This window comes from Antechinus flavipes, chromosome 4 (assembly GCF_016432865.1).
Source record: "Antechinus flavipes isolate AdamAnt ecotype Samford, QLD, Australia chromosome 4, AdamAnt_v2, whole genome shotgun sequence".
NCBI classification, from domain to species: domain Eukaryota; kingdom Metazoa; phylum Chordata; class Mammalia; order Dasyuromorphia; family Dasyuridae; genus Antechinus; species Antechinus flavipes.
This window is the reverse complement of record NC_067401.1, coordinates 187155059-187443416: the sequence shown is the minus strand read 5'-3', so window position 1 is coordinate 187443416 and position 288358 is coordinate 187155059. Positions and strand designations below refer to the sequence as shown.

The 288358-nt window shown below is 38.1% G+C and overlaps 8 protein-coding genes and 1 long non-coding RNA gene across 27 annotated transcripts; 4 read left to right on the top strand and 5 right to left on the bottom strand.

Annotated features, from left to right (window-relative positions):
* Positions 1-87224: 87224 nt before the first annotated feature.
* On the bottom strand, positions 87225-88955 carry SPACDR (sperm acrosome developmental regulator). The gene is made up of 3 exons (XM_051996019.1): positions 88736-88955; positions 88179-88400; positions 87225-87711 (listed from the first exon to the last, which is right to left on the bottom strand). The coding sequence occupies exons 1-3, from the start codon at positions 88781-88783 to the stop codon at positions 87493-87495; spliced, it is 489 nt and encodes a 162-aa protein (XP_051851979.1). The 5' UTR covers positions 88784-88955; the 3' UTR covers positions 87225-87492.
* Positions 88956-90165: 1210 nt separating this feature from the next.
* TSC22D4 (TSC22 domain family member 4) lies at positions 90166-104498 on the bottom strand. 3 transcript variants are annotated; one of them, XM_051996017.1, is made up of 5 exons: positions 104381-104498; positions 99384-100430; positions 96904-97067; positions 91702-91750; positions 90166-90927 (listed from the first exon to the last, which is right to left on the bottom strand). In XM_051996017.1, exons 2-5 carry the CDS (start codon positions 100125-100127, stop codon positions 90718-90720), a joined length of 1167 nt encoding a protein of 388 aa, XP_051851977.1. In that variant the 5' UTR covers positions 100128-100430; positions 104381-104498; the 3' UTR covers positions 90166-90717. The 3 variants fall into 3 exon arrangements, with proteins under 3 accessions (XP_051851977.1, XP_051851976.1, XP_051851975.1); XM_051996016.1 differs by lacking the exon at positions 104381-104498 and adding an exon at positions 104128-104368; XM_051996015.1 differs by lacking the exon at positions 104381-104498 and adding an exon at positions 100983-101556.
* A 532-nt stretch (positions 104499-105030) lies between these two features.
* NYAP1 (neuronal tyrosine phosphorylated phosphoinositide-3-kinase adaptor 1) lies at positions 105031-115640 on the top strand. 3 transcript variants are annotated; one of them, XM_051995996.1, is made up of 7 exons: positions 105031-105151; positions 106919-107064; positions 109146-109492; positions 110105-111619; positions 112569-112793; positions 113160-113260; positions 114575-115640. In XM_051995996.1, exons 2-7 carry the CDS (start codon positions 106997-106999, stop codon positions 114824-114826), a joined length of 2508 nt encoding a protein of 835 aa, XP_051851956.1. In that variant the 5' UTR covers positions 105031-105151; positions 106919-106996; the 3' UTR covers positions 114827-115640. The 3 variants fall into 3 exon arrangements, with proteins under 3 accessions (XP_051851956.1, XP_051851957.1, XP_051851955.1); XM_051995997.1 differs by having other exon boundaries at positions 113151-113260; positions 114611-115638; XM_051995995.1 differs by having other exon boundaries at positions 113151-113260; positions 114575-115630.
* Positions 115407-175195, bottom strand: LOC127560984 (uncharacterized). 2 transcript variants are annotated; one of them, XR_007953442.1, is made up of 4 exons: positions 173517-175195; positions 169833-170047; positions 161815-161894; positions 115407-116247 (listed from the first exon to the last, which is right to left on the bottom strand). It is a non-coding gene; the product is annotated as an uncharacterized LOC127560984 (long non-coding RNA). The 2 variants fall into 2 exon arrangements; XR_007953443.1 differs by lacking the exon at positions 161815-161894.
* A 179-nt stretch (positions 175196-175374) lies between these two features.
* AGFG2 (ArfGAP with FG repeats 2) lies at positions 175375-234380 on the top strand. Of its 8 annotated transcripts, none has more exons than XM_051996007.1 (14): positions 175375-175681; positions 190652-190745; positions 196325-196440; positions 197969-198116; positions 198548-198698; positions 204643-204759; positions 205452-205484; positions 219337-219457; positions 219708-219793; positions 220001-220084; positions 220805-220930; positions 223581-223666; positions 223979-224085; positions 225077-227026. In XM_051996007.1, exons 1-13 carry the CDS (start codon positions 175470-175472, stop codon positions 224036-224038), a joined length of 1434 nt encoding a protein of 477 aa, XP_051851967.1. In that variant the 5' UTR covers positions 175375-175469; the 3' UTR covers positions 224039-224085; positions 225077-227026. The 8 variants fall into 8 exon arrangements, with proteins under 8 accessions (XP_051851967.1, XP_051851966.1, XP_051851968.1 ...); XM_051996006.1 differs by having other exon boundaries at positions 224523-227026; XM_051996008.1 differs by having other exon boundaries at positions 198560-198698; positions 223979-227026.
* A 3574-nt stretch (positions 234381-237954) lies between these two features.
* SAP25 (Sin3A associated protein 25) lies at positions 237955-241795 on the bottom strand. The gene is made up of 6 exons (XM_051996018.1): positions 241001-241795; positions 240782-240882; positions 240572-240681; positions 240279-240429; positions 238392-238489; positions 237955-238281 (listed from the first exon to the last, which is right to left on the bottom strand). Exons 1-6 carry the CDS (start codon positions 241120-241122, stop codon positions 238078-238080), a joined length of 786 nt encoding a protein of 261 aa, XP_051851978.1. The 5' UTR covers positions 241123-241795; the 3' UTR covers positions 237955-238077.
* A 92-nt stretch (positions 241796-241887) lies between these two features.
* On the bottom strand, positions 241888-253066 carry LRCH4 (leucine rich repeats and calponin homology domain containing 4). 2 transcript variants are annotated; one of them, XM_051995999.1, is made up of 18 exons: positions 252755-253066; positions 248370-248514; positions 248046-248172; positions 247773-247878; positions 247087-247223; positions 246864-246979; positions 246577-246676; positions 246123-246213; positions 245924-246000; positions 245721-245782; positions 245436-245552; positions 245100-245159; positions 244928-245013; positions 244691-244774; positions 244374-244459; positions 244062-244199; positions 243889-243966; positions 241888-242479 (listed from the first exon to the last, which is right to left on the bottom strand). In XM_051995999.1, the coding sequence occupies exons 1-18, from the start codon at positions 252969-252971 to the stop codon at positions 242357-242359; spliced, it is 1950 nt and encodes a 649-aa protein (XP_051851959.1). In that variant the 5' UTR covers positions 252972-253066; the 3' UTR covers positions 241888-242356. The 2 variants fall into 2 exon arrangements, with proteins under 2 accessions (XP_051851959.1, XP_051851958.1); XM_051995998.1 differs by lacking the exon at positions 241888-242479 and adding an exon at positions 242950-243626.
* A 986-nt stretch (positions 253067-254052) lies between these two features.
* FBXO24 (F-box protein 24) lies at positions 254053-273238 on the top strand. Of its 6 annotated transcripts, none has more exons than XR_007953441.1 (11): positions 255043-255114; positions 255343-255441; positions 255543-255726; positions 256660-256898; positions 257162-257396; positions 258338-258496; positions 258844-258965; positions 259176-259307; positions 267485-267655; positions 268259-268674; positions 273146-273238. XR_007953441.1 is itself a non-coding variant. In XM_051996001.1 (10 exons), exons 1-10 carry the CDS (start codon positions 254715-254717, stop codon positions 268619-268621), a joined length of 1716 nt encoding a protein of 571 aa, XP_051851961.1. In that variant the 5' UTR covers positions 254053-254714; the 3' UTR covers positions 268622-268873. The 6 variants fall into 6 exon arrangements, 4 of the variants coding, with proteins under 4 accessions (XP_051851961.1, XP_051851963.1, XP_051851962.1 ...); XR_007953440.1 differs by lacking the exon at positions 273146-273238 and adding an exon at positions 270972-271065; XM_051996001.1 differs by lacking the exons at positions 255043-255114; positions 273146-273238 and adding an exon at positions 254053-254726 and having other exon boundaries at positions 268259-268873.
* On the top strand, positions 269583-275209 carry PCOLCE (procollagen C-endopeptidase enhancer). Its single transcript, XM_051996013.1, has 9 exons — positions 269583-270010; positions 270972-271080; positions 271750-272008; positions 273146-273270; positions 273378-273514; positions 273782-274026; positions 274238-274315; positions 274662-274832; positions 274960-275209. The coding sequence occupies exons 1-9, from the start codon at positions 269901-269903 to the stop codon at positions 275112-275114; spliced, it is 1389 nt and encodes a 462-aa protein (XP_051851973.1). The 5' UTR covers positions 269583-269900; the 3' UTR covers positions 275115-275209.
* The last annotated feature ends 13149 nt before the right edge of the window (positions 275210-288358 follow it).

Genomic DNA, 288358 nt, shown 5'->3' with positions numbered 1-288358 from the left:
CATATCTTTTGATCATTTATCAATTGGGGAATGGCTCATTTTTTAAATATAAATTTGACTCAGTTCCTCAATACATTTGAGAAATGAAGCCTTTGGCAGAGAAACTTGCTTCAAAATTCTTTTCACAATTATTTTTGCTAACTCTATTCCTCTCTCCCGTTTATTCTATTCTCTCTCCTTTTATCTTGTCCCTTCTCAAAAGCATTTTGCTTCTGACCACCACCTTCCCTAATATGATCTTTCCTCTATCATCCTCCCCACTTCTTGCTTTCCCTTCCCCTTCTACTTTCCTTCAAGTTAAGATTGATTTCTATATGCATATTGAATATGTGTATTATTTCCAAAGAAAAAAATATTATTGAATGGACTTAATTTTTTCATTAAAATATGAGACAGATTTTTGAGTTGAGAGGGTCTGGGGAAAGGAAACTGTCAGAAGTTTGGGGAGAGATAAAAAGATTTAGAAAAGCTTTGGTAGTGAGTGAGATGGTGAATTAGGAAAATATGAAAGGATTTTCTTGTCACAGTAAGGGCTCCATTGAAACTCTCATTTGAGTGCTTTTTCTATATCACCATCGACACTTCTTGATCTCTTCTTATGCCCTCTGTAGTCTCAGGGCATTTATGCGTTTGAAATAATCTCATTTCTACATAGCCTTCCTGTGTCATCTCATGAGGATGCCTTTCCTTAGCTCTTTTTCATCATCTAGAAGTGTTTGCTTCTCCCTCTATGAGTCTCATAATTTTGTTTGATTTCTCATGTGCACTTAACTTTTCCATTTGTATTATAAGTATTTTTGTATATAATTTGAAAATCCAGGTCATAAAAGCACTCTGTTCAGGACTTAAGAGGCAGAAGACAGTTCCTACTCTCAAGGAGGTCACAATGTAATGGGGTAGACAACAAATAAAATATATACAAAAAGCTATTTTTGTTTTGTTAATTTTCAGTCATGTCCAACTCTTCATGATCCAATGTACCCTACCACTCCAGGGTATTCCATTCTCCAGTATCTCCTGAAATTTCAGCAAGTATTTGACCTATCAGCAAATAGCCTGAATTAAAATTTAATTTAAAGCTTTTTATTTTCAAAATATATACATGGATAATTTTTGACATTCACCCTACAAAACTCTGTGTTCTGATTTTTTGTCTTCTCTTGCCCCTACTCCCTCCCCAACCGTGATCCAATATGTTTAACATGTGCAATTCCTCTATTCATATTTCCACAAATATCATGCTGCACAAGAAAATCGAATCAAAAAGGGGAAAAAAAAGAAAGAAAACAAAATGCAAGCAAACAACACAAAAAGAGTGAAAATACTATGTTATGGTCCACATTCAGTTCTCACTACCCTCTCTTTGGGTGCAGATGATTTTCTTCATCACGAGACCACTGGAATTGGTCTGGATTACCTCATTGTTGATGAGAGTCATGTCCCTCAGAATTGATCATTGTATAATTTTGCTGTTGCCACATACAATGATCTCCTGGTTCTGCTCATTTTACTTAGCATCAGTTAATGTAAGTCTCTCCAGGCCTCTTTGAAATCATCTTGCTGATCATTTCTTATAGAAAAATAATATTCCATAACATTCATATACCATAACTTATTCAACCATTCTCTAACTGATGGGCATCCACTCTCAGTTTCCAGTTTCTTGCCATCACAAAAAGGGCTGTCACAAACATTTTTGCACATGTGGGTCTCTTTCCCTTCTTTAAGATCTCTTTGGGATACAAGCCCAGTAGAAACACTGCTGGATCAAAGAATATGCGGTTTGATAGCCCTTCGGGCATAGTTCCAAATTACTCTCCAGAATGGTTGCACTCGTTCACAACTCCACCAACAATGTATTAGTGTCCCACTTTTCCCACAACCCCAACATTTCCAACATTCGTCATTATCTTTTTCTGTCAATTTACATTTCTCTGATCAATAATGATTTAGAGCACCTTTGCGTCTGACTTGAAATGGTTTTAATTTCTTTGTCTGAAAATTGCCTGTTCATATCCTTTGACCATTTCTCAATTGGAGAATGGCTTGAACTGAATTAATTTTTTTAAAAAATTGACTTATTTTATCTTTTTGCCCTCCAAGGTATTCTCAGCAGTCTTCTTCAGCACCACAATTCAAAAGCATTGATTGTATGACAATCAATGTTTTGCACAAGCAAAACTAAGGCAACCAAAATTACAAGATAATTTCACAAGTGTTTCTGATAAAGACTTTATTTCTCAAATATATAGAGAACTAAATCAAATTTATAAGAATAGAAGTTATTCCTCAATTGATAAATGGTTCAAAGATATGAACAGGCAGTTTTCAGACAAAGTAATCTATCACTATGGAAAAGTTTACCACTGTGGAAAATCACTGATTTAGATGAACAACTCATAGCTAAAATAGAATCAAATAAACATGTGACCAACATATAAAAGATCATATCAGAAACATATTAGATCTATGAATAAATGGAATCTATGAATTATTTATGATTTATGAATGAACTATCAGATCTATAGAGGAAAAGTTTATGAATAAACAAAAGACAGAAATCTTCAGCTGAAACAAAACTTTGGCATAACCCATATATTAAAATTCTCTACAATTAGTGTTTTTGATACCTTTTTACAAAGTAGAAAACTTAAGGATATTTCAGGATACCTTGATGCACAATTTAAAAAACATGTTTCAACTATTTTATTCCAAAATTACTGTCCAATTTTGCTAGAATTTTTTCTTTGAATAATGAGTCCTTAAACAAGTAACTAGAGTCTTTTGAACACCAACACTATAGTTTCTTTGCTTCTGTATACAGCATAATAATCACTAATAAATACATACATATATACATATATAGTGTACATAATTCTACTGGCCAATCTTTTTTTTATTGATATGCATTTCTCTTACAGGATTGCTTTGGTTGTATCTCGCAAATTTTGCTAGGCTCGCATTGTTGTAATTATTTTAATGAAATTATTTATATCTTCCTATGAATCTTCCTGGTATCCAGTTATAAGTGAAAAGAAGAATCAAAAACTTACTCTGACCATTCATCTTTAATTTTCTGCTGCTAGTATCCCTTGAGAAAAGGTGGCGGAAAACTTCCATCTGTTGCACGTAATTTGTTGGTTGGTTTTACTAGACACTTTAAAAAACATCTTTATTACAAAGGAAGACTTACAGGATTTGGGAGAAAGTATATGTTTGGACATTAATAAAATATGAAAACAAAAATATTTCTATGACAAAAAATTAATGTTTGGCATAGTGCTTTGGCACATAGTAAGTGTTTAAGAAATGCTTGTTGACTTGATAGAAATTATCAACAAAAATTATCTCAGGAAATTTCTAATGAATTTTAATTACCAGGATATCCATCAAATGTTTGAATACTCTGCTTCAAATAATCTTTGGTTCTTTCATAAAAAGCAAAATAATGAATTATGCTCAAAACAAAAATGTGTATAATAAACTTTAATCCAGAGGTTCATAATTCTATTATCAATGTAATTACCATTAGAAAACTTCATTATATTGAGATTTTACCAAAGAAAGAGAAAGCCATTTCCTCACTTCAAAAAAACTAAACACTTTATATCTGTGCCAGCAGAATTCAACTTTTTACTTCCTTCTGCCATCCTGATTTCCCACCAAGATGTAGAGAACCTCCACTGCAAAGAGGAACAACCTATCCTTTCATCTCAAGCCTTTTATCTCATGTTATCCTGTTTCCTGCTTAATCACCACCCAGTGGAGGAAAGAGGAATAAAGCAAGACATCCCATCTAATCATTTGATCATATACTTCTACATTCCATCTAATCATTTGATCATATGCTTCTTATCTCTTACTGTACTTACTTCCAAACTGGTGTCCAGGCTTCTTTGGGAATAATGATCATTTTCACACTTAGTCATATCCTTCACATCTCAGTAATTTAGAATCCCTATACATCATCATCAAACTCCATCCCCCATTCACTCCTATATAATTCCTTATTTCCATTCTTCTCAGTCCTCCCACTCCAAAGTCCCAACCAAATACTGCCCACCTTTTCCACTGTGCCCTTTGGGATGCCTGTTTCATGGCAGCAAACTTCCCTATATTCTAAATTTTTAATCCTCCCACTCATTCTAACTCTCAGCAAAACCAAACTCTCCTTGATAGTACTATTAGCCTTTCCAGTACTAGTTATAATATATATAGTTATATATCATCCTGGATCACTAATAAACACTTCCAGGTTCTCCCTCTTCTTCAGTAACTTCTCTCCTTTTGAGGTTCATGCTATTTATATCTACTCTCAAATCAAGATTTTGTAGCTCTTGTTTATAGACCTTCAGGTCATTCCTTTTCTTTCATCAATGAATTTGATAGATGGTTTACAATTTTTTTCTCCTCTCCAATTTTAGCTCTTGGGGACTTCAACATACTTATTGACTTTCCCTCAAACACTCTAACCTCTCAGTTTCTTAACCTACTCACTTCCCATGATCTATTTCTCCATCTTTCTTCAACCATATAGAAATATCTCCATGGTCATACCCTCTGACCATATTAAAATTCACATGTTCACTCTATGTCCAAAAAATCCAAAATTCCTTTAACTAAGCATAATCTATTTCCATCTCTTCCTCTGCTTACCCTTACCAAATCCTACTCTTAATCCATATTGTGACCTCCAATAGCTCAACCCCCAGTTCTCTTCTAAGTAATCCAACCTTTACCTTCCACTCTTTCCTCTTTTCTCCATTTTGACCCTCTGATGAACCAGTTCAACTCTACAATGTCTTCTTGGAAGAAAAAGAATGAATAGAGAAAATTATCTCATAGCAATGCTTGAACCTCATTCTCATCTGAATTGGTTCAAAAGGGGAAAAGGAAAAAGAAGAGGAGGAGAAGGAGGAGGAGGAAGAGGGAGCGAGAAAGAGAGGGGGGAATGATGAAGGGAAGGGGAGAGAGAGAGACAGAGACAGAGACAGAGAGATAAAGATAGAGAAACAGACTGGTAAAGAAATCTACCTAGCTCAATAGTGAAATAGAAGAAGGGAATAAAAGGAGATGAAGTCTGATAAGAGGGAAGGTAGATTAAGGTAGGCAGTGGAAGAAAATAGGATGGAGGGAAATATACTTCCATATTTGTTAGACATTATAATTGTGAATGGAATGAAATCACCCATAAAATAGAAATAGCAGAATCTAGAATAGAAAAAAGAATCTAATAATATGTTATATACAAGAAACATGCTTGAAAAAGAAAGACGCACACAGAGTTGTAATAAAATATCATGCTTCAAGCCGAGGTTTTAAAAAAAAAAAGCCAAGGGTAGCAATCATGATGTCCGACAAAGCAAAACCCAAAATAGACTTTATTAAAACTTTATTATTTTTAATAAAAAAAAACTACATTTTGCTAAAAGATAATAGATAATGAAGTAATATTGTTGAGGTTGAGAAAGGGACCCCAAAAGTTTGGAGTCCAACACTGGTCTGTGTCTCAAAAGAATTTGCAGGCTTGAACCCATTTCCTAGTCAAGGAGCAAAGTTTATTGTAATTCTAATGCCAATTGAAGCAGGCTAAATTCCAGAAGAGCAAACTGCTAAGAGAGAGAAGATACTTTTAGCCAGCTTTGGTCATTGATGTACTAATTCTATGACCCAGGGGTAGGGCCAGGGAGAGGTCTTCTGGAATTTGGTTATCACTTACAAACAGATTATTTATCTACCAATCAGCTATGAACTGAGGAGTAGTCTATTCACTATTATTCCAGGAATTTGATTTGTAGGATTATCCTGAGACCAGAAGACTTTAGAATCAGCCAGATTGTTAGAACAATAGTAGAATCATTGACAGACCGAACAGAAGCCCCCTGAGGTCAGGGGACCTCAAAATCACTGCTGTCTCCCCTAAAAGGTATATTATTACATCAATATACATACTAAACATATATGTACCAAATGACATAGTATCAAATTCTTAAAGGAAAAGTTAAATGAATTACAGGAGAGAATAGACAGTAAAACTTCACTATTGGAAAACATCAATTTTTCCCTTTCAGAACTAGATAAATCTAACCATAAAATAAATAAAAATTTTAGAAAAATTAACTCTGATAGACTTTTGGAAAATATTGCATGGGAATAGAAAAAGATACATCTTTTTACTAAGGTGTAAATGGCACATTCACAAAAACTGACCCTGAATTGAGATATAAAAATATCACAACCAAATGCAGAAAAGCAGAAGTACTCAGTGCAAACTTTTTGGACCTTAATGCAATGAAATACATTAAATAAAGGTCCTTGGAAGCATAGAATAAAAATTAATATGAAATTAAATAATACAGTCTTAACAAGCAAGTGGGTTAAGGAAAAAAGTCATTGAAACAATAATTATATTTAAGAAAATGACAACAATGAGACAACATATCAAAATTTGTAAGATATAGACAAAACAGTACCTAGGGGAAATTTTGTGTTTTAAAACAATTACATTGGTAGAAAAGAAAAAGTGTAAACCAATTAATTGGAAATGTAGTATTCTAGAAAAACTAAAAAAAAAAAACCCAACAAATTTTAAATCCCAATTAAACACTAAAATAAAAATCTTGAAAATCAAAATAGAGATTAATAAAACTGAGAGTAATGTGGTATAGCAGCTAGGGAGGATGTAGCAATAACCCTAAGGTTACTTGAATGCCATAAACCAATGCTGGCTGTCAGATAACAATCAGTTGGTTAGTAATAACAAAGTTTTTGAGACAATCTAAGCCATAGAATTCAATAATGGGGTGCATCCTCAACTCCACCTCTAAGACCATTCCTCAATTACTACCTTTCATTCATTAAATTAGCATATCACCGATTTGAAGTACTTGGCCATTCTATCTTTTTTCTATAAATTTATCTTTTTGTTCCTAGTTCTTTGCTAAATTCTATTGAAACTTAGCCCATGGCTTATATCCCAAAGAGATCTTAAAGGAGGGAAAGGGATACATGTGTGCAAAAATGTTTGTGGCAGCCCTCTTTGTAATGGCAAGAAACTGGAAATTGAATGGATGCCCATCAATTGGAGAATGGCTGAATAAATTATGTTATATGAATGTTATGGAATATTATTGTTCTGTAAGAAACAATCAGCAGCATGATTTTAGAAAGGCCTGGAGAGACTTACATGAATTGATGCTGAGTTAAATGAGCAGAACCAGGAGATCATTATACATGGCAAAAACAAGATTATACAATGATCAATTTTGATGGGCATGACTCTTTCCATTAATGAAATGATTGATGCCAGTTCCAATGATCTTATGATGAAGAAAGGCATCTACACCCAAAGAGGGGACTGTGGGAACTGAGTGTGGATCACAAGATAACATTTTCACTTTTTTTGTTGTTGTTTGCTTGCATTTTGTTTTCTTTCTCATTTTTTCCTTTTTGATCTGATTTTTCTTGTGCAGCAAAATTATTGTATAAATATATATATAAATATATATTGATATACTGGATCTAACATATATTTTAACATCTTTAATGTAACCTCCCTCCAAAGTTATTGATTGCCAGGGCCATACATACCAATCTTCCAGGAAACACATGAAAATGAGCCAATGTGGAAGTGCCAAACAGCCTTTCTTTATTAGTAATATCAGTAGGGGTTAGCAGGAAGCAAGAGCATGTATATGTATGTCTGAGCCTCTCTTTCTGCATCCCTGAATCTCTCTACATCCTTCCTCTCTCTACTTCTTTCCACATCCTTCTCTGACTCTGGACTCAAAGCTGGTTATTTATATTTACTCTCCTCTGGGACTGCCTTGTGCCTAACCCACTCAGCACTGTGTAGGTGGATCCACAGAAGGGAGACACCTGGAGTTAGTGCTGTGTCCTAAAAAAAGATCTAGCAAGAGGACACACCCCTCACCTTCTCAAGGAAACACTTGTAAGACACAACCTCCTGCCTCAGAGGCCAAACCTCTTTTAACCTCCTGGGTCTACCCTACCAACTGGCATGGCATACATGGCAATTCTCAGAAGGAAAGTCTCTAACAGTTTAACATATATTGGATTACTTGCCATCTAGAGAGCAGGTAGAAGGAAGGAGGGGAAAATTTGGAACACAAGGTTTTATAAGGATCAATGTTGAAAAATTATCCATGTATATATTTTGAAACTAAAAAGCTTTAATAATAATAAAAAAAATCAGTGAAAAAAATTAAAAGAAACAGTCCACTGCTAGCAGCATTATAAATCTTTGCCCTTAAACTTGGAGACAAACTGAATTTGTGAATTCTTTCACCATAGTTGTGACATCAACTTGGGTATGCAAATATTATTGTGGTATCTTATGCTTCAACAAAAGTAAGTGATATTTATACCAGGAATACAAGTCTGATTCAATATTGAGGAAACTATTAGCATATTTAACCATATCAATAACAAAAATAAACAATTAGTGCAGAAAAAATACAGTGCCCTTTTTATTTAAAAAATAAAAAACTACTAGAAGCACAGAAATAAATGGAACTTACCTTAAAGTGATAAGTAGTATTTATCTAAAACCATCAGCAAAAATTATCTGTAATGGAAATGAACTAGCAGCCTTTCTAGTGAGATCAGGGATGCATAGATGTCTCTTATCACCATTATTATTCAATATTGTTCTAGAAATGGTAGCTATAACATTAAGATAAGAAAAAGAAATTAAAGGAATTTGAATAAGCAATGTGGAAACAAAACTATCAGTCTCTTTAGTCATTCTGATGGTATCTTTAGAGAATCAATTAAAAAACTATTTGAAACAAAAAAACAATTTTAATCAAGTATTAGCATATATAAAATAAACCCATGTAAATCATCAGCATTTCTATGTATTACCAAAAAAAAAAAAAAAAAAAAAAAAGTCCAGCAGGAAGAGATAGAGAAATTTCAATTAAAATAACTGCAAATAATAAAAAATACTTCAAAGTCTACTGGTTGAGAAAAACCCAGGACTTATATGAATACATTTTTCATATAAATAAAGTCAGAAGCAAACAATTGGTGAAATCTTTTTTGCTCACAAGTAGATTAAACCAATATAACTAAAATGATAATTCTACTTAAACTAATTTACTTCTTCAGAAACATGCCAAAGCACCAAAAATTATTTTATAGAGCTAGAAAAAATCATAAAAAAATTCACTTGGAAGAACAAAAGATCAAGAATATCAAGGGAATCAATGGGAAAACTATGAAGGAAGGTAATTCATCAGTATCAGATCTCAAACCACATTACAAAGTGCTAATCATCCAAATAATATGGTACTGGTTAAGAAATAAAGTGTTTGATCAATGTTATACATTAGTTAAACATTATAAAGTAGTAAAAGTCCTTAGTAATGTAGTGTTTGATAAACCCAAAAAATTGTTTGATAAATCCAAGATTCTGGGACAGGAAATAAGTATCTGACAAAAGTTGCTGGGAAAATTAGAAAGCAGTTTGTCAGAAAGTAAATATAGACAAACTTCTCAAATCATAGACTAAGTTAAGGTCAAAGCAGGTACAAAAGCTTTCAAGAAACTTCTTTGCTGTACTGAAATAAAGCTATGTTTTCATTGCCTTGGGATATTTTACAAAGGGATTTTTGCTATAATAGGGACATAGTTCAATATTGCTTAAAATTCAGTTCTGTTCCATTGACAGTGCTCTTTATAAAGCCAAGAGATTCAAACTTGAACACTCAAAGATCTTTACCCCCCAAAATTGAAGCAAATAGAAAAGCTCTAAGGAAAAACACATTCTTTAAAAGGATAAGCATATTCAAGACAGAAAAAAGTAAAAGACATTGAATTGAATGTTATATTTGAAGTGGAATGAAGAACAATTTGATGTGTCAGACTAGTGTTAGTGACATAAACTGAGATCTTTTAGGGGGCCCAGATGTAAACTGTTCCCCCTCGGGGAGCTCCTAGACCCTGGGGAAAGCCTGCAAACTCCCAATTAAGTGGTCTCATTCAATTGGAGATCTTTGTCAATCACCCTCCATTGAATTGCCACAAACAACTCTCAATGGTTCAAGCTCCCAGTTAAGTGATTTTATTGAATTGGAGATCTCTCTCTGAAGGTCCTCTATTGAGTAGCCCAGACAGCTTCCAGGCCTAGGCCAAGATTTATCCCATATAATCAAGATTATGTTAATTCATCTCTGCCAAATTTCTAATCAGGAATTTCACTTGCTAAGAAAGCTTTCTTCTTAGTGAAAAATAAAAATCCCTTTTTGCCATACAGATTTCAGGTTTGCGAATTCTTTCACATAGGACCTGTGTCTCCAACCAGAGGAGATCTCCCACTTCAATTCTCACACCTCATCATTTGGTGGCCTGGTATGGAGATCCCTGAGAGCCTGGCTGAGGTAAGCTCCTTTTTGCTGGTGGTCTATTCTATGGCAAGGATGACCCAAATTCCCAGGAAAGTTAAGGTTGTCTGGAGCTCTATGCTCAGCAGAATTCTCTATCTGGAGATGCCTAAACTGAAATTCCTGCACCTTGACAAAAAGTCCCTTTAATCAAGGAAAGTGTTTGTCATATCTCTTTCTCTCTCTAAGGTTGCTTAAGAGAATGAGAAGCTATAGAATTGGGCTTGTGGCAGAATGGGACAGCTCACCTCCTCTATTCCTAAAGATTCTCCTTTAGGCTGTCTCTTAAAAAACAGAGACAAATTTGGTTTGAACGATCTCAAGACTAAAAGGCTCATTTGCTTTTGCAATGCTGCTTGGCCTCAGTATATCTTAGAGAACCAGGAAAAATGGCCCATTAATGGCTCAATGAATTATGGCACAATCCAGCAGTTTGATTTGTTTTGCTGAAGGCAAGGCAAGTAGACTGAAGTTCTGTATGTCCAAGCTTTTATAGCCTTGTCTCAAGACCCTAAATTAAGACAGCACTGCAGAATGCTGCTTGTGAGATTTACTGCAGGGAAATCATTACTGAAGGTAGATCATGACCTTCTAGATGACCCCCTCCTTTACACTCCTTTAGGGGTGCAAGATCCTTCTGTTCCCCACTGCAGTCCTTATCAGAAGGCCTGCAAATCCCTTCCAAAACCATCCCCTTATCAAAAACAGGACCTTGGGTCCCACAATATCCTCTTGCCTCCTGAACCAGATTTTAAGGCCACCCAGCCCTTATTCCTCAGTCTTTGTCACAGAAGGAATGGAACTCCCCTTTCTCCTCCCCAAGAGCCTGATTCAGCCACATCTTCTACTCAGGTCCCTGATCCAGCCACTTCTTCTAAACTCTGCCCCTTGAGGAAAGTAGCAGACTCTCAGGGAGGGACACTCACAGTACAAATTTGCTTCTCAATGTCAGATCTTTACCAAATTAAGGAAAGACTGGGCCGGTACTCTAAGGACTCCACCAAGTTTATTGAAGGGTTTAAAGCCATTGCCTTTCAATTCGATCTTTCCTGGGGGAGATGTTAATATTATTACCTCCTCCTGTTGTACCATAGAGGAGAAAAAGAAAATCTGGGATCAGGCCCAAAAGTTTGGGGATAACATGGCTGCCTCTTCCTCCCCCAGGGATTGCTGCTGTGCCTGTCTCAGACCCCAGGGGAACTACAAGAAGGGAATAGAAATAAAGAGAAAAGGGACCATCTCTTAACCTGCCTCACTGAAGGCATGAAGAGGGCAATTAAGAAGTAAGTTAATTATGACAAGCTTAGGGAGATCACCCAAGCAACTGAGGAAAACCCCACTTTCTTTCAAGGCCTCCTTGTTGAGGCCTAAGGAAATACACTAATCTGGAACCCACTTCTCAAGGGGGGACCACTATCCTTGGCATGTATTTTATTAACCAATCTGCCCCAGATGTACAGAGGAAACTGTAGAAGTTAACCTTGGGGCCCCAAACTCCCATGACCTAGTCATTAGAAGCGGCTTTTGGAGTATTTAACAACAGGGACTAAGCTGCAGTAGAGGAGGAGGATCACAGGACCAGAGCAAGAAATAACGAGCCATCCTACTTCTTGACTGCTGCTATTTCTGGGAAACAAGGAGTTCGTGCTTTCAGTGTAATGGGCAGGGACACTGGGCACACAATGCTCTTGGGAAAAAACCTCTGGCCCTTGCCCTGAATACAACAAGGAAGGGCACTGGAAGAGGGACTGCCCAGAGAGGGGTAGAGCTGCCATCTCAAGCCTCAACCTCTGGTCCCCTCAGGACAAGGAATGACGGGGCCGGAGTTCAGCTAGACCCCCTTACTCCATCACCACCACTGAAACCAGGGTTACTTTGGATGTGGCAGATAAGGCCACTGAATTTCTTTTGGATACTAATTAAAAGATAATTAATTAATTAGATAATTAAAAGAGATGAGAAAGGAACCTACTTCTTTCTAAAGGTACCATAGATAATGAAATAATATCAATACTAAACATATATGCACTAAGTGTTAACATCCAGGTTCCTATAGGAGAAGTTAAGAGAGCTGCAAGGAAAAATAGACAGCAAAACTATACCAGTGGAGGATCTTTACTTCACTCTATCAGAACTAGATAAGTCAAACCACAAAATAAACAAGAAAGAAGTTAAGGGGGTAAATAGAATGTCAGAAAAGTTAGGCATGGTATACTTTTGGAGAAAATTGAATGAGGACAGAAAGGACTTTTTTCTCAATGGTACATTGAACCTACACAAAAATTGATCATGTATTAGGGCATTAAAACCTCAAAATCAAATGTAGAAAGGCAGAAATAGTAAATGCATCCTTTTTTTTTTTTTTTCAAATCATGATGCAATAAAAATTACATATAATAAGGGTCCAGGAAAAAATTGACCAAAAGTTGTGGAAATTAAATAATCTAATCCTAAAGAATGAATGCATGAAACAACAAATCATAGACAAAATGTATAGTTCATTCAACAGAATGACAAGAATGAGACAGTATACCAAAATTTATGGTATGCAGTCAAAGCAGTTCTTAGGGGAAATTTGATATCTCTAGATGCTTGCTAGAATAAAATAGGGAAAGATAAGATCAATGAATTGTGCTTCAACTAAAACAACTAGAAAAAAAAAACAAATTAAAAATCCCCAATTAAATACCAAATTTGAAATTCTAAAAATAAAAGGGGAGATTGATAAAATTTAAACTAAGAAAATTATTGAACTAATAAACAAAACTAAGACTTGGTTTTAAGAAAAAACCAACAAAATAGATAAACCTTTAATTAATTTGATTTAAAAAAGGAAAGAAAATAAAATTGTCAGTATCAAAAATAAAAAGAATAAACTTACCACAAATGAAGAGGAAATTAAAGCAATAACTAGGAGCTAATTTTTTCAACTGTATTTCAATAAATCTAAAATCTAAGTGAAACTGATGAACATTACAAAAATATAGATTGCTCAGATTAACAGAGGAGAAAATAAATTACTTTAATGGTCCCATTTTAGGAAAATAAATTAAACAAGCTATTAATGAATTCCCTAAGAAAAGATTTTCAGGACCAGATAGATTTACAAGTGAATTTTACCAAACATTTAAAGAAGAATTTATTTCAACACTATACAAACTATTTGGAAAAATAAGGAAAGAAGGAGTGTTATCAAATTCTTTTTATGACACAGATATGATAAACCAGACAAGGTCAAAACAGGGAAAGAAAATTATGGACCAATTTTCCAAATAAATATTGATGCAAAAATCTTAAAACATTAAATGTTAAAACACTAGCAAAGAGACTACAGCAAATTATCAGTAGGATAACTAGGATAATATATCACTATAATCAAGTAGAATTTATACCAGAAATGCAGGGCTGGTTCAATATTAAGAAAACTATTAGTATTGACTTCATCAATAAATGTAGCCAAGATAGAAAACAGGGGAAAACATTTTTACATTTAAGGGTTTTGATAAAGGTTTCATTTCTAAGATATATAACTGACCCAAATTTATAAGAATACAAGCCATCCTCCAATTGATAAATGGTCAAAGGATATGAATAGACAATTTTCAGACAAAGAAATTAAAACCATTTCTAGACATATGAAAAAATGCTCTAAATCACTATTGATTAAAGAAATACAAATTAAGAAAACTCTGTGATACCACTACATACCTCTCAAATTGGCTAAGATGACAGGAAAAGATAATGATGAATGTTGGAGGGGATATGGGAAAACCAGAACACTAATACATTGTTGGTGGAATTGTGAAGGATCTAGCATTCTGGGAGAGCAATTTAGAACTATGCTTAAAAAGTTATCAAATTGTGCAATATCTCTACTGGATCTATATCCCAAAGAGATCATAAAAAATGGAAAAGGGCTCACAAGTGTGAAAATATTTGTACCAGCCCTTTTTGTAGTGGCAAGGAACTGGAAACTGGGTGATTGTCCATAAGTTGGAGAATGTAGATAAAAGTAATGGAATGTTATTGTTCTATCAGAAATGATCAGCAGGAAGATTTCAGAGAGACTTATATGAACTGATGCTAAGTGAAGTAAGAAGAGAACATTATATACAGTAACAACAAGATTATGTGAGTAACTCTGATGGATATGGCTTTTTTAGGTGATTCAGACCAATTCCAATAGATTTATGATGGACAGAGTCATCTGCATCCAGAAAGAGGATTGTAGGGACTGAATGTGGATCACAACATAATATTTTCCTTTTTTTGTTGTTGTTTGCATACTTTTTCCCCCTTCATTTTTTCCCTTTTTAATCTGATTTTTCTTGTGCAGCATGATAAATGTGAAAATGTGTGTAGAAGAATTGCACATCTTTAACATCTATTGGATTATTTGCTGTCTAGGGGAGGAAATGAAGGAAAGGGAAAAAGAAAAATTTGGAACACAAGATTTTGCAAGGGTGAATGTTGAAAAGTATATTTGAAAATAAAAAGCTATTGTTAAAAAAAAAAAATTATCCTGGAGTGAGAGAACATGAAAGGAAAGTTAAAAAAAGAAAAAATGCACCACTCACCATCTCAACAGGATCCTTTATGAAAAACACATAGGAATCATATCCAAATTTCAAACCTCCCCAGATCAAAGAGAAAATTTTGCAAGAAACAAGAAGAAAATTCAAATACCCTGGAGTTACAATTAAGATTGTATAGGACTTATCAGAAGGCACATAAAAGAATGCAAATCATAGAATATACCATAACTAGCAAAATTATTTATTATACTGAATGAAAAAAAAATGGACATTCAATGAAAATCGCAGATTTTCAGGACTTTCTATCAACCAAACTCAAACTTAATAGAAAATTTAACACATAAGAGCCAATATCAAAGATCATTTTCAAGAACTCAATATGGACAAATTGTTTATGCTTTTTTACATGGGAAATGTATTCCATATCTTTAACATCGACAACAACAACAAAGTAGATCAAAAGAAATATTGGGGCAGAGTTAAGGTAAAAATAGAAATAATTTTATAGAAATGATATGCAGAGGAAGAATGGAAACAGAGGCATGGGGCAGGGGGAGGGCTTATAGTTCTGAAAACCTACTCACATTGGGAATTGGGAATTGCATAGTGTTAATTAGACTACACTACATATATACAATGAAGGGTATAGCACCCTCAAAAATTTATAAAGAAATAAGGAAGGAGGGATGGGCAGAAGCAAAAGGTAAGGGAAGAAGACAAGTAAGGGATCCATGAGTAGAAGAAGATTAAATAATAGTAAGAATTAAAGCAAAGAGTTATCAGGGATAAGAAAGATATGGGTGTGTGTATATGTATGTATTTATCTAAATATGTATACATAAATATATTCTTTCTTAACTATATCCTGCTTGAGGGTGATAGGATGATGAAAGGGAGGAAAAGAATAAAGTAAAAAAGGTGCATAGCAGAGAACAAAAGAACAATTACAAGGAAGAAAAGAAAAGATGGACAATCATCAATATGATTTCTTCTACATATATATATACTTTCTTAAACTAGCAATTTGTTGTTTTATATTTGGAATCCTCCCTCATATTCTGCTGAGTACATGATAATGTTCTGTCTTGTTTTATATTTCTTTTCTGTTTTTCTTTTTTCTTTTTACCCTCTTTTTTCTTTATACCCTCTGGGTAATAAAGTGGAAAGGACCATATAAGATCATTCTAACTTCTCCAACATCAGTCAAATTGGAAAGGTTCCCCAGCTGGATTCATGTTTCTAGGATTAAAAGTGCTGTTTCTGTTACTTCTCCCTCAGAAATTTTAAAATATTCCTGTGAACCCACAGAGGACCCAAAGCTACTCTTCCTCAGGATTCCTGAAAACATTTGGAGAAAGAAGGGTGAAATTGTCTGTGTCCTTCTTTCTCTCATTTTAGTCTTCTTTCTTGCTATTTTCTACTCTTAGGATGAGAATTTTGCTCCTAGTATTTTCTCTCCAGCTCTCTTGGTGTTACTCTGTGGGCTCCAACAGTGGAGAGATAACTTCTTAGTCAGGCTAGGGCCTCTGTGGTCAGTAGGGCAATCAGGATTGTTGGGTGTGTCCTCAACATCCTTAAGGCAGCCCACAGATGCAACCTAATGCATTTTTTGCAAAAGTCCCATTCCCAAATATTGCCATCTCCACTCTGGATACCATCCCATTTATACTAACTACCCCCCCTCCCCCCAGGGGAACTACTCTAACCTGACTATCCCCTATTTTCATTCTGGAAAAGATCTCATACCTACATATCCAACACCATGTAGCAGTCAACATGGCCCATCATGGCCATGTTTACATCCTAGATATTGGGACATTGACTTGTACCACCAATACTATTGGTGCAAGTGCATGTAACTTCACATTTGCCACAATTTCACTTTGGCAACCTGTACTAGGTGTTCAAGTGGGTCAAGGGCTAACTATATCTATTGACTATGAACTATCACAAGAAATAATTGTAGATATTCATTCCAAGATTATCCTGGAAAACTCACTCATAATGTTTCTACAGAACCTTCCTTGAAACTTCTTCATAACTTCCTGAGAACTAACATTCTGACTGATAGAATGTCATGCAATTATAATCATTCTTGTGGACAACTAACCAGGAAGTTACTATAAAACTTGACCTCAGGTACCATCTGTGCACCTAAGGGATATGCTTTTCTTTATAAAATGGGCTCTCCATTCTACTTCAATGTTTCTGAGGGACCTGTTAAGAGGAATGTCTCTGGAGGGGCGGAGCCAAGATGGTGGAGAGCAGACACAACTTTCTGTGACCTCTCTGACTTTTTCTCAAACCAACAGCAGATTAAGCCTCTAAACAGATTTTGGAGTCAAAGAACCCACAAATATTTGAAGTACAACACATTTCCAGAAGAAGATACCTTGAAAGAACTTCAAAACAGGTCTGTTTCAAAACTAATACAGACAGGATTAGAAAGGAAGCAATAAACTGGGAAAACATTTTTACAGTCAAAGGTTCTGATAAAGGCCTCATTTCCAAAATATATAGAGAATTGACTCTAATTTATAAGAAATTAAGCCATTCTCCAATTGATAAATAGTCAAAGGACATGAACAGACAATTAATTCTCAGGCGAAGAAATTGAAACTGTTTCTAGTCATATGAAAAGATGCTCCAAGTCATTACTAATCAGAGAAATGCAAATTAAGACAACTCTGAAATACCACTACACATCTGTCAGATTGGCTAGAATGACAGAGAAAGATAATGCGGAATGTTGGAAGGGATGTGGGAAAACAGACACTAATACATTGTTGGTGGAATTGTGTTGCATTCTGGAATGCAATTTGAGACTGTGCTCAAAAAGTTATCAAACTGTGCATACCCTTTGATCCAGCAGTGTTACTACTGGGCTTATACCCCAAAAAGATTTTAAAGAAGGGAAAGGGACCTATATATGCCAAAATGTTTGTGGCAGCCCTGTTTGTAGTGGCTAGAATCTGGAAAATGAATGGATGCCCATCAATTGGTGAATGGTTGAGTAAATTGTGGTATATGAACATTATGGAATATTATTGTTCTGTAAGAAGTGACCAGCAGGATGAATACAGAGAGGACTGGCGAGACTTACATGAACTGATGCTAAGTGAAATGAGCAGAACCAGGAGATCATTATATACCTCAACAACAATACTGTTTGATATGTATTCGGATGGAAGTGGATCTCTTCGATAAAAAGAGCTAATTCAGTTTCAATTGATCAAGGATGGACAGAAGCAGCTACACCCAAAGAAAGAACACTGGGAAATGAATATAAACTGCTTGTATTTTTGTTTTTCTTCCCGGGTTATTTATACCTTCTGAATCCAATTCTCCCTGTGCAACAAGAAAACTGTTCAGTTCTGCACACATATATTGTATCTAGGATATACTGTAACCTATTTAACATGTAAAGGATTGCTTGCCATCTGGGGGAGGGGGTGGAGGGAGGGACGGAGGGGAAAAATCGGAACAGAAGTGAGTGCAAGGAATAATGCTGTAAAAAATTATCCTAGCATGGGTTCTGTCAATAAAAAGTTATTTTAAAAAAAAAAGGGGGGGGGGAACTTCCATATCAAAAGGAGCATATTTTCTACTTTCTTGACCTGAAGAATTAAACTGTTGAATTACAGGAAAAATGTAATGTTGGAGTTCTGTTACATCTCTCCCTTCTGCTTTGGCCTTAATTAGTCCCTTTTGCAATCTACTCACAGGAGCGGCTGGATGTTAGGGGGGAGGGAGGTGCTGTCATTGCCCCCCCACTACCCCTCCTCCCTCCATCCGGGAGGATGGAGTTGATGGAGGAGAGTCAATTACCTACTCCTTAGGTGGGGCTGAAGCTGCCTCCTGTCGTGGAAAGTCACCACACCCTTGAGCCTCACTTAAGTTTCCATGCCCTGTGGGGATATGGTCATTAATCTGTTCATTGTCTTCCTCCTTTATCTCAGGCTTCCCCATTTGGCTATTCCTAGAACTTTTTTCCTTTCTTCTATAACTTATAAGATTTCTTAAAGCCAACTGTGTTATATTGTATAACTAGAATGCCTCGATGGAAATTGAATGAGGACTATTTTTGTTGTAATATGCGGAGAGCTGTTGTCCAATTAATGTCCAATTATCTGGAGAGATTTGCTCTTCCTCTAAGAACCAAGGGAAGATGTGTTTTAATGTACCCAGAAGTCTAGCTGTCTGCTCTCAAGTTATAAGTAGCCCTTGTCCTTCTATCAGCTTAAGCATGCTTTCTATAGCGCCACTCCTGAGTGGGGGTAGGGGGATTGAGGGGGGGGATGGAGAATCTTTAGCTAGCATCTGTCCCATTTCAGCCAAAAAAGGTTACTAGTTTAGTCTTTAAGAAAATAAGTTCCCTATTTGTCTATTATACTCACCTAAGTTCCTGGTCACTGGAGACTTCTTCAGTGAACATAGGATCCTTGATTCCCACGCTTGGGCACCAAATGTGATAACCGCATATTTAAAATCAGCCAGAGTCAGGAATTCAGGTTAGGGGAAAATCGTTGATCTTTATTCTTAATAGAGGTGAAGAAGGATTGAAGGTGAAGGGGAATCAGAGGTGAAGGCGGATCAGAGATAAAGAGGGGGAGGTGGCGATAGCAATGTGAACAGCTGTGTCAAGAAGCCAGCCAGCAGTCTCTCTTTCCTCTTCCTTCTCCACCCCACTGCTTCCACCCACCAAAATTGTCATTTTCTATACAACACATCATGACTTGCACAAAGAGTGGGTGGGGGCCATTCTTTCTCCAAGTATATATATTAATAGAGTATGGTCTAATTACTATTTAGCCTCATGTGCTTGGAACCTCAGTGCATCAACTTGAGCCTCAGTCCATTACAGTTACCTTCCTGGTCATGTGGCAAGAAGTTATCCTGGAAACTTAGGACTTAGAAACATCATTTTTCATTCAGTCATTAAAATCCAACACTGAATAGTTGCTGTGATTTTTTTAGGGATGAATTAGTAATGATAATTTTAGAGAAGTCAATATTAAAGCATTAAAAATGGCAATTTTCTGAGGGGAAACTCGGCTATAATAAAATCTGGAATAATTTCAACGGTATTACCATTTTGCATTAACTGTTTTAGCAGAACCCCTAATTTAAATTGAAAAACTTTTCATTATATGTTAGCACATGAGGTTGTCCAAGCAGGATCACAGATATAGAGCACTTGGCTAATTCCAGGCTCTGCTGTTTTATCTATGTAATTATTCCCTGAAAATCCATATGGAAAAGGATCACAGTTTTCAGTGGAAAGGGGAGAAATACTCATTTAAAGCTAAAATGGTGAATTATGAATTAGTTGACTTTACATTAAGGATCCCAAATCCACAATTTAAATACAGGTTAATTTTAAATGAATTTAAGAAGAATGATTGAAAATCAATTTAAAATATTTAATCTGTGGATTAAATTTTTTTTCAGAATTAATCTGAAAAGAGAAAATATTTAAGATGTTTCTATGGCACAGATATATGTCTATCAATGGCAAAGTATTTTAATACACATTATGTTATTTTAAAATGCACAAAATTACTTGTATCTTTCCTCATTCAATGTAAACTACTTTGGTTGCAAAAGATTATGCAAGAAAACCCATTTTTCAACAATATAACAACTTATTTGTTGTATACAATTTTGTACCATTTTCCTCAATTAATTTAAGAGATCTCATATTCCATAGTATATTCCTTTGGAAAGAAGGAGGAAAGATTGTAAAGTATAAAGTTTCCAGATTTCCCCAAGCCACCTGGAAGCATATCTCTGTCTAAATGAGAGAGAGGTCCCCATTTAGAAAGAAACTGAGGCTGACTCCAATATATGGGAAGAGGGTTTTGGGGGAGCCTACCATATGTTGAAGAGGCTAGACAATCACAAACAACAGAGATCTTAAGCAGGCTGATGATCTGATCAAGACAGTCTTGAACTTGTAATGCCAGAGAAACTGAGGCAAAATAGAGATTAGAGAGTTTTATTTTATTTGAAAAGGAGAGATTTACTGGGACCAAATGGATCCATGGTTTGGTCCCAGGGCTGAATGAGACTATCATCTCCAAGAATCCAGCAAACAATGTGAGTTCTCAATGACATATATATATATATATATATATATATATATACATGGCTCAGACACAGGGGGTAGACTGAAGTAGGGGCGGAGTCAGGGTGTTAAGAGTGGGAATGGGATTCTGATAGGGTGGGGTGAGCCACTGGAGATGGGGAGAGGCATCTTGATAAGACAGTATCTGATATTCTGATAGATTGGGATGGGGAAAGGCATTCTGATACTCTAGAATATAAGATCTTTTATCCTTATCAAATATTCTGATGATTAAGAGGGAGGGGTGATTTTCAGGACTGAGCAGAACAATTAGGTCACAATTCAGGGAAACCGAGGCAGGACAATTTAGGGAAACTGAGTCAGGATAACAAAAGAGAACTGTGGCATAACACACTATGAATTTCTGCCAAAGGAGAGAAAAAAGTTAGGAAATATTCAGGTTAATTTGAATTGTAAAGACAAGGCAAACTGTCACAGACAGAAAAGGGACCACAGAGACAGAAACAATACAGAGAAAACTGCGCTTTTAAAATCTTAGATGGATAGATATTACACTAGTACTCTCTTGATACTGGAAACACAAACACTTCTAAAAATACAAAATCTTACCCTTAAGCATAGAGGAGTGGGGATATGCATTTTATCCCCCTTTTTTCAGGTCCACCACCAAATACCCAGTGAGCAAAGTGATACTGTCTATATGAGGTGTGTGTTAGGGCTTTGCTGGATTCCCAGCTCTGACATCCCCACTTTAGAGGAGTGGGGAAAAGTATTAGGATTTGCATATCTTATCTTTTGTCAAGAAAAAGTTTTCGGCACCAAAATTATGTGGGTGATGTAGATACCAGGTGATGTCTGGTAGGTAGGCACCAAAAGTTGGGGTTTGGTCATGTGAAGGATGTCAAAAGGTAGATTTGTTGAAGGGTGAGAAATGAGGGGTGAGAGATAATCTAATGTTATGCCACCTGTCTTTTAATGTCCTGACCCAGTTTCCCTAATCGTCTTATTTAGTTATTCTGCCTCAGGTTATAACCTTTCTCTCTTAATGTTTGATAGGATAAAGGTCTTATATCTTAGACTTTAGGCTATACTTATTCCCTCTTAATGTTTAATGGAATAAAGGTCTTTATCCATTTTAGACATCATTAGAATATCAGGAGTCTCTCCATTATGTCATCCTAGGTCCCTGCCTCCATTATGTCATCCTCATCCTAGGTTCCTCCTCCCATTAGGTCATGCCCATCCAGGTACCTCCCCATTATGTCATTGATCTTGTAACCCTATAAAAGAATCTTGTATCCGACATTCAAGACTGGATTCTTTGAGAAGATAGTCTCATTCAGCCCTGGGACTAAACATGGATCCATTTGATCCCAGTAAATCTCTCCCAGTTAATAAACTATTAAATTGTTTTCTAATCTCTATCTTGCTCAGTTTCTCTGGCATTACACTAATAGCAATGGGATCCCCAGGCTGGTGTCACGGTTTTTGTGAAAGAATTCGAGTCCCAATCTCCAAGGGAGGTTTTTTTTGGGGGGAAATGGGTTTATTACCCTGAGAAACAACTTCCCAACAGGCCAGTTCCAGATAGGAATTAGCAAAGGTTTTGGTTCTGAATCTTGTCTTTTATTAACCTTGTATGGTTTGGGGCTAGGGAGAGAATAGGAACTGATTTTCAAATCAATAAAGGGTGGTAATTTTTTCCCAGATCAATTGGGAAGTGGGAGATTCCCACGGGAACCACGTAGGAGGGTGGGGATCATTTTTAGGCATTTCCCCAGGCCAGGTGGCACACCCTCCACAAGGCTCAGGGGACACAGTTCTATACATCAGATTTATTTAGGGAAAATGTTACAAACAAACTGAAAGGATACAATAGATAAAGAAATGGTAAATATGAAATAGATTTGGAAGAGCACGTGAAAGACAAGTTCCTCAGTAGAACTCACAATTTCTCAGTAGAAGGGAACACCCCATGAGGTTGGGGCATGCCCTTAGCTGGCAGGCTAAATGCTAGAAAAGGATTTAGCACTCTAAAAGAGTTAGTTATCTGTAAGGAGGAGAAGTGGGGTCAGGAGAGATCTCATAAGGCAAGGTGGTGTTAGGAGAGACCACATGGCATGGAGGAGGGGCAAGGGGAAAGACATTACAGACAGAGTGCCGTGGCAGACTGACTCAAAGGAAATCAGCAGCCATAGGATGGCCCATAAGTAGATTTTACAGGGAAAATTTAATCTCAGGGACATGACTGAGATTTCTGCCAGGGCATGGCAAAGTGAGGCTACTTGAGATTCCTACAGAGGATAGGTCTCAGGGGTTTGACATAACTTAGATTTCTGACTGTGGCCTCCTTAGAGAGTGGAGCTAAACTGGTCTCTACCAGGGATTTCTCCCAGCCTGCCTCAAAGATTAATTTTTATCAATTCCTCTGCTAACTGATCGGGGGATGCTCGATATTGTCTCTCTTTGTCTTGTTTGGGGGGTGGGGGGTGGGGAGTATGAGGTAGAAACTCCTTGAAGGAGAAATTTTCCTTGAATCTTTCCCTCTGCAAAATACCCACCCCAGGGAATCAAGATAAGTGCTTTCATTCTATTTATCTTGGGGAGACTAGTTGAGTCCAGAACTACTCCTCCTTAGCCTGAGCTGAAGATCTAGATTTCTATCCAGCTCTATTGTGCTGGGGATTAGTCCAGGGACACTCATTTTGGAAAATTTCTATTCAATTCAAAGATTTTGGTCTGATTTCAACTCAAACTGCACCCAGCCCCTAGCTAAAGTTTCAGTCATAAAAAGGGGCTACTAGGCTCAACCCCTTGCAGAGAGGCCAAAGCAGGAATCATACCAGGCCAAAGGACCTCCCTTGGTATAGCTGCCTGTGAGGACACTCTGCTTGCTGAAAAGACATTCTCTTTTCAGCTTTAATCCCTCTTTATCTCTCTCACTTATTTCCCTAACAGGACCATACCCCTCTTTACCTCTCTGTTGGGATTTCTTTGCTAGGAACTTTATCTCTCTGCCAAGATTCCTCTGCTAGACCTTTACTTCTCTGTTGGGATCTTGCCACTAAGGAATTCAGCCTTCCTAGCAAAGGCTGGCTTTTCAGTCCCGACAATAAACTTCTTTTGCCAGTCTAACTTTTTGGGTTCCTAAATTCACTTACAAAGGACCTGCACTGACTAGAAGGGGGTTCCCACAACTCTCTGCCATGAGCTGAACCTCATCATAACCTCACCTAAGATTGAAGACCTCATCAAATAGACTATAGCAGATATTCTTTTTAATTCAATTTTATTTAAAAAATTTATACATATATATTAGGTTAGATGTGTACATTCATTTTTTACATATTTCCATATGAGTCATGTTGGGAGAGAAAAATAAGAACAAAAGAGAAAAACCACAAGAAAAAAATTAGTATGTATTGATCCATATTCAATCTCCATGGTTCTCTCTCTGGATATAGATGGCATTTTTCCATCCAAAGTTCATTGGAATTGCCTTGGATCACTGAATTGCTGAGAAGAACCAAGTCTGTCATAATTGATCACTAACACAATCTTCTTGTTGCCATGAACAATGCTCTCTGGGTTCTGCCTGCTTCACTCAGCATCAATTTATGTAAATCTATTCAAAATCAGCCTTTTTGTTGTTTTTTTATAGAACAGTAATATTCCATTACTCATTTAGGCATTCCCCAATTGATGAGCATTTTCTCGTTTTCCAATTCTTTGCCACCACAAAAAGAGCTATTACAAATATTTTTCCACATGTGGGTCCTTTCCCCCATTTTTATGATTTCTTTGGAATATAAATCCAGTAGCGACATTGCTGGATCAAAAGGTATGTACTGTTTTATATCCTTTGGGTATAGTTCCAAATCACTCTCCAGAATGGTTGGATCATTTCACAACTCCAATTTTCCCACATTTCCTCTAACCTTTATCATTATCTTTTCCTGTCATCTTAGCCAATCTGATAGGTGTGAGATGGTACCCCAGAATTGTTTTAATGTGCTTTCTCTGATCAATAGTGATTTAGAATTTTTTTTTATGTGACTATAGATGACTTTAATTTCTTCATCTGAAAAGTGTCTGTTCATATCTTTGACCATTTATCAATGAGGGAATGGCTTATATTCTTATAAATATGACTCAGTTCTCTACATATTTTAGAAATAACTCCTTAATCAGAAATACTAGCTATAAAAATTGTTTCCCAGCTTTTTGCTTCCCTTCTAATCTTGGATGCATTGGTTTTGTTTGTGCAAAAGCTTTTTAATTTAATGTAATTAAAATTGTCCATTTTGCATTTCATAATGTACTCTAGTTCTTTTTTGGTCACTGTTGTGCCACAGTTCCCTTTTAACGTCCTGACCCAGTTTCCCTAATTATCCTATTTAGTTACTCTGCCTCAGGTTATAACCTTTCCCTTTTAATGTTTGATGAGATAAAGGTTTTATATCTTTAGGTTATAATCATTCCTTCTTAAAGTTTGACAGGATAAAGGTCTATCCATTTTAGACATCATTAGAATATCAGTCACTTCTCCAGTACCTCTCTCCATTGTGTCATCCTAGGTGCCTCCCCGCATTAGGTTATCCCCATCCAGGTACCTCCCCCATTATGTCATTGTTCTTGTTATCTTATAAAAATCTTGCTGTCCGGATACTCAGGGCTGGATTCTTTGAGACGATAGTCTCATTCAGCCCTGGGACCAACCATGGATCCTTTGGTCCCAGTAAATCTCTCCATTTAATAAATTATTAAATTGGTCTCTAATCTCTGTCTTGCTCAGTTTCTCCAGCATTACAGTCATAAATTCCTCCCTTTTCCAAAGATCTATTAGGTATAAACTATTCTACACTCTCCTAATTTGCTTATAGTACCACCCTTTATAATTAAATCATGTACTTATTTTGATCTTATTTTGGTGTGGGACATGAGATGTAGGTCTATGTTTCTGACACACTATTTACCAGTGTTCTTAGCAATTTTTGTCAAATAGTGAGTTCTTATTCCAGGAGCTAGGATCTTTAGGTTTATCAAATAGATTATTATAATCATTGACTATTGTGTCTTATGTACCTACCCTATTCCATTGATCTACCACTCTATTTCTTAGCCAATACCAAATGCTTCTGATGACTGCTACTTTATAATAGAGTTTTAGGTGTGGTACTATTTGGTAGATATTCTTAATAGAAGCATAGCAAATCCATCCATTTTCATGAAGAACATTTTCTTTAAAAGCATAAGCATATTCAGAATGGAACAGAAACACAACTCCATTGATAAGATTAGTGATATAACTAATATAATATAACTATTTTGTTGGAGTACCTTTTCAAATTTTCCAGATTAATCAATGAATATCTCTTGTTGATATAAAGGTGGAAAATTTCTTATGAGATACATCATTCAATGGCAAATGTATTCCATCAAGACATTTTTCTTTCATTGATTCAAAATAGGACTACAGGCATAGATAGTGACATTTTTAAGGATATTAGATCCAGGAAAGATTTTTCTCTTTCCCTTTATGACTAGAAGGATTTTTGTTTGTTTGTTTGTTGTGTAGAATATTTACTGAAAGTGAAGAACTCTTTCCAGAGCATGACTCTAAAGTGATTCTAATGCAACTTTAACTGACTTAACTTATTGAAGAAAATAGGAGGGATCTAGGAAGTTAAAACAGATTATTTTTCTTTCTATAGAATGATTTCTATTTATAAGGAATTAGTCTATACCTGTAAACCCCTGATATAACTTAAAAGGAATGGAAGATACTAAATGTTCATTTATTTATATTGAAGCCCAGGCAACATTGAAGCCCAGAAGCATTTCAGTCTTACCCTTGCTGTCAAAACAGGCCTCAAGAACAATGTTTGAAAGCTTTTGAAAAGATCACTTTGTACAAGGCAAGCAACTGATGTCTCAAAATATTCTTTCACAAATGGACTTTTGCAGTACTCCTGATGGTTCAGTATCTATTGCTTGTGATGCAGTTCTATTCCGTGGATTATGGTCATATGTAAAAAGTAAGGAGGTTTTAATTAACAGGTACATGGCTCTTTACCCAAAAGAACAATAGGAAACATATTTGTTCCCAAGATCACTTTTTTTCACTTAATAGTATTTTATTTTTTCCAACTCTATGTAAAGATAGCTTTTAACATTCATTTTTATAAGATTTTGAGTTCCAATTTTTTCTCCTTCTTTTCCTTCCCTCTCCTTCCCCAAGACAAATAATATGATATAGGTTATACATATGCAATCATTTTAAACATATTTCCATATTAGTCATGTTATGAAAGAAAAATCAGAACAAAAGGGAAAAACTACAAGATGAAAATAGTATGCTTAGATTTGCATTCAGTCTCCATGGTTCTTTCTCTGGATGTGGATGGCATTTTCCTTCCCAATTGTCTTGCAAATGTCTTGGATTGCATTTCCAATTTTTTGCTCCCACAAGAGAACTTTTGTATATGTTGTTCTGTACATATATGTCATTTCTCTTTTTATTTTTTATCTTTTTTGGAATACAGAGCTAATAGTGATATTGCTAGGTCAAAAGATATACATAGTTTTACAGCTCTTTGAGCTTAGTTCCAAATTGCTCTTCAAAATGGTTGAATCAATTCACAATTCCATCAACAATACATTAATGTCTCATTTTTCTCATATCCACTACACCATTTGTCATTTTCCTTTTCTGTCCTATTAGCCAATTTAATAAATATATGGTAGTACTTCAGAATTTTTTTTTATTTGCATTTCTGAAAGGGAGAAAATTTTAACATGGTTATCTGAGGTTCAAAGTTATCCAACAGAACTACAGCAAATCTATTATTTTTAATGAAGAACATGTTTTTTAAAATTCTGAACTGAATAAAGTAATTGACATTGAATTCAATGGTTCATTTCAATTGGCAGGAAGAAGAACAATTTCATGGATAAGATTACTGGTAGGAGGTAGGATGGTGTGGAGCACTTTCTATTTTGTTAGAGAACTTTTTCAATTCTTCCTGACAAATCAATGAGTATCTCTTGTCTATACAAGGAAAAACCTTTCCTTATAAAATGAACCATTTAAGAAAAATAAATAAATAGATGAATAAATAAAATGAAACATTTAATGGAAAATTGTATTTCATCAAGTTTTGTTTCTTTCATTGGATTCAATCTGAACAAGATGAGGTGAGATCTTTCAAGACAGTTGTGAAAATCGAGTAAGGCTTCATCTACTTCAGAGTTTGAGTAAGCCTGAATGAAGGACTTTGAAGATTGAGTCAAGGGCATACTTAAGTCCTCTTTCTGCTATCTTCCCATGATATCAGTGTGTCCCTATTTCAGTCAAATATGGGCAACTATGTACTTCTTGGTCAAGTTCATTTTCTTGGGTAATTCCCGCGGTTAGATTGTAAGATCCTCAGCCAATAAGGATGAGGGTCAGTGGTGGGAGGGGGTATAGGGATTAAAAGTGTTGCCCCTGCCCCGGATGGTGCTTCCTCCCTTCCATTGTCTGTCTCCCGAGAATGTATAATAAACTTTGCTTTGCTTCTAGAGATCTCTCCAGCTTTTTTTATTAAATGATGACCCTTTACCATTTCTGAACCACACAAATCCAAAGCCCTAGACTTCTCCAGTTGGAAGTATTTTGGATCCAGTTAAGACTTTTCTTTCTCCTAATTGGCAGACAGAATTTTCTTTGGTACAACAGTTATTGAAAGAGAAGAATACTTTCTAGATTGTGACATAGTTTCTGGATAATTTACAATCACTTTATTAATTATGGTTAGTGAATAATTAATAAAAAGAGTCATTTTACTATCTCTTTTAAGCCAAAGACTCCTCATAGAATCTACTCAGTGCTTAAATGCCTTTGAAAAAGTGAGTGTTATTGTGGGTGGAAATCAATCTGTTTGGTTTATTGTAATTAAAGGTAAGCTTATTTTAATTAGGGAACATGACTCCAATCATTCCATCTTGAAGAAAGAGACTTTTTTCTACCCAGAACACCACCATCCCCCACAATCTACGCCAAACTAGACAAAAAGGGGGATCCACTTCCTTTCAGACCTGTCTGACACAATAGACTAGAATCCACTGATTCACCTAGACAAGAATTTCTTTACCTTTTGATTAGAACTAATTTTTCCTGATTGGCTAAGTCTCAATCAAGATTTCAGCTGATTATTAGCCCTGCATTTCAAAAGTTGGCTCTCTACAACTGAATAACCTATAAGAGCTGATTTCTGAGTAAGGAAATAATAAGAAGAAAAACTTAGTCCTAATTCAATTATTAATATATTTTAATATTATTAACATAAAAGAGAAACCATCCTTTATCTCATTTCTGCATTTGATTCTAGGGGAGAAATGCAATTTCCTCAATGAATCTTTAACTGATAAAAACTTCATCAAGGCATTTTAATTATGTGATTTATGATGGTAAACAATGTGAGGGGAGGAAAGGAAAATGATTAATCAATCATAAACCCCTTTGATAAGCAAATCTTAGAGATAAAAATCTCATAGAGAAAAAGAAAGAGCAAAACTAGTAAATACACTAGTATTTTAGGACACTATCTAATGCAGCCTTCTGATCTGGGTGTGAGCTCAGAGTAATTTTTCAACTAACTGATTGGCTTTTCCAGGTCAGGTCACTTGTAAAAATTCCCTTCTCTACCAAAAAAAAAAGTCTTAACAAAATTGGTCTTAACATATCTTTAAGTTTATTTTGCCAATAACCAGGTCAATTAGTGAGAATTCGCTCAAAACTTTGTTTCTATTATTAGAAAATTAAATTTAGAACTTGTTAGACTAGATATTTACATTTTTAGGTCAGTCATTTGTCATATTGATAGAACTAAAAAAACTCAAATACAAACTGAAAATTAAAACCCAATTTTTCTACTGGGCATTATTCCCCCATTAAGAGGATGAGATTATGCTAAGGAACTAATAACAGGACACTTTTTATAAGAAGATAGACTCTAATGAATTCTCAAAAGTTTCATATTTACTACAATTGTAACAAAAGATGTTGGAATAGAATATACAAATACATAAATTAAAACAGTATTTATTAAATAAGTTGTTTATAATAAAACATTTTCAATTTTTAACCATGTTCAAATGAATAACTTCTAGTAAAAGTGGATTTTCTTTACATGGATATATCTTTTAGGCATTTATAAGATAGATCACAAGCCATTCTTCGTTTGAAATACTAATTGTGATTCTATTCTTTTCATTAATACAGAACTGAGACAATTATAATGTTAATGCCACCAAAAAAATAGAATTATATCCTGGTGTCACAAGTCTTTACATCATTGTTTAATTTTCCCTTTTTCATTGTAAGAAATTAAAGGACTTTTATCTTACACAGAAATGTGTGAGTAAAACATATACATATATATAACTTATAACATAGTGGTTCAGAATCTAAACAGAACTAAAATTCTAGACCAAATTAGCTCAAATCTTATACCTGCATATTATCTCTAGTATCTCAGATGTATTCTAGAATAAACTGAAAACAAAGCTTCTTAAATTGTATATTACAAGCTCATATAAGGTTGTGTAACTGAATGTGGGGGTCATGAAATTACGATTTATTATCAATAAATATTTTATTTGTATACTTATTTTACATACATACATACTAAGGTTACTTTAAAATTTCTCTGGCAAAAAGGAGTAATGAGTAGGAAAAGTTTAAGCCCTGACTTAAAAAAAACTTAGTAGTATTTATACTGATCACCTTAAAATGATTATAGAAGTTTTCCATAAAAGAAGAGGAACATAGCTAAGGGAATAAGATAGCCAATTGCAGTGAGCCACGCTTACGTCAGCTAGGTAGAATATTTTCCATTCAAGAGTAAATAGACAGAAGCCGCTAGGTGGGGCAGTGGATAGAGCACCAGCCCTGAAGTCAGGAGGATCTCTATTCAAATTTGACCTCAGACACTTAAACTCTTCCTAGCTTGTCGGGTCCTGGGCAACTCACTTAACCCCAATTGCCTTAGCAAAAAAAAAAAAAAAAAAAAAAAAGAGTAAATGTATACCGAGGAAATCAAGTCAGGAAAATCTTATTTTAGCCTATGCCAAGAGTTGTTCTCCCAACTTTTCCTGCAGTTGGCATAACAGCACTCCTTTTGGGTGGATTCGGTTTTCAAGGATCATTGTTCTCATTGTTCAATAAGAACAAAATGAAATAACCTATTAACTCAGCATATAACCATAATATATAGCTTTTCCAGGTATAATTTCATAAGTATACAATCATGTAAATTTACATATTTATACATGTTTATACATAAACTAACTACTAATTGCAAATTATTATCAGCTATGTATTAATACACAATTTTCAGCAGCATTTTAATACTTAAATTTATATAATCTTAAAAATCAATTTGTTTTTTTTTTTTATCATGGACCCCTTACTTAAGATTTTTAACATAATCATTATTAGTAGTGCATACCAGCAGAAGTTTCTCTTTGGATAAAAGCTTAGTATACATTCTAGTGAAGCAACTAAAGCAAAGCTTAAAAAAAAAAAAAAAAAAACCCAACAAGCTCGAAGATAAGAAGGGCCAATTTAAATAGAATTACCATCAGACCAGACCCCTCTAATTAGGTGAACCATGAAGAATTATCCCATATGTTTCCTTCACAATCTGGTGAGAATCCTTTATAATTTTTTGGATGTCCATTTGCAATAATTTCTCCTGACCTATTGATTTAAGAGCACCAAGAATGATTGATGAGAGCATAGGCTCCCCTGAAGTAGCATGGAGAAGATTTTAAACCAAGATATTCTGTAGGATTGTTTTTTGCTAAGTCAATCTATTTCTGGAGAAAGGAAATAGCTTTGGACATCTGAGCAATGACTGGAACTGTGTCTCAGGCTATCCTTTCAAGTTTAGCAGAAATATTCCTGAGTCTATTACTGCTGTCATTCCAAATGTGGGTGAAATAGCCCAAAAGAACCTTTCTCCAGGGGGTGAAGTTGACTTCAAAATTGGATCTACATCTCTGCTGTTGTGCATACCACCAGGTACCCAAATTTCCAACAGTCACTTATTCTATTGGGCCTACAGAGCAGTCCATGTACTAAGAGGGATGGAGCCATATGGGCAATTTCACATGTTCCATACCACCTTGGGGAAAGGAGAAATAAGCCAATTATGGCAAATGTAAAACTGATGTGGGCTGGGCTCACCAATCCTTATGAGTGTTCTGGGCTTAATGGTGAAGGAACAGTTACAATTGTCAAAGTTGTGCTTTCAAGTTCCCTTTCATTGAGTCTGGAGAGGTGGGTTTTAGCACAGTAGGTCTTGGGTCTAAGGCCTTTGTGGACCAAATGACTATAGCTTCTTAAAATGTTGACATTACTAATAAAATGATTAAATTATCCAGAAATTATGTCCTTCAAATATTTTAAAATGTCACCGTTATGACTAATCATGAAGGGATCAGAACCTTGAACTTTAAATACTTAACAAAAAACTCCTCTTTATATCTTGGGCCCACATGGAGAGTTCTCCAAAAGGAAAGTTCTTTCTTAAAAGTCTGGCTATGATTTGACTGCTCTTTTTACCAGTCAATATGTTTTATCTGGGTATGTTTATATGTTTTCTGTCAATTTATTTGTTTTTAAGACTATAACTGTCTAATATCTCACCTGCATGGGGTTCTCTCAAATAGGCTTACTGGGATAAAGTTTTCACACAAGTTAAAGTTTCTGCCAAAGAGGGCTTTGAAAAGTTCTATTTTATGTATTCATATATTGTATTTAACATATTCTTTAACATATTTAATATATATGGGACTACCTCCCATCTAGGGGAGGGGATGGAGGGAAAGAGGGGAAAAGTTAGAACAGAAGTTTTTGCAAGGGTCAATGTTGAAAAATTACCCATGCATATGTTTTGTCAATAAAAAGCTATTAAAAAAAAATTTCTATTTTAAAATTACATTTGGGGCTATTTAGGAGTAATCCAATAGAGACATGACAAGTTGCCTAAGAAATTTTAGGGTCTGCTTTGGAATTGGAAGTCTGACCATCCCAGTCATCTTATTAATTTTAAAGAGTTAATAAACAGGTAAGCAGGCATAGCCCCAAATTACTTGCAAATAAAAGTTTCATTAAGAGCCCTGAGTAAGAGCACTTGATGAAACAGGCAAATTGTGAGAGTTTATTTTTGTGTTTGTTTATTTAAGGAAGCAATTGGAGCTAAGAGACACAATTAGTAACTGTCATGTTTCAAGCTGGATTTGAACTCAGGTTTTCCTAGCTGTAGGGCTTATGCTCTATCCACTGAACCATTTAGTTGCCTTGAGAATACCAAGTCTAGTAAAAACTAGGAATCTTGGGGAGCAATTAAAACTCTGTCCAAGAGAAACTCTCTTAAGATTTTCTCGCAAAGGTGTGTGGAAAGAATTAGGCTAAATGTAATATTGGGTGTGGTGCTGGAAAAAAAAAATCTGCTCTGAGCAAAAACAAGGAAGATTGATAGAAAAGTAAAAAAAGAGGGTTGAAAGCTTTCCCAAACAAGTAGTTTTCATCTCAACTTTGATTTTTATAGATTTTGTCTTTGCCTTTAGGATATGGCCTGCATTTGCTAGGGGTGTGTGTGTGTGTGTATAGGAGAATAAAAAAACAAACAGACTCAGGAGTTTATTGTTTTGAAAGTAGAATCGGAAGAGATATCTCTCAGTAAAAACATTAAGTCTTCCCCCTTTCCTGTCCCCACCTCCTCCCCACCACCCACTGTTCCCTATCTTCCCCAAAGAAATGACGCTACAACAGCAGCTTTAAACTAATTGTGATCTGGACCAGATTGCCCAAAGATAGCAAGAGCTGATGAGAGAAAACTATGTTAAGGTTTTTGTTGTTGTTGTTACTCCAAAATTAGATGAATTCAAGTTTAATTGGAACCCAAAGTTAAAGTTTGTAAATTATGTTTAAAATTAAATCTAAGTGACTGTCTTTGTGCCCTTTCCTCCTCTCCCTGCACCCTATATATACCCTGATATCAGGGCAAAACTATAAAAACAAGTTTTTTGTCTTTTAAGATAAATCCCTGTAGGATTTCATTAATTTGTTTAAAATGTATATTAATATTATAAAAGCTGATAGTTATTTTTTTAAGTCATGTTGATGAAAGTTATGAAACATATACAACTCCTTCCCTTGATAAATTTTTAAGTGTTAACTCTTTCCTGATTCCAAAAAGTGAGGAACAGTAGAAAAAAAAAAAAAGGAAGGTGATTATGATTTTTAATTTGGAAAAATATTTCTGTTAAATAGGCAATGAACATTATACACAACAATAATAAAATTATAAGATGATCAATTCTGATGGATGTCACTCTCTTCCACAATGAGATGATTCAGACCAGTTCCAATGATCTTGTGATGAAAAGAGCCATCTACACCCAGAAAGAGGACTGGGGGAACTGAATGCAGTTCACAACAAAGCATTTTCACTCTTTTTGTTGTTGTTTGCTTGCATTTTATTTTGCTTCACTTGTTCTCTTGTGCAGCATGAGAACTATATAAATATATATGCATATATTGTTTTTAACATATATTTCTACCACGTTTAATGTAAAATAAACAATAGTCAATCAAGCTGTTAATAAGCTTGAGAGACAAAATGGAGGTTACCAAGTATCTCAAGCCCCTTTTATTCTGTTTATAGAAAGTTAAGAATTTTGGGATGATTAGGAATTTAATTTGGTACTTTTGGGATTTATAATATATAAAGACAATTTACAACAGCGTAGTTTTGAAAAATTTCAGTTTTAAAATTTTCTTTTTGCTTTAAAGGTTGAATAAGAGATATCTATCAACTTTGAAATTCCTAACTAACTTACTTTGTGAAAGCTTAGTGATTATATTTTTAATATCAGTGTTGAGGGCAGGGTACCGAAGGAGAGGTGTGGCAGGAATGGGTGAGAGTTTCCTTGTTCTCCAAAGTGAGAGTTCCCAGCAAAGGAAATTCACTTAACTCAAAAGCTGTGATAAAAAGCTTTTGTTGTTAAAGAGACACCTAAAGAAAGACTTCCTTGGCGGGCAATATCATTCTCAAGAGAGAAGTGATTTGCAAAGAGACATTTTCTGAAGACCTATTTTATACAGGAGTCTAAGAATTGACATTCTGTATGTGAGACTATTTGAGTTTGAATATGAAAGGAGACTTTTTCTGAAAACTCATCTTCCTCTGTCAATAAAAAGTTATTTAAAAAAAAAAAAAAAGACTCATCTTCCTGTCTCCAGAGGGTGTGAGACCATTTGAGTTTGTATAACTTTTTGTTGGTGATTTTACATAACTTTACAGGGCTGTCTTAGTTCAGAGTTTTACTCTCATCATCAGGATACATTTTAAGTTGTTTTTAATAAAGGGAAATATTTCAGGAAGTTATTTTTTTTTTTCTGTGAGGCAATTGGGGTTAAGCCCAGGGTCACACAGTTATGAAGTGTTAAGTGTTTGAGATCACATTTGAACTCAGGTCCTCCTGACTTCAGGGTTGGTACTCTATCATCCACTGTGCCACCTAACTGCCCTGGGAAGTAATATTTTAATTAAAAAACAAAAACAAAAACTTGCCAAATAATTCTTTTGTGTGATTTTTAGAAGGCAAATTACATTTTTATTTGTAAATTAATTTATTGCAATAACTTAATGATATTGGTAACAACTGTGTTCAGAGCTATCATGACTAGTGAGGCTTTATAGTTTGAGGAAAAAGCTTTTTGGGGACCCTGAATAGTCTTTTTTGTATTTTATTCCTTGACCATCCTTAAATGGGTGCTTTCAGAAAAAAAAAAAAAAAGGCAGCAGTCAGCAATTCAATGGAAGAAACAGCTGAGACTACTGTAAGAAGATATAAGTGGGAAACATCTTGCTGTTTTGATCTGAATTTATAATCATCGTATGGTTTCCCCAAAAGTTAAATTAATGCTAAACTTGTCATTTGTGGAAGATTTGGCTCTTGAAGTATCTCATTCTTTTAGAATGATATGATTATAATTAGACAAAGGTAGAGAAGCTTGTCAAAGAAAGATGTGAATTATTAAGTTGTGAAGTTAAAATCAGAAATCTCTTTTTTTTTAAGAAATAGTATTTAAGTACAAATTCATTGTGCCAGGAGAAAGTAGTAATTTATGAACTATCTTATGTCACCTTAAGGGAAAATCTGATTTTACTTAATCTCTGTAATTTAGTTTGAGATTAGAACATGTATAGAAATGCATGCAAACTAGTTAAGAATAATCTTAAAAGTGTTCCCATTGTTTAGAGGAATTCTGAGAGCAATAGTCTATGTTTATGCCCATTTTAACGAGGTTAATAACCACACATATTTTACTATAGACAATGTTTCATATAAACAGTTCTCTGTGTACAATTTGGAATTATTCTATTTATACATTCTATCCCAAATCTTTTGTTATTTGCTATTAAGCATCTTAAAGCAAAATCATTTGGATAATGTTGAAGTTAAGAATGAAAAAGCATCTACTTAGCATGAATACTAGTTATGTCAAGATAAAGTGTAAGTTTTCTATGTTCAGTGTCTTACTGTTACCAAAGTGAGATTGTAGTCAATACTTGTTATCTAGGGTATGTGATCCTTGAGATCTGAAACCATCTGAAGTTCTGATTATTAGTACTTGCTAATTTATTCTGTAACTGATAGTATTCTGAGTCTGACTCCAGCTATGATCATCAAGAAATGCTATTGAGCTAATTAATTGATGATGCCAACAGCTTATGGAGTTTTACATGCACATGGAGTTCTCATGGGAAGGGCTGGAGAATGACTCTTGACATAGACTGAGATAGGATTTTCCTGATTCAGTTTCCTCAATATAACTTTTGCTTAGAATCAACACCAAGATAAAGGAATATTTTCCTTATAGCCCTATATTTTATGGCAAATTTCTATAATAATGTTAGGTGCTCAGTATAAATAGATCTTTTAGGTTAATGCTAAACTATACCTGAGTTACTATAGTCAGATATAGGTATAAGATCTGATTTATTTGGTCTAGAAGTAAATAGCATTTAAAATTAACACATGTTATTAGTTATATCTTGTAAGGTCCTTTAATTTCTCACAATAATTGGCAAATGATGTAAAGATCTGTGAAACCAGCATATGATTCTACTATTCAGTGAATATCATAACTTTCTTATTTCTGTGTTAAGGAATTGAATGTCAGTACAATTAGTTATCTTAGAGGAATGGTTTTTGATCTATCTTGTAAATGTATTAAAGAGACATCCACTTTTATTAGGGGTTATTCATTTGAAAATCCTAGAAATTTAAAATGTTTTATTATAAATAGCCTAAATTGACTTTATTATAAAAAAACTTATTATTTTAAAATAGATTATTTAAAATATTTACATATCACATCCCAGAATTTTTTGTTACAACTAAATTAATCTGGCAACTTTTAAATGAAGTCATTTTTATATTAGAGTTCATCTTCTCATAAAAGTTTTCTTTAGCAGCATCTCATCTTCCTAATGGGGGAATGAATAATGTCAAGTATAAAAATTGGATTCTAATTTTGTGATTATATAATATATAATGATATGACAAGTAGTCAATCTAAAATTATAAATTCCCTGATCTAAAAATTTTTTAAATCTTACGTTCTAGCAGTAGACATAAGATTTGAGCTAATTTTCATTCTCTGACCTGCTTTTTGGCAATATAAATTTAAATTTGTCTTAAGTCCAATTTTGTAGAAGATTTTTTAGCAAAGAGGAGGATCTCTACAAGTGATTTGAGTTTAAGAAGCAGTCAGCTGAAAACTGTTTTGAAACCACACCCTGACAAAAGAGATGGTGTCCTCAGAATGAGACAGTTGTATGAGATAAGACTTCTTAGCTTTAAATAGGCCATTTTATTTTGCTGTTTACTTTTTCCCTTTGTATGGTCTACTTATCAAAAAGAATTGCCCCCTCAAAGCACCTATACATCTTTCTTTTTCCCCTTACATTGTCTGCCCTCTTAAGTCTCACAGCCAGAAAACCTTAATGAAATGTTTGTCATATTGATGCTGTTTTGAGTGGTCTAGATTCCTGGTGGTCTAGAGGTTAGGCCTATAAGAGAGTTATTAAGAATCCCCTTTAAATCGGCTGCAGGTTTTAGGAGTGAAAGAATTCACTCATTCCCAAAATATTATTGCAAAGTGAAAGTTTATTGTTAGATAAAAATCAGTTTACCAAGAGACTGACTTCTATAGTGGCAGATCTATGGAAAATGAAGTTTTGCCCTGAGAATGCAGTTCTCAGTGGACAGAAAGTCCTGGCAGCAAAGGACCTTAGCCAAGGTCCATCTGCAAAAGACTTTAGTTGATGAAAGCCATTATATTGGGTGTCTTGGTATGGGTTGGGACAGCCCAAGCAGATCACAACTAGTGGGGCCTGGGCATCCCAAGCAAGTCAAAGTGGGGGCAGGGACAATCCCAGATCTCCTATTGGAATTCAAAGGGATGCTTTTTGACCAGGATTTGTAATTGAATCAAAGACTGTCATCCTGGACTAGAGAGGATACGCCTCAGCCAAGAGGGGCTGAAAATCTGAAAAAGATCACAGATCAATAGGAAATAGTTTCTTAAAGGGACCACAACCCACTTCAATATCAGCTGATGATTCATTGTAGAAGCTTTACCTTTGAATATAATCAAAGGAGGATGAGAAAAATGAATATTAATAACCAATGATTTGGGGAGATCCAGAGTTCCTCCCCTTTTTTTTAAAGTCTTGATTTTTTAAAGTTCAGTCTCTTGAAAGAAGTTGCTGATAAGATTGAACTAATTTTCTTGTTCAGACACCACCCGGGTGGAGTAGCCATTGTGTTTTGCTCAGGCTTGTATGGGGCATAAATCCTTTGACTAGTGTCCAAGTAACTGTGGCTGTGATTACCTGTGTTTTGTTTTGGGTGTTTTTTTTTTTTTTTTTTTTATAGAGTTAACAGCAATTGCATGGCTGCTAGGGCTCTCTGGTGACTTAATTTTGTTTTTCAGACCTAGAAGTTAAAGCACCCTTTCTGTGGGTTTTCTGGAATTTTTATTGTTGTTTTTTTGTTTGATTTTTGTCTTGTTTTGTTTTTGTTTTTTAGAATTTTTACAAATGGGTTGCATGACCTCTGTGAGTCTTTGGTTATTTGTTTTCAAGGTTGACAATAGATTGCCCAAGGCTGGGGGAAACTTGAGTTTAAGTTCCTTATTCATATATTCAATTTGGCCTGAGATTTGTGGATGGTAAGACATGTGGAATTTGGAATCACCCCCAGACAGATATAAATTTGGGATAAAAAAGAACCAGTGAAGTGTGTGCCCTTGTCTCAATTAATGCATACTTGTGGGTCAAAATAAGAGACAATATTCTTCAGGAATATCTTAGCAACAAATTCAGCAATGGCATGAGAGCCAGGAAATGCTTTTCTACATATCACGTGAGTTGATCAACAATAAAAAGGCAAATCTTACAGTATCCTGCTTTAGGCATACAAAAGAAATCTATTGGTAAATGTTCAAAAAGTGTGTAAGCCAGAGGGCATTCATCATAAACCTTGGCATGAAAAGTATGTTTATTATAAACCTGGCAGGTAGGGCAAGAGGCCCACATAGGAGTCTATATTGGGCAACCTGAACCCTCTTGATTGAATCCACAATTCCTGGAATGCCAAAGTGGCCCTTTTGTAATAGATGAGCATACTTGCTGAAAAAAAGCTGAGGGATTTGCCCTCAGTAGACACAGAAACTCCATTAACTTGTTTTTTAACTTTTACTTCTACTCTTCTACTTCAATTATCATAGATGTCAATATCACCAAAACGGTGACAAGTTTAAAATATGTGTAGGGGCTTCCAGGGGAGCAAGCTCAGCAGCAGCAGCAACACACTTATTGCCTCTTTGGAATACATTGTATCTGTCCCCTCAGAATTGGGAGAGCAATGGTCAATACTTGAGCAGAGAAGTTTCAGGGCACACAGGAGATCCTTAATGAATTCTCCATTTGCACCCACTTTGCCAGCAAAAATTCTCTCTGCAACAACAGCATTGCTAGATTGTAGCATAGCAGACAACAAATAAATATCTAGAATCTGCATAAATAATGACACTTTTTCCCTTAAATAACAGGTGACAGGTCTAAACAAGAGCTCCCAGCAGTCTGAGCACTAATATTGGAGGGCAGAGAAGGTGTGAGACAGTATTATAATCAGAAACTACAACAGCACCTGTGTGACAGGTAGAAAACAAAGTCAGGTATCTCAGAAGATCAACACAGGGCTTTCAGTCATGTCAACAACAGAAGCACAAAGGTTCTCCCAATAATAGCAGGTCAGGGAGCAGTTGTAAGACTAAAGACTATACAACACTTTAGTCTCATTCCCTAGCAATTTCTCCTTATACTTTGATCTTTGATCTAAAAATGCCTGTCTGATAACAGAGCAAAAAGGACTCAATTTCATGGGATATTATACTATTAAAGAAGACCTTAGAACTAGATGATAAGTCTTCTCTACCAAGAGGGCAGCCACAGCCCTGAGTGTGTCAGTTACTGGTGTGCCAGTAACTATAGCATCAAATTAAGAAAATGATAAGCTCCTGGACACTGGGCAGGCCCTAGTGGCTGAGTTATTAACTCCAAAAGCCACCCCACTCTATTCATGTACAAAAAGAGTAAAGGACTTAGCTGTTATCTGGGAGTCCCAATACAGGGGTTGATAATAAGGCCAGTTTTAGCTCTGTCACAGCTCAAAGATGGTAGGAATCCAACTGTGAAGGTTCAGAAACAGAGTTTTTAGTGAGAGAAACAATAAGCTTGATAATCTCACCAAAAGAAGGTATCTACTACCTGTAATATCCTTCTGCTGCTAGGATGGCCCTCAACTGCCACTTGGTGGAGAGAACAGAAAGTTGTTGAATAATCCCAGTAGCTAGGAAAAAACCCCAAATATTCCACATAGAGGAGACTATTGGACCTTTGGTAAAGCTCCAGCAATAGATGGTGACTGTCTTGCTGGTAAATCACTGTATCTGTGCCGCTAAGAGCAGTTTATCAACATATTCAACTAGGGTGGCATTTTTAGAAGTAGAAGCTAATTCTTCCTGCAAAATATGAGAAAATAAGATAGGACTTTCTACATACTCCTGAGGGAGCAAGTCCATATCTACTGTAAGTTTTTCCAGGTAAAGACACAAATATTGGGAATCATGGGCACTGAAAAAAGGCAGAACAGAGGTTTACCACATGAAGCACATTGCTTCACAAGAGACTGAGATGATAGTGGCAAGGTTTGGTACTACTGGATGCCTAGATATGACCTAAGAAGTAATTGCACACAGATCTGCAGAACTTGAATTCTTGGTTTTTAATATAGAGAACTGATGTACTGCAAGGTTTCAGGGAATAATGCTAGATCTATTATACAAAGTATAAATTATAGGTGAAATTTCTTCAATAGCTTCCTAGTATAAAGGGTACTGAGGAATAGATGGTGGAGGGCCTCTTTTAGTCAGATTTAATAGCAGATTTAAGGAGTTCTACATAAGATGAAGAGGCCTATAGGAAGCCAAGAATATCAGAGAGGATTCCAAATGTATTCCCTGCTGTTTATTGAGTACCTGAAATTAAGAAGCATAACTAGGGTAACTGTAGGATCATAGTGCCATGGGGAGAGTAGAAAGTGATCCTTCTAATCTTATATAGGAGATCACACCCCAATAAATTTGTAGGGTTAGGCATAAGGTGAAATGAATGTTCTACTGTGAGAGGATGCATTGAAACTATATAATTGAGGAACAAGCTGAGGCTTCCCTGAAACTCCAATTACATTTAAAAACCCAATAGAAGTATATTTAGAATTAGACTAGCTCACCAGGACTGATTTTAAAAGTTCCATGTCGAATAAACAGTAATAATAAGTGTCCCCAATTTTAAGGGGTTCATCATATGGAGTGCATTATTTCAGGAAGGGGAATGAGGTTAGAATTCCTGGGTTTTAGAAAGCAGTCATTATCCTCAGATTCTCAACCCTTCCCCCTCCCTCAAACCTTCAGGAGTCATTAATCCTTGGAAGAGTTCCTAAAGTTATTTCACTTTCTCTGGGAATTCCTAAAGCCATCAAACCCCCTGTTTATAAAGTCTAGTTTTTCAGTTTACATTCTCTAGAAATATGATCTCTTTTATTACAGTAAAAAGAAATGTGTGGGGCTGAGCTGTAGCAAGATCTCTGTCATCTGTGCTAGAATTCTAGAATTCTAATTCCTGTAAGGGAGCCAAAATGTTCTGGTTTGAGGCTGCTTGTAAAGGAGTTGTGATGGTCAATCCCTGTTCCTGCTTTAGTTATCTCTTCTTCCCTCCCTCCCTTTTTCCCTCCAATTCTCTCTCTCTCTCTGTCTCTGTCTCTCTGTCTTTGTCTCTGTCTGTCTCTGTCTCTCTCTCTCTCTGTGTCTCTCTCTATCTTTCTCTCTCTCATTCGCTCTCTCTCCCTTCCGCTCCCCCCTGTCTCTTTCTCTCTTTCTCCTCTTTAAATCTCTTCATAAACATATAAAACAATATCATAACTGTTCAATACTTATGCTGTGCCAACCTGGATACCTTTTGTGAAAATGTATCTTTCCTTCTGGTGATGATTAACAAAATAAATGTATGTGATACTATCATATTTAGGGTTCAATGGGTCTAGTCATCTAGACTAGAGTTTTTTAATCATTTGATCAGACCTAATTTTTACTGGTTGAATAAGTTTCATCCAAGATTTCATCTCATTATCAGCCCTGTCCTTCAAAAGATTGTCTGATTAATCTACAGGGGCTGATTTCTGATTGAGGAAATCTTGAAGGGGAAAAAAATCTTAGTTCTAAATTAAAAATTGATTATTAATATGAGAGAAATAATCATTTCTCTCAAGAGCAAAGAAATTCTTTTTTTTTTGTTTTGTTTTGGTTTTTTTCCCTTTTATTTATTTATTTATTTTATTTTTTAATAACTTTTTATTGACAGAACCCATGCTAGGGTGATTTTTTACAATACTATTCCTTGCACTCACTTCTATTCCGATTTTTCCCCTCCCTTCCTCCAACTCCTCCCCCAGATGGCAAGCAGTTCTATACATGTTAAATATGTCACAGTATATAGTCTAGATACAATATATGTGTGCAGAACCGAACAGTTCTCTTGTTGCACAGGGAGAATTGGATTCAGAGGGCAGAAATAACCCGGGAAGAAAAACAAAAATTTAAACAGTTTACATTCATTTCCCAGTGTAGCTGCTTCTGTCCATCCTTGATCAATTGAAACTGAGTTAGATCTTTTTGTCGAAAAAATCCACTTCTTCAAAGGATATGAACAGACAATTTTCAGAGGATGAGATTGAAACTATTACCACTCATATGAAAGAGTGTTCCAAATCATTATTGATCAGAGAAATGCAAATTAAGACAACTCTGAGATACCACTACACACCTGTCAGATTGGCTAAGATGACAGGAAAAAATAATGATGAATGTTGGAGGGGATGCGGGAAAACTGGGACACTAATGCATTGTTGGTGGAGTTGTGAACGAATCCAACCATTCTGGAGAGCAATCTGGAATTATGCCCAAAAAATTATCAAAATGTGCATATCCTTTGATCCAGCAGTGTTTCTATTGGGCTTATATCCCAAAGAAATACTAAAGAAGGGAAAGGGACCTGTATGTGCCAAAATGTTTGTAGCAGCCCTGTTTGTAGTGGCTAGAAACTGGAAAATGAATGGATGCCCATCAATTGGAGAATGGCTGGGTAAATTGTGGTATATGAATGTTATGGAATATTATTGTTCTGTAAGAAATGACCAGCAGGATGAATACAGAGAGGCTTGGAGAGACCTACATGAACTGATGCTAAGTGAAATGAGCAGAACCAGGATATCATTATACACTTCGACAACGATATTGTATGAGGACATATTTTGATGGAAGTGGATTTCTTTGACAAAGAGACCTGAGTTTCAATTGATAAATGATGGACAAAAGCAGCTACACCCAAAGAAAGAACACTGGGAAACGAATGTGAACTATCTGCATTTTTGTTTTTCTTCCCGGATTATTTATACCTTCTGAATCCAATTCTCCCTATGCAACAAGAGAACTGTTCGGTTCTGCAAACATATATTGTATCTAGGATATACTGCAACATATCCAACATATAAAGGACTGCTTGCCATCTAGGGGAGGGGGTGGAGGGAGGGAGGGGAAAAAAAAATCGGAACAGAAATGAGTGTCAATATAATGTAATTATTAAATAAAAATTAAAAAAAAAAAAAAAAAAAAAAGAAAAAATCCACTTCCATCAGAATGCATCCTCATACAGTATCATTGTTGAAGTATATAATGATCTCCTGGTTCTGCTCATTTCACTTAGCATCAGTTCATGTAAGTCTCTCCAAGCCTCTCTGTATTCATCCTGCTGGTCATTTCTTATAGAATAATAATATTCCATAACATTTATATACTACAATTTACCCAACCATTCTCCAATTGATGGGCATCCATTCATTTTCCAGTTTCTAGCCACTACAAAGAGGGCTGCCACAAACATTTTGGCACATACAGGTCCCTTTCCCTTCTTTAGTATCTCTTTAGGGTATAAGTCCAGTAGTAGCACTGCTAGATCAAAGGGTATGCACAGTTTGATAACTTTTTGGGCATAATTCCAGATTGCTCTCCAGAATGATTGGATTCATTCATAACTCCACCAACAATGATCAGTGCCCCAGTTTTCCTGCATCCCCTCCAGCATTCATCATTATTTTTTCCTGTCATCTTAGCTAATCTGACAGGTGTGTAGTAGTATCTCAGAATACTATTTCCACTCATATGAAAGAGTATTATTCCAAATCACTATTGATCAGAGAAATGCAAATTAAGGGCAAAGAAATTCTTAAGAAACCTTAATATACTTAATACGTTGAAGGTAATAGTGAGCATGTAGAAAGTCAAATAAATGCCCTGAATGACAGAAGAGTTTCTGTCTCTCTGTGGAATAGTTTCTATCTATAAAGAAACATGTTTCCCTATAAAACATTGGCCTAGAGGGTGGAGCCAAGGTGGCAGAGAAGTCACACGTGACTTTGAGCTCTCTCATACCCTCACAACCAATTATTAAATTCAGCCTTAAAAATAGCACTTGACTGGTAAAATTCATGAAGCCAAAGATAATCTGAAAGTTCATCAGAAAAGGTTTGTCCTGAGGGGCAGGAAAAGACCAACACAAGCAGGGATAGAACTAGAGGCTAGCATATTGAGCAGACTGGGAGGGGGTGGCCTCTGTGGTTAGAAAATCTACAGAGACGACTCTGCCATAGGCTGACTGCTCTGCTCTGCTTACAAAACAGCAGATCAGCAGAGAAATTAAAGCCAAAGGCAGAGGATACTCTAAAAAACGCCAGAACCTAACAAGATCTGGCTACACCCACCCCAAACTGGAAATGACTCAGCACTGACCACAGCACAGCTGTACAGCTCAATTCTGCAGCAAGGGGGCATCCACAAATCTGCATGGGACACAGCCTGGGGCAGCTTCTAATTGGTACAATAAGGGGCTCAGCCTGGGGCAATAGAACTTCCGCAGCTCAACAGTGCTTCCCTGGGCAGAGACACTTCTGGTCCGTGCTGGGCTATTCGTGGGTCAGCTGCTAATACCCACGGGCAGCAGCAGGCTTTGGCTTGAGGTAGTGACACTTTCACTGCTCAGTCTCTAGCCCCAGGGCAGTTACTAATCCTCATAGCGGGGTTCTTCACTGGGCACTTCCACAGCTCCCATCCTGTGCTAACCAGGTCTGAATCCGTGGGGGTGGGTGGGTGGGGGGACTTTTTCCCAGAGCACTCCCATACCTCTCTGCTCTTTGCAGCCTGTTTGCAAGAGCTACTGTCCATACTATCACTGCTCTGCAGAGGAAGCTGGTAATCTCCTGGCCCTGAAGGCAGACCCTACAGGCTTAAAAAAAAAATGAGTAAAAAAATCAAAAGGATGATCTATAGCTTCTATACCGAAAGAAAGTAAATTTTCAATCCTGAGGAGACTAATAGCAAACACTCTCCAGACAATATCCCAAAGGGGAATGTTACCTGGCTCCCATCACATAACGCTCTCCTAGAAGAGTATATTAACAATCTTAAAAGAGAGTTAGGAGAAAAATGGGGAAAGGAAAGAGAAGCTATGCAAAAAAGTAACAACTTCCTGAAATGTGAATTGGAAAAGGTAAAGAATTCCCAGGAAGTGCAGGAAAACAGAATTTGTGAATTGGAAAAGGTAAAGAAATCCCAGGAAAGTAGGATTTGTGAATTGGAAAAAGAAAATAACTCACTAAAAAAAAAAATAGTGAAATGGGAAAAAAAATTCTGTAGAGCAAAACAACTCATTTAAAAGCTCAATTGGACATATACAAAAAGAAATAAAAAAAAACTAATGAAGAAAATAACTCATTAAAAATCAGAACTGAATAGAAATGAATGATTCATTGAGACATCAAGAATCAGTTAAGCAAAACCAAAAAAGTGAAAAATTAGAAAAAAAAATTAAATATCTAATTGGAAAAACAACAGACCTGGAAAATAGAATTAGGAGAGATAATCTGAGGATTATTGGACTTCCCGAAAATTATGATGAAAAAAAGAACCTAGATACTATTTTATAGGAAATCATTAAAGAGAACTGCCCAGATGTAATAGAATCAGAAGTTAAAATAGGCATTGAAAGAATTCATCGAACACCTTCTGAAAAAGACTCAAAAATAAAAACTCCAAGGAATATTGTGGCCAAATTTCAGAACTATCAGACTAAGGAAAAAATATTACAAGCAGTCAAGAAAAAACAATTCAAATACCGAGGTGCCACAATAAGGATCATTCAAGATCTGGCTGCCTCCACATTAAAGGATTGAAGGGCCTGGAATCTGATATTCCAAAAGGCAAAAGAACTTGGAATGAAGCCAAGAATAAATGCACCCAGCTAAGCTGAGCATTTTCTTCCATGAAAGAAGAAATATGAATTCCATTTGTTTCTAAGGAAAAAACCAGATCTAAGCAAAAAATGTGATCTCCAACCATAGGACTCAAGAGAAGCAGAAAAAGGTAAAAGGAACTCTTGAGAACTATATTTCTGTTGTGGATATACATAAAGACCACATATATAATCTGATTTCACTGATATAACATAAATAAAGGAAGTAGAAATGGAAAGGGAATAATGTCAGAAAAAAGGAAAAAGGGAGACAAAAAGAGGGAAACTACATCCCACGAAGAGGCAAAGGAAACCTAATATATCTGAGGGAACTTAGAGAGTGGGAGGATCATTGTGTGAATCTTGCTCTCATCAGAGTTGGCTCAAAGAGAAAATAATTGACATATTTGTTTTACAGAAAATCTTCTCTCACCTCATTAAAAAGTGGGAGAGGAAAAGGGAAAAGGAAAAGAGTAATAAGGGAAGGTTACAAGAAAGGGGAAGGGATTCAAAAGGAGGAAGGAGGGATCCTAAAGAGGGAGAGCTGTGTGATGCGAGTGGGGCCCATAAGTTTAATACTAAAAAAAGGGGTAAGAGGGGGCAAGAAAAAGAAAAGCATAATTTGGGGATAATAAGATGGCAGAAAATACAGAATTAGTAATTTTAATCGTAAATGTGAATGGGATGAACTCTCCCATAAAGCGGAGGTGGATAGCAGACTGGATCAAAAGTCAGAACCCTACAATATATTGTTTACAGGAAACACATTTAAAGCAGGGAGAGACATACAGAGTAAAGGTAAAAGGCTGGAGCAGAATCTATTATGCTTTAGGTGAAGTCAAAAAAGTCATCCTTATCTCAGATCAAGCAAAAACAAAAATTGATCTAATTAAAAGAGAAAAGGAAGGAAACTCTATTTTGTTAAAGGGTAACATAGACTATGAAGCAATATCAATATTAAACATATATGCACCAAGTGGTATAGCATCTAACTTCCTAAAGGAAAAGTTAAGAGAGTTGCAAGAAGAAGTAGACAGCAAAACTATAATAGTGAAAGATCTCAACCTTGCCTCTCAGAATTAGATAAATCAAACTACAAAACAAATATGAAAGAATTTTTTTTTTTTTATGGGATGGTATGACTGCAGTCTTTTATCTTTATTTATTTATTTATTTTAAATAACTTTTTATTGACAGAACCCATGCCAGGGTAATTTTTTACAACATTTATCCCTTGCACTCACTTCTGTTCCGATTTTTCCCCTCCCTCCCTCTACCCCCTCCCTCAGATGGCAAGCAGTCCTATACAGAGTAAATAGGTTACAGTATATCCTAGATACAATATATGTGTGCAGAACCGAACAGTTCTCTTGTTGCACAGGGAGAATTGGATTCAGAAGGTATAAATAACCCAGGAAGAAAAACAAAAATGCAAGCAGTTTATTTATATTCATTTCCCAGTGTTCTTTCTTTAGGTGTAGCTGCTTCTGTCCATCGTTCATCAATTGAAACTGAATTCGATCTCTTTATCGAAGAGATCCACTTCCATCAGAATACATCCTCATACAGTATCGTTGTTGAATAAGAAAGAAATTAAAGAGGTAAATAGAATATTAGAAAATTAGATATGATAGATATTTGGAGAAAACTGAATGGTGATAGAAAGGAGTATACTTTCTTCTCAGCAATTCATGGAACCTATACAAAAATTGACCATATATTAGGACATAGAGACCTCAAAATTAAATGCAGAAAGGCAGAAATAGTAAATGCTTTCTTTTCAGATCACGATGCAATAAAAACTACATTCAACAAAAAGTTAGGGGTAAATAGACCAAGAATTAATTGGACACTAAATAATGTCATCTTAAAGAATGATTGGGTGAAACAGCAAATTATAGACACAATTAATAATTTCACTCAAGATAATGACAGCGATGAGACATCATACCAAAATTTGTGAATGCAGCCAAAGTGGTTAATAAGGAGAAATTTTATATCTTTAGAGGCTTACTTGAATTAAATAGAGAAAGAGAAGATCAATGAATGGGCTTACAACTTAAAAAGCTAGAAAAAGACCAAATTAAAAACCCCCAATCAAATACTAAACTTGAAATTCTAAAATTAAAAGGAGAAATTAATAATATTGAAAGTAAAAAAAAAAACTATTAAATTAATAAATAAAACTAAGAGTTGGTTTTATGAAAAAACTAATAGATAAACATTTAGTAAATCTGTTTAGAAAAAGGAAAGAGGAAAATCAAATTATTAGTCTTAAAAATGAAAAGGGAGACCTTTCCACCAATCAAGAGGAAATTAGAGAAATAATGAGTTACTTTGCCCAACTTTATGCCAATAAATTTGATAACCTAAGTGAAATCAATGACTACCTCCAAAAATATAGACTTCCCAGATTAACAGAGGAATTGCTTAAATAGTCCCATTTCAGAAAAAGAAATAGAAGAAGCTATTAATCAACACTCTAAGAAAAAATCCCCAGGACCACATGGATTTACATGTGAATTCTACCAAACATTTAAAGAACAATTAGCCCCAATGCTATATAAACTATTTGAAAAAATAGGGAATGAAGGAGTCCTACCAAATTCCTTTTATGACACAGACATGGTACTGATACTTAAACCAGGTAGATTGAAAACAGAGAAAGAAAATTATAGACCAATCTCCCTAATGAATACTGATGCAAAAATCTTAAATAAGATATTTGAAAAAAGACTACAGAAAATCATCCCCAGGATAATACACCATGATCAAGTAGGATTTATATCAGGATTTCTGGGCTGGTTCAATATTAGGATAATCGTCCATATTAATAACCAAATTAACAAAAACCATATGATCATCTCAATAGATGCAGAAAAAGCATTTGATAAAATCCAACATCCATTCCTATTAAAAACACTTGAGAGTATAGGAATAAATGGACTTTCCTTAAAATAATCAGTAGCATCTATTTAAAACTATCAGTAAGCATCATATGGGGATAAATTGCAGCCATTCCCAGTAAGATCAGGAGTGAAACAAAGTTGCCCATTATCACCATTACTATTCAATATTGTATTAGAAATGCTAGCTTTGGCAATAAGAGTTGAGAAAGAGATTAAAGGAATTAGAGTAGGTAATGAAGAAACCAAATTATCACTCTTTGCTGATGATATGATGATAAAAAAAATCAAATAAAGGTGGCTTAGCTGTACCAGTTCTAAAATTATATAATAAAGCAGCAGTTACCAGAACCATTTGGTATTAGCTAAGAAATAGACTAGTTGATCAGTGGAATAGGTTAGGTTCAAAGGACAAAACAGCCAATAACTTTAATAATCTTGTGTTTGACAAACCCCAAAACCCTAGTTTCTGGGATAAGAACTCACTGTTTGACAAAAATTGCTGGGAAAATTGGAAATTAGTATGGCAGAAACTAGACATTGACCCACATTTAACATTGTACACTAAGATAAGGTCAAAATGGGTTCATGACCTAGATATAAAGAATGAGATTATAAATAAATTGGAAGAGCATAGGATAGTTTACCTCTCAGACCTGTGGAAGAAGAAGGAATTTATGACCAAAGAAGAACTAGAGATCATTATTGATCACAAAATAGAAAAATTGGATTATATCAAAATGAAAAATTTTTGTACAAACAAAACTAAAGCAGACAAGATTAGAAGGGAAGCAATAAACTAGGAAAACAGTTTTACAGTCAGTGGTTCTGATAAAAGCCTCATTTCCAAAATATATATAGAATTGACTCTAATTTGTAAGAAATCAAGCCATTCTCCAAATGATAAATGGTCAAAGGATAGAACAGACAATTCTCAGACTAAGAAATTGAAACTATTTCTAGCCATATGAAAAGATGCTCCAAGTCATTATTAATCAGAGAAATGCAAATTAAGACAACTCTGAGATACCACTATACACATCTCAGATTGGTTAGAATGGCAGGAAAGATAGTGTGGAATGTTGGAGGGGATGTGGGAAAACAGCAACACCAATACATTGGTGGTGGAATTTTGAATACATCCAGACATTCTGGAGAACAATTTGGAACTATGCTCAAACTATTATCAAACTGTGCATACTCTTTGATCCAGCAGTGTTTCTACTGGGCTTATACCCCAAAGAGATACTAAAGAAGGGAAAGGGAGCTGTATGTGCAAGAATGTTTGTGGCAGCTCTTTTCGTAGTGGCCAGAAACTGGAAGCTGAGTGGATGCCATTAATTGGAGAATGACTGAATAAATTGTGGTATATGAAAGTTATGAAATATTATTGTTCTATAGGAAATGACTAACAGAATGATTTCAGAAAGGTTTGGAAGGTCTTACATGAACTGATGCTGAATGAAATGTGCAAGACCAGGAGATTATTATATACTTCAACAACAATACTATATGATGATCAATTCAGATGGACATTCAACAATGAGATGAACTAAATCAGTTCCAATAGAGTAGTAATGAATTGAACCAGTTACACCCAGCAAAAGAATTCTGGGAGATGACTATGAACCACTACATAGAATTCCCAATCCCTCTATTTTTGTCTGCCTGCATTTTTGATTTCCTTTACAGGCTAATTGTACACTATTTCAAAGTCTGATTCTTTTTGTACAGCAAAATAACTGTTTGGGGATGTATGCTAATATTGTATTTAATTTATACTTTAATATATTTAACATGTATTGGTCAACCTGCCATCTGGGGGAGTTGGTGGGGGGAAAGGAAGGAAAAATTGGAACAAAAGGTTTGGCAATTGTCAATGATGTAAAATTACCCATGCATATAACTTGTAAATAAAAAGCTATAATAAAAAAAAATAATAACATTAAAAAAAATTGGCCTAGCTTTAAAGGAATACAAGACCTTCCATTCATTTACATTGAAGCCAAGGCAATATTGTGGCATTTGAATCTTACCCTAGATATCAAAACGCAACTTTATGAACACTGTTGGAATCAAACAATGATTTGGACCAATGTCTTGGAATATTCCTTGATGAAGAGACTTCTCTAGTTCTCATGGTTCAGTACATATTGCTTGTGATTCATCTATATTCAATAGAATGTTGTCATTACTTAGAAAACAAAAAATCTTAACATGGGTGCTCAAGATTCTTTATCTAAAAGAACCATAACAAATTATGTTTTTCCTTAAGAACCCATTCTTGAAAAGGATCAACTAAAAAGGTTAAAGTAAGTAAATTGAATACATCCTATTGGTTTCATTCCCATGGAAATAAGGAACTTCAACTACAAGAACAAGATGAATGCTATAAGGAAAAATAGCATTACTTCCTGATTTGTTGGAATACCAAAAATTTTTTTTCAGTTTCTCCTGATGAAGCAATGATATCCATTGTGGATATAAGGGGAAATCATTCCTTTTGAGATGAGTAATTTAAAGGGCAAAGTTGTATTTCATCAACTTTTCTTCTGTTGAATTCAAGCCTAGACTATTTCAGTTTTGAGTATTTTTGATACAATTAAGGCTTTTCTATTTTCTTTAACTGGCAGGAAGGATTTCCTCTTGTACAAGATTTATTGAAAGGGAAAAATCCTTTCTTGGGCAAAGAAATGCTTAATTGAACCACAAAGGACTTAATATACTGATGATAAGAGTGAGGATCTAGGAAGTCAAATAAATGTTCTTCTTTTTATAGAATTGTTTTCAAATATATAGAAACATTCTATTTCTGAGTATTCCTGGTCTAGCTTAAGAAATAAACAAGCTATGGAACTCCTATTCAATATATTGGAGGTGAATGCAACATTGGGACATTTGATTTTTATCTTAGATGTCAAATAGCAGAAAACTGGCAAAGTGTTATAAATCTTTCAAGAAGATCTCTATGTATTCTACTGGCATCAAGCAATGGCTTTAGTACATTGCACTATTCCTTGACAAAGAGACTTTTGCTAGAATCTTCATATTTCAGTACATATTGCTTGTGATTCCCTTCTATTTAATGGATACATTGAATGATACATTACATAAAAAACAAGCATATCCTAACAAGGGGGTTCAATGATCATTACAAAATGGAATCATATCTATCTCTTTTTATTGAAGAAAATACTCTTGAAAAGGATATGCTTATTGAGGCTAAAATGAAGCAAACTGACTTGGAATCTAATGAAATAAGGAACTTCAACCACAAGGACAAGACAAATCCTTTAGGAAAGTATGACATGGGATATTTCTTGTTTTGTTGGAGTAGTTTTATAATTTGTCCTGATTAAGCACAGTATACCCAATGTGGATATAAGGGGGAAACATTTCTTATGAAATAAGTCAAGATTGGGCAAGATTCTATTTCATCAAGAATTTTTTTCCATTGAATTCAGTACATTACAATAAGCAGAGACAATTCCAGTTTTAAGTTTTTGGGGTCCAAGGAAGACTTTTCTTTTCCTTAATTGGCAGAAAGGATTTCCCTTTGCAGAACATTTACTGAAAGGGAAGAATCCTTTCCTGAACAAAGAAATGATAATGGAACTTTCATGAACTTGATGAATTGATGATAAAAATGTTAACCTAAGAAGCCAAATAATTGTCTTGAATGACAGTTTATTTCTGCTTTTTCAGGAACCAATTCCATTCGTTTGTTAACATCCTTTCTCTTTATTTCCCTGGTCTAACTTTAGAGGAAAGCAAGATCCTGAACTCCTGTTCAAATGAACATTTGAGGCTACTGTTACTTACATTGTAGTTTGTAGTACAAACGTACATTGAGGCTAATGAAACATTGGAACATTTGAGCCTTACCTTAACTATAAAATAGAAGCCAATAAGAATAATGTTGGAACTATTTCAAGAAGATCTCTATGTATTCTACTGGAATCAAGCAACAGCTTCAGTGCCTTGGAATATTCCTTAACAGAAGGATTTTCTTCTTTAATTCTTCTGTTTCTCATATTGTTTGTGGTTCCCCTCTATTCAACAAAGTATGCATATCTTAGCAAGGGCAGAGGGGGGCCAAAAATCTTTACAAAATAAAACCATGCCAAATCTGTTTTATTGCAGAGCACACCTTTATAATATAATTGGCTTGGAATTGAATAGTTTCATTTATGTTAAAATAAGGAACTTCAACCAACAAAAACACGATTAATCCAGCCTCCTGATTTGTTGGCTTATATTTTCAATTTATCTTTATTATCCAAGGAATATCCATTGGGGATATAAGACAAAACTTTTTAAAATGAAATAAGTAAGTCATTTAATGGTCAAGATTGTATTTTATCAAGACTTGTTTTCTTTTGTTGAATACATTACAATAAGAAGAGATTGTTGCTGTTTCAAATATTTTGGGTCCAATCAAGACTTTTTTATTTTCCTTAATTGGCAAGAAAAATATCTTTTTTACACCATTTAACTAAAAGAAAAGAACTCTTTCTTGGGCAAAGAAACCCTCATAGAATTTTAATGGATTTTGGAGCATTGATGTTAATAGGGGGGATCTAGGAAATCAAATAAAACTCCTCTTCCTTATTTCTGTAAAAATGAATCAGTTGGGAGTGGAGCAAAGATGGTTGAGAGTAGGCAGATCTTTGTCTAAACTCTTCCTGATTTCCCTCAGATCAAGGATCAGAGATCCACCAGGATCAAGCCTCTGACCTAATTTTGGAGTGACAGAACACACAAATAATTTAAGGTATTTTGGAAGAACTTCAGAAAAGGCCTATTTCAATAAGGCACAGTGGAAGGAGGAAATGAGATGTCAGAGCACAGGTGCAGAGCATAGACCCATGGCGAGGTGGTATTTGTGCATTGGAAGAATCTACCTGGGAGGCTCCTAGCCAAAATACAGCAGTGTTGGTTACTCTGTCCTGGTTCAGAAGCCAGTGGAGCAGCAGACTAACTGTGAAACATCCAACATATTTACAAAAGGCAAATAGTGAATCCCTGAATCCTAGAATAAGGTGGGACATGGCCATGCCCCCAGGACAGGGAGAAAGTCAGCAGCGTCAGTCCTAGTGTAGCATGAAGAAAATGTGAAATACCTCATTGGAAAAATAACTGACCTGGAAATTTGATCCAGGAGAGACAATCAAATAATTATTATACTACCTGAAAAGCATGATGAAAAAAAGCACTTAAGCAACATTTTTCAAGAAATCATCAAAGAAAACTGCCCTGATGTCCTAGAATCAGAGGATGAAACAGCCATTGAAAGAATCCACCAATCAATTCCTGAATGAGACTCCAAAATGAAAACTCCAAGGAATATTGTAGCTAAATTCCACAATCAGGATTATCCAGAACCTAGTAGCTTCCAATTTACACCACTGAGAAAGGGGATATTTATTTCTATCCCCATTCAATTTTCTCCAGAAGTCTACTATATCTTTCTATAATTCTATTCACCTTATTAAGTTCTTTCTTATTTTGTGGTTAAATTTATCAAGTTTTGAGAAAGGGAGGTTGAGATCCCCCACTAGCATAGTTTTGCTCTTTATTTCTTCCTATAACTCACTTAACTTCTCCTCCAAGAATTTGGAAGCTATACCACTTGATGCATGTATGTGTGTATTGATATTACTTCATTGTCTATGGTACTCTTTGGCAAAATGTAGTTTCTTTCCTTACATCTTTTAATTAGATCAATTTTTGTTTTTACTTTGAGACTAGGATTGCTACTCGTGCTTTTTTTTTTTTAACTTCAGCCAAAACATAACATATTTTCCTTCAGCCTTTTACTATAATTTGTGTGTATCTCTCTGCTTCGAATACATTTCTTATAAACATATTGTAGAATTCTGGTTTCCATTTTATGAGAGAAATCATTTCATTCGCATTCACAGTTATGATTATTAACTGTATATTTCCCTTCGAAATATATTTTTTTATTTTTTCCCATTTATGCGTTTCTTTTTCCTTTTACTCCATCCCTCCTCACAATATTTTGCTCCTACCACCTTCCTCAATATACCTTCCCTTCTATCAGTCTTCCACTTTTCCATTTTCACTCCTATTTTCCTATAAAGTAAGAGAAATTTCAATATCCAACTAAGGGTGTATGCTATTTCTGATTTGATCAAATCTGATGAATATAGGATTCAATGCTCATCCCCTCCCTTCCTCTCCTCTATCAAAATAAGTCTTTTGTGTCTCTTCATGAGATATAATTTACTGTATTCTGCCTTCCCCTTTCCTCTTTTCCCAGTATAATCCTTTTGACCCTTTAATTTTTTTATATGATCACATCAAAGCCAACTTATACCCACATTCTCTATGTTTATGAGCTTATAACTGTGCTAATAAAGATACAGTTCTCAAGAATTACAAGAATCCTCTTTCTTTGTAGGAATGTAAACAGCCTAACATTATTGAATAACATTTTTTTCTTTCCTGTTTACCTTTTTATGCTTCTCCTGTGTATTTGAAGATCAAATTTTCTATTCTACTCTCTACTCTTTTCATTAGAAAAGGTTTAAAGTTCCTATTTTGTTATTTCTATCTTTTCCTCAAAAATATTATGTTCAACTTTTCTGGATAATTGATTCTTGGTTTTAATCTAAACTTTTTTATCTTCTGAAATGTCATGATTTTGTCTTGATAATTTTCATTTCTTTTTCTCATTTTTCTTCTTCCTCTCATTGCATTTAAAAAATCCTTTTAAGCTCTTCTAAGAGAACCTTTTGTGCTTGCGACCAATTTATATTCCCCTTTGAGGCTTCACACATAGATATTTTGCCATTGCTGTCCTTTTCTGAAGTCGTATTCTGATCTTCTCTGTCATTATGGTACATTAAGGCATAGGGGACATTGCCTCAAGCTTCTTTTGCTGGGAGACAGGAGACTTTCTACACTGGAGCAGGAGGTGCTGGCAGCTTATCCATTGCACTGGGTTGGCCAGGCCTAGTTTATGCCTGTTGTTGCCTGGTTTCCAGAACTGGAAATTTGTCTTCTGCCCTGTGAGTGGAAGTCTGACAACTGGCCTGCTGTGCCACTGGCCTGCTGAGCCAGGACCTTAGAACCTCAGTTGCTGATCTGTGTTGCAAAAGTCTCCCACCAGATTGCCCATACCACAATTATGCTTTACTGTGTTTGTCTTTTATCCAAATGAAATAGATCTTTCCTGAAATCTTTCTAAATTATCTTATGGTGATAAATCTTTTTGTGAGTTCTCTCACTCCAGAATCAGGTTAGAGGTATAATTTAGCATTATCTCTGAGGATAATGAGCATTCAGGCAACTTCCTGACTTCTCTCCATCTTGACTCTGCCTCAAAAATTTACAATCTTGCCCTTTAAATGACTTATTTCATAAGAAATGTTTTCCCTTTATATCTACAATGAATTTTAATTGCTTAATCAGGATAAATTGAAAAGATTCTTCAACAAATCATGAAGTGCTCCTACAATCCTTACCTATAAGTTTAGTTTGTCCTTGTGGTTGAATTTCCTTATTTAAATGGAAATTAATCTATTGAGTTCCATGACAATAACCTTCTAGCCTAAATGAACTTATCCTTTTCAAGAATATATTCTTCAGGAAAAATAGATATTTTGTTATAGTTCTATCATGGAAAGAATCTTTAATGTCCATATTAAGATCTCCTTACTTTATAGGTAATAGCAACAGTCTGTCTAATATTGTCGAATCATATATGTACCAAACCATGAAAATTAGAGAAAAAGTCCCTTTGTCAAGGAATATTCCAAGGCACTGAAGTCATTGCTTAATTCCGGTTGATAACATAAGTATCTTTTTAAAAGATTTCTGTGACATCTAGGCTACTAAGGCTCAAATTTCCCCTTTGTCTATATGGAAACGATCACATAGAAAAATGGAAATTCTTTTATTATTCAGTCATTTAATTGACTTCCTAAATTCTCACTATTATCATCAATGCGTCAAATCTATTAAGGTTCCATTAGGGTTTCTTTGCTCAGGAAAATGTTCTCCTCTTTAAGTAAATTTTCTATAAAAGGAAATTCTTCTTGCTGATTAAGGGAAAGAAAAAAAGGATCTCTTAATGAGACCCAAATACTAAAACTGCAATATCTAAGTATATTGTAATGTATTGAATTCAATGAAAGAAAATTAGTCTTGATTAAATATAATTTTGCCCAATAAATGATTATCATGATAAATGAGTTCTCCTCATATCAGAAATAGATATCCATTATTTAATTAGGACATATTGAAGAAGAGTTCCAAGGGGTGAACCAAGATAGCAGGAAGCTGCTCAAACTCTCCCAGTTTTCCACAAAAACCACATGAAACTAAGCCTTTGAACGGAATCTGATGGAATAAAACCACTCTCCAGCTCAAGATAAACTGAAAACACTTCAAGAAAGGTCAGTCTCACTGGGGTGAAAAGGGTATTCAGCCCAGGTCAGACAGATTCTGGGAAAGCCAGTGAGACGGTCTTAATCACAGCAAATCAGCAAGTAAGACCCTCAGTCCTGGCTCAGTAGAGGAGCAAATCAAGGGGTCAGCTTCCAGTCCCATCTCAGAAGGCAAATTCTGGGAAACCAGACTGTTTCCTGAAGAAAAACAGGAAAAGTATACCTCCAAACATAAGGGTCCCCTGTTCTCAAAGCCAAGTCTCAGAGCTGCGCAGGAAGCTTGGGACAGAGCCACCTTTACCCGAGGAGCAAAGCTCCACCTTAAAAATAAAAAAAAGAGGAAATGCCAAAACAAAAGGGAAAAAAATGATCAAGAAACAAAAAAGAACCTTGACCATAGAAAGCTACATAGTACCTTTTTGGCAGACCAAAACACAAACTCATACGAGGACAGAATGTTCACAGAAGAAATCTCAAAGAGTGAGATAAAATGGTCTCAAGCCCAAAAAAGCTTCTTGAAAATGCTTGTAAAAGACTTCAAAAGGCAAGTGAGAGAGGTAGAAGAAAAAACAAGAAAAGAAATGAGAGGTGTGCATGAGAGAATTTGGAAAAGGAAGGACATATTGAAAAGTACTTAGGAATCAGGAAGTGGGCCCATACCATTTTTCTTCATAGCATTAGTCTGGTCCTTAAAATTGAAGTTTCTCATTTCAACCTGAATAAAATAATTAAGTTCTATGTCAATAACTTTATTCCAGTCTTGAATGTGCTAATCTCTTCTAGAATGTATTCTTAGGTAAAAACAGATAGATCTGTTAGTGAGTAAAGAAACTTGAAGGCCCATTTCAAGATCTCCTTGCTTTCTTTGTAATAATTCATTGAATAGAGGTGAAACACAGAGCAGAACATAAAGAGTTAGTTTAATTATAAAACCATATATTTCAATTTTAAGCCATTTCCTAAAAAAAAAAAAAAAAAAAAAAAACAAACCTCAAAGAAATCAGTGAAAAAAATGTAAAGGAAACAGATTCAGTAGTATCAGACCTTAAAACCATATTATAAGGTGTAATTAAATGTAAAATGAATATTTTTATTTAAAATTTTAAAATTTAATTTTTAAATAAATTTTAAAATAAAATTTTTTTTGTATAAATAAAATTTATGCAGCCAAGAATAGAAGGAATTCATTAAATTGGTTAAAAACTTTCATAGGCAATCTCTCAGAATGTGATTGGGTTGAAATATTGCTGTGATGCAGGAAATGATAGACTGATTGATTTAGAAAAACATGAGAAGACTTGGACTTATGATGCCCTGTTTATAGATCTCTGTGTGTGTGTGTGTGTGTGTGTGTGTGTGCATGTGCGTGTATACATCTTCCTTCCTAGATCCAAGTCTTGCACTGTTTTTCTAAAACCAACTAGTTCATCATTTCTTATAGCTCAGTAGTGTTTCATCACAATCATATGCTACAACTTCTTTAGTCATTCCTCAATTGAAGGGCATCTATCATTTTAAGCAATCTGATAGGTGTAAGATGATTTCTTGAAGTTGTATTAATTTTCATTTCCTTAATAATGATTTTAAGCATTTTTTGTATAACTATTTGACTTCTTCATCAAAACATTGCCTTTATCCTTTGACCATTTATCATTTGGGGAGTGACTCATTCTTATAAATTGACAACCTTCTTTATATATTTGAAAGGTGAAACCTTTATCTAAGAGACTATCTGTGAAAAATTTTTCTCAGTTATCTGCTTTCCTTTTAATTGTGGTTCCAGTGGTCTTATTTGTACAATAACTTTTCAATTTAATATAATCAAAATTATTCATTTTACAACTTACAGTGAGTCTAATATGTAATATGTTCCATGTTCTTCTGCTTTTTTTTTTTTTTTGATATCTCCATTTATGTTCAAGTCATGTGTTCATTTGGAATTTATCTTGATATAAGATTTAAGATGAGAGTTGGAACCAAGATGGCAGAAAAAAGGAAAGAATTCACTCTCCCCAAAACCCTTTGAAACAACTTTAAATAATGCCCTCAAACAAATTCTGGAGTGGTATGTTCCACAAAAGAATGTAATGAAACAATTTTCCAGCCCAAGACAAACCAGCAAATAAGACTTGGGAGCAACTGAAAGAGTGGCAGCAATGATGGTTTCTAGACTTCTCAACCTACAGACAGTAAGGGATCAAACAATTGGTCAGAGATTACAGGAGAACTTTTCCTGGTACTAGGGTGAAGGACTGTTGTATTGCTCAAACTTGGATCTGGGTCTCAGTCCTGGGACTCAGTCTCATTGTGAAGAGGAGTACTAGTACACCAGAGTTCGATTGAAAGAGACCCTTTCACAGTTCCATGGCTAAAAAGAATGCTTTTAATCAGTCACAAACCATAGCAGAGGCCAGGTACATCATAAATACACCTCTCCTTAGGTTGTATTACCTTAAAAGAACTGAAAACTTACAAGTTCTTAGAATTATCTCTGAAAACAGCTGCACAAAAACATGAAGCTTGAAACAGTGAACCCTTCACTTTAGAAACAAAGTTCCATTTAAACACAGAGTTAATGGTCAAGAAATAGGCTGGGGAGGAAGGGAAGGAGAAATCAAAAAGCAGAAAATAATTCTGGCTATAAATAATTATGGTGATAAGGAAGGACTAAATACAAACTCAGAATAAGAAAACAAAGTCAAACTGCTACATCCAAAACCTCAAAGAAAAATATGAATTGGTCTCAAATCATAAAAGAACCCAAAAAGAATTTTAAAAATCAAGAAAAGTAGAGAAAAATGGGAAGAGAAATGAGAGTGATGCAAGATTATCGTGAAAGAAGAATAAATGGTTTAATGGTAAAGAAGGCATAAAAGAATGCTGAAGAAAAATAATACCTTAAAAAGATAGTATAAACCATGTGGTTAAAGAGGCATAAAAAATACAATGAAGAAAAGAATGCCTTGAAAAGCAGAACTAACCAAATAGGAAAACAGGTACAAAAATTCAATGAAGAAAAGAACTCCTCAAAAAATAGAATTGGCCAAATGAGTATAAAGCCTCACTGGAGAAAACTAATTTTTAAAATTAGAATCGAGCAAGTGGAAGCTAATGACTTTATAAAACAACAAGAAACAATAAAACAAAATTGAAAATATGAAAATATAGGGGAAAAAATATGAACTATCTTATTGGAAAAACAACTAATCTGGAAAACAGATCCAAGAAAGATTATTTAAGTACCACTGGACTCTCTGAAAGCCCTGATCAAAAAAGAGCTTAGATAACTTCAAAAAATTATCAAAGAAAACTATCCAGATACCCTAGAACCAAAAGATAAAATAGAGAAGCAGCTAGGTGGCATTGTGGATAGAGCACCAGCCCTGAAGTCAGAAGGAGCTGAGTTCATATCTGGTCTCAGATACTTAACACTTCCTAGCTGTGTGACTTTATCAGCAAGTTTATCTGATAAAGACCTCATTTCACAAATATATAGAGAATTGAATATAATTTATAGAAATAAAGAGTTATTCCTCAATTGATAAGTAGGTAAAGAAAATGAACAGGCAGTTTTTAGACAAAAATAATGAAATTTATCTGTAGTCACATTTTTAAAAATGCTCTAAATCACTATTGATTAGAGAAAAGCAAATTGAAACAATCTAAGCAAACATCGCACCAGATTGGCTTATATGACAGGGGGAAAAAAACCCACAAATGTTGGAGGGAATGTGAGAAAATGGAGACATCAATGAACTGTTGGTAAAGTTATACACTAACTAAATCATTCCTTAGAGTTATCTGGAACTGTACCCAAAATGTTGTTTTAAAACATCTATTATACATATTTATATCCATACTATTCATGCCTTTTGATCAAGCAATACTATTACTATCACAAAGATATTTTTAAAAATAAAACAAAAAAAGGAAAACACCTATATGTACAAAAATATTTGTAGCAGATTTGTATGTGTGTGTGTGTGTGTGTGGTGTCAACAAAGTAGAAATTAAAAGGTCCATCAATTTAAGAATGGTTGAGCAAGTTGTTTTATATCATTGTGATAGAATACTATTACACTGAAAGGACAAGCAAGATGCTAAGATGCTTTCAGAAAAATCTGGAAAGACTTATATGAACTGATGCAAAGTGAAATAAGCAGAAACAGGAAAATATTGTATACAATAAGAGCAATATTTTATGATCAACTGCAAATGACTTAGCTATTCTTAGAAATACAATGATTCAGGACCATTTTCAAGGACTTGTGACTTAATGCTATCCATCTCCAGAAAAAAAACAAAACTGTTGGACTCTGAATCCAGATTGAAGCATACCTTTATTTTACTTCTTTTTCTTTTTGTTTTGTTTTGTATGTGTGTATGTGTTTGTGCTTGTGTCTGTGTTTCCCTTCATAACATAACAAACATGGACATATGCCTTGCATGATGTGATGGCACATATAAAACCTCTGTCAAATTATTGTTCTAAATGAGTGGAGGGAAAGGGGAGAGAGGGAGGGAGAGAATTCAGAACTCAAAACATTTCTAAAACTAATATTAAAATTTTTTACATGTTATTGAGAAAAAAATAACATTTTAGTTTAAAAAAATAAAGTGCATTTCAAAGCCCTCCCTACCCCTACCTCCAAAAAGGATATTGGTCTATGTCCAATTTCTTCCAGACTCATTTCCCAACAATTTTTTTCACAAATAATGAATTTTTATCCCCCAAACTTAAATTTTTACATTTATCAGACACAAGATTGCTAAGATCCTTTACTACTGTGTATTGTATGTCTACTTGTTCTACTGATATACCCCCTCTATTTCTTAGTCAGTACCAGAAAATTTTGGTATTTACACACACACACACACACACACACACACACACACTCACTCATTCACTCACTCTTTCTAAGAGAGAGAGAAAGAAAGAAAAAGAGAGACAGAGGTCTTTTATAATTTTTTTTAATTTTATGCTAAAACAAAAAAATGAGAAAAAATGGCCAAGTACACAGCAGATTATAAATAAATTTCCAGTTCAAGGAAACCTATATAATAAATACTACACAGTTTTCAAAGCTAATCTAATTTTTCTTCTGTTAGGGTTTTTGTTGTTGTTCTTTGCTGTGTACTTTTTATTATATATTTTTCTCTCTTTCCCCTCCCTACCCTAAAGGAGGTCACAGTTAAGCATGGAGATATATATATACACACATAAACATAGATCTATAAACAAAAACATATATATACACGTATATATATATAAATATATGCATTTGTACACATATATATGCTTATTTCCTCCTATCATCTGTTTCTCTGAAACATCTTTCTTCCCAAGTATTAGTCTTTCTATGCTTTTCTAAATTAACCAACTCATCATTTCCTACAGCAATATTCCTTTCTGGGTTAAAAAAAAAACATATCTCCCTTCATAATATCTTTGAGGCTAATTTCAGTATTTATAGTAATCAGAATGACTCAGTTGCTCAAAGTTGCATTTAAAATAATATTACTGTTACTATATAAAATGTGCTTTTGGTTTTATTCATTTCACTCTTCATTATTTTATGGAGGTCTTTCCATGGTTTTCTAAAATCATTGAGTTGATTTCTTTTTTCTTCTATTTAAAAAAAGTTATTCTTTATTTACAAAGTATTCCATAATTTATATGAGAAGACATTTATAGAAAATCAAAAGAAATTAGTAGTTACTTTTTATTGTGATAATGAATTGTTTCAGTTAAGTTACAGGTTACAAAATAAACTCTCCAATTTTTTTTCCTTTTCCTTTTTTTTTTTTTAATTTAAATACAAAATGGGAAAAGGAAAAAAAATTACCATGTGTAGAGCAGAACATAAGATTCAAAATATAAAGCAATAAATTTCCATTTCAAGAAAGGCAATAAAATAAATACTGCACATTGTGTTTAAAGCTGTCCATCTTTTCTTTGCTTCCTTGTAGATTTTCTTTTATTCTCTACTGTGCACTTTTTGCTTTTTTTTTCCCTTCCTTCTTCACTTCCCAACATCTACCACAAAGGCTGCAATTAAGCATAGATAGATGTGTGCATACACACAAAATACATATGCATATATATTTTTAAATACACATATACACAATGCACACAAGCATGTGTACATATATATAAATAGATATCTATCATCATACTCACATGTACACATTTGCATTCATATGTACCTATGTAAGACAGTACTATGATTATCTTCTATTTCTCTGAAGCTGGTTAACATCTTTATAAGTACAAATCTTCCATAGTTTTCTAACTCTACCAACTCAGCATTTCTAACACCACAGCAATATGCCAAAGTTATATTCTCTAGTTATTTTAAATAATCTAAAACAATATAGATTAACATGACTGATACATAATATAGTTTCCCTATGTTTCTTTTTTGATTAAATCTATTTTAGCTTTAACTTTATCTAAGATAATGATTACTACCCTTGCTTTTTTACATAATAAATTCTACTTCTGATCTTTATTTAATGTTTGTGTGTATCTCATTTCCTGTCCTGATTTTTTTTTTTTTTTTTTGCTTTATTTCTGCTATCTTGCCCTTCTATTATTTAACCTACTTCTCTCCAAGGCTCCTTTCCTTATCCTCTCTCCCCAGTGCTTCCCCTTGTCATCATGTTTCTATCTGAATTTGGATTTTTATAACCTTCCAAATATATGTTGTTCCCTCTTTATCCCATTCCCACTAATCTATAGACTTCATTCCATTCCTGTTAACCCATATACACTCCCATGCCCTCCTTATTCTAATCACTTAATCTCTTATTTCTTTATAAATTTATAAATTATTCCCTTCTAAATGTATCTCTATTTAACCCATATCTGATGTGAGCAGGACTTCCTCTAAAAATCCCTCCCTTACTCTCACTCCTCCCTGTCCCTTACTTTCTTATTTCTATCTGAATTTAGAAAATTTTTGTACCTTTCTAGATATATGTGCCTTTGGGAATCACATCATACACAGCTCTAATACAATCTTTCTTTCAAACTATCGAATTACTAATGACAATCTTAAATATACAATTCACATTTCCACATTTAAAAAAAATTCAATTTGTCCTTCTTGAGTCCTTTGTAATTAGTCTTTGATATTTACCTTATATTTTTCTTAGATCTAATAGATCAAATTTTCTATTAAGTTTAGGTCTTTTTCCAACAAAATTCTGGACATTTGGCAATTCATGAGTGTTTTTTTTTTTTTCTTCTTCTTCATTCAGGATTATGTTTAACTTTGCTGGGCCCCAACCCCAGTTTTTTTTTTTTTTCACTTAATACTATTTTATTTTTTCCCCAATTACATGTAAAGATAGTTTTCAACATTCATTTTTATGAGATTTTTCAGTTCCAATTTTTTTTCTCCTCCCTCCTTTTTTTCCCTCCCTAAGACAACAAACAAGCTGATATAGATTATACCTGTACAATCATATTAAACATATTTCCACATTAATCATATTGAAAGAAGAATTAGAACAAAAGGGGAAAAACATGAGAAACAAGCAAAAAAAATGAAATGTTTGGGTCTGCATTCAAACTCCAAAGTCCTTTCTCTGGGGGTGAATAGTATTAATACCATGGGTCTTTTAGAATTGTTTTAGATTACTGAACTGCTGAGAAGAGCTAAGTCCAAAGCAGATCATCAAACAATGTTGCTGTTACTGTGTACAATGTTATCCTGTTTCTGTCAGGCATCAGTTCAATTAACTCCAACTTTTTCTGAAATTTGCCTGCTCATCCTTTCTTATAACAAACACAATATTCACATACCACAACTTGTTCAGCCATTCTCTAATTGATGGGGATTTCAATGTCCAATTCTTTGCCACCACAAAAAAAATTTTTTTTGTACATGTGCATCCTTTTCCCTTTTTTATAATCTTTTGGGGATATAGACCTAACTGGTATTGCAGGGTCAAAGAATATGCAGTTTTATAATTACTTGAATAGAGTTCCAAATTGTTCTCCAGAATTGTTGGATCAATTCACAACTCCCACCAACAGCACATTACTGTCCTAGTAATCCCCTCCAAAATTTATCATTTTCTTTTCCTGTCATCTTAGCCAATCTGATAGGTATGAAGTATGCCTCAGCTATTTTGATTTGCATTTCTCTATTCAATAGTGATTTAGAGTATTCTTTCATATGACTATAAATAGTTTTGATTATTTTATCTGAAAATTGACTATTTCTATTGTTTGACCATTTGTCAATTGGGGAATAACTTGTATTCTTATAAATTTGACTCCATTTTCTATATATTTTAGAAATTAGACCTTTATCAGGAACACTGGCTGTAATAATTATTCCACAGCTTTTTGATTTTCTTCTAATCTTGGTTGCATTGGTTTTATGTAAAATCCTTTTAATTTAATGTAATCAGAATTATCTGTTTTGTATTTCTTATATCTTATGATAGAAAATATTTTCTTCCATTCTCCATAGATTTAACAGGTAAACTATCCCTTTCTCTTCTAATTTGCTTATGGTATCCATTTACCCATTTTGATCTTATCTTGAGTATAGAGTATAAGTATTGGTCTGTCTAATTTCTGTCACACTATTTTACGGTTTTGCCAAAAGTTTTTGTCAATGATGAGTTATTGTCCAAGAAGCTGCAGTCCTTGGGTTTACCAACTACTGTATCTTCTGTACCTAACCTATTCCACAGATTCACCATTCCATTTCTTAGCCAATACCACAGAGTTTTGATGATTGATACTATGATAGAGTTTTAGATCTGATATGGATAGGCTGCCTTTTCTTGCATTCTTTTCTTCAAAACTCCCTTCATATTCTTGACCTTTTGTTTTAAAGATGAATTTTGTGATTATTTTTCTTAGTTGTTTAAAATAATTTTTGATAGTTTGAGTTATATAGCACTGAATAAGCTAATTTAAGTAGAATTGTCATTTTTTATTATAGTAGCTCAGCCTATTCATAAGCAATTGATATTTTCCCAGTTGTTTAGATCTCACTTTATTTGCATGAAAAGTGTTTTGTAATTGTGTTCATAGACTCCCTGGGTTTGTCTTGGCAGATAAACTCCCAAATATTTTATATTGTCTACAGTTATTTTAAATAAAATTTCTTTCTTTTACTGTTGGATTTTCTTGGTAATATATAGAAATACTGAAGATTTATGTAGGTTTATTTTGTATCCTGGAATTTTGCTAAAATTATTGTTCAAGTAGTTTTTAGTTGATTCTCTAGAATTTTCTAAGTATACCATCATATCACCTGCAAAGAGTTATATTGTTTCTTCATTACCTATTCTATTTCCTTTAGTTTCTTTTTCTTCTATTATTGCTAAAGCTAACATTTCTAATGCAATATTGAATAATGATGATGATAATGGGCACCATTCCTTTACCCTGATCTTAAGAGGAAGGCTTCTAGCTTGTCCCCTTTACAAATAACAAATTTATGGTTTTAGATAGATACTACTTACCACAGGAATGAATGCTGTATTTTGCCAAAACCTTTTTCTGCATTTATTGAGATCATCATATAATTTCTTGTATTTCTGTTATCAATCCCACTTGTCCATAGCATATTATCCTGGTAGAAAATCACTATAATCTCTTTGTTAATATTTTATTAATTTTTTTGCATTAACATTCATCAGAGAGATTTGTCTGTAATTTTCTTTCCTTTTTTTGACTTTTAGGTATTACCACTATATTTGTATCATTAAAAGAATTAAACTTCTTCTTTGGTTATTTTTCCAAATAATTTATACAGTCTTAAAATTAATTGTTCTTTAAATATTTGGTAGACTTCATCACTTGTAAATCTGGCTTTGGAGATTTTTTTCTTAGAAAGTTCATTGATGGCTTGTTCAACTTCTTTTTCTAAAATGGGGTTATTTAAATATTTCATTTTCTCTTCTATTAATCTAAGTAATTTATATTTTTGTAAATATTAATCCATTTCACTTAAGATTATCATATTTATTGGCATACATTGGGCAAAATAGCTCCTAATTATTGTTTTGAGTTCCTCTTCACCAGTGGTGAAATCATCCTTTCTATTTTTGATACTGATAATTTGACATCTTTATTTTAATCAAATTAACCAAAGGTTTATCTGTTTTATTGTTTTTTTTTTAAAATAAAACCAGCCTTTAGTTTTTATTAGCTCAATAGTTTTTTAACTTTCAATTTTATTAACTTCTTTAATTTTCAGAATGTCTAATTTGGTTTTTAATTGGGATTTTTAATTTATTCTTTTTCTATTTTTTTTTGTTGTTGTTGTTGCATGCCCAATCCATTGATCTCTTTTTCTATTTTATTCAGACAAGCATCTAGAAATCTAAAATTTCCCCTAAGAATTGCTTTGGCTGCATTGCATAAAATTTGGTATGTAGTATTATCTTTCTCTTGGATAAAATTGTTTTTTATGATTTGTTGTTTGACCCACTCAATTTTTAGTCCAATTAGTTTTTAATCTATCATTTTTAAGTCCAATTAGTGTTTAGTCTATCTTTCCATGGCCCTTTATTATATCTTATTTTTAATGCATCATGATCTGAAAAGGATCTTCTGCCTTTTTACATTTGAGTGTAAGATTTTTATGCCCTAATACATGGTCAGTTTTTATGTAGGTATTATGTACCACTGAGGAAAAGAGATATTTGCTTTTATTTCTATTTTCTCCAATGGTCTATCATATTTAATTTTTCTAAAATTCTATTCATCTCCTTAACTTTTTCTTTATCATGTGGTTAGATTTATCTAGTTCTGAGGGAGGGGAGGTTAAGGTCCCCCACAAATATAGTTTTGCTGTCTATTTCTTTCTATAATTTATGTAAGTTCTCTTCTAAGAATTTGGAATATATGTATTGCTTATATGTTTAGTATTGATATTACTTCATTATCCTTGGTATCTTTTAGCAAGATGTTAGTTTCCTTTTTTATCACTTTCAATTAGATCTGTTGCTTTGTTTGAAATCAGGATTGCTACCCGATTTTTTTTTTACTTCGGCTGAATCATAATATATTCTGTACCAGCCTTTTACCTTTTCTCTGTTTAAAATGTGTTTCTTATAAACAATTTGTAAACAATATTATAGGATTCTAGTTTTAAATCCACTCTACTATTCACTTCCATTTAATGGGAGAGTTTATCCCATTCACATTCATAGTTATGAATGATTACTATTTCCATCCATCTTATTCCTTCCCCCTTATGATTTTTCTTTCTTCTTAACCTGTTCCACCCCACCAATGTTTTGCTTCTGACAACCACCTCTCTCAATCTGCCCTCCTATCTATCAATATTCCTTCCTTTTCTTTACCTTTCCTTCCTATTTCTGTCCTACCTCCTGCTCTCCCTTTTATTTACCCATCCTCTACTTTTTCCCTTCCCCCCCCTATTTCCCTATAGGGCAAGATAAATTTCTATACCCAACTGAGTGTGTGTGTTATTCCCTCTTTGAGCCAAATCTGATGACAGTGAGGTTCAAACAATGCTCACCTCTCCCTTCTTTCCCTCTGCCATAATAGGTCTTTTGTGCTTCTTCATGTAATGTAATTTATCCAATTCTGCCTCCCCTTTTCATTTCCCCCAGTAAAATCTTTTTTTCAACTATTAACTTTTTTATACTGTCACATTAAAGTCAACTTACACCCCCTCCTTTATATATATACCTTCTAACTATTCTAATAAAGATACAGTTCTCAAGAGTTACAAGTATCCTCTTTCTCTGTAAGGATGTAAACAACTAACTTATTGAATAACATATTTTTTCTCTATTATTTACCTTTTTATGCTTCTCTTGAGTTTTGTATTTGAAGATCAATTTTTCTGTTCAACCTTGGTCTTTTCATAGGGAATGATTGAAATTCTCTATTTCACTGGATAAAAGATAAATATCTTTTCCCCAAAAGATTATAGTTGCTGAATCATTGATTCTTGCTTTTAATCCAAGCTTTTTTGCCTTCCAGAATATCACATTCCAATCCCTCAGATCCTCAAATGTAAAAACTGCTAAATCCTGCATAATTTCTATCTGTGATTCCTTAATAGTTGTTTCTTTCTGGCTGCTTGCAGTATTTTCTCTTTAACCTGATAGAACTAGAATTTGGCTATAAATATTCCTTGTAATTTTCATCTTAAGATCTCTTTTAGTAGATGATTGCTGAGTTCTTTCAATGACCATTTTACCTTCTAGTTCTAGGATATCAGGATAATTTTCTTGATGTTGCCCAGCCTCTTTTTTGAATCATGGATTTCTCATAGTCTAATAGTCTTTCTCATAATTTAAATTCTTAAATTTTCTTTCCTGTATCTACTTTCCAGGTCAGTTGTTTTTCTTTTTTTTTTTTTTTTTTTTTTTTTTTTTTTTTTTTTAATTTTTTTATTTAATAATTACATTATATTTACACTCATTTCTGTTCCGATTTTTTTTCCCCTCCCTCCCTCCACCCCCTCCCCTAGATGGCAAGCAATCCTTTATATGTTGGATATGTTGCAGTATATCCTAGATACAATATATGTTTGCAGAACCGAACAGTTCTCTTGTTGCGTAGGGAGAATTGGATTCAGAAGGTATAAATAATCCGGGAAGAGAAACAAAAATGCAGATAGTTCACATTCGTTTCCCAGTGTTCTTTCTTTGGGTGTAGCTGCTTTTGTCCGTCATTTATCAATTGAAACTCAGGTCTCTTTGTCAAAGAAATCCACTTCCATCAAAATATGTCCTCATACAATATCGTTGTCGAAGTGTATAATGATCTCCTGGTTCTGCTCATTTCACTTAGCATCAGTTCATGTAGGTCTCTCCAAGCCTCTCTGTATTCATCCTGCTGGTCATTTCTTACAGAACAATAATATTCCATGACATTCATATACCACAATTTACCCAGCCATTCTCCAATTGATGGGCATCCATTCATTTTCCAGTTTCTAGCCACTACAAACAGGGCTGCTACAAACATTTTGGCACATACAGGTCCCTTTCCCTTCTTTAGTATTTCTTTGGGATATAAGCCCAATAGAAACACTGCTGGATCAAAGGATATGCACATTTTGATAATTTTTTGGGCATAATTCCAGATTGCTCTCCAGAATGGTTGGATTCGTTCACAACTCCACCAACAATGCATTAGTGTTCCAGTTTTCCCGCATCCCCTCCAACATTCATCATTATTTTTTCCTGTCATCTTAGCCAATCTGACAGGTGTGTAGTGGTATCTCAGAGTTGTCTTAATTTGCATTTCTCTGATCAATAATGATTTGGAACACTCTTTCATATGAGTGGTAATAGTTTCAATCTCATCCTCTGAAAATTGTCTGTTCATATCCTTTGACCATTTATCAATTGGAGAATGGCTTGATTTCTTATAAATTTGAGTCAGTTCTCTATATATTTTGGAAATGAGGCCTTTATCAGAACCTTTAACTGTGAAAATGTTTTCCCAGTTTGTTGCTTCCCTTCTAATCTTGTTTGCATTAGTTTTATTTGTACAAAGGCTTTTTAATTTGATGTAATCGAAATTTTCTATTCTGTGGTCAGTAATGGTCTCTAGTTCATCTTTGGTCACAAATTTCTTTCTCCTCCACAAGTCTGAGAGATAAACTATTCTATGTTCCTCTAATTTATTTATAGTCTCGTTCTTTATGCCTAGGTCATAGACCCATTTTGATCTTATCTTGGTATATGGTGTTAAGTGTGGGTCCATGCCTAATTTCTGCCATACTAATTTCCAATTATCCCAGCAGTTTTTATCAAATATTGAATTCTTTTCCCAGAAGTTAGGGGCTTTGGGTTTGTCAAACACTAGATTGCTATAGTTGACTATTCTGTCTTGTGAGCCTAGCCTTTTCCACTGATCCACTAATCTATTTCTTAGCCAATACCAAATGGTTTTGGTGACTGCTGCTTTATAATATAATTTTAGATCAGGTACAGCTAGGCCACCTTCATTTGATTTTTTTTTCATTAATTCTCTTGAGATTCTCGACTTTTTATTGTTCCATATGAATTTTGTTGTTATTTTTTCTAGATCAATAAAATATTTTCTTGGAAGTCTGATTGGTATAGCACTAAATAAATAGATTAGTTTAGGGAGTATTGTCATCTTTATTATGTTCGCTCGGCCGATCCAAGAGCACTTAATATTTTTCCAATTATTTAAGTCTGACTTTATTTGTGTGGAGACTTTTTTATAATTTTGCTCATATAATTCCTGACTTTCCTTTGGTAGATAGATTCCCAAATATTTTATGGTATCAACAGTTATTCTGAATGGAATTTCTCTTTGTATCTCTTGCTGTTGGGTTTTGTTGGTGATGTATAAAAATGCTGAGGATTTATGGGGATTTATTTTGTAGCCAGCTACTTTGCTAAAATTATGAATTATTTCCAATAGCTTTTTGGTAGAATCTCTGGGGTTCTCTAGGTATACCATCATATCATCTGCAAAGAGTGATAGTTTGGTTTCCTCATTGCCTACTCTAATTCCTTTTATATCTTTCTCGACTCTTATTGCCGAGGCTAGTGTTTCTAATACGATATTAAATAATAATGGTGATAGTGGGCAACCTTGCTTCACTCCAGATCTTACTGGGAAAGGTTCCAGTTTTTCCCCATTGCATATGATGCTTACTGATGGTTTTAAATATATGCTCCTGACTATTTTAAGGAAAAGTCCATTTATTCCTATGCTCTCAAGTGTTTTTATTAGGAATGGATGTTGGATTTTATCAAATGCTTTTTCTGCATCTATTGAGATGATCATGTGGTTTTTGTTTGTTTGGTTATTGATATAGTCAATTATGTTAATAGTTTTCCTAATATTGAACCAGCCCTGCATTCCTGGTATAAATCCTACTTGGTCATAGTGTATTATCCTGGTGACAATTTTCTGTAATCTTTTTGCTAATATTTTATTTAAGATTTTAGCATCAATATTCATTAGGGAGATTGGTCTATAATTTTCTTTCTCTGTTTTCAGCCTACCTGGTTTAGGTATCAGTACCATATCTGTGTCATAAAAGGAGTTTGGTAGGACTCCTTCAATCCCTATTTTTTCAAATAGTTTATATAACATTGGAGTTAATTGTTCTTTAAATGTTTGGTAGAATTCACATGTAAATCCATCTGGTCCTGGGGATTTTTTCTTAGGGAGTTGATTGATAGTTTGTTCTATTTCTTTTTCTGAGATGGGACTGTTTAGGATATTTACTTCTTCCTCTGTTAGTTTGGGCAAGCTGTATTTTTGGAGGTATTTTTCTATTTCATTTAAGTTGTCGAATTTATTGGCATAAAGTTGGGCAAAGTAACTCCTAATTATTGCTCTAATTTCCTCTTCGTTAGTAGTGAGTTCTCCCTTTTCATTTTTAAGACTAACAATTTGATTTTCCTCTTTCCTTTTTTTAATCAGATTTACTAAGGGTTTGTCTATTTTGTTGGTTTTTTCATAGAACCAACTCTTAGTTTTATTAATCAATTCAATAGTTTTTTTACTTTCAATTTTATTGATCTCACCTTTTACTTTTAGAATTTCAAGTTTAGTGTTTGACTGGGGGTTTTTAATTTGTTCCTTTTCTAGCATTTTTAATTGCAAACCCAATTCATTGACCTTCTCTTTCTCTATTTTATACAAATAGGCCTCTAGAGATATGAAATTTCCCCTTATTACCGCTTTGGCTGCATCCCATACATTTTGGTATGATGTCTCATTATTATCGTTTTCTTGGGTGAAGTTATTAATTATGTCTATGATTTGCTGTTTTACCCAATCATTCTTTAGTATGAGATTATTTAGTTTCCAATTATTTTTTGGTCTACTTCCCCCTGCTTTTTTGTTGAATGTAATTTTCATTGCATCGTGGTCTGAAAAGGATGCATTTACTATTTCTGCCTTACTACATTTGAGTTTGAGGTTTTTATGTCCTAATATATGGTCAATTTTTGTATAGGTTCCATGAACTGCTGAAAAGAAAGTGTATTCCTTTCTGTCTCCATTACATTTTCTCCAGAGATCTATCATATCTAGCTTTTCTAGTATTCTGTTTACCTCTTTGACTTCTTTCTTATTTATTTTCTGGTTTGATTTATCTAATTCTGAGAGTGCAAGGTTAAGATCTCCCACTATTATAGTTTTACTGTCTATTTCTTCTTGCAGCTCTCTTAGTTTCTCTTTTAAGAATTTAGATGCTACCCCACTTGGTGCATATATGTTTAATATAGATAGTGCTTCATTATCCATGCTACCCTTTAGCAAGATATAGTGTCCTTCCTTATCTCTTTTAATTAGGTCAATTTTTGCTTTAGCTTGATCTGAGATCAGGATGGCTACCCCTGCTTTTTTGACTTCACCTGAAGCATAGTAGATTTTGCTCCAACCTTTTACCTTTAACCTGCATGTATCTCCCCGCTTCAGGTGTGTTTCCTGTAAACAACATATTGTAGGATTCTGGCTTTTAATCCATTCTGCTAACCGCTTCCTCTTTATGGGGGAGTTTACCCCGTTCACGTTTATGGTTAGAATGACCAATTCTGTATTACTTGCCATCTTGTTAACCCCGGTTTATGCTTTCCTCCCTTCTTTCCCCTTTCCCCCCCTTCCAAGTATTAAGCTTGTGAGCACCCCTTGCTTCTCACAGCCCTCCCTTTTTAGTGTCCCTCCCCCCGCCTTAGAGTTCCTCCCCCTATCTTACCCCTTTCCCTCCCAGTTCCCGTATTCCCTTCCGCTTAGCTTATTCCTTCCCTTTCCACTTTTCCCTTCTCACTTTTCAATGAGATGGGAGAAGTTTCACCATAGATTGAATATGTCTTAAGATTTTTCACTTAAAGCCAATTCTGAAGGCAGTAAGATACCCACTATATTCATCCCCCTCCATTCTTTCTCTCAGATATAATAGGTTTCCTATGCCTCTTCATGAGATGTACTACCCCCACTTTACCCTTTTTCTGGTACAATGTCCTTTCCACATCAATTTCTAGAACAAGGTATACATGTATTCTTTATACATCTATATAGTCAAAATATAGTTCCCAAGATTAATCTTTACCTTTTTAGATTTCTCTTGAGTTCTATATTTGTAGATCAAACTTTTTGTTAAGTTCTGGTTTTTTCATCAGAAATAGATGAAATTCGCTTACTTCGTTGAATGTCCATCTTCTTCCCTGGAAAAAGATGCTCATTCTCGCTGGGTAAGTTATTTTTGGTTGCATACCAAGTTCCTTAGCCTTTCGGAATATCATATTCCAGGCCCTTCGATCTTTTAATGTGGATGCTGCCAGATCCTGGGTGATCCTTATTGTGGCTCCTTGATACTTGAATTGGGTTTTTCTAGCCGCTTGCAATATTTTTTCTTTCACCTGAGGGTTCTGGCATTTGGCCACTATATTCCTTGGTGTTTTGATTTTAGGATCCCTTTCAGTGGGTGATCGATGAATCCTTTCAATGTTTATTTTTTCCTCTGTTCCTATGACTTCTGGGCAGTTCTCTTTGATGATTTCCTGGAAGACAGTGTCCAGGCTTTTTTTTTCATCATGTTTTTCTGGGAGTCCAATGATTCTCAGATTGTCTCTCCTGGATCTGTTTTCCAGGTCTGTTGTCTTCCCCAGAAGGTATTTCACATTTTTCTCCATTGTTTGATTTTTTTGGATTTGCTTGACTGATTCTTCTTGTCTCCTCGAGTCATTCAATTCCACTTGTTCAATTCTGATTTTCAGTGAAGTATTCTCTTCACTCACTTTTTTAAAATCTTTCTCTAATTGTCCAATTGAGTTCTTTTGTTCTGTGGAATTTTTTTCCATTTCGCCAATTTTGTTTTTTAGAGAGCTGTTTTCTGTTTCCAGTTCACTAATCCTATTTTTCAAGGATTTTACTTCTTTATCCACTCTCTCTTTAACTTTCTCCAGACTCTTTTCCCATTTTTCTTCTAGCTCCCTTGTGAGAGCCTTTTTAATCACTTCTATGAGGTTCATCTGTGCTGAGGAACAGATGATTTCCTCCTTTGGGGAATCACCTGGGGACTGCCTGTTTTTAGTCTCCTCAGGATTTAGAGTCTGCTCTCTATCTGTATAGAAGCTGTCAAGGGTTAAAGTCCTCTTCAGCTTCTTGCTCATTCTGTCTATTAATCAGAGATAAACTACCAAAGAAAAACAGAAAAAACTGGAGTCTTTCTTTGGGGGGGGGGCTGGGTGTGTTATCGAGCTTCCTCTACAGACTGCAGGTGGCAGTAGTGAGGCACTAGCAGGACTGTGCTGCGCCTGCGCTCTGAGATCCCAAAGCGTGCTGAGTCACTGAGGGGGGGGAAGGGGGGGGGGCCAGGTCCTGAGAGACTCCAGCTGTTTGGGGTTGTGTTCTTCAGCCCCGGTGTTTTTAGCTTCTCTGCTGGGCTGTTGACTTGCTGCAGGTTCCAAACCTGTAGCAAAGCTCTCCCCGCAGAGACGGCTACGATCACTCCCCACCCCCTCTCAGCTCTGCTCCCGTGCTCTCACTGCCGCTGCCCTCAGCCTGCGCCCGATCTAAAACCGCCCCAGCCCTCCAGTAAAGACAGACCTTTCTTGGCGGATCTCAAGGATGGCTTCTCTTGGTAACTATTTGTGGGTTTTTTTCAGTCAAGCATTGATTCAGAGGCTTGTAATGAAGTGGATAGTGAGAGAAAGCGCGGAGCTTATGCAACTGTGAGCCTCCTCTCCGCCATCTTAACCGGAAGTCCCCGTTGTTTTTCCAATAAGGTATTTTACATTTAAAATTTTTTTCCATTCTTTTGATTTTATTTGACTGATTCTTGACATCTTATAAACTCATTAATCTCCATTTGCCCAATTTTAATTTTTAATAATTATTTTCTTCCATTAGCTTTTGTGCCTCCTTTTCCATTTGACCAATTCTACTTTTTAAGGAGGTTTTTTTCCTTCAGTAGATTTCCCCCCCATTTGGTCAATTATATTTTTTAAGAAATTGTTTTCTTCAATTTTTGTCTTTTCTTTTTTAAACTATTGACTTTCCCTTGCATACCTTTCATTTTTTTTTCCAATTTTTCTTTTAACTCTAATTTGACTTTTAATGTAAAATTGGTCAAGGTTCTTTTTATTTCTTGCTCATTTTTCCCCTTATTTTATGGTTTCTAAAGTTGAATTCTGCTCCTGGGGCATGGGAAAAACAATGCCAAGTTCTTGTTCTGGGTACTAGGAACTTGAACATTGACTTTGTGAGCTGCAGTCTCAAGTATTGGTGGCTTACCAACATTGTACTAGCATGGTTTGGCCTACTCATGTGTGATGCTGCCTGATTTTCAGAGCTGGAAATTTAACTTCTATGCTGGACCTGAAGACCTCAAAACTGGCCTATTATGCCACTGACCTGCTGAGTCAGAACATTGTTGATCTGTGCCATGGCTAAAAGGCTCCCACTAGTTTGCCCAGACACTGTGTACGCTGGGTTGCTTTTCCCTTTTACCCAAGTGAGACAATTCCTGAATCCTTCTAAATTATCTTAATCTGAAAAATTGTTTCACTCTGTCTTTTTGTAGATTCTGTCTCTCCAGAATTCATTTAAAGGCTTAGTTTAATGTTTCCAAAGGAAGTTGGGGAGAGCTTAGGCAACTTCCTGACTTCTGCCATGTTCCACAAACCCAGTTGTTTTGCTTTTTGATATATAGTATTCCAAGATCTATGGTATTTTAATGAGCCACTGCTAGGTCTTGTGTGATTCTAATTGTGGCTCTCCAATATTTAAATTGCTTTTTTCTTGTTGCTCATATTTTCTTCTTGACCCAGGATTTCAGGATTTGGTTACAATATTCCTGTAGATTTTCCTCAACAATCTCAGGTGATCAGTTGATTTTTTCTATTTTTACTTTCCTCTTTTATTCTAATACTTCAAGGAAATTTTCTTTAATTATTTCTTGTATTATTGTATCAAGATTTTCCCTCCTAACTTTCTGGTAATCCAATTATTCTGTTTTGTCTTCATCTATTCTTCAGATCAGTTGTTTTTCTCATGTTTCACCTTATATTCTATTTTTTAAAATTATTTTTTGGTCTCATAACTTTACTAACTTCCCCTTGCCTCGTTCTAATTTTCAATTAGTCTGTTTCTTCATTAAGATTCTAGGTCTCTTCAACTCTAGAGATACTACACACCTGTCAGATTAGCTAAGATGACAGGAAAAAATAATGAATGTTGGAGGGGATGTGGGAAAACTGGGACACTGATGCATTGTTGGTGGAGTTATAAACAAATTATGAACCATTATGGAGAGCAATCTGGAATTATGCCCCAAAAGTTATCAAACTGTGCATACCTTTTGATCCAGCAGTGCTACTACTGAGTTTATATTCCAAAGAGATACTAAAGAAGGGAAAGGGACCTGTGCCAAAATATTTTTGGCAGACCTGTTTGTAGTGGCTAGAAACTAGAAAATGGATGCCCATCAATTGGAGAATGGTTGCATAAATTGTGTATATGAATGTTATGGAATATTATTCTGTAAAAAATGACCAGCAGAAGGAATACAGAGAGCTTGGAGAGATATGAACTGATGCTAAGTGACATGAGCAGAAGCAGGAGATCATTATATACTTCAACGATAGTGTATGAGGATGTATTCTGATGGAAGTGGATCCCTTCGACAAAGAGAAGATCTAACTCAGTTTCAATTGATCAATGATGAACAGAAGCAGCTATATCCAAAGAAAGAACACTGGGAAATGAATGTAAACTGTTTGCATTTTTGTTTTTCTTCCCAAGTTATTTTTACCTTCTGAATCCAACTCTTCCTGTGCAACAAGAAAACTGTTTGGTTCTGCACACATATATTGTATCTAGGATATACTGTGACATATTTAACATGTATAAGACTGCTTGCCATCTGGGGGAGGGGGTGGAGGGAGGAGAAAAGTTGAAACAGAGGTGAGTGCAAGGGATAATGTTTGTAAAAAATGATCCAGGCATGGGTTCTGTCAATAAAAAGTTATGTTAAAAAAAAAAAAAAAGATTCTGGGTCTCTTTAATTTTTCCTTGTTTTTCTTGAACTTTTTTTTCTTTTTCTCAATCTCTCTCATCTTATTCTTTAAGTTCTCCTATGACCTCTAACAATTTGACATTACTTTTAGGGCTTCAATATGCTCCTCTAAAGATAAACTCTGGGCTTCTCTCTTTCCATAATAATTATCTATGATTGGATTCTTTCTTCTTTGTCTACTCTTTTTTAAAAAAAATAACACCTTACTTTTTTAATCACCTCTAGTCTTGGGGTATGGTGGTGTCTGTGGTATCTGTGGCATCAGATCCTCATTTCAGTTCTCCCCTCTGGCTTGCACCTTTAATTTTTATTTTTATTACTCTATGTTCTCCCTGATGGATATTTTGTCTTACTTAGGGGCAGATATGAGTCCTACTCATACCTACTCCACCATCTTCCCAGTATCATAATTTCTTATAGCAAAGTAATATTCCATCCTGAACATATGCCACAATCCATCCTGAACATATGCCACAATTTGTTTAGTCATTCCCCAATTGATGGATATTCCCATAATTTTCAGTTATTTGCCACCACAAAAAGTTGCTATGAATATTTTAAAACATGTAACTTATTTTCCATTTTCCCTAATCCCCTCACAAAAAACAGACTAATAGTGGTATGGTTCATTGTTGTGGCTGTCTTAAGAACTCAAAGCATATGAGCCCTTTGATCTCAGAGGTGAGATGAATGAGGTGGGAGACTTATAGTGTGTGAAAAGAGCTCCAGTTTATCATGCCATATAGCTTTGTTGATATACATTTTTGCAAGAGTGATCAGCTCATTGAATTATATTTCCAATCACCATTCAGAGAAACAGCTTGTGGACTTTGGGTATGCATGGCATCTGCCAATGGGAGGAAAGCTGATCCAGCAATTTAGCAACTCACTCACAGGCGAGAGGCCTTGTTAAGGCCACCCTACTCATGAGGAACTACACTGTGCTCCTCAGGCCAGTCCATTACCATGATCACAAATTGTTGCTCCTTACTCAACAAGGGCATTTCTGCAACGTGGCAGAAAACTTATTGTGCATCAAAGGTCAAGGTGGCCTCAGTGTTCCCTCTCAGTAGAATCCCATAGCCTAGCAGTTCTTTGAGCATAATTCCAAATCTCTAAAATGGTTGGATCGGCTCATAGATCCACCAATAATGACTTAAGATCCCAATTTTTTCACATTCTTTGATATTTGTCACTTTCCCCTTCTATCATTTTAACCAATCTGATAGGTATATGTTTCAAGGTTGCTTTAATTTTCATTTCTTTAATCAATAATAATTTAGTGCACTTTTTCACGACTATAAATTGTTCTGATTTCTTCATCAGAGAACTGTCTATTCATTTTTTTTTGATCAGTTCATAGATCCACCAATAATGAGTTAAGATCCCAATTTTTTCACATCCTCTTTGATATTTATCACTTTCCCCTTCTATCATTTTAACCAATCAGATAGGTATAATGATGTTTCAAGGTTGCTTTAATTTTCATTTCTTTAATCAATAATAATTTAGAGCACTTTTTCACATGACTATAAATTTTTCTGATTTCATCAGAGAACTGTCTTTTTTTTTTTTTTTTTGACCATTTATCAATTGGGAAATAACTTGCATTCTTATAGATTTGACAAAGTTCTTTATATGGTTGATATATGAGACCTTTTCTCTGAGTAACTATCTATAAAAAAATCTCCCCAGTTTTTTGCTTTCCTTCTGATCCTGGCTACATTTATACAAAATGTTCATTTAGTGTAATTAAAGTTATCCATTTTACATCTCGCAACATTATCTCCAGTTTGTTCATAAATTTTTTGCTCATCTATAAATCTGACAGGTAATATGTTCCATGTTCTTCAAATACTCATGTATCCATTTTGATCTTATCTTGGTACTTGGTACAAGATATTGGTTTATGCCTAATTTCTACCCTACTACTTTCCAGCTTTACCAACAATTTTTACCAATACTGAATTCTTAACCCAAAAGGTTAAAGATTTTACACATGTCAAACAGGGGTAACTATATCTGCTGTTTTAAGTCAAATATGTACTCTATTGCTTAGTCACTACAGTTTTGATAATTTGATAATAACTATATAGTTTAAGATCTGCTACTGCCAAAACTTTTATAAATTTTTTTTGTTTCTTTGACATTGACCTTTTAGTCTTTCAATGAATTTTGTTATTTTCTGTCATTAAAATAACTTTTAGTAATTTAATTGGGATAGTATTGAATAAATTATTAGTTGGGTTAAACCGCCATTTTTATTATATTGACTTTGCCCATTCTGAACTATTAACATTCCTCCAATTATTTAAATCTGATTTTATTTGTATAAAAGGTGTTTTATAATTAAATTCACATAATTCCTGAATCTCTTTTGGCAGATATATTTTCAGGTATTTTATTCTATCAACAATTATTTTAAATAGGATATCTCTTGCTAACTCGTTTGTGATATATATTTTTAAATAGGATATGTCTTGCTATTTTTTGTTTGTGATATATTTTTTAAAATGCTTATTATATTATATATTATATATATATTATATGTGCTTATTTTATATCCTAATGCCTTGCTAAAATTATTTGTTAATTATTAACCATTTAGTTGAATCTTTAGGATTTTTCAAATATATCATTATATCATCTGGAAAAAAAGATAGTTTATTACCTTATTTCACATTGACTCCTTGCTTTTTCTTTTCTTATTGCTCTTACTAGCATTTCTAAAATAATATAGAATAATATAGGTGATAATGAATTTTCCTGATTATCTCTTTTAATAAAAATTTTATGAAAATTTTAATTGAATCTTAACTTAGAGAACCTGATTACTACATTTCTTTTTTTACATCAACTAAAGCATAAAGGATTGGAACCAAAACCCTTAAAACTAAAACAGTGCAGATCTATTTTAATATAGTGAATTCAATGAAAGGAAAGATTTCCAACACTGTTCTTCCAAAAAACATCTAGAATAAGACTTATATGCCGTAATGTTGGATTTGTCTCAATATTCACGATTAGAAGTTTAGTATCTTACTGAATGGTAAATGGACTGGAGCAAGAAAAAGACCTGAGGCAGATTATTGCAATGGTGTAAATGTTACAATGATGAGGGCCTATACTAGAATGGTAGCAGTGACAGAAAAGAGAAAAGAGTATATATTAAAGATGTTATAAAGGTAACAGCAGGAGTTGGTAAGCAATTGGATATGAAGGTGGAGTAACAGAGTGAATAGTCGAAGATGATATCTAGGTTGTGATTGGGAGTCTGGTGATTAAATTATTAATAGAGTTAAGTGGAGATGGAACGGAAATCCATGACTAAGTGAGATGAGTTAAGAGCAGGGAGATAGTGAATTCAATTTGACATATTTTGAATTTAAGATGTTGAGTGTAAAATGTCTTTAGAATATCCAGACTGAGATACCCAAAATTCAGTTGAAGATGCAAGACTGCAGATCAGGAAAGATAAGAACTAGATAAATGGATTTGATCATCATTTGTATAGAGTTGATCATTGAGAATTCATGAGATCACCAAATGACATAGTATAGAGGCAAGAGAGGAGACGGAGGTAGAGTAGGGAGATAATTATCAAGTGTGTTGAAAGAATAGATGGCTGTGAAGATGGGTCACAGCAATTTATGTCCAAAATAAGGAAGCCAAACTGATTTTTTAAAAAATAATTCAGATTTTATATGCTAATCACCAAAAGATTTGGTATCTGTGGAATCTAGGCCTTTTTCTATTCAGGAGATCAGTGGGGAATGACCTACAATTCTCCTGGTTCTGTTTTAGTTTTTGTGTGAAAAGGAGCCAGAAAAGAGCAGACTTGAATATTATCAGCATTATCCTAAGAAAAGGTGGTTTGAAAGTACTTGGATTAGTGAAGTCAGAGGTTGAATTTAGGGACAAAAAATTTGGGAAAACTCAAGAGAAATTGAAGAAAATTTGACTTTGGCAATAATGAAGTCAGAAAAATATCAATTTAGGATTCATAGGAGACAAAATCCAAGAAAGGAGTCAGTAGGAAAACTCATGGCCTCAAATGTCTGTACAGTAATGACCAAATTTTAAGCAATAAACTAGAAGAACTGGAGATCTTAATGCAAGGAACAACAAACTAAAGGTGTTACTACTGAGAATTTGTGGGATGAAATAAATAAACCACCACTCTGGATGGATATACAGTTTTCAAAAGAACAGTTATGGAAAAGTGGAGTGGGGAAAGAGAAATATCTAAAGATAGTATCTTCATGAGAAGAAATCAAGGAACTAGAGGAAAAAGCATGACAGAGAACTTTAGGCTAAAGGTCAATGTAGAGAGAAAAAAAGGAAATGGATAAGGAATTTGACAAACAGCCAAGAAATAGTATAGAAGCATGATATAAGAATGATAAAAAAAAATTTCAACAATCCAGGCATTGGTTGGAGTTCTGGGGAAAACAGAGCAACTTATACTTTCTTGACTTGCCTTAGTAAAAATTTCATCCTTTAAAAGGGAGAAAAACAAACTAGGAGAGATTCTGTTTTTAATTTAATTCTCCCTAATAAGGAATAACCATTTGCTGGGCTGGAAATGATGGAACTCTTGGAGGAAAGTAACTACTCTCTCTTAGAGTTCATTCCTAAATAGAGAAAACCTAAGCATAGTTTAGATCTTGTCTGCAAAGACTGGTATGGATGCATAGGGAATTCACCAACCAACTTAAGATTTTTAAAAGAATGTAAAGATGATAGAAATCAAACTAGTTAACAGTGAATGAATGGTCCTGCAAAATTAGTGTCAGAAATGTTAAAAGAGAGAATGGATTGAGACTGGCAAAAAAGCTAAGAATTAATTAATAAATAATATATTAAGTGTCTACTATGTGCCAGGCACTGAAGATACAAATGCAAAATAAGAAAAATTGTCCCTCTCTTAAAAAACTTATAGTTTAATGGGAAAAGAAAACTGAAAAGTAGGGGGTGGGAGAAAAAAGATAGCCAATCAGAGGATCATGGTGGAAAAATCCGTCAAGAGAAGTCTCAAAGTAATGAAACCAGGTGAGCAATGAATTATCTGAGCTGTTGGAGTTCTTACCCCAACTCTCCAATTGCATGGCAGAGGGTAGTGATGAGATGGGGTACTAAGATTTATGAGATCTTAAAGAATAATGAAATTACTCCAATAATGAGCTTTTTGGGGTAGGGCAGTGAGAACAAACAAAAGGAGTTGATGGATTCATTTTGCTTGTTTATAGTTATAAAAGAGGGGATCAAAGAAAATATAGGATATTTGCTTGAGGTAGATAGGATTATAACTGAAAACTAGAGAGAAGGGAACTCTGCTCAGTTCTTGTTTAGTTTTCTTTCCATGCAAAATAGAATCACCTTTGCACTAAGAAATGACAGAACAACAACAAAAAAAAATGACAGAAGTTGATGCCCAAGATACATAAAGAGGCAGGAATTCAACTTCATCTAGACTAAGTAAACTAGTTACCTTACTGAATCCTTGTTACCTTAAAAAGAAACAGGAAGATGTTACTGCTGACATATTATTAGTAGTATCTGAGAGATCACAGAGAACAAAATAAATATCACAATATTGGTCATTTGCAAATCTGACGCTATTATCTATGCCTATATCCAAGCCATTGATAACTCTAACCATAAAGCTGAGGATAGCTAGATGGATACTATATAAATGTTAGCTATTACTGTTATTAATATTAGTAGTAGTAGTAGTAGTGGTACAGTGCTTACACATTGGATGCCAGAGCTAAACTCCAAAAGGCTCTTGATAGGCATGTCAAAAGCATCAGGCTGGAAATAATAAGATGAATTTCAATAAGGATCAATTGAAAGGCTTATACTTAAGTATACAAAAATTAACTTCACAATTACAAGATAGAGAAATATGGCTAGACAGTAGTTGTTCTGAAAAAGAACCACTTCTTTACAAAGGTTTAAGGAACTACAAGCTCTGAATCAGTCATGTTATGTTAGAAACAAACAAACACTAATATAATCTTTGAATTGAGAGACACAGCTTCCAAGAAGACAGGTAATCATTTCCCTGCAATTGCCTTTGTTGACCCTCATTTGGAGTCTTGTTTTCATTTTCAAATGCTGGAGTTTAAAGGCATTGTTAATTGTCTGCCCAGAGCATCAAGGATGGTGAAGAGGGTCTTGTGACCATGTCATATGAAGATTGGAGAAATTGGAGTATTTACTCTGGAGAAGACTGCAGTAGGGTAAAGGATTAAGAGCATGATAGTAGTATTCAAGCATCAAGTCAAGCGTTCCTTCAAATAAAGGAGCGATTAGACTAGTTCTATTTGATCCCTAAGGGCAGATCCAGAAATTGCTGTCCAAAGATGGAATGTTCAGCTTTGGGAGGTGGCAAGTTCCCCCTTCCTTAGAAGTTTCAAGAAAAGGCTAGATGATCATTTGTTGAGTGTAATATGGGGGAAAGGGTCTTCCTTTTGTAGGAGTAAATCATATCTGAGGTTCCTTCTTACTTTCAAATTCTCTAATTCTGGGTAAGTCTTAACCTCTGCCCTCAGGTCAAGATGAAAACAGCAACTGATTTTTTCCAGAGCCCAGACAGACTTTCATTCTCTTAGGGCTTGTATTTAGGCACTCTGGAGGCCCCTTCCCAATTAATCTTAAAAGTAAATCTCAGCAGACCACTACTCCATTTGTAATTCCTAATCTACTCCTATTTTTTCACTTCTCCCAACCCCAGAATACCAAGTCATAGCCTCTTGGGCTCCTCCCGGCTACAAAATCTCCATGACTGCTGATATGACAGATAACTTTTGGGGAGGAGTGTGACTTTATCCAATTTATGAATTTATCCAAATCCCCTCATTTTAATATAAGGTTTAATTCCCAATGGAATTAATGAACTCCAAGTTTTCTAGATCCTCAGCCCCGCCACACACGCACACACACGCAAGCACACCACTGACTCCTCTGGAGAGTCCATCCTCTCCAAAAACAGTCCAATTCCCTCTCTTTCTTACTGTTCTAGTGTCCATTCTTGCTCCAGGTCTCCCGATCCCACCGGTCAACTTCTCTCACGTGTGCTTCCCGGGGGTATCCACTAAACCTACTCAGTTTCTCAGTCCCTCACTTGACCCCGGCTCGTCGCATCCCCTCTTTACACACTCGCAGTAGCTGGGGAAAAGAAAGGAGACAGAGACAGAGACACATAAACAGAAAGACAGAGAAAGAGCCAGAGAGAGAGCCAGAAAGAGACTGGGGGGTGGAGGGTGGGAGGAGGAGGGGAGAGAAGGGGAGGAACTGGGAAATGAGGGAGAACGGAGGGGGAAGGTCTACAGCTCCCAGGAGATTTCGAAACACCAGTTGCGAAAAAGTCCCCTCCCTAACTCGGCAGAAGATGGCTAAAAGGCTAAAAGGAGTGACGTTAGGAGAAGAGGTTTGAAGAGAGAAAGAGATCACGCTGGCCCCCCCGTTGGGAACACGCAGGAGGCTGAACGTTGCAGTTTTCAGAAATCTCAGCAGAAGGCGCTCGAGCTGGCTGTGAAACGCCCTTGTTAGTAGAAAGGGGCGAGGCTGCGACAAGTACAGCTGCCTGCGTAGAGGAAGCCCCGCTTCTTCAGTGACTCACACACTCCTCTGCCCTGCCCGAGGACCCCCGAATGCCCCACCGAACCAACCCTCCGTTAGGGAGAAGAGCAAAAGCTCGAGGGGAGTTGTCACCCACATAGGGCATTCCGGACGGCCTTGGGTCCTCACCTTGAAACCTTGCAAAGTTGCAACTTCACCCCCTTGCACACAACGTGATTAGGACTTCAGAAACAAATCTCTCATTTAATTCAGTACACTAATTAATTTGCATAAACATTGTGAAACGCCACCCATCCCCCATCCCAACAAAGGGTCTGCGGGACTCTAGACCCGTTTCTGGACTTCCTCACCAAAGGAAAAGAACTATGCTCACATCCCAACCTCGGCCTGCTGCCCTGATCCTCAACTTAAGGGCCTGTCACGCCTCCCATTGGCCGAAGTTGGGGTCCGCACGAGAGAAGGAGAGGGGCTGCCTGACGATCTGAAGTCCCTTACAGGGGACTACGGGCATCCTGTTTTGAGCCTCGGGCTGACGATGTACAGACAGGGGGTCTGGAATGCCGCCGCCTCCGTCTCTCCTGCCGGCGGACTAGCTCCCTGATCCGCTCCCTCATTGTCCAAAGGACCACATACAGATCCCTCAGCATCTCTGCTTCTTTTGAATCCATATAGTGTGGAAGCCCCAGTGAAGAAGGCTGTGAAGGGGTAGTCTGTACAGAAAAGAGAGGAGAGAAAGAATAATAATAGCTAACATTTATATAATGCATATTATCTCATTTGATCTTGGAAACCACCCTAGGAGGTAAATACTATTATTATTATTCCTATTTTTCAGTTGAAGAAATTAAGACAAACAGTGAATTGCCCAGGATCATATAGCTAGAAAGCTATTTAAGGCTGGATTTGAACTCATTTCTTCCTGACTCCCAGCCCATGGTTCTAATCTCTTTACCACCCAGGTGTCTGGATCTAGCAAGAGAAGATAATTAAAATGACAAAAATGTTATATTCAGATTTGTGTTGGAGAAAAAGTAAATGACCATAACCTTGGATTTTAGAAACTGAGGCAGACTGAGCTGCCCAGCATCATACACGACAGAATTTCCCCTATCAACACCAAAAACAGTACCCACACGTACATCCCCCTTCCCAAAGGAATGGAAACAAGGATACTGACCTTTCCCATCCCGAACTTCCTGCCAAAATGCAGGAAGGATTCCATTAAACTGGTGACATTATATATAGCTGTTTGGGGCATCTGAAGCAGAGTTCTTGACTGTTCCCTCACATCCTCGTTTACCACCCTCTTTGACTCTCCTATCTCTTTTAATACTTTTTCTCTGGAGCCAGGGATCACCAAAGTAGAAAGCTGAATAGTGGATCTTGTCCAGGGGCAGAACTAAGGATAAGGGCACAAGTTAGGGTGAAAACAAGGGAAACTGAGTCAGACAGCAACAACCAAAAAAGAAAGAACAAAGGAAAATAAAGATATGGAGAAAGATGGAAGGGAAGAGGGAAGTTCACACACTCCTTTTCTTCAGACCCATTTCCATAGGTCCTCTACTCTCACCATACCACTTATTCTTGCCTCCAAACTCTTTGCTCTTCACATAGCATGAAAAGTGGGAACAGATCTTACAGTCAAGGGACCAAAAGATACTAAGAAACACAAAAAGTCATGAAACAGGGAGAGCATCCTGACTCTCAAGGAAGTAAAGGATGCTCAAAACTCACCAGGAGCCTAAGCTTCTCCCAAAGACGATATAGCCAGGACAAACACATGTCCAACCCTCTTGGGCCTGGGACCCTGGAGAAGGGTTGCTGACAAAGCCAACAGCTGGTATGGGACAAGGATACTTTGCCAGTGGCCTCAGCCGTAGGACCAGAAGAGTTAGAAAGGTGAAGAGGAAGACCAATAGGAAAAGGAATAGGGAAATTCAGAACAAAACCTTCCTCCCACCTCTTCTTCCCTTCCTCCTCCCCCCCCCACAGGGAGAGGAGTCAGAGTTGATTGGGGGGGGGGGGAGTTGCCTTAGAACCCACATGATGGGGGAGTTCTAAGCCCATTGTGAGAACTCTGCCTGGAATTAGGTATCTGACCTTCATTCAGCCTTGACTCTTCTATGCTTGGATTCCCTCTGGGACTCAGACATCCCAGTCATTTACACTTAATCCTGGACCATTTTCTACTTCCCTAGTCCCTGGTCCCATGTCCCCCATATCTTACTCTGCTTCCCTCTGTTTCTCCTTTCACTTTCTACTCTATTTGTCAAATCCCAGTTCTGGGGCTAGATGGAGAAATTAGCTGCAGACTCAAATTTAGGTTCAATTCATTGAGATCTGCTAGTTCTCAGCCTCCTAAAATTAAACTGTCTCCCTTCTCCCAACTCCTCTCCCATCACCTGCTCTTTAGCCCCTGACTCATCCTTGCTCCCACCCCAGGATCATGTTATTTGGCTTTCTGGTCTTTGGCTTTCTCCAAAAACCCTTGGAAACCTTGGCACCCCATTTTCCCTTTAAACAGATGGTATCTCCCCTCCCAACAGTCTCAAAGACAGGGGCAATTCCTCAAGGGGGCAGGTCCTAGTTCAGTACCCAAGGCTGGCAACTAGTAGGAACAGGGATGGAGGGGTCTGAATATAGTTGGGATGGGGGGAGGGGGAGAAGCTAAGGCTCTTTGCCAAGCCTGGCACAGTCTCTGTGTGCCCCAGGAGCCTGGCCTGAGCCCAGCACAAAGACAAGGGGCCCATTCACCCCCCCCTACTCCCATAGCTGCCCCAAGCCGGGAGGGAACATGCTGGGAAGCTGGGGGGTGGATATGGCACAATCTCCAAAGGCTTCATTGTTTTCCACTACCCCCATAGCACGTGGGTTTTTCTCCTCTCCTCTCTCCTACCCTTATGAGCCATTCTTCCACCAGGGAAAGCCTTCTCCACAGTCTCTATCCCTTTCCAGAACCTGTTTCTGAATTTGTCTTTAATTGAATCTTTTGTCTCTGAATATCAATTTCTCTTCATATTTGACATTTACTGTTTTATACCTCATGGTTAATTCTGACCAGTGCTGAGGTGGCTTCCAGGGATACAGGACTGACAAGTCCCTGGAATGTTTGGATACCTGAAACTCTAACCTTGGCCCAGGCAAAGAGAATTCAGTCCCACATCCAAGTTTCTTCTGATTTTTTTATTATATTATTTTAATAACAACCTGAATCCCAGAATCTTGGGACACTGCCTATATCCCCTCTTTTGGTTGAACCCAATGAAGAGACTTTGAGAGATAGGGAAGTGGGCTCTGCTTAAAATACCCAGCTCTCTCTCTGGGTCCTCCTAATTTGGGGAGTCCCAGATACTTAAAGAACTAGGGAGGGAAGGGACCACTTATCACCCAAAGGGATGGCAAGGGAAAGGTTGAACTGAGAACTCACTCTCAGAAGTAGTGGCTCCATCTTGCACCTCAACCTTGAAACCCTTTCCCATCTAGGCCTAGGTATATTCTGACCCAGCCCCTCATCTTTGGGGAAAATTGGCCCAGCCCCTTGGGTTTGGTAGAAAGTGGGAAGGAGGAAGACAAATCTCAACCTCAAACATTCTATCACCAGTTCTCATAACATTAAAGCTGCATAGGAAGAGAAGGCAAAAAAGGCCTGGGACTCTAGGACAGAGGTCTCCATCCCAGTGACAGCCCTTAAAGGCACATTGTGAGGAAAGGGAGGCTCATGAAGAGGGCCCATTTGGGGCAAGGGATCCCGGGCGAGGGGTCCCAGAGACCGGAAGTTGGGCCAGCTGTTCAGGGCTGGCCAGAGACCGAAGCAATCCATTTTCTTGCTCCAGGGCTGCATTTCGTTCAGCAAGTTCTCGGATCTGTTCCTTCAGAATTTCCACTTCCTCCCGAACTGCAAACATTAGGTGAGACTTCACCAAGTCCTACAAAGATTAGAGAAGAATAGGATAAAGATGGAATGAAACAAAGATACAGTAAGACATAAAAGGATAGTCAGACTAAACTATGAGAATATATGTTTCGATAGAGCACCAACCCTGAAGTCAGGAGAACCTGAGTTTAAATCTGGCTTTCTAGCCAGATACTTTCTAGCTATATACTCTGAGCAAGTCACTTAACCCCAATTGCCCCAGAAAAAAGAAAAAAAGAAAAAAAGTGATTGGGGGAGAATATATGTTTGTTGGGAGTTATAAAAGTTGTATAGTGAAACTGCCTACTGTGGTTCCTCACTGTCTCCCACCCCCACATTCCAACCTATCCTATGGTGCAGGTGTACAGCTTTTTAGCTATTATGATTCTCAATGCCCTGGGCCTAGTGGGTAATGGAAGCAGTACCTGTCTGGCCTCCCCGCACTTGATATAGGGGCAATAAAGATTTGTTTTCTCTTTCCCTGGTCCAAGGGAGGGAGACACACAGGAAAAAGGAGGGAGGGCAAGGATTCAGGTATCATAAGTCCAGGAAATGGAAGTAATGATAGATATCTAGGATCAAGGACAGCAACAGGGAGCTGGGAACAGGAGAGGAAGGAATAGGTAAACAAAAGACAGTCTGGTATTGGGAACAGAGATTAAGGACTAGAGAGGATCTGAACTAAAAAACAGGAACAGAGAGCTGGAGAAAAGAAATGCAGCAAGAGACAGGAAGCTAAGAAATAGGTGAACTATGATAATTCTCAGAATAAAATCAATGCCCTTACCATGGCTTGTTCAATCTTGTTGTCAATGGCAACCATGCTTCCAGAGCCACTAGAGAAAGACCACAGAGATTGTAAGGTAGAGAGATAAGAGACTGGAAATGAAACACTCTCAATTCAAATGTTGAGGCCCCTTAGCAATTGGCTTTCTTCACAAACCTCAGTTCAATTTTTAACACAATTTAAGGCCTGTTACCCAATTATCTGTTCTCTTACTTTTCCTTTTCCCATTTGGTAATGATCTAACCAATCTAAGCTCTCTCCTGCCCACCCTGAAGCCCTCTCTTAGGACCAAAAAACACAGACTCTGGGCTTCTCCATCCAGGTTCCATTGCTCTTCCAACATTCAAGCCCCCTAGTTCTCAGGGTTCCAGTTCTCCAGTTATTTAAGTTCTTAAGTCCTTTGGTCCTCCCAGAACCCAAGAGTTCAGAATACTAACTGCCAATTTCCCCAGGAATTTGCTTCCATATCCCAACCTCCTCCCTCCCTACCCGGTCCCCAGGTACCTGTGACAGTAGAGAATCAGGGAGAGAAGTGTTTTATCCACCCCACTTCGAGGTGAGGGTCGATGCCCAGGTCCCCCTAAGCCACAATGAGGTGAAGGTCCAGGGACACCTCGAATGGGAGACGCCCCCCGCGGGGAGCAAGGGGAGGAAACACAGCCCCTTCTCTGGGGGAGGCAGGGGTTTACCCTCCCTACTCGAGTCTCATAGGATGATACTAGAGACTTCACAGAGATCCCTGGATGGGCCATCTTCTGGAGGGAAAGAGACAGCTCTAGGCTCCACAGAAAGGGAGAGGAGGTCTGTATCAGCAGAGTACCTGGGGGGCCTTAGAGCCCCCCAGGCAAATCCAGGTCTGTCTGGTACCAGGCAAGCAGAGAGGAGACGAGTGGCTTTGGGGATGAACTGAAAGATATACACCTCCCCCCAGGGTAGGCCCAGCTGCTATTGGCTCCTTAGAAACACAAGGATCTGCCCTCCCTCCCCCAAAGCCCCACAGTAGGCGGGGGCTCATCTCCCAGAGCCAGACCCAGCTGGGGGTGGGAATTCCCAGATGCTGGACAATACCAATGTCCCCTGCTCACCCTGGCGCTGATCCCAGAAGCTGAGAGATAGGTGGGTGGAGCTGGGGAAAGCTGGACCCTTTGCCTGGGTGCTGGGAGAAACTACTGCCAAAATCCTTGGAAGAAGGTGGGACTATGGGGAACAAGACGCCTAGATTCTCTCCTCACCAGTGGCATCCTGTGACCCTAACCAAGAAACTGCCCCTGTCCCGGCTCCGTTCTTTAATTTCCCTCATCTCTCTGAAGAATGCAAGATGATAAAGCCCCCAAAATTCGGGCAGGGGTGGAAAATTAGGAGAAGCTTCAGGGACAGAGAAGTTCTCTCTCACAGCTTCCTTCTACCTTCCTCTTGGCATCCAGTGGATGCAAGAGCAGCACAATGCGAGCAACCATGGCCTAGTAAGGCCTGCCTTAACCATGGGGGAGGGGACATGGAGAATTTCCATGGCAACAAAAGCAGAACTGAGAGAGGAGGGAATGTGAATCTCAAAAGAAGCTGAGGATGAAGTGTATGAATGCCAGGCTTGAGAGAAGAACAGGGGACTTTCTAGATAAAGAATATGGTTCAGGTCTGTATGCCAAGGAGCCTAGGCTGCTATTTAACAAATGACCACCAGGGGTCAGGCCAGCCTCCAGCAGCTCCATTAAATAGTGAAGAAACCTAGGGATCCCTAAGGCCCCAGTTAAGTGAGAGAAGTTTCTGACAGAAGTCAGAGACATGGAGCCCTTTTGGAACCCAACCATCACGTCTCCCAGACTCTTCTTCAGATCCCAATTCCTCTCACACTTATTTTGCATGGCAGCCCCCCCCCAATTCTCCTAGATCCACAAATCCTTTTTAGGATTGACACATTCTACCCTACTCTGTCCCCCTCCTCCATCCACAAACCATTTCCAAGACATCGTTCTCTAGACTTAATTCCAGGACAGAGGAGTCCTGTTCCTCAGCCTATGGCTCCACCTCCCTTTCATCTTTGTCCAACCTTCCTCCCCACAACCTTATACTCTCTAGTTCTCCTAGGATACAGGGTCCTGCTTTCCCTTTTCCTCCCCACCCCAGCTCTACTTCTCTCCCTAGCACTCCCAGAAGTCTGTAGCAACAGCTTATTGTTCCTGCTCAGTCCCTCCCCTGCCAAGTGGCTAACAGGTTCCTATCTATGGGAGACTAGCTTCAAGGTGACCTCTAACAAGCCCTGGGGCTGGGAAAAGAGCTGGAAAGGTCTGGGTTTTTTCCATTTCCCATCCAAGGCTCTGGATGCAGAAGGTGCTGGGGGTGGGATGGAATCAAGGTAACAAAAGGGCCTCAAAAACAAGACTAAAAAAAGAGGGAAAGGACTAGAGGTAGGTAAACTACAGGAGCAGTTTTCAAATCTTCCAACACAAAGTTGGAGCAAAATAAACCCTTAATAAATATTTAACAGCACTGGCAACATTATTTTTGGGGACAATTAATGAGCAGACTGGTCAGTGTTTCTGATGATACATCAACGAGGTTTCTAAATAAATTATTAATTCATGCTATAAAAAAGTCTTTGTGCATTGCTTTATATTTTTCAAAGCACTTTGTCAAATTATAAATATTAAGAAAACAAATTGTCGGCCTGTATCATCTAAAGGACACTACTGAAATTACCCTACCTTGCATTGAAATAGGACTTCTCATCTAAAAGGAGCAAGAAGGGAGGAGGAGGGAAAGACAAAAGAAAATGGAGCAGATAAAGATAGGCAAATTCAAAAGGAAAGACAGGAAACACTGGACAGGAGATCAAGTCAGTCTTAGTTTTATGCCCCTACTACTGGACTCACTAATAATCCATGTTCCACAAAGCCAATGCTAGTATGTTACAGAATTCCCATTTTACAAAAGAGAAGATAGGCTGAAAGATACCGTATTACTAATATGAAACAAGAGTCAGAATTTGAATGCAAATCCTCTGACTTCAGAGTGAGCCTTCTTTCACTACACCATGCTCTCCTTCACTATAAGAGAGCTAAAGAGGTTGTTCTGCTATGTGGAAGAAGGCCTTACTATCAAGAGAGTAAATATCCAGATATTTACTATCTAAATACTTAGAAAGACAAGTATAAGAGATCTAGGGATTGGAGGGGTCAAGAGGGAGAAGGAGGAGCAAGGAGAGCTGATAGTGGGGAAAAACAGAAGCTGTAAGAGAGAAAAGATAGAAGGGTTCCTCCCCACTCAAGTGTTCTAAGCAGCCCCCAGGGGCTGGGCCTTTTGCCAGCTAACTGGTATCCAATCATCTCTGCTCTCCTGGATTTATGCTATCTTCAGTGTGGTGCAAGGCAAAGAAAAGGCAAAGTACTGGCTTCTTGCCTTACGTTCTGACTACTCTGAAGAAAAAATGAACACTTGGAACTACTATGTCCTTATTCCTTCTCAGACTTAGGTATTTGTCTCCTGGGCTCTGATGCCTTTTCCCAATTGGAGATCCAGCCCCTTCATAACCCACCTTAACCATGTCAAGCCAAACTTCCCACACACCAAAACTTTAAACTTAGCTCTCCTTCCCCTATTCCCTTAGCCATTCCCTTAGCCAAGCACTCTGGTTCTCTGGTCACTTTTCCTTTTAGGAAGGACTCAGACAACGTATCCCCCAGCTCTTCTCAGGAATAAAGAGGTGGGGTGAGGCCCACACACCCCATTCCTGAGAGAGGGGGACTCAATCGAAACCAGCTGGCCCAGGAAGGTGGGGCAAAAGAATCCAGGCAGGGCCAGGGCCCCAGAGCAGAACTACGTAAAGCTGAGACTGGGAAATCCAACCAGTCAGACTAGGGTAGAGGAAGTGGGAAGGGAAGAGCTGTGAAAATGGAACTTCATGAGAGATTATTGGCTGTAGAAGCTGAAGAGGAGACAGACAGATGAAACACAGAGACAGAAATATAAAGAGGACTAAGGCCAGAGAGGAACACAGAGCAGAGCAGAAAACTGAGAGAGTTTTACTCTTGCCAGGGAGCCTGCCAAAAGGGAGGGGTAGGAAACAATAAGAATCCTCAAAATAGGAGTAAGTAATTTGCCATGTAGTGTCAGGCCTCATATCTCATACATTCCTGAACCCACAGTTACTTTGTTCAGCCTTGCCTGACAGGCCCTTTCTTTCTCCCTCTTTCTTCACATTTTTCTGTCCCATAACTTATGATCTCTTCCACAGACCAAACTTATTTTATTTATCTACTATTCCCCTATCTATTATCCTTTCCACAATTTCCTGCCCTAGGGCTGGGTCCCCAAGGATGGAAAAGAGAGAGCTAAAAAGGAGGGTGACCCCTAGGAATTGTACTTGAAATTATCTCACTCCTTTTACCTACTAACTGGCTCTGGAAGTCCTATGGCTCATCATCTTTCAAACAAGTAAATCCTACTCCCTAAATAGCTCAAATACAAGAATTCTCACTGTCTTATCTAATGAAACAAAAAAATATTAAAACTCTTATTTTTTACTACCTTGCCCCAATACAGCTACATACAAAAATCAAGCTGCCTGAACGTTTCTCTTTATTTTGCTACCTCCCTTTTGGGGTTGCTGACACTCAAATGTTGAAATCTGGCCCCTGAAACAGGAAGTTTTGTCCTCCTTCCTGCCTCTAACCAGGCCATTCTCCCCTAAAGGAAGTCCCATCCATCTATCTACATGTCAACAATCCTCCCCTACAGCATGGCAATGAAGAAGGGATCAATTCACTAAGGCCAGGGAATAAGACCACAATCAAACTTTCCCTATGTACCAGGACTAACTAGGTACTTCTTAGGTCCAGGGAACCAAGCAGGAAGCTCTATTTCTCTGCTTGGTGGTAAAAAGAATCTGACCTCTTCCTTGACTTGCCAGGTCAAAAAAAAAAAAAAAAACAAAAAAAAAAAAACCAAGCTGCTTCTACTAAATAAAAATGACCCACCTACCCATTTCACTGAGAGTAAGAGTGGGCTTGTTCAGTTGGTTCATGGTTTTCAGACACAAGCCACCCTCCCATCCCCAATCCTTTCAAAACAGGAAATTATGTTCCCTCTTCCCTCCCCCACACTCTTTCCCCTCCCCCAGAAAAAAAAAGATAAAGTTTAATTCATGTGTCCCAATTCTTAAAAAAAAAAAAAAAAAAAGCCCTCAAGCCAGTTCAAGCCTCCTACCTGTCATCATCACCATCAAGGGGGTTACCAATTGCCAGCATAGATCGAGCCAGACTCAAGCGCTGAACAGAGGCTCCAAAGGGGTCTGAGGATTTCCGGTTGAGATTGGTATCCTGGAGGAGGGAGAGGGCTGGAGAGCCAGGTCGGGAGCCTTGGAGAGGGAGCTATAAAGAGAAACACGAACACACACACACACACACACACACACACACACACACACGTTAAATCATACCTAGTCTTTTGGCTCTGTCACTTTATCTCTCTTCTGTTCTAGCCCCGCTTTCTTCCTGTAACCCAAGAGACCTGCGGCTACCAGTAATGCCTAAGTGACCCATAGGATGTGTTCTGTGGTCACAAGGCCCTGATGAACTCAGTTCAGGTAGCCCCAGTTTGATGGGGTAAGAAGGCAATGGCTGAAAGAGGCTTTTATATCAGTACCACTTTCATCCACCTCATCAAAGATGGAATCTGCAGCATGAGCTCAAGCATCAATTACTTGCCAGAAAAACTGAGGCAGAAATATAGTTATGGGGAGGGTAAGAGGCAAGGTTGCCTCCATCATTTCTCCATATGTCCCCCAAGTTTCCATTGCTGGTCCACAAGACAGTACCCTCACAGCTCCCATCCGCACTAAACCACTGTTTCTGCCTCAAGCCCTAGGTGTTCTGCTCCCCTTTTCACTACTGTTACTGGGAAGTTGGGAGGAGGTGGAGAAAGGGTGTGGAGCTGTAGAGGGTGGATGCAATGGAGGTTGGTGGGGGAGGGAGGAGAGAGAGAAAAGAAACAAGCCTCCTTCTATAAGGCCCCAGGAGGCCTCTGCTTCTAGGAAAACTCAAGAACACAGAACCCAGGCACTGCTGGAAGGACAGGGCAGAGACATGGGCCTCCAGGTCCTTTCTGCCTGCTCTCTATTTCCCCCCTCTACTCGTCTCCCCCAATTCCTCCTGCCAGCTGTGAAAGTATGGGGAAAGAGGTTGGTAAGAAAGATGCTTAGATATATGTACTGAAGGAAAAGGACTAGATGGTTGGGGTGGAGGTTTTAAGTAAACAAGGGCTGGAGAATTATGGAAGGAGAAGGAAGTGGCGAAGAGACACATGAGTTGAATAAAGTAGAAAACTTGAGCCCAGCTAACTTTAAATGACGGAGATAGAGGCTAGGAGCATTGGAAAGAGAGAGGATCTGGGGGAAAGGGATCAAAGAATAGAAACAGAGCCTCCACCCCCCAGAAGTAGGTAGTTGAGTGAACCAACTGAAGGAAAGAAAGGGGTGGTAGTAGTGGTGAAAGACCTGTATACATGTGGCTGTGGGGGGTTGGGAGGAGGGGGAAGGTAAGCCAGTCCTGGCCAGTCCTGGCAAGGCTTAGGCATTCAGTCTCAGGTTATTTTTATACAGTGGTTTGTGCTCAGGGGCCTGGAAGGGGGAAAAGATCTCATCTTCATTTTCCCACAAACCTCCCTTTTCTCCAAGGTTTTATATTGACCTATCTATCCAACCTTCTCCCTAACTAGTAATTCAGGTATCCTGGCCCCTGACCTCCAACAAGGTCCTATAGGGACGCAGGAATCCTGTCCTCCAAACTTAATCTGTTACTCTTTTGGAAACAGAAAAAAACATACACAATTTCACTTTTCTCACCTTACCTCTCTAGCCCTCTCCCATCTAGTTCCCCCCATCCCCCTTTCAAACCTATAACAATCTTTGGAAAGCTAAGGCAGTGGTTTAAAGATATATGGAAGCTCTGCCTGGCCCATTGCAGGTCCCTGAAAATACTCTCCCTCCGTTCTAGAGATTTCAATGGGAGAAAAATCTTGGTCTGAGAGTTGGGGGGAAGGTGGGATAAAGGTTTCAGGATCCTTTAGATCCTGGAACTGAGAGAACAGAAGTGGCCTACTACTTTACTAGAGAAGGAAGAAAAGAAGAACATAGAAATCACAGGGTAGTAGAATGAAGGAATGTCTCCCCGCTAAGTACCTCCCCAAAGAGCTCTTTCTAGGCAGCTCCATGTTCAGATCCCCCTGCACCCTTCCCTATAGAGCCTAGTGTTCGTAACTTCTGAAATTTTTGTGCAGAGAAAACTATACAACTCAGAAAGGAAAGAACCAAATGGAGAAATTGAGAAAGAGGAAAAAAAAGGCACACAACATTGAACTGAAAAATGAAGAAAAAACTGTTGTGAGGGAAGGAAAAGGAACAAAAGAGGAAAATGTCAAGAGAAAGGGGATGGGAACTGAGGTTCAGAGAGAACTGGAGTTACACAGATAGGAGAGTCAAATATGAAGATGGGAGGCCTTAAGTACAGGCAAACAAAGAAAAAAAGAAACTGAGGCCAGAAAGAGAGAGAACACTGACAGAATAAAGAAGAGAAAATGGAGCTCAGAATGGAAGTGGAACAAGACATGAGACTAACAAAGTCCAAGGAGGAAAATTAAATTGAAGAGAAACTCTCTTTCTGAGCACCCCTCCCACCCTTGCCTCTTACCTGTCTTCTTTCCTCCTCCTCTTTCCTCAGCCAAGAGGCTCCATCCTTCTTTCGAATGATTGGAGAAGTCATTGCTGGGGGTCCCATCTCTGCCTCTACCCAAAGGGTAGGTGGCTGGGTTGAGGCAGGTGGTGCCAGTACCCCTGTACTGCCCCCATCACTGGGTTCCAGGGGATGCTGCTGGGGTGAAGAAGTTGGAAGGGGTGGAGTTTCAGCTCTCCCCTTGCCCCCTGCCAGGTGGGTTAGTCCCCCAGTGAAAGATCTGGCCTGAAGGCCAGGGGAAGTTGGGGGTGGGCGAAGCCAATTAGTTGGGCCCTGAGGCTGGGAGTTCAGGGAAACCAGGCCCAAACTGGACAACTCTAGCCTAGAGTCCAAAGAACGACCTCCAGTCCCTCCAGTGGCTCCCCGAATTCCTTCCAGGAGCCGGCTAAGTCCAGGGGCTTCCAGGTCTCTCTCATAAATGTCCACACACGTCCAACGCCCTCGACGATATGGTTCCCCTAGTCCCTGGGGAAGCTTCACTACCCGGAAACGTGATGCTGGGGCCCCAGGAGGTGGGGAGCCATTTCGAGGGGTCCCTTTGCCTCCCAGCTCTGAGCTAGGCTCCCCATTGGGAAGACGAGGAGTGGGTAAGGTAGAAACCATAGCTGTTGGGGAGTCGCCTCCCCCAGATCCCTCAGGACCTTCATAGTCTGTGGTGACACTGGTGATCTGGAAACTGCTTTTCTTCTTACCCCCACTCATGGTCCCTAGCAAATGGGACAGGGGCTGCACAAAGTGGAGAGGCCTCTCTCCAGGCAGCGCTCAGGCTCCCCTAGCACTAGGGGGCCATATAGCTGTGGGATCAGGGCCCCTGGGAACATCAGGGTCCAACATAGCTGGAGGAGTTCAAGAAACTGGGGTTGCCTCTGAAATTGAGGAATAAGAGGGAAAGAAGGCGTAGGGGCTGGAGGATGAGTAGGCTTTCTTTCTGCGGCTGTTGCCAGCGCTGCTGCCGCTGCCAGTGCTGCTGCTTCTGTTGCTGGACTCCAGAGATGAATTTTCAAACTAGGAGGAAAAAAAAATTTAGACAGTCATTGAGGGAGGGAGTGGGCGTTGGAGTAGCAAGACACTTCGGGTGCTTCCTCTGTGGGGAGAGCAGGAGAGATCAGGGTGGGGGAGAAGAGGAAAACCACCAGATAGTGGCAGAACCACAAGAAGTAGAAGAAAAAAGAATGGGAAATAGAATGAGTAGAAACAAAGAGCTGGAGGAAGTAAAGACAGAAAAACAGATTACATTGGTTATTATAGGAACACATAAACACTGTGTGAAAGAAAGCTGAGTCCCAAGTGTGAGATGCAGCAAGGAATTTGGGTCTACAGGAAAAGGAGGTGAGCTCACCATTTCACAGCCCTGGCCTGGCATGGACTTACTTCCACAGCCTAGCCTCCCTCGGGGTGGGGGTGAGAGGAGAGCAGAACTTCCCTTGAGTTCTAACACTACCAGTTTCAGAATAGAGGGGAGACTAAAACTCAGACTCTTCCCCTCAGCGGCTCCAACTGGGCACAAACCTCACCCTACAAATTCCACCCCCCAACAAGAACACGGAGAAACCTGACCTGGGGATCCTGGCAGCATAAGATGCCCCCACAGACTGTCCACAGGAGAGCAGGAGAAGGGGGCCTCCCAGCCTAAGCTTGAAGAAGAGAGAGGTGGTGGGTGGCGGTCAGAGACAGCACAGTCCGTAGGGGCCTCTCCTTGACCCACAAGTCATCTCCACAGCAACTTTGTTTTCCAGAAAAAATAAATAAATAAACACTGCTCTCAGTCCCAAAGGAATATGGCCTTTATGGTGGTGAAGGGCCTTTAGGTCTGAAAGCACAGCTGGTCACAGAGAAGCTGAAGGCTATTCTCTCTGGAATCTTTTCCCTTTTGACAACGAAGCACTCTCACTACTCTCTCTCTCTCTCTCCTTCTCTCTCTCTCCCCCCTTCGGCAAGCATGTGTGTGTGTCTTTTCTCTCTCCAATTCTCTGGAATTCTCTTCTTTTTCTCAATTTCCCTAGCTCATCTCTGTCTCTGTCTTTGACTCTGTCTCTCTCCCTGTATGTGTATGTGTCTCTCTCTCTCTCTGAGCTGTTGACAACCCCCACACCAGGAAGTCCTGCCTCCTCAGCCCTGCTGACTGCTGTTCTACTCCTCCTCCTTCCCTTCTTCCTCTCTCTCACTCTCCCGCCCTACCACCCGCCTTCCTCTAGAGGCTCTCTGCCAACTGGCCTGACTCCAGAACAGCAGTAGCTGCTGATAGAAGGGCCTCCCAGCGCCGGGGTCCTCCTAACCACACACCTCCCTAGTTAGGCAGGCCCTTCCTAGGACTTTGCTAGGGTGGGAAGGAGACTTTCCCTTCCCACAGGGACACAGATGAATGTCCATATACATGAAATGATACAAAGAGAAACATTTTATACACATGCACACTTGTGTGTGTGTGTGTGTGTGTGTGTGTGTGTGTGTGGACTCTGAGCACACATCTGTAGAAATATGAATGGGCAAAGATATTCACACAGAAGCCTTCACAGATATTCACACACGTATATACATATACATATGTGTGTGCGCACATATATACATAAACATATACATATATGTGTATGTATACAGGAATACAAATAGACACCGATATATGCACACAACTCCTCATTTAGAGAGTCCAGATTCCTATTTTCTCATTTCATGATCCTACCACCCTACCCCTCCCAAACAAATTCAAAGATGGCCCATTTAGCAAAAAGAGATTTCATAAATTTCTAGGTTCTCAGAATCAGAGGTCAAGGACTCCCACACATATCTTGAGAGCTTCCATTCTAACAAATGCATTGCTATTTAAAGACACTTCATAATCATTGTTAGCTTTTATATATGACTTCAAGGTTTGCAAAAGCATTATCATAACTACTCTTTGAGACAGGTATTACAGGTATTATTCCATTTTATAGATTAAAAAAAATTGGGGCCTACGAAGATTGTCACTTGGCCATAGTCACACAACTAGTAAAACAGCCTGTTCCACTCTTGGACAGCAAAAGTGTCCCAAAGCATGCTTTGTAATTTCCATACTGTTGTCCCTGCCCTCCCCTTTCCCCCCACCCCAATTTACAGAGATTGGTACTTTTGAGCATTCTTTTACTTTTCTGTTCAAGGGTGAAGTTACTAAACCCTCTTTTTGGAGGGAAGTTGTATTCTTCCATTACATTTTTGAGCTTCTTAAAGGTAGGGACTATCTTTTGCCTCTTTTTGTATTCTCAGGACAGTGCTTGGCAAAGAGTAGTAATTAATAAATGTTGGTCTTTGGAATGACTTTTAGACAAATTTATTAAGGACTTGATTCAAATCCTAAGCTATGTATTAGACAAAAAACATTGGGCAAATCACTTCAGTTCTCTGGTTCTCAATTTCTTCAACAGTAAAATAAGGGAGTTGGTCTCAATGACCTCTAGGATTCCTTTCAGTTCAATAGCTATAGTCCCATGAACTTTCCTCTTCAAATTCTTGACTTAGTATATATAATATTGTATATATACATATATTTGCATATTATATATGTGTTATCTCTCTCCATATATATATTCATAATATTGTATGAAATATAATAGGTCATCTAGGTGGCACAGTGGATAGAATTCTGGGCCTGAAGTCAGGGAGACATCTTCTTGAGTTCAATATTCTAGCTTCAGACACTAGCTGTGGAATTCTGAACAAGTCACTTAATCCTATTTTCCTCAGTTCCTCATCTGTAGAATAAGTTGGAAAAGGAAATGGCAAACCATTCTAGTATCTTCGCCAAGAAAACTCCAAATAATGTATTAATATGGTTTTGTCTGCTAAAAGAAATCTAGACTCTGACTAGCAAGGCTACCACAGAACCTACTCTATACATCTTATACCAACTGTAATATGCCTTCCATTGTATCAATTACTCCTCTCTTGGGCATAATACCCTTGTCACTGCACCCACAGTATTCCCTGCCATGCAGTCACAGTATTTAAGTCCCCAGTTCAGTATCTTTCATAAAGACAAATTTAAAGTCTATTTTTTTCAAGAAATTTTTTTGGAAAATTACGATTGTCATTGGTCCTAAAAACAATGGTAAGGAAAGAAAAATATCACTTTGAACTTGGCGTTTCTCTATCCTACCCCCCACCAGTGTGCTTTGCCCTCTGTTTTTCCGGCCAGAAATTGCTTTCAATTTACAGACTTATCCAATTCAACAAATATTTATTAAAGTGTCTACTTCTAGGCATTGAGGAAACAAATACAAAAAATGTAGCTGTTCCAGTCCTCAAAAAACATATTCTATTATATAAATGTTACCTCTTCCGGGGAGGTGTTTAAAACTCCTTTTATTGACTATTTGGTCTTCATATCCTCCCCCCCACCCCCCCACTGAACCTTCCCTTGTGATGAAGTAAAATAAGGACATTTTATCTGACGATATATATACAGTACTCTGTCCTAATAGTCCCTCCCCTCTCTACTATGTTCGAAGTTTTATCTCCTCTCTAGGAACTTCATTGTCCTAGGGGTATTTTAATACCAAAAGCATCTCCAATTGGGGAATCCGGGACTTCGAGGTGTGGAATGAAGGTAGGGACTGGAGAGGTAACTCGGCCTTCCGCAATTCCTAGGATTAGAACTAGTGACAAGTCAAAGGTTAAGGAGGGCGTTCTAGCCATTCAGGGGGCAGGAGGGTCACTTTCAACTTACAGGGAAGATTTTTAGGGTGTCAGGTACGGGATAGAAGCAAGGTAGATGGGGAAAGGTTGAATTCCGTCCCCGCCAGCTCACTCGGCTTTCAGAGACCAAGAAAGCGAACAGCCCCTCCTGCTGGAGAGGTGTTTTTGTCTGTTGGTACTGCCGTCCATCGAGCTGCGAATCTCTTTTGTCTCTCTAGAAGTGAGCCTGCTTACCCCTACTGGTCTCTCAGTCACACTACACCGCTCCACCCCGGCGGTCCTACCTGCAGGGGCGCGCACCCTGAAACTTTCAAGATCCCCAATTCAAAATCGCCAAGTGTTAGAGCTGGAAAGAGCTCTAAAAACACCTTGCCCCGACGCCAGCCTTTTCAGAGGAGTCAGCTGGGACCAGAGGACCCTCAAGTAAGCTTCCATCCCCCCTTCCAATGTCAACACACACTCCGGTTTCTGGAGACTGCCGGGGCTGGGTTGGGCTGCGAAAATAGACGAGTTTTGAAGAAAGCTCGACTGGTGGCTGCAGATCCGCCCTCGGCCACAAGGGAGTCCCATCGGGCAAGACTCACTAAGGCTCCCGAAGCGCAGCCGGAGGTGATCGGGGTTTAGGACCAGAAATTTCAGCTCCCGGCTCGCAGAGGAACAGGGTCAATCTAAGACCCTGTTAGAGAAGGAGCGATGTGCTAGCTCCGGCGGCAGCGGCGGCGGGGCTGTCACTGCTCGCAGTCCGGGGGCTTCTCTTTTCCCCATCTTCTTGGCATCTTTCATCATTTTCCCATTTACTCTCCGCCACAGCCTGCTTCAGTCTCCCCGGGAGCCCTGGATGTCTTTAGCTCTCTCCCAGCTTCCCTAGTCCTCTTGGAGGGGTGGGTTTGAGGGCCAGGGGCGGGTCTGAAGGCGGACCTGGAGGCGGAGCTGTCTCTGCGGCAGGCCCGAGCTCCGCTCCCCCCCTGATCTGTCTCTCTCTCTCCCTTCCTCCCTCCTCCTCCTCCTGCTCCGGGCTCCGCCCGGCATGGGGGGGCTAGCGCCTGGCAGGCCAGGTATGCGGGAAATGGGGAAACTGGGGGGACTTGGTTGGAAAGGGGGGGCGTTGGAGGAAGTGGTGCTGAGAGGCACAAGGGATCCAGGCAAGGGGAGAGGTGGAAGAGGACATGGGAACCACGGGGCTAAGGGGATGAGGCAGGCCAAGTCCAGAAAATCCGGGGAGATAGAGGGATGCAAGGAAAGAGGCCCCAGGGTGAGCCAGGAGAATGGAGATGGCGAGGGATGTGATTGTTCGGGAGAACGGGGGTAGTGTCAGGCTAGGTTTGAAGGTGGGCACTGAGTGGGAGATATCTGGAACCAGTGACTGAACCTGAAGACAACTCCCGCCCGCCTCCCACTCCGAGAGCTTCTCTCCCCTTCCCCCACTTCACCTCCCCCCCACCCCCTCCGCCAGTGATGCTTCGGGGGTGAGCCAACATTTAGAACTGATAGAGAAGGGCTTGTCCGAATCCAGAGACTAAGGTTGGAAGAAGACTGAAGCCAGGGCTTGTAAGTCAGGGGATTTGATACCAAGAAGGTGATAGAACAGACAAGAAACAGCAGCAGGGCCAGGCCCTAGCCCAAACACTGGAAGGAAGAGAGGTGTGTGTATGTATATGTCTATATGTGTGTGTTGGGGGTGGGAGGTGGGGACAGTCCATTATTTAATCAGGTGCTGGATGACTATCTTGGATTAAGAAGAATGATTGTTCCATGACTCAGTCTCCCTTTCCTCCTCCCAGATGCTAGGAACTTGACTGAACCTCCACCCCCTACCCCCATAAAAAAAAAAAAAAAAAAGATTGTAAACTTACACCTATAATGCACTAAGCATTAACTTCTCTGTTTCAGTCTGTCTGATTCTGGGTATATGATTAATATGGATGTCTCAGTGTTTGTATGTCTGTGGTCTGTGGGTGTGTCTGTGGTGTTTATGTCTGTGGGTGCATCTGTCTCTGGATCTGTTTACCTGTGTATACGTCCATATAGCTAGATTCATCAGTATATCTGCCTCTGTAGTGTATTTTATTAATATGAAATATTTAAGATAAAAATAGGCCTGCCTCATACATAGTCTATGTTATATATGTAAATCTATATAGAATATCCTTGTATTTTGTCACTATGTGTTTTTGCATACTTGGAGATCTGAAGTATTTATCCATATGCCTCTGCTAGTCTGTTTTTGTTTTTTTCTATCTTTTTTTTGGTGGGCCCAAGTTCTTTTTAACCCTAGCATCTTTTTTAAATTTTTTTTTCATCTTAACATGACATTAACCTTTGTCTCAACTTCCTCATCTATAAAATGGGATAGTATAGTACTTACCTCACAGGGATATGGTGAGGATAAAATGGGATAATATATATAATGTATTTTGCCATCTTTAGAGTGCTATAAAATGTTTGTTAGTAATATATAAACTGGTTTGCATATGTTAAAGCACTATGTAACAGTTATTACTGGATTAACTCATCTTTTTTAATGGTTCAGATAGAACTGGACCAAGGACAACTTGTCATACTGTTATTACTCATATCTCACATTCTGTGGATTATTGTCCAAATTGTTAAAATGACCATTTTGCAATTGATTAAGAATATCAGGATGTCAATTCATCTTTCTAGACTCACTGAAAGCATCTTCCAAGAGCAGACCGGACAACGACAGAGATGACATATTAGTCCTATTTCCACATGGTTTGAATTTCTGCTAGGTCTTTAACATTACCACTCCCACAACTATCACTACTGCTAATACTACTGTTATTTTTTCCCCAACCAAGTTGATCCAGGACCCAGGGAGGGGCTCCCCCCAGGCCTGGTGGTGCTGAGCAGAGTCTCACATCTTCTTGTCTTACGACATGAACCTGCTCTACCGAAAAACCAAGCTGGAGTGGAGACAGCACAAAGAGGAGGAGGCCAAAAGGAGGTAAGATCATAAATTATGTTAATTTTCTCTCCTCTCATTTCCTTTTCTTAGTGTCAACTTAGTTGCAGGCAACTCCTTTCTATCTTACTTTCTCATTTATGAACTATTGTTCTAAAGCTTATATGAAAAGCACAATCCCACATTCTAAACTTTTTTCTGGTCCTCATTATTCCACTTTTATGTATCTAAAGTACTCCATCCTGTGATTTCCCTTACTGAATGGAGAACTGTTTTTGTTCTACCATTCCCAAATACTATCCCCTTATCAATCCTCTTCTACCATCCCCAGATACCTTTAGTATAAATTCCTTTCTATTTTCCCTATCTTCTCCTTCCTCACCCCTATTCTACTTGCCAGTACCTTTTCTATTCTTTATAATCTGATCTCAGATAAAGAAGTCCAACAAAAAAAGAGCTGGGGCAAACAGCTCTCTTATCTCATAGGGTCCAAGGAGGGAAGTCATATGAATGAGGGAATCTTTTGATTTCTTTCCCTTTTTCTTGATCTGGGAAAAGTTAAGGAATGAGGAAAGAAGTAGAAGAAATGGAAGATGAGAGGACATAGTTGCATCAAAATCATTGAAATCTAACTTAAGATCAGATTTAAAAATTTTTTTAATTCAATTTTATTTTCTATTATGAATTTTCTTTCCCACCTCTTCCTCCCTTACTCTATTGAGAAAGCAAGAAAAATAAAAGCCACTGCAAACATGTATAGTCAAAACAAATTCTCACATTAGCCATGTCCAAAAAAAAAGAAAAAATATACCTCTGTCTGCACTATAAGTCTAATACTTCTCTATTTGGAGATAAGTAGACTGTTTCATAGGTTCATAGATCTAGAGCTGGAAGGACCCTAAAGTCTTTCTAGTCTAACTCCCTTATTTGATAAGAAAACTGAACAGAGAGGTTGAGATATTTGTCCATATTTATAACAGTATTGAATAACAGATTTTTTTTTTTAATTGAGGCAATTGGGATTAAGTGACTTGCCCAGGGTCACACAGCAAGGAAATGTTAAGTATCTGAGCAGATTATTTTTTTGAGAGGCAAAAATTCTTGAAGGACTAAATCCCTTCAGATTGCACTAATATCTGTTCTCATATAATTCTTTGCCTTCTGCTGTAGCTTTCTTGCTCTCACACTCCTCCCCTTCCTCTCCCACTAAGTTATCATTCCTGATCTTCCTCCCTTTGACTCCCTTCACTTTCCCCCTCAGTGGCTAAACTATCTTTGAGAAGCCTGAGTCAGATCCATGGCCTCATTATCCCTCCTACCCCTCCTTACTGTGGGACTTAATGCTGTTAATTAGATTAATCAGAGCTATCACTGCAGAGATCTCCTCTTAATGAAAGGTTAGTAGACAGGGCCCTAATCAGAGATCCCATCTTACAACAATCCTCTAGTTTCCACCTCCCCAACATTCTTTTCTCCTCTCCCCGACAGATGCACAGAGACTGAATGGAGAGGGCAAATAAATTGTGAGCTCAGAGAGGGAGTAAGGCAGAAGAAAAGAATCTTAAGGGCTGGGGCTGACTAAGGAGGAAGTAGATGGGAAGCATAGTGGAAGAGTAAGCCATCAGGACTGTGTGCATGTTCTAAGCATGAAGCAAGGCCAGAGGCAGATATGAAACCTTAGATACTGAATCTAGATGTGTGTCATTCGTGCTTTCCTCTGTGAGAAATGTGCTTGACATCAGATTTTTGCAGTTCTTCATCATGCAAATGCTGTTTGAAATACGGGGCCCAAATAGATCAAGGGATAATTAAGACGCCTTGTCTTTGTACCCTCAAAACCCTATCCCTTTATCTTATTCTTTTGTCTTTAATGCTGAAGCCTTGAAGCCTCTCTGACCTTTAGTTTTTGTGCTTCTGGTGTCCTTTTCCATGCTCTCTATACTAATCCTCATTCCTCACCTGCTGCCTGCAGCATATCCACACCCACACTATCCCACAACACTCTGGGAAGAGAAGAGGTAGCTTTAGGGGAAGCCTGCCTGACCTGATGACTGTCCCGGCCTCTCTCATTTTTCTCTGCTTCTCTTCTGCCTTTCCTTTCTTTTGCCCACCCCTTCCCTTAGTACAAGTAAGGAAGTGGGACCTGCAGGTCCTTCAGGGCCAGGGCCTGGGGTTCGTGCACGAGACGTCTCTTCGCTTCGACGCTCTCTCAGGATGGGCTTCATGACCATGCCTGCTTCCCAGGAGCATGTCCCTCACCCCTGCCGTAGTGCCATGGCTCCCCGCTCCCTCTCCTGCCATTCGGTGGGGAGCATGGAGAGTAGTGGGAGCACTACTGGTGGAGGTGGGAGCAGTGGAGTTGGGGGAGATGTTGGAGCCCGGAGGCCACCTGTGAAGCCCCGGAGACATCCCAGCACCAAACTCAGCATGGCTGCAAGTGGGGCTGAGGTACCTTCCAGCAAGAAAGCAGGTAAGACCCTCTTTCCCTCCTCACCCCATGATACTTCCTTCTCCTTAATTCAGCAGGGTTTTCCATCAAGGAAAAAAAAGTCCATTTTGGGTTTGGGAGATTCCATTTTGGCACCAAGGGAAATGGAAGGTTTCATTTTTAGGATGAATAAGAGAGTCCATCTAATCTCTTATAGAGCCAGAAGAAACCACAAAGGCCATCTGGTACAATGTCCTGACTTTACAGATGAGGGAATTTGAAGTCCAGAGTGGTTAAATTACTTGCTCAATACCACGCAAGCAGTAGGTATTAGAGGTAGGATTTGAATGCAAATCCTCTGACTCCAAAAATATAACTTTTCATTGAACTGAAATGAGCTATTCCTATAGACAGGAGAATCTATCTTAGAAATCAGTGTTAAGAGTTAGGGAATGAATTGTCGAAGTAGATCTAGAAACTGTAGGCTTTCTGACGTTCATAAAAAGGATAGAAGTTTGACAAAAAATTGATTGATTAGAATTATGGGTTAGGGGAGATGGGAGGGAAAAGGGGGACAGTGTGCCCCAAAAGGAGATAATTCTTCTAGGTCAGTCTTATTTCAGCCTCTGCTTTTTCTTTCTGGGACTAACTCAGGTTCTCAGAAGCCAGGTCCTGAAGGCCGTGAGTCTAGCCGGAAAATCCCTCCTCAGAAGCCAAAGCGCAGTCCCAACACCCAGCTCTCTGTCTCTTTTGATGAGTCCTGCTCAATGGCTCCTACTTCTCGAGTTGGGGCCCTGCCCCTGCAGCGACACAGCCGGGGGGGAAGGGGGGTAGGTGAACATGATTTGAGCTCACAGGATGAAGAACCTGTCTACATCGAAATGGTGGGTGATGTCTTCCAGGGTGGCGGAGGGAGTAGTGGAAGAAGTAGTGGAGGCCCAGCAGGTGCCTCTGTTGGAGGAGGGGGAACGGGCCCCCCAACTGGCCCAGACTCTGACTCTGAGGAGAGTGAGGCCATATATGAAGAAATGAAATACCCACTCCCTGAAGATGTAGCAGAAGGCCGGGCCAATGGAGCCCCCCCAACAGCTGCTGTTTCTCCATTGCATCACACTCATTCTCATCATTCCCACCGTCGTCCAGCTTCTGCCCTCCAGAGCAGGCAGAATGGGGCTTCTACTAAGATTTCCCCTTGTGAAATTCCACCACCTTTTCCCAACCTTCTCCAGCACCGTCCCCCACTTCTTGCCTTCCCCCAAGCCAAGCCTGCTACCCGGACTCCGGGGGATGGGGTCTCTAGGTTGCCAGTTCTCTGTCACACCAAGGAGCCGACCGTCCCTGTCCCAGCTCTCCAAGTGCCTGGACGGGATCAAGAGACAACCCCAACCCCGCCTCCTGCTGCCAATTTGCTGCTACTAGGGCCCTCTGGTCGGGCACGGAGCCATTCAACACCACTGCCCCCTCAGGGCTCTGGTCAGCCTCGAGGGGAGAAGGAAAGGGAGATTCCTAATTCTCATAGTATGATCTGTACCAAGGCAGCAGGAGCACCAGCATCTTCCCCTACCCCAGCCATGTTGCTCCCAGGACCCCCCAAGGACAAAGCTGTGTCTTATACAATGGTATATTCAGCCGTCAAGGTGACAACACACTCTGTGCTACCAACTGGCCCATCTCTGGGGGGTGGGGAGCCGAAGACAGAGAAGGAAATCTCAGTCCTTCACGGGATGCTTTGTGCTAGTTCCAGGCCAGTACCTACTGGGAAAGCTGCCCCCCACAGTGGACCCGGAATACTTCACCACCGGAGCTGCCTGGCTTCTCCCCACAGCCTTTCTGATCCTACAACTACCCCCCTTTGTCCCCTCTGGACTTATCCAGCCACAGCTGGTCTCAAGAGACCCCCAGCCTATGAGAGCCTGAAGGCAGGGGGCTTGCTGTCTAAGGGCTGTGGGGTTGGGGCTCCTGCTCCCATGGTCAAGATCCAGCTCCAGGACCAGGGTACCAGTGGGAGTGCATTTGCTAGCATCTCCTGTGCTCATGTCATTGCCAGTTCAGGGACACCAGAGGAGGAAGAGCAGGAGGAGGAGGAGGTGGGAACAACGACATTTGGGGCGGGCTGGGCCCTGCAGAGAAAAGTCCTGTACAGAGGGAGGAAAGCAAAGGACTTGGAGAGTGAGTTGGGAGGTGGGGAGGAGGGAGGGAAGATATGGAAGAGGTGGGAGTAGGGAGGGAAGGGAGGTTTTCAGGTTGGGGCTGGAGGAGGATATAGAGGGATTGAGTTTGAGGAGGGTCAGTTAGAAGCTACTCTCCACTCCTTCTGAATTCAAGAGGGAAATACCTAGCTAAGAATCAGAACATCAGGCTAAGGGGATGGGACAAAAAGGCTAGAGAAGGCCACTGGAACAGAGAGATGGGGATGGGGATTGAGAGAGCACTAAAGGGAGAATTTAGAGCTAGAGTGAGCTAAAAATGTTGTCATTTGGGGGCAACTTCCCCCCTCCCCTCCAACCCCAGACACTCCACTTGCCTTCTGGGAGATGTTAAGGGGGAAGGGACCCTGTGTGTGTTCATGGATTCTGAGCCAAACACAGCTGCCTCCCAGCTGTTACCATGACAACCTACCCAGACAGGAGGGGGAAGAGAGGTAGGCCCCTGCCGTTACCTAGCAACTTAATCTTCCACCAGGCCTACTTCTGGGAACTTGGATTCAAGCTTGCCCTGGTACCCCTTAAACCAATATTTACCTACCCCTTCCTGCAGTCCTAGTCCCCCTAGTCCTTGGTCCTCTAACTCAGAGAGGGGCCAAAGATGATAGAGAGATGCTGAAAAATAGAATAGTTTGGGGCTGGGGATGGGAAGAAAAGCATCCTATTTCCTTCCCAGAGGGTCCTAGAAGATATTTCTGACAAATGAAGAGGTGGGCTTAAAAACTGCAAATAGAAGTAACAATTTTTGTGATTCTGAATAAAAGAATATGTGGGAAGGAAAGGAAGGGGAAAAGAAAAATAATTTCTGTTGCTTCTGATATAACCCTTCCTTCCACATTCCCTCCTGGGCTTTATGTTTCTGGGCCCTTGATATGTGTCCATGGGATCTGATATCTCCTAATTTCCCCCAACAGAGTCTGTAGAAGGTGTACGGGCCTGGAATGGTAGTGGAGAAGCTCCAAGCAAAGCAGAAAAAGAGGAGAAGGGATTCCTCTCATCAGGCATTCCTGTGCGAAGCCAGGGGGCAGAGGGCCTGCTGGCCAGGTCTCATCACAGTGGGGACCAGGCTGGAGGAGGAGGAAGCCGAACAGGACTTAGCATGCCCTGCCAAACCTTCCCTGCCTGCCACCGCAATGGAGGTGAGGTTCCCTTCCTTTTTTTTCTCAGTCACACCTATATACCCTTCACCCTCTAAAACAGATGCTCACTGACTTGGGGAAAATGGGGGGGGGGGCGGGGAAGAAATGGGGTAGGGGGTAAGAACCATCCAGCTCAGTGGAATGGGAGTAATGATTTTTTTCTGAAAAATATAGCTATCTACATTTGCTCACATTACAAGCCTTTCATTTTTATTCTATGGCTCATCCCCAATTTCTATCCCCCATACCCTTGATGATCCTGAAAGTAGTATGGAAGATAAGAATAAGAAGATAGAAAGGGCTAAGGGATAAAAGGGCAGCCTATTTCCTCCCTTATTTCTTGTTCTCTTTCTGGAGACTTCACAGGAGGTTACCGCCTAGGGCGCTCAGCCTCTACCTCTGGGGTTCGCCATGCTGCTGTCCATACCCCAAGACCCTGCAGCCAGCCCAGGGAAATCCTCAGCCAGGTAAGGAGAAAGTTTGGTGCTCTTTTTAATAAAAATGGGTAGAAGCAACTGGGTGTCAAAGTTAGAATTATAGAAACAGTAGTTTTATATAACAGTGCACTGAACATGGAGTCAAGGAGACCTAAATTCAAATTCGACCTCAGACAAGTATGTGATCCTGGGCAAGTCACTTAACCCTGTTTGCCTAAGTTTTTCATCTTGAAAGTGAGCCGAAAAAGGAAATGGCAAACTACTCCAGTATCTTTGCCAAAAAGATACTGTCATAAAGAGAACATCAATGGCATGGCTGGCAGAATGGAGTTGCCTTGTCAGAATAGAAAATAGGAACCAGGGTGACAGGTGTTTAAGGAAGATAGAAAATTATAGTTGAGAGAATTTGAAGCCAGAGAAAAGAATATAAGGCTTTAGTGGGGAAAAAAGGAGCACAATTCAGGATCTTAGAGCTGTCAGGAATTTTAAAGATCATCTAGTTCAATCCCAAATTTTATAAGTGAGGAAATGAAAACCCAAAGAGTTGGACATTACTGGCTCAAAGATAGAAAATAGAAGAAAAAGAAGAAAATAGAAATATATATATATGTATTTTATTATTATTTTTTGCTGAGGTAATTGGGGTTAAGTGATTTGCCTAGGGTTATACAGCTAAGAAGTGTCTGAGATCAGATTTGAACTCATGTCCTCCTGACTTCAGGGCTTATGCTCTAGCTCTTGCACCACCTAGCTGCCTCCACCATTAATAATCTTAACTAGAGTCTTTGAAGCTAATCTGGATTCTACAATTTCAAAGGGATAAGAGAGTCCTAAAAAATGTACATCCATTTTGTTTCTAGTTCTTTATCACTACCCCCAAAAAAGTGCTGCTATTAATATGTTGGGACCTTTCTTTATCATTGATTGGCCACTTTGGGGTATGTAACCTGACAATGGGAACCTGGGTCAAAATGACATTTTAGTCATAAAATTTTTGGCATAATTCCAAATTGCAGTAATAGCTTACTTTTGTAAGCTTATAATAACTTTAAAAAGCTATTATAAGGAACTATAACATTGCTATATGACTTTGGACAAGTCCTCTCTCTTTACTGGGCCTCAGCTTCCTCATTTGTAAAATAATCTCTGATGCCTGATGTGTGTGTGTATATGTTGGGGATGGAGGAGGAGCATGTGTTTGGGTAGAAATTAAAGAAAAGATTTGAGAAAGGAGGTATCTTTTTTTCAGTACTAGGAATTCTGTGATTCTTGACGAGCCCTTTTTGTTTCTTCCTCCCTCCCCCAACCCATACTTGGTGATGGGGGTGGTGGGGAGGGACACAGACCCATCCTGCACTGCTGCTGCCTCTTCCCCCACAGCCAGTCCCAGAGAGGGATGGCAAGTTGCTGGAGGTGATCGAGAGAAAACGCTGCGTCTGCAAGGAGATTAAGGCAAGGCACCGGCCGGACCGGGGGCTCTGCAAGCAGGAAAGCATGCCCATCCTCCCCAGTTGGAGACGGGGGCCAGAACCCCGAAAAACTGGCACCCCTCCATGCCGCCGGCAGCAAACCGTCTTGTGGGATACTGCTATCTGAAAGGGGCAGGATTGGGGGGCAGATCCAGATAAGGACTAAGGGATAAACTAATGCCCAGTCTCCTCCTAGGATACCACCCTTTAAAGGGGGCCAAGTAATCATCTCCCACTAGGATTCTGCCTTGGGAAAGAGAAGCTTGGTCTCTCTGAAGGAGAGTCAGTAAGAACTGAAAGACAGTAAGAACAATTCACCCTCCCCCTCGACCACCAAGACCCTGGAGGCTAGGTGGAATGGTAGGGGATTGAGGAGTGGGCAGCTCCCTCAAACAACACCTACCTTCTGCCCCTTTGCTGGACTTTGGGGAAGAAAGGTAATACAGGAGCTGAAAGTGGAAGCCTTTGGCTGTTCCCTTCTTGTCAGAGCTATGGATTTCTCATCCAACAAGGATAGATGATAAAACTGGGAGGGAGGGAAAGGGCTGGTAAGAAAAGAGGGAGGTGGGGCATATAGTTCCAAAGGGGAAAAGAAAGGAACTACTTTATAGAGAAAGTGGGGAAAGGGAGGGGAGGTATTTATTTTATTTATTTATTTTTAATCTAGAGGAGGAAATCTATACCCCTCTTGTCCCTCTGCTGAAAAGGGGTTGGGGAACTGAGGTACTAAGGGAATCAAAGAAGCTTTCTTTCTCCTAAATCCCTAAATATCTCACCACTCAAGTCTCTCCCATAATCAGTATTTCTAGCTTGAGGGTAGAGCCAGGAATGGAAGAAGAGACTAGGAAAATGTGAAATTTGGTAGTGAAAGTGGCCTGCTCTCCAGAGTGAGGGGCTGGGGCCAGGGAGGGAAGAATGGTGGGAGTGGAGACAAATTGTAAGGGGGGGGTGGTGGTGGTATTTATTTAAATTATAAAGAGAAAACAAGAACTACCAGGAGCTTTTTTAAAATTATTATTCATTTTGTTCCAGAATAATATATTAAAAGAATAATGATCCTAGAACTGGCCTCATATGTTTAATGGCACCCTTGTTCTATATCTTATATTATTGCCATTGCTCTCCATCTTTGTCTTTGACTGGTAGAGCATTGAACCCCTGAAAGCAAGGGTTTTAAGTATGGAAAGTCAAAAGGAAAGTTGGAGCTTGGGATAGAGGAGAACTGGAATCCCACTGAGATCTGAGCCAAGACAATCAATTAAGTATATATTGAATACTTCCTACTCAAAAGTAATTTAATTCATTGAACATTTATTTATTAATTGTCCAGTATGTATTAAAGTTACATGTCAGGAAAAGCTTTCTAATAATTAGATCTATCTAAAAACATAATAGACTTCTTTGAGAGGTGATGAGTTCCCTCTCTTTGGAAGTCTTCAAGTAGAGGCTGGATAATTATTTCTTGAGCACATTATTACTGGTGGTCCTTTCAAGAATGGATGGGACTTGACTGTTGAGGTTCCTCCCTATTCTCATATGCTACGATTCCTAATGGTGAAAACAAAAATAAAATAAGAAACAATCAATACATATTAGAGTGGAAATAACACTGTACAGGGAATTAGGAAAATAACTGAATAAGAATTCTGGCCCTAGTATTTGTATGATTCAAGGGAAATTATTTAACCTCAATTAGCTAATCTGTAAAATAGGGACAATATACTATTTACATCCCAAAATTTTTGAAGAAAACTTTTTTTCAGTCTTCAATCAACTTCAAAAGAACTGTGATTTTATTGATGTGAATACTTCCTCCATTCTAGATTTAGTTTTCATGGATTGACTTCAGCTTTAGATAGATCAAGCTTCAAGTGCAAGCAAGACTCTCATGAAAATTTTATTTGGAAAGTAGATTTGAAGGAAAAGAAAACAAGACCAGATTTGTCAGCCTAGAAGAGAAAGTTAAAACAGAGCATTCAGAAGTTCTCTACTTGAGAGGGTCAAAGACTGAGTCTTGAAAAGTACCTCAATTAGGAAACAAAAGAAAGAAGATAAATCACAAAAAGAAATAGGAATAATGTGAATTAAGATCTAAAGAGAACAAGAAAGGGCATTTTTTTCAGGAAGGGATTTAAGATACTTCAATGGATCTGTTATCTCAATCAGATATCCCCCTCCAAATTTTCCAGATCATCACTAGTAGGAATAATGTCTTAGATTTCTGACTAAGGAAACAGACTAACTACCAAAAACTTATTCTAAACAACAAGAAAAAAAAACTTTCACCAATAACAAGGTAAAACAGTAAATAAATTACATGAGACAGAATAATGAGCAAGAAATCTTTCATCATAATATGTGCTGGGGACTCCTTTCCTATGCCATTTCCCCTTTTCAATCATTCATTCTCTTTTCCCCTTCTTGACCCCTTGGTGAACCAGTTTAATTCTATACTGTCTTTGTCTTTTGGATTCTCAGACCCCTTCTAATAATGCCATTTGTACTCTGCCAAGTTTCAATCTTGGATGATTCCCTCTATCTGTCCCCTTCTATACATGTGCTAGTAAATGAAGATAGAGAAAAATCACATAACTGTCCTGACTGTGTCCACTACAGATTTATGTTACATAACTTCATATAGACCCTCCTTTTTCGTGGGCAATCCTTCTACACCTTCCTTATAAACTTAATTTCCTTCTCTCTACAAAAGCTCTTCCAAACTTTTCTTTCCTCCTCAAACCTTTCATCCCTTCTTCTCCCATGTTATTTAAGTTGAAAACCTTACCTCATGTTTTACATTAAAAATTGAGGCTATTTTCTATGAACTTCCTCTTGGTCACTCTTCCTCACATCACTCAAATGCCTTCTGCCATTAATTTTTTCTTCATCCCTCACATAAAGGGCTTATCAAGGCCCACTCCACCTACACTACTGATCCTATTCCATCTCATCTTCTCCATCACATTGTCCCTTCAATATCCCCTTATTGTGTCATTTGTCTTCTGTCTTATGGCTCCTTTTCTATTATATACAAACATAGTTATCTTCACCCTCAAAAATACTCCCATGATTCTTCCATCCCCACTAACTTTTGTCCTATGCTCTTCATGGCCAAATTCCTTGAATGAGCCAATTTGGCACAATATGTACCTTCTCTTTCTCCTTTCACTTCTTAACCCCTTACAATCTGGCTTTTGACCTCATAATTTCATTGAAACTGGTCAGTTGCCAATGAAATCTTAATTGCCAAGTCTAGTGACTTTTTCTCTGGTTCTCAGTATTCCACTTTTGTAAAGCTAAAGTACTCTCTCATCCTTTACTTCTGTGAATGCTCTTCCTCTGTATCTCTACTTACTGGCTTCTTTCAAGTCCCAACTAAAATCCTATCTCCTACAGGAAGCCTTTCCCAATTCATTTTATTAGTACTCTCTGTAAATTTCCTATTTATCCTAAATATAGCCTGTATCTTACATTTGTGAGTTCCTTGAAGGCAAAGAATATCTTTTGCTTCTTTTTGTATCTCTAGCACTTAGCTCATAGTAGAGACTAAATAAATGCTTACTGACTGGGATATAAAATAAGACAAAAACAGTGACTTCCATCAAGAAGCTTAAAAATCTAACGGTGATGATAACACTCAAATAGCATGTACAAATGTATAGGATCAGTTAGAGCTAATCTGAAAGGGAAGGTACCAATATTAAGAATTTAAAAAGGCTTCTTGGCAGAAGATGGGACTTTGGCTGAGACTTGAAAGAAGCCAGTAGGAAGCAGAAATAAGGAAAGAGAGCATTCCAGGCATGAGAACAGCTAATGATTATTTGAGGGAAGAGGAGTCAAGGTGGCAGAATAAAAAAGCATTAGAGGCTAGTTTGCCCATTACACTTGATAAAGATCTAGAAAATGCACCAGGCAATATTGATAGGAAAAGCCAAGAAAAAAATCACTTTTTTCTCCTTCTAGTCCAGGGAAGATTAGGTCTCTAAACATTGGAGTCTGGGTCTAGTCAGGAGCATGTATAGTATAGAAAGTGGCCCGAGACAGGGCACCAGGGTAGGAAGCATCAGGGCAAAAAGAGATCCCAGATGATCCTTAACAAGTGCTGAATGCAGAAATGGGTGCTATCTGGTCATCAGTTGCTCAATATCCAGTTCTGGATTATAGAACAAATAGCCACAAGCAATGGCCTGAGCTATATATTGATTGAGGAACAGGCTCTGGGAAGCAAACAGTTATCTGTGTGACTCTGATCCCAGGAATAGAGCACAGACCAAAGGGAAGCCAGGAGTTTAGTCATTCTGAACCTACAGAACTTCTAAGAAAGCTAACAGTGGCTAAATCCAGCAGCAGTTGACTGAAGCTACAAATCAGGAACAAATCTGGATCATGAACTTACAAAGCCTAGGCCAGGAAGGCAGTGAACAGACGTCCCCTCATCACATCACTGTGGGAAGCACTGACAGCTTGCAGATACCCATATGTAAAATATGGAAGCTCAGGCCAGGCATTTTCCTTTCCCCAAAAGTATGTACAGAGCCCAAAATTAATATAAAGTCCCAAATCAAGTAGTAGATTGAAAGAATGAGCAAATTAAAAAAAAAAAAAAACTGGCCTAGTAAGGTAACAAACTATTAAAGTGATAAATAGAAGATACAAATATAGAAGAGAATGATTCAAAAAAGTCTATAAGCAAAGTCTCAAAAGAAAATTTAGCTTGGACACAAGTCTAACACAAATTTCTGGAAGAGTTCAATCAAGAGTTTAAAAAAAAAAAAGAGCAGTAGAAGAAAATTGGAAAAGAAGCAAGTCTCAGGGGGAAAAGATTTGAAGGAGAATTAACAACTTGGAAAAAGAAGTACAAAACCTTATTAAAAATTAGAATTGGCCAAAATGGAAGCTAACGACTTTAGGAGATATTAAGACATAAAACAAAGACAAAAGAGGGAATGGGGAAAAAAGAGAATAAGGATAAGAATAAGATGGAGGGAAATATACAAAAGTAGTCATAACTGTGAATGTATATGACATGAACTCATACACAAAGTGAAAGAGGATAGAATGAATAAGAAATCAGAATTCAAGTTATAAGAAATTTCTAAGAAACACTTGAAAATATAAGTCAACTAAAGTAGAATCAATTATGCTTCAGCTAATGTTTTAAAAAAAAGCAGCTAGATGGTACAGTAGATCGAGCACTGAACTTGGAGTAAAAAAATACCTAAGTTCAAATCCAGCCCCAGATCTTTACTAGCTAGCTGCATGACTTTGGGCAAGTCACTTACTCCAGGTTGTCTCAGTTTTCTCATATATAAAATGGCAAACCATTTCAGTATCTGAAATGAAAATCCCAAATATAGTCATGAAGAATTCAGTGTCACAACTGAAATGATTGAACAATAAAGAACAGTACAAAGACAGGTCTCAGACAAAGCAAAAGCAAAAATAGAACTAATTTTTAAAAATAAGGAGACTAAGTAGTTTCATAGACAAGGACTTTTTAATCACTACTAAATATGAATGTACTGAATAGAACAGCATCTAAATTCTTTTTATTTGATATTTTCCCCCAGTTACATTTTAAATAATTTTTTTACAATTTTTTGTTAAACTTTTGAGCTCTAGGTTCTTTCTTATCCCCAGCCCCAATTAAGAAACAACTTGTGAAGTTATGCATAACATTTTCATAAAAGTTACGTTATGAAAGAAAGCTTATATCTCCTATCCTAATTTGAAAAAAAGATCTTCAAGAAAAATAAAGTTTAAAAACAGAGAAAGAGAAAAGGATTCTGGGAAGATGGCAGAGTAGATTGGTAAATTTCAAGCTCTCGATTTCTCTCACAAATAGAACAAATTTGCATCTTGGGGTGAGCATAGACCGGTGAAAAACCAAGAAGACTTGAAGCAGAACAGGAGTCCTCACAATATAACCAAAAAAAATTTAAAGAAAAACCTGACGGAGATTAACCTGTCTGAAGTGCAAACACCTTAGGGCTAGCTCCACAGAAACAAAGTGGGAATCCCTTAGGCTATATGGTTATGACTGGAGCTGCAGTAGGAACCACAGTCGGCACATAGTGAACCTCATCTGATTGGGAACCGTACTGCTGAAAGAAGGCCCTGGGTAAGAAGGAACCAGCACCTGGTAAGTGCAGAAGCAGCAGGTCAGGGGCACTGCAGGCTGTGGACACTTGCAGGAAGGTGGAACTTTTGGTTTGGGATTCCTGGTCAGAGTGGAGAACTGAAAGATTGAGGCACAATCCCCCTACCCCACAATTAGAGGTGTTTACACTAATACCTCTTAATTAAAAAAAAATGAACTGGCAAAGAAGAAAGAACCCCACCATTGAAACATATTATGGGAACAGGGAAGGCTGGGATTCATCTTCAGAAAACACTTTAATTTGAAAAAAAAAAAAAAAAAAAGCTTCTACCCCAAAGAATAACATGAAATGGCTCCTTATTCAGAATTTATAGAACTTAAAAAAAGAATTCAAAAATCAAATGAGAGTCATTGAGGGAAAACTAGAAAGAAAAAGAAATATCATCTGAGAAAAATAAAGTAATTTTAAAAAAGCTAACCAATTGAAAAAGGAGATACAAAGTCTCAAAAATGAAAATAACTCTTTGGGCAAGGAAGCAGGTAAAGCTATGAGAGACCACGAAACACAACAGATTTTAAAGAAAGGGGAAATAGAACAGACTGTGAAACATAAGAAACACAAAAGATTTGGAGAACAGATCAAGAAGAGAAAATATAAGAATGACTGGAGTGCCAGAAAGTTGTGACCAAAAAAAAGAACCTTGACACAATAATGCAGGAAATAATCCTAGAAAATTGTCCTGGAGTTATAGAACATAAGGGAAAAATAGAAATAGAAAAAATCCACTGAATCACAGCCTCAAAGAGATCCTTTGTGCAAAACAGATCAGAATATTATTGCCAAATTTCAAAGCCCCCAGATTAAAAAGAAAATTTTGCAAGAAATAAGAAAAATAATTCAGATATGCTGCAGCTACAATTACAATTGTAAAAGACAGCAGCAGCATTGTAAAAGACCACAGGTCTTGGAATCATATCTATAGATAAGCAAAAGAAGTAGGTCTGCAGCCAAAAATATCACATCCTGCAAAATTATAGTTTTGAATGAAAAAAACAGACATTGAAGATTTCTGGACTTTCTATCAATCAAACCCGAATTTAACAGAAATTTCAACATATAAGAGCCAATATCAAAGAGCGATTTTAAGGAACTCAACATAGATAAACTTTTTTTAAAATATGGGAAATGTATACTTTATTTATGATTTACATCAACAATAGGGTAAACTCAAAAGAAAGTTTGGCAGAGTAAAGGTAAAAATAGTAATGTTATATAAATGAAGTACAGAGGAAGAATAGAAAGGCATTAAAGGGGGAAGGAGGTGGTCTCCTGAAAATCTGCTGACATCAGGAATGGGTTAAATAGGCAACACTACATATATATAATGACGAGTATAGCACTCTTCAAAATCTATAAAGAAATAAGTTGGGAGGTGGGGGAAGAAGACAAGGGAGGTTAAATAATAGCCGAGTTATGGAGCAGAATTTAATGAGTCAGCAGGGATAAGAAAGTGTATGTGGAGTATGTGTGTATGTTAATTGTAGCTTGCTTGGAGGTGTGGGGTGAAAGGGAGATATGTGTGTGTATATATGTGTATGTATATATATCCTTAACTATAGTCTGCTTGGGGGAGGATGAAAAGGGGGAAAAGTATAAAATAAAAGTGTGTGGCAGAGAACAAAATAACACAATGGAAGATAGAAAAGATGGACACTCATGAATATAATTTTTTCTAATATATATGTTTTCTTAAATTGAATCTGAAGTTCTGCTAGGCACATGATTTTTTTTTCTTTTTTTCATTTTATTTTCTTTTGTTCATTTTGTTTTGTACTGCTTTTCTGTTTTAGAATATTGTTATTAATTTGAATACAGTACTTTTCACTTTGCTTGAGTTCATGGAGGACTTCCTAGGTTTTTTTTTTTTCTGAGAGCATCCTATTCATCATTTCCCATAGAACAATAATATCCTATCACAAACATATGCCACAATTTATTCAGCCATTCCCCAATTGATGAGCATCCCCTCAATTTCCAATATTTTGTCCTGAGAAGAGAGCTGTTATATATATTTGTATGTGTGCCATTTTCCTTTTTTTTTTTAATCTCTTTTGATATTCATGCCTAATAGTGGTATTATTAGGTCAAAGGATATACATGAATTTATAGTCCTTTGGGCATAGGTCATATCTTTTGATGATTTATCAAGTGGAGCATGGCTTATTTTTTTTATAAATTTGACTCATTTCCTTCTATGCTTGAGAAAAAAGGCCTTATCAGAAAAAAAAAAAAAAACAAAAAACCAAACTTTTTTCAAAATCCTTTTTATAATTACTATTGTTTGGCGCAGCTAGGTGGCGCAGTGGATAGAGTACTATCCCTGAAGTCAGGAGGACCTGATTTCAAATCTGACCTCAGACAATTAACTGTTCCTAGCTGTGTGTCCTTAGGCAAGTCACTTAACCCCAGTTGCCTCAGGAAAAAAAAAAAAAGATTACTATTGCCACGTATCTCTCCCTTTTCCCCATTTATTCTATTCTCTCTTTCCTTTCACCCTGTCCATCCTCAAAAGTGTTTTGCTACTGACCAGTGCCACTCAATATACCTTCTCTTTTATTACCCTCTCCCCTTCTCATATCCCACTTCCCTCCGATTTTCCTCCAGAGTAAGATAAATTTCTATACTCACATTGAGTGTATATGTTATTTCCTCTTTGAGTCAATGTTGATGACTCATTCACTCACTCTCTCATCCCCTTCTTCCCCTCCATCATAAAAGCTTTTTCTTGCACCATTTCACTTCTCCCTTTCCTTTTCTCTCAGTACATTCCTCTTAATTTCATCATTTTTAAAGGATATTATTCCTTCATCGTCAACTCACACATGTGCCCTCTGTCTATGTATTCTCTTTCAAACTGCCATAATAACAAGAAAGTTCTAATGAGTTACAAATATCATTCTGCCATATACGAATATAAACATAAACCTTATTAAGTCCCTTATGATACTACTTTCCTGACTGTCTCCTTTTGCTTCTCCTGTATTTGAAAATCAAACTTTCCATTCTTTTCATCTTTTCTTTTCATCACTAATGCTTAAAAATCCCTTTTTCCATTAAATGACCACCTTTTTATATTGATTATATTTGATTATACTCAGTTTTGCTTGTCAAGTGATTCTTGGTTTAATTTTAGCTCAATTGTTGTCTTTTAACATAGAAGCTGCTAAATCTTGTGTTAACCTTACTGTGGCTCCACTATACTAGAATTATTTCTTTCTGGAGATTTGCAATATTTTTCCTTGATCTGGGAGTTCTGGGATTTGGCTATAATATTTTTGGGAGTTTATATTCTTTCAATTTCTCTTTTATTCTCTGGTTCTAGAATATCAGGAGAGTTTTCCTTGATCAATTTTTGAAAAATAATGTCCAGGCTTTTTTTTTTTTATCATGACTTTCAGGTAGACCAATAATTTTAAAATTATCTCTCCTGGATCTATTTTCCAGGACAATTGTTTTTCAATGAGATATTTAACAAAATGGCTCCCCTGCACCCCTTTGGGATTTAGCTCAAGGGTAGGGAGTTTTGGGGAAGTCCCTTCTGGCAAGGCAGAGATATTTTCTAAAGGAATTTACAGACCCAAAAACCTAGATTGATAAAAGAAGTTTAATTATAAGGATTTGGGAAGTAAGGTTAGAAATCCTGATAGAGAGACATAAAGTCTTGTTAGGGAAATAGGTGAGGAAAAAGAGATAGTGACACTGGAAAAGAATATTATCCAGTGGACAGAGGCTCCTTGCCATGGCATGGCATAGCCTAGCATGGCATAGCATGGCATATTTGGAACCTCTGCAAAGAGAGGATTTTAGATTGGCTCTTTTATAATAAGAGCTTTGGCTACCAGCTGAAGGGAACTTGTGGGGGGAATTTTAACCCGGGTTTCAGCTTGAGCTGAATTTGAATTGAATGAGTTTCTTTCTAGATAACAGAATGGAACTGTTTGTCCCTCAGGTGGGGTCCCTCACTGAGGCAAAGTTGAAGGAGATATTCTCCTTCAAGGATTTTTAAAGTTTCAGGGTCGCTTCTTCAGTATCTCCTTTCCTATTTAGCCAATTTTGCTTTTCAAGGCATTTTTCTCCTCATTAGCTTTTTGTATTTCCTTTTTCACTACTCTCAATTCTTTCCCTAATTTTCCCTCAATTCCTCTTACTTGATTATCAAAATCCTCTTCCAGAGTTTGATACTAATTCTTATTTTTCTTGGAGGCTTTGGATGTAGGAGCTTTGACTTTATTAATTTCTGAATGTGTGTTTTGATCTTCCTGGTCAGAAACTTTTTTTGTTATCTTCTCTTTTTCCTAGCTCGTTTTCAGTTTTTAATTCATATTAAAGTAGTACTCTACTTTGGAGCATGCAATGTCCCAAGCTGTTTTCAAAAATCCTTCTAAGGACCTGAACACAAGTCCTCTTTTTGGAATTGTTAGAAGTGTCCCTCCATGCCCTATGGTAACTGTAAGAGCTAATGTGATAAAGCTAGTCCTGTTTGGTTGAGGCTGGGGCTAGGGCTGGGGTTGGGGCTATACTGGCATGGTCTGCACTGGGATGGCCCACTGGACTCCCAACTTGTTGTCACAGATCTTTTCTGCTGACCTTCCAAGTCCTTTTTGGTGACTCTAGGCTAAGAGGTCTGGAAGTTACTAAAAGTACTGCTACTGACTCAGACAGAAGTTCTGCTTTGCTGAAGTTAGGGTCATTATTGGGACTGGAGTTGGGGCTTGGCTGGGACTGCTGGCTTTCACTGGGATTATGTGCTGGGCTTCCACCCTGGTTCCACAGAACTTCTAACTTGTTTTTAGCTGGAAAATGTTCTACTCCATCTTTTTTGAGTGTTCTGGTGCTCTAAAATATGCTTAGGGTCATTATTTAAAGGAATTTGAAGCAGCCTGGGGGAGAGATTTGTTGAATTCCTGCTTTTACTCTGCCATCTTAGCTATGCCTTTCAGCATCTAAATTTTTAAAGAAAAAGTTAAGTTAATTATAAGGGGAAATTGATAATAAAACTATAATAATGAAGGACTCAATTTGCTCCTTTTAAAAATAAAAAGATCCAACCAAAAAACAAACAAGAAGTCAAAGGTATGAATAGAATTTTAGAAAATTTAGATATATGATAGCCCTAAGGAAAATATCAAATAAGAGAATAAAAAGGAAAGTACCATTTTCTGCTGTGCATGGCATCTTCACACACATACAAAAACAAATATATTTTAGGGTATAAAAATCTCACGAATAAGTGCAGAGAAACAGAATTATTAAATACATCTATTAGTGACAATAATACAATAAAAATTTCCTTCAATAAAGAGTCTTTGAAGCAAAGATTAAACATCAATTGGAAAACAGTTTAATCTTAAAGTTTAAGTGGTTCCTAGAAATAAGTGGCTCAAAAAACAAATTATAGAAAAAAAAAATGATAACACTTTAACAACATACCAAAATTATATCTTTAAGCTTATGTATAAGCTTAGTGTGTGTGTATATATATATATTGCTGAGGCAATTGGGGCTAAGTAAGTTGCCCAGGGTCACACAGCTAGGAAGTGTGAAGTGTCTGAGGCCAGATTTGAACTCAGGTCCTCTTGACTTTAGGTTTGGTGCCTTATCTACTGTTACCACTAAGCTGCCCCGAAAAAAAAAAAAAATTAGCATTCATCATTTAAAGAGAGAAAGAACAACGTTCTGTTGTTGAATTAAGTAGTCAACTAAAAAAAGCTGGAAAAATAAGAAAATTTTAAAACTTCCAATAAACACCAAAATATAAATACTGAAAATCAAAGGCGAGATTACTAAATTTTTAAATTTATTTTTTGCTGAGGCAATTGGGGTTAAGTGACTTGCCCAGGGTCACACAGCTAGGAAGTGTTAAGTGTCTAAGATGAGACTTGAACTCAGGTGCTCCTGACTTCAAGACTGGTGCTCTATCCACTGCACTACCTAGCTGCCCCAAGATTAGTAAAATTAAAAGTTTTAAAAAACTGAATAAAATGAGAAAATGATTTTTTAAAAAAATCAATGAGAGATTAATAAAATTGAAAGGTTAAAAAAAGAAAATCTCATTGAATTAATAAATAAAACTAGGGGCTGGTTTAAAAAAAATTAAGATAAATAAGCCATTAGAATAAAGAATGAAGAAAGCCAAATTACCAGTATCAGAAATGAAAACAGTGAATTCATGACCAATTAAGAAAAAAAATCAAAGTAATCATTAGGACCTCTTTGTCCCAACTGTATGCCAATAAAACTGACAATTTAAATAAAATGAATAAATATTTAATAAGTTGTCCAATTTAATAGAATAGGAAACTGTCATTTAGTTGTTTCAGTTATGTCTAACTTTTCATGATCCCATTTGTTGTTTTCTTGGCAAATATGCTAAAGTAATTTGCCATTTACTTCTCCACCTCATTTTGCAGATGAGGAAACTGAGGTAAAATGGGTAAAGTGACCTGACCAATTAGTATCAGAACTGGATTTGAACTCAAGTCTTCCTGACTCCAGGCTCAGTGCTCTATTGACTGTGCTACCTAGCACATGCTCCTAGAAAAAAAGAAATTGAACAAGACATGAATAAATTTTCAAAGAGGAAAATATTTAGAACCAGGTGATTTGCAAGTGAATTCTACCCAACATTTAAGAAATAATTAATTCTAATTCTATATAAACTGTCAGGGGGAAAAAAGATAAAGAACAAAATCTAACAAATTTCTTCTGTAATATAAATATGTCTTTGATACTTGAACTAGATAGAATCCAAACAGAAAGAAAATTACATACCAAAGTTTTAAATAAAATGCTAACAAGGAGATTACAGCAATATGTCACCAAGAGCATATATTATGGCTAGGTTGAATTTACATCAGGAAGTCAAAACTAGTTTAATATTAGGAAAAATATAAACACAATTGATTATTTTAATAATTAAAAACAGTTTTTAAAATCATTATTTCAGTAGATGCAGAAAAAAACTTTGTAAAATACAATTCTCATTCTTGTTTGTTAAAAAAAAAGCTACCTAAATTAATTTATTTTTTGATTATAGCTTTTTATTCTCAAAATACATGCAAAGATAGTTTTTGACATTCACTTTTGCAAAATTTACGTTCCAAATTTTTCTTCCTCCCTTCCCACCATCCCCTAGACAGCAAGCAATCCAATATAGGTTAAACATAGCAATTCTAAACATTTCCACATTTTTCATGTTGCACAAGAAAAATCAGATCCAAAAGGGGGGGGGGGGGGAAGAAAAAAAAAGCAAACAAACAGCAATAAAAAAGGTGAAAATATTATGTTGTGATCCACATTCAGTCTCCATAGTCGTCTCTCTGAATGAAGATGGCTCTCTCCATCACAATTCTATTGGAATTGGCCTGAATCACCTCATTGTTGAAAAGAGGCAAGTCCATCAGATTTGATTATCACATACTCTTTTTGTTGTTGTGTACAAAGTTCTCTTGGTTCTACTCATTTCACTTAGCATCAGTTCATGTAAGTCTCTCCAGGTCTTTCTGAAATCATCCTACTGATTGCTTTCTATAGAACAGTAAAATTACTTTATACTCATATACCGTAACTTATTTAGCCATTCCCCAACTTATGGGCATCCACTCAGTTTCTAGTTCCTTGCCACTACAAAAAGGGCTGCTACAAAAATTTTTACTCATGTGGGTTCTTTTCCCTTTTTTATGATCTCTTTGGGATATAGACCCAGTAGAGACACTGCTATGTCACAGTTTTCCCACGTTCCCTCCAACATTTTTTTTTCCTGACATCTTAGCCAATGTGATAACTATATAGTAGTACATCAGAGCTGTCTTAATTTGCATTTCTCTAATCAATAATGATTTAGAGCATTTTTTCATATTAGAAATGGCTTTCATTTCTTTATCTGAAAGTTGTCTGTTCATATCATTTGACCATTTATCAGTTGGAGAATGGCTTGTTTTCTTGTAAATTTGAGTCAATTCTCTAAATATTTTAAGAGTGAAGTTTTTAATCAGAACCCCTGGATGTAAAAAAATTTTTCCCTACTTTTCTGTTTCCCTTCTCTAATCTTGGCTGCATTAGTTTTGTTTGTACAAAACTTTTTTTAATTTTCTGTTTTATAATGTTCTCTCATTTTTTTATTGACTATAAATTCTTTTCCACAGATCTGAGGATCCCTTGCTCTCCTAATTTGCTTACAATATCACTCTTTATAGCTAAATCATGAATCCATTTCAATCTTATCTTGGTATAGAGTGTTAGGTATTGGTATCATTCTATTTTCCAATTTTCCCAGCAAATTTTGTCAAATAGTGAGTTCTTATCATAGAAGCTGAAATTTATCAAACACTAGATTACTATAATCATTGACTTTTATGTCTTAGGTGCCTTTTTCACTGATCCGCCACTCTATTTCTTAGCTAGTACCAAATAGTTTTGAAGACTGCTGCTTTATAATGTAATTTTAGCTTTGGTACAGCTAGGCCATCTTCATTTGTATTGTTTTCATTTATTCCCTTGAAATTCTTGACCTTTTGTTCTTCCAGATGAATTTTATCATTAATTTATTTATTAAATGCCATACTGATCAAACCACAGATATAGAAAAAATTTTAAAATTATTTGGCGTAAATGATAACAAAATTCATCTGAAAGTTAAGCATAGCAAGGTAATCCATTAAAAAAAATTTAAAGGAAGGAGGCCTAGCATATCTCATACAAAGCTGTAATCATTAAAACAATTTGGTACTGTGTAAGAAATACAGAGTTTGATTAGTGGGACAGATTAAGCACATGAGATATAAAAACAAGCAGTGTAACCTCGTGTTAGATAAAACCAAAGATCCCAGCTATTAGGGCAATTGTGTTAGTTCATTCCCCCTTGTTGGAATCTTTACAAACTGTTAAGTCATTAGAGTTGATAGAGACAATAATTATCTAATTTAGCATGGTTCAGTATTATTGAGCTGATCCTACAAGGAGATGTTATGGGCCAGAAGAAACAAGGTACTAAGTGGAACTGAGAAACAATGTTTGTGTTCACACCTTTACTCTTTGGAGTTGACACGTTTGGGAAATTTCAGGGTTTAGTATGAGATATCCGAATTCACACCTCCCTTGAAGCTCTCAGGGCCAGAGAGCACTCTGGGAGGAAACCCATAATCCCACTCTCTCATTTGCCACAATCCCTCTCTCAGAGAAGGAGCGTAAATAGAGCTTCAGTGAGCCAGTCAAGAGAGTTCAGCTGAATTTAGATTGAGAGGGGAGCGTCAAGTGAGTTCAGCCAGAAGCCCTCTCTCTGAGGCAAGAAAGATTCATTACAACTTCCACCTTGCTGGCTATAGACTGAAGGACAAACCTTTGGATTTGGAGACATTCAGAGGGAGCTCTTGGAACCAAGCAGAGAGATAGGCCACTAAAAAAAAGTAACCTGGGCTATTTTGGAAGGAGAAAATAAACATTTGCATTTTATCACCTGGCTGTGTTTTGAGGTGATTATTACTTTCAACTGAAACTGAGGCTGCCTACAGAAAGCCCCCCAAGAAACCTGCTCTCCCCCAGAAAGAACTATTATATTTTAAAGAAGAAAAACACCACACTACCTTACATGCATTTATCATATATCTGATATCTTTATTGGAATCCAGAGACTCCTTTCTTGAATTCATAAGCTAAAGAAATTGTTCACTTCCTTTCTATGAACAAAAGGATATTGTTAAATTATCTCTGACCCTTCATGACATCACTTGGGGTGAATACTAGAGTGATCTGCCATTTCTTTCTCCAGTTCATTTTACAGATTAGGAAACTGAGACAAAGTATTAAATGACTTGCTCAAGGTCATACAACTAATAAGTGTCTGAGACTGACTGAATTTCTTCCTCATTTTTTTCTTTTTGATCTAATTTTTCTTGTGCAGTATGATAATTGTGAATATACATGAAGTATTAAATAATACAGTAAGAATTGCACATTTTAACATATATTGGATTACTTGCTGTCTAAGGAATGGAGTAGGAAAATGGAAGGAGAAAAAAATTTGGAACACAAGGTTTTTTAAGGGTGAATGTTAAAAACTATCTATGCATAGATTTTGATTCCCCCCCCCCCCAGGCAATTGGGGTTAAGTGACTTGCCCAGGGTCACACAGCTAGGAAATATTAAATGTCTGAGAGCAGATTTGAACTCAGGTCCTTCTGACTTCAGGGCTGGTGCTCTATCCACTGCATCACCTAGCTGCCCCTATGCATATATTTTGAAAATAAAAAGCTTTTTAAAAATAAAACAATGTCTTTAAATCTATGAAACTGGTCATACTCTAACCTTAATGATATTACTATTAGATCTATACTTCCTCTTTTTTTTTTTTAATAACTTTTTATTGATAGAACCCATGCCAGGGTAATTTTTTACAGCATTATCCCTTGCATTCACTTCTGTTCCGATTTTTCCCCTCCCTCCCTCCACCTCCCTCTCCCAGATGGCAAGCAGTCCTTTACATGTTGAATGGGTTGCAGTATATCCTAGATACAATGTAGACCCGAACAGTTTTCTTGTTGCACAGGGAGAATTGAATTCAGAAGGTATAAATAACCCCGGAAGAAAAACAAAAATGCAGGCAGTTTATATTCATTTCCCAGTGTTCTTTCTCTGGGTGTAGCTGCTTCTGTCCATCTTTGATCAATTAAAGCTCTCTTTATCGAAGAGATCCACTTCCATCAGAATACATCCTCAAACAGTATCGTTGTTGAGGTATATAATGTAGATCTATATTTCCAAAAAGATCTAAGAGAGGTAAAAAGGAACCATTTGTACAAAAATATTTATAACAGCTTTTTTTTTTTTTTTTTTTTTTGGTATGGTAGAAAAGAATTGGAAACTGAGGGGATGCCAATGAATTTGAGACTGGCTGAACAGGTTATGGTTCATGTAGGGGCAGCTAGATAGCACAGTGAATAGAATGTTAAGACTAGAATCAGTAAAACCTGCATTCAAGTCTAGCCTCAGATTCTTACTAGCTGTGTGATCCTGGGTAAGTCACTTAATCCTGTTAGCTTCACTTACCATTGTCTGTAAAGTAAGTTTAAGAAGGAAATGAGAAATCATACCAATATCCTTACCAAGAAAACCCCAGATAGGATCATGCACAACTGAGTTCAAATTAAAACATATTTTCTTTTCTTTCTTTTTATTCCTTCCTTCTTCCCATTGTTTCTCTCTTTCCTTTCTTTCTGGACATGGCTAATGTTGAAATTTGTTTTGCAAAGCTATTTATATTTGTAATGAGTTTTGTTTTTCAACCTTCTCAATGGGTGGGGAAAAGGGATGAGGGAAGGAAAGAATGTGGCACTGAAAATTAAATTAACATTTTAAAGAAGAAAATGCATGTTGATGGAGTTGTGAAATGATTCAGTCATTCTGGAGAGCAATTTGCCCAAAATGCTATAAACTGTGCTTATCTTTTGATCCAGCAGTGCCACTACTGGGTCTATACCCCAAAGAGATCATAAAAAGACAAGGAGGTGCAGCTAGGTGGCGCAGTGGATATAGCACCAGCCCTGAAGTCAGGAGGACCTGAGTCCAAATCTGGCCTTAGACACTTAACACTTCCTAAACTGTGTGCCCCTGGGAAAGTCACTTAATCCCAATTGCCTCAGCAAAAAAATAAATAAATAAAAGGATAAGGACCTGCATGTACAAAAATGTTTGTAGCAGCTCTTTTTGCAGTGACAAGTGTGAGGGATGTAGAAGACCTTTACTCAAAATGACTACTCAGAGATCACTCAGTAGAAGGCAGAAAAGTCCTTTATTGAAAACCTTATAGGATAAGCCGTCCCATCATGAGATAAGAAAGAGAAAGCTTGAGGTAGGAGAGTTAAAGAAGTAGTCAAGATACATAGCTTTTATACCAGAAATTACATCACAAGTAAGAGAGCATTGAGAACGGGGAGGGGGAGGCATCTAATTGGTTGTTGCTATTTGGGGAGATTGGAGTGGAAGGTTTCTGTTTCCCTGAAATCTCCTGATTTCTACGAAACAGAAAGTCAGGCCTTCAGGCTTAATCAAGCAGACAGCGGTCCAGTTAATAGACTTAATATCAATAAATGTCAAATATCAATAAATGTCATCAGCTCAGGTTAAGTAAATATGTTTCTAGCTGGCCAAGGCTCAAGTAAATATGAGCCTGCACATATTATACAGGTCATAGGGGAGACACAGAAATAATAAAATACAGAAAAAGAATTCATACATTCCTGTAAGTTCTTCATCTTATCTCTATTCCCCACACAAGGAATTGGAAATTGAATGGATGCCCATCAGATGAAAAATGGCTGAATAAATTATGGTATATGAATGTAATGGAATATTATTGTTTTTTGGGAAATGATGAGTGGACTCATTTTAGAAAAGCTTGAAAATACTTATATGAACTAATGCTGAGTGAAATGAGTGGAACCAGAAGAACACTGTACACAGTAAAAGGATTATGTTATAGTCAACTATGATAGACTTAGCTCTTCTCTCCAATACAGTGATCCAAGACAATTCCAGTAGACTTGGGATGGAAAATGCTTTCAACATCCAGAGAGAGAACTATGGAGACTGAATGTGGATCAAAGCAAAGTATTTTCAACTTGTTTGTTTGCTTTTTCTTCCTCATGGTTTTTCCCTTTTAGTCTGATTTTTCTTCCACAATATGACAAATATTGAAATATGTTTAAAAATATTGTACCTGTATAACCTATATCAGATTGCTTGCTGTCTTGGGGAGGGGGGAGGTAAGGGAGAAAAGGAGAAAAAATTGGAACATAAAATCTTACAAAAATGAATGTTGAAAATTATATTTACATCTATTAGAAAAATAAAATACTTTTGAGAAAAAATAGAAAGAAAATGTGTGGAGTCAGGATGTATGCTGTCTTATATGAGTTAACAGTAAGAAGGCTAATATCACGTATCATAAAGTGTGAGAAAGGAAGTAAGAAGACTGGAAAAGTAGAAAGGAGGCAGGTTATGAAGGGCTTTAGAAGTGGGGGGGGGGGGGAAGGAGCTTATTTGACCCTAAAGGTAACAGGGAATCACTCTAGTTTACTGAATGGGCATAAAGAGGTGATGTGGTCAGACTTGGACTGTTGGAAGATCCCTCTGATAGTTGAGTAGAGGGTGGACTGGAGTGGGAAGAGACTTGAGGCAGGGAAACCAACAAGAAGGCTTTGGCAGTAATTTGAGTAACAAGAATCTGCACACAGTAGATTATCGTTTCGGAGGAAAGAAGACAGCATATACAAAAGATGTTACAAAATGACAAAACTTATAGAAACTATTGACTTATTTATTTATTTACCATGCCTTCTTCTCAGAATCTTTTTCTGAGGTTTCATCTTATCCTGACTATAGCTCTGTGATAGTTCCACAAATTGTTTCTTTCTAGCTGCTTGCAATATTTTATCCTTCACCTAGGAGCTCTGGAATTTGGCTATAATATATAATATACATAATAATAATATATAATATATTGGCTATATATATATGTTCCAGGATGGGAGGGGAACTTAAAAAAAATTAATATTCCTGCGAGTTTTCATTATGGGATCTCAGGAGATGATCTTTAGATTCTTTCATTTTTTAATTTTACTTGCTGGTTGTAGGATAATTTCTTGAAATATGATGTGTAGGCTTTTTGTTTTGATCGTGACTTTCATTACTCCAATAATTCTTAAATTCTAAGATTCTAATTCTAAATTATCAATCTATTTTCCATGTCAGTTGTTTTTTCTAGTGAGATATTTCACATTTTTTCATCTTTTTGATTTTGTTTTATTGTTTCTTGATGTTTCTGATATTATTGTTTCTTATAGACATTTCCATTTCCCCAATTCTAGTTTCTTTTCTTTTCTTTTTTTAATTTTAGTTTTAATTTTTTATTGAAACTTTTTATTTTCAAAACATATGCAAAGAAAAATTTTCAACATTGACCCTTGCAAAACCTTGTTGTTCCAATTTTCCCTCCCCTAGATGGCAAGAAATTCAATATATATTTAACATGTTAAAAAAAATGTGTAAATCCAATATAGGCATACATATTTACACAATTATCTTGCTACATGAGAAAAATCAAATCAAAAAGGGAAAAAATGAGAAAGAAAATAAAATTCAAGCAAACAACAACAAAAGAAGTGAAAATGCTATGTTGTGATCTACATTCAGTTCCCACAGTCCTCTCTCTGGGTGTTGATGGCTTTCATCATCATAAGATCATTGGAACTGGCCTGAATTATTTCATTGTTGAGAAGAGCTACATCCATCAGAATTGATCATCACATAATCTTGCTAATACCATGTACAATGATCTCCTGGTTTTACTCACTTCACTTAGCATCAGTTCATTTAAGTCTCTCCAGGCTTCTCTGAAATCATCCTGCTGATCATTTCTTATAGAACAATAATATTCCATAACATTTATATACGATAACTTATTCAGCAATTCTCCAATTGATGGGCATCCATGCAGTTTCCGTTTTCTTGCCACTACAAAAAGGGCTGCCACAAACATTGTGGGTCCCTCTTCCTTTTTTAAGATCTCTTTGGGATAGAAGCCCAGTAAAGACATTGCTGAATAAAAGGGTATGCACAGTTTGATAACTCTTTGGAACCCATAGTTCCAAATTACTCTCCAGAATAGTTAGATCAGTTCACAATTCCACCAACAATATATTAAGTGTCCCAGTTTTCCCACATCCTCTCCAACATTTGTCATTATTTTTTTCCTGTCATCGTAGCCATTCTGAGAAGTGTATAGTGCTACCTCAGAGTTGTCTTAATTTGCATTTCTCTGTTCAATGGTGATTTAGAGCACCTTTTCATATGACTAAAAATGGTTTCAATTTCTTCATCTGAAAATTGTCTGTTCATATCCTTTGGCCATTTATCATCAATTCTAGTTTCTAAGGAATTAATTTCATTGAGCTTTTTTTGTACACATTTTTCCATTTGGCCAATTCTGCTTTTTTAAGGATTTCAGTGGATTTTTATGCCTCTTTTATCATTTGTCTTATTCTGTTTTTTAAGGTGTTACTTTCTTGAGTATTCTTTATGTACCTCCTTTACCAAGCTAGTGATTCATTTTTATGATTTTCTTGCATCACTTTCATTTATTTTCTCAACTTTTCCTTTATCTTTCTTATTTGACTTTTTAAATAATTTTTGGGTTCTCTCAGGAATTCTTTTAAAAAAAAACTGAAATCAGCTTGCTTTTGATGAAACCCAATGACTTAATTTAATCATTATGCTCCTTTATCTTTCTGATTTTTTCTGTGTCTCTGTCTCTCTCCCTTTCCCCTTCTTTCTCTCTTTCTATCTATGTGTGTTTAGTTACATATATCTAACTACACACACACATATACACACATATACATATTTATTTATTTACCATGACTTCTTCTCAGAATCTTTTTCTGAGGTCTCATTCTTATCTGGAAACTACCCTGAGTTGTAGAAGAATATGCCAGTGGACTATAAATTCTGGCAAATTCTACATACTGGAAATCAAGTCAGTAGTAATCTTTAAAAGAGCAGTATCAATAGATTACTGAGGGTAAAAGCCAGATTACAGGACAAAATGATAGAAGAGAAACTGTTCATGAGTTTTGCAGTGAAAGGAAGGAGAAAAGAAGTCTAGTAATTACAGAAGAGCAGGATCAAATAAAGGTTCTTCAGCAGACCAGTACTTTTGTAAGAAGGGGAGTAATAGTACAGAAGAGATCTGGAAAAGGAAGGAAAAAGTATAAAGCCAAGTATCCCATGCAGGAACTGGGAAGCAAGCTATGATCTGGAATATAGATAAGAGAATTTAACTTCAAAAAGGAAATGGGATACTAGCTATATATCCTAAAGAAATCTCAAAGAAAAGGGAAAAGGACCCACATGCTTTATAAAAGCTTTTTTTTTTTTTTTTTTTTTAATAGTGGCAGAGAATTAGAAACTAAAGGAATGCTCATCAATTGGTGAATGGCTGAAAAAGTTTCCATATATAAATACAATGGAATACTATTGGGCTATATGAAATGTTAGGCAGATTTCAGAAAAACCTGGAAAGACTTATATAAACTTATACTGAGTAAAATGAGCAAAAACAAGAGTACACTGCACATGGGAATACTGTGTAATGATTAACTATAATAAACTTAGCTCTTCTCAATAATACAGTGATCCAAGATAATTCCAAAACCCTCATGATGGAAAATGCTATTCACATTTAGAGAAACTATAGAGTCTGAAATGCAGATCAAAGAATACCATTTTCACTTTTTTGTTTATTTATTTTGAAGTGTTGGGGATTTTTTGGTATGGTTTTCCCTTCTGTTCTGTTTCTCTTTCACAATCTGATTAATGTGAAAAAATGTTTAGCCTAATTGCATGTGTATAACCTATACCAGATTGCTTGCTATTTTGGAGAGAAGGAAGAAGAAACAAAAAACTTTGGAACTAAAAATCTTATAAAACATAATTGGAAAAAAATAAATACTATTTATCAAAAAAAGTGGGAGTGGTATTCTTTGTTAGAAGACTGGGAAAATCATAAAATTTAAAGCTGGAAGATATCTTACTGATCATCTAGTCTAACTCCTTCATTTTACAATTGAAAAAACAGACCCAGAGAAACTAAATAACTTATCCAAAATCACATGGATGACAAAAACAGAAGATGAATTTGAACCCATGTCAAAATGATATAAATTGTGTCCCCTTTAACATTTGGTGGGGGGGGAGGGAGAGCCTGAATCTTCATCCCCCTTTTGGCAGGGGAATTCCTGAGTCTCAAATTCTCCCAGCTTCTTGGGAGGGGCCATACCCTTCTGTTCATAAGGGAAACTCCCAACATAAGTAATCTCTTTTCAAATGGAAATCTAGGCCTGGGGCATAGTCAATATTGAGTGGCTCAAACTCCCAGTTAAGTGATCTCATTCAATTAGAGATCTCACAATCAGTAGACCTCTATTGAGTGGCTCAAACTGCTCCCCAGCCCCCAGATCAAAGTGACCAAAGTTTGGTCAAACCTATCTTCACAGTAGTCCAAACAGGATCATGTCCACTGCTGAAGATATTTTCTTCTCAGTGTTATATTTCTAACAGGACCTTACCCAGTAAAAAGTTTGTCTTTTTAGTGCAAATAACACCCATTCTCTTCTACAAACCTTGGGCCTGTATTCACTGGGATATGCGAATTCTTTTGCAAAGCCTGCCACCGGCTAAAGAGATCTCATTGCTGTTAGGGGGTCTCTTTTCTTCTTTCCCATCATTTCCACCTCATCATTATCATTTTAAATACAAAGTTTTATCATTGTTAAAAGGTGTATTGTATGCTGAAAAATTACCTATGCATATATTTGTAAATAAAAAGTTATAATTAAAAAAAGGGGAAAAAAGGTATATTGTAATGCTGGAGAAATTGAGGCAAAATAGAGATGAGAGAGTTTTTAATATTTTATTTATTGGAGAGTTTAATTGATTGACTGGATCAGATTCTCGTCTCAAAGTATCCAGTACTGTGAGACTGCAAGGATTTGTATAGGACTTCAGTGAGAAGAGAAACAAAGGCAGAAGGCAGAGAGCAGTAATTTTCAGGGATGGACCATAAATTCAGTTTACAAATTGGGAGTTAAGGAGATAGTCAAACTAGATACAGGAAGCCTTGAGAGATAGAGGTAGAAGATGCAAATTAGGTATCTGAGATAGGACATCTGGTGTTTTATCTTTTGGAATGCCAGAATAGCCAGATCTCTACAGCCCTAATTATTGCAGCCCTAATGAACAGAAAAGAGAGGACATAACTCAGGGAAATGGAGATATTATAATTCAGGGAAAATGAGGTAGAACAACTCAAGGAGATTGGGCCATAGCAGTATCAAGATGGAGAAAATAATAAATTTTGGAGACGTGGAGTTTATCAATGAAAATAGCCATCAAGAATATCTACTGAATGCTTAGTTCAGGGCCCCAAACTTTGTAGGTATGTAATGCTTACATGACAGTGAAAAAGAAGGGACAGAAGATGTGTTTGGGTGCTTATTCACACTATTAAAGAACAGAGCTTAAAAATTAGTGGCCCAGGCCACTTTCAAATTGTAAAAAATGAAGGAGAGCTGGAAAGAACAATTCACTGGGGTAATTCATGTAGCCTAATCAGGTAAGGAAATTCAGTCAAAATTCTGTAACATGTTTATCCCATTTGGGCAAAATCACATAGTGAGAAGGGACTGCTCCAAATTACTAAATCTTAGAAAGAAGTAGGCATAGCAGGAAGCAATGGGGCAAAGAATAAGATGCCATAGACATGGGACTTTTGAGAGTCGGGGAAAAGGGCAATCAGTAGCCTAAAGCAAAGCCCAAATCTCCTCATACTTATTACAATTCCATAAAAGTATGTATAGTAATAGTTAATAAGCTACTTTAGTAACTTTAAGGTGATTCCATTTCCAAGAAATTTATATTCAACTTTTGGGGAACAAATCAGTTATAAGAAGCTCTTTGGGGCATCTAGGTAGCACAGTGGATAGAGCATCAGCCCTGAAGTCAGGAAGACCTGAGTTCAAATCTGGCCTTAGACACTTCCTAACTGTGTGACTCTGGGCAAGTCACGTAACCCCAGTTGCCTCAGCAAAAAAATGCAAAAAAAAAAAAAGAAGAAGAAGAAGAAGAAGAAGAAGAAGAAGAAGAAGAAGAAGAAGAAGAAGAAGAAGAATCAGCTCTTCTCTTGCATTATCTCCTCAATACCTGACATTTAGAGGCTTGCAGTTTGGTTCCTAAGGATTATCATTCCCTTCTTCTAGAGGCATGATCAGTGGAGTTGATCTAAAATTACAGCTCTTTTGTATATAACATTATGGTTTATTTAAAGAACACAAAAAGTCAACAAAAAATTAAGAAAAATAATAATTTTAGTAAAGCACCAGGGTATAAAACAAACTCATAAAAATTATCAGCCTTTATATATGAAGAATCTCAGAACTTAAATGAATATAAGTATGGATTAGAGACAAGATGACAAAATAGCTAAAAGAAATGTAACCAAGTTCTTCCCAACATAATTCCTCTACCTCTACAAAAGTCTGGAAAACATATCAGACTGAGCTTTAATTGAGAAATCCAAGAAAAATATCACAGTAAGTCATATTTATACTTGAGCTCAGCACAGGGAGATAAATAGTGGAAATTTGGACATCAGAAACAAGGTCTGGGTAGAAATATCACACAGAATATTCCAATGTGCAAGAACTTAAAAAAAAAAAAAAAAGACCAGATTGTGCACCAGGACAAGAAGAAGCTCAGGTTTCATAAAGATTTCCAACCTTGTGCAGAGTATGAGAATAGGAATTAGTTAGAACCTTTCATTCACTATTCATTTCTGAGTTATAGAGCCAAAGTTGACTGAGGAAAGGATTTGCACTCGGAGATGATATTCCAAAGTGTCTTGAATTGAATACTGAGTGAAGGAAGAACAAGTTCAGAAACAAAGAGTTGTGTGGCTTTTGAGCCCAGGAGTAGAAATCTATATTTCAGCCTCCATCCCAGTTGGAAGCCTGTACTAGAATGAGCAGGGCAGGAATCCCAGACCAAATGAGAGCCTGTATCTCTTTTAACTCTAAACTTGCCGATCTTGCCAGCTAAGTATAATATCAGTCTACTAGAACTCTCAGCCATGGATATGCTATAAAAGAGTATTGCACAGACATAAACCTAAGTCAGGAAATTATAGTAGTCAGACAAGGAAGTAGTTGATCAGCAGTTGCTCTAGACCAAACCACTTTGGGACTAGTTGTAGTTGTAGGATGGCCTGAGCTGTCATAGAATAATAGAATAATTAATACACCAAGAAAGGAGAAGAGGGACATTAGAGAACAAAAGCTCAGCCCAAACATTCCCTCTACAAATCCACTGAATGCAGCACTAAGATAAAGCAAGAAAACAGGAATTTGGCTGGAAGATGAACAAAGAATTTTCTTTTAATCCCACATCCAAAAAATAATAGAAGAGAATGATTCTGAAATATCTCAAAGAAAAAAATTAGTGTGAATACAAGGTTCAATAGAATTCCTGACAGAGATGAAGCAAAAGTTTTTTAAAAATTAAAAATACAAATAAAAACACTGGAGGAAAAATTGGAAAGGGAAACAAATGTTATAAAAGAAAGATTTGGACAAAAAAATTAAGCTTGGAACAAGAGATACAAAACATTATCCAAGGAGAAAAAATATGAAAATAGAGTATAATGATTCCACAAGACAAAAATAAATATTTAAACAAAAGACTGGCTTACAATAAACAAAACTAAATATAATCCTAGGGAGGGAAGGGGAATTTCTATTAAGATCACCATACATGCACGCACCATACATGCAGAATTTCTACTGAGATCACCAGAATTTGGTCATGTCTAGTATAGCGTCTCTTAATGCTACTCTAACCTTGTAGCTCCCCTTTGAACTACTCTTAATGCCTGTCCATCGAAGGCACGGCTAGGCCACACTTACCCATCTTCGGGCACCAACCGGATAACATAGAGACAGATCACTAGGAGGTAGGGGTGAAGCAAGAGAGAACTTTATTCTTAGATTTATATGCCACTGAAATCTGGGGGAAGGGGGAGGTCCTCTAGGAACCTGGCATAATAAGATTGGCCTGAGAAGAGGGAGGGAGGTGTGTTAGGCTTTGGGAGCATGAAGGAGGGAGAAGTGGTACCTAGGGTCAGACACCATCTCCTGGGGCTAAGCCCCACCTCCAAGTAGGACTCACTTGGGCCTCAGTACCTCTCATCCCTCAGGTCATCCCACATGCCTTGAGCCACATTCCTTGCTTCTAGAGGCTTTTTAACCCTTACATCTTCCCCTCTTTTATTAATAAGACCGAGTGTTCTCATGTTGATGAATGAGAAATTCCTCCTTAGGCACCTCTAAAGAATTTTTAAAGAATATGTATAAAGCATCCTAGCAAAGTAGGCAAAAGCAAAAGAAGCAACAATATAAAAATGGCTACATAGGATACATGGGATATAATAGAAGGGGTTGGGAAGGGAAGTATGTTGAATCCAATTACTAAGCCAATCTGGCAAGAGTAGTCATCTCTCTGCTAGGGGCAACTTTCCTTGTTCTTTCTGGAATCCAGCGGCCTTCCTCATAATGACTTGCAAGACATAAATATCCCGGCCCTCTTCAAAGTATTAAGGATGGACCTTGCCAATGTCCTTCCTCATCTTTCCAAAGGACCTTTTCAATGCTCTCTGGTGCTTGAAGCACTGTTTTTATGGAGCTTAGTTTTCTATCCTGACTATAAGACTGTGCCAAATGTATCATTCCTGGAAAGAGGCTGGTATTCCTATCCAGGAACAAAAAATTGTGAGTATATAAGGTCTTATCCACATCCTCCTGTGTGGGCCTTTGGGGGTTCTCTCTACTTCCTCCCCCCTTCCTGTTTAACAAGGGTGGCCTTCAGAGTATGATGGGCCCATTCCACTAGGGCCTGACCCTGTGGATTATAGGGAATCACTGTAACATGTTTAATGGAGAACTTGGTGAAGATAGTAGCCATCTGCTTAGAGGTATAAGCTGGCCCATTATTAGTTTTTATGGTATTAGGAACTCTGTGAGAGGAAAAGCAACTATACAAATGTTTAATGACTGAAGGAATGTTCGCATGGGAGGTCACTGTGGCCCAAAGGAATCTAGAAAAGGTGTCAATACAGACATGGATGGCCACACGGCCCATATGTGTCACGTCCATTTGCCACAAATCATTGGGGAATAAACCCTGGCGATTACTTCCTTTACTAGGTGGAGGAGGGAGAAAGAGAACGCACTGTTTCACTATCTGTAGGACTTGTTCCCAAGCTAGACCATAAAGGCGACGTGGAGAATTAGTGGGTAAGTGGAAAAAATCATGGGCACATTCAGGAGAGGTGGTGACCATGAGAAGGAGCATTGTAAAGCACGATACGCCACCTCATTGCCAGCAAATATGCCTCCTGCACAGCACTGGTGAGAGTGTACACGCAGGACGTAAATGGGATGTTTCCTAGTCTGTAAAATCAGCTGCAGCTCAGCAAGAAGGTCAGCAATTGAAGGATTCTGAGGTTGTAGAACAGCATCCTCAATGCCTCTAAGCACTCGGACAGCACATAAGCATCTGATAGGATGTTAATGGGCTCTGGGTGTCTCTTACATCCTTTTAAGCTGTCATATAAAGGCTGCATCAAAGAAATAGGAATAGAGGCATGAGCCCTTAACCATTGAATTTGTCCAACTAGTTTCTGAAATAGATTCAGAGTATTCACCTTGTCTAATTGTGAGATAGGTATTTGATTGTAGAAGTCCCCGTGTGGAGTCCCATGTAAATAATGGGATAGTTATGTTGGGTCCTTTCTGGGGCTACTACCAGTCCATGTTGAGTGAGAACTCTCATGGTCTCCTTCAGCAGGGCAGAGAGATTTTTCCCACTGCTCACTGATAATAGTATATCATCCATATAGTGCAATACCATGGCATGAAGCCACACCTTCTTAATTGGCTCTAGCACTAGAGCTATACACACCTGACATAAGGTGGGGCTACAACACATCCCTTTGGGGAGAATTTTCCATTGGTAGCACAGATCAGGACCTGCATTGTTTATAGAGGGAATGGTAAGAACAAATCTTTCCTTATCCTCTGGGGCCAGAGGGATGGAGAAGAAACAATCTTGTATGTCTATTACTGTAACTGGCCAGCCCATATCCAGATTAGGACATGGCATGTCAGGCTGTAGAGCTCCCATATATTCAATAGTAGCATTAACGGCCCTAAGGTCCACCAGCATCCTGAATTTTCCAGATTTTTTAAAATAATAAATACAGGGCTATTCCATGGGCTGGATGTTGGTTCTATATGTCCAGCCTTCAACTGTTGTTGCATAATTTCACATAAGGTTTGGGCTTTGTCCACTGAGAAAAGCCAAACCAGCGTGTTAGATTTCCATGTTAAAGGTTTGGGCTTGGTATGAAAGGTGGTGCCCAAACACCCAATGACCCCAATTAAAAATCCTATGGGCGTGGTATATAAACTGAGGCCCCACAAGCCTTCAATATGTCCCTGCCCCATAGATTGTACCTGAGACCTGCAACCACCAGGGGTCGGAATATCCCCTGTTTGTCTGCAAACTGCCAGGGCAGGTCTTCTGCTGTAACCCCTTTAGCTATAGCAGCCACGAGAGCATCCGTTTGAAAGGCACTGGAGCCAACATTGTCACATCTCTTTATCATCTCTTCCAGGCCAGCCTCCCTAGCTACAGTAAGCATGCCTTCTGGCAGTTAGTATTAGCATTCTCCCCTGCCAATTTCTGCATAAGGAAGCTGGAGGCTTCTGCTCTGCCCCTGACCTCTCAACAGCCCCCTGTAGGTGGGCTACAAAATCAGGAAAAGTTCATCTGGATCCTGTTTAATCTTAGTCATTGAGGGCTTCTGCTTTCCAGAAGCTTGAATTTTGCTAAATGCTCTTTTGGCACATTGAGACACAGCTGCATACACAGCTGTATCATATTGCATTTGATCCTCATTTATACTTTTCAGCTTTCTGTATTATTTGTCCTAAACTTGTCTGGGAATCTCCAAAGCCTTCAAGTGACGCAGAGGGAGTGGACAGGAGACATATCTCCTTAGGGAGGGCGGGGGATGAGGGAGAAGGCCATGCCTCGGAGATGCAGGCAACTTTCCCTCTGTTCCCTTTCTCCTCCCTCATCTTATCACCGTCCTTTTCCTCAAGGTCATGTGTCTCTCTGTATATTTTCTCATTACTCATCTTATCCCTGCCCTTTCCTATTCCATCATATCCACTTCCTGCTTCTTCCTCACTACTTCTTCCTTTTTCATCACATCCACCTCCTTCATCTTCCTGTTTATTTCTTGATTCTTTCCCATAGCTAATTTCTGCCAGCTCCATTTTATGGGCACAGCTGGTCCCAGTGAGTACTGATCCAACCCTCATTTGTTTTATGACTCTCCCTATGCACTTCACTATCTACTTTTAATGGATTGCGGCTTGCACTTCTTAAAGTGTCCACAATCACTTGATGCTCTTCCAGGATGGCTCCCTGAGTTTCCTTATCATAGGAAGCCATCTGACTACCTATTACCTCCCACTTTTTAAAATCCATTTCCAATTCTGCTTGCTTTACTATTCTATAAGCTTCTTTCCCTGGTACCTCCTGGTCTGGGACCCTCACAACAATCTGTCCCATTTTCCTAACTTTCTACTCACTCATCAGAGCAGAGTTCTGTCTCTTTTCCCTCCTGTAGGCCTGTTATAAGGTGAGGTCCTAGCCAAAGTTGCCCCACATTGGGCACCACTTGTAGTGTCTCTTAACATTTCCCTAACCTTGTAGTTCCCCTTTGGGGAGCTACTCTTGATGGCCGTCCATGGATGGTACGGCTAGGCCACACTTACCCATCTTGAGGCACCGGCCCAGATAACATAGAGACAGACCACCAGAAGGTAGAGGTGAAGCAAAAGAGAACTGAAGATCTGGGGGAAGGAGGAGATCCTCTAGGAACCTGGCATAATGGGATTGGCCCAAGAAGAGGGAGGGAGGCATGCTAGGTTTTGAGAGCACTAAGGAGGGAGACATGGTACCTAAGGTCAGACACTGCCTCCTAGGACTATGCCCCACCTCCACATAGGACTTCCCTGGGTCTCATTACCTCTCACCCCTCAGGTCCTTCCACATGCCTTGAACTGCATTCCTTGCTTCTAGAGCCTTTTTAACCCTTACATCTAGGTCTTCATGAAAAGGGAAAGGGTAATCAGCTCTCACATGAGCATCCATTAACAAAAAGTTTAATATGTGACAGTTACCATTTAAACTAGAGAATGCAAAATGCAAAGGCCTAGCATCTGAACCCATAGACTCAAGAACATTCTCTGTGCTTATCTTCCTCAGGGTCTCTACTACAGGGATTAGGTGGCTCACTTCCAACAAGAAGAAGGCACTTGAGCAATGGAGAATTTATATCTCTTCCCCTCTGTGAACATACACAGTAAACATTATTCAGAGTACTAGCAAAAGATGAAGTCTAAGTTTGTTATTCCTCTTTTTCCTTAGCTCTTCCTCCTATTTAATCTCCTCATCAGGAATCTTTGTCCAGGTATTCCTCCATGTGGCCAATTCAAATTCTATCTACTTTCATCTCTGGAGACTCCCTATGATTCCCTGGAGAGATTTTTGTAAATGTGTTAATTAAAAAAAAATTTTAGACTTAACACCAGTACAGTACCAATTAGCATACATGTCTCTGTCAGAGAAGGTGTTGTGCTCTATGAGCAAAATAGAACTTAATTATCTCAGAAGAAATGTAAGGTACATAAAAGCTAGAGAATGCATCCCAAATGTTCATAGGGATTATTTGTGTCCAACTTGCGGCAGGATACAACTTATATTGGTCTGATCAGCCATAGTCAGACACACTGTAACTTAACTCTAACATAGTGATATAATTTTGTTCCTCTTTTAAAATGAAAGACAACCATTCAACCAAACAAACCAACCAACCAGTAGCTCATTGTGATGGCAATCTGTGCCATTATGGTGGTACAGTGAATGCAGTGTTAAGCCTCAGAGTCAAGAAGATCTGAGTTCAAATTCAGTCTTGGGTACTTCATGTGTAAGGCAAGTCATTTAACCTCTGTTTCAGTTTCTTCAATTATAAAATGGGGATAATAATATCTACCTCAGAGGACTTTTACCAAATTATTTGTAAATGCATTTAGCATAGTAACTGACATAATAGGTGCTATTTACATACTTATTCTCTTTCCCCTTCCCTTCATATCTTGCTTTCCTTACATTCACAGGAATTGTAGCTTTACCAGGTGAGTCTCTGCTCAAGCCACTAGGCCACTGATATAATCATTATTTCAAATACATGCGCAGATATTCTTTCATGTCAGTGGCCCACACAATAAATCCCTGAAGCTTCTAACAGGAATGGGCTAAGAAGAAAGTCTCCTTCTCTAGGACTCTGATTTCTATTTTAGAGGTTATTAAACATGTGAAAAAATTAAAATTATACATTTCTATAACTCATCCCCACCCACCATTCTGAAAATGTTCTACTTAAATTTAGTTTGATTGCATTTATAAAACTAAGGAAAAAAAGATTCTTTGGTCACTCATTTTTTTTTTTTTTTTGCATTTTTTAAAATAATAACTTTTTATTTTCAAAATATATGCAAAGTAATTTTCAAGATCAGTCATTTTATTATATGAATAAAAAACAACAATAAGCTTTGTGCCAGGCAGAGAAACATTGTTCCTGTCTTCAAACAGTTGTGAAAAAAATTGTCTAAAGATCTGTTGATTAGGTGCCATTTCATCACACAATCAATGAAGCAGAGATGGAGGGGAGGGGGAACACAACTTACAATGCTTAGAATTCAGCCCACAATGAAAAAGCTAATCAGTAAGCCTTGACCATCAATTTTAAACTGCATAGGTTTTGATTACATAAGCATGATGGAATTTCAAAAAGCAAATATGGAAATATGATTTGCAGAAGAACAGATGGCAAAAGCATATATATATATATATGTATATGTATATATACACACACACACATATCATGTAAAACAGGAGATTAGTTAGTTAACACTGAACTTGTAGTTGATTTTTTGTTTTTTTGCTGAGGCAATTGAGGTTAAGTGACTTGCCCAGAGTCACATAGCTAGGACTTGTTAACATTTGAACTCAGGTCCTCCTGACTTCAGGGATGGTGCTCTATCGTGCCACCTAGTTGCCCCTGTAGTTGATGACTTAAGCCCAATTTTTGCAAATGCTAGCTAACCTATTCATCTTCAGTAAATGACTCTAAAGAAGTTAAGCTAGAGTCCCAGACTTTGGTAATAGATTACTAAACATGTATATCTTAACCACATTCTTGTACATCCTATTAATCTCCTCCCTGAATCTTAAAATGAGTTTCTAGCAAGTATTTCCATAGGCAGCTATAAGTATTAGGAAGATTGAATGCAACAAAGAAAAATCAATATAAAAACAATTGTTAATATTAAATAATTTTAATTAATTAATTTGTTATTTATTCATTATAATTAATTTCATAATATAAATAATCAATTTAATTAATATATAAGCTTTCATAACTTCTGTAATTCCAGCCTATTCCTGGTCAATATCCTAGTCAAATAATTTTTCATGCTTCCTGCTTAATCTCCTCCAGATTCTTCCCTAATGCAATTCAAGTACTGGGTAATTATGAGTTTGCTCAAACATATTTAGTTAATGTCCACTTAAAAAAACAGATTTCTAATTCTGTTATCCTTGGCTATCTACTTCATGAAGTTGTCTGCTTTTAGAAAACATTTTCTCATGGAAATTCTGTGTCAAAGTTGTCTATCCTTGGCCACTGTCCACAGATTTCCAATTTTGTCTACTTGAACATAGAGACAGACATTCCTAAATCAACATCTTAGTTTCTTTCCTGGGATGTCAATTGTTAGTTGACAGTATCTGGAATAGTTGGAAAAGCCAACCAAGCAACTGAGTTCCACATTATTCATAGAGTATCATTGTCAGGTATAGAGAAAACCAGGTGGAAAATATTCCTATTCAGAAAAGGAATAGTGGGAGCAACTAGATGGCACAGTGGATAAAGCACCAGTCCTGAAATCAGGAGGATCTTTAAATCTGACCTCAGACACTTAACATTTACTAGTTATGTGACCCTGAGTAAGTCATTTAATCCCAATTGCCTTGCAAAAATAAAAAAGGAAAAAAAAGAAAAAAAAATAGCACACTTAGGTAACTGGGTCAAGAGGATCCTGCCATTACATTTATAAGACCATCTTCTCAATCTTCCCAATCATTGACATCCATCAGGAGCATTTTCCAGAAGACTCACTGAGCAACTCTTAGCATTGTCTTTGAATGCCATTACTGGCTTAACCACAATCAAATTTGTCCATCAATTGGGTAAAGGCTGAATAAGTTATGATATATAAAAATAATGGAAAATTCTATAATGTTGAGTTCTAAAATGTTCTATAACGTTGAGCAGGCTGATTTCTGAAAAGCCTGGAAAGACTTATCCAAACTGATATTGAATGAAGTGAACAGAACCAGGAGAACATTGTTCGTAATAATAGCAAAATTATGTGATGATCAACTATCATAGACTTATTTCTTCTCAGCAATGTGGTGATCCAAGACAATTCCTGATTTGTGGTAGAAAATGTCACCCACATGCAGAGGGATTGAAGCATACTATTTTTACCTTTTTTCACTCACAACATGACAAATGTGGAAATATATTTTAAATGATTGTACATGTATGACCTATATCAAATTGCTTGCTGTGGCAGGGAGGGGAAAGTAAATGACTTAGAAAAAATTTAGTATTCAAAATCCACAAAAGTGAATATTGAAAACTTCTTTACATGTAATTAGAGAAGTAAAATACTATTGAGGAAAAAATAAAGATATGATTAAAACAATTTTTAAAAAAATAACAAATTGATATTTGAATTTAAAATTCAAAACAAATCAAATTACAATTCCAACCCACACAGAAAGTTCCACTACTTATAATATAGAGTAGGATAATTTTTTAAAAATATATAATAACACCTGGTAAATAGTAAATAACAATTAGTAAAAATAATTATTATCAATACCAATTGAGTATATACAAGGCCTTTCAGTCATTATTTTTACTTTTCTAGTTTAAGCACATGCTGATTAAAAAAATAATTGATTTTCTGGAGTTTTGTGCATAAAGAAAAATACATGATAATCTACTCAAATTCCAGAACTCCTTTGTCTAGATTTTAATCTAGATATCTTAGGGTACTTGATATTCATTCTGAAGGCTTTTTTTAAAAAAAAGGGAAATCTTTTAAACCAGAGCCTGTTGATACTAAGTTGGTTCAAAGGAAAAACTAATATATAATATTCCAGATGAAATTTCATATATAAATCACTTCTATACCATAAGCAGAGCTTCATCTCACATTGCACTTTAACTGTAACAGTATAGAAAAGTACTTCTGCCCTAAATCACTTCTAAGATGGGGTGGGATTTAAGTTCTTATTTATATATATCTTTCCTGTAGCTTCTCTCCTTACGAAAGATTTCATTTTCTTTCATTAAGCTGATAAAGATTTCTAATCTTTGAAAATTTAAGTGGGTCTAGCAAATTCTCTTATAGTCAATTAGATTTCATAAGAAAACAGTTAATTTGGACTAATCAGAACATACCCATTTGAATACCAGTGAAGACCTTTAACCAGAGGGGCATTCTGCCTTCCAAACAAAAGTTTCTAAGGTAAAACAATTATTATAAATAAATTCCTTCCAAACAAAAGTTTTTAAGGTACTAGAGGAGCTAACCACTAGCAAATATATTATGCTAATACTATTATTTCTTTTTTCCCTATTATTTCTTAAATGAACAGCATTTCTTATATGATGATTTTCCAAAATCATAATGCAAGAAGTTAAGAATAATACTGACATAAAATAATATCATGGATTTAGAACACAGATGTAGAAGTTTGGAGTCAGAACTATCACCAGATTGCCTATTAGGAGTCTGTATCAGTAAACCTGATGCTACTACTTCTCCTGGTTGATAAGTCATACATTGTCTACCTGCATTAGTGACTGGGATGTTATCTATACATTTCCCAGTTTCCTACTTCAGTGTATGGATGAACACTGTTTTATAAGTACTCTCAGGAGGTGAAATGGTCAAGTCCACTGTGCCTGGAGGCAAGGATTCCATAGGCTGGAGAGGAACAGATTTCACCTGTCCAGGGGATATCTCAGTTGTCCCATCTGTATACAACTCTATTCTCCCCAATTGTAATCCCTTTCTCCCATCAAGTTGCTTCCTGGATGATTGATTATGTAATCCCTTTCTCCCATCAGATTGCTTCTTGGCTGATTGGTATGTCTGAGTACTGAACTTCTAGCAGGGGTCCCCAAACTACGGCCCATGGGCCAGATGCAGCAGCTGAGGACGATTGTCCCCCTCACCCAGGGCTATGAAGTTTCTTTATTTAAGAGCCCACAAAACAAAGTTTTTGTTTTTACTATAATCTGGCCTTCCAACAGTCTGAGGGACAGTGAACTGGCCCCCTATTTTAAAAGTTTGAGGACCCCTGTAAGACTTTCTAGTGTAGCATCAGCTGCCATCATGCCCCAAGTAGTTCTTGTTTGGGGCCTTGGGACTAGGTCCCCCATCCTGTTTCCCTGAATCAGTCTACATTCTGATGCCCAATGGAAGCCTCTGTTGCAATTTGGACATGGGGTTTGGGGTCTTGTTCTCCCACACTGTTTTCTCACTCAGTCTCTATGCCAACACTGAGCTTTCAGATGCCCTACTTTACCACATTGAAAACATTGACGAGCCTCTCTGGAAGTCCCTTGCCAAAAGGGACCCTGTAGTTCTTTGTTTGGATCTTGGGAAGTCTGCATCATAGTCTGGCTATAAAAGGCATTTGTGCCCACTGTGGCACAGCGTCTTATGAGCTCCTCTAAAGGAGCATCCTTGTGCAGTCCTAGTATAATTTTTCTGCAAACCTCATAGCATTTTCCTTAGCAAGTTGCCTTATAAAAATGTCTGTTACTGCATTTTCCCCATTAATTCTTGTGATAGCTGTCTGCAAACATCCCACAAAGTCAGCAAAGGGTTCATTTGGCCCTTGTGCTATTTTTGTGAAGACTTCTCCTCTGTCCTGTTTACCTTGGAGAATGCCCCATGCTTTGATAGCAGCAGAAGCAATTTGCTCATATGCAGCTATGGGGTAATTAATCTGTGTTGAAGTGTCTGCATAAGAATCTACACCTGTTATTGGTCACAGGTGATTAATATATTAACTCCAGTTTGCCTATTTCATTGGGCTTGTATCCTACAGAGTCCACTATATTTAGAAAGCCACAATAAGTTTTGTCCAGGTTCTAGGCATGTCCTTGATATAGATTTCCAGTCAGTAGGGGTTAAAATTTCATAAGCCAAATTCTGTAATAATGTCTTAACATAAGATGATGTAGCCCCATAAAGAGTGCAAGCCTTTTTTCAGGTCCTTGATGATTTCTAGATTAAAAGGAGTTTATTTTCTCTTTTCTTGACCTGAAGAGTTAAGCTGTTCAATCACAGGATACATTTCTATTCTGAAGTCAGCTATATTCTGTCTTTCCTCTTTGGCTTTAAGTAGTGCCTTTTGCATTCAATTCATAGGAGGAGGTGATTACTTGGGGGGAGGTGCTGGTGATATCACTTCTCCCACTCCTCCTCCTTCTCCCTCCACCCAGGAAGATGAAGTTGATGGGGGAGGGTCAAGAGCTTGCTCGGGTATAGGCAGAGTTGAAGCTAGAATTTGAGAGTGAGAATCACATTCTTTAAGCCTCTCCATGCCCTCAAGTGAGATTTACATTGTCCTCTCCCTTCTCTTCCTCTTTCTCCTTACACTTCCTCATTTGGCTGTTTTTAAAACTTTTTTTTTCTAGAACTTGCAGGATTCTTTAAGGCCAATTGTATTAAATTGTATATATAGAATATTTCTTTAGAAATTGAATCAGGACCTTTATCATTGTAATAATTCACATAGTTGATCTCCTACTAGTTTCCAGTTATCTGCCTCTATTTCTTCTTCCTTGAAGAGCCAAGAGAACTTGCATTCTAATGTATCCAAGAATCCATCAATCTGCTCCCAAGTTACAAGCAAACCTTGCCTCTTTATTAGTCTGAAAATGCTTCCTGTAGAGCTCCCTTGGAGTGGGGATGGGGATGGGGGAGAATCTTTTGCTAATATCTGCCCCATTTCAGCTTTAAAAAAATGAAAGTTACTAGTTTAGCTCTTAACAAAGTAAGTTCCCTCTTTATCTATTAAAATACTCAACCTATTTCCTGATCACAGGGACTTTTTCAGTGAAATTAGGATCGTTGGTCCACACTGAGTGCCAATTGTGAAGTATGGGCTAGTTCCTTGGAGGGCTTCAGGGTCAGCTAGAAACAGGATAAATTAAAGTCATTGGTCTGTAGGGGGAGAAGTGAAGGAGACAGACAAAGTGCTTGCCAAAGATCTCTCCTGGATCCTGGAGTCCTGAATCCAGCCTCTCTCCTCTTAGTCATTCCCACAAGTGACTCTGGCCTCTGTCCCTCTTCCCTCCAATCCCTGATTATGATTATCTTAACACCAAACATTCAGCAAGCACCCAACAGTAAGAACAGCCATTTATCCAAACATATGCTAATAAAGTCATTGTCTCACATCTAATAGATAATAATTGTAAATATCGTAATTATCTCACATGGAATAGGTAATTAGTGCTTAGTTGTCTGATTCAAGCATACCTTTTTGGAGTTTCAGCCCTCTACAATTAACTTCCCTACAAATGCTCTTAAAAGCATTTTTTTTTCTTTTCTTTAAGCACCTTTGAGTCCTCTCAAGATATTTTGGGGTTTAATGACTAGATTTCTTTTTTTAAAAATGCCTTAAAATAAAACTACTCTAATTCTCATTGATTGGCCACCCATAGGTCCCAGGCCAAGCCCTATTTGGTCATTGTTCAGGTCTGATTGACTCAGATTAAATGTAAATAGCAATCATTTCTGCTTTGTCCAGAAATTTACCCAGGGTTTTTCCCTCCCAGATTTATTTATTTACTTAAATTTTTTTTTTTTAACTAGGTAAAAGATGCTACCTAGCTTTAATCACTGAATGAGATGAGGTTAAGATTTGGGGTACCCAAATGAAATTAGGGTTTCTGGTGGTCAGAAAGTTAAATGAGGCTAGTGGCAGGTTCAGGTTTCAGGGAGTCAAATAGCGCTCTCCTGCAACCCCTTTGGATGCGGTGCAAGGGTAGGGAGTTTTGGGGATCTCCTTCTGGTGGCACAGAGGCTCCCTGTAAAGGAAAGACCCGAAAAGCTAGATTAATAGAAGAGGGTTATTATGGGGATTGGAAGTAAGGATAAAGTCTAGTTAAGGAAAGAGGTGAGAGTAAAGAAAAGATAGCACTGGAAACAGTATTCCAGTGGGCAGAAAGATCCTGGCTGTAAAGGGCACTGCCAAAGTCTATCTGCAAAAGCCTTAGTTGATGGAAACTCATTATATTGCTTGTCTTGGTGGCAGTTGGGAAGTCTGAGCAGATCATTAGAATGGGGGCTGGGACAGCCCAAGTTGGCTCAGATGGGATGGGGGCTGGGACAAGCCTGGGTCTCCTATTGGAATTCAAAGGGATGCTTTTGTCCAGGATTTGTGAATCAAAGACCCTAGCTTCCTAGATGATAATGCATCAGCCAGGAGGGACTGGGAATCAGAAAGGAATAAATCAATCTGAAAGGAATCACAAATCAGTTTCTTAAAGGGACCACAACCCACTTCAAATGGATGTAACCTCAATCAAACTGACACCTGTTGAAGCTTAAAAAGGCCAAGTTCTCCAACTGAATCCAGAGCCATCTCCAGTTTTCCTAATCTATATCTGGTTATTAGATCCAGATTATTCTGGAGGGGAAAGTGAGGCAAGTGACCTTGTACAGCCCTTCTTCACTTAAATCCAATTTATTGCATGGCATGGTGATGTAATATGATTTTGAGGTCCCCTGATTTTAGGGGAGCTTCTGTTCTAACAATAAGTCAGTAGTTCTAAATCTTCTAGCTTTGTAATCTGCCTCAGGAAACCCCCATACCAATCTGTCTGATTTTAAATAGATCACTCAATCAGATAGCTTCTGACCTCAGGAAACTTCCACAGATCAAACTCCTGAGATAATAGTGAATAAGACCACTCCAATTCATTGCTGACTGATAATCTTGTTATTAATACTCTGGTCAAGAGAACCAAATTCTGGAAACCAATTCTTCCTACCTATGAGCATAGAATTAACATATCTATGACTGAAAGCTGGATAAAAGTGTCTTCTTCTGTTTTTCTGTTGAATTACCTTACAATTCAACTGGCTTTGTAATGTAAGTAAATTACTATTGCAATAAAGCTTTACCCCTTGACTAAGGAGATGAGTTCAAGCCTGCAAATTCTTTTGACATACTTTGCAACATTGATCTGAGACCCCAAACTTTTGGGATCCACCCCTTTCTCAACCTCAACAGTGGCATTAGCTCCCTGATGTCATGGTCCTCTTTGAGAATGAAGGACAAAACAATAACAACAAAGGTTTTACTTTTCCCTGTCAAAACTTCTGTAAGTTTGTTGAAAACATGTTCTTGCCAGAAAAAGCACTCAGAAGTTAAAAAAAAAAAAGTTATAAAGTTGTATAAATACTGTTCTTAATCTTCATTTTATTGAACAATGAGTTAAACCTACTGTTTCTATCTTGAAGGAGATCACTATTTTGAGAGATTTCCTGGCCTTCCTATCTATTATGCTAGGATTAATTAGACACTTTCTGTCCCAGATACCAGATCTTTCCCATTTTAGAGACCTCCCAGTTTTTTTAAGTTTTTATGAGCTTACAAATACCAAGTGGATTTCCAATTCCCTATATTTAGAGCTTTTGATTTTAATTTACCTAGGCAATTAATTTCTGTTAAATTAATCACTAAAAAAAAAAAAAAAAAACATAGTGGGATAAAATCTCTTAAAATTAAATTTTACATATTTTGAAAATTAATTTGAAATTATTTGCTTCCTGATTTAAACAAACATCCAAATTTTCCAAGGTGGAGAGAAGAATTAATAACAGGAGGTTCCTAAGCATCCATTTAAATACTGCCAAACCAATTTCCCTCCTCTCTTTCTTTCCTCTGGAGAGTCCTTGAGGAGAATTTCTCCTAAATTTTCTTTAGATATCAGCTTTAGTTTTGCTTAAAATCTGAGCAATTTCTGTCATTTTCAAGGGAGAAAAAAAGAGCCATAGATGGCTATGCTATTTGTATGGAAAAGTCCCAAGGAACTGTAACCCCCAAAACCTACAAGGCTATTTCAACATATAAAAATATTTAAATCACATTTCCATTGCAATCTGTGGAAATATATGGTAAACAGATTTCCTTTCAGTTCACAAATTCAATCTCTTAAGTAGTTTGCAATGCTATAAATTTCTTCAAAGGGAAAACTCTTCTCCCTCTTATCTAATTTTCTCTTTGCATTCCCAAACTGATCAGAATTAGGAACACAAAGATGAGATTATAACTTTTTGAAAGCTTTGAAACTTTTATCAGAAAAAGTTTCCATTCCCTTCCTGTCTGTTCATAAAATTTATCTCTTACTGAAAGTTTAATCAGAATTAGCAGAATTCCCCGCTTATTGTGAAATTGAATTTCACTTCAGAATTGCAATAAATACAAAGAATTAATATGGATATGAAACTTCACTAACTAATTTTACTTAATTAACAATTGATCAATATTTCATTTTTAAAAGACTTTCCCTGGAGTCAAAGATGTCTAATTTCAGAAATTAACTGGATTTAGACATTTTTTAAAAGATGTCCAAACCAGGTTTTGGATAGATTGGTTTATTTGAAAGGAATTTTCTTACAAATAATCAGTAGTCAACCCAAAGGTGTATTTTTACTATCTGTTTATTTTTGGGTTTTTTGTGAGGCAATTGGAGTTAAGTGACTTAGGGACACACAGCTAGTATTAAGGTGTCTGAGGCTGGATTTGAACTAAGATCCTTCCTGACTCTAGGACTGCTGCTCTATTTATCATACTACCTAGCTCTCCCTCAAAAGGTTATCTTTAGAAAGTAAATAGATTTGATCAGGATTAATTTAGTTTCTGAAAATTGAGGCAAATTTCCACAAATCGGAATTACTAGAACCTGAGTAATCCCATAATGACCGCTTACAAGTTGAGATTTGTATCATTCCAAACCAGACCATGACTCTCCCAGAATTTGATAGGGAAAGTAGCCAAGACAATATGGTGATTATAAATGACAGGTAGATAATGACAAGTATGAGGTCCAGCAAGTCACAAAGGTGGGGAATCTTCAGAATGAATTTACTGAGTCAAATCACTTTCATGTTAAGGAACAAAGCTTTATTATATAGTATATATTACACATTATATAATATATAATAATTATATATAATATGCTTGCTAAGCAGGCAAAATTCCTGTTGGACTTGCACTTAACAAAGGGGGAGGTGGGAACTGATAGGGAAAAGAACTCTAAACAAGGTTCACCAACTATTTTAAGTGTTTAGGTGAGTAAATCAACTGGTGGTTGTGGCTATCCTATTAATACAAGATAGTCTTATAAGTTGATGGCTAGAGCTTAACTTCCAAATTGCTTAAGGTAATAGTGGGTGTCAGTACAGGATAGTTCTATCTATTTGTGATAATTCTTTCATTATAAGGTAATTCTGCAAAACCAGTTTGCTCCTCACTGAGGTGCATTTAGATACGGGATTGCTACCAAGGACATGGTCTTTTTCTGTAATCCATTCACCCCATCAAGACAAGTCTCTTGTTTATCTGCCTATGAAGAATAAGAGGAAAGGGCACAGATTCAGATAAATCCTAGTTTTGCCCAGATATTCACCCAGAAAAAGAAGGAAAAGGAGGTCTTTCCATTAAGATCTCAATTTCTCACTCTAACACTTGCTTTTGACTTCTGAATAATAGTATGCTATCAATAGAGCATCTGCCAAGCTGGTCACTACAGAGTCTTACAGTTTTGTCTAATAGCTGTGATAGACAAATAAACAAACAATAGAAACAAGTACAAGAACATCAATATATCAACTTTACAGTCAGTCAGTTTTCCTGTCCAAAATTCTTTCTAGATCAATTTTAGACTGTGAGCAATGGAAGTATTCTGGGCTAGAAAACTCAATTATGATCCAACCTAATTAGTCTCTTCTGGGGTCACCAATAATTGTGTGTGGGGGAGGGGGAGTTGTCCAAGGATCTATTGATTTGGTGCTGCTGCCAATCATATAATAAATAATGCAAAGATAGGGGAAAACCACAGTTTATTATATTCCAGAACACAGGTATCATTGAACAACAACAAATCAGTGAGTTATGAGCATCAGTTTTAAATACATTATATAATTTTAGTTATACAAGTGAAATGGTTACAAAGAACAAATTTCAAATTTCAAAGATTTCAAAGAACAAATAAGGAAAGATAATGATTTACACATCAAAGATCTATATCACATAAAGCAAGATATTGTAAAGTTAACAACTGACCTTAAATTGATATCTTATTGTACAAATTACAGTAAACCATATGTTAAGTAAATGGCATGTGTGAATGGTTGTTGCTTGTCCTTTCTTCTTGAAGAAGATCACATTATCAAGGAGGTAATGTGGATGATGAGATTATCCTCTAAAATGATGGTGTATGAGGTGATACCTCAAAAGCATATTGGGATTAAGGGTTGGTGTTACAAGTCCTCTCAAAAGAATTTGTAGGCGTTAAACAGCCTCCAAATCAAGAGGTGAAGATTTTTTTTCTCAGTATCTTATTTTTCCAAATACATGTAAAGATAGTTTTCAATATTCATTTTTGTAAGACTGTGTTCCAAATTTTTCTCCCTCTCTCCCTTATCTATTCCCTCCTTAAGATAGCAATCTGATATAGGTTAAAGATGTGCAATTTTTAAAAACACATTTCCATATTTGTCATATTGTTCAAGAAAAACTAGACCAAAAGTGATAAAACCCCAAGGGAAAAAAAGCAAACTAAGTTAGAAATACTTTACTTTGATCCACATTCAATATCCATAGTTTTCTCTCTGAATGCAGAAGGCATTTTCCAAAGGGGGCAAAGATTTTATTATGCTGTTAAGAATGGGCTAAATTCTAAGAGAAGTTAGCAAGGAAAAGGATTTTGATAAATTAACAAGACAAAAGACAAGTTCCCTAATGGAATTCACAAATAACCAGAGGAAGATGCCATTAAAACATGGCAAGTGGAGGATTATGGGGCTAACCAAAAAAGGAGTTGAAGATCCTAATAGATGTTAACCATCATGAAGTTTAGCAAGCATACTAACCCCAAAAAGAAATTAGCCATAACAAGGAGAAAGAGGCCGCAAGATGGGAGTACATCATTGACTTGGGTTAGCCCTATAAAGGAGTTAGCAAATAGTTAAGATGTTGCAGTTGTCTTTTAAGAACTCATGGTATACGAACCCTTTGATCTCAGAGGTGAGATGAATGAGGCCGGAGACTCATAGGGTGTGAAAAGAGCTTCAGTTTGGAAAATGAATGGATGCCCATCAATTGGAGAATGGCTAAGTAAATTGTGGTATATGAATGTTATGGAATATTATTGTTCTGTAAGAAATGACCAGCAGGATGAATACAGAGAGGCTTGGCAAGACTTACATGAACTGATGCTAAGTGAAATGAGCAGAACCAGGAGATCATTATACACTTCGACAATGATATTGTATGAGGATGTATTCTGATGGAAGTGGATTTCTTCGACAAAGAGATCTAACTCAGTGTCAATTGATCAAAGATGGGCAGAAGCAGCTACACCCAAAGAAAGAACACTGGGAGATGAATATAAACTGTTTGCATTTTTGTTTTTCTTCCCGGGTTATTTATACCCTCTGAAGCCAATTCTCCCTGTGCAGCAAGAGAACTGTTTGGTTCTGCACACATATATTGTATTTAGGATATACTGTAACCTATTTAACATGTAAAGGACTGCTTGCCATCTTGGGGAGGGGGTGGAGGGAGGGAGGGAGGGAGTGCAAGGGATAATGCTGTAAAAAATTACCCAGGCATGGGTTCTGTCAATAAAAAGTTGTTTAAAAAAAAAAAAGAAAAAAGAAAAGAGCTCCAATTTATTATGCCTTACAGTCTTGTTGATATACATTTTTACAAGCATGATCAGCACCTGAATAGTGACAATCCCCAATCACCATTCAGAGAAGCAGCTCGTGGGCTTTGCATATGCATAGTATCTGCCAATGGGAGGAAAGTCAATACAGCAATTTAGCAACTTGCTCACAGGCAAGAAGTCCTGTTCAGGCATCCCTATCACATAGCCACTGGCTGTGACCCTCGGCTTACACTTGTTCCCAATGTATACATTGATCACAAATCAATCCTAGTTTCTGCAATGTGGCAGAAAACTTATTGTGCATCAAAGGTTGAGGTGGCCTCAGTACTCCCTCTTGGTAGGGTCCCATAATCCAGCAATTCCCCTCTTTATCGTTTACATAAAATGTCCTTTCTTGAGCTGCAACCTCTGAAAGGATGGTAGAGAAAGATTTATAAAGGCATCCTAACATTACAGGGCAACAAAAAAGCAGTAACAACCTAACAACACACAGGGCAATCCATGATTCTAATTTTAACCACCATGAAGAGGTATTATCAAACCAATGTATGATTTTTTTCAACAGTTTTATCTGGTTTCAAATCTTCATGAGAAGCTTTCTCTGTATCAGATGCTAATTTATATAAACTTTCTATGTCACCTTCAGTTGTGTTATTGAGAAATAAACCATTCAAATGCCTCTTGATACTGTCCCAATCATAATCTTGGCTTGTATGATTACACAGCAGAAGGGTTACACAAACCTTTGTATATCTATAATCACATTGTAATTGAGCCTGTAGTTTCAATAACTCCACTTCTGCTCCTATTTTCAATGATACTTCCCTTAAATCTTTTATTGTCTGATACAGTTATTCATCTATCTTAGCTTGTCAGGCAAAACCCACTGAGACATTTTTTAGCTAGTTCCTCTATGTATCTAGTTTGTACTAAGCTGTTTTTAGATATGGACATTGCAAGAGAGACTGATGAAACTATAAGTAAAACCAGCATAGTGATACCTAATATATATATTTTAATAATTATAACTTTTTATTGACAGAGCCTATGCCTGGGTAATTTTTTACAACATTATCCCTTGCACTCACTTCTGTTCTGACTTTTCCCCTCTCTCCCTCTATCCCCTCCCCCAGATGGCAAGCAGTCCTATACATGTTAAATATGTCACAGTATATCCTAGATACGATATATGTGTGCAGAACCGAACAGTTCTCTTGTTGCACAGGAAGAATTGGATTCAGAAGGTAAAAATAACCTGGGAAGAAAAACAAAAATGCAAGCAGTTTATATTCATTTAACTAGGGTGTAGCTGCTTCTGTCCATCCTTGATCAATTGAAACTAAGTTAGATCTCTTTGTCGAAGAGATCCACTTCCATCAGAATACATCCTCAAACAGTATCATTGTTGAGGTATATAATGATCTCCCGGTTCTGCTCATTTCACTTAGCATTAGTTCATATAGGTCTCTCCAAGCCTCTCTGTATTCATCCTGCTGGTCATTTCTTACACAACAATAATATTCCATAACATTCATATACCACATTTACTCAACCATTCTCCAATTGATGGACATCCTTTCATTTTCCAGCTTCTAGCCACTACAAACAGGGCTGCCACAAACATTTTGGCACATACAGGTCCCTTTCCCTTCTTTAATATCTCTTTGGGGTATAAGCCCAGTAGTAGCACTGCTGGATCAAAGGATAAGCACAGTTTGATAACGTTTTGGGCATGATTCCAGATTGCTCTCCAGAATGGTTGGATTCGTTCACAACTCCACCAACAATGCATCAGTATCCCAGTTTTCCCACATAGTGACACCTAATATGACACAGCTGAGGCATCTCTTTTTTCTAATGGGACTGAGGTCTGTTTCCTTCTTTTCTATTATGGTATTGTACATATGATCAGTCTTAATATGATACCATTTCTCACTTTTGACAGGAAGCATTGATATATGAGCTCTAGGGATCACAAATACAGTCTGATTTTCAATTTCAGTATCCAAGCAATCACTAACTGTACAATTCCAACAAGTAACATTCTAAAAATCTAAGTTTTCTTTGGTAACATTTACAGAATCTCTCACATAAATGCATATTTCCCTCCCAGACAGGCTTTAGTATAGGATTGGTATCCAATTCCTGGACAATCACCTCTTCTTCCTTCTTTTCCTCTTCAGTTCTATGGACAACTTTGAGATGTCTGATGGGAATCCACTGCTGAAGGTTTTCTCCTGTGGAGATACAAGCATATCCTGTCCCCCACATTAGAACTCTACAGGGTCCCTCCCATCCTTCAGGTCCCTTTTTCATTACCATGGCCTCATTCTTAGGAGGCCTTCTTAATGAAGATGGGATATTATATTTGAGTGATTCTCTGTCTATTTTCACTTATTGTATCCATATTTATATATTTATTATATCATATCATATTATGTTATATTTATATATTGTATATTATTATCTATATTTTTTCTGAATCTCTTGAGGGTCTGATTAGTCCTGTCTACAATGGCCTATCCTATAGGGTTGTAAGGAATCCCAAAAATATGATGTATGGAGAATTCCTGTAAGAACTGTTTTAATATTTTTAAGGTGTATGAGGGTCCATTACCAATCTTAATGATGTGGAATACCCATAGAGGCAAAACAGTGAAATATTTATTACATATGAAGCAACTTTCATTGAGAGGATGCAAATACAAAGCCTAAATAACTGTCAACTGTAGCATGAATGCATGTTTTTCCCATATATGTAACATCCATTTGCCATATATCATTTGGCCTGTCACCTCTGGGGTTAGTCCCTAACCTTACAGGTCTTGAGAATATGGTATACAATCTATATATCTTTTTACTATGCTTGCTGCTTCTTTCTGGGACACCCTATACAATCTCCGAAGAGATCTGGCAAACAGATGCAAATGTTCATGAGCTTTTATTGCTTGTTCTAGAGGGCAAAGGAGAATACCTCACATAAGCAGACCATCTACTATTTTATTCTCTTCAAATATATGTCCCAGCCCATTTGTATGGAGTGGATGTACTTTGTATAAAAAGGATAGACTCTCATTAAAATCACCTCTTCTACCTCACCTCTTGTACCTCCTGAAACAATGAGAAGATAGGTCCTATTTGAGCTTTTGTTTATTTTTTATATTATTATTATTATTATTTTTTAGATTGATAAAAGAGGTTTATTATTGGGTAAGCAAAGTTAAAGTATAGGCGAAGGTAGAGATAAAGAGGGCACTGGGCAGAGGGTCCAATGGACAGAGGGTCCTCACATGGTAGCCATGTTTGGAATCTCTGCCAAGAGGGATTCCCAGCGTGGCCTTTTTATAATAGGAGACTTGAGCTTTTGTTTATATGCTGTCTCTATTCTCTGGATCACCCCAACTGCATGGTGATTGTCTGAAATGATATTGATGGGTTTATCTATTTTCAGTGCTTGTTTAATGACATACAATTCATTTTGCTGTGTTGAGGTATAAAGTGTAGTAAATACATTAGAGATGCCCAATTGTGGGGAATATATGGCTGCTTTATTTTGTTTGATGCCATCAGTGAACACATTAGGGTCTTTAAGTGGATGTATTTTTGTTTTTGTGGAAAAAATCCATTGCTACTGTTCATCTCCTAATCCTAACAAAGTGATCCAGGTTTTCTGAGTAGCTATTAAGCAATCTAACCTATCCTTGTCTGTGTCAATCCATATAATTCCTGTTTCTCCAGTTAATTGGATATTTCTGAGTAATATTTTCCTTGCTGTTTCAGCTGTCATGTCTTTTCTTTATAACAAATACAGGAGAGATCCATGGGCAGTTTATTTCTTCAATATGTCCTACTTTTAATTGTTCTTATACTAATTGATGTAGAGCAGTTGTTTATTCTTTGGTCAAGGGCCATTTATTGTTCCACCCATACTGGTGCATTGGTAGTCATTTTAGAGTGGTGGAAGCCACAACAGCAATGACTCCTCCTAAAATTCTGTAGTGATATTTCATCCCTAAATTAATGTAATATATCTCTACCTCATAAGTTAATATGTAAGTCATCTATTATTAAAGGAAAAATGGTTCCTGTCTTTCCATCTTTTTGTCAATTTACTGGTTCAGCAGTCATCAAAGCCTCCTTACTGCCCCCTACCTCTGCCAAGGGGGCCATTGAGAAGCAGCCACCACAGTCCTGTATTTTGTGAGTGTCCCATGGCATCTAAAGCTATATACCTGTTCCTCCATTTCTGATTTATCAACCAAGTCTGTTTTAAAAATTCTGTCATCCAGAACACTGTCTGTCCTGAAGTCAACACTGCCCCTGAGACTGCTTTCCAATGATTGGGGTACAAAACTTGTAACATATGAACTGAATTTTTAAATTGGGTTGGAACTTTAAAGGGAAGTGGTTCATGTCTACGTTTCTTCTGCCCTGGATTAAAAGAGTCATCCTCCTCTATAACAGGATATAATTTTCCCCACCCCTCCTTATCTTCTTTTTGATCTCTAGCCAGCTGCAAAATTTTTTTGAAATGAAGGTAAAGAATATATCTCATTACCTTTTGCTTTTTGTCTGGTAAGTGTCACTGCAGTCTTTGTTTTATATTTCTGATTCTGCTTTTCTTCAGTTCTTATTTTATTTATTACATTAGGAGAGCCTTTGAAAGGCTATAGGACTGGATAGAAACAAAAATAAGTTGGGGCCGAAGGTGATGGAGGTGGGGAGGCCATTCATTATCATCCTCCTCAGGTAACCATGGAGAAACTTTGTAAGCAATATCCAGGAATTTCCTAATGTCTCCTAATTGAACTGTGCACTCCTGCTCATTTATGCATTTATATATAGTCCTGACATATGCTTCCCTGTCTGAAGGCAGTAGGGTGCTTATTTTCTGCCCCATTGGTTTACTTAACCACTCTCTGCCTCACTCTGCCTGGTCCGGAAACAATGCAATTCAGTGGGCTCTTTTTCTGGAGTCCTCATAGAGTTTGTCTTGAACACATGGCAGTGCTTGACCGAGAAGTGGTCACTCTGGCACCTTTCTAGATTCCTGTCCTTGTTCAGGTGCCAGTTGTTGTGGCCGTGTTTTAAGAGCTCATGGCATATGAGCCCTGTGATTTCAGAGGCGAGATGAATGAGCGGGGAGATTCATGGAGTATGAAAAGAGCTCCAGTTTACTATGCTGTATGCCTTGTTAATATACATTTTTGCAAGCGTGATCAGCATGTGAACAGTAGACAATCCCCAAACACCATTCAGAGAAGCAGATTGTGGGCTTTGCATATACACAGTATCTACCAATAAGGGGAGAGCCAATCCAGCAATTAAGCAGCTTGCTCACAAGTGAGAGGCCCTGTTCAAGCATCCCTGCTCACATAGCCACTGGCTATGACCCTTGGCTTACACTTGTTCCTATGATCATAAATCAATGCTCCTTGCTTAACAAGGGTGTTTCTGCAACAGGAATTCTGCAAAGACAGAAAACTTATTGTGCATCAAACGTCAAGGTGGCGTCGGTACTCCCTCTCAGCAGGGTCCCATAATCCAGCAGTAAGTTACTTTGAGAAATACTGAAATGTTAGGTTTCCACAGAATGGTGCAAGCTTCAAGGTAATGTAAGATATCGCTTGTAAGTACCATTAAGCAATGAGTTTTCAGAAAGTAAAAATTTAACAAAGATTAAGTTTCCACAAAACAATTTCAGTCTCTCAGAAACCTTGAGCAAACAAGGAATTGGGGAGCCAGAAAGGTACAGGTGGACTCAGCTAATTAGAAAGAGTCGTGTGGTTTTGAGAAAACCACAAAGTCAAGATAATAGCTGGTCTAGCTCAAACTGATTTGAGTCAATGACCTGATTCACCAAATCACTCCTGTGCTTGCTTAATAGAGTAATTGAATATTAAACATATCATACATATTTAAGGAAAACATACAGTGTGTTGTGTCCTGTTTTCTAGAGTCCCCAAGTTGGGGTGACAAAATGTACTGTTGCTTTCTAGAACCCCCACGCTGGGATAATTAAAATATACCTTCCTAGAGGAGAAGTGATGAGGTAGGGCTCCCAAGAATGGTGGAAAAATGGAGTCTGTTTATTTCAAGGACTTTCTCCTTTATATAATGTCACAAAAACACCATTGTGCACATGGGACCACATAAACAACTTGCTATTGTACGTAGTTTGCCACCTAGTATCCCTCTTCCACCTGCTATCACTTGGCTTCAATCTCAACACAGGTTGTCACCGCCCCGACTTCTCAGGCAGGCCCAGAGCTCCTAGGGGAGATGAGGAGCCAAACCAGACATTGTTAGCAGGTTCCCTCGGGGCTGAAAGGTCTTATATCTCACCAGGAATTTTCCCACTTACTGTGACCCTCTACAACAGAGCACATATCAGAAAGATTGTAACCCAAAAGGGAACTGACCAATCCATTCTCTGAGGAGACTGTGCTGAACTAACAAGTATAAAGATTCTCTCGCCTATGCTCAGTACTTCCTTTTCTGGAAGAGGAGTAGAGCCCACTTCTGGCCAGAAATGTTAAGACAATTCTTTAAAATTCTTCTTTAATAAATTTACCTAGATATCTGAATTTCAGTATCAAACAGTACTATTAAATTCTTTTATAGGGAAAATATAACATTTTGAAAGTTTTACATCATAACTTGGCTTTCTGATTGAATACAGTAAAGTTGGGGTTTCCAGAGACCTCCACCAAAGGTGATACTGTAATCAAAAGTCCACTTGAACAAAAAGCCTATCTAAAAATAAAAGGCCCTTAAGGCTGAGATGGTCCTATTAGTGCTCCTCCCAGATTGCCACAGGAAGTAGCTAGCCTTCCAGACTACTTATAGGTTCTCAGGCTTTCTCTAATAATGCCTGGACAATCAGGATCTCATCACTATGACATTTAAGTGAGTTGAATTTAAGTCAGGGTGTGCTGTATCTCTTAAAGGTTTTTAACAGGTCTCAGTTTGATTGACATAATGCCCTACCAGTGATTAAGGCTAGGTAAGAAATGAGGTAAAGAATGACTTCTTTACTTAATCTGGAAGGGGAAGACCCTCAGAGTTTCTGACCAAAACAGAAACAATTGTGATTTAGTTTTACTCTGTGTCATCAAGTAGGCTTGGGCTGTGTCCTACTGTTGGCTAATCACTAAGAATCAGAATGATTTGGGTTTAAGGCATGATCTTTAAGAAAGAAATCTAGCTAGTAAATATCAAGATAACTTGTGAGGTTTCAGTGATCAAAATGTACATTTTGTATATACAAAATACATCATATTCTGTATGGCAGAGTAAGGATATGATATCCTATGTGGAAAGAAGAAAAAAGGGAAAGAAAGAAAATGAAGGAAGGAATGTTGAGGGATAAGATATCCTAAAAGTGTTTGAGTATCCCCAAGTGAGTATCACAGGTATTGCAAAAGAATTCGCAGTCCCAGTCTCCAAGTTAAGTTGGAAAAAAAGGGTTTATCTGATGCTGAGAATTCAGCAGGCTAGAACAGCTTTATCCAGTCCCACATGGCCTAAGGGCTAAGGAATCTATCTTTGACATGATGATTCTATGACCTGAAGCTAAGGCTAGGAAGTGATCTTCAGATGAATTAAGAGTTGGTGGGCTAGGGAGTAATCTCCAGGTGAATTAAGGTTGGTACTTGGTACTGGGTAGAAGTTTCCTGAGGCCAGAAATTATCTGGCTAAGGAGTGGTCAGAGTTTTCCTAAGGCAGATTCCAAATCCAGAAGATTTAGGATTGCCTGACTTAGTGCTAAAACAGAAGGTGCCCCCTAAAATCAGGGGACCAAAAAATCCTATTACATCAGGAAGGGATAGAGTAAATGCTATATGAATGCTAACTTTTATTGGATATAATTATTTCATATTTGATACTTAAATGTGTTTTTAGATGTGACCAATATAATGTTGAAATAAATGATTTTCTGTGTAAGGTAATTTGGAAGTGAATTTTAATAAATTAAATTCACCTGGTTAGTAATTAATAGGATCCCTAAACCTGGGTTACTTCAGAATAGTGAATAGAGGAAATGGAATCTCTTTGTTTTTTTTTTTTCCCTTTCTCTCCCTCCTAACTGCTCCAGGAGTGTGTAGATGGGAAAGAAAAAGAAAATCAAGAGTCAGATTTGGAGTCTGTCAGTGAAAATTCCAGGGTGAAGATCTTACTCTGAAATAAGAACTGGCACTCAAACCATGGATTTCTTGGCTCACAAAAACTGAAAAGGTCTGTGTGAAACAACAAAAAAGTTTGATTATAATGTGACACCCATTTTTTGTGACATATCGTATTTTAATCATATTTTGAGAATTGTCTTATTTTCTTGGAAATTAGTATGGCAGAAACTAGGCATTGACCCACACTTAACACCATACACCAAGATAAGGTCAAAATGGGTTCATGACCTAGGCATAAAGAATGAGATTATAAATAAATTGGAAGAGCATAGGATAGTTTACCTCTCAGACCTATGGAAGAGGGAGGAATTTATGACCAAAGAAGAACTAGAGATCACTATTGACCACAAAATAGAAAATTTTGATTATATCAAATTGAAGTTTTTGTACAAATGCAGACAAGATTAGAAGGGAAACAATAAACTGGGAAAACATTTTTACAGTCAAAGGTTCTGATAAAGGCCTCATTTCCAAAATATATAGAGAATTGACTCTAATTTACGAGAAATCAAGCCATTCTCCAATTGATAATGGTCAAAGGATATGAACAGACAATTCTCAGATGAAGAAATTGAAACTATATATAGACATATGAAAACATGCTCCAAATCATTATTAATCAGAGAAATATGCAAATTAAGACAACTCTGAGATACCACTACACCCCTGTCAGATTGGCTAGAAAGACAGGGAAAGATAATGCGGAATGTTGGAGGGGATGTGGGAAAACAGGGACACTGATACATTGTTGATGGAATTGTGAACACATCCAGCCATTCTGGAGAGTAATTTGGATCTATGCTCAAAAAGTTATCAAACTGGGCATACCCTTTGATCCAGCAATGTTTCTACTGGGCTTATACCCCAAAGAGATACTAAAGAAGGGAAAGGGACCTGTATGTGCCAAAATGTTTGTGGCAGCCCTGTTTGTAGTGGTTAGAAGCTGGAAAATGAATGGATGCCCATCAGTTGGAGAATGGTTGAGTAAATTGTGGTATATGAACGTTATGGAATATTATTGTTCTGTAAGGAATGACCAGCAGGATGAATACAGAGAGGACTGGCGAGACTTACATGAACTGATGCTAAGTGAAATGAACAGAACCAGGAGATCATTATATACCTCAACAACGATACAGTTTGAGGATGTATTCTGATGGAAGTGGATCTCTTCGATAAAGAGAGCTAATTCAGTTTCAATTGATCAAGGATGGACAGAAGCAGCTACACCCAAAGAAAGAACACTGGGAAATGAATATAAACTGCTTGCATTTTTGTTTTTCTTCTCAGGTTATTCATACCTTCTAAATCCAATTCTCCCTGTCCAACAAGAAAACTGTTTGGTTCTGCACACATACATTGTATCTAGGATATACTGTAACCTATTTAACATGTAAAGGATTGCTTGCCATCTGGGGGAGGGGGTGGAAGGAGGGAGTGGAAAAATCGGAACAGAAGTGAGTGCAAGGGATAATGCTGTAAAAAATTACCCTGGAATGAGTTCTGTCAATAAAAAGTTATTAAAAAAAAAAAAAAGAATTGTCTTATTTTCTTCCTAAAACAAAAGTGAAAATTAAGGGAGCAGGAAGAGGAATCCCAAATCTTCCTGATAATTCCAGAGCTGCAATAGCTTGGGAAAAGGAGGAAAAAAATACTACCCATTGGGTGATGGGACTCAGTAAATACTAATGGATGAGTCATAAATCTAACATATATCTATGAGCAACTTAAATGTTGTGAACAGAATTAAAAGAAACTGGAAACTTTGTTTAAAACTTATTGTTATTTTACCTGTTCTGCTAAGTGTTTTGTAATTGCCATTTAGGAAATTGGATATTTTCACTTTTTCTTGTAAATTCAGAGGAAGTTATAGCTAAGATAATTTGGTTATCCCTTATGAAAATTGCTAAGATTAAATTATTTGGAGTTATTGTAATAATGTTAAAGTCTAAAATGGGTGATTGTTGCTCATTGAAAACACCTCACCTTAGGTTATCAGATTGTACTGCAGAGTTAATCTATTTCTCCCACCTCTTTACAAGATGAGAGAAGTGTCAAAAAGCACAACCCACAGATGGATAGATGGAATAGGTAGGCAGGAACAAGAGGCTCATCTCCTTTTCTGTAGTCCTTGAAGTTCTTCTTAATTTATAGGCTTGCCAGGTTTTTTAAACGCCTTGATGTGGACAAGATCATCCATCCTGGGAAATAAAATAGTTTTAAGTTATGGAATTCCTAAACAATGAACTTGGCTTAATGAGGATTTGCAAGTCTGTTTATTACACAGAAGTGATTTACAATGGTAAAGTTACAATTTACAATGGTCTTTATACCAGGATGAGTTTAAACTAGAGAAGAAAAAAGTGAAAAAATGTTAAGCAAAAGTGAGTTCTGATAGACCTTATTAATTTTTTCCTTTTGGCTAATGAAAACTGAAGAAAGATAATACTTTGGGGAGTCAGATGGTTACCAATGTAAGATTATAGTCAATACCTCTTATTTAGAAAATATGATCCTTGGAAACTGAAGTTCTGATTGGCGTGAGACTTGCTATTTGAAATAAAATCTCTTGGGTCTATAACTTTTATTGTTTTGTGTTTTAAATTCAGGTATGATTTTAAATCAGTAACTTACCATTCAAGAGAAATAACACAAGCTACTCAAAAGGACATGATAATGAACTGTTACAGATAGAGGCCTATGTCTGGTCAAGAGCTGGAAGCCAGTAGGATTGTATATTTCATTCATAAGAATTATCAAGAGGCCAAATTCATTTCTCAAAGGAAGGCGCTTTATTGTTGTAAAAGCAGACAGAACCAAATAGTATCAGGGAACTGGTTGGTCAGAGGTAGCTCATTATTAAATAAGGCAATGATTATCTCCTCCCAGGGGAAGTTACTTTTTAACATTTGTTTGGGACTTAAACTAACAAGGATCTGCTGGGATCCCAGATTTTGAAACATTTAGCAGGACCCAAGCTTCCTTGGCTTGGCTATAGACAGCTACATCCTGTTTACTTCATCCCAAGCTCCCTGTACCTGGATGGTTAGGCAACTGCATACTATTTTTCCATTCTCTGTGGTCAACTACTTACATAGGAATTAAAAAAGGCCTTGCTGGAGCCTATTCCAGAAGGACAATGTTTGGCTTTACTTAAGGTGGGAGTTTTCAGCCTCAATTGTCCAGTTGTGTTTGTGTGTTTCCTACCTAATCATTCCTAGTCTGGCTTTTAGGTGCACTTATTACTGTATGATTAGTTGTTAGCTGTGATTTATCTGAAGTTAAACAGAATTAAGGATGCTTTATACTGCCACATACGTGCTTTTAGGCTTAAGTCAGAAGGATTAGTTTGATGTTACAATCATGGTCCTGTTTTTTTTTTTTTTTTTTATTCTCATAGCAAAATTCTATAATCAGAACAAGTGATCAATAGAAGACATGAGCACAATGCAAGTGCGTAAGATCTTGCTGTTTTCTATCTGATAATATGTAGTCATTGTATCTTAAACAATCAGATAAATAAGTATTTGATTGTCATCTATCTATTACTAAATCTATATCTGTGTTTCAAAATGATGTAAGAATAGGGTTGATGCAAGTGTTTCTGAGATTTTTTTTTCAATATTGATTATTGAAACTAAATCAGAAACATGCAGAGAAGAGAATTTGACCTGAACAATGTTTTAATCATATTTCCATTGAATGGGACTGATTAGATGAAGTTGTCTCCGTTTATGAGACTATGCCTAAGTCACATGATCTCTATACCCAGAGGGGAAGATGAGGTCTTGGGCCTCAGGTTTCAGGAAGTCACATGATCCCTATTCCCAGTCTTGAACCATGGGTTGCAGGGAGTCATATGGTCTTGATGAGGTGTGAGAATTGAGGATTAAGAGATCCCCTAATAGCAATGGGATCCCCTTGACCAGTTGTGCAGGTTTTGAGAAAGAATTCATGAACCCCAATAAATATAGGCACGAGGTTTGTGCAAAGAATGGGTTTATTTACACTAAGAAAACAGTGTGCTAAGAAGACAGTTTTCTTAGCAAGCAAACTCCTGATTAGGAATTTAGCAAAGATGGGTTTACACTGAGAAGAAAATATCTTTATCGGTGGCTAAGTCCAGAAGGGCATTTAGCAAAGAAGGGTTGACAAACTCTTAGTTATATAGGGTTAGTCTTGGCCTAGAGCTGGGGAGCAGTTTGAATGACTATGTACCAGGCCGAGATTTCCAATTGAATGAGATTACTAATCTTGGGAGTTATCTGGAAAGAAAAAAACCCAGAGGCAGGAGGGTTTGAGAGTCAGGAGCACCCTTTCCCCCAAAGAGAATACAGTTTACATCGGGGCCCCCCTCCCTAAGAATTAAAGGGGACACAATTTACATCAGTCTCTAAAGGTCAGACTCACAGAAAGTGACCTGACCCACAGGAAACAGTGGACATTGGTAAAGGATGGTTACCTCCTTTTAGTCTATCCAATGAAAAGCTTTGAGTCTTTTGCTTTTTAAATCTTGGACAAGTGGAAGCTGGTCAGGTTCAGCAGCCCATGGTTCCTAGGAGTGTGTCTGGGCCTTTCCCTGCAGAGACTAAATAAATGCTTTCTCTTTGTACATGAAGATGTCTCTGATTAGTAAATTTGGGAAAGGGGGTCTAGCACCTATCCCACACACCATGACGAGTAGAAATCTCCTCAGACTATCAGTGTATAACCCCCTTTAAATATTTTAACATATATATTCTTGGCCAACTGAGCAGCCTTTACTATTTATAACACTATTTTCCCTGCTTCATCTCTTTAGATTTGTTTCCTTCAGTCTCCAACTGATTCACTGGTCAACACTGGATACCATGCTAATTCTGATCCTGAGACTTAGCACACATTAGATCCTGCTTTGACCAGCTTCCAGGCCCTTGAGTTCATCACCCTTTCAAGTGTGACCTGTAAAACAGGACAACTAATTTGCCCAATCTCATCAGGAAACAGTTTCAGAAGACTCTTTAACTCATACTCCAAAAGATTTTGGTTCCCATTTGTTTGAGCGGGGAATGATGGGGTAAACAAAAGACTAGCAACTGAATATCTATCTAGGTGGACCATAGGGAAGGGCATTGACAGGAGTAGACTTTAAAAATTTAAGTGGACTTTGTTGTCTAAGGAAAGCAGGGAGGGGTATTAACAGAATAATTTTATCTTTAAATGGCCCTTTGTTGCAGTGAGCTCTTAATGAATTCCTTGCATTAAAAAGATTATCTTGACCTCATAATTACTGAATAAAACCGGAGGCTTTTTTAGATGTCATAAAGTTAAGTATATTCTTTAAGCATATAAGGTCCTCCATTTCACCCTGTTAATTGAGAGTTCCACTAGGGAACTTTGCCCAATTTAGGGTGTCTTTCCCTGTAAAGGGCTGAAACTCTGAAGCTAAAGGCCCTCCAAGAAATTAGTCTGTACTTTACATTTCCCCTTGGCAAATAGTGAGTTCATTAGGAACTTTGTATTTTATGACCTCAAAATAAAGCTTTTTGACCCTTGAATTGTGAATAACCATAAGGATCATTAACAGAACCCCTTAATCTGGATCACCCAAGCCTTGATGATCCCAGGGCCCTCAGAGAAATCTTCAGTCACTAACTTTTGCAGTGCTTAAACCAATTTTACCAAGCTCACCTCCGTCTGAGGTTTTCAGAGATCTCTGGCCATCATTTCATAGGAACGATTGTTTAAATACATGATAGAGTACTTGTAGACAGCCATGTGCAAGCTCAAGATCTTTTATTCACATGTTCACATCCTGCTCCTGGCTGACCTCCAGCTGACTCCTAATGAAGTCCTGATGAACTCTCAAAGAGGACCTGTTTCCTCTCCCCACAGCTTAAATAGGGTCTATGAGGTCATACGCACAGCCAATCAGAGAAGGAGACATCTCTCCTTAATGATGCAGATCTCACACAGTACTCAGTCCTAAACCCTCTCCTCTTCTTCCTCTATTCTATTTCATTTGGTGATGTCCTCAATTGCCATGGATTAAATTATGATCACTAAGTAGATGATTCTCAAATCTATTTAACCAGTTATAACTACTCTGCTGAGACCTTCATTCTCTTATCTCCAACTGCCTATTGGATATGGTGAATTTTATACATCTCCCTATTATCTAAACATTTTCACTAGTGGTACCTCATGATTGGAATTCTCCATCCTTTCCTTTGCTTCCTGGCTTTAACTTTCTCCTTTTAAATCCCAGTAAAAATTTCACCTTTACTTTTCCAATCTTACTTAATTCTAAAAAAGCTTTCCTTCTCTTTATCTTCTGTTTATCTTGTTGATAGCTTGTTTGTATTTAATTCTCCGCATGCTGTCTCCTTCATTAGACTGTCAAAAACTCCAGAAGCAAATATAAAGTGCTTTTTGGTATACAAAGCCCTTTACTATCTAACCCCTCCTATGTTTCCAGTCTTCTTGTACCTTACTCCCTAACTACTCCATCCAGTGACATTGGCCTTCTGGCTATTCCTATAAACAAGACACTTCATCTCAAGGTCCTAGGCATCCTCTCTGGCTCTCTCACTCCTAAAATAAGCTTTCTCCTTCTCTGCAACTACTGACTTCCCTGGCTTCCTTTAAATCCCAACTAAAATCCCACCTTCTACCAGAAACCTTCCGTAGCCCTTCTTAATTCCAACGCCTTCCCTCTTATTTAGTTTCCTTTTTTTTTTTTTTTCTGTATAGAGCTTGCTTTGAATATATATATTTTTGCATATTGTGTTCCTTCTCTCTAATAAGCTCCTTCAGGGCAGAAAATGTCTTTTCCCTTCCTTTCTATCTCCAGTACTTATCATAACGTTGCTGTAACGCTATCAAAATAGGCCGCTAAATAAATGTTTGTTGACTGGCTGACACAGCAAGTTGGTAGTAGACCGAGAACTAGATGTCAAGTATTCTGCCTTCTGGTCCCAGGCTTTTGCCTCTGCAAGGTGCACGAAGCCTTTTTAAAGTGTCCCTGAGGTCCACGTCGCTGCTTTAACTGAAAGAGAACGTAATTAATGTCAAGAGTATTATTATTCGATGATTGGTGGAGAGGTTCCTAATTTGCCAGAGGCTAAAGTTACTGGGAAGAGCGGAAAAGCGGATAGCAAGAACGCCGGTAGCGCGCGCTGACATTATCCGCCCAGATTTGTAGAATCGTAGAAACTACCTAGTCCGAGTTCCCCCAAGGTAGTAGAGAAATAAGAAGGAACGTGCCACCAATGAGAGCTCCAGAACTGGATTACCAGGGAGCAGGGGCAAGGCCAAGAAAAAGTGACACTATTCGTTTTCTCCCTCAGACCAATCGGAAAGCAAGAAGGTCATGAAGTTGGGGGAGGGGCGTAGGCGAAGCTAGATGAGTTGCTATATCCCGCGGCTTCCTTGTAATCGGACCAGTGAGAGAGGCGGAGTAGAGAGGCCGTCCAATCAGAGCCGGGGGAGAGGAAGGCGTTTGAGGTGCAGCGACGCCTGCGCGAGCTAGCTTTAGTTGCGGGATCCGTGGGTGAGGAGAGTGCCCAGTAGGTGAGAAGGTGGCAGTGCTGGTGTCTGAGGAGAGCCAGCTGAAGAGGGGCAGGGGGTGGGGAAAAAGCGACGATGATGGCTACGAAGAAGGGCTCGGGCCCTGGCGGCGGCGACGGGAAAGCGGAAGCGGAGGCAGCTTCGGAAGTGTGGTGTCGCCGGGTTCGGGAGCTCGGTGGCAGCAGCCAGGCCGGAAACCGCCACTGTTTCGAGTGTGCCCAACGTGGGGTCACTTACGTGGATATCACCGTGGGCAGCTTTGTCTGCACCTCCTGCTCTGGTCTCCTGTGAGTCTTTCAGTTTCGGAGGGGCTGCAGGCCTGTCTGCTGGGAGATCCGGGAGGGAGGGGGCTTTTGGAGGAAGAAGAGACCGTCGTGGGGGATTTTAGGGGCGGAGATGAGGAGCTTGGGGTGAATAAGAGAAGGAGAGGAGCCCCATTCCAAGGGAATTTCAAGGGGTGGGAGACTATCAGGATTGGGTTGTCGAATACTCGATTTTGGAACAATTGTGAAAGTTGCCGGAATTGTGAATTGGTCCACTCATTCTGGAAAGCAATTGGGAATTATGCTAAGAAAGTGCCCATACCCTTTGATCAGAAATTACGCCCTTAAGCGTATTAAATGACTACATAAACTTTAATTATTTTGACCCCAAGGAGTTCAAAGAGTAAAAAGAAAGACCCTGACTATTTCAAAATGCTTATAGCAATGCTTTTTATCATACGTAATAGCAAAGACTTGGATCCGGAATAGCTGCCCATCTGTTGGGAATAGCTAAAATAGTTGTCATAATAATGAAAGATTACAGCTGTAAAAAATATGATAAAGAAGCATGGGAAGACTTACATGAATTGAGAGAAGCATGGGAAGATTTAATGAACTGATGCAAAGTGAAGAAAACAAAACCAGCAAAACGTACAATGTCTACGACTGTAAATGAAAAGAGCAACAAAAACAAAACATAGGAATTGAACGCTGTGAAATAATAAACAAGCTTGGCCTCAACGAAGAGATAAGAAAGCACCTCCATGCCTTCTTTGCTGAAGTGAGGGACTATGGGTTTGGAGCACTGCATAAAACTGTCAGACTGAAAAAAAAAAAGTTGGTTAGTTTTTAATGAACTGTTTTCCCCCTTTTTTCTATTAAGAGATTGCTCTGTAGGAGGGGGAGGAGAGAATGTATGTATACATATACATATGTAAGCAAAATATACCAATACAAATATATATATATATATTTTTAATGGGATAATGATCGTTTTCCTTGAGTAGTGGAGAGGTTAGTTAGAGAAAAGAGACATGGGATAAAAGGGGAAGAAGGGAGATGTAGTAGAAGAAGCCCTGTAATAAAATGAAACAGAGGGACATGAGGTAGAACTGAGGGAAGGGGTTGTTCAGAAAGTGTGGAATCCAACATTAGAAAGGAAGAAAAGTCAGGAAACAGAATGAAATGTTCACTGATAAATAGAATATTCAGCAAGGGGCAAAAGGAATCTTCCAATTCCAAGGGAAGGTTCTCTTCCTCACTATAAAAACAGTAGCTTTCCTTTTTCTGGGTTATGTCCTTTCCTGGACACAGGTTTAGAAACCTGTTTTAGATATGCTTGTTCATATAAGTTGGCACCTAAATGGGCAGGAATACTGTAAAACAGTGCTATTAAGGGAATTTTCCTAAACCTGCCAATCCAATCTGAAATAATTAAAATTTCCCTTTAATTCTCTGAAGGGAAAGTAAAAGATGTGGAAGATTAGGTATGCTAACTCTCATCTGATCAGTAGACATTGAACCAACAGACAGGTCCTATCCCAGGTTTTGATGGGTTTGTATTAAAGTGCTTAGGTGATACTTGTTCTTTAAGGACATAGCCTGTCTAATTTGAATCCACAGTTATAGTTCTGTAGACCAGGGTATATTGAAGTGCTTTTCTTGAGAGGTAAGACAAAAACATTACTAAAGTTAGGTTGCTGGATTTTAATTGCAAGTCTTAAGTTTGTATGAGCTGGACAGTGATTTACTATGATTATTATCTATTATGTTTTATTTTTTAAAATATTTTTAAAATATTTTTTAAAATATTATTTTTTAAAATATTATTTAAAATATTCTTGTCCCCAAGAAACTGAAGAGGACATTCTTAATTCTTCCTATGTTTCCATGCTGGGGAGAAATGAGATGAGACCTTTATCAACTGTTGAGGCTCTGTTTGTTCTTTAAAAAAATTTTTTTTTGTTTATGGGAAATCAGAGATTTACAAAACAGGTTTTCCAAGAGTATATTTTTTTCCCCCTTGGAATATTATTTCCTTTTTATCAAACTTGCCCTCTTACATACTGAATAGGTATATTGTGAGAATGAACTAGATCTTTCACCCCTAACTAAGCAAAGTCTGTTGTGATTCATACAGTATTGTAGAACCTATGGATGTTTTGTCAGTAGGGATAGGAACAGGATAAAGTACTGAATCTGATTTTGATTAGACAATCAGGAACACTGACTTATTCCTCATACAAAACACTCCCTTCTTCTGACTTCATACATTTTTATATGTCTGCAACTATCTCCTTCCTCATCTCTTCCTAATTTCTCCCTTGAACTGAGTTCATGATCCATGGGAAACTTTTTTTTTTTCCAACTGTGGTTTTCATAAGATTGAAATGGCAGGATAACATAGGGGAGGAGAGAGAATAAACATTTTTATATAGTGCCTCTTATGAGAAAGGCAAAAAGTGTTTCCCAGTCTTCCTGAGTCCTAGTGCTTTCCTTCTTAGACTGCTTCCACTTTGTCTTGTATATAGCTTGTTTATACAAAGTTGTCTCCCCCACTGGAATGTGAATTTCTTGAGAGCCAGGACAGTTTGTGCCTAAAATTTTGTATCCCCAAAATTTTGTCTGACATTTAGTAGGTGCTTAATAAACAATAATTGATTGACTGGAAATGAAGTTTAGAGATTGTTTAGAAAACAAAAGTAGGAAGACAAGGAAATTGTGGCTGTAGGACTTAGGATAGGACAAAAAGGGAAGGAATGACAAAATTGATTGGTTAGTTGTGCAAGGGGTCCTGAAAAGAAAGCATAAGGAAAGCTGTAAGTTGACTTGATGCCATAGTTGAACTGTAATTTCCTTTACAAAAAAGTTATGGTAAATAAGAATTGGTTTTGGCATTACTATCAGGGTTTTTGTTCTGATAAATCCTATAAAAATAGTATTTCTAGATCCTGCTCTGTGACCACATCAGATGCCATAAAAATAAACAATTCAACATGTATGGGTAAGAATTAAGTCACTGCCTTGGATGAATAGTCCTCAAATGAGGTGGGGGAGGGGAGATAATTTGGGATACTCTTTTAAAAAAATTACTTTGGTAGGAAGTTCACTTTTCACATGAACTATCAAATCTGTGTCTCTACTGGTGGCCACTGTTAGCCTTCTTCAGGATTTGTTTTCATCATGTTTCCAGCTGGATAAACAGGAATGGTGTTGTGCAGAATGTGGTGGGACTGACTTGTTTAATATTGACAAAAGTTATAACTGCCTAGGCATGGTCCAGAATATACAGCACTAAGCCTTGCTTCTAAGAGCTTAGTTTCAAGGAAACGGTGGAATTTCTGCATCTGGTTTTGGTTTTAAAGAAGATAGAGGAAACTTTTAAATCTATGTCTAAAAATGATAGATTTTTAGGGGAGGGATGGTTTAATTGTTGGAAAAGGAGCTTAATGATTGTTTCAGAAAAAATCACTTGACCACAAATGCTGAGAATAAAGTCACACTTATACTTCACAAAGGAAACAACCTGGATCAAGGTAAAGGTGAACTGGAGTGACCTTGAGCCTGGGGCAAGGCTAAATCTGAAATGGGGGAAAAAACTGAGGAAGACGCTATGGAGCTAAATTTTACCCTAAAATAGAAATAATTGACAGCTTTTTAAAGGAAGTGTACCAAGTTCTAGTTGTATATGGTTGGGAGAAAGGTGACTTGCTGAATAGATGTTGTGCCGATTCATATTTACAGAGAGGAGTCGGAGTGACAGCATTCATGTCAATTAAAATCAGCTTACATATTTTTTGACTTTTGTCAACTTTTGAAACTAGGTTCTTTTTCAGGGAAGGTAGATATTAAAGAAAAGTGGAAAATAAGCAGGGGGGAGGGGGGAAGGAAGAAGGGATTGGGGAGGATGTCCAAGAATAAAAACATTTAAAGATACTTGGCCGAGTCACTAAGTACAACACTGTTCAGGGAAGGGAAGTTTGGTTTTACTTTAAAAAGCCATTGTGCCTGAATTTTAAAAATCTGTTGGTCCTTTTCAGGAATACAGAATCTTGAGTAAACAGCAATATTGCCTAATGGTAAAAAAAAAAAAAAAAAAAAAAAAAACCTGAAAAGGTTGGATTGCAAACATGGTAAAGTTTGCTTTCTGATTGATGGATCCCAAAACAATTAACCTAGAGCTTTTAGGAGGGAGTTATGATAAAAGTATATCTGGAATTTTGAAAATTTCCTTTGAATATCTGTTTTGTTTTCCTGGTGGGAAATGTTGGGGTTTTTTTTTTCCCCCCTCCACTGTGGTTTTCATAAGGTTGAGATTGCAGTGTAAAATAGGAGGGGAAAGAGGAGAGAAGCACTGTGCTTAACACTAAAAAGATCTTTTAAAGATTTTTTTTTTTTAATCCTCACAATAACAAAAATAGTTGGAGGTAGTTGCCATCACCTCCATTTTACAGTTGAGGAAATTTGAGGCAAATAGACGTTAAGTGAATTGCCAGGTGTCACATAACTAATAAGTATCTCTGTCAAATTTGAATTCAGGTCTGACTGACTCCAGATCCAGCAACCTGTCCACTGTGCTGTTTTTAATGTAGTAGCCAGAAAGAAAGGCAAATGGGGTTGACTTTCTAAATTTATAAGAATGTTGACACAGTTGTCAGTCTTGAGTCTGACCTCCTTTTTAATTCTTTTTCTCTCTAACCCCACTCTGCAAACCTAATTTCTGAGTTCCAGATGTAGGTTCCATTTTTGTACCCCTAATATTTTGGAAAAGTTATTTTTCTTGCAGTGCCATTGTAGAGTGAATCTGCCCCTGAGGCTTGGAGTGAGAAGCAAGAAGTGCTCCATGTTTGTAAATGGGTGGTAATGGGTTAGTGAATTGTCTTAATAAAATAATAGAAAAGTGGAGTTAAAACATAATCCAGAGGACTGACTCCCTTTTTTTCTCTTGTTCTGGTTGCATCTCCTTCTGTAGTGGGAGGATGGACTTATGGTAACTTTTCTGAGAAAAGGATAGCTTTGGGTTTCCTTCAACTCCTCAATTTCCTTAATTCTACTAATCTAATGACTTATGAATAGAGCAAAGGAAAAATGTGCTTTTGTCTGCTTGAGGGCAATGGTACCCTCCCTACCCTTATAATTTACTAATTTACTGATTCTTAGAAATGTAATATTGGATAAAGACTTCGATTTAAATCTCACCTCTGAGATCAAATCTGCCCAATATAAGGGAAATCTTGGCTAAAGTACTGTAGTTTTATTGAAGGAAAGGTATAAACAATTAATAATTCAGTATTTTCCATGCATCTGAGCATGTTTGAAGGGAACTTTGTGGTTCCATTTGGTCCCATTCCTCTCACAGCACATTATCCTAATTTTCTGTGTGATTTTTATTTTGTTAGATTATTCAGTATAAATTAGCTTTTAAAAAGCAATAGAAGTAACTAAAGGGTTTTGCAGAAGTTTGTGATGACTGCGTATTTAAAATCAGCCGGAGTCAGGAATTCAGCTTAAGGGGAAAATCTTCACTCTTTATTGAAGTGAAGAGGTAAAAAAGGATTGCGATAGCAATATGGGCAAGAAGGATTGTGATAGCAATATGGGCAGCTGCGACAGGAAGCCAGCTAGCAGAGGGGATCTGAGCTGAAGGGCCGTTGCAATGGCAATGGGAACAGCTGTGTCAAGACGCAAGCCAGCAGTCTCTCCTTCCCTTTCCTTTTCCACTCCCCTGCCTCTACCCACCAAAATCGTCATTTCCTATACAACACATCAGGACTTGCAAACAAAGAGTGGGTGGGGCCATTCTTTCTCCAAGCATATATGTTAATAGAGTATGGTCCAATTACTATTTAGCCTCACGTGCTTGGGACCTCAGTGCATCAACTCGAGCTTCAGCCCATTACAGAAGTTGAAGATATACAAATGAACACTGCATAAGTCTAAAGATTTTTTTCAATGTATTGATCAATTAGCTTCCTCTTTCTCCCTCTCCCTCCCCTTTTTTTGGTCTTTAAAAGTACTATTTGTTATATGGGATGGATCTCTCAGAGTCAGGCTACATGGGAAAATTATGATGATGTAATAAGACAGATCAATAAGAACTTGATTCAAAAGACATGACTACAGGAAAAAGATATTGGATTTTGAGTTTATAGACTTAAGTTATAGAAAAGAGGATGCATATCACCTCTATTCTTGCTCTGAAGCTAGAAAAAGAAAGAAAAGACTATAAATTTATTAGCTTAAGAAAAAAAAAACTTTCAAAAAAATAAATAGCATTGAATCAAAACCAGGGTAGAAACTGGATTCTTCCTATAGAATTATTGGGAAGCAACATGTTGCTGCTATACCATTTAAGAGAGTCATGATGGATAAAACCAAGATGCAGAATCAGACTCAGACATTTTCAGACATGGCTAATGTGGGAATTGATTTTGCTGGACTCTGCATGTTGGTTACAAGAGTTTGGTTTCTTTTTTCTTTTTTTCAAATTGGGAGTGTAGGGCTGGAAGATTAGGGAAAAGGTGGCAAAAAAGGAAAGAAAAGCCATTGTAACATTTTAAAAGCACAGGAGGCCAGAAAAAATCATGTACAAGTCTGGAAGTTTTAAAAAGTACAAGTATTACATATTATACAGAAAGCCAAAAATATAAGTGCTGGCCTAGTTTAGCTGCAGTCCTGTCAACATATCCCTTTCCAAGTCTGAGATTAACTCTAAAGTGAGTCTCCTTTTTTCACAGAAGCAATCAGGATGTGTTTCTTTGGATACAAGTGTCCAAGGACAAAGGGTATTAATGCTACAAATCTGGTTCAACTGAAAGAAAAGGAGTGTGTAAATCTGAAGGGCACCTTTCATAGCCTTCTAGAACTGGTGCAAATGTATTTATATAATAGACTAAATAAGAGACCATCAAATATAATAGGCTGTCTGCTAGGTACTTCAGGTGCAATTTAGTATTTTATCTATTAATAAGGTAGGTGGAATGTGGTTGAGCTGAAACATATCTAATTTGATCATCAAACTAACCCTGGGAGGTAGGTGCTATTTTTATCATTATTTTATAGTTGAAGAGAGGTTAAGTGACTTGCTCAGGATCATGCAACTAACATATATTAAGAGATGGCATTTGAATTCATATATTCTTGGCTGCAGTCCAGTGCTGCGTATCAACTGTTGCCATCTAGGCTGTCAGTGACTGTCATCTTTGATTAGTTTGTCCAGTGCTAAAGTGATGGAGCATCATATTTAGAAAAGATTTTGACAAGACTTCAGAGTTGTTAAATATGAGAAAGTTTTCAATGTTAATTGATTTTTCAATACAAAACCAAGGGGCAGCTAGATAGTACAGTGGATAGAGCACCAGCCTTGAAGTCAGGAGGACCTGAGTTCAAATCTAGTCTCAGACACTTAACACTTCCTAGCTGTGTGACCCTGGGCAGGTCACTTAACCCCAATTGCCTCAGCAAATTAAAAAAAAAAATACAAAACCAAAATTAGTGAGTGGAAGTTAGAATTACGCAAGTTTTAGTGCTATATAAGGAAGATTCTCCTAGTGATTAGGGCTCTTTAACTATGGGATGAACTGCCTTGGTAAGAAGGAATTCATTGCTGTGAGTGGTAATTAAATAAAAACTGAGGTTCTTATAGTGGTGCGAGGGTTTTGTTGATCCTAGTTGTCTCTATTCCTGTATAGCTCCTTCTTGTCAGAAAAAAATAGTTGAGTTGTGATAATTGAGACATCAAAGACCCATAGATCATACATAGATAATAGAGCTAAAAGGAATTTCAGAAACCCCCTCCCTCCCAAAATGAGGTTAATTGACTTGTCCCCTAGTCAATTCAGAGGCAGGATTTGACCCCAGATCCTCTGATTCCAACACTTAACAATTTCCCTCAAATGATCTCTACTTTTTGTTAAAGAATGGGAAACAGATTAAACTGACTTTGCTTAGTGTGAAGCCAGGAATTGACATCCACTCTTTTGGGTGATAGAATCATAGAATTTAGATTTGAAAAGGACCTTGTTGGCCATCCAGTCTAACAAAGACAAAAATGGAACTATATTTGCTCTCCAGGAACTTAGGTTCTATCAGGAAAAAACAAAACAAAACAAAACTTATAGACATGTAAGTATATATTTTTAGTGGGAAAGCAATAGCAGCTGGGGGAATCAAGAAGAGCCATGGCACTTGAGAGAGTTGATCAGTTCCAGCCTCTGATTGAAGACCTCCAAGGAGGAGGAACATTCCATCTCCTCTAGCAAATACTTTGGGATAGCTCTAATTGTCAGGAAGTTTTCCCTGACATCAAGCCTAAATGTGGAAATACTTTGCAACTGCCACCTGGTTCCTGATTCTGCTGTCTGGGACTATATAGAACAAGTCTCAACTCTCTTCCATTCTTGATACTTGAATTTGGTTATCATTTCCTCTCCTCCCCCTTTTCCCCCTTCCTCCCCACCCCCCAAGCTCTTCTCTAGATTCGGTGTCTTCTATAACATAGACTCAAGACCATATATTATTGTAATTGCCTTCCTTTGAGCACAATTCCACTTATCAATGTCCTTACATTAATAAGAACTGGAATATAGTCCTCTAGAAGTGGTTGACCAAAGCAAAGTGTTTTGACACCATTATCCTCATTCATGAAAGCTGTGGCTTCCTTAATGGAACATAATAGCAATTTAGCTTTTTGATTGCCATATCACATACTACTGACTCATATTAAGCTTGAAGTCCATTAAAACTCATATCTTTTTCAGACAAAATGCTTTCCCCCCATTCTATATTAGTGAGGCTGGCTGTTTTAACCTAAATTTAAGAATTTACAATTATTCCCATTGAATTTGCCTTTCAAAATAGATTTTGGTTATTTTCATTTGTTTGCTGTTGATGTTTGCTTTTACATATATCCTAGTTCTCCCCCCTTCTCCACCCCCCATAGTCTTCATTTTTTCTGAAGCTGTATATACAGCTATTATATAATAATATGTTATATATTATTATATTTGTTATTATATAATAACAAAGAATTTTGTTAAAAAGAGAGGAATGCAATGCAGAAATCTGTCATTAGATGCAATGCTCCTTACCTTTGACCTTCTCTCCACCTTTGTGAAAGAGAAGGCATTTTCTCATCTCTCTCTTTGAGGCTTAGCTTAGAATTATACAGATCTCTATTCAATTTAGTTTTCACTTTAGCACAGGGAGGATAGTGTTGGCTTTGGAGCCAGGAAAACCTGGGTTCAAGTCCCAACCTCTGATAATGCTGATATGATCCTGGACAAGTCATTTAGTCTGTTAAGTGTTCTAGACAGCTCTTTTAAGACAATAAATGCCAGTTCTTACTAACTCTTGAAGGATTCAGCTCCTTCTAAGTCTTGATTTTATTGCCATCTAATCTTTTCCACAAAAATAGTATGACATGCTTCGTTTTGCTAAAATCTAGTTTCTAATATACTAGTCAGTTGACAATTAACTCTTAACAAAGGAAATTATGTTAGTTTTGCCGGACTTGTTCTTGATGAAGCCTATATTGAATCTTTGTAATCCTTTGCTTTCGTTGTTTACTTTACAGTTTTGGCAGAAATTGAAGTCAAATTGAGTGGCCTCTGGTTCACAGATTCTTTTCACTTTTTCTGAAAATTGGGTCATGTGCTCTTTAGTTCTGAGGAGCTCTTTTTCCTGAATCTGTTATCTACCCAACCAATTTAATTCAATAAACATTTATCTAGTGCCTCCTATGGACAAGTGTCTGGAATTGCAAAGATGAAAAATAACAAAAGTCTCTGTCCTGAAGATTAGTTTACTTGGGTGGATAAAACTGTAAATAATTAAATATAATACAATATAGAGTATGAGAAGGACAGAGGAAAGATCTATGCAAAATATACAAGGAAAATATACACTTTTTTAGTGAGGAGGGAATGAATACTTAGGGAGGATGGTCAAGAGGTTCAGTCCTGAAGAGAGAGGTTTACTGGGGAGAGAGGGGAGAAGGGAGGTATAGAAATACCCAGAAATGTGTAACTCAAGACTTACAAGAGAAAGATCTTTTTATTTTTGAGGGGCCAACACCTGGTGAAAGGATAAAGCAAGGGAGAAAAACCTGTAGCATTTTATAGGAATAGCTAAAATGTTCTGAGAAGATGGAAACTAGAGTATTCCTGAAATGTGATCTAGGGATGTTCAGCATATCTGGGGCAGAACAAATATTATTGAAGTAAAGAATACTAGCGTCTCTATCCCTTAGATTCAGAAAAATACAAAAGAATTTTATATTAAACTGACTCTCCATTATTACTTGCTTTACAAGTATATAAAATGTGCATTTTTTTTCTTCTTCCCATTACCTTGCTAGAGACATAGGATATACTATCATTAAATTTGTTAAAGTATTGATTTTAAGTATTTCCTTCTTTCTTTTTTTTATTACATATTTTGCTATTATGTCTTTTTTATTTCCCAGTGTGTTCTCCTTCCCCCACCTATGGAGCTATCCCTTATAACAAAGAATAAAATATAGGAAAGGGAAATATTTTTCAACTAATTAACCAATACATCAATAACAGTCATTTTTTCCCCCATTATATTTCATTTTTTAAAAATTATTTTCCATTCTAAATTCTCTCCCTACCCCTAACCCCTTCCCCATCATTGAGAAGATAAGTAATACCTCTTATAAATGTGAAGTTGTGCAAAACATTTCCCATATTACCCATGTTATAGGGAGTCAGGGGGCAGGGGGAAGGGGAGTAGAAAAGGTGTGTCAAGAAAAATAAAGTGGAAAAAACTATGCCTCTTTTCACTAAAAGTTTATCAGTTCTCTGGAAGTTGATAGTGCTTTTCATCAGAATCCTTTGCAGTTATCATAGATCATTATATTGATCGTAATCACTAAGCCTTTTCCAGAACTGTTTTTTTGGCCTCAAAAAAATACTATCCTAACAGCCATATGGTCTCCACAGGGCTCCTTTGACTGTAGTTGAACTCCCAGGGAGTAAACAGCCCACTACAGTTATATAACCATCTCCATTAAAAGCATGGTTCTGTTTTCCACCAATGAAGAGGAAATTAGAGCAATAATTAGGAGTTACTTTGCCCAACTTTATGCCAATAAATTTGATAACTTAAGTGAAATGGATGACTACCTTCAAAAATATAGGCTACTCAGATTAACAGAGGAAGTAAATTGCTTAAATAGTGCCATTTCAGAAAAAGAAATAGAACAAGCTATTAACTCCCTAAGAAAAAATCCCTAGGACCAGACGGATTTACATGTAAATTCTACCAAACATTTAAAGAACAATTAACTCCAATGTTATATAAAATATTTGAAAAAATGAGGAATGAAGGAGTCCTTTTATGACACAGACATGGTATTGATACCTAAACCTAGGTTGAAAACTGAGAAAGAAAATTATAGACCAATCTTCCTAATGAATATTGATGCAACAATCTTAAATAAAATATTAGCAAAAAGATTACAGAAAATCATTTCCAGGATAATACACCACGACCAAGTAGGATTTATACCAGGAATGCAGGGCTGATTCAATATTAGGAAAACTGTTAGCATAATTGACTGTATCAATAGCCAAATTAACAAAAACCATATGATCATCTCAGTAGATGCAGAAAAACTATTTGATAAAATCCAATATCCATTCCTTTTAAAAGCACTTGAAAGTATAGGAATAAATGGGCTTTTCATTAAAATAGTAGCATCTATTTAAAACTGTCAGTAAGCATCATATGTAATGGGCATAAACTGGAACCATTCCCAACAAGATCAGGAGTGAAACAAGGTTGCCCACTATCATCATTACTATTTAATATTGTATTAGAAACACTAGCTTCGGGAATAAGAGTTGAGAAAGAGATTAAAGGAATTAGAGTAGGTAATGAGGAAACCAAATTATCACTTTTTGCAGATGATATGATGGTATACTTAAAGAACCCCAGAGATTCTACTAAAAAGCTATTAGAAACAATCCACACCTTTAGCAAAGTTGCAGGATATAAAATAAACCCACGTAAATCATCAGCATTCTTATATATCAGTAACAAAATCCAACAGTTAGAGATATAAAGAGAAATTCCATTTAAAGTAACTGCCGATATTATAAAATGTTTGGGAATCTGTCTGCCAAGGGAAAGTCAGGAACTATATGAGCAAAACTACAAGACATTTTCCACAAAAAATAAAGTCAGATCTAACCAAATGGAAAAATATTAAGGTGCTCTTGGATAGTTCGAGTGAATATAATATGACACTACTACCTAAACTAATCTATTTATTTAATGCTATACCAGTCAGACTCCCAAAAAATTATTTTAATGACCTGGAAAAAATAACAACAAAATTCATCTGGAAGAACAAAAGGTCAAGACTTTCAAGGGAACTAATGAAAAAAAAATTAAATGAAAGTGGCGTAGAAGTGAAAGACTTATAACTATATTACAAAGTAGCAGTCACCAAAACCATTTGGTATTGGCTAAGAAATAACTAGTTGATCAGTGGAATAGGTTAGGTTCATAAGACAAAATAGTCAATAACTATAGCAATCTAGTGTTTGACAAACCCAAAGACCCTAGCTTTTGGGATAAGAATTCACTGTTTGACAAAAACTGCTGGGAAAATTGGAAATTAGTAGGCATTGATCCACACTTAACACTGTACACCAAGATAAGGTCAAAATGGGTTCATGATCTAGGTATAAAGAATGAGATTATAAATAAATTAGAAGAACATAGGATAGTTCACCTCTCAGACCTGTGGAGGAGGAAGGAATTTATGACCAAAGAAGAACTAGAGATCATTATTAAAAACAAAATAGAAAACTTTGATTGTATCAAATCAAAAAGCTTTTGTACAAATAAAACTAATGCAGACAAGATTAGAAGGGAAGCAATAAACTGGGAAAATTTTTATAATCAAAGGTTCTGATAAAGGCCTCATTTCCAAAATATGTAGAGAATTGACTCTAAGAAATCAAGCCATTTTCCAATTGATAAATGGTGAAAGGATATGAACGGACAATTTCTGGATGAAGAAATAGAAACTATTTCCAGCCATGTGAAAAGATGCTCCAAATCATTATTATTCAGAGAAATGCAAATTAAGACAACTCTGAGATACCACTACACACCTGTCAGATTGGCTAGAATGATAGGAAAAGATAATGCTGAATGCTGGAGGTGATGTGGGAAAACTGGGACACTGATACATTGTTGGTGGAATTGTGAATAAATCCAACCATTTTGGAGAGCAATTTGGAACTATGCTTAAAAAGTTATCAAACTGTATATACCCTTTGATCCAGCAGTGTTACTACTGGGCTTATATCCCAAAGAAATCTTAAAGAAGGGAAAGGGACCTGTATGTGCCAAAATGTTTGTGGCAGCCCTCTGTAGTGGCTAGAAACTGGAAATTGAATGGAAGCCCATCAACTGAATACTGAATAAGTTGTGGTATATGAATGTTATGGAATATTAATTCTGTAAGAAATGACCAGCAGAATGATTTCAGAAAGACCTGTAAAGACTTGCATGAACTGATGCTGAGTGAAATGAGCAGGACCAGGCGGTCATTATATTCTTAAAAAACAATACTTTATGATGATCAATTCTGATGGACATGGCTCTCTTCAACAATGAGAGGAACCAAATCAGTTCCATTTGTTCAATAATGAAGAGAACCAGCTACATCCAGTGAAAGAACTATGGGAAATGAGTGTGAACAGCAACATAGCATTTCCACTCCCTCTGTTTTTGTCCACTTGCATTTTTGATTTCCTCCTCAGGTTATTGTTACCTTGTGTCTTAGTCTGATTTTTCTTGTACAGCAAAATAACTGTATGAGTATGTAAACATATATTGTATTTAACATATTCTTTAACATATTTAACATATATGGGTCTATCTGCCATCTAGGAGAGGGAATGGGATGAAGGAGGGGAAAAGTTTGAACAGAAGATTTTGCAAGGGTTAATGCTGAAAAAATTACCCATGCCTATATCTTGTAAATAAAAAATTATTAAAAAAAAAAAAGCATGATTCTAGCTTCCTATCATATCCACACAGTCTTGACAGTATATAGATTTCTATATGTAAGAAAGGGGAGGCACATGCATTCTATTCTGTTCTTTAACATCAAACTTTTGACCAAGGTTTTGGGGAATTGGATCTGAAATGGTTCCTCTAACTTATTCCTTTGCCTCTGTTACCTCTATGCTTTAAAATATTTTAGGAGTAGAATAGGAAAAAAATTCTTTTCCTTTAAGAAAATAAATTAGTACCCCATTCTCTGCCCCAAGGGATAATTTTCTTATTAGAATAACAGGACTAGTAGGACTAGTAAAAGGAGAGCTATTATGTCTTTCCTGTTAGAGCACTTCCCCATAGGAGAACTGGTTTTGTGACTTAAAGAAAATATTGTCCCATTGGCCATGTGGTCTCTACAGGGTTCCTTTGACCATAGTTGAACTCCCAGGGAGTAAACAGCCCACAGCAATTATATAAGCATCTCCATTAAAAGCATGGTTCTAGCTTCCTACAGACATATAAAGGCTTTTAGATCTTTCTGGATTAGAATAGGTACCCTAGTGTAAGATCTGATAATGAAGAAGGCTGGAGAAAGACCCCTACCTGCTGTGAGGACCTCAAAAGTGGAGATGGGAGAAGGATAGGTAGAGAAAAGACAAACTGAGAAAAATGGAAATTGGTTGTCCTGCTCTAAGAAGTGTTTTATAGTTCATAGGTAGAACACTAGTGATGTTGATCTGCCAGTCTGCAGGAAAAAAAGATAAGCAGGTTGTTTCCTCTTCAGAGTGACAGATCCTTAGATGTTCTTGGCTATTGTTTTCTAAACCTTTCTAGCAGGCTTCAAAATCTTCCTTCTTCTCTTCCTTCCATAATGTTTTCATTGTTTTCTCTCTGCTTTTAAATAGCCTGGCAGTGCTAACCACATATCTTATCTTGCCTTTCCTCATACAGGAGAGGTCTGAATCCTCCTCACCGAGTCAAGTCCATCTCCATGACAACCTTTACAGAGCCTGAAGTGATATTCCTCCAGTCTCGTGGAAATGAGGTGAGATGACACAGATAAAATATATTAGAAGGCCTTAGAGGCTTGAAGCTTGCTACAAAGGATTTCTGTGTTTCTGAAGTTAGTATATATATTATTTCTTTTGGTTAAAATTTTCTTGTCTATTTTGGGGGGAAGGACAAAATTTTTTTCTTCTGAATTTAAACATACACAAAAGAATATTTCCATACACATAGCTCAATATAAAAAGATGATTTTATGTGAAATTAAACTCTATTTTAGACACAACAAAATTTGCGTGTTACCTGCTTTCAGACTACCTTGCTTATCGGTTTCCTTTAGCATTTCTTCTTTTCTGTATATTTTAAAAAATAAATGGTCCTTATTTTTTTGGTATCAGTAGTGCTATTCCTTCTGGAATTCCTTCTTACCTTTTTTCCTCTTACCCCTTAAATTAACTGAAAGAAAGATGAAAAAAATTATGTAACAAATAAGCATAGTTAAGCAAAACAAATCCACATAGTGGCCATGTCCAAAATCTGTTTCTGAATCTCGTGTCCATTACTTCTTGGGAGATGGGTAAAGATGTTTCATGATAGATCCTCCAGAGATAGTCATTAATTTGCTCAGAATTCTTACGTCTTTCAAAGTTTTGTGTTTTTTTTTTTTAATATTATCATTTATAAATTCTCCTGGTTCAGTATATTTCACTCAGTGTATCAATTCATGCTTAACCAGTATTCTCTATCATTTTTTTGTAATTTTTTTATAGTGCATTCTAATAAGCAGGTAGATGGCAGAGTGGCTAGAATGCAGGTCCTGGAGTCAAGAAAACTCATCTTGCATGAATTCAGATCTGGTCTCAGAGACTATTAAATCTTATGCAACCTTAGCAAGGCACTTGATCCTTTTTGCTCCATTTTCTTTATCTGGAGAAGAAAACAGCAAATCACTACAGAATCTTTGTCAAGAAAACCCCAAATGGGGGTCATGAAGAGTTGGGCATGATTTGGGAAAAGACTGAACAGCAATTTTCTAATACATTCTTATACCATAATTTGTTAGGATGCCCCAATTATCTAAGAGGCAATTTAAAGTGTACCTTTTTAGTTTCTATGTTTTTTTTTTCTTATAATCTTTTAGCATCTAAGAGTTTGTGATAATTTCCTCTTTAATCTTCCTCCTTCTTAATCCTCATCTCTTCCTATTTTGTGTAGTTTCATGTATTCTTACATCAGATTCATCTGTGTGTTCAGCACAATACTGTTCTGTCACATTTATGTAGTGTGTAGTATTCATTTATTCTTCATTTTCTGGGCCTCCCTTATTTTTTGAAATCTCCAAAAGAGCTTAATATTTTTGTACATCTACTTAATCATTTTATTAAATGCCCATTATATGTTCAGCACTCTTCGCTGCTTCTAATTCCCTCCTCTCATTCACCCTCCCTTTCCCTTCTGTTTTCCTGTTGAGTGAACAATAATTCTGTACTCAGCTCTGTGGAGGTGGGAGTAGGGGTGGGGATGAAGGTGTGTGATTTCCTTCTTTTGAAGAGTTCAGTTAAGAGTTTGGTTCCAGTGTCAACTGCTCCCTTTCTCCTCAGTCCTCTCATGTATATAGATATTTACTTGTATACCCTGATTTTGTGAGATAATTTTATTTAATCTTCCTTTCTCTTCCCCAGTCCCCCAAGGTATTTCTCTTCTCTTTGCACTCTTTCCTTCAGATCAGTAATACAGAATAGAACCATTCCTAGACCATGTCTATTTAAATTCTCTCTTTGGATCAGGATGAGAGTATATGTATATCTCCCCATTTTTTATCATCGTTATCATTTGATATTGTTCAATCATGTCTACTTTTTCATCTTGCTCTTTAGTTTTGTATTTCAACTTCAGAGTTTCACCAGTATTCTGATCTTTTCATCAGGAATGCTTGGAAGTGCTCTATTTAATTAAAAGTATTTTTCCCCCTATAATATTATACTCAGTTTGGATACAGGGGAGGGGGGCAGGGGGAGGAGAGAGAGGGGACAGGGTAAATTATTCATGACTATAAGCCTATATCCTTTGGCTTCTGAAATGTTTTCCTGATTTTCTACTTTTTTTATAGTGATGCCTAATAAAATGTGTATGATCTTTGGTACTTAAGTTCTCTTTCTGGTTGCTTGTAGTATTTTTTCTTTGACCTGGAAGCTTTGGATTTTGGCTATTATATTTCTGAGAGTATTTGTTGGGGGGCTTCTTTCAGGAGGTGACTAGTGGATTCTTTTAATTTCTTGTTTGACCCTCTGGTTCCAAGATATACTTCATAGAGGTTACCTTTCTTTAAGTAAATTTAAGAGTAAGAGGAGAAAAGGGAAATTCCAGAAGGACTAGCAATAATGATATCCAAAAAAAAAATTTAAGGACCATTTAATTATTTTTTTTAAATACACAGAAGAAATTCTAAAGAAAGCATAAACAAGCAGGGAAGTCTTGAAAGTAACATGCAAATTTTGTGGGGGGTTTTTAAAGAAGTAGTCTGAAATGAAGTTTTCTTGTACAGCATGATAATTGTGGAAATATGTGTAGAAGAATTGCACATATTTAACATATATTGAATTACTTGCCATCTAAGGAAGGGGGTGGGAAGAAGGGAGTGAGAAAAGAAATTAGAGCACAAGATTTTGCAAGGGTGAATATTTGAAAACTATCTGTGCATATATTTCAAAAATAAAAAGCTTAAAAAAAAAAGATAAAATAAAGAGATCTGTTCTGATTCTGGGTTCTGAGCTGCATTGCTGCTGCTGCTGACTTCTGAACTTCTCTTTCTTGGTCTGCCCTATATCTTTGACCTAGGCAGGCAACAAAGCTGCCATTTCACAGTTGTCTTCATTTTTACCTAGTGGGGTTTGCAGTCCAAGTACTTCCTCGTTTTGTTCCATGCTGCATGTTCCTAGACAGAACCCATTCCCAATGTCCAAAGACTCTATTTGCCTCCCTTTGCTTAGCTATGCTGGACAAAGGTCTTTTTGTGACTTTTTCTGAATTTTTTCATCAAGATTCACTCTTATTTTTTAGATCTATTGGAGGAATTTGTGGATGAGAATTCATCACATTGCTTCCTACCACTCTGATATCTTGGCTTTGTCCAGTTTTGCAATAAGTTTTGATACTTGAGTGTTTTCCTCAGGGATTTTGAAGCAGGGCCATGCTCTATCCCTTTTTCATTTTTCTTAGGGTATATTGTGTGTGTCCAGGTACAGACATGGGAAAGTAGAAAAATCAGTCCCTTTGTAGAGAAACTCAAATTGTGTTTTCTGTAGATTTAAGTATAGAAGGTAGGCTGTTTTAAAATATTGGGTGAAAATCTTAACAACGTGTGATTTCTACTTTTTTGAGCGTAGTACTGATAAGGTGGGAGGATTGAGGCTAAGAGATCCCTTCTAGTCAATGTCGCAGATCCCTCAGAAAAAATTCTCAAACCCGAAATTTGTGTGGCAAAAGGGGATTTAACTAATCCCTAAGTTAGGGATTTTCAATTCAGTTCAAAATTGAATGAGATTACTTATCTTGGGAGTTTCCCTTACGGACAGAACGGTGTGCCCCTTCTAGAGGAGGGTTTGAGACTCCGAATCACTTTTCCCCCACAGATTAAAGGGGAAACAGTTTCAAGGTACCCCACCAAAGGTTAAAGGGGACACAATTTATATCAGTACAAATTCAAATTATTTAAGTTAATTCATTGCCAGAAGAAATAAGAAAAGGGGGAAATAGAGGCAGCTAGGTGGCACAGTGGATAGAGCACCAGCCCTGAAGTCAGGAGGACCTGAGTTCAAATTTGCTCTCAAACACTTAATACTTCTGTGTGACCCTGGGCAAGTCACTTAATCTCAGTTTCCTCAGCAAAAAAAAAGAAAGAAAGAAAGAAAAGGGGGGAATGTTTTAAAACATATATAGAAGAGAACAGAAGAAAGTTCAGAAGAGGACTGAGACAAGCAGGATAGTGCTGAGATTGCTGGGTTAAATGTAATATGTACTTTCAAAGAAAAAAATTGTAAATAATAGACACCGTGTCATGTACAGATTTTCCTATTTTTTATATGTGAAATTTTAGTGTTTATGTTTGATGTTTGTGAAGTTCATAATAAAAAAATAAAGTGATTTCATCATGCATAAACCTGAACTTTGAGAATCAATATTATTCCAAGGAGGCTGCATATGGTACAGTAGAAGTACATAACAGGTTTAGAGTACAAGGATCAGGTTTGTCTCTTGTTTCTTTTACTGATAAAGATATAAAAAGCTCCACTTCTGAATTGAACAGTAGGAATTCAAAATGTTATTTTTAAGCTTAAGAGATTCTTTGTCCTAACTCTGAAAGACCTTGCTGATAACAAGAATGTGAAATAGTTTCAGGAAGTTAAGACAGCTATCCTTTGTTTGAGGTTCCTTTTCTTTGAAGATGCTCTCTTCTTGGCTCTTCTGCAATCTATAAATTGTCTTAATTGATAACATTTTATTCCCTTTTGGTGTAAGGTATAAAATCCTCTTTGTGAAACTTATTCTTTGGGCAGAGTTATCTACATTTAAATTTTAACTTCTCTTTTGTAATTGTAGAATTTAAAAGGTTCATCTTGAGAATAATTGGCTTGATTGGAATTGTTTTTCTAACATCTTAACATCTAAACTCAACATCTAAATAACTAAACTTCTCTTGGCCTCAGTTTGCTCACCTATTAAATGAAAGGATTGGATTAGGTAGCCTCTTTAGAGATAGCAGTAATTTTGCCTTTATACAGGGAACTTTAGCTAATCCAGATACCCCAAACTGAAGGTAATAGGTATTGCTAATTTATTATTGTGTGACATGAAATTTCTGGGCTTTTTTTTTGGGGGGGGGGACAGTCAGATCCTAATCAAAACCTGATCATCACTCACAAGTACCCAATCCTGTGATTAGGTCAGAACTCTTATTAATCTGGGAAATTAGGTAAAGGTATGACTAAACTGTATTAAAAACCCACCCCTAAAAGAATTTTCCAAATAAGTATTGACTCATAAATTCTCCTATATCTCCTACATCTTTTTCTAGATTTAAGGTTCTTCTAGATTATGCTGCTGCATAATTCCAAAGAGATTGAAGCAAAGCTGAAATGTTTTTGTATAGACTTTGTGTCTCCTGTTGTGCCTAGGGCAGTGTCCTCTCTTAATAAATATTTGTTGAATTCACCTTCTTTTGCAAATAAATTCCTTCTCCTTCTTCAAGTAAGCCAATAGGTTTGTGGAATGCTAGTTAGTAAAAGTAAATAAGACGAATTTGGGATCACAAGGACAAGGGCCTCTCACCAATAGAGGCTTCATTATGCTGATAAATGTTCAATAGTTCTGGTGGGGGAAGGTAAAGAGGGACACTTTCATGATAGTTTTGAGTTTAATCTGTATATTAATATCTTCTCCATACTTTCTTAAGTCTAGACAGTCAGCAAAACAATAAATCAAGTCCTGCATCTCCTAATTTCCAAAGTATAAATGCTCACACTAAAAATTTTTCAGTTTGCTTCCGGTTGGAGGTATGTGTTTTTTAGTTCTAAGCTGTTTTCTTCACCTATGTTAACTGTCTCTGTTATTATACCACAGGTTTGCAGGAAGATCTGGCTGGGTCTTTTTGATTCACAAGCCTCCTTAATGCCAGACTCCAGGGACCCTCAAAAGGTGAAGGAGTTTCTTCAGGAGAAATATGAGAAGAAGCGATGGTAATCATGGAGGAGGGAGGAAACAGTTACCTAGATATGTGTGGTATATATTCTTCCTTTCTTTCCAGAAATGAATTTGGGGCTCCTCTGGAAGCTTAGGTTAAATAGTGAACCACAGCTAAGTCCTGTCATAATTCTACAGAATCTAAAGAATCAGTACGATAGTATTTCTTGTCCTTAGTCATTTATCACATACAGTTGGTGTTCTCAAGTTTAATGGAAGAAGTGGATTAGTTAGAATTGTGGGAGCATGTAGGCAGCAATGTATATTTATTCATACCAAATTGCTATCTTTTGTAGAGAGAGAGAAATTAGAGGCAAGTATTTTGCCAAGTGAAATCTGGAACTTCATTATGTTAATACTTTTTTAATGATATTAAATTTAACAGTATTTGCTTTATCCCTTATAAATAATTAGGGGTTATTACTGACAATTATTATTTTTTCAAAGAAGAAAATTTTTTCATATTGTAATATAAATTTTATTCTCTTCACATTTTTTTTCTTTTCAGTTTTGATTCCTAGTTGGAAGATAAGTGGGAGAATGCAGATTAATTTGAATAGGGTTAGTATTTTAGATGTTCCAAGGGACTTGATCTTCTGAACAGTATTTAACCAAACACTGATTTCATGGTTTCTGTGAACTTGAATGAGGGGAAAATTACATCTTGATTTTTACTAACCTCTCATTGAAGTTAGCCTTTCCTTTAATTATGAATATAGGCAATAAACATTATTTTGAGAAGGGGAGAACAAAGTATATACACAGAGGCAAGAGAGGATAATTAGAGATAGGAAAGATAAGAGCTGGAGTGACAAATGGAGATGCAGAATTGGGTGCTTAGGAATGATGATGTGACTGACATGATATGTGGGAAAAAGGCCTTAAGAATTAGAAGGGGAGATAAGTTCATATAAGAAAAAGTTGGGCAATTTCCATGTTGGCGAATATGGTAGTATTTCTCTCAGAATTCAGGTGATTCATTTTAGAGTAGGAGCTTGCTGAGAACCCAGGTGACAAATCCAGGTATTAGAATGAAGAAGGTGCTCATTATCATTATTGTCCTTATGTAGCTTCCTTGTCACTCAAATCATTTTTGTAGCAGTTGCATGACTACTGTCAGAAATATTCTAGGTCAGCAGGGTTGAGCTTAAATAAAAAGGGAGGCCACTAATCTCTCCCTACGGATCCTGACAGATTGCATATTAACTTAGTTTTGAGACATGTTATTTTTATTGTGTTTTTTTAAATTGTGTTAAATATTTCCCTATTACATTTAAACGTGCCTCACTTAAGGCTTCACATCTACAGGCTGCATGTTTTGACATCAATGTTGTAAAGGGCATCTTGCATTGATTAAGATGTTGGACTAGAAAATATCTAAATTCTTTTCCAACTCTGAAAACACCATGATTTACTTCAGATACTGCAATGTCTGCTTTCCTAGGAGTTGAAGGATCACATAAACTGGGGATACCATAAGGTGTTACTCCTTCTTGTTCTACTTAGACTGTTTGTTCCTTGAAGGTATGTCCCCCCAGACCAAGTCAAGGGGCCATCCCACACCAAAAGCAGCACTTCTACTCCCACCCAGGATTCTACTCCAGATGCAAAGCCCCTGAGGACTCTTCTTGGGGATCATGTGCCCTCTGTTGCCATTTCCAGCACTAACCAGGTAGGTGTCAGATATAAAAACTTAATTTGTAGATAGCATCTAAATAGGGTGAAGGAAAGTCAGAGCAGCCCTGGTGATTTTGCATTTGGAGGGAGCCATAGAAGGGCACTTAAGTTGTTACTTCTTCAGCAACTCGAGAAAGATAGGAATTTGATTGATAAAAGCTATGTTTGGATTATTGTGTTATTTGCTGACAGTGTTTCACTGAGACTATTGCCTTTTCTATATGAGCTTCAAAGCCTAAGATACTTTGTATTTAGATACTGGAATGTAAAGGAAAAAATCCTGTCTTGCTCCCTGGAATTTTTTCAACACAGAAACTACATGATTTCCAATGTACCTCTGTATTACAATAGTATGTAATTAGAGGAAGTCCTGGGAATTTTTCAGGGTTCTTGCCTCCATAATTGCAATAATTCATTCCTCCTTAGTCTGTTCCTCAGGCTCGGCTCTCCCAACATCCATGCTACCAACCACCCTCCCTCCCTTCAGTCAAGAAAGCTAGCACTGACCTTCTGGCTGATATTGGTGGAGACCCTTTTGCTGCTCCCCAACCATCATCGAATTTTGCTGTCTTTGGGGGTAAGTTGGGTCCAGAATTTAAAAAACAAAATTTCATGTATTCAAAATACATCAGGTCTAATAGAAGTCATTCCTTTGGGATAAATTGCCTTTTGTTTGGCCTTGGAATTGAATTCACGAATTAATATGGAAATCTGTTTAAAATGATTATATAGGTATAACCTATGTCAGATTGCTTGCTGTCTTGAGGAGGGGGAAGGTAAGGAAGAGAGAGAAAAAATTGAAATTTAAAATCTTACAAAAATGAATATTAAAAACTTTGTATAATTGGAAAAGTAAAATACTCTTGAGGGGAAAAAAAAGTTGTCATAACATTGGGAGCTGGTTGAGGTACTAAATAATTTAGGGGGAGGCACAAAATAAAAGGAGAAGGAATCCTAGAGCTTCCTCTTAAACTTCTGAAAATAATATTTAAATAAATAAATAAAAATATACTGAAGAAAACCACATTTTAAAAAATAAATTTGATGAAATGGAAAGAAAACAACTCCTTGAGAAATAGCATTGGTGAAATGGAAAGAGATCAATTCCTTAAAAAATAGAATTGGTGAAATTGGGAAAAAAATGTCCAATGAACAAAACAACTTCTTTAGATGTTCATTTGGCCAAATGGAAAAGGAGGCAAAATAGTCACCCAGATCCTGGTTATTCACCTGATTTTGGTGCCTTTGCTACCTGTTTTTCTATTTGTCTCTCTCCCCTTCACAAGCCAGACTTTTGAGAGAAAATTTTATACTCCTTACATCATCTCCTTCCACTCATTCCTCAACTTGCAGTTTCACTTTTCTCTCTATAATTCAACACATACTTTCCAAGGTCTTCAGTGATCACTTTACTGTTAAATCCAGTGACATTTTCTAGGTCCTTATCTTTCTTGAGTATTCAGCACTATTGATCATCCTCTCCTGTTTTTCTCTTTGGGTTTTTGTGACACTTCTTAAATCATAGTCTCTTTCTACTGACAAACCATTCATTTTTTTTTCCAGTTTAATCATTCTGCCTGCTTATGTGTAGATATACCTCATGGATTTGTTCTGGATCCCTCTTTCCTCCCTCCTTTTCTCTTGGTGATCTCTTTAGCTTCCATGTCTTCTCAACTATAATCTCTGTGCAGATGATTTCCAAATCTACCCATTCATTTCTCATTTCTTTTCAGAGTGCCTATCTTTTTTCTATGGGTTTACCTGACATATCTACCTGGATATCTCAAGTTCAACATATCTTACACAGAATCATTCATTATCTTTCTCTTGTACACATCCTTTCTCTTCCCAATCCTGCCAAGGGAGACACCATTCTTCTAATTGCTCAAATTTGCAATCTTGAAGTTATCTTAAATTCTCTTATACCTCCCTAACTCCATATTCCATTAGTGACCAATCATACCAATTCTTTTTGTTCAGTACATCTTGTATCAGTCCCTTTCTCTCAACTCATAATACAGCCAACCTAATCACATCTTGCTTGAATAGTAGCTTCCTAATGGATCTTTCTCCTTCAAGATATTTTTCCTTTCTAATCTGTCTTCCCATGCAGTTGACAAAATTGATATAATTATATAATTATACTATAAAATAATTGTTATTAAAGTACAGGGATAAACATGACACTTCTCTGCCCAGGAAACTCATTGGTTCCCCATTGCCTTAGGATAAACTACAAACTTTGACATTTAAATTCCTCCAATCTGCCTGCAGGCTTTTTATACTTTACTCCTCCACATGCTCTCTGTGCTCCCAACTGCCTTATTTAATATTTCCTGTACTCATTTGTCACTTCTATACTTTTGCAAAGACTTTATGTCTCCTATATTCAGGATGTACTTTCTTCTCATCTCCATCTCTTTGAATCCCTAGCTCTCTCCAAAGCTTAACTCAGGTGCCATTTCCTTTAAGATTTTTCCTAACTTCCATAGTTGTATAAAAATCCCCTCCTCCTTTACTGTTTTTTTTTATAGCCTACGTTTCTGGAAATATTGTGTTCCCCACTAGATTATAAATATCTTGAGAGAAATAATACTGCAGGGATTCTTGAACCTGCTTTATGTCCTAAAATCCTTGGGCAGTCTAAAGACTATAGACTTCTTCTAGGAATAATGTTTTTTTTTTTTTTTAATTTTTATTTAATAATTACTTTATATTGACACTCGTTTCTGTTCCGATTTTTTTCCCTCCCTCCCTCCACCCCCTCCCCTAGATGGCAAGCAGTCCTTTATATGTTGGATATGTTGCAGTATATCCTAGATACAATATATGTTTGCAGAACCGAACAGTTCTCTTGTTGCATAGGGAGAATTGGATTCAGAAGGTATAAATAACCCGGGAAGAAAAACTAAAATGCAGATAGTTCACATTCGTTTCCCAGTGTTCTTTCTTTGGGTGTAGCTGCTTTTGTCTGTCATTTATCAATTGAAACTCAGGTCTCTTTGTCAAAGAAATCCACTTCCATCAAAATATGTCCTCATACAATATCGTTGTCGAAGTGTATAATGATCTTCTGGTTCTGCTCATTTCACTTAGCATCAGTTCATGTAAGTCTCGCCAGTACTCTCTGTATTCATCCTGCTGGTCATTTCTTACAGAACAATAATATTAGGAATAATGTTTTTAAGAACATAAAATAAAATAGTATTAAAAGGACATCAGTTATACTAAGATATAGTTAATGTATTTTAAATTCTCAGACCTCATTTAGTAAAAGTGTGTTGATTGACTTAAAGATTAAACTAATGGTCAGACAATAATTTAAAGCATTGTGGGTGGTATCACGATTTAGGAAAGATACTAAAGGAGAAAGGAATTCGAGAAGATTATAATATCATATAGGGGATGATTAGCAGAGAAAGGAGATAACTTAGGGGAAATAATAGCAGTTTTTAAGGATTAAGGCTTGAGAAGCCTTTATGAAGGAAAGTAGTAGTGATAGCAGAAAAACTGTATTTAAATCTCATTCTAATGACAATTAATTCCTTGAGTGACTATGGGCAAATTATTTAACCTCTCAGTACTTTGATTTCCTTGTGCCTACCTTATAGAATTATTGTGAAATTCAAGTGAAACAATTTATATAAAGTGCTTTGCAAACCTTAAAGTAACATAAAAAAGGAAAAATAAACTATTGTATGAATGAAAGTAACCAAAACTTAACCAATATCAGTATTAAACTTGAGCTCCATTAAATGCCTTACCATAAAAATCCATAATAGAAAATAGTTAACTACAGGAAGATATAAAGAGTAATACCATAATGGTAAGATTTATGTTGTTTCTCAGCTTCACACAAATCTAACAGAAAGATAAACAAAATGGAAAATTGTGATGACTGTGTATTTAAAATCAGCCGGAGTCAGGAATTCAGGTTAAGGGAAAAAGCTTCAATCTTTATTGAAGTGAAGAGGTGAAAAAGGATTGTGATAGCAATATGGGCAAGAAGGATTGCGATAGCAATATGGGCAGCTGCGACAGGAAGCCAGCTAGCAGAGAGAGACCTGAGCTGAAAGGCCGTCGCAATGGCAATGAGAGCAGCTGAGTCAAAATGCCAGCCAGCAGTCTCTCCTTCCCCTTCCTTTTCCACTCCCCTGCCTCTACCCACCAAAATCGTCATTTCCTATACAACACATAAGGACTTGCATAAAGAGTGGGCAGGGGCCATTCTTTCTCCAAGCTTATATATTAATAGAGTATGGTCCAATTACTAGTTAGCCTCACGTGCTTGGGACTTCAGTGCATCAACTTGAGCCTCAGCCCATTACAGAAAATAAAGAATTGAACAGATTGTTGGAGAATCTAGAGCTAAAAGACACCTCCAAATGAGACTGCTTAGGCATATAAGTATTTTTTAACACTACATGAAACTTGTAGAGCAATCGAAAACAAATGTCAAAGACAGATTTAGTAAACACATCCTTTCAGAATGTAGCAATCAGTTCAGAGAGCATAAACAAAAAACACAGACACAAATGGAAACTTAATAGTGAACTCCTAAATAATGAGTGGATCAAAGAACAAATAGGAACAACAATTATTTGGCGGGGAGGGAAAGAGCATGAGAGATAATAAAACAAAGTACCAAAATTCTTAGATGGAGTTAAAGCAGTCTCAGGAAAAGCATATCTCTACAGACATATATTTGCAAAATAGAAAAAGGTGGGATTAATGAAGTGAGTATGCTTTTTTTTTTTAAGCTAGCAAATTAACAAACTTAAAATAAACACAAAAGAGGAGATATTAAAAATTAAAGGAGAAATAGATAAAACTGGACCAAAAAACTATAGAAATGACCAGTAAAACTAAAAGTTTGTTCTTTGAAAAAACTAATGAAATCGGTAAATTTTTAGCCAGTCTGATTAAAAAGAAAACAAATCAGCAACTTAGCAAATTGTTATTACAACAAAACCAGGAGAAATAAAAAGTATGATCACTATTGTGTACAGGTAGTTTTATTCTAATAAAATGAAATACAAAAGAAATACAGGAAGACCTTCAAAAATATTAAAAAATATAAAAGATCCAAACAGAACACCAAATATTAATCTTAGAAAAAGAAATAGAAGTAGCAATAAAGGAATTACTATAGGAAAAAAAATCATTATCCTGTTGAATTCATAGGAGAATTCTATTAAACTTGCATTTAGTACCATTCCTATACAAATTCTCAAAAACAGGGAAAGAAAACATCCTACCAGAGAAGACAGATATAGTCCTAACACTTAAACTAGTACATTCAGGGAAAGATAAAAACACAATGGAACTATAGAGTTATAACTTTAATGAATATTGATTCAAAAAAATTTAAATAAAATCCTGTTAAGATGACATAAATTCATCAAAGAAATTATTGTCAGGTGTATAAGAATAATTCAGCATTAGTTAGAAAAGCAACATTATTTATATTTTTAAAATGCAGAACTAGGAGCAGTGAGTAAACGTTTCAGGGAGGTAAGTGTATATGCCATAAAAGGGAAGACTTAATAGTTAAAATTTGGCCAGAAATGTAATAGGAAGAAGTCGGTTCTCTTTGTTGGGGGAAAAAAAAAAGTCTAAGCTAGTCTTAATCTAGATTGTAATTTCCAGACATTTCTAAATTTAGAGAAAGATGTCCAATCTGACATATGCTCCACCCCCATGTCCTTAAACACACAGCTTTCTTTTACACATGCTCTTAGACACATACCCTAATATAATGAAATAATATGAGAATCTTGAAAAGAAAAATCTCAGCATGTTAAAATGCAGTTTGGCAGTTAATATTCTGTAAAAGTAGTCACATCTTTAGAACTACTCAGTTCTTGGCCCCTCCCGTTAATGCTAGAAAGGGTCCTCTTGTTACCAATATCATGATCTTTTCTGAATCTTAGAATCCATTGTTCTAAGTAGAAAAGAGGGTACTTTTCTGAGATTTTTATAGGTCAATTACAGGGTTTAAGACAGCAAGGATTTAAAGTTTTTTTTCAAGGTTGGGTTCCTATTCTTAAATCTAAGTTGTTTTTTGTTTTTGATCTAGCCTACCCTAAGAACAGATCTGGAGTTCTTAAATTAGAAAAAGAAATAAATTTATTTATATATATGTGTATTTCTAAAACAAAAAAAAAAAGGTTTTTTATCTTCAAGCAAAGGTTGGATGATGGTTTAAAAGTTGTAAAATAGATTCTATGTTAGGCAGGTGTTAGACTACATGGCCTCTAAAATATCTTTTGCTTCTGAAATTTAGTGATTCTCATTCAGTGAAGAGATGGAGCTCAGAAAACTTGAGCTCCTTTAAAGTATCTCTGTCTGCATATACCTTGATATGTCCAAAATTGTGGGGCTTTGAAATTATTCATTTCAGCTGCCTTATTTTGCAGTTGAGGAAGGCAAAACCCAAAGAAGACAGCTGTGAGATAAAGCAGAAATTTTTTTAAGCATTGTTTTCTAGCTGCTAATTTCCCTGTTCCCTTTACTTACAGGCCAGGGGACTTCCCATGGAGGCTTTGCCAACTTTGATGCCTTTGGGAGCAGCCCTTTCTCCTCTACAATCCCCTCAGCTGGCCAGGCTTTATTCCAGACCCAGCCAATTCCCATAGGTAACTAGAGTTCACTATTTTGCTCTCCACTCCTTGCGCTTTCTTCCCCACTTTCCTCATTCTCATTTCATCACTGAGTCCAAGATTTGGTTAGAGGAATATTACAATTGGGGTTAAGTTAAAGAAAAGACAAATGAATCTTTTAATAATAATTATATGGTTGGTCTTTTCAAAAGAGGAAGACTCCATTATTTGCTTCTTCCATTGAAGACCAAAGAGAAAGACTGACATTGCATTAGGTCCTCTTAAAAAAGCTGAATTCAGCCAGGACTCCATTTCTGACTGAAAAAACCAGGCAGTTTGAGAACATGAGAGCAAGCCTGGGCATAATTTATTTCTCTCTCAAGATCTACAATGTCCCACTTCATTAGAGAATGTATGTCAGACTCAGAATAAAGGCGCATTCAGTGTCATCCAGTCCATTCTCCTCATTTTGTGGATGAAGAAACAAAGACCTAGCATAGGTGTCTGACCCAAGATCATACACAGATGTTAAAAGACCGGTCTAACATTTGACCTCAAATGATCTCTGCCCTACCTTTATTCTCTCCTTGTTTAGTGACTACTTAAGACACTTAATGATTGAGCCCCAGAATTGACAAGCCTCTTATTTAAGGGAGAACAAATGATAAATTGACTGCTTTTCTCCGATGATTTTCTTTCACTCTTTCCTATTTCCTCTCTATTGCTAGCCAGTCAGATGCTTACTGGAAGTTACAGCTTTGGTAAGTTTCCTTCCTCAGAACCATAAGGCAGAAATAACTTCATATTTAAAGATCCCCTTGTTAGACCTTCTAGCATTATTATAGATAAGAAAGTTAAAACCTAGTGAGAGTTTTTAAAGAAGAATTTAACATTTTTTTCCCAATTACATGTAAAAAACAGTTTCTAGCATCCTTTTTCTAAATTTTAGAATTCCAAATTCTCTCCCTTTTCCCCCTTCTTCCACTTCTGCTCCTAATTGCAAGCAATTTAAAATAGGTTACACATCTACAGCCATGCACAACATTTTTCCTTGTTAGTCATGTGGGGGAAAAAAACTATTCTGGTAGATAGAAAAAAGAAGAAAAATAAAAAGTATGTTTTGATCTGCATTTAAATTCTATCGGTTCTTTCTCTGGGGGTGGATGACATTTTTTATTTTAAGTTCTTCAGTGTTAGATCATTGTATTGCTAAGAATAGTTAAATCATTCACAGTTGATTATCATACAGTATAGCTGTTACTGCATACATTGTTTACCTGGTTTTGTTTATTTCATTTTTTAGCAGTTCATGTAAGCTTTTCCAAGTTTTTCTAACATCCTGCTCCTCATTTCTCATAGCACAATGATATTCTGTCACAATCATAGACAATTACTTGTTCTGCCATTCTCCAATTGATGTAATATTCCCTTTATTTCCAGTTCTTTGCCACCACAAAAAGAGCTGCTATAAATATTTTTATACAAGCAGATCCTTTTTCTTTTTGTTTTTTAATTTCTAGGATAGTAATGGGTATGCTTGGTATTTTAGTCCTTTGGGCATAGTTCATAATTGCTCTGCAGAATGGTTTAATCAATATGCCACTTCAACAATAGTACATTTTTAGTGTCTCAGTTTTCCCACATTCCCTCCAATATTTGTTGTTTTTCTTTCTTGTCATATTAGTCAATCTGATTTCTCCAGTCCATAGTGATTTAAAGCACTTTTTGCACATGACTATAGATAGCTTTTATTACTTTATCTGAAAACTGCTTGTATTTATATCCTTGACCATTTTTCAGTTGTTCAAGAGCAATGGTTTTTCTATAAATTTGATTCAATTCTCTATATATTTGAGAAAATGGAGTCTTTATCAGAGAAATTTATTGTAATGAGTTTTTTTCGGTTATGATGACTAGTTTTTTTCCTCCACCCTAATTTCCCTATTTATCCTGTTCTCTATTTCTCCTTTCACCTATTCATTCTCAAAAATTTTTTTGCTTCTGGAATTATGCCCAAAAAGTTATCAAACTGTGCATACCCTTTGATCCAGCAGTGTTACTACTGGGCTTATACCCCAAAGAGATACTAAAGAAGAGAAAGGGACTTGTATGTGCCAAAATGCTTGTGGCAGCCCTGTTTGTAGTAGCTAGAAACTGGAAAATGAATGGATGCCCATCAATTGGAGAATGGTTGGGTAAATTGTGGTATATGAATGTTATGGAATATTATTGTTCTGTAAGAAATGACCAGCAGGAGAGACTTACTTGGAGAGACTTACATGAATTGATGTTAAGTGAAATGAGCAGAACCAGGAGATCATTATATACTTCAACAATGATACTGTATGAGGATGTATTCTGATGGAAGTGGATTTCTTTGACAAAGAGATCTAACCCAGTTTCAATTGATCAATGATGGACAGAAGCAGCTGCACCCAAAGAAAGAACACTGGGAAATGAATGTAAACTGTTTGCATTTTTGTTTTTCTTCCCGGTTATTTCTACCTTCTGTATCTAAGATATACTGTGACATATTTAACATGTATAGGACTGCTTGCCATCTGGGGGAGGGGGTGGAGGGAGGGAGGGGAAAAATCGGAACAGAAGTGAGTGCAAGGGATAATGTAAAAAATCACCCTGGCATGGGTTCTGTCAATAAAAAGTTATTTAAAAAAAAAAAAAAAAAAAGATTAGCAGTAGTATTGCCAATAAGAAAAATAAATAAAAGAAGAAAAAAATTTTTTTGACCAATCTCCTTCCTATCAGCCTTTCCCTCTTTCCCCTTTTCTTAATCCCTTCATTTCCTACTTTCCTGTATAGTAAGATAGATTTCTACACCCCACTGAGTATGTATGCAATTTTCTATTTGAGGCAATTCCATTCAGAGTAAGGGTCAAGTGGTCCTCTTCCCTCCCTCCCTCATTCCCCTCCACTATAAAAGCTATTTCATGCCTCCTTTTATTTCACATAATTTATTCCATTCTATCTTTCCCTTTCTCCCAGTGCATTCCTCTTTCTCTCCTCTTATTTTTATTTTTTAGATAATTATCCTCTTGGGGCAGCTAGATGGGCACAGTAGATAGAGCACCAGGACTCCAGGACTTGAAAGATGATGTCTAAGCTCTTTTTTTGATCATGGCTTCCAGGTAGTCCAATAATTTGTCTCTCCTCAGTCTGTTTTCTTTCTCCTCTATCTTTTCCAGGTCAGTTATCTTTCCTATGAGATAGTTCACATTTTCTTATGTTTTTATTTTTTTGATTTTTATTGTTTCTTGCTGTGTCATAAAGTCTTAATTTTTAAAGAATTATTTTCTTCAGTGAGCTTTTGTACTTCCTATTCCATTTGGTCAATTCTACTTTTTCCCCCAAAATTCATTTTATTTAAAGAAACAGAATAAGAAAAAAAGAGAGAAAAGGAATAGAAAACAAAATGAAACAAAACAAAAGAGAACATTGTCATGTGCCCAACAGAACATCAGGGACAATTCAAAATATATAAAAATTTTTAAAAGTTCAAAAAAGTATATATATATATATACACACACATACATACATATATATATATGTATATATGTATTAGTAGAAGAAATTATATTCACTAGTGTCTACCTTTTTTTTAACTTTATTCTTTTTTCCTCTTTTTGTTCCCCTGCCCACTCTCCCATCCCCCAAGCAGGCTATAATTAAGAAAGGCTGTATTTATGTATACATATGTAGGTACACATACACTATATATACATATGTAGATACACACACACACATATATATATACACACATAGATATGTACACACACTCACTGACACACCCCCTACATACACACATGTCTTTCTTATCCTACTGCCTCTTTAATTAAATTCTGCTCCATAACTTGCCTTGTTATTACTTAACCTCCCCCCAACCCAAAGATTCTTCCTTTGTCTTCTTGCCTCACCCTTTGCTTCTCCATTCACCCATTCCTCCCCTCCTTATTTCTTTATATATTTGAAAGGTGCTATACTATTCATGGTATCTATGAAGTGTTGCCTACTTAACCCATTCCCGATGTGAGTAGGTTTTCATAACTAAGAGCCCTCCTCCCCTCTCTAATGCCTCTCTGTCTATTCTTCCTCTGTATCTCATTTGTATAACATGATTACTATTTTTACCTTTACTCTGCCAATCTTTCTTTTGAGCTACCCCATTGTTGATGTGAATCTTAAACACTATACACACATATAAAAAAAATAATAATTTCTTCATGTTTTAACAGCTTATCCATGTAAAGTTCCTTAACACTGATCGTTCATATTGGCTCTTATATATTAATTTTTTTGTTAAGTTCAGGTTTAGTTGACAGAATGTCCTGAAAATCTGCAAGCTCATTGAATGTTCATTTTTTTCTCATTCATAATTATAGCTAATTTTGCTAGATATATTTTTGGCTGCAGACCTACTTCTTTTGCTTGTCTATAGATATGATTCCAGAAGCTGCAGGGTTTTTTTTTTTTTTTTTTTTTTTTTTTTTTTGCTGTAACTGCTAAGTTTTGTACAGTTCTAATTGTTGGCAATAATATTCCTATGTTTTTTCACAAAGGATCTCTTTGAAGTGGTGATGCAGTAGATTTTTTCTATTTCTACTTTCCTTTCATGTTCTATCATAACTCAAGGACAATTTTCTTGGATTATTTCTTACATTATTGTGTCAATTTGAGGTCTTTTTTTTTTTTGTCACAACTTTCAGGCAGTCCAATTATTATATTTTCTCTTCTTGATCTGTTCTTCAAATCTGTTGTTTGTCTTAAAAGATGTTTTACATTCTGTTCTGTTTTTTCATTTTTCATTCTTTATGATCTGTTTTATTATTTCTTGGTCTCATAGCTTTACTGGCTTCCCCTTGCTCAATTCTTAATTTTCAAAGTGTTATTTTCATCTTTGAGACTCATCTTTTCTAGTTGGTTAACTTTTTTTTTTTCATAATTTTCTTGTTTTTCTGGGATGGTTTTTATTTATTTTTCTTTTTAATTTTTCCTCAGTGTTTCTCATTTGATTTTTAAATTCTTTTTTTAAGTTCTTCTATAAATCTCTCTGGACAGAGAGCCATTTCATGTTACTCTTTGGGGTAGAAGAAGCTCTTTTTACTTCAGAGTCCTCTTCTGAAGATGAACCCCAGTCTTCTTGTTCCCATAGTAAGTTTCTGTGGTTGGTTTCTTTACTGGTGGTTCTCCTTTCCTTCTTCCTCCTTCCTCCTCCTTCCTCTTCCTTCCTCTTCCCTCCTCCTCCTCCCTTCTTCCTTCTTCTGCAGTTGGGGTTAAGTGACTTGTTCAGGGTCACACAGCTAGGAAGTGTTAAGTGTCTGAGAACAGATTTGAACTTGGGTCCCCCTGACTTCAGGGCTAGTACTCTATCCACTGTGCCACCTAGCCACCTCTTTTTTTTTAAATGAGAATTATTAGTGTAAGCACCTCTAATCAGAAGGTAGGAGGATGATGCCGCTAGCTTCGCTTAAATTCTCCCCTCTAACCTGGAACCCCAAACCAAAAGCTCCACTTTTCAGCATATACCCAAAGCCAACAGAATTCTTGTCCTATTGCCTCTGCATTCACAGCTATGCTCATTCCATATCCCTGCAGTACAGCTAGGCCTGGTATTCCCAATCAGCTGAGGTTATCTCAGTCTTCCCAGACTCAGACCCCCAATTCCTCCAGCTCTCACAGAAACTTTCTGTAGTTCCTCCTGAGACTCCAGCTGAATCTAGCTATCCCCAAGAGTCCCCACTTGATATTTCTGCAGAGGCATCTTGGAGGTATTTGTACTTCACATGGGTTAATCTCCAACCCAGGGTCTTCAGTTCTTCTTGGGTTGTACCTAGAAGACCTGTTCTGCCCTAATTCTTGATTTTTATTACCAGTCAAGTTTCACCCTCAGGAGCTCTTGAAATCCATCTTTCCAGAATCCTCCTTATATGAAATATCTAAATAACTATGTGTCCTTTAATTTCTGTTTGCCACAGTTTTATCAACTATAAAATGGTGATGAGAATTCAAAGATAATATTTGTAAATATTACATACACAAAATACCTAGCACATAGTAGGCACTTAATAAATACTTATTTTCTTTATTCTCTCAAATGTGAAAATTAACTTTGCCCTTATTCCTCAGTACCTTATCTGTAATTTATAATTTTAGAGTTGCCTAAAGCACAGAAGTCAAACAGCTTGGACAATATTACACAGCTAGAGTGTTCTCTGTTCCTTGCCCCATCATGCCTCTCATGTTTTAGTTACATTTATTGAGGAAGCATGAAAAAATGGAATAATAGATTTCTTGTCCTTAAGGAGCTTATGTCTAAGACAGGAAGCTAAGAAAGGCACCCTGTCATGCTGGTATCAGAAGGTCAGCATTTGAATCCTGCTTCAGATGCTTACAAGCTTTATGATTCTGTTTATAAGTTTAAGAATGTACCTTAAAATGCAGCATCACACAATGGAAATGATGAGGTGCTAGTGGTAGAGAATTGGGATGGGGAATCCACTCTGGTTGGAGACGCAGTCCAATGTGAAAGAATTCACAAACCCAAAATCTGAATGGTAGAAAAGGGAAGTTTATTGGAACTGAGAAGTCAGCTTTGCTAGGAAGCCAGACTTTTTAGTGGCAAGAGGCTCTGTTAGGGAAATAAAGGTTAACAATAAGAAGAGGATCTTTACAGCTGGCAGGAGTCCTGGCAGGCAGCTTTGCTTCGTTGGCAAAGCATAATCCTACTTCATACTTGGACAATTCTTTCTCTCAGAATTATCTTTTTATAAGAAGTCTGAGGCTTTGGCTTCCATTGAATGAGATTCCTTCAATGTTGTCAATGTTGTCAGGCCTAATCTAGGAAATCTTCCAGTTGAAAAGAGAGTCCTTGGAGTTTCAAGCCACTCCAATACTAACTACTGAGAGTGGTCCTGGACTAATCTTGAACTCAGTAGAGGATAAGGAACTGAGGGAATGAGAAGTTTAAACATTTATAAATTGGAGATAGAGATATTAACTACTTTATATCAATAATTAGCATGGGATTCTACTAATACATGGTATTTCAAAGCCTTTTCTTGCTGTTATGATTTCCCTATGAGATAAATGATAGCTCAGAGGATAAACAACTTGCTAAACAACAAATGCAGTGACCTAAGGCTTTTTATAAGACCACAGTTCTTGGAATTCAAAGAAGCACTGGATTTCAAGAAGCCAAATAAGGTGCCTCAAACATGACTCAGTCTCTGGTTTTCATACTGGTTGCTTAAAGAGAAAGATAGATTGTGTTTTCTTTACTCAAAGGGGTGGTTAGAACACATTTGGATAGAATAAATGTCCTATAGAGCCCAAACCTAAAGCTTCTTAAACTATGATTTTCAATCCCATATGAAGTTTCACAACTGAATATGGGGGTTGCAGAATTGTGATTTTTTTTTTTAATGTGTAAATGTTTGATCTGCATATCTATTTTATATATCTATATATCTGTAGTCATATAAAAATTTCTTGGACAAGAAGCAGTCATGAATAGAAAAAGTTTTAAGAAGCCCTGTTTTTACCCAGAAGCTATTTGTCTTATTTCAAGCTATTTGTTTTTACCAGCAAATGATACTTGTAATTAGTATCTAATAGGGTGTTTGGGAGACTCAAATGAAATGTATAAAAGTTTTTACAAATTTTAAAGTGCTATATAAATGTAAGTTGTTATTGATAAAGAACAATCAGACTAGTCACTTGTATTCTGGTTGGCATCACCAAGTGGTGATTCCATAGAATTCCATAATTCTATGGAATTAGAATGTGGTAAAGCAAAGCAAGTAATTAAATTGTTCTCTTTGGTTATGTTTTCTTGGGGTCTCTGGGGGTCTTGGGAGCAGCCTTCTTTTCAGTTCAGAGTAACCGCCACATGAGTAGCCAGGGGTTAAAGTCCAAATCCTTTATAATCTCTTTCAAAGTCTTGTCTCCTTTCCTGGGGCTGGGCAACTTTTTTAGAGGCCTTCCGGAGTCTTGGTTTCAGTGGAAAAGCTAAGGAGAACAGGCCTGCCACCCTCAGTGCTGATGAAGATGGAAATGAATAGAACAAGGGCTTGTGCTTCAGCCTCTAGCCTTCTGTCTTCTCTAGTCTCTGAATGAACCTAGCTGAGTTTGTCCAAGCTTATATGCTCTCTTATCATAGGTGTGAATCTTGTAAAATTATATTAAGTATTAAGTACATGTACTGAACTAGAGAACTTATTAAGCACCATGCTAAACTAGATAACCATTGTCTTTATCAATTCCACTGAGATAGCACCTTGTAAGAATCCTTTGTTTCAAGTTCAGAGTTATGGCCCATAACATCTCCCGCTTTCTTTTGTTTTAGAACATAGGTGGTCATACCCTCCTTGATTTCTCAATGAGGTGAGAACTGTTGGAATCTTTACAAACTGCTAACTAATTAGAGTTGATCTGATCTTACAAGAAGATGTTTTGGGCCAGAACCTGAAACAAGGTACTAAGTAGAACTAATTAGTACAATGCTTGTGTTTACACCTTTACTCATTGGCGTTCACAAGTTTGCCAGATTCACAAAGTAAACTTTGTAACTTGGTGAATTCACACCTCCCTTAAAGCTCTTAGGGCCAGAGAGCACTATGGGAGAAAACCCATAATCCCATTCTCTCAGAAGAGTCAGATATAAGGCCAGTGAAGAGAGATCTATTCCAGAATATATTCCACTTGGCTGGCTGGTCGCAGAAGAGAGTTCAGCTGGATTAGAGAGGAGCACTCTGGTGCAGACACAGAGCACTTTGGGAGATTTCAGCAGAATTACTCCAGAAGACCTCTCTCCGAGGCAAGACGGATTCAACTTGGTGCTAGCTCTAGAGGGTGAAGAAAGCAGAAGCAGAAGCAAAGGACAAAGAGGCAAGAGCTCTTGGAACTAAGCAGAGAGATAGGCCTCTAAGCTAACCGGGCTATATTGGAGATAAAAGATCTGAACTTTTATCACCTGGCTGCATTTGGGGTAATTATGGATCTGAACTGATACTAAGGCTGCCTCCAAGAAAACCTCCCCCGAGAAACCTTCCTTGAGAAACCTACCCTCTCCCCCAGAGAGAACTATTCTACTTATTTTAAAAGAACAAGATCACCACAGAGAACCCCAAAAAGAAGGTGATCATGCCTTCCTGGACTGCTCAAAAAAGGGGTGAAAACACACACACAAAAAAAGGGGAGATGGTCACGCCCTCCCTGAGAGGGAGAGGAAAACACCAAAGGAAATGGAAAATCAAATCAGACTAGTGGGTTTCTGAAGGGTCTCATATGAAACAAGTAATAATATCAACATGGGAGTTATTACACATAATTACACAAATTACATAAGTACATAGTAGCAAAGTAGTGATGTAACAAATAATATGAATCAACATGAAGAATTATACATGTCCATAAGTCCTAGAAATAGTCAAAAAGGAATCTATTGTCCATTAGTTCATGTGCCAGGAATCCAATGATTCCTGCAGGTTTTGAAGTCCTGCAAAAGTCTCATCAACAATTTTTCATCTCGGAGAATCCAATGATTCCTGCTGGTTTTGAAGTTCTGCAACAGTCTTATCAACAATTTTTCATCTCAGGAAATCCAACGATCCTGCTGGTTTTAAAGTTCTGTAACAGTCTCATTATCAGCCATGTTCTTTCAATGTCAGATTTTTTTGGGTCTTCACCTTTGTTTCGAGGTTTTTCCCTTTTTTTTTGTCTCTCTCTAATGGACAAGGTGAATACAGCTCGTTGGCACCCAACCGATTCCTCCTTCATCTGTAGAAATACAAGCAAACCCTTTCTCCCAGGCAGTTAACCTATCTAGTCCCTTCTATTTACCACTTTCTAGATTTCTCCTCATCACCTGGCAATTACATTGGAGCTGCTCACACTGGACACTGCCCTTCTGTTGGGTTAAAAAAAAAAAAACCTGTATTCTCCCTGATTGTTATCCCTTTCTTCCATCTGATTGCTTTTTTTTTGCTGATTGATAATATCAGAGTCTTGAACTTCTAAAGGGGTAACCTCGGCTGCCATCATTCCCCACCTGTCTTTTGTTTGATATGTTGGAGCTGGGCCCTGTCTCTCATTTCCCTGGGTCAATCTACATTCTGAGGCCCAGTGGAAACCTAGGTTACATTTTGGACATGGGGTTTTGGGTCTTACTCTTTTATCTTGTCTTCTCATTCTATATACCTACATTGGGCTTTCAGATACCCAATTTTTCCACATTGAAAGCATCGGTGAGTCTCTCTCGAAGTCCCTTGCCAAGAGGGACCCTGTCTTCCCATGTTCATCTTAGTCTGGATATAATAAGCATTTGTGCCCACTGTGGCACAGAATCTTATGATCTCCTCTAAAGGAGCATCTTTGTCTAGTCCCCATATAATTCCTATGCAAACCTCATTGGCATTTTCCTTAGCCAGTTGTCTTAACATGATTCTTGTAGCTGCATTTGCTCCAATCATTGTTATGACAGCTGTTTGCAAATGTTCTACAAAATCAGCAAAAGGTTCATTGGGACCTTGCTCTATTTTTGTGAAGACTTCCCCTTGATCTTTTCCTGGGAGGGAACCCCATGCTTTTATTGCAGCAATAGCAATTTGCTTATATGCTACTTTGGGGTAATTAGTCTGTGCTGAATTGTCTGTGTACTGACCTTTACCTGTTAGTTGGTCTGAGGTGATTTGTATATTAACTCTGGTTTGCTTATTGTGTTGGGCATGAATTCACTATACTCTGAAAGCCACAACAAGTTTTGTCCAGGTTCTAAACATTTCCTTGCTATGGATTTCCAATCACTCGGGGTTAAGATTTCATAAGCCAAACTATCTAGTAACATCTTAACATAAGATGATGTAGCCCCATAAAGAGTGCAAGCCTTTTTCAAATCCTTAATTTTTTCCAGATCAAAAGGAGTATATCTACTCCTTTGTTGACCTGAAAAGTCAAGCTCTTCAATAACAGGGTATGCATTTATTAAATCAGATACATCCTGTCCTTCATTTTTTGCCTTAACCAGTGCCTTTTGTAATCTTGTCATAGGCTGCTTTATAGGAGGTGCTGATTGTGTTATTGCCTCTCCCCTTCCTCCTTCTCCCTCCACCCATGAAGGATTAATTGAGGGGGGAGGGTCATGAGATGTGGAATGCCCATCAGAATTGTACTTAACTCCTTTCTTGTCTAATTCTTCATCCTTTTCACTTAGTTTATTTATTTGGCTCCTTCCCTCCTGCACTTTCTTTTTTTTCCTTATTCTATAACTTACATGATTTCCTAAAGACAATTGTATTAAGTTATATGTATAAAGTGTTTCTTTGGAAATTGAGTCAGGTCCATTATCATTGCAGTATTCATAGTTGCTCTACTAATTTCCACTCATCTAGATTTAGATCTAGAATTAGTTCTTTTTCCTTAGAGAACCAAGGAGATGTGTATTGTAATGTTTCTAAAAGTTCAATGATCTGCTCCCAAGTTACAATCAAACCTTTAAAAACCTGAATATCCACAGACACAAATATTCAGTAACAGATAGATGACCAGGTAAATACTCATTTGCCAAGTATTTAGGATATAATGATTACATATAACCAGGTTGGAAACAGCAAGGTATGACATAATTGAATTGCATTAACAGTTTCTTATTGACCATTGCTCTGATTATAGCAATTAGTTACAGGAGGAAAAATGCAGGGACATAACTATAACGTAACATAAGCAATCAAAACTGATCCCTAAGCTCATATAGGATAAATAAGCCACTTTAACCCAGTTTACTCCAGATAATTGTCCCAATGGAGCTTTAAAACTCCCAAATGTTAATTATAAACCCAAGAAATTTTATCTCCAATAACAAATCCCATTAACTAAAGTTTCAGATAAATCTTAAACAGATATTTACCGTAATCTTATATTTATAACAGTAAGAATCTGTCTCAGTAAATTCACTTCTTTCATATCTAAGTAGATGTTTCCATAAGTGAACAATATGAGTCAGTTTGCTTTTAAAAATACCCAAATACATATATAAATATCCCAAAATACATATTGTCCATAACAATTTCAAAAGGACAAAAAAAATTATTTTCAGAGACTCTTTAAATGACCTCAGGATGACCCAATACAATCAATTAAAACTTAGAATATCCTATACAGAATACCCAATTCTACATAAAAGAATCTGAAAGATTCTTTAAAATATCCTTTAAACTTTTAGAAATAGCCCTACCACATTATAGATCAGTCAATTCATTTAAAATGGGGCCTATCTCTTGAAATCATTTGCCAAAGCCAAACTCTGCAGGAAGAGGCTGGAACACACTGGGGGGGAATAAGGGGGAAGAGGGGGAATTGCACATGGCTGCCTTTCTCCCTACTCCACCTCCAAAGAGGCAAGGAGGAGGGAAGATGAGCTAAACAGGCTAACTAGCAGAGAATAGTGGGGGTGACTTTAATCTTGACCTTTGAAGACAAAAGATCTCTACCCCACTCAACTTTTAAAGTAGCAGAAAGCAGTGAGGGGAGAGGGGGCAGGAAGAGGCCATTATTCTCAATGGACTTTTCCTAAGCTCCAACTTTGGCCAGAGTTGGAGCCTTTAGAAAACTCAGACCTTTCTTTAATTAGAGGCATGTTACCCCTTTCAGGTAATTTAATAGAACTTCACTCCAACAAGTTCTTAAAATCTTACATTCAAAAATAACTAAATGTAGCCTGCATAGGCAATAGTAAAATTATTTCCCACAATTTTAAAGGTGCCCAAAAGAATACTCAGAACAAATCTGGCATGCAGAGGCAAAAGTAAAATTATTTCCCACAATTTCAAAATCATCCTAAAATTTCTAATCAAATATTTTCTCCAGCCTGAGTTCAAAGCAATTAGCATAAATTCCTTTTGTTCTCCAGAGACCTTATCTAGGCTAGCTCAACCTGAATTTTAAACTACTCCAAAGAAAAATCTGAGTACCAGTTTTTAAAAGTTTAAAATCATAAGCAAATTTTATACGAAGTACAATTTCAACATTGAAATAACTAATCCCCAAATTTCTTAATTTAGCAGAGCTCCCAACCAACAGGACAAAGAAGTCACACAGAACATACAAATATAGACTGTGTAGTCAAAACATTTAACACACAGATCAGGGGCTATCTGGAAACCTTAGAATAACCCTGAGGAAGAGTCTTCCCTCCCAGAATCCAAAGAAGCTTTTTTTTTTTTTTTAAACTCCAGTTTGGTGCATTTCTCTGCCTTCACAGAGAATGCCCAGATTAAAACCAGATAGCACCAAAAAGTACTCACCACCAGATCGTATACCAGATAGTACCCAAAAGGTACTATAGTACCAAAAGGCACTCAGGTACCCAAAGGGTATTCAGAACCAGATAATGCCATGTAGCATCCTACTGGCATTTCCTAGAGTTGTATGGCTCGTCAGCCCAACTTTTTCTGAGGACTAGATTTGCTAGCAATCAGATCAGACAGAAAACTTACCCTGCAGGGGTTTGAAACCAGATTCTCCCTTGGCCAAATGGAATGTCCACTGTTGGGCATCAGGCACAATTGTGGCTGAAAACTGCTTTTCCCCCAGAGTCTCTACAAAAAAATCCAGAGGGCCAGCCTCTCCAAGCAAAGAACCCAGATCCCCAGCTGCCCTGAGGCCCAAGGAGGAGACTCGAATGTCTCTAGTCTCGATTCTGCTCTCATTTTCTAACATCTTGGTGGGAAGCCTCCAAAATGTAATAACTAAGAAACTGAGGCAAGATAAAGATTAGAGACTATTTAATAATTTATTTAAAAGGGAGAGATTTACTGGGACCAAATGGATCCATGGTTTGGTCCCAGGGCTGAGTGAGACTATCATCTCCAAGAATCTAGCAAACAGTGTGAGTTCTCAATGACATATACACGTGGCTCCAAGTTACCAGGGGGTGGATTGAGGCAGGGGTGGAGTCAGGGTGCTGAGAGCAGAAGGGGACTCTGACAGGGTGGGATGAGCCACCAGATAGGGGATGACATAATGGGGGCGAGGAATCCCAGAGATGGGGAGAAGTATCTTGATAAGATGATATCTGATATTCTGATAGCTTGGGAAGGGGAGAGGCATTCTGATATTCTAAAATATAAGATCTTTTATCCTTATCAAATATTCTGATTAAGAGGAAGGGGTGGTTTTGCAGGATTGAGCAGAACAATTATAAACCAGGGCAGGACTGAGTTCGGATAATTAGGGAAACTGAGTTAGGACAATAAAAGAGGACTGGCATAATAATGTGGAATTTGGAGAGGTGGGACAATTAGGATGTTGGGCAAGAACAAGTTTTCTCATCTTTTGAAGTCAGAAATTAGAGCAAGGTGTCATAACAAAAATCACTTCTAGGGATAAGGTCCCTCAGACACTGGAAAAGTAAAAAAGGTAAAGAATCTGGATCTCTGGGAATGTCAGCACAATATAACCCTAGACTCCCACATTTGTTTATTGGGATGGATTGGGAGAGGCATAGAATAGTAATAAGAAAGCCTAGCTATCTCCTCTTAAGGAATAGTCTACCTTTTTTCTCTACCTCTCTTTTCAAGTTTTTGTACCTGTTTTCTGTCACAGGCAGCAGCCAAGTGGTCCCATTTGGTACTTCTCCTCTTGTTTCTGCTACCCAAACAAGTGTCCTTTCAGATATGAGTGATGTCATGGGAACTGGGATGTCAACTGGTGGTATTCCTGGCAGGTAGGTTGAGATTATGGGTTCCTCAGCTATGAGGAAGAAAAGCCTAGGTGTTTTTTTTTTTTAAACCTCGATTCTTCCTGTCCCATGTAATCCCTGACTTTTTCCTTTTTTTTCCCTTCTCAATGCTTTCTGTTTAATCCTTTTGAAGACAAAGGACCAGGGTTTGCTTGTATGGGCATCCAATAATGCTTAGCTCATAGTGGAGGATACTTCTCTGATATCAGTGATACAGTTTCTCTTTCTCTCACAGAGCCTTTGGGACTGTTGGTCATGTCTCTGGACTCCACACTGCTGTTTCTGGAAGTAATAGTAGCAGCGCTGGACTTGGATTTGGGGGTAAGTTCTACTTGTAGAGTGCTAGGGTGATATGGAAACCTAGGGATATAAGAGAGGACCAATAAAGCCAAAAGAGGTTAGGGGTACAAGACTGGAAAAGGAAAAAGAGAGTGGGAAAAAGGCTAAGAAAGATTTAGAAATGTTTATTATATATCAGTCCAATAAGAAAAGACTAACTCTGCCTTTCCTTATTCCCCCAATATTTAGCTTTCACCAACCCTTTCATCGCACCGGCTCCTCACTCACAGTTGCCTTCCACCAACCCATTCCAGTCTAATGGCATGGCCTCTGGTAAGTCTTTCTTTAATTGTCTTCTATCTTTCCCAGATTTCCAAACATCTTTTAGGTAATATTTTCTTCTAACCTTTTTTCAGTCACCGGAAACCATAGGCAAATCAAATTTCTCCTAATCTCATGCTCACTCCTCATGAGCTAAATCCCTGTGAGTGAATCCTCTTTCTTCTTAAATTGGAGTCCTTATACTTGTATCTTTTTGCTACTTCTGAAGTTATTTTCAATGGTGCTTCCTAAGGGGAGGGGGGGGTCCTTTCTTCTTCTTCCTTCCTGCCTTCAGGTTTTAGTTATTATAAGCTTTATGTTTTATCTGATTCTTTGTCTACCCTAACATCTTAATTCCTTACACCACCTCAACCAGGGCTATGTGATTCATGTCATCCTCATCTTAGCCTTTAAACTTTTCCATTATACTCCCCTCTTCAGACTTTTCCCAACTCCAATGGTCTTAGCCTTTCCACTCCCAAATTCTCAAAGAAATTAAGAGTCCTTAAAAATGTAGGTGGAAGTCTATAACTATATATAGACACAACAGGACAGTAGTGTCTTTAGGAAGCCAGGATGAATCTGGAAGCTGAAAATTACAGTATATTCAGGATAATTCAGTGATTTGATTTTTGGCCTAGAGAAGCCTGTTTCTCTTATCAGTTGAGTCTTGATAATATTGCCCTAAATCCCTTCTTTCTCAGTTCCAGTTCATCTGCTTTGTTTCCACAGGGCTTGGTTTGGGGATGAACTCTGTAGTACCTAGCTTCTCTTCTGCACCGACCCCTGGTGGCTTCCCAGGAACTTTTTCTCCTAATCTCTTCCCTCCACAAACCTTGCTGGTTCAGCAGCAAAATGGTAAAAGACTCTTATTCCTGTTCATCAGATGAATTTTTAAAAACTATTCATTTTCTGGACTTTTCCTTAAAATAATCAGTAGCATCTATTTAAAACCAGCAGTAAGCATCATATGTAACGGGGACAAACTGCAACCATTCCCAATAAGATCAGGAGTGAAACAAGGTTGCCCACTATCACCGTTACTATTTAATATTGTATTAGAAATGCTAGCTTTGGCAATGAGAGTTGAGAAAGCGATTAAAGGAATAAGAATAAGCAATGAGGAAACCAAATTATCACTCTTTGCTGATGCTATGATGGTATACTTAGAGAACCCCAGAGACTCTACTAAAAAGTTATTAGAAACAATCCACACCTTTAGCAAAGTTGCAGGATACAAAATAAACCCACATAAGTCATCAGCATTCTTATACATCACTAACAAAACCCAACAGTTAGAGATACAAAGAGAAATTCCATTTAAAGTAACTACTGATTGTATAAAATATTTAGGAATATATCTGCCAAGGAAAAATCAGAAACTTTATGAGCAAAACTACAAAACACTTTCCACACAAATTAAGTCTGATCTAACCAACTGGAAAAATATTAAATGCTCTTGGATTGGGCGAGCAAATACAATAAAGATGACAATACTCCCTAAACTAATCTATTTATTTAGTGCTATACCAATCAGACTCCCAAAAAACTATTTTGATGACCTAGAAAAAATAACAACAAAGTTCATATGGAAAAACAAAGGTCAAGAATCTCAAGGGAATTAATGAAAAAAAAATCAAATAAAGGTAGCCTAGCTGTACCAGATCTAAAATTATATTATAAAGCAGCAGTTACTAAAACCATCTGGTATTGGCTAAGAAATAGACTAGTTGATCAATGGAATAGGTTAGGTTCAAAGGACAAAACAGCCAATAACTTTAATAATCTAGTGTTTGACAAACCCAAAGACCCCAGTTTTTGTGATAAGAACGCATTATTTGACAAAAATTGCTGGGAAAATTGGAAATTACTATGGTAGAAACTAGGCATTGACCCACACTTAACACCATACACCAAGATAAGGTCAAAATGGGTTCATGACCTAGGCATAAAGAATGAGATTGTAAATAAATTGGAAGAGCATAGGATAGTTTACCTCTCAGACTTATGGAAGAGGGAGGCATTTATGACCAAAGAAGAACTAGAGATCACTATTGATCACAAAATAGAAAATTTTGATTATATCAAATTGAAAAGTTTTTGTACAAACAAAACAGATGCAGACAAGATTAGAAGGGAAACAATAAACTGGGAAATGTTTTCATAGTTAAAGGTTCTGATAAAGGCCTCATTTCCAAAATATATAGAGAATTGACTCTAATTTATAAGAAACCAAGGCATTCTCCAGTTGATAAATGGTCAAAGGATATGAACAGGCAATTTTCAGATGAAGAAATTAAAACTACTTATAGCCATATGAAAATATGCTCCAAATCATTATTAATCGGAGAAATGCAAATTAAAACAACTCTGAGATACCACTACATACCTGTCAGATTGGCTAGAATGACAGGGAAAGATAATGCAGAATGTTGGAGGGGATGTGGGAAAACAGGGACACTGATACATTGTTGGTGGAATTGTGAACACATCCAGCCATTCTGGAGAGCAATTTGGAACTATGCTCAAAAAGTTATCAAACTGTACATACCCTTTAATCCAGCAGTGTTACTTCTGGGCTTATATCCCAAAGAAATGCTAAAGAAGGGAAAGGGACCTGTATGCACCAAAATGTTTGTGGCAGCTCTTTTTGTAGTGGCTAGAAACTGGAAAATGAATGGATACCCATCAATTGGAGAATGGTTGAGTAAATTGTGGTATATGAATGTTATGGAATATTATTGTTCTGTAAGAAATGACCAGCAGGACTGGCGAGACTTACATGAACTGATGCTAAGTGAAATGAGCAGAACCAGGAGATCATTATATACCTCAACAACGATACTGTTTGAGGATGTATTCTGATGGAAGTGGATCTCTTCGATAAAGAGAGCTAATTCAGTTTCAATTGATCAAGGATGGACAGAAGCAGCTACACCCAAAGAAAGAACACTGGGAAATGAATATAAACTGCTTGCATTTTTGTTTTTCTTCCCAGGTTATTTATACCTTCTGAATTCAATTCTCCCTGTGCAACAAGAGAACTGTTTGGTTCTGCACACATATATTGTATCTAGATATACTGTAACCTATTTAACATGTAAAGGACTGCTTGCCATCTGGGGGAGGGGGTGGAGGGAGGGAGGGGAAAAATCAGAACAGAAGTGAGTGCAAGGGATAATGCTGTAAAAAATTACCCTGGCATGGATTCTGTCAATAAAAAGTTATTAAAAAAAAAAAAAAAAAAACTATTCATTTTCTCAGATAGACATAAAGGAATAAAAAAGGATAAAATCTGTCTATCCACAAGTAAAAGATTCTAGGAATATCTCCCCAGTTTGGGAGTGTCTTTCCCCCCAATTCCAGCTGGGAATGTGCAATTATGCCTACTGTCTATGACAATGACAAAGATTGTCCTAGTTCGAAAGTTTGGTTAAGTTTTGATGAATGCCACTTATGCCACTTATTCATTAAAGCTAAATTTTGTTTTTTGTTTTTTATCTTTCAGGCTCGGGCTTTGTAGGATTAGGAACAGCTAAACTGGGGCAAAGGCCTATGAACCATCCAGTAGGGATTTCTACCAATCCTTTCATGGTAAGGAAAGAAAAGAATGAGCTTTGGAGAAGTCTAAAAAGGAGAGTTTAGATGATAAATTCATGTGGAGTGTTGGGGATAGGGGCCTGTGCCAGCAGACATAATTAGGAATGAATCCTTCCCCACTGTGTTGTGTTTGCTGCAATCTAGGTTAGGCCCCCATCCTGTTTGTTTCTTTGAACCTATCTTCTTTATATCCTGTTTTTTTTTATACTATTTCTTCTGGGATTGGGGGTGGGGAGTGATACTGAAATGTAAAATCATTTCCTTTTCCCAAAAATGATTATTATTTATTTTCTTTTTTCTCTTCAGACTGGATCTTCATCAAGTCCATTTGCTTCCAAACTTCCTCCTACTAATCCCTTCTTGTAGCACTGTGCCCAGGAGGACTACTTCCTTCCTGCTCTCTCTACCCCCAAGTATCCTTCTGTTCCTTAGAATCCTGGTGGCCATATTTGTTTTTTTGGCATTACTATGGTCTCAACCCAAATAGGGAATGACTTGCCTTACTTTTGGGTGATATAATGGTATCTTGGGTATAATGAAAGTGCTAATGTTTTGCCTTGGGCTTGCCAATAAAACACCAGCCCCTAAGCCAGTAGCCCCCTCCTAGAGCTGTGAGAACTGTGGGAGTGGCCCCTCCTGTGTTTTATTATTCTATTGTTTCTTCTCTCATCTCCCCTCTTCCTCACATACATATGGTTCATCCAGTTCCCAATACCTTCTCCTGTGGAGAAAGTTATTATAATAAAATATAGGCTAGAACAGATTTCCTTCTTTTAGAGGTTTAGTCAAACTGCTGGTAGGCTATGGGAAGCAGAACCTATATAATAGGACCTTAACCAACATTCGAAAGGGCCTCATTGCAAGCTAAAATAGTGATAAATATGATTGCTCAGACCAAGCCATGGCAAGCATATGGGAAGGAATGGCACCACAGTTAGAGCACCTTCATTTCTTGGCTTCTGTCTGCATTAGCTGGGCACCTCCAATCATCTTCTACATAGTCGTACCACCGGTTCCAAAAAGACTTTGTCTCCTGAACACATTTGACCCAGTCACTCTTCTGTACATGCAATGAATGAAAGATTCCTTTCCCTCTTATCAAAACTATTTCTATTCTTTTCCTATTTGTTTGCAAAAGTATTTTAAAAGTGTAGAACCCCTTAGGTTCTTTCCTCTTCCCCCAAATTCATGTTAGGCACTTTAGTTAACTATTGGTTTGATGTTTGGATAACAGTGTTTTATAAACACAAAGTTTTCTAATATAGCCTATTCTACATATGTGTGTATGTATACACACAATACATATATATATATATATATATGTTATACAACCTGTGCATTCTTCCCCCAAGAATCATCAGGTAACAGATATGCTTTATCTACTCTTGACCATTATTCCATCAGCCATGTTCCAAGATCTTTCCCAGCATTACATCTCCTGGACAGGAGAGAAATTTTTGTGTAGTTGCTGCTTTGTTTTTTCACACTTCCCATTCTGCCCTAACCTTGATTCTTGCACAAAAGGTAATGTTGAAAAATAATTTTTCATTTGAAAGAAAAAGGAAAAAACATGCTGCTTGTTATCTAGCTTTTGGATCCCTTGGTTTCATATAACAGCAAACTTACTTGCCTGATTAGCTTAATTTAACATTTTTGTTGTTGTTTTGTCCAGACAACAGCAAAGTGACTCCAAAGAGTGGGTTGGGATGGGGTGGAGGAGAGGGCACCGGGGTAGGATGAGATCAGGGTGGAAATGTAAGCAGAAACAAGGAAGGCCTTAGTATTAAATTTGCCCATACCTAACCAGACTACCAAAGTATTACCTGACAATCACCTCAGACAAACACAACTCCTTATACTGCCTAGTCCATTGTATATTATGTTAGCAGCTCTGAGGGCTGAGCTGTTTGTAGAGGACATGGGTATCTGCTTAGGGTAAACTTTCTGCTCATAATGAGATAAAAGATTATAGCTTTGCTATTTAGATCTTTGTGATAGGATAAGAGCACTTGCCACTAAATGTTTAACCTGCAGTAGCCTTGAGAATGTAGAAGAATGGTTTTCTTAGTAGATTTGGGGAAGTTTTCTGGAAAAATGCCTGCATCTGTGTGTAATTTCTATAGGCTCAATTTCACCTCATCTTCATTGTGGAGCAGAATCCATATGTTGTTGTCCTTTTAAATTCCTAATTCATCTCTATGCCCTATTTTTGTTATGGGTAAGACAGGAAATTTAAGCACTGAAGAACTGTTGTCACTTCCTCCTCTTATATACAATCTGTTTACCTCTGGTTCCTCCCCAGTCCCACTCCTCCTTTTGCAAAGGTCTACTCCACCATTATAGGCAGTTATGACTAGGAAAGACATGCTGTTAACTTTTCTTTCAAGGCTAAGTCAGGGAAGCAGAATAGGTACACACCCAGACCCCAAAATTCTTTTCTCCAGTTGGTCACAAACACAGGCAAATATGAGAATGAATTAAGGGTTTCCATTGCAGAAACCTAATGAATTTCTCCTTTAGAGGAAAGGCAACTCATAGGACACTTCCTCATACTATCTAATGTTGCCTCTGATCTTGATATACTGTATTTCCATTTCTCCTATCTTGACTTCTTTTCTCCCCAAGTCATATTGTGTTTCTGTACCTTCTCCATGTGTTTTGTATCTTATTTACTTTTCTCATTTTATTGGTCATTTGGGTGCTTTGAGATATCAGGAAGTGTCAAGGGCCTGATTGACATGCTGTGGCAAGAGCTATATTCTATCTAAACCTTTTTTTTTTTTTTCCTCATAGCTTGCTGCCACCTTTTTTTATTCCCCATTCTTCATTTACCAAGGATTAGTTAGAACTAATTTAAAAGGACCTTAGATATGAGATATCATTCTTTCCTTGGTGCTTGGTGCCCTAGATTCAGTGGCTCCCTCCATATTTCCCCCAGCATTTACTGAGCCAGATAATGAACTCTGTTATCTTTTCTCCATTCTGGTCCCAGGCTCTCTTAGCTTTTTCAGGGAAGATAGTCATAGGTGATAGTGCTGAGTCAGCCCCAGATCCCAGGGTAGAGAGAATAAGGGTACTTTAGGAAGAGTGAGACTAAATGCTTACAACCAATCTTCTCCATTCCTTGTCTCATTTGTTATGTGAGTTCAGTGGAAACTGAAAGTGTGATCTTTACTGATGCAGGATAAGAGCAGTAGTGCTGCAATCATGAGTTGTTGGGATTTTTTTTTTTTAATATACCAAAAAAAAAAAAAAAGTATTTGCTGTATGTCAGGATTTTTGCTTCTGAAACCAACCAAGTCCATACTGCTTGCTTTTTAAAAATGTATACAATAAATTTGCATTGCTTTCAAAGCTGTTCTCCTTGTCTATGTCTTATGTCCTGAATATCCTCCTATGCATTTTTAAAGCGTTTCAGTGGCTGTTTTTTTTTTTTCCTTCTGATATCATAATTTCATATTTCCCACCAACAAAAATAAATTCATAGCAAATACGTATAGTCAAGCAAAACAAATCTATATTGGCCATGTCCAGAAATGTTATGTCAGAAGGTATTCAACATGGTTCACCATAAAGACTTTGAAAATTAGGATTTTTAGGTGTCTCAAAGTTGTATTTCTTTGCACTATTTTTATCTAAATTATTCTTTTGCTGATTTCATCTTTTATCACTTCATACATCTTCCCAGGACTCTCTGAAATCTATTACACAGTAATGCACCATTATATCCATATGTCACAGCTTATTTAGCTGGTCTGCAAATGATACATCCCCTTAGTTTCTGTTTTTTTCTCTTTTCTATAATTCCCTTCAGGACATATTCTCCAAAACTGAAGTTTGATTGCCACTACTCCCTCCCTGATAGGATCTTTCCTTTTAACCCTAAACCCTAAACTCTGGTTTTTCATCAAGAGTGCCATTAAAGACCATTTAAGTAGCTTATTCCTATCTTTTTGCCTCTTGGGAAACTGTATTCTAAGATCTGCAAGAGAAGCTGTCAAGCTTTATGTACCAAGGTACTTTGGTTCTTTGATGCTAAAACTCTTGGTGCTATTTGCAATTTAATTTGATCTGGATTTTGACTATGACATTCATGGGGTTTTTCCTTTTGGGATTTCTTTCAGGAAGCAATGGATGGATTCTTGCAAGTTTCATTATACCTTTTGGTTCTGAAAAACTGAGAACTTTTCATTTATCATTAATGACTTGAAATAGAGCCTGAATTTTATCCAGGCTTTTATTTTTTTTTTTTTTGCTTTTATATTTTTTTAAAAATGGTTTTTGGAAAGTTCAAAACACCTTTCCTTAACCTGTTTTCCTGGTCAGCATTTTTTAAAAACAATTTTTATTATAGCTTTTTATTGACAGAACATATGCGTAGGTAATTTTTCAACATTGTCCCTTGCAATCACTTCTGTTCCAACTTTTCCTTTCCCTCCCTCTACCCCTTCCCCTAGATAGCAAGCAGTCTCATACATGTTAAACATGTTAAAATATATCTTAAATACAATATATGTGTACACATCCATACAGTTCTCTTGTTGCACAAGAAAAATCGAATTCAGAAGGTAAAAATAACCTGGGAAGAAAAACAAAAATGCAAGTAGTCCACATTCATTTCCCAGTGTTCTTTCTCTGGGTGTAGCTGATTCTGTCCATCACTGATCAATTGGAACTGAATTGGATCTTCTCTTTGTCGAAGATATCCACTTCCATCAAAATACATCCTCATACAGTATTATTGTTGAAGTATATAATGATCTCTTGGTTCTTCTCATTTCATTTAGCATCAGTTCATGTAAGTCTCTCTGTGTGTTCATCTTGCTGGTCATTTCTTACAGAACAATAATATTCCATAATATTCATATACCACAATTTATCCAACCATTCTCCAATTGATAGATATCCATTCAATTTCCAGTTTCTAATCACTACAAAAAGCACTGCCACAAATATTTTTGTACATACAGGCCCTTTTCTCTTTAATATAGCTTTGGGATAAGTCCAGTAGTAACACTGCTGGATCAAAGGATATACACAGTTTGATAACTTTTTGAGCATAGTACCAAATTGTTCTCCAGCATGGTTGGATCCATTCACAACTCCACCAACAATGTAGCAGTGTCCCAGTTTTCCTGCATCCCCTCCCAATATTCGTCATTATCTTTTCCTGTCATCTTAGCCAATCTGAGAGGTGTGTAATAGTATCTCAGAGTTGTCTTAATTTGCATTTCTCTGATCAATAGTGATTTGGAACACCTTTTCATATGGGTTGAAGTAGTTTCAATTTCATCATCTGAAAATTGTTCATATTCTTTGACCATTTATCAATTGGAGAATGGCTTGATTTCTTATAAATTAGAGTTAATTCTCTATATATTTTGGAAATGAGGCCTTTATCAGAACCTTTGAATGTAAAAATGTTTTCCTGGTTTATTGCTTCCCTTCTAATCTTGTTTGCATTAGTTTTGTTTGTACAAAAGTTTTTTTAACTTGATATAATCAAAATTTTCTATTTTGTGATCAATAATGATCTCTAGTTCTTCTTTAGTCACAAATTCCTTCCTCCTCCACAAATCTAAGAGGTAAACTATTCTATGTTCTTATAATTTATTTATAATATCATTTTTTATACCTAAATCATGAACCCATTTTGATCTTATCTTTGTGTACAGAGTTAAGTGTGGGTGCATGCCTAGTTTCTGCCATACTAATTTCCAGTTTTCCAAGCAGTTTTTGTCAGATAGTAAATTCTTATCCCAAAAGTTGGGATCTTTGGGTTTGTCAAATATTAGATTGCTATTGTTATTGACTATTTTGTCCTGTGAACGTAACCTATTTCATCGATCAACTAGTCTATTTCTTAGCCAATACCAAATGGTTTTGACGACTGCTGCTTTGTAAGATAGTTTTAGATCAGGTACAGCTAGGCCACCTTCCTTTGATTTTTGTTTTATTAGTTTCCTTGAAATTCTTGATCTTTTGTTCTTCCATATGAATTTTGTAATTTTTTTAGGTCATTAAAATAGTTTCTTGGGAGTCTGATTGGTATAGCACTAAATAAATAGATTAAATTAGGTGGACAATAAAAATTGTCATTTTTTTGCTCGGCCTATCCAAGAGCACTTAATATTTTTCCAATTGTTTAGCTCTGACTTTATTTGTGTGGAAAGTGTTATGTAGTTTTGCTCATATAGTTCCTGACTTTCCTTTGGCAGATAGATTCCCAAATATTTTATACCATTGACGGTTATTTTAAATGGAATTTCTCTTTGTATCTCTTGCTGTTGGATTTTGTTAGTGATATATGAAAATGCTGATGATTTATGTGGATTTATTTAGCATTCTGCAACTTTGCTAAAGAGGTAGATTATTTCTAATAGCTTTTTAGTCTCTGGAGTTCTCTAAGTATATCATCATATCATCTGCAAAGAATGATAATTTGGTTTCCTCATTACCTACTCTAATTCCTTTAATTTCGTTTTTCTTCTGTTATTGCCAAAGCTAGCATTTCTAATACAATATTGAATAGTAATGATGATAGTGGGCAACCTAGTTTCACTCCTGATCTTACTGGGAATGGTTCCAGTTTATCCTCATTACACATGATGCTTACTGATGGTTTTAAATAGATACTCCTGACTATTTTAAGGAAAAGTCCATTTATTCCTATACTCAAGTATTTTTTAATAGGAATTGATGTTGGATTTTATAAAATGCTTTTTCTTTATCTATTGAGATGATCATATGGTTTTAGTTAATTTGGTTATTGATATAGTCGATTATGCTAATAGTTTTCCTAATATTGAGCCATCCCTGCATTCCTGGTATAAATTCTACTTGGTCATAGTGTATTATCCTGGGGATGGTTTTCTGTAATCTTTTTGCTTATATTTTATTTAAGATTTTTGCATCAATATTCATTAGGGAAATTGGTCTATAATTTTGTTTCTCTTGTTTCAACCTACCTGGTTTAGGTATCAGTACCATGTCTGTGTCATAAAAAGAATTTGGTAGGACTCCTTCAATTCCTATTTTTTCAGATAGTTTATATAACATTGCAATTAATTATTTTTTAAATGGTTGGTAGAATTCACATGTAAATCCATGTGATCCTGGGGATTTTTTCTTAGGAAGCTGATTAATAGTTTGTTCTATTTCTTTTTCCAAAATGGGACTGTTTAACCAATTTACTTCTTCCTCTGTTAATCTGGGGAAGCTATATTTTTGAAGGTATTCACCGATCTCATTTAAGTTATTGAATTTATTGACATAAAATTGGGCAAAGTAGCTCCTAATTATTGCTTTACTTTCCTCTTCATTAGTGGCAAGTTCTCCCTTTTCATTTTTAAGACTAACAATTTGATTTTCCTCTTTCCTTGAGGAAATCAAATTTACCAAGGGTTTATCAGTTTTGTTGGTTTTTTCATAGAACCAACTCTTAGTTTTATTTATTAATTTGATAGTTTTTTTTTAACTTTCAATTTTATTAATCTCTTTATTTTTAGAATTTCAAGTTTAGTGTTTGACTTAGGGGGGTTTAATTTGCTCCTTTTCTAGTTTTTTTAGTTGCAAGCCCAATTCATTGATCTTCTCGTTCTCTATTTTATGCAAGTAGGCCTCTAGAGATATAAAATTTCCCCTTTTTACCGCTTTGGCTCCTGCTCAGCATTTAATTAAAAAAAAAAAACAGTACGTAACTTTTTTCATTATTAAAATCACCTTAATTTTGTTATGTTTGTCATTGTCATTGATTTCTTTTTTGTCTATTCTAATTTTCCAAGATTCCATTACTTGGAATCCTTTGGCTTGTAGGTAGGGTTATTCCAAGTCCTTTCCAAATATCCATGTTAGATATTTTCAGTCATCTTGGACTACCTCTTGGATACAAAGACTTGTCCATTATAGGTGGTCTCTGTTTGAACTGAAATGCTTCCATCTTATTTAATAAGCTCTGGCACTAATATTTTTGGGCAGATTACTTTTCCTAAATAGCCTGTGAGATTCTGGCTGATTTGATGCAATTCTGAGATGAAATCACCTTCCAGATTTTGAAAAGTTATTTTGAAAGTTATCAAATGATCTACAATTCTGAGGTATTGTTTCCTACTTGCCACCTGTTTGGTTATCCTGTATTCTGTTTTAGAATCATTTACCCATTCATTCACAAATCTTATAGTAAGTTTATCAATGGAGGTGAGGTAGAGACAGGGGGAAAGGATATGTGTCTTCTATCCTGGACCTATTAAAAAAAAAAAAAAAACACCCATAGATCAAGAATATCAGAAATTATCCATTAGAACCAATTATTTCTCTTGTCAGGTTTAACTATATCCCTGGGATTAGTGGGTCAGAACTGTCTTAGACCTGGGTTGGGTTAAAATTCAAGCAGCTGAATTGGGAGACCATGAATAAATAAGCCTAACTTTTAGGAACTCTACTTTGGTAATTTTTTTCTCAGAATCACTAAAATGATTAGGCAAATCTGAGATGAATCATGACTCCACCACAACCTAGTAAACTCCATATTTCATATTCTGTGCTTGCTCACTCTCTCCTGTACAGGAATGAAGATGCTTATAGCCCTAAACAGTTTTCCTACACCCACTTAGCTCAAGTTAACAAGACAGTAGAATGGATGAATTAGAGGGCAAATGATTAGACTGGGGCTTTTAAAATTTTTTCCACTGGGGATCCCTTCTCCCCCTACCCAAGAAATTTTTACATGATGCTGGCTATATATAACAGGTGTACAAACCAAACATTTACTGATTAATATCTAATAAAAATAATTTCACAACCCCCATATTATGAAACCCCATATGGATCAAAACCCAGTTTTAAGAAGGTTAAGGATTAGACCATTGCTTTTTTCCCCCCCCTAGTGCTGAGAGCCATGCCTCCCCCAACACACAGAAATTCTGGTCCTTCACTCAATTTTACCCCTTTACCTAGTTTCCTAGTGCCCTCCCACCTTGCCATTATGCTCTGAGGAGTATGTCTCTGTGAAATCACAGCTGCCGTCACAAAGGAACAGACAGCAGAGAGGTCTGGGGAGGGACCCTCTTCCCATGATTGGAAATAGGGAAATTGGAATGGGCACCTGGGTCCCTGTGAGAAGATCTAGGGCTAGGGAGGACAAGACCGCCCACAAGAGTTTGATCTGAGTGGGGGAAATGCTTTGAGTTCCCTACTTTCTATGTTCCCTCCCTCCACCTATGGTGCTTGCAAAACAACAAAAGGGGTCAGCACCCTGGCCCCAAGCCACAATAGGACCATATCCTTCCTTATAAGTCTGTTCCTGTGGCCACTCGTGGACCCCGGCAATGCCTGCCTCTCACTAGATACAGTCAACCACTGGTGGCTGCTGCTGCTAGCTCCCGTGCACCATGAGAACCCCTGGCACCTGGCCTGCAATGTGGTGGGACTATGGCTGACTGGGCGTCGTTTGGAACTTTCTGTGGGCACAGGCTTATTGCTAGTCCTGATGACCTCTGCTGCCCTATTCACTGGTTTCCTTCACCTTGCCCTCAACTTGGCCATGGAGGTCACACTCCAAGAAAGTAGTTACCGAGCTGACTGTGCGCTTGGCTTCTCCGGTACAGGGGGTGGGTGGGTGGGAGACAGGAAAACCCCATTTCAAACAAGGAGACCCCCCCCCCCCCCGGGAGGTGGGGAAGGGTGGTATCATGGGTGAAATTCAGTCTTCCATTGCTCAGATTAGCTAATTCTGGATTGCTCTAGTTATTCTGATCCTCCACACAAACCCAGGCTAGAATATCCAGAGAAATTGCTTCACCTTATATAGTGTTTCTCACGAGGAGGAACTTTATAATGCTATGTGGTTAGGGATTTTCATGTTTTCAAAAGGAGAGGGAGGGGCACCTATATGGCTCAGTGGATAGAGCATCGCCCCTGAAGTCAGGAGGACCCGAGTTCAAATCTGCCCCCAGACACTTGAGACTTACTAGCTGCCTAAGAAAAGGAGAGGGGATGGGAAGAAAATCTGGGGCTCCTGGAGGGTAGTGAACCCATAGAGTCCTCTCCCCCTCCACCCCCAAGGTGTCCTGTTTGCCATGCAGGTGATGTCCAGTTCCGAGAACTCCCTTGTGGGAAATCTATTATTGTGCCTAGCAGAATCTTTGGTGGCCAGCTACTTCGCCCCCAAGTGAGTGGGGCCCTTGGGCTGGGGATTCATGTCCTAGAGACGACCTGACACGTGGTAATCATAGCTAATATATCACAGCTGGGGCCACAACGCAGATTTTTTGATTATTGGTTCTGTGGACTTTTCGAATACACTACACTTTTTTGTACCATCTGCTGACACGCCCCTTCGCGAGGGCTCCCAGCTCAAAAGAAAGCCCAATGATTTCAGAAAACTCTTATCCAAACGGATCTTAGGAAAAGATATGTAATTGATTAGCATTTATTGTTCCAAATAATGAGAAAATTCCAGGAGCCAATTCGGCTGCCACCCAAGATCAGACTCGAGGCAGAAGCACCGAGAAGCCGCAACCGAGAACCTTTTTTTTCCTCCACAGGGTCTCCTTCAGCGGACATTTGACAGGGGTCCTGGTGGGTCTGGCCTACCGCTGGGGACCGATGCGGGACCTCTCACATACTGGGGCCCACCGGAAATAAAAGCTAAGCTAAACTCTTTCCCCTGACCAACTACAAGCAACTAATACAGCTGAACATGCCTCAACCTCAGCCTTCATGGTTACTTTGGGAGTGGGAAAGGGGAGTCCCAGGTGGGAGACTGCAGGGATTGATAGCTTGGAGCTGAGGTAGAATCGCCTATATGCTGCAAGATATCGAATGAGACAAGTAAATAAGGGTGGGAGAGCTAGATGGTAGCGGCGAACGCCTATTGGTCAGTGTTTGGCCAACAAGTCCTAAGATTGGCCGGCGGCTAAATCCTCGCATTAAGTCCCTGTGAACACAATAACCCTTTCCTAGCCCCTCCACAATCCCAAGACTTGGTGCTCTTGTCAGTAAAGCGACTCTAAGCAATTTGCTGCAATGCTGCCTTGTGACACATGCCCTGCTTTAAGTCAATTCCCCCTCCACCTAAGCTAAATCCTAGCAAACCGCCTCACAGCTACCAAGCCTTGTTTTTACTCCAGGCCATTAGGGATTAAATCCCAGGAGTTTAGAACGCTGAGCCGCGGCAGCATCCACTGTCTTAACATCTCTCCAGCTACAAGATCCACCGATAGCTCGGGGTCTCAAACTCACAGGGAAGGCAGACAATGCTAACCAGGCACCACTGCGCCACTTCCCCTCCTCACCCAGATCCCCCCACTGCAAGTCTGAAGTCGAGGGCTAGGAGACAGCAGTGAACTCAGGAGAGAACTGTCCTGAACTGGCTCCATTTAAGTGGACTTAGTGTAAATTAGAAGATGAACTCTGTATTCATCTCCCCTTAACCTCCTTGACCTCCTTCCCCTAGCTAAGCCTAGATCAATTCTTCGATCCCTGTGCCCGGAAGATGGAGCTGGGGACATGCCGAGCTAGGGTTGGTGAGAGGGGCTGGAGGGCTTCAGCGTCCCAAGCCCCCCACTGAGTCACAGACTCAGCCCCGGCCCTGGCCTTGTCATCCTGACAGCCTTGAGGCCACCTGTGGAAGCAAAAGTTGCAGCTGCTCCCCTTCTTCATACTCTGCGCACCCTCCACGGCTAGAATGCTCCAAACCTAGGGACGCGTGAGTTTGGTGGTGTGCCAGTGCGCTTCTGGACCACCGTATAATACAACACTACAGCTCACGTACTACAGCAGTCTGGGAATGGCGGCTGTCAATGAAAGCACGCGACAGACAGACTTGGTATAGCGTCATACTGAAGCTGCGCACGAGCCATCCAGGGCACAAGCACAGCTGAGGGCCTCAGATCTGGGAGGGGAAATGAAGGAGGTCCAGGGAGTCCGACCTGTGAAGATCGTTGGGAAACGATGATGTTCCTTTTATCTTAGATCCCTCTTATTTCCCTCTCTCAGGATACTGCAGAAATAACACCACTGGGTCCCTTTACAAATGTCTTTCCTGTTTGTCCATTCTGTCTCCCCATAGCCTTCCTTTTCTCCAGGTGGAGGCTGAGAGAGGATTCTGGGGTCCGAGACACTGTTGTGTTGCGACTTGGTGTGACCCGTACTCCTCAACGGGCTGCATACTCGTTTGTTACTCGCTGTACGGGAGCTCTGGGGCACTCGGACTCAGGGATGTCCTAGGACTTCTAAAAGTCTGGGAATAGGGAAGCCCTAGCCATGTCCCTCCCCTGCTCCTAAGCCGGTGGCAGTGTAGCATACCAAAGCTTTTTCCTGGAACTGGGCCCTTCTGTTCCCATGGACCCCAGGGAGCTGTAGTATCCATAAGACTGTGCAGGACACTCTAAAGTGACCTAGTAGGACGGGCTTAGGCAATGAGCAGTGCCTTGCAGGGACCTTTCCCGGGGACCCCCAATAGCCCAGCATCAGAGGGCCCCTAAGTCTCAATGCTTAGCCAAGATAACATCCAGATGAGTCCCTCTCTCCCCTCAGGTTCTGAGGTTTGGTTTAAGAGGAAAGTCATCCTGGAAGCAATGTCCTCAGGACAGATACCGCTAGAGCCATGTGGTAGTGGTTGAGAGGAGACACTAGATGGAGGCTGCAGGCAACTTTGTCCACAAGAGGCATCAAGGCCAGGGGGTACATTACAGTGATGGAATTGCGCTAGAAGGATACATGGCTTCCTTTGTATCCTGTAATGGAGAATGCGGTGAGACTCAGGTTGCCATGAGTGAGAACATGATCATCGAAGTAAAGTCCTTCCCAGAATCACTTTGGACCTCCAGCTCCCTTGCCCCACTCCTCAGTGCCAGCAGAGTGAAAAAAACTTTCCCCTGGCATTCCACCGGGCTGACAAACTCCTGGGCTCCCAGTGGTGGAATACATAGGCATTAAAGGTTCAGACTACCCATGAAAACTAGAACAGAAAAGAGGTAACCTCAACTAGATTGACCTGGATCTGAAGCAGGTCTAAATAGACAGGCCTAGATTCATCCTCAGATTCCTATGGGACAAAGAATCAAATTCAGAAGGTCCAGGGAAAACTATGTAGACCAGGGTGTTGTTGCCAACCTTTCACTCCTTTACTAGTCTTGAGTAATTAATGTAGAGTTAGCTGTTTTCTTCCAGGCAGGGTTGCAATTGGATTTATTGGGACTGGGATTGGGATTGGAAGAGTAGAAAAGTGTATGTATAGTGCTAGCCCTCTCCTTTTAGAACCCAACACAACTGATCCAGGAACTAAAGAGATTTAACCTTCTAAAATCTTTCCCCAGTAAAGTCATCCAATTAATCCCTCAGTACTTGCCTGGCTAGGCTTGCTTCCTTTAAAACTCTAAAAGATGACCTAGAAAATGCACCTTCAAAAATCCAATAATTTCCCCTTGGAAAAATGACATTTATAAGTAGCCAGATGGTGCAGTGGATAGAGCACCAGCCAAAAAAAAATTTTTTTTAAAGAAAAAATGCCATAAAAATTTTTTTTAAACTACCCACATATAAGATAGCTGCTTAATTCTTTTTCTCTTTCTCTCTCTAGAATCTGGTCAACAAAAACAGGGAATTCTACTGTAGCAACTCTCCAGAGGTGCTTCCTTATTCCCAAACTACTCCAAATTATTTCAAATTCCTGCAGTGGTCTTCGCACATCCTGACCTACACATTTGTAAAGTCAAATGTCCTGGTGCTTTTCCTATACATCAGTCCCTCCACTGTATTCCTAGCCAAATTTCCATGAGTCAGGGAGTAATCTACATATTTCTCCCTTGACAGTTAAGAGAGGCCATAAAGGCACCTTATATGTAATTCTGGAAGTGGCCCCTTTTAAGCTCTAACTTGAAAAGTTGAAGTTTCAATTTCAATGGGGGCCTCTCAACAGTCTGCCCAAAATAATGACCCCTAATTATATGACAGAACCTAACTCCACAATGATTTCCCCATATGTTATCTTCCCTAAGTACCCAACTCCAATAGAACAAGCTGGGTAAAAGGGGAAAAAACTGGATGATTTATCATCCCCATAGGATCATTTTGGAACCACTTTGTCTTCCTTGACTATAAGCCTATGTTACAAATAGTTTAGACTGTAAATAGCTTGAGAGTAGTTATTTTTATTCTTTGTATTTGTTAGCACCTAACAATATAATACACGGGATGATTTTGATAGTGAGACAGTTAAGCATACATTACCCTGACTCTTTATTCAACCCCACAGCAATAGACCAAATACAGCAAAAGGGTAGAGGGAACCCTTTTATTCATTCCCAACACCTGTAATATTACAAACAAGAAATGAGTAGCTTTCCTCAACTTGCAATGAGATGTGCATAGGACGAGAATGTGATGATAGAATCCACCTTTGGCTAGGTGGGCTGAGTGGGTGGGCTTAGGGAGGAGTTTGGAGTGGTGGTGGTAGATTTGGTCTCCCCTCGGTTCATCTCAAGTAAGCAGGTAACAGCTGTTATTTCCGGACCATACTGCCAAGTCAAGATAGGGGCTGGGTTTGGCTGTATCCAGAATGACATTATAGGTGGTGGGGTAAGAAGCTGCCTAGACTTCCTCAGGATCTGAAGAAACAACAATAATTGGGTTAACATGGAGAATGCTTGAAGAGCGTGCAATAAGGGCCTTATTCCAATCCACTCCAGGTCCCGGATAGAAAAGGAGGATTTCTCACCTGTTGGGGAGGTTGGGACAGGCCAACAGGAATCCGAGTAATAGAAGGCAAGAGAGGGTCGGAAAAAAAGAAATCTTCTGAGCAAAGAGCCTGGAAACCTTAAGAGAGTGATTAACATTCATAGGGTACTTCAGTTTCACAAAGCGTGGTAGGAGAGTGATTATCATTATCTAACCTTGAATTCACCCTTGAGGACTCTTTCATCCAACCAAATCCAATCAGTACGTAAATTGCACAGATTGTAACTAAACATCTCTCAATTGGATCTTTTCCACTCAATCACAGTCACAATCTTAATTCAGGCCCTCCACAAGATAAAAAGACAATTGTGTAGCTTTAATTGCTTCAAGCAACAAATATCTACCAAAGAATCCTAAAGCTTAGTTCAAAGCAAAAGCTTGCAGTGTTTCCAAACTATTTCTAGGGTGAGATGAATTCCTCTCTGCCTCACATCTGAGGCCCTCCACAGAAGGGCCCAGATCTTACCTTTCCAGCTTTAACTGGAAAGCATTATTCTCCTTTGCAATCTCTTTTTTTCTGGGTAAACTGAACATTAACAAAAGTTAACTGGACATTTTATCCCCTCGCTTCATGTATTTGTACAAGTTGTGTCATATGCCTAAATGCTCCCATCAAGGCTCAGCTCTGTGAAGACTTAAATTTTAATAGCTAGTATTTATATAGATACAAAGTACTTTACAAATATACAAAGCACACAACAAATTGCTCTTCACAACTGGTACCAAGTTGACATTCCTAAAGCACAGGTCTGAAGAAGCCTAAAGAAACTGCAGTTGTTGCCTTTACTGTGTGTGTTTTTATTCTATAAAGTACAAACTCCTGTTTGGAATTCACAAAATAACCTAGCACCAATCTAGCTTTTTGAACTGACAACTCCTATTTTCATTTACTCTATGTAGTTCAAGCAACCAAACAAACCTATTGAAGAAGGAATTCAGAAACTCGAAATCTCCTTGAAGGAGAAAATCTCCTTCAATTCTGCCTCAGAGAGGGATACCTCCCCCCTTCCCCGCCAGGGAAACAAACAAACAGTTTCATTCGGTTATCTAGGTGGGGTTGATTCAGTCCTGAGCAAAAGAATTCCAACCCCATAGAATTAAAGAAACTCATTGAATTCTATTCAAATTCCAGCCCAAGCTGAAACCCAGCTTGTAGAATTCCACCCACTAGCCCCCTTCAGCTTGTAGCCAAAGATCCTATTATAAAAGAGCCAATCTAAAATCATCTTTGTAGAGGTTCTAAACATGCCATGCTATGCCAAGGAAGCCTCTGCCCACTGGAAAATATTCTTTTCCAGTCAGGATTTCTAACCTTACTTCCCAATCCGTATAATAAACTTCTTTTATCAATCTAGGTTTTCGGGTTTGTAAATTCCTTTACAGAGAACCTCTGCGCCGCCAGAAAGGACTTCCCCAAAACTCCCTATCCTTGAGCCGAATCCCAAGGGGATGCAGGGGAGACAAACCTCTCTATTAGGTTCCCTGAACCCCGAACCTGTCACTAGATCTCAAACTCCCTGAGTACCAGAAACCCTAATCTCATTTTAGTTCCCTAAATCCAGACATTATCATTTGGATCCTTACTAAAGGGAACTCCAAAACTTAAACCTCATCATATTTTTGGTTCCCTGCTATAGAAAGTCTCCCCTTGATTCCCAAGAGGAGTTGGAGCTTTCTCTGGAATCCAGAATTTAGCATAGTACAGAGTTCATAACAGAAATGGCTAAAAGCTGGAGGGGTTGAACTGAAGGAGTTTCTCAAGAAGGAACCTTCAAAAAAACAGAAAAGCCAGATTCCTCAATCCACCAACATATGTCCTGATCTACATCAGTTTGTAACCTAGTTAATGAGGAACCAAGTTCAGTACCTTTGTCATTCTGGGAGCTCTCTCTATTCCTTTTGACTTCAGGTAAAGCTAGGGATTGGGTGTCACTGGCCCGGGCATCAAACAATTCACAGAATGATGGATGCCAGATGGTCCTGAAGGAGAGTGAGTTACCAGATCCAGAATTCCCTGCCTGGGAAAAGATTTTTATTTTAAAATTCAACATTGACCCTCTCCCTCTCCCTCCCAGGATCACTTCTCAGATTCCAAACCATCCTTAAACCCCAGTCTTCATCCCCATGTCCTGTTATTTCCCCTCTCACACCCCCCATCACCATTTCAGTTACTGCTCCTTTCTCATAGTCAGACTCCCAGGGAGCTGCCCGCTGCCGCTGCCGCTGCCGCCGCCGCCTTCCCTTTTTGAAGTTCCGGGTGAGAACTGGGGCTGGGAAGAAAGTTAAGTATAGTCAGAATAGGCCAAAAACTAGAAAGGAAGAAGGCACTTTAGGTTCAAAATTTTAATGGGATGGAAAATGTTGACTCACTCTGATCCCCTTGATTTTGCTGACCACGGTCAAGCATAACGTCTGGTGGCCGAATTTGATCCCTATGGAGTTGAGGCCCAGCAAAGGATTCAGGTTGGGGGCTGAAAGTCAAGAGAAATACTAAATTGACCTCCTAGGAACCTCCCCTTTTCTCTCTTCCATTTACTCTGCTAAGCCTAACCCCCACCGACCTTGAGCTTTACCCTAACATACACTGACCTGTGGGATGGGGGATCCCTGTGTCTTGGACTCTCCTCTCCTGAGCCACAGTCCTCTTCTTGATCATAAGGGTCTTTATCCCGATCTTCCTCTCCTCTCCCAGGGGGGAGGCAGGGGATCATTTTAGGGGGGTGGGGAAGTCGAGTACAAAAAGCTATGTCCTCTATACCGTTTACACTTAGAAGTCTTGCTTCCTAATTTTTCCTCCACCTGGATATATTGTCTCTCCCAACTTTCCTCCAGCTTTCTTGGCGCTCTGTTCCCACCATGTTCCCTCAGATTCTGGTTCTGCTTCCTCTGCCACACTTAACTGGGGTCATAACCTTGGGCCAACAATCCCTTTTCCACCCTGGATGCCCTCGAGTCCCACCAAATAGGTATCCCAGACAGCTGTCGAAGTAGCTCAAAGACCTGACAAGTCTTACCTAGGAAAAGAAGGGGTGAAGTTGCCGGACGGATCCCGGGGTACCTCCCTCCCCAACTGAATCAGGGCGGAGGAGACGCTAACCCCGCAGGGCGGGGTACGCGCCTGGAGTAGGGGTTTCCAAAAAATTTTTTTTAGAAAGCAGATCCGCAAATAGGTCAGGAAGAGCCGAAGGGCAGGAAGCCAAGACCAAGGGGATGGCCCTTTTACCACCTGGGATTCCCCCTGGGGAATAGTCACACGTCACTGATTGAGGTGGGGCAATAGCAAAAGGAGGTAAGAGGGGCGGGGCAGAGCAAAATGCCGGAAAAACTGAGGAGAGGAAGAGATAATGGAGTTGAGATAGTCCAAGTAAAAAGTACACTAGAAGAGAAGCCTAATTTCCCTGTTGCTTCCCCCTCCAAACCCCCTCCCCCCCAATTAAAAAAAAAAAAGTCTCAAAACAATTGATTCACAGGCAGCCTAACTGAAAAATCAACCCAGGAGACTCCTGGCTATCCTTTATTGGGGTACTTGACACAGCCTGAGTTTTGTCCAGAGAGATTTAGTCCATATACCTCCTTGCTCTATATCCCAGACTTCACTTGCCTCTCCCCTCAGAATCCAGTCCAGCCATTTCTCCAGCTGGCCATGGGAAGTTCTATGGTGGGTACTTCAGCGTTTCATTAGGAAGTTACTGCTCCCTACACCAGTAACAATCTAGAAATAATATCTGAGGGGCCTGGGGTCAGGGCTTGAGGTCTTCCCATCTAAGAGTCTAGGAGGGAGTGGGAGGCAGGGAGGGGAACAGGACTGAGGGAAGGCCCCTCTGCTTCATTCAACTTCCAACTGGTTTGTGAATGGCAGTAACTTATAAATATCCATGTTTGCTGATGGAGGGAGAAGAGTATTTGGGTTCCTGGATGTCTTGTCTGATTTTCCCTTCCCCTCTCCTAAGGATGCCCATGGGACCCTGCCTGCTCCAGCAAGGCATGGACAGCAGTGGCGATGTTGGGGAGGCCCTTTTCAGGAATCCCCTCTTCTTCTAAGATGTGGTGGGGCTGGCACAGGGACTCCTGGGGGGAGGAGGGAGGGGGGAAATGAAGAATTCTATGTTAGTCTTCATGAACTAACTTCTCTAGCCCACCCACTCCTGGTAAGGTAAATAAGAGACCCCAGTCTGGCCTGGGAGCATACTTTTTCTTCTTAGCCAACACCATTTCCTGTATCTAGCCCTGCATACAGACACTGCACATAGACTGGAAAGAAGTCTAGAAGGGACGGGATAGATCAGTGCTTAACACAAAGTGCTCATCAACTGTTAATTGCAGTATTGGAATAAAACTTTATGTCTGAAGGAGAGAAGATCTGAGCAGTTTTGGAGGACTACCCTTCAGAGCGTACCAAGTGGCAGTGGAGTGGGGCAATATTTTTGACTCAGGAGACTTCCTATTTATTGGCTAGAAAAGGGAAGCGAGTGGGAAGATGGTATCAGAGTAACACAGAGCAGATACAAAATACACATAACACCACACAGAGGCAGTGGTCAAGGTCTATACAATTTATAAACAAAGAGGGAGTCTTGGGCAAGGGCCCTACCATTCCCTAAAAATATAATGATTTCTCTACAAAATAAAGATAATTTAACAGGAGAGGACTGGGTGGAGGGGGAAGGTAAGAGGAAAAGGGAGAAAAGAGGTAGAACAGAGTGCAGGGGGCCCAAAGCCTCTCTAAAGAATCCAGAACCAGAGGGAATGAAGAGAATCCACAATAAGTGAGGATAAGGGCCCATGGTGAAGGGGGATGAGGCAGCATGAGACTCCTGAAGTCATTGTATACATATATGGAAAGAGGAAGCAGTAAAGCTTTGTGAAGGCAAAAGGCATCATTGGTCAGAAAGAATAGGAAAAGGGTAACTGAGTTAAGTCCCCACAGTCAAAATTTTTTTTGAGGGGAGTGGGTAGTGGGGGAAGGAACTGTCATAAATAGGCACAAAAGGTTTGAGGATGTTCAGACTCCAAGGTCCTAGGAGCCTAGAAGCCCAGCGTAGGTGACATAGAGCAGGAACATGAGGACCACGTAGAATAAGGCGAAGCCACCCAGGCTGGGAGAGAGCCCAAGGGGCAGGGGGCCCTCCCTCCCACCACACTTCACAGCCTCCATCGTGGTACGTAGCCCCTGTGTGGTACCCTGGAGGAGGTCGGAGGGCAGGCACAGGTCAGCCTGAGGTAGGTCAGAAGGGCAGGGAAGCAGAACAGACAGACAGACATCAGCAGCAGCAAAACCTTCCCCTCCCAAATCTCCCTCACATGCTGAAACCCATAGCTAAACTTTTCCCCATATAGACATGCTTTCTGGTGGGATCTACAACCCCTTTTGTTTCCTTCATGCAACACACCCAGCCCTCCTCCTCCATGTACCTCTCTCCCCCCAACTTCACAGCATGCATCCCACCAGTAGGGTCCCACAGCATCCTGCTCCCTACCTCAGGTACTCCCATCTTTCGACAGGCTTCTAAGAAACTCTCCACATTCTTTCGAGCCTTGAGAGCACTAAGTTTTGGCTGAGATGGGGATGAGGAAATTGGAGGTGAAACATAACAAAGTGACTAGTGACCCACCCTCTTTCTTGCACCCTTCTTCTCCCCTATATACTAACCACAGCAGGTGAGGGTACATGGATGAAGGGCACAGAACGTGGACGGAGGTGGTTGGCTAACTGACACAGGACAACACCATTAGCCAGAGCATCAACTAAATCCTCAGGCAGGGATTGTTGTAAGCAAGATTCAAGGACCTGAGGACACATAATGGTTACAGCATTAGCTTTCTACCTTTCCATTTTCTTTATGAGTTCCACAAAGTAGAAATTGTTAGAGGAGATCTAGTATCTGCAAATGAGGTTGGAGCAGAATTCTTGGGTCCCTAAAAGGAATCTGAAACTACTTCTGTTATAAGGCTGAAGACCTACCTGTCGGAGTTGAGTCATTAATTCTTCCTTGTCCATTGACTGGTGGGACCTTCTTGGCCTCAGAATGGGCTCTGATGAAAGTGGGCCTGGGAAAGAAGATAAAGATAAAGTTGACTTCTCCATGCTATACTCCTCTCCCTCACATTTTTCCTCAACACTCCAACTGGGAGATACTACATCTATATCTCCAAATGGGAGATACTTACAAGTGATACAAGTCTAGGATGATATCCGAGATTTCAAAAATTTGTAGGGGGGTAGGAAGGGAAGTGATTAACACAGGAACATAGGAAGTTGCTCAGCAGGCTGCACCTCACCTGAGCTGCTCTGAGAAGATGAACGGAATAGGAAACTATTTGGCTTTTGGAAGGAACCAAGTGGCTGGAAAGATGGGCCAGTGGCTAGGGAAATGAAGAGGTAAAAGAAAGAAAAAGATGAAACCTTAGAACGTCAAAGTTGTACTCCATCCCACTCCTGACCATAGTTCTCCTGCAGATTCCATCTCCATCTAAGAGATACCTTTTCCCCTCACCCTTAAGGGCCCTATATCTCACCTGAACAGGCTGTCTGGTGAGGGTCCAGGGAAGAAGGGTTAGGTTCAGGGGCTCCAAACTGGGGGCCACTTCTCTTAAAGGGATTACTAAGGGGAAAAAGTTAATTGGGAGAAGATATGTTGGGAAGGATGAAAGCTAAGTTAAGAATAGAGATGAGGAAGAAAAGACTTACTTGTAGGAGGCTATGCATGTAGCACTTCCATCACTACTTTTGTTTGCCATTTTCAGGAAACTAGAAAGAAACCATAAAGACAGAAAGTGAAAAATACACATTGGAAGAATATTCATACAGAAATGAATTCCTCACTCTATATGAATATTCTTCCAAGGTAAGTGGGAAAATCAACAACGTATCAAAGTCTTGGGCCTATGGCAGGTGAATGAGATACACATGGGGTAGCTGCTTCTAATTCCACCTTCCACCATCACCAACAACCAAACATAGCCATTATGTTCCCATTACATTCCATCTCATTCCACCAGTCTCACCCTTGTCTATTTCTCATACCTCTCCTTTCTGGGGAGTCCCCACAAGCCTCCCTGCTGCTGTTGCCTCCTCTCTCGATCTTGCCACAGCTGCAGAGTCTCTGGCCGACGACGTTCTTCCCCAGCTTGCTCCTCCAATCTGAAAGGTCACACAGGGAAGTCACGAAAGGGATTACCCCATCCATGATGTCCAGAGGGAAAGAGGATTGAGGAAAAAAGTCAAAGAAGAGAAAGAGCAGGATGAGAAGTGATTATAATGGAGTGATCCTGGGGCAGTGAGCAGATAATGTTACTAGGGCAGTGATACCTAGCACTAGCAGGCTTTTCTACTTGCATCTCTGGGATCTTTTGCTCTGCCAGCTGCTGCTCCTGGGAAAGGAAGGTATACAATAGTCATGTTGAGAGATCTGCCATAGCCACACTCCACCCTGTTAACACATTGAATTTTCCTCAAGAGCCCATCCGGCCCTTCCATCTCCCCTAGTATTACTAAAGCTGGGACCCCCTCACCTCAATAGGACCTCTCTCCTCCTCCTCCCCAGGTACATTGCTGTCTATGAAGTCAATTTGTTCAGGGTCCCCATCACCTGAGAAGGCCAAGGGAGGGTGGTCAAGGAAATATTTAGCTTCCCAGCCCCACCCTATCCATCCCAGAATCACTAATAGCCCCCATTTTTTCTTCATTCTCTGTCACCTCTGCCCCACTCACCTATATGATTTTCCCTCTGCTCCCTAATCCCCCGAGGCTCTTGAGTCAATTCTGAGATACGAAAAGATAGTTCTGAAAATTCATCTGTCAGCTATAAAGAGGGAGAATGAGAACCTCTGAGATCAACCCCCAACATCACAATTATACAGTGTGTGATGAAAGGAGGAAGTGGATAATTTTTTATGTATAAATTAGTAGGGGTGGAAAAGTAAAAGTGTCAGACCATGAGTCTGATCCTTCTACTGCTACTCTCAGCTCCTTCTATGGGAAACAGACAACCTTAGCATCCAATAAAAAACAAAGTCCCTTGACTCCTAGTGCTGTTTCCTTTTTCTTCTTCTGATAGAGGAAGACAGTAGGGGCACTGGATTTCTTTTGTTTCAGAAGAAGATTCTTTCCTAGAAGTTCTCTCATAGGATTGGGAAAGGAATGTTCTACTTGGGTAGGTCTTTACCTCATTTCCAGACCACCTCTTACTTCCACTGTCAACACTGTGGAAACCAGAGTCCAGCCCACCATCATACCGGCGTCCAGGGAACAAATCTTCCACAGGGCTAAAGTTGGGGGTTGAATGTCAACTGAATAGAGCTAATATTCTCCCCTTTCCCCACATCATTCACAAGTTTAAATTTTCCATTTATCTAAGAAAGAATCCAATCCAAAACTACCCTGAATACCATGGTCCACAAAACTATAACATGGGCTTTCATTAAGCATGTAACTTTATAACCTGTGACCTACCAGTGGCTGAAGCTTGTTGAATGAGAGGGTGGCAGGTCCCCAAATCCAGAGACTCCCCGTTCTCCAGCTTCTAATGAAAGGTACTTGAAGATATGAAGCTTTCCCTTCAGGCAAATCTGGGGGTCGGAAGAAAGAAAGGGAGAATGCAAAAAGAACTATGAGGGGCAATCTTCAGGGTAACCCCCTCTTCCCAACTTGCCCTTCTGCATCCAGGATACTTCACCTGTGCAGGAGGGCTCTGAAGGGGGTTGCTATCCAGCAGAATGACTTGGAGATGCCTGAGGCGGCGGAAAGAGCTTGGGATTCGAGAAACATGGTTACAGGAGAAATCCAAACGGACAAGAGGAAGGTCTCCCAACTCTGGAGAGCAAATAATGATTTGAGATTGGACCATGGAATGGAAGGTCAGCTCCACCCTAACTATCCAACCCTATTTCCCGCTACTCCCCCACCCCACACACCTTCCATTCCTACCAGGCTGGTCTCCTGTCTACTGGTCCACACCATGCTCATTCCTGCCTTTGTGTCTTCCATCATGTTACCCCCACTTGGAAGGTTCTCTATCCAAATCCTACCATCCTTCAAGGCTCAGCTCAAGTTTCACCTCTTCCATGAAGCTTTCCCTGGCTCTTCCAGCCCACATTGGTCTCTCCTTTCTCTGAACTCCTAGTATACTTATAATCAGAACCACATAATTTAGCATTTAATTTACACACTGTCTTGTATTTTTCTTTGTCTCTTGTCTGTTAGTTTGCCGTTCTTCAACTAGATTGGTGAGGGTAAGAACCATACATGATTGTTTGTTAAATGATTGATGGTTAATTTGAGAAAGGGATGGGTGGTGAATAGAAGGAAGCTTCTGGAAGAACAATGAGGATTTTAACCCACCCAAGCCCTGACCTCCCTCACCATCAGGAAGAGTGCTGAGCTGATTCCTCCGAACATTAAGATCCCTCAAGGAGTGGAGTTTACCCAACTGGAGGGGAAGGGACTGAAGCTCATTGCTGCTTACATCCTGAAATTAAGAAGTTGGGATTTGAGGCCAGAGGTGACCGTGGGCCAGCCCCTCTAACTCAATCCATTTAGTATTTTGGCATCATCATCTATTCCCCACCTTCAACCCAACTCCCAGCAATTATTTCTCTCCTCAACCTTCCCCTTCCCTGGTTGTCCCATTCTCACAAGCTGTCTTAGACTTCCCAAGGCCCCAATGTCAGGAGGCAGGGATCCCAGCTTGTTGTTGCTGACAATGAGCACACGAAGGGGCAGCTGGCAGATATAAGGAGGCAGCGACAACAGTTGGTTCCGGCTGTAAAGGGCAGGGGAAAAAGATAAGATCTAGATGGCCCAGGGAATGCCTACCTGCTTTTAGAAGGTTCTGTAAGATTTAATAGTTCAGGATTCAATCCCAGGGTTTAATAGCCATACATGAGGTTCAGAGTGAGGCAGGATGTTCCCACTCCCCTTCACTTTTAAAGCTGAGATCTCCCCAAATAACCACTGTACCTTAGGTTGAGGTAAGTAAGGGCTGTGAGATTTCCCAGCGCTGGGTTCAGACACCGAAGACAGTTGTGATAGAGGCTCAGCCCCTCTAGGGACACCAGCTGACATGCTGCCTCTGGCACCTCAGGGAACCGGTTCCTGGACAGGTCTAGAAGGGATCAGGTATAGAGTAGGAGATAACTATGGGAAAGTCCAGTCTTCTATATAACAAGGTTCCTGACTTATCCAGGAGTAGCATAAGCACCTCTACCTCTTACTATAAAAAGAAGATGACTACTTAAGGCTAACATAACCTAGGCCCCACAAAAGAGAAGGCAAAAGAATGAAATAAGGGGAAACAAAGAAAATGTTGAGGTTATAGGCAGGGGGAGAGAAAAGGAAGAGCCTGAGACAGGGAAACAGGAGTTCTCTATCTCTCTATATGACACTCTTTTCTATCCTCACCTCATCCCTCTGAGGTGGGTAAGCCTATCTCAGGGGAATCCAAGATTCCCTGTGTCCTGGGGCTCCAACTGATCAGGTAGAAAGAGTAGAAAGGTACTTCCTTCTCCAAGCAGTAATGAGCTAAGAGGTGAGGATCCACTGGGTTAAAAAAAGAAAATGAAACCAACAAAAAACAAAACAAACAAACAACCACTACCAACAACAAAAAACAACCTTCCTCTCAACCAATTCCCTCCAGACTGGCCCCAGATGGCTACTTCCCTAGTGAAGCTAACATGGCTACTCTCTACAATCCCCATTCCCCAATCGGGCCGCCCTCCCTCTCCAGTTAAGATTGTATAACTTAGCTTCATTTCCTCTTTCACCCGACCCTGCCATGTGAAGAAGTTCGGTCTTCACAGAAACCATCTCTCTCCACTTGAAGACGAAGCAGAATCTTGGGTCTAACTACCTTGAGTCTAATTAGCTAGCTAATCCACTTAGGCCAGACTCCTCCCAACTCTAGGAAATCCAGAAACCCAGAACTCCTTTTATTTCTACTGGTTAACCAGGATATGGAGTGGAAGGCTTGGACAATTCTCAGGATTATATCCCACCTCCATTCTCCAGTGCTGAAAGAAGAGTTTTCCTGAGTAGGGGAACATTTAACCCCCAAGGAAATTGGCCTCATAGCAAAGTGCAATGAAAAAAACCTATGCACCACCATCTCAGTTTTTCACAGGGCAAACAGAAGGGGAAAGCCTCAAAAGGTTCAGCTACAGATAAGCTATGTGTCATCTGAGAAGACATTTCTGGAAATACCTAGAATTCCCATCTCATTCACCACCTGGCTTGGTGAACCAGGGAAAAGCCCTCAAAGTAGGAAGGAAAAAGGAGCCCAAGCCTTTTTTTTTTTTTTTTTTTTTTTTTTGGGGGGGGGGGAAGGGAAGAGGAGGGCAAAGCAAAGACAGGATGTGGTCAACAACAGGCTGCCAGCACTTCTCTTTTTCTAGAATTATTCCCCAAACCCCATTTCAGGTTCATCTTTGTGTTAGGCCCCAAGGAATAGAATCCACTGGAATGAGGAAATAAAAGTATTTCTCCTGTATGAAGAGGGAGGTATTGAGATAGATGGGCTTGGGGAAGACAAGGGAAATGGGGAACCCATTTCTCTGGGTTCCAAAAGAGCTGGCAGAAAAATGAAATTCTAGTTTTCAAGTCAAGTCAAGAAAAGTAAAGGAGGGGGAATTCTAATGTTTTATCAGGGGAGAGGAAACACTAAAGAGGAATCTTTGAAGAAAGTGAGGTTTACTTTTCTTCTCTATGAAGATGGTGACTGCTTATTAGTCATAATAATATAAGAATAACATAACATCATAAGATGATGGGGGAAAGGGCAGAGTTACATGTAGGGCTTCCCAGGGAGACTTCAATTACTTCCTTAAACCTGGAGAAAAATCACAGAACCTGTCTGTGAAACAGAAATTGGGGAGTTGAGAGAAAACAGAAATAAAAGAAGGTAGTAAATGAGGGGGAAACCATAGCAGAAAGAATACTATGTTTTGAGTCATAAAATCCCTGAACTTCTTTGGGCTTCTGTAAAATTAGATGGCTTGGTTCCTTCCATTCTACATTTATGACCCTATGATATGATGATATCTACCTTTAAGAAGCCTAAAGCTTGAGAGCAACCAGCCATGGAGTCAGGAAGAGTTGAGTTCAATCCAATTTCAGACACTTAACATATCCTAGCTGAGTGACCCTGGACAAGTCATTTAACCTCCTTCTCTCTCTTCCAAAAAAAGAAAGAAGCAGGCTAATGCTTTAGACACTTTCCTTTTCCACATTACTTTCCAAGTCTGTGAAAAGAACGCTGGATACAGCAGCATCAGTCTAGTACATACAGGACTACCAGAAGGAATAGGAGTGCTAGTGTATTTGAAAGAGAAATTGTTACAAGGATAGCTGAGATTTTCTCACTCTCTCTAGCTGCCACACAATTGTGGATACACACTCCGAAGTCTCAGATAAAAGACTAGGAGGGAAGTGAGAGCTGTTTGAGTATAGAAAGAGGATAATAACTGGTAAAAAGAAAAGGAAAAAGAGTGGAAGTGTTTTCTAAATGGCTTTCTCTCCCCTACCTCCAGTGCCTCCTGTCAAAAAAACAAAAAACCCACCATCAAGACCCATGGATGACATTTGGTCTTTTTAAAAGTAAAAAATAGAGACACAGCTGGTAGCTAGATAAAGCATGACCTGGAGTCAAGAAAACCTGAGTTCAAATCCATCTTCAGACATTTCCTAGCTGTGTGATATTGGGTAAACCACTTAACTTCTAACTGTCAAAAGCATTCACTAGAATAGGAAATAATAAATTACTCCAATATCTTTGCCAAGAAAAGCCCATGATAGCTACGATCAATGGAGTCATGAAGAACTGGAAACTTACTAAACAACAAAGCCTATTATTATACAGGCCAAGAAGGTCCACAGATAATGAGAGATATCTTCAAAGTAGGAATTGGTGGAAGTGGAGTGGAAGGAGGAGGTAGGAAGACAGATAACTCTAAGCTAACTTAAGGAGATGGGCCTACTCGCCACTCAGTACCCAAGAAAACCGAAGAAATAAGAGACACACTCATTCTTTCTAGTTCAGAAATGGGAAGGGAGAAAAAAGCTCCTTGAGTTTGGTAGTAAGAGTTCTCATTCAGTAAGTACAGGATCCCCCAGATTAAAATTAAAATAAGAGAAAGATGACTTTACTCTTTACACCCTAGGCTGGGCCTGGGTAGGACTCCAAGAATGCACATTTCTGACAGCTGAAAGCTCTAAGTCCTAGCCTGCCTTAACAAGCAGCTGGGTCTGAGCTCCCCTGTTTCCCAACTAACATCAGCTCTGCAAATTAGCATGATTAGAAGGCAATATTGTCTATTCCGTAGGAGTTGAGTGTGAGAAAAACGGTAATTCATACAAGCTAGGAGTTAAGAAACTTGGGTTCTAATCCCAGTGGGTAAATAACTAGTAGTTATTACACAAAGGTAATAAACATGTATGTTTGACTATGGGCAAGTTACTTTTCTTTCAGCTATTTCTTCATTTATAAAATAAGGACCTAGTTGTAAAATATTAGAATCTTAACTAAGAAGGGATATCGGGAAAGAAACAGGGAGAATGAGTCTTTTCTCCTTTCACTCTGATTTCTCCATCTAACTTTAATCTTAACGACCTTCCAACTCACTTGTGAGTAAAGCAGAAATTATAAAGATATGAATTGTGAGCCTTCTGAGGTCACAGGCTCTTCTCAATGACTTCAGGGGTGGAGAGCAGGAGAAACTCAAATAAGAAACCAAGGGGTAGGATAGGGCAGTTAAGCCTAGGTAAGGTGGCTTCAATTCACAAGGTTCTACCATTAGGCTTACTTGATAAATTGGATTGGTGGGAGGAAGTATGTTAAAATTCCTGCAAGAAAACGAATAGTTCAGTCCTTGAGAGAAGGAAGGGATTCAGGTGAGAATTGAGATGAGCTTAGGAAGAGAGAAAAGTAGTCAGAAATCATTAAAGTCAGAACTTCGAAATGAGGAGACATTAAAAAATGAAGAGGTTGGAATAGATGTTAAATGATTTCTTCCGCCTCTAAGTGAGGGAACAAGCCTCCATGCAAAGCAGTGGACGTCAAGTTATGCAAATCAAGAGGCGCGGTCAGAAAAGTTCCAAGTAGAATTTAGCCAATTGGGGGTATAACTATGCAAAAACGTATAGCGAATACAAAGGCCAACATGCCAGATTTGTAAAGAAGGTGGTTAAAGTTAACGCAAAGGGAGCTCAGATAACCCAGGCCAAGCTTGAGGGGCGTAGCTATGCAAAAGAGAAACGATCAGAAGCTCTCCAGAGAAAAAGTACGTAAGAGGCGTGGTTATGCAATTAAGGACCCACCAGTCCCAAGCCTGGTGCAAGGGTGAACTTACCAGCTTGGGTGATATCAGATAGGTCGTAGCCACTGGCCGTGCCCCTGGGGAATTGCTTCAGACGTCGGTTCGACAGGTTCAATGTTCCAGTGGCTACAGCTTCTTCCAGAGCTCGCTCGGCGCTACGGCTCCCCGGCAACCCCGTAGATCCCGGAACCCGGGCCGCTGCCGTCTCCTCGCCCCCGACGGCAAGTGGGGCTATAATTGCAGCAGCCATTCGTTCCCGGCGATTTTCACAACTGTCTGAAGAACGGGAGCGGCCTGACTTTCCCTCCCCCTCCTCGGAGCCGCCGTAGTCTCTCAGGGAAGAGAGAGAGGGGTCAAAAACCTCGCGGAGCAATCGCCGTAGCGGGACGGGTGAGATCAGCCAATCAGGACTGACTACGGGAGATGACTCTATCCCTCGAGAGAGGAGAGAGAGAAGGAGGAGGGATAGAATGGAGTGCTCGCCAACGGCCGCGGCTCGAGGCTGTCACACCCCTCGGTGCTGCATCCAATCATAACGCCCGAAACTGAGCGGAGAGCTAATCAGGTCCAGCGAGAAGGCGGGGACTCCAGCACTTGGGTAAAAGGCTACGTCAAACGACGCGAACACAGTAGGCTGTGCCCTCTCCTCACAGCAGCCAATCATAGACTAGCAGCGGGCGAGTGACTGCCAAACAAACCAATCAGAAGACCCTCAGGAAGAAAACTAGGAGGCATGAGTTGAGGGCGTGGCCTCTGCTCTGAGGAACGTTTTTGCCGGCCAATAGTAATAGAAGGGGGCGGTGCCAGGGTTAAGCTGGGTGGAGGCTGAGGTTCCACTAATCTTGGAAGAGGACGGATGTGAGAGAAGCTATGGGTTGTTACCACTAGGGGGCAAGATGAGCGAGCTAGAGAAAGTTGGGAGCTCCCAGGGAGGATGACTGGTTTATGTACGGACTGAAAGAGGAGGAGCAGGGGGACGAAAGGGGCAGGAACTGGTGAGAAGTGCTGGAGACTGGCTACAGATAAGGAGGCACGAGTGTGGCCGAGCGAGCGTGCAAAAGTCGGATGGAGTCCTCAGGCAGTGACCTAAGGGTGCAAGGGAGGTGAGCGTGCCTATGTGAAGCTCGTAGAGGTAGAGTACGTGTATGTGCGTGCCCGGAAAATGCCAGAGACTTGAAGCAACTCGAAGGGAGGGGAGTGTGAGGGTCCAGGTGTTGAGAGAGGCACCGAGAGTGTGCACAGGCTGCTGCCCAGAGTGGTTGCCGGGGAAGCTGCAGCTGTCAGTCTTTGGGAGAGGAGGCAGGTGAATTCTCCGCCTCCAAGCTGTTCTCCTTTTCAGCTCCGGAATACAATTACAAATCCCTATTCCTGCTGAACTGGCTTTCCTTCTACTAAGAATGAAAACTGTCAATATGACCTTGAGGCTCTATTTCCTCAAGAGGCTTCCCAGGAGTCGGGGGAACAGGTCTAGGATTGGATAAAAGGATTAGGAATGAAAAAAAAATCTTCCAAACTTTCTCCCTCTTACCTCTCTCTCCTCCCCCCAAAAAGCTGTACTTTCAGGTATGAAGATGTTTTTGCTAAGGCATAATCCTGAATTTTTTGTTTGTTTTTGTCTGGTGATAGTTCTAGTGAGGCTGACTGATTTCCATTGATATCAAAAGCTCCAAAGTAACTGGGCCAGGAGTTAGGATTGTAGTCAGATCCCATGAACTATTGAAGCCAACTAGCCACCACAGGGAGCAAATATTGAGCATTATTAGGATGTTTCTATATTAGGGAAAAAACCTCCATCATGTCACCCAAAAAGACTCCATTTTCCAGAACCCAGTAAAAGTTGGCAAGAAAGGTAGATTAGCTATCCCAGGACTATGTGATATATAGTCCTAGTCATTACTGGAATATGAAGTTGGAGGATTGGAAGTTGTGGAGTAGGAAGATCTCAGCTACTGCTCCTGAATAAATCCTGGAAGAAAGAAGTATCCCTTTATTGATGAATCATGCTGTGAGTCCTCTGAGTCCATAGGGTAAGATATTGGTCAGACTACCAGGGACTTGCTAAGAGATACAATTCTGGGTAAGGTTGGGTACACAGGTCACAGTGGCTGGATGGTGAGGTCACAGAGAAGTTTGTTTGCCTGGTGCTCCATGTGGGGGAGGGGCTGCAGAGGGGGAGGGGCCTCAAAGGGCCCCCAAGCCCAGGCTGGGGGCATGGTGTGGGAAGGGCAGCACGGGTGGGGCCCAGGAGCTGAGTGAAGGGGGCAGGGGGGGGGCCCAGGTGGCCAAGGAAGGGAAGGAGCAGGGGGGGGAGGGGGGTCAGGATGGTGAGGAGGAGCCGAAGAAGGAGGCTGCAGAGATTCACAAGGCTGTGCGGTCGGGAGGAGGGGCTCAGGGTGAGGGGGACAGGGGCAGGGCATAGGGTAGTGGGGAAATAACTATGTCTTCTGCACAGAAACAGGCCTGAAGGACAGATAGACATAATGGGAGGGAATACAACTATAAAACTAGAGAGAGGGGAAAGATAAGAAAGAGACAGGCAAGAGCTACAAGAAAGAAAATAAAAGAGAAAAAACGTGGTCACATGACTAAATGATTTTGACATTTTTCTTCTTCTTGGGTAGGTAAAACGGAGCTGCCCCCCATGTGGACCAGAGCCTGGAAGTGGTGGGAAGAAGGGCAGAGGGAACCCTGTGTCTGTTCAGCTGTTCCCCCCTGAGCTGGTAAGTTGAAGGACTTTTCTAGAAGACTGAGACTTTGGGGGTCAGTGCTGAGGTTGGGTTGTCCCAACTGATCGATATCATTCTTTCTCTGAATCCTCCAGGTGGAACATATTATCTCTTTCCTCCCGGTCCGGGACATTGTTGCCCTGGGTCAGACCTGCCGCTACTTCCAGGAAGTATGTGATGCTGAGGGTGTGTGGAGGAGAATCTGTCGCCGGCTCAGCCCCCGACTCAGAGAGCAGGGTGCTGGTGCCCGGCCCTGGAAAAGAGCTGCTATCCTAAACTGTATGACTCAGCAGGATTCCCCAGTCCTAACACACCCCATTCCTACAGCTTGGCCCTAAGCTCTTTTTTCTTACTCCATCTACCTTATGATTCCCAAGATCTTAAGAGATATCCTAGAAGAGATTTACTGAACTCCATCTGTATGCCTTCTCTGTCCTACTCCACTTCTTTACCCTAGAAATGCCAATTAGGTTTCTTAGAATTCTAGAAATTAGTAGCTCTCCAAGAAAATCCTTTTGTAATCTAAAGATTCTTCACTATTCCACTAACCCCTACTTCTATATATCCAGTCCAATAACATGTTTCTTCTGGTTTTTTCTCCTTCCCTGCTCCTAAAGTCTTTAGTCTAGAAATTTAGCATTCTCCCAGAGAAACTTAAAGATCACTAATCACTAATCCAAAAATTTATTTCTGACATCGAATTATCCAAGATTTTACCCAAACCTCTCTAAAGATTCCTTGGCAATCTCTAGCTTTGTTTCTCTAACCCATTTTTCTCTGAGGGATAAATCTGGGGGAGGATCCTGGGTGTTCTATATTTCTATCTCTAGGCTCAGTATGTATGAGGATTTTGGACAGGCAGCCTCTTTCTATCTCTTCCAATCATTTGTGTCTCTTTATTTTGTTTGTATGCTTATCTCTCTCCTAATATTATAATCTATAATCTCCTAGTATTTATCTCTGACACAGGGCTGGACTTTATAACTAAGCATGTCTTTGGGGACAGGGAGATTTGGCATGGGGCAAAGGGAAAGAAGGGAGTGCCCAGGCCTGTGACCTAAGAATTACAAAATGTGGGTATGAATTTTTAAATGATTCCTAATCCTATAAATGGGAGGGGTAGGGAGTTAACAACCATGGAGTTGCAGAATCCAGTTTACCCCAAACTCTTAACCACTGCCCCCTGCCATATATAATTTCCCCCTCCGCCAGACACCAAAGGCCTATACTTCCAGGCGTTCGGGGGCCGCCGCCGCTGCCTCAGTAAGAGCGTGGCCCCCCTGCTTGCCCACGGATACCGACGCTTCCTGCCAACCAAGGACCATGTCTTCATTCTTGATTATGCTGGGACTCTCTTCTTCCTCAAGAATGCACTGGTGTCTTCCACTCTTGGCCAGATCCAATGGAAGCGGGCATGCCGCTATGTTGTGCTGTGCCGGGGAGCCAAGGATGTGAGAGACTGAGACCCTTACAGACCCTCTGCCAAACTCTCCTACTCATTCTTGGGACCCAAGTAGACCATTGCCCCCTTTCTGCCTGCTACCATTGGTGTCCCCTTAGACCTAGGCAAGTGGGAATTAGCTCCAATCCACTGCCTTCTAGCCCTAGGACTTTGGGATTAGTAATGTCCTCCTATTCTGAGATTAGGATATCCTAATTGCCCCTCCTTGTTGCCAAGTGCCCTCCGGAACCCAGGTATCCCTATTTTCCTTAGTTTGCCTCAGATCCACGGAGTGACACTGTCTATCGTAAATACCTGTATGTGTTGGCCACAAGGGAGCAGCCAGGAGTGGTGGGGGGACCTGGTGGAAGAGCCTGCGACTGTGTGGAGGTTTATCTGCAGTCCAGCGGGCAGCGTGTCTTCAAGATGACATTCCACCACTCCATGCGCTTCAAGCAGATTGTGCTGGTTGGTCAGGAGACTCAGCGGGCTCTGTTACTGCTTACTGGTAGGGTCCTACCATCGTCTCCCAAATCTAAATTCACAGAATGTCAGTCAGTCAGAAGAGGCCTTAGGTGTTCCTTCTATCTTCTCCTTCATTGTTAAACAGATAAGAAAACTGAGGGGGAAGTGATTTGCCTAAGTCTGAATTAGACATCCAGATAGTTGGTCCCCAGGGCACTTTCAGAGGCCATGCTGGCCTCTTTTCCCCATAATTCCAGTAAATAGACATCTGTTAAGCCCACACTTGTCACAAATCAGTACTAAGTACTGGGGAAGACAAGCATAGATAAGTAAATGCCTTAGAAATGTAAAAAAAAATTTATGCAACCATATCCATATCAAATGTCGGTCTTCTCTAAGCTGGGTTGGGAAGGAGAGAGGGAGATAAATCGGAATTCAAAATGTCATCAAAAAAATAAATAAATGTAAAAAACCAAAGTGCTTATAAGCATGTAATAAAGTACTTAAATGCATAAGCTTTTTAGGTAAAAGGGTTATCTCCATTTTATATTTGTATTTCCTGAGCCTAACAGAATTGCCTGGCATATAAAAAGTGCTAAATGTTTGCTTATGGATTGATCAAAAAGATCATTAACTCTTGCTAGGTCCCTAAATATTATCCCATCTACACCTCAATTCTGCTTCAAATTCCTTGAAACATGCATCTTGACAATTTAGTTTCACCTAAATTCTCCCTGCCTCCAACCTTCTAACTCAACTGAGTTTGAGAAGACTGTCAGATTGGGGTGGGGGAGGATGGGAAGAATCTTTGGTGACTTGTTTAAGTCACTCTTTCCTAGTGTGCCATATCTTCCATCTCATAATAAAGGAAGATTATTCCCTGGTTTGGAAGGGTCAGTTTGAATGGTGTGGGAGTGGGGATCTCCTATATTCCCTCAGAATTCCTAACAACCTCTTCCTGGCCCATCCCCCTACATTCTCCAGAGGAAGGAAAGATTTACTCCCTCGTGGTGAATGAAACACAGCTAGACCAGCCTCGGTCATACACAGTGCAACTGGCACTGAGGAAAGTGTCTCGCTGTCTGCCCCATCTCCGAGTGGCCCGAATGGCCTCCAACCAAAGCAGCACACTCTACATTACGGGTACATCTCCCAGGGCCCCACTTCATTGTAAAACCTTGCTTAGTTCAAATCCTCAGTCCCCTCTCCCAAGGACCTATGAATATGTTCATTGTTACTGAGTATTACTCATATGTAAATTGAGCATTATAATCACTGGTATTGCTACAGACTTTAAAAGTTCTGATCCCCACTCACCCAAGGACTACTGTCCCTAATTTTTTTATCCTGTCCTCCATCCCCTTTCTCCCTTAATTGCATTTTTCCAACAGTCTTATCTAGAGATAGCCTTCATCTAGGGATGGGAGTCTTGCCCTTGGGACATGTGGGTATTTTAGGAGCTTCAGTGCTGAGAATCCCCACCCCCCCAGACCAGGGGGGAGTGTATTTTGAGGTACACACTCCTGGAGTATATCGTGATCTCTTTGGGACCCTTCATGCCTTTGATCCTCTGGACCAGCAGATGCCACTTGCCCTCTCACTACCTGCTAAGGTAGGAGAACCTCTAAAGGGAAGAGGAGGGGAGTTAGGAAGCAGAAATAATGGAGAAAAAAGATTTGTTCAGAATAGGAAGGGGAGTCATTAAGGAGTCAAAAAGAAATGGGAAAGGAAAAAAAAGGGGAACTGGTTTTTGGGAACTGTAGTCAAAGGAGCTCAATGCCTGGCTTTACTATTGTCCCTTTTACTTCATCTTCCTCTCTAGATATTATTCTGTGCTCTTGGCTACAATCACCTTGGTCTGGTAGATGAATTTGGACGAATATTCATGCAGGGAAACAACCGGTACGGGCAGCTGGGGACAGGGGACAAGATGGACCGTGGGGAACCCACTCAGGTGAGATCCATGCCCAAAATTTGGGATAGCTGACCCAGGTGTCCGGATGCACACCCTCTTAATGACTTCTATTATAAAACTTAGGTTTCTTGCTTTCTCCTGTTAGATGCTCCCAGAATTGAATACTAGTCTCCAATTAAGCAAGAAATAATAATTCAGTGTGGGGTGTATATCACTTCTTGTTCCATGTGCACAGCATTAATCATCATCAAAAAATATTTACTTGAAAACCTTGTGTATGGCAATGTGTTGTGGGGGAAAAAATAGGAAAAGTTTGTCTTTTAAGAGCTAACAATCCAACTAGGAGATTTTTGAACACTTGAAACAACTGAAAAACACTATAAGATAATATTCAATTGAACAAACATTCATTGCTTAATATATGTGTGACTCAGCTTTTGTGCTAAGCTCTGAAGAAGACAAATCTTACATCAGTCAGGCTGTCTTGGCCACATGTGGTTTACAGTCAAATAAGAAGATAAAATACACAATAAGACATGACATTTTTACAAGAGTGATGAAAGCAGAGTGATTTGTAAGGGTGATAGTTCATGGATCTAGAGCTTTAAAGACTCCAGAGGTTACTTACCTCTCTCCCCTCCCCCTCCATTTTACAGTTGAGGAAACTGAAGCCCATCGAGGTAAGTGACTTACCTAAAGTCAAAAGTAGTAGCTTATAAGCAGCAGAAGGAGGATTTGACCCAAGGTTCTATGACTCACAAATTCATTTCATTGTCTATTGGAAATAAGATTGAATCGGCAATGAATGGGCCAAATTATGATGGACCAAGAACAAAGTTTATGTGGCATAAAGTGACCATCAGAGGTTTTTAAGTAGAGCCATGACATGATGAAAGTGGTAGTTCATAATAATTTGTTCCTATACCACTCTCTGATTTTCAAAATGCTTTTCTCATTGCCCTGTAAGGCAGAAGCAAGTATTATCTCTTTTTCACAAATAAGGAAACTCAGGCTCAAAGAAATTATGATATTCTAGGATCATAAGGTGTTGGGTCTTGAACAAACCTCTGTCTCCTGATTCATAAGTACTCTTTCCATTCTACTACACTGTGTCTTATGAAGAAATAGCTTGTGACTGATATGTTGGTTGGTTTTGCTGAACTGCTTTTTTTTTCCTTCATTATTTTTAAATTTACAAAGGGGATGGCTTGTGAGAGGGTGGGGGAAGGATGCATATCTAGAAATGAAGGTGATGTAAAAGCAAAGTATATCACTAAAAAATTTTAAGTGATACAAAGAAAGAAAGGATGTGAGAAAGATGGATTGCTAAGGGAGGAAGAATAGTGAGGAAAGCCATTCATTCCACAAATGTATGATTTTTTAGGACCATACAACTTTATAGTTTTAATGTTAAGTATTTCATATCCTTGAGCTTTGTAGGGAATCCAAGAGCATTAAGATGCAGTCCTTGCTTTTAAGAAGCTTATATTCTAACAGATGAGATAAAACGTGGACAAACAATTTATAATATAGGATGTAATAAAAAATTTAAATCCTGACTCTATTATTTACCCCATGTGATCCTGGGGCCCCATGATTATCCTCTTTGGGCTTCAGTCTCCTCATCAGTAGGGGTTGAACTATAGATGACCTCCAAGATCCTTTCTAGTTTTGAACCTGAAGAGTCCTAATATAAGTACCAATTAACTGCTAAAGAAATACAAAGGAGGGAAAGGTTATTTCCATCATTGTAGAAGGGCAGAGGTTCTTAGGTAGTCAAGTTAAAAGCACATCTACTATTGTGCTAGGGCACAATATAAAGTGCTATATATACAAAGAAAGCTCTCCTATCCCAAAAAAGTTCTCTGTAACTAACGATAATATTAACAGCATTTATAGAGCATTTAAAAATTTTCAAAGCACTTTACAAATATTTTATCCTCATAGCAATTCTGGAAGGTAAGTGCTATTTGCCCCATTTTACATATGGGGAAACTGAAGCACATGGTTGATTTGCTTAGCGTCACATAGCAGTGTGTCTTTTGCTAAATTTGAACTCAAAGGTTACATTTCAAGTTGGGCCTAGAAGGTCATGAAAGTAATTATCCATGAGGTAATAAGAACCTAGACTAAGGTGGAAGTCATTAGGAATGTAGTAAGTGAAGTATTGTGAGAAATATTTTTAAAAATGTCTTTGTAATTGATTATATGACAAAAGAGATGAACATATAGATGAATACGATTTTCAGAAGATATACCTTCAACAGAGACATGGAATCTTAATATTTGGAGAAGGTACTTAAAAATTATTAAATCTAATCACTATCTCAACAAAAATCTGAAAATCTTCAGTGAGAAAGAAAAATTACTAGCTCCTGAGACAACTTGTTCTTTAGATAGTTCTAAGTGATAGAAAGTTATACCTTACATCAAGTCTAAATTTGCCTGTTTCTTATTCTAACCTCACACCATACAGAGAAAGCCAATCCTCCTTCTAATCCTTTCCTTCTTTAGATTAAACGTCCCCAGTTCCTTCAAATGATGCTCATATGGCATGATCTTAAGACCTTTCCCCATGCTAATGGCCCTCCTTTGAATGCTGTCCAGCTTATAAATGTCCTTCCAACAGTTGGCATCCAGAACTAGACACAACATTCTAAATATGGACTTACGATGACAGAGTACAACAGGAATATCACCTCCCTAATCTTGGAGAATATGCTTCTCTGAATCAGCTTCTGTGGCTCTTGCATTATACTGATCACACATACTGAGCTGAGATCTTTTTCAAGTAAGCTCCATTTTAGCCATACTTCTCCCAACTTTCATTTAGGAAGTTGACTTTTTTTAAGCTTCAGAAAAAAAAAAAAAGATTTGACATATTGCTAGTAATTAGATCTTAGGATCTTATTAGATCATAGGATTTTAGATTTGGAGCTAAATGAGCATGTGGGAGACCACTGAATCTAATCTCTCAGAATGAGTTTATGATTTGCTTCAGGGTCCTACATTTAGTCAAGTCAATAAATATTTATTAAGCAATCAATTGTGCCAGGGACTCAAGAGGCAAGATTTACAGATACTGTGCTTAGTAGGTGGTTTACAGTTATTGTTTGATCCTCACAACAACCCTAGGAGGTAGGTGATTTCTCCATTTTACAAAAATGAGGAAACTGATGCAAATAGATTGTGATCTGTTCAGAGTTATGCAGGTAGTAAATGAATAAAGTTGTATATGAAGTTAGGTCACTCAGGTCTTCCTGACTCTTAAGTCTGGTACCCACTGTACCACCTGCCTGTCCCTTTCCATAAAAAGAAGCAACTTCTATGATATGGTCTGTGCCAAAATCTTTCACAATTGTGATCTGTCATTATCTGCTTCCTAGTTAGAGAAACATAACATTTAGGTCTCTATTGAAGCCACTCCTGAAAATGTTATATAGTAAAGTTGCTAGCTACCTTTCTCCCATCATATACAAGTATGATGTATATTTTTTTGGTTTGTTTCTCTTTATATATGTACTGCTTTCACCACAGTAGAATGTAAGGTTCTTTGAGGTTAGGGATTCTTTTGTTTTTATCTTTCACTCATCCAACAAGTATTAAAAATTTTTTTCAATTTGTGTTGATATCTTTCATTTTTATATCACCTTCATTTATGAATATATCCTTCCTCCCTTCCCTACCCATCAAGCTATTCCTTGTAACAAAGAATAAAGAGGGAAAAAAGCAGTTCAACAAAACTAGCCAGCATATCTGACAGCATATGCAGTGTTCCACAGCCACAATCCCTCACCTCTGCAAAGAAGGTAGGGAGGTGCATTTTCTAATCTCTGGGGCCAAAGTTGGTTATTATATATATTGTTCAGTTCCATTTTCTTCTTTTCATTAATATTGTTGTAGTGATATATATTATTTTCTGGTTCTATTTGCTTTACTATATTAGTTCATATAAGTCTTCCCATGCTTATTTCAATTCTTCATATTCATTTCTTATGGTACAGTAATATTCCATTACTTTCATGTACCAGTATTTGATCAAGTCAAATCAAGTATTTATTAAATGCGGGGCAATTAGATGGTGCACTGGTCCTGGAGTCAGGAGGACCTGAGTTCAAATCCAGCCTCAGACACTTAACACTTCTTAGCTTTGAGACCCTGGGCAAGTCACTTAATCCTAATTACCACACACACACAAAGTATATATTAAAAGCTTAGAGTCTACCAGGCACTCTGTTAAATACTGGATTAGGCATTCTTTAGTCAATAGGCATATCAAGTATTTATAAACACCAGACATGGTTAGGTGCCAGTTACAAAAACAAAAAATGAAGCAGTTTATATCTTTTAGAGTTTCCATACTATTAAGAGTATTAGATTTAAGTAGAAAAGTAAAAACAAAATGATTTCTGGAAAGAAGGCTAGAACTGGGAATGGGGATGGGGATAAGACTAAACCATCTATAAGATGAGGCATCTGAACTGAGTTTTAAAAGAATCTGAGTACAGAAGGGAGAGCATTACTGGTATAAGAAATAGCCTATAGAAAGGCAAAAAGATGGGAAATATAATAACATGTATGGAAAACATGCATTTTCGCTGGAAGATAGTTTGTGAAGGGAAAATAATGTGCAATAGGCCTGGAAAGAGCCACACTGCAATGGGCTTTAAATGTCAAGATTGTTGTATTGGGTTCCAAAGTCACTTGGAAACCACTGGGCAGGGAAGTAGCATAGTCAGATCTGTGCTTTAGGAATATCAATTTGGCAACTGTCTGAAGGATTAATTGGAAAGGGAAGAGACTTGAGGCAGAGAGACCAATTTTACCTATTGTAATAATATAAGTAGGAGGTGATAAGGGCCTTATGAATGAAGAGAAAAGGAATTAGATTTGAGATGTTACTTGAGGTAAGAACACAAGTTGAAAGCCTTGGTTACTAAGAATTTCAGCAAAATGAGGAAGTTAGGGAGGAGTTGGGAGGCTGATGAGTTATTTTTTAAGGCATATTCAGTTTAAGATGTCTGGGATTTTTAGTTGGAAATGTATAATAGTTGATAATGCAAAACTAGAGGAAAAAGACTTGGGCTGGAAACATAGATCTGGGAGTCACCTAAATAGGGATGAGAGTTAAACCTATAGGAACTGACTAGATCTTTGTATGTCTGGGATCTAGCTACAATTGCCTGCTACATAATTAAGTGTTTAATAAATGTTTGTTGGATGAATGGATCTAAAATAAGGCCAAACTATTGCATAGAATTCTTCTTCCACAATGATGTGGAGCTGATATTCCAAGCTGATATTTGAGCCTGGCCATTCAGTCACTATTTGACGATATTATAATATAATCTATAGAAATTTTATAAAACGTGTTTATAAAACATTATAAAACGTTAGTTTATAAAACTAAAATCTAAGTAAACTATCCTACACCATTCCTCTAACAGCTTAGTAACCTTATCACAAAAGGGAATTAAGTTAATCTCATTTGACCTGTTGTTGATGAAACTCTGCTTTGTGATTGCTGCTTCCTTTTCTGGATATCCATTAATTATATATCTTTTAAATAAAAAATTCTAGATTTTTGCCAAAAGTCAAAGTCAAGCTCACCACCCTATGATCTGCAGATTTCAGTTTTCCCCTTTCTAAAAAATTAAGACATTAGCCTATCTTCAGTCCTATGATAGTTCCTATTCTCCATTATTTCCTTTTGTTGTTTGTTTGTTTTTTGTTGTCTTTATTTTTTAATTTTTTTTTTCCTGAGGTAATTGGGATCAAGTGATTTGCTCAGGGTCACTCAGCCAGGAAGTGTTAAGTGTCTGAGATCAAATTTGAACTCAGGTCCTCCTGACTTCAGGCTGGTGCTCTGTCCACTGCGCCACCTAGCTGCCCCTCTCTCTATTATTTTCAAAGATCACTTATTTAATGAACCAGTAGTCTTATCTACCATTTCTTTAAGTATCCAGTGATGTAATTAGTTGAACTTGGTCTTGAGCATTTAATCTTGAATTTATCAAGATCAGCTAAGTGTTCTTTTACTATCCCTCCATTTTAGAGGGCTATCATTTTCCTATTTGCCATTTTATTTTTGTCTTTTCAAATCTAAAAGATCATTCATCTTGAGATATCTAGATAACTGAAGGTTCTTGGCACCACTATATCATGTGTTCACATCTTTGCCAAGCCCTTCATCTTTGTCCCCTTTCTTTCCTGGTAGTCTGTGGTATACTTCAATAAGAAGAAACAATATTGTTTCTTTTTCTTCCTCTTGATATCTTCATTGGAATGCTTTTTACTATGCTTCTTTCTAGTTTCTGCATCTCTTCGTACAAGTTTAATTTCTTAATATACACACAATATTATTGGGCCCCAATCTCTGCCTTTTCATTTATCAGAAAGGTTTAGGATCATAAGAGTCAGAAGAAGCCATCTAATCTGATATCTCCCCCTTATCTACACATGAAAAAACTGAAGCTTAGAGAGTTGTGATTTAAATGTATACTCTTCCAGAGTCATATTCCAGGAAGAAAGAGTCTTATCCCACTAAGATTCAACTGTAACTATGAGATAAAATTTTACATCTTTTTATTGGGAGAAAGAACTGGTTTAGGGAAAAAGATGACCTACACTAAAAGATAAATGCTGCACTTTGGATATGTGAAAATTAACAATGAAAGCTAACTGAAAATATGTTAATAGGTAATTAGAAAGACTGCCTGCGGTTTGGGTGACAGGACAGCGTTAGCAAACTCATCTTAGAGTAAGGATTCATTCATATAGCTTTAAAATCTTCTACATTTGTTTAGAGAACACTTGATAGTTAAAAAAAAATTTATATACATTATTTCATTTAATTCTAATAGTAATTCAAAGAATTAAACAATGAAAGCATTGCTAATTTCTCCTATTTTACAAAAGAGGGAACTTAAGTTTGAAGAAGCTGTAAATGATTAGTCAGAGATCTCAGTGCTAGTGAGCAGATGGTAGAACTGAGATTCCCAGTCTACTTTATTTTTTTCTATCCCACCTTACTTTTTAGAGAAGTGATAAGTGAAGTGTGGTGAGAATGTATGCAAGAGGAAAAAAGTGAGAAAGAAGAGAAGGGAGGGGAGAAAAGAGAAAAAAGAGCAGCTAAAAACAGACTGAAGAAGAAAAAATGAAATTTTTTAAAAAGCAGAGTGGTAGAAAGAGAGAACCAGGATGAACTGTAGTATCACAGAAGGTAAGGGAAGAAATAGTTTTCAGAACAGAGTGGACAACATTGTTATGTATATCTAAGTTCTAGCAAAATGAGGATGGCAAAAAGTGTCACCAGAATGATCAATCCAGGACAATATTTAATCTTTTCACTTTTGTATAATAGAGAAAACTAGAGTACAGGCTAGAAGAAACTGGGTGGTTGAATTTTTTTGTAATTTTTGGTAATATTTGTAATAGAAGTGTATTAACACTTGGATCAGAAGACCACTGACTGGGCTTACATGAAGAGCCATAGAGATTCTCCCTCTGGTCTCAAATCCTCAATCTTCTAAGATAAGGAAACTAACATCCAAGGGAGATAAAGTCACATATACAGATAACTAATCCTAGAGGCATGATTAAAATATAAATCTTCTGATTCCAAATCCAGAGCTTTTTCTCACTTTACTTGACTTCTAAGAGGCAGCTGGAGATAGTGAGAGGTTTGTGTGGAAGCAAGGGAAGGCATATTAGGAAGCAGCAAAGAAGCCAATGGAAAAAGAAGAGCTGAAAGAGAGAGGGGTAAGATTTTAATTTTATAGTCTGTCACAGGGACTGTACTAATATATGTAGTATGGTAAACCTTAAAAACAAAGAGAACATCTGTTTCTAGAAGACTGAAGGTTAAGATGAGCAGATGAATACAGGAACTGAAATGTATTGGTAAAGGGATATGGAAGGAAAGTATAAAAATAGAAGTCAGGGTTCCTTCACTTAAAATCCACTGAGGAGAAAACACAAGATGAAACTGGAGAATGGCAAACAGTTCTAGATCAGTCTGTACTACAAACTAATTTCTATAAGAATTCAAGATAAGGAAATATGGAGCAAGTCCAGAGAAAGCTTCACACAGGAGGTGGGATTTAAGCTGAAAGTCTCTTCTTTCCTACCTCCCACTCCCCAAGCCTCCCTGCCCCCCAACCCAAGAATCCTTGGTGTCTTTCCTCACCTCAGGGATCCTGACATCTTGTTCCCAGGTACATTACCTGCAGCGCCCCATTGCCCTCTGGTGTGGCCTGAATCACTCCCTCGTGTTGAGCCAGAGCTCGGATTTCAGCAAGGAGCTGCTGGGTTGTGGCTGTGGAGCTGGGGGTCGGCTCCCTGGCTGGCCCAAGGGGAGTGCCTCCTTCGTCAAGCTCCATGTCAAGGTCGGGATCATGGTGGGGGAAGCAGAGGGGGATTTTGTGATCAGGGATCAAGAAAGTACGGGTCAAGATAGATAACAAGAAAGTAGGCTTTTTTGATTTCTACCCTCCCTGCCCCAAGTGGTATACATGCACACATAGCTCTATTTCTTGATCCCTTTTCTGTTGTATTCCATTTGTTATGGGGGGCCCTACCCAATAATCCTCATTCTTCCCTGGCCCCTCCCCCACGCCTATTTAGTTTCTCCTATTTAATTGACTCTGTAGGAAAATGAAGCAGACTTCCCAAAGTCCAGGCCTTTCACCTTCCCTTCCAAAACTCCAGCCCTATCCCAGGACTACTTAAACTTTTTTTCACTCGCGACCCCTTTTCACTCGAGAAATTTGTACGTGACAGGTATATAAAATAGAATACAGTTCAAACATTTACTGATAACAAACCATAATTTCTCGACCCCTTACATTCAATTACAAGACCCTATATGAGGTCATGAACCACAGTTTTAAGAAGCTGGCCCCTATCATCATCATCCTCCTCCACACACAGAGTCATCTTCCCTAGTGCCTCTTCTAGCCTCAGATGCCTACCATGTTCTCTTTACTTAGGTCCCTCTTTGTGCTTGCTCTCTTTGCTCCACGAGAGAATGCCTCTACATGCTCTCCAGCCATGACATTGAACGCCGCCCCACTTACCGTGACCTACCAGCCAGCAGGGCCACAGGGACTTCAGAGCCCAGTGTGGGGACGGGGACGTCCCAGGATCCTGGGGGGGCAGCCCGAGCCTGTGAAGAGTATCTGAGCCAGATTCACAGCTGTCCCACCCTGCAGGACCGGATGGAGAAGATGAAGGAGATTGTGGGCTGGATGCCTCTGCTAGCTGCACAGAAGGATTTCTTCTGGGAAGCACTGGACATGCTGCAGAGGGCTGCTGGGGGAAGTGGCCCAGGACCCACACCCCTTGAAAGCTGACCCCCTTTATTCCCCCAAAAGGAAGGGGAGAGACTGGCCAGGGGCCAGGCCAGGTCAGAGAAGAGCTGAAGCGTGTACTATATATATGTGAGAGATTTGGGGAAGGGGGAGGGAACAGGAGACACGCACTGGGTCGGGACGGGGGTTGTTTTGTAAAATTGTTGGGGGGATTTCCCAGGAGGGGCCCCCAACCTGGGCATCATGGACAAAAGAAATTTGATGGATGGATACAATAAAAGAAGCTGCAGCAGAGCCCTGGATACTTGGGTCCTAGGAGGGGAATAGTAATGACTGTTTCCTTGGATGCCCATGGGAAATAAGGGCTCAAAGAGGAGAAAGCAGGGAACCTGAGAATAGAATGTTTGAAGCTTAGGAAGAAGATCTAAGGGAAGGTAGGAGACCTGGTCAGCAGAGATGGTCAAAGGTGGTGGCTAATTAATCTTCAACTCTACCTATGCCACAGCAAGCTTCTTTCTAAGATCTAGATGGTAGGGAAAATGCTATTCCCTTGAGGGTTCTATATTCCAAAACACATCATCTGATTCCCCCATTAGATCCTTTATCTTTTTGCCCCAAAGTCTCCTGTCTGCTCACATTTCTTTTAATATCCATCCATCCCACACCCATTGTTCCTCAGATTCTATCACCATATACTTGGGCTGTCTAACTTTTTTGTTATTTTCAAACATATATTCTTTCATATAGTACTTAATTCCACTCTTGTATGTGATCCTCTGTCTCCTATAACTTCAACATGTCTGGTGGTAGTGGAGCTATTTACCTATCCCTTCAAAATTCTCCCCTGACTTGGACTGGAGAGCCAGATGCCTGGGACCAAGGAGTAGAAATGGGGGCAGGGAAAAGAGGAGCAAAAAATCGGATTAAGTAGAATTAAGAGCTAGTATGGGATGAAATCAGATAGAGAAGAAAAGAGTCCTAAATAGGAACTGAATGCATGAGTTCCCAAAGAACATGAGTTTGTGGTAAAATAAGAGATTTGGATCTTGGCCAACAGCTAGGGTGCTTCCACTTCGTCTCTCCACCCCAGTCACTTAGGTTAAGTCAATATTTATGTGTACTGGACCTGAGAGGCCCCCAGACTTGGCTCTTATTTTTTCACATCCCTGTCTTCCTCCCCTTCCCCCATTCCTCTTCCTAATTCGTTCAGTCCCCACGCCCACACACTCAAAGCCAACCCATCTGGCTTTGATTATCCTGTTGCTGCTGGACTCAGCCGCTGCCTCTGTTTCAGGGACCCCGACATCTCTTCCCCCTAGCCATGCTGCCTTTTATCCCACTCTTCGTTCTGGGGCCTTTATTTACTTCCTTCACCCTGCTATCCCTCACCCAGGCCCAGGGAGCTCCTGCCCAGAGCCCCAACTACACCAGGTAGGTCTATTTCCACCCTTAATGTACCCTTCTCAATGTCCACAGAATCCAATAAAGGAACTCTGCTTTATGGATTTTATATTGCCGGGAAGCCATTAAGTTTTTTTTCCCGTCTCACCCCTTAAGAACCCCACACACACTTTGACACCCCCATCCTATTTGGCTATTGCTCATCCTAAACGCTCCTTAGTCTTGTTTTGGCTCTCTGGCTCTTTTAAATTCAGTTTCCCATTTGAAACCTCCCTCCTCCCCACAGAGCGAGCCTTTTTGTCTTTTACCTCTTTTCTCTATCCTTCATTCTCTTATTCCAATTACTGAGACCGGAAAGGAGCAACCTCATTTTTTAGAGGGTTTGAACTTAAATATTCAAGAGGACTTTTGAAAGGGGATGGATGGGTTAGAGGGTCAGGAAGTCTTGATACCCAAATCTCAGACCAGCAGAAGCCGAGACAAGTGTGGTAGTTAAGGGGAGCTTGATGGTTGGATTGAGATATTGTTGCTTCCTCTCCCCTTAAATCTTATCCCCTCATTTTAGCAGACTTGTGGCTATATCCACATCTGGTGCTAGTTAAGTCAGCTGCTAGGCAGGGTAAAGGGAAAGAATTCCAAGAATTCCAGCCTTCTAGCCAGGGTAGGGGTGAAGGAGCTTGGGGAATGGGAGTAGAAAGGATATTGGGAATAGCTAGTCAAAACTATTTCCTCTGCTTCCTATCCCAGTTGGCTGTAATGCCATTTGCTTTGCTCATTTGCCAAATGTTTTACCCATTTCTAGAAAACTACTGTCTAGTATTATCACCTCTACTTTAGCAATCTTTCTCCTGCATCTGAGTTTCATCCCCATTTCTTTATATACTACACCACCAAAGCCTAACCTTTCCATTCTTATACATTATTTTTTTCTGTCTACTCTCACTGATACTGATTACCCACCCCCTTCATTTATGTCTGACCAACCCCCTAGACCCGTGTTCCTGTGTGGAGGGGATGTGACCGGGGAATCAGGCTACGTGGCAAGTGAGGGCTTCCCCAATCACTATCCCCCTAACAAGGAGTGCATCTGGACAATCATGGTGAGTAGGCCCCTCTGTCTTCTGCTCTGCCAAATTTCAACCATTTCCTACCTTCTGGACCAGGACAGCTTCTAATGGGATCAAGTCTTCCCCTAAGACTCCAAGATCCTTTCCCCCAGAAAATCCCCATCTCTCTTAAACTCATCAAACTAGATCTGATTACTGCGTTCTCCCCAGCCACTTACTCCAAAGAGTATGCTTTCTTTTGATAAATCCTATTAAGTCAAGGCCTTAGCACTCATTAGCATATAATTCTTCATTTAGGATTCTGGAATCCTTTATTTTTCGGAGGCTTCTGAATTTATAGAAGTAGTGGCTCTTCTTTGCCTTGTTGCTAAAGGATACTCCTGGGTAACAAGACCAAGGGAGTAAAACCAAGCCTCATCCCTACCAAAATGAAGTCTCACTGGCCAAAGAAAAACATCTAGGGATCCCTTCTCTATATCTTGGACCCTGGGGCCCCCATACTACCTTGGCTTAATTGCTAGAGAGGGAAATTTTTGCTCATTTCCCTGAACTACATCAAATCTGTTCCATCTCCCAATCTGATCCCAAATAGCGAAATACAAAGTTCCCCAGTAATGATGAAGTTGGGAATATAGGTATGGAAAGAAATTGAATCTTGAAGTGTAACTCTTGTCCCCTTTGTCCTTTTTTTTTCTTTCTTAGGTCCCTGAGGGTCAGACTGTTTTTCTCTCCTTCCGAGTCTTTGACTTGGAATTGGATCCCTCCTGCCGCTATGATTCCCTAGAGATTTTTGCTGGGGCAGGGACATCAGGCCAGCGTCTTGGACATTTCTGTGGGACCTTCAGGCCAGGGCCTGTGGTTGCCCCTGGCAACCAGGTGACACTGAGGATGAGGGCTGATGAGGGGACAGGAGGACGAGGCTTCCTGCTGTGGTACAGTGGGCGGGCTACCAATGGCAATGGTGAGATTACCCCTCTCCTCACTTCTCACTCATGGGTACAACACATGCCCTGCCACCCTCTATCTTGGGTCCTACCAAAATCCAAAGAGCTTTAAAGACAGGTCCCTTTCCATGAGACACAAATCCTTCTCCCAAGAGGCTGAGGCCTATCCCTGCTAGTATATCCCATGCCATATAGAGAGCCTTGTCTCCAGGTTACTCTTCTTAATCCCCATCCTCCACCTTGCATCCTCCCCTCTCCTTTTGTCCTTACTAACTGCTCCTTCAGTCCCACCTCCCCATCTTTTCTATCCTTCCTTTCCCTCCCTCCCACCAAACCCCCTCTTCTAGGCACCCCCCCAGGTGCAAGGCGGAAATGGGGCGCAGACCCACGGGTGGACTGGGCGGCGTGGGGTTACTGGGATGGTGAGTAATTTGCCTTAGCCCTTTATGTCCTCTGCAGTTAGAACTCACCTAGCTGGGGAGGGGAGGGGGGAAAGAGAATATGAAGAGGGGGGAAGAGGGAGACAATGGAGATGAGGCAGATGCATATATTCCCCCTGTCCTAAATTACCATTCCCCCCAAACCCAGCCCTAGGATTCTGATTATAACCCCATCATCCTTTTCCCAAAGCAGAAGACAACCTTTAAAATAATGTAAGGACCACTTGGATCAGAGGGAAGCATTAGAAAAGGCATTTTCCCATTTCAAATGAAAGAGCCCTCAAAAGGATAGCCCCTGGTTGGAAACCCCTCAAATTTAAGAAACTTCCAACTGAAAGGACTAAAAAAAATCTGGGAGAATTCTGTTAAATTTGGTGTATAAGATTTCCCTTAGAGAAGGAAAAAGTGGGAATAAGAGGGAGAAAGGAGATTATGGGGATAGGGAGAGTTTGGGAAGTGGGCTGAGAACCCTCCAGCTAATTCCTATCATTTTCTAAGGATGAAGAAGTAGGGAAAATTTGAGGGTGCCTTTATGTGGAAAGCCAGGTCCCTACTTTCTTTACTCTCTTTTTGCTAATTTTTCCCCTCTCCTTATTTCCCCCCAACCCTCCTCCACTCAGGAATCCATATATTTGAACTTCCTTCCTCCCCCCCACCCTTGAACACTAGTTTTCCCTCTCCCTGCCCCCACCCCATATCTCTTTCTTTATCCAGAGCATCAGTTTTGTGGGGGTCGGCTAGAGAAGCCCCAAGGTACCCTGACCACACCCAACTGGCCTGAATCTGATTACCCTCCTGGAGTCAGCTGTTCCTGGCTCATCATTGCTCCTCCAGAACAGGTAACATTTCCTAGGCTCTTCATGGGGAACTCAAACATCTGGCCTCTCTGCTGTACTTCTTAGAAACCAAGTATATCTAGTTAGCCAGTTAATTTCTATTCCACTAGGTGATTTCTCTGACTTTTGGGAAATTTGACCTGGAACCAGACACTTATTGTCGATATGATTCAGTCAGCATTTTCAATGGAGCGCAAAGTGATGATTCAAAAAGAGTGGGGAAATATTGTGGGGACACTGCCCCAAGGTGAGTGGGTAAAGCCATTAGAAGGGCAAGTTTTAGTGGCTGGTTTTAGTGGCTGGGATGAAGTTGGGGGGGAAATGTTGGATCAAATAGAAAGGACCATCACTTAAAAAGAGGTCCCCTAACTGAATGGGTTGGGTAAGTTTAGAAGGAAAAGAGGGAGAAAAGAGAGGAAGTGGTGGGAAATAGAAGCTTTGGAGGAAAATTTGAGGGCACTACAGCTTTGGGCACTTCCTTCTGCTGATACCCTACTAACTTCCCTTCCCTCAGTTCCATCACCTCAGAAGGAAATGAACTCCTGGTCCAGTTTGTCTCTGATCTCAGTGTCACTGCTGATGGATTTTTTGCCTCCTATAAAGCCCAACCCAGAGGAGCTGGGAAGGAGGGAATTATTTCCATGGGGAACAATCAACCAGTCCCAGCTTCTCCACAACCACTACCTAAAGTCAAACCTCCTACCAAACCCCAGGCCCCAGTCCAAGAAAATTTAAAACCTACCCTTGCCACAGAGTCCGGTAAGTATGGTTAGGTTAAACACCAGAGTTTAGGGAGCAAGGATTTGGGGGGCAAGGAAGGTGAATAAAACAAGGATCTGGGGCCTGGATAATAGGACAAATAAACACAACTTAGATCTTGGAGGATTGGTAAAGAATGAAGCAAGGTTGGATGTGGGATGAGGAGGGGGGAGGAAGAATAAATCTCTCATAAGGCTGATTTCCTCCATAGATACTCCTAAGACTCCCTGCCCAAAACAATGTAGAAGAACAGGCACTCTACAAAGCAATTTCTGTGCTAGTGACTTTGGTAAGGAAGCCAAGAATGAACTCCCTCATACCTCCCAGTGGGAGCATCTTTGTTCTTTGCAAGCATCAGTCTATGAACAAACTTTGTCTTGCTGCCCTCTTCAATACCTTTCTCTTTCACTTCTTTCTCTCTCTCCCCCAGTTTTCTATTGCCAATCCTTATACCCTCCCTATCTAAGCTTTTATTTCCTAATTCAAATCAGCATCTTAACCTTTGGTCTGTTATGTGAACTTGAGCTCTTTTAGTCAAGCTGCCCACCATGTGGAGAGCTCCTAATGAATCCTCCCTATAAATTTTATTTTTCTGATTTTTTCCTGTTTTTTTTTTTTTTTTTTTTTTTTTTAAGTGGTGACAGGGACAGTGAAGTCAATGGTTCGAGGTCCTGGGGAAGGCATCACTGTTACCATCACTCTCACTGGTGTTTACAAGACAGGGGCTCTTGTCCCGTCTTCCACCTCCATTGGATCCCCACTTAAATTGTATGTACTCTGTCGGCAGTGTCCCCCAATAAAGAAAGGTAAGAGAGCCTAGGGAAGAGATGTATAAAGTATGGGTGAGGGATAACATATTGTGGGTTCCAAGAACAAACGGGAAGGAGACATAGAACCTCTTGCTTGACTCATTTTATCCAACTTTTCCTTTAGGGGCTAGTTACTTGCTGATGGGTAGTGTGGATGAAGAAGGAAGAGCAGTCCTCCACCCCAACAGTTTTGTGGTCCTATATCGACCAAACCAGGACCAGATCCTTACCAACATGAGCAAAAAGAAGTGTCCTTCCCAGCTTCCAGCCAGGGCCTGAGATGACTACACCAAATTACCTAATTTCCTCCTTACCTCCAAACTTTCTCTAATAAATACAAATAAAGTTCACCTAGACAAAGAAAAGAAACAGAACTTGTCAGGGTGAAGACTGGGGGGAAGGAGAGGAGGGCAAAGGGGGAGGGAATCAAGGACTTCTTAGTTTGCTGAAACTTAAAAATAAATCTCCCCCCACCCCCCATCCCCCCAAAAAAGTTCTTAACTGATTGGTTTTTATCCTTTCTCCACCAGAGTAAGCCTTCCAGATCAAGTCAGCTGGATTCAAGATTTAGGCTTAGGGGGAAAGGAAGACAGTGTAGGGACCTCAGCAAGAAGCAGTTAGGGGAAACCTAAAAGAAAAGGGAGGCAGGTCAGGCAACTCCTTTCCGTGGGGATGCCCCAGCTTGGGCAGGCTCAGTCAATTCAGGGAGCGAATGTCATTACCCAGAACCCCACTAAATCCCAACTGGACAGTCCAAGACCTACGTTGCCCGTCCAGGAGACGCCAATTGAATAATTGCCACGTACGTGTATTTGAGCCAATGAAAAGTGCCCTTAGGCGGGGCGTACAGATTCGGAATTTTCTATTAACCACTAGGCATAGTTCTGTGACCCGGAGGGACAGGACGAACAGCGCTGAATGGCCCTCTTGGATGATAGGCGGCTTTCTTGGCCAATGTGAGCCAGTAAGGTTGAACTCGGAACTAAAGCTGGATAACTTAAACTCTAGTCCTAGGTCGGAGTCTGACAATACAGACGGATTTGGAGATTGTGGATTAAATTTCCCAGAAATACAAAAGCGTTACTGACGGTTCCAAATTGTCAAGCACTAGCCAGACACTACTATAAAAGCTTTTAACCTGAGGAATTTTAGAGAAAAGGGGCGAGGATTGGGAGATTCTTGAGCCAGTATCTAAGAAGGGAGTGGGGATTGTCTGTGGTAAAACCCATAAGTAAAACAGGAGCCGAAGAAACGTGAGGTCTCTCCAGAAGAGCGTCTCGCGCATTTGCCAGACTCCTATTAATCAGAACGCGCATCCTTCCCCTCTAAGTTTCAACCCATTCCTGACTTTGGTCTTGAACTTGCCCCTCCGCAAACATCCCAACTGGGCGTTCTCTAGATTGTCCTTCCTCTATCGATTCCCCAATCAGAATATTTGATACTTAAACCCGCCCCTTTTCTGTCAGTTCTATTCTGTTCTATCTGGATGGGGGCCTCCCGGAACCTCTGTAATTCAAATTTCGTGGCTGCGGTAGTTTGGGGTTCCAGTTTATCGCTTCTATGCATCTGGTGTATTTGAGAACAGTCCGAGACAAGGGCGTTCCTCTCCCTTCTCCGGGCACTTGGTTCCAGTCCATGTTTTTCTGCCAGACTGGGTTTTCAAACGTGTCTGTGGAGAGGCATGCCCCTCTCCGTGCCAGCGCTTCCCTTATGAGTTAGGGCGGGCGGCAATACTGGGGATGCAGGAACTTGTTACCTCCGGAAGTACGTTGCGCCCAAGGAACGTACTCTTGTGCTTGAGAAGATCCCTCTCGATCCTTGGAGAGGTAGCCCCAGGGTTTGGTTCTGTATTAGCGTGCCTCACAGTCTAACCTTGTTTGGGCCACGATCTTTGCTGACAACAGTCTTGGGGACAGAAGAATGTGGGAACTCTGATTCCCAATCGACATTTGAAGTATATATTCCACCGCCTGCTTAATTTGTCACCACATTTGGTTCTCAAGGTAACTCCATCGTTTCCTCCTGTCTGACAGGGAAGCAATTGTGGCAAGCTCCTGTCACTGGGCTCTTTGGAAGGCTTTTTGGAAGGCTTTTTGGAAGGCTCTAGAGCTTCTCTACGGTCATTTGTCAATTTCTCTAATCCCCCTTTTCTCCCCTCAACTCCTTTTGAAAGATATAGTATATCATTTGGTCCTCATCTCTAGCACTATAATGTGGGGGAGGCAGAGAAGAGGGAAAGGGAGAAAGGGACCTTGAATTAAGACTGGAAGATACTCCTTCCTTTGGAAAGCCCCCTTCAGAGCCTGTGTTATGAACATATGGGGGATATGCTTAAGGCCACATACTTGATCAGCTCCTACTATCCCTATTAAACACCTATCAGTTACTTGACAGCAAGAGTGTATCAGAGCACATGGAGATGCTGGAATCAGGTAGGGTTGGAGACTAAACAGAAAGGGACAATATGAAAGTTAATTTGGCAGGGAATTGAAGAAAGATACTTCACCACAGACGGATGAATTAATGAGGAAACAATTAAGTTCCTGCCCGAGAACAGGTAGGCCCTGCCCCCCAGAAGGTAAGTAATGATGTTAACATGCTAAGGTCTCTCCCCTCTTTTCTCTGACTTCTCTACCCCGTAACTCTCAACTCAACTGCTTGTCTCAGAATTCTGTCAAAGTCAGGGACCTCTTGGAGTAAGGTCTCTGGGATCCAGTGCCTCATTTGGGGGAGAAGAGAAAGGGAAGAATGGGTGGAACTTCAAACAGTGAATCTCCCAGATAGCATCAGCCCCAGTATCTATCTTTTATCTTCTGGCCTTCCTTCTACTCCTTCTGCATGGACAGTTCAGTCCCCTACACCCCCACATATCCTACATGTTTCTTTGGGACAAATCTTAGTGTCTTGAATGCTAGTAATAAAATTGAGTTGGGATTGGAAAGGGTGGGCAAGACACTGAATCCTTGCAAAGAATTGACTTCTGATTCCCTTTCCTTCTTTTGCCTCTCCTTCTTGCTCTTTTCTCAGTGGCTTTCTTTGAAATGTAGATCTCCCCTCCTATTTTGGGTAGAGATTGAGAAACAATCACTGAGACATTGATACTTTGATTTATTCATTCAGATATGTATTTCCTCCCCACCCTCTTGAGCCTGATAATTTTTTTTTTGAGTTGATTTGGCTTGACTTTTTTTTTTTTTTTTAATAATTATAACTTTTTATTGACAGAACCCATGCCTGGGTAATTTTTTACAACATTATCCCTTGCACTCACTTCTGTTCCCACTTTTCACTTCCCTCCCTCCATCCCCTCCCCCAGATGGCAAGCAGTTCTATACATGTTAAATATGTCACAGTATATCCTACATACACAATATATGTGTGCAAGAGCCTGATAATTTTTAATCATTTTACAGAATGAATAACAAAAATATAAAAAGTCAATGTGAAGAAAATCTTATTTCCATGCTTATACTTACCCTTTTTCTTCTTCCTAGTGAAATATATTCTGCCTTTTAATATCCTTGAGATCTAGATGTTTAATGATTCTTAGAATGAGCTCCTGTTTGGGAGAGTCAGTTGATCTAAGCTGAGTTACTTGTATGATTTTAGCAAGTTCCTCTACCTTATTCTCAGTTTTCTTCTATATAAAGAGAAAGTTAAGCAACAACAAAAAGCCAAAAAACAACATAGCAGTTTAAAATCAGCAAAACACTTTTAAGTGGCTTTCCCTAATTACCTTGTCAGTAAGTGACAGAAGCATGACTTCAGACAATTTACCTGAGCCCAACTTTAGCCATGTTACATAATTGCCCTTAACCCTAACATTCTGCCTTCAGCTCTCTGCTATTCAGGTAAAGCTCCAGCTCTTTCATCTAGAATCCAGCTTCTTAAACTGTGGGTTGTGATCCCATCCCATGGGTCTCATAACTGAATGTGTGAGGGTCAAAAAATTATGATTATCAGTAAATGTCTGATTTGTAGATCTATTTTATATATTATGATGGGAGTGAACCCTGAAACTGTGTCCCCTTTAATAAGAAGGATGTAAAAGAAGGATGATTTAGAGTCTCAAGCTCTCCCCTGGGAAAAGTATACCTTTCCCAGACAATGCCTTCCTCCCCAAGTTAAATGGGCTTATTCAGTTGGAGATCTCAGCCCAATAGACCTATTGAGAGGCTCCAAGGTAAGTAATCTCTTTTCAACTGGAAATCAGTTTTCAACTGGGGCATTGAAGCCCAAGCCTCAGACTGCTAATAAAAGACAACTCTGAACCTCAAATCTCTGCAGAATTCTGAAACAGGAATTTGCTTTGCCAAGGAAGCTCTCTTCTTGGCAAGGCTGTCTGCCAGGACTTTTACCCACGGTGAAGATATTCTTTTCTCAGTGTTAACCTTTGTTATTTCCCTAACAGAACCTTTTACCCACCAAGAAGTCTATCTTCCTAGCAAAGCTGACTTCTCAGTGCCACTAAAAATCCCTTTTGTCACACAGACTTTTTGGGTTTGTGAATCCTTTCGAATTGGACCTGGGCTGACCAGAGAGGATTCCCTACCCCAATTCTCGCACCTCTTTTACTACCACTATAACCTCATCAGTTATATATCCAGTATATATCAGATGTACATCCAGGATATATCAGATATATATCCATGTAAAAATTTCTTGTGCACAAAGGGGTGAAGAGTAGAAAAGGTTTTAGGAAACTATAATAAAGAATATTGACTTTAGTATGAGAAACCTGCTTTTTAACAGGTAAAAAATGGTGTGAATCCCCATATAGCAAGGAAATTTTATTCTTATCTATGTTAATTGAGATAAAGCAAATGACGTGTTATAATTTCAGTAGATATTTTCAGAGGGACCAGTATATAGTATAGTGAAAAGAATAAAAAGATCACTGGACTTGAAGTTCAGAGAGATCTGACTTCAAATCCCAGCAGCTGCTTGACTGACTTGTACCAATTAATGTTTCTGAGCATCAGTTTGCTCATCTGTGAAACAAAGATAACTACCTTATTAGGTTGGAAGGGAAATGCCTTTAAAACTTTAAAACACTATGTAAATTTAAGTTAGTATCTCTTGTTATAAACTTGACAAATATCTAGAAAAGTATACATATAAAGAACAGAAAAAGAGGTTTGAATATGAAACTCTGAATTTCTGAAATTTCTATTAAATTTGACATGGAAGTCGTAACAAGTCCTGTTTCTTTGTGTCCCCTTCTAAATGGTTTTGTGATTTCTTTTGCATATTTTAAAAATGTTTCATCAAATTTTTCTCTTTCTTTCCCTTTCTTTTTTTTTCTTTCTTCCTTCCTTCCTTCCTTCCTTTTCTCTCTCTCTCTCTTTTTTTTTTTTGGCATCATTGCTATTACCTCTCCCTACTCCCACCCATAACTATCCCCAGAACCAGGGCAAAAGGCACCAGTAGCATGTGAGAATCCCACAAGATAAGCTCTCAGCCACTAAGATTGTCTGAGTAAAGTGAAGTCAGAGCAAGATTTAGGAATTGGTATACCTACATTATACTTGGAGGAAGTTTGTTTTCGTTTTTGTTTTTTGTTTTTTTTCCATTAAGTCTGGGAAGGATATGGAGGAAAGAGTATCCAGGATAATCTTGGTAACAGTACTTTTTTTTCCCCACTTAATAGTATTTTTTTAATTACATGTAAAGTTTTCAACATTTAGTTGTTTATTTTTTAAAGGTTATAGAAGTACTTTAATATCAAAATATATCGATATAGTTAAAGGAACTGGGCTATAGATTGTTCAGTGTTTGCTTCATGCCAATGATATACAGTATCATACAAAGAATATCCATCCTTAGCAGGAACAATAACATAAATTTATAGAGGACTTTGGGGTGAAAGCACTTTCTACATAACTACCATAGGATGTAAATGGTACTTTTATGCCCATTTTACAGATAAGAAAACCAAACTAAGAAAAGGTTAAGTGATATTATGTCCAATAGACAATGACAGAGCTGGAATGTGAATCTATCTCTTGCCTTCAAGTTCAACACTTTTCACTGGAACCTCAGTTTCCTTCTTAAGGGCACAATTTTATTTCTTAAAAAAAGTTTTATTTCATTGTAGAAGCATTAATCACAATAATTGATTGTGATTGTACATGTACATACACATACAATGATAAATGTAAGAATGTTTATAATAAAATTTTTCTTGTTTTAAAAGCTGCAAGGTAATTGATCACATCATTAAAATGCATAAGTTTTGCAGTAAAATATTCAGTGATTACTTAGTCCATATTCACTCTTGAATTCTGCAGTCCTTTTTTCCCCCCTTTCCAACACTCAGAATATATCACAAAGTATAATTTGCATAAACATGGGCATTACTTCGTATATTCTGTACTTTATCAGAGATATACAGAGGATTTTCATCAAATTCGCTTTTCTAGCTACACTGTTTCTCCACAAATATCTATTAGCATCAATGGGGGCTTTGAGCCTTTATTCTAATACTTGCAACTTTTTTTTTTGAAGTACTTATAAAAGACTTCTTTTTTCCAGTTTTTTTTTCAAAATATATACATGGATAATTTTCAACATTCATCCTTACAAATTCTTGGGTTCAATGTTTATTTTTATAAGATTTTTGATTTCCAATTTTTTTCTTTTTCCCTCCCCACTCAAGATAGTAGTAAGTAATCTGATAACTTGTTAGGTTATATATGTAAAATCATATTAAACATATTTCCACGTTAGTAGTGTTATAAAAGAAGAATCAGGACAGAAGGACAAAACCCCAAGAAAGGAAAAACAACAAAAAAATGAAATAGATAGTATGCTTCATTGGTTCAGGCTCAATATTTCTTTGGATGTGGCTATCATTTTCCATCATGAGTCTCTTGAAATTGTCTTAGATCATTGTATTGCTGAGAAGAGCTAACTCTTTCAAAGTTGATCATTGCACAATAGTGCTGTTGTTGTATATGATGTTCTGATTCTGGGTATATAAAACAGGTATACAAATAAAACATTTACTCATCATCATTTCATGACCCACTTGTTCAATTACAGGACCCCAAATAAGATTGAGACCCACACTTTGAAGAAGCTGGAACTTAGTGTATGCAAGGCAAGCAGTAACTGATAGGAGGTAGATTTTACCAGATGGAACTAAAATAGGATTCAAACAAATAGCCTTTGAGAGTCCTGGCCAATACATGCATATGTTAGAGTGAAAAGAAAGAAAAATGCTCTGATGACAGCAAGATAGCTTAGGGGTTCTGGCATGGTGCAGTAGGAGTCCTCTCCAAATTGTGTATGGATTGAGGAAATCACTCATTTCAGTCAGGATTGAATAATTTTACTTCATTTTATAATTAAAAATGTAACTGTTCCCAATAAAAATAATCAAATGAACATTTTACAGGAGTTAGGTTTTTATAGAAAACCTTTAACATTTAACAAAGCAGAATTATGAAGCAAAAAATACACAAAAAATCCATCTGTCTAGTCTGTCTAAAATAAACTATAGAGAAACCACTCTCCATAAGCAGCTACTTTTATCCCTGTATCAAAACCCTAATTTCTTAGATTTGCAATGTTTACACTGTGAGAAGATCAGTCAGTTATCTTTGTCTGTTACTGTTATTCTTGACTTCTTTTGATTTATGTAATATAATCCAAATGTTACTTCAAGATGTCCCTTCTCAAGAATTAAGTTCTCCAAAGACTTTCTCTTTCTCTGACCCTCCCTCATTCTAATCATTAGAGTAAAACAGTATTTATCTAATAAGTTGTAGTTGATTTATAAGTTACAATAGATTGCAGATAAAAACTGAAGTTTAAGTTTTTATCTGTTGATTTTTGTGAAAGATGTAGTTTTAGATGTCAGGGTTACTAGGCATAAAAATAGTACTTCCCTTCTGGATTGAGTGGGGTAGGGCAGTCAATACACAGATAAGTAAATGAGAAGTAATTTGACTGGGCAGAAAACACAACCAGGATGATCAAAGAAAACATCTATGAAGATGATTCTCATCTATTATTATTCGGTCATATCCAACTCTTCATGACCCCATTGTGTCTACAATCACACAACTAGTAAATGAATGAGGCTGAATTTGAACTCAACAGTAAGGGTAGTGGAAGTGATGTTACAGCTGAACTAATTAAAAATCTTAATGATGCTATTAAAGTGCTGCGTTTAATATGTCAGCAAATTTGGAAAAAAAATAGCAATGGCCAAGGAATGTTCAAATTATCAAAAGTGCTTATTTCACATACCAACAAGGTTATGCTGAGATTCTGCAAACTAGGCTGCAGCAGTATGTGAACTAAGAATTAGCAGAAGAGCAGGCTGGTTTTGGTTTTGGAAAGAAGCAAAGAAACTTAAAATCAAATTGTCAATATTTGCTGGATCATGGAGAAAGCAGGAACATTCCAGAAAAATATCTTCATTGAATAAAACTTTTTATTGTGTGGATCACAATAGAATGTAGCAAGTCCTCAAAGAAATGGAAGTACTAGATTCATCTACTTGTCTCCCGAGGAAGCAACAGTTAGAACTAAACATGGAACAACTGATTGGGATTGGTTTAAGATTAGAAAAGGAGGATGCTAGGCTGTATCTTGTTACCTTATTTATTTAATTCATATGCAGAGTACATCATAGGAAATGCCAGGCTGAATGAATCAAAGGCTGGAATTAAGGTTGCTAGGAGAAATACCAATAATATTAGATATGCAGAGGATACCACCCTGACAGGAATTAAGAAGCTTCTCAGAGAAGGTAAAAGAGAAGAGTATAAAAACTGGCTTGATGCTTCATATGAAAAAAAAAAAAAACTCACTTCTTGGCAAATCAAGGTGAAAAAAATGGAAACAGTATTAGATTTTATATTCTTGAACTCAAAGGTGATGCCAACTGCAGATGTCAATTGCAGCCATGATATTAAAAGATGCTTGCTTAAGAGAAGATATGGCAAAACAAAGATTCAAATTCCACCTTCTGCAAGGCAATTTCCTAGTCTTCCTCTGCTGCCTCTTCCCCCTTTGCATCCATTCTCCATGAAGTATTTGTTCCCTCTGAGATTACCTTCTATTTATTCTATATTTATCTTGTGTTCAGTTGTTTGCATATGTTATATTTCCAATTAAAAAATGAGCTCCTTGAAGGCCAGGATTGTGTTATTTCATTTCTTTGTATCCCTAGCACTTAACACAGTGTTTGGCCCATAGTTGGGAAGTTTGGACTAGCTCCCTGGAGGCCTCAGAATCAGCCGCAGTCAGGATAAGCAAAATTCCTTGGTCTTCAGGGGGAGAAGTGAAGGGGATGGACAAAACTGCCACAAGCTCTCCACCAACCTCCCTTCTCCTCATCCTCCTCCAAAGTGACTCTGGCTTGTCTCATTCCACTCTTTAATCCCTACTATAATTATCTGTATACACCAAAAGATTGAGCCAGCACAGAATAGTGAGAAGAGCCATTATTCCAAGCATATGATAATAGAGTTATTGTCCAGCAGGTAATTAGCCTTAAGTGCTTGGTTGTCTGATTCCTGTGCACCTATTCAGAGTTTCAGTCCTTTACTGAAGTGAAGGTTTATTCAATTTTTGTTTATTGAAAGATAAGACAGGGCATATGAATGTTATGGAATATTATTGTTCTGTAAGAAATGACCAGCAGGATGAGTACAGAGAGGACTGGCGAGACTTACATGAACTGATGCTAAGTGAAATGAGCAGAACCAGGAGATCATTATACACTTAGACAACGATACTGTATGAGGACATATTTTGATGGAAGTGGATTTCTTTGACAAAGAGACCTAAGTTTCAATTGATAAATGACGGACAAAAGCAGATACACCCAAAGAACGAACACTGGGAAACGAATGTGAACTATCTGCATTTTTGTTTTTCTTCCCGGGTTATTTATACCTTCTGAATCCAATTCTCCCTATGCAACAAGAGAACTGTTCGGTTCTGCAAACATATATTGTATCTAGGATATACTGCAACATATCCAACATATAAAGGATGGCTTGCCATCTAGGGGAGGGGGTGGAGGGAGGGAGGGGAAAAAAAAATCGGAAAAGAAACAAGTGCAAGGGATAATGTTGTCAATATAAAGTAATCATTAAATTTAAAAAAAAAAAAAAAGAAAGACCAGGTAGATGAAAAATAGCTACACCAATTGCCAAATTATCTTCCTGTTGCATATTGGTATTCCTAGAACCTAAAATAGTTAGATGCATATATTTTACTGAATTTGAAATTGAAAGGAAACTTTAAGATTACCTAATTCAAACAACTAATTTTATAATTAATGGTAATAGGCCCAGAGAGATTAAATTACTTGCTCAAGATCAAATGATTTTGCCCTAAAAAAAAAAAAAAAAAAAAAAAAAAGAAAGATAAGACAGATGGAAGTTAATGCCAGATATTGGGGGTGAGAGGGTCAGGGAGGTTCACATGAATGCATAGAAGCAGATAAAACAATATTTTTTTTTAAAAAATGGAACTCTGATTATAAGGGCCTTAAACACTTGGCTAAAAAATAATCTCCCTTGTTTTTTTTTTTTTTTTTTTTTAATTACCATTCTTTTAACAGAGGGTAGAGCCCAAATGGCAGAAGTCAACAGGAGTTTACCTGAGCTCTTCCTGGCTTCCCTCAGAATCTACGTTAGATCAAGCCTCTGAACAGATTTTAGAGTGGCAGAACCCAAAAATATTTGGAGTGTAACAAATTTTAAGAAGATATCTTGGAAGAAATTCAGGAAAGGTTTATCTCAATTATGCAGGGGGAAGACATAGCCCAGCACAGGAAGGTCCAGGATAGAGAGGCTACACACACTGGGAATCTAGTGGGAGGCTTTTAGCCAAACAGTAGTGCTGCCTACTCTGTCCTGGTTCAGAAGACCAGTGGATCAGCAAACTAGCTGTAAGACTACAAAGGACAAATAGTGAGCCCTTGATTCATGCAGCACAAGGGGGAAGCCTGCAGCACCACCAGTTCTAGAACAGCTTAAAGTCCCTCTCACCCTATAGAGAAAGCTTGAGACAATCTCTCCTATACTCTGGAAGCAGACCTTAATCTTTAAAAATGAGCAAAAAAAGCAAAAAGAGGTGTGACCATAGATATTTATATGGAGTCAGGGAAAACAGGACTCAAATCCTAAGGACACTAAAGGTAAAACACCTCCAAATGAAGCCTCAAAGAGGCATATGAACTGATTTCCAACTCAAAAGGCTCTCTTGGAAGAATTCAAAAAGGATCTTAAAAGAGAGAAGAAAGATGGGGAAAGAAAATGAGAGCGTTGCAGGAGAGTTTGGAAAAGGAAACACAGAACTTGGCTGAAGAAAAAACTCCTTAAAAAACACATTTGGTGAAATGGGAAAATATATATACTGAAGAAAAACACTTCTTTAAAAATAGGTTTGGCAAAAAGGAAAAAAAACTATTTGAAAAACAAAATTGGTGAAATAGGGGGGGAAACTCCAATGAACAAAACAGCTCTTCTAAAAGTACATACAACTGGCCAAATGCAAAAGGAGGTAAAAAAGCTAACTAAATTAAATCACTAAAAATTAGAAATAGACAAATGGAAGTTAATGATTCAATGAAACATCAAGAATCAGTCAAACAAAACCAAAAAGAAAAAAGAAAAATTGAAGAAAATGTAAAATGCCTTATTGGAAAAACAAGTGACCTGGAAAATAGATCCAGGAGAAACAATCTAAAAATTTAATTAGACTACCTGAAAATCAAGATGGAAAAAAAGAGCCTGGACAACATCTTTCAAGAAATCATCAAAGAAAACAATAACCAGAGGGTAAAATAGCCATTAAAAGAATCTACTGATCACTTCCTAAAAGAGAACCCAAAATAAAAACTCCAAGAAATATTGTAACTAAATTCCAGAATTGTCGATCAAAGAGAAAATACTGCAAGAGCCAGAAGGAAATAATTCAAACATCAAGGAACCACAATCATTATTACCCAGAACATAGAAGGACCTAATATTTTCTAGAGGGCAAAGGAGCTTGGACTATAGCCAAGAATCAGCTACCCAGCAAAACTAAGCATTATCTTTCAAGGGAAAATATGATATTCAATGAAATAGGGGATTTCCAATTTTTATTATTTTTATAATTATAACTTTTTATTGACAGTACATATGCATGGGTAATTTTTTACAACATTATCCCTTGCACTCACTTCTCTTCCAGTTTTTCCCTTCCCTCCCTTTACTCCCTCCCCTAGATGCCAGCAGTCTTATACATGTTAAATATGTTATAGTATATCCTAGATATAATACATGTGTGCAGAACCAAACAGTTCTCTTCTTGTACAGGAAGAGTTGGGTTCAGAAAGTAAAAATAATCTGGGAAGAAAAACAAAAATGCAAACAGTTTACACTCATTTCCCAATGTTCCTTCTCTGGGTGTAGCTGATTCTGTCCATCAATGATCTGTTGGAATTGAATTAGATCTTCTCTTTGTTGAAGATATCCAAGATATCCACTTCCATCAGAATACAACCTCATACAGTATTGTTATTGAAGTGTATAATGATCTCCTGGTTCTGCTCATTTCACTCAGCATCAGTTCATGTATGTCTCTCCAAGCCTCTCTGTATTCATCCTGCTGGTCATTTCTTACAGAACAAATAATATTCCATAACATTCATATACCACAATTTATTCAGCCATTCTCCAATTGGTAGGTATCCCTTCAATTTCCAGTTTCTAGTCACTACAAAAAGGGCTACCACAAATATTTTTGCACATAAATAACATTGCTGGATCAAAGGGTATGCACAGTTTAATAACTTTTTGGGCATAATTCCAGATTGCTCTCCAGAATGGTTGGATTCGTTCACAACTCCACCAACAATGCATCAGTGTCCCAGTTTTCCCGCATCCCCTCCCAATATTCATCATTTATCTTTTCCTGTCATTTTAGCCAATCTGACAGGTGTGTAGTGGTATCTCAGAGTTGTCTTAATTTGCATTTCTCTGATCAATAGTGATTTGGAATACCTTTTCATATGGGTAGAAGTAGTTTAAATTTCATCTGAAAATTATCTGTTCGTATCCTTTGACCATTTATCAATTGGAGAATGGCTTGATTTTTTATAAATTAAAGTCAATTTCTCTCTATATTTTGGAAATGAGACCTTTATCAGAACCTTTAACTGTAAAAATGTTTTCCCAGTTTGTTGCTTCCCTTCTAATTTTGTTTGCATTAGTTTTGTCTATACAAAGTCTTTTTAATTTGATGTAATCAAAATTTTCTATCAATAATGATCTCTAGTTCTTCTTTGGTCACAAATTCCTTTCTCCACAAATCTATCCTATGTCCCTCTAATTTATTTATGATCTCATTCTTTATACCTAAATCACGGACCTATTTTGATCTTATCTTGACATATGGTATTAAGTGTGGGTCTCCAATTATTTTTGATTTAAAAAAAGCTGAACAAAAAATTTGATCTTCAAATTTCAATTTCAAGAATTCAAGAGAAGCATAAAAAGATAAAAAGGGAA

Excerpts from the sequence above, each read along its gene's own strand:
- LRCH4 (XM_051995998.1), bottom strand. The coding sequence starts at position 252,971 with ATGGCTGCTGCAATTATAGCCCCACTTGCCGTCGGGGGCGAGGAGACG. Across the intron at positions 247,224-247,772 it reads GCTCAGCACTCTTCCTGATG|AGTTGGGAGACCTTCCTCTT; the intron begins GTGAGGGAGGTC and ends TTTGCTCTCCAG. Across the intron at positions 245,014-245,099 it reads ACATGCATAGCCTCCTACAA|TAATCCCTTTAAGAGAAGTG; the intron begins GTAAGTCTTTTC and ends TTTTCCCCTTAG.
- SAP25 (XM_051996018.1), bottom strand. The coding sequence starts at position 241,122 with ATGATCCCCTGCCTCCCCCCTGGGAGAGGAGAGGAAGATCGGGATAAA. Across the intron at positions 240,883-241,000 it reads AGGGATCCCCCATCCCACAG|CCCCCAACCTGAATCCTTTG; the intron begins GTCAGTGTATGT and ends CTTGACTTTCAG. Across the intron at positions 240,682-240,781 it reads GCAAAATCAAGGGGATCAGA|CCCCAGTTCTCACCCGGAAC; the intron begins GTGAGTCAACAT and ends CTTTCTTCCCAG.
- AGFG2 (XM_051996007.1), top strand. The coding sequence starts at position 175,470 with ATGATGGCTACGAAGAAGGGCTCGGGCCCTGGCGGCGGCGACGGGAAA. Across the intron at positions 175,682-190,651 it reads ACCTCCTGCTCTGGTCTCCT|GAGAGGTCTGAATCCTCCTC; the intron begins GTGAGTCTTTCA and ends TTCCTCATACAG. Across the intron at positions 223,667-223,978 it reads TTTCTACCAATCCTTTCATG|ACTGGATCTTCATCAAGTCC; the intron begins GTAAGGAAAGAA and ends TTTTCTCTTCAG.
- SPACDR (XM_051996019.1), bottom strand. The coding sequence starts at position 88,783 with ATGTGTTTGTCCTGGCTATATCGTCTTTGGGAGAAGCTTAGGCTCCTG. Across the intron at positions 88,401-88,735 it reads GGGAGAAGCTTAGGCTCCTG|TTCTGCCCCTGGACAAGATC; the intron begins GTGAGTTTTGAG and ends CCTTATCCTTAG. Across the intron at positions 87,712-88,178 it reads GGAAGTTCGGGATGGGAAAG|ACTACCCCTTCACAGCCTTC; the intron begins GTCAGTATCCTT and ends TTTTCTGTACAG.
- PCOLCE (XM_051996013.1), top strand. The coding sequence starts at position 269,901 with ATGCTGCCTTTTATCCCACTCTTCGTTCTGGGGCCTTTATTTACTTCC. Across the intron at positions 270,011-270,971 it reads CAGAGCCCCAACTACACCAG|ACCCGTGTTCCTGTGTGGAG; the intron begins GTAGGTCTATTT and ends CCAACCCCCTAG. Across the intron at positions 273,271-273,377 it reads TCATTGCTCCTCCAGAACAG|GTGATTTCTCTGACTTTTGG; the intron begins GTAACATTTCCT and ends CTATTCCACTAG.
- FBXO24 (XM_051996004.1), top strand. The coding sequence starts at position 255,043 with ATGGTGAGGAGGAGCCGAAGAAGGAGGCTGCAGAGATTCACAAGGCTG. Across the intron at positions 256,899-257,161 it reads TGTGCCGGGGAGCCAAGGAT|TTTGCCTCAGATCCACGGAG; the intron begins GTGAGAGACTGA and ends TATTTTCCTTAG. Across the intron at positions 257,397-258,337 it reads GGCTCTGTTACTGCTTACTG|AGGAAGGAAAGATTTACTCC; the intron begins GTAGGGTCCTAC and ends TACATTCTCCAG.
- NYAP1 (XM_051995995.1), top strand. The coding sequence starts at position 106,997 with ATGAACCTGCTCTACCGAAAAACCAAGCTGGAGTGGAGACAGCACAAA. Across the intron at positions 107,065-109,145 it reads GAGGAGGAGGCCAAAAGGAG|TACAAGTAAGGAAGTGGGAC; the intron begins GTAAGATCATAA and ends CCCTTCCCTTAG. Across the intron at positions 111,620-112,568 it reads GAAAGCAAAGGACTTGGAGA|AGTCTGTAGAAGGTGTACGG; the intron begins GTGAGTTGGGAG and ends TTCCCCCAACAG.
- TSC22D4 (XM_051996017.1), bottom strand. The coding sequence starts at position 100,127 with ATGAGTGGGGGTAAGAAGAAAAGCAGTTTCCAGATCACCAGTGTCACC. Across the intron at positions 91,751-96,903 it reads CTTGATGGTGATGATGACAG|TGGCTCTGGAAGCATGGTTG; the intron begins GTAGGAGGCTTG and ends GTCTTTCTCTAG. Across the intron at positions 90,928-91,701 it reads ACAAGATTGAACAAGCCATG|GACTTGGTGAAGTCTCACCT; the intron begins GTAAGGGCATTG and ends TAATCTTTGTAG.